Here is a 243,793-nt window from a genome sequence, read left to right as displayed (position 1 = left end):
AAGTTAACACAAAATCCATTGTTATGTCTACAAAATTATTTTAGATATAGTACAAATTCAAGTCACCACTACCTCTGGTCAAAATATTGACTTAGTATCTCAGAATATAAACTAAGAATCTCAAAGTAATGAGAAAAGGTAAAATATTGACTTACAATCTCAATATATTGACTTAGTAACTCAGAATATTGACTAGGAATCTGAAAGAAATGACAAACTTTAAAATATTCACTTAGACTCTCAATATATTAACTTCTGCACACCGGCGTGCAAAGTATAACTTTGTATTATGGAGTCTGGAGATCCTTTTTTCTTGTTGAATGGGAAATCTATTCTTGGGACATGTTTATTTCTACTGTTTCAACTGAATTTTATTAATGTTGATAGAGTTTGGATGCTTTCAACGGTTTGTTCGAATTCTGCAATAGCAAAACACAATTTTTTTAGAAAATGATAAACTTTTACCCGGACAAGTGACCTTTGTGCATGGACAAGTGAAATGTAAATGTACTTGCCCAAAGGACAAGTTCCTCAAAAAGCTAATGTCAAGCTCTGCTAAAAGTAATAAATAGGGCTGCAACTAACGATTATTTTCATAGTCGATTAATCTGTAGATTTATTTCTCGATTAATCGATTAGTTGTTTACTTTATACTTTATTAGTCCCATCACTGGGAAATTTGTCTTGGACACCGTGCATAGTCTAGTCCTGCAAAGCAACATGATCGAAGTACATAAAACACATGATCAAAATGCATAAAACACAATAATAGATCATTCACACAATACAGCATCCGTTAAAACAAATAAGAGAAGTTTAAAAAAAAAAGCACAAGAAGGCAGTTCACAGTATTTCATTTCTATTTAGCGCCTTGATTGCAGTAGGAACAAAGGAGTTTTTTAGTCGATTAGACCTGCACATCAAGACCCTATACCTCCTTCCCGAAGGTAATAATTTAAAATTATCATTCAAGATATGCGTATCGTCTCTCACAATTTTCTTGGCATGGTTTAGAATTGAAGCATCAAATAGCTCTTGGGGTGATCGTTCCCCCACACCCCCTATAATTTTAAAAGCCGTGTGCACCAATCGTCCCAACCTTGATTTTAATTGGACAGTCAAATTACCATACCATGCCGTAATATCATATCTGATCAAACTCTCAAAAGTAGACTGGTAGAACAAATACATAATTCTCTGATTTACTCCGAACGCTTTTAACCTTCGTAAAAAATATAGTCTCTGCTGTAACCTGGAACAAAGATTGTTGACATGAGAAGACCAACATAGTGCATTCTCTATATAAACTCCCAAGTACTTATATGAAGGTACCTGTGCAATGATATTACCATATATCGTTACCGGACTATGGTCTCTTACACTTCTAGGATCAAAAATGATCTCTACAGTCTTGGCTCCATTCAGTATTAAGGAGTTATTATCGCACCAGCCAACAAATCTATCTACCTCAGAGAAATAGTGTGAAGCATTATCTTGTCTATTTAATAAGCTTAAAATTGCTGTGTCATCCGAAAACTTGATAAAAAAAGTACTCTCTTGACTTGCTACGCAGTCATTGGTATATAATGTAAATAAAATTGGTGAACAGACGCATCCCTGCGGGGCTCCCGTGTTTGTAATTTTAACCTCAGAGTACGAGTTGTTGACTCTCACTTGTTGTGTACGATTGTTCAGAAAGGAATAGAACCATTTGATACAGTATGGATTTACATTAAGTTCTTTTAACTTTGTGGTCAGCAATCTGGGATTCAGGGTATTGAACGCTGAACTAAAATCAATAAAAAGTAAACGTACATATGCTTGAGTGTCTTCTAAATGACTAATCACTAAATGAGAGATGCAATTAAGGCGTCCTCAGTACCACGCCTACTCTCCTATAAGCAAATTGAAACGGGTCGAGTAAAGGTTTAACATGATCCTTTAAACCCATTAGAACATATCGTTCAAAACACTTCATAACATGTGATGTTAGGGCCACAGGTCTGAAATCACGATTCTCCACTGAGTTCTGTTTCTTAGGGACTGGTATAACAATAGCTTTTTCCATAAGGATGGAATAGTATGTGAATCTAAAGATTTTTGAAAAATTGGGCAGAATGCTGTGGAAAGCTCTATTGCACATGTTTTCAACAAAAAGGCTGAAATCCTATCTGGACCCATAGATTTTTTAGAGCATACACCTCTAAATAAAGTGCTAACCACCTGTGGGTCCACCACTATCCTCTGACCTGGTTCACATGTTACATTATCCAGAACATCCGTATAATCATCTGGCGACTCAAATCTAAGAAAAAAGTCATTTAAATCGTTTGCCCTATGTTCGTCATCATTAGTTATCAAATTCCTATGATTCCTATGTTTGTTCTATAAAATGTCAGAAAATTGTGAAAAATGTGGATCAGTGTTTCCCAAAAGCCCAATATGACGTCCTCAAATGTCTTGTTTTGTCCACAAATCAAAGATATTCAGTTTACTGTCACAGAGGAGAGTAGAAAATATTCACATTTAAGAGGCTGGGATTGGATCATTTAGACTTTTGTCTTTTAAAAAAATCCTCAAACCGACTAATCGATTATCAAAATAGTTTGCGATTACTGTAAGAGTTGACAACTAAACGATTAATCGTTGCAGCTCTAGTAATAAAAATATACAGTTGAAATAGTTAGCTAAAATTACTGACTAAACGGTTGTCTGTACTTGATTCTGTTTCATGTTTCCTGTTTCCTGAGCGTTTTATGTGTTTCCTGCAGATTCAGTTCCCCCTGAGCAGCAGGAGTGTAGCTCCAGTGTGGACCAGCAGAAGCCAGAGCCCCCCCTACACATTAAAGAGGAACAGGAGGAACTGTGGAGCAGTCAGGAGAGAGAGCAGCTTCAAGGGCTGGAGGAGGCTGATATCACCAAGTTCCCATTCACTCCTGTCCCTGTAAAGTGTGAAGATGATGAAGAAAAAGCTCAGTCCTCACAGCTTCATGAAAGACAAACTCAACACATGAAAACAGAACCTGATGGTGGAGAGGACTGTGGAGGACCAGAACCACCCAGGAACTCACATCCACTTTTACAACCAGAGACTGAAGACCAGACTGGAGACTCTTCTGAACCTGAGGCTGAAGACAGTGTCGATTGGAAGGAGACCAGAGAACCTCAGTCAGCTTTAAACTCTCTGAAACATGATTCAAGACGTAAGAAAACATTCAGCTGCTCTGAGTGTGGGAGAAGATTTGGCCAAAGGGCACATCTGAAGAGACACATGATTACTCACACAGGAGAAAAACCTTTTAGGTGCTCAGTCTGTATGAAATCTTTTACACAGAGAGGAGATTTACAGAAACACATGAGAGTCCACACAGGAGAGAAACCATTTAGCTGCTCTGAGTGTGATAAAGCTTTCACTGAAAGTGGAACCCTGAAGAGACACATGATTACTCACACAGGAGAAAAGCCTTTCAGCTGCTCAGTCTGTAATAAATCTTTTACACAGAGTGGAAGTTTACGGTCACACATGGCCGTAGTCCACACAGGAGAGAAAAGATTTAACTGCCGTGTTTGTGACAACAGATTTACCCGGCGTACTGATGTCAAAACACATAAATGTGTTGGTCAGATGGAAACAGAAGCTGATAGAGAGGACTGTGTAGGACCAGAATCAACCATGAATTTAGTCTTTATTTAGTCTCAGTTACTAAATATATTGTTCACTTTGTATTTTGAAACCTGTAAATAGTATCACCAAAATCCATCTGACACCCAACCGTGATGAAGTCTCTGGAGCTAATCCTTGTCACTCCACTCAGCAGCCGGGAAACAAGACACGACACCTCCGCTGGTCTGGAGGAACTGCAGCATTTGTGCTCAAACTGCAGACTCTAGCTAGCCTACTGTACATTTACCTATCTTCACCACAAAACGCTCTCCTCTGATCCGATCGCTCTCTCTTGTCCGCTCACATCACATCTCCCATTGGTGACGCGGCTGAACAACGCAAGTATTGTCAGCTCGCAGTCTTTTTTTTTACTGCCTGGTTGCCCATATGGTTAATCCGGCCCAGCTCCTGGCCCCTCCTCCCCAGACTCAAAGTTCACAGAGGTTGCCAGCTTGAGACTGCAGCATCCACAACAATGTTGCTAGACGCTTGTCTCACATAGCCAGACAATACTTCACAGCACCGCGGAGTAGCTAACGTTAGATGCTTACTATATTGACAGTCATAAAAGCCTGCACTCACACGGAGCTCTATATCCGACTTACAGACACACTTCCTCGGCTTAAAATTAGGGTAGGAACCGCTGAAAACCCCACTACCTCACCGTCATCTTCCCCCGAAGAATTACGGCAACAATTTCTAAACACACTTTAAACTCGGCTACGGTCACTGAACTGGCTACACGTTGAAAAACCGCTGTGGCCCGCTTGCCTGGTCCTCCGGTAATGCTAGCAGTTATGGCGTGTTAGCATGGCGGCGTTAGCCAGCACCAGTCAGGATCACTTCACTGACTGTGTCTCAGTTTTTGCGAGTAACCAACTTGAGTACTCTGTATAATTGTGAGTACAAGAATGTTGAAATGACATAAAATGCCCGTCCCTTATAGCCGTGAAAAATTAGCCTGAAGCTAATGCTTACCTGTTCAGGAGGAAATGAGCCAACTGTGCGTCCTTTTGGGCCCTAAGCTGTCTCCATCTTTCAAATACATCTCCAATATTTACCCAGGGTATGTTACGTCTCTGGTCATTTAATGCCATGGTCTTTTTTTTAGGTCAGGTAGAATCTATCTCCGTTGATCCCGTTCGTTTGCTGCTTTCATGGCTGTACTAACGGTACAGCTGTAGCGCGCTGGGTTTACGTTTTTACAGGTAACGTTATATCTGGCAACCCAGCCTGGCTGTCAAACTGGGCAATTGATAACAACACACAGGCCAAAACAAAAACAGAAATTCTGTCACAGAATGAAAATTTACAAAAAATACTGGCATTAGCATTGTTGCCAGAAAAGATTTTATTTCAACTTAGCATTTTTCCTTAATAGCTGATGACATATTGTGGTAATTTTTTGAATTTAATACAGTAAATATATTACAGTATTGCACCTTTAAGTGTTATAATGCCAGTTTGACAACAACGAATACAGTAGAGCTGGGTATCGCCAATGATTTTACATCGATTTGATTCTGATTCTCCAGGTCCCGATTTGTTTACTTTTGTATGGAAACTGCATGTGTGCTTCAGAGAGAACAACCGCTCGTGTCCCTGCAAACTGTTGGTTTGTGTACAGTAACCATAGCAACGCACACCAAAAGCCTGCAGTAAAAACTAGTGATGTTACCCGTGAACCCCCTGCTTCGAGGCATGTATCGAAAACATGAACCAATTTGGAACTGAAGCTTTGTATCGGAGCTTGATTCGTTTTGGGATAATCACGTGACCAGTGACGTCCGAAGCTTTGTTTCACACACACCCACGTGACTGCTTCGAAGTTGAATTCAAAAGCTGCACGATTAGAAAGCGTATAGCCAGTAGAAAGTTCATAGCAAGTAGAGAGTTTATAAGAGAGCCTTCTGCACTGCCTATCTCACCTATAGAGAGCCGAAGTCCCGCACCTTCCGGTGGACCTCATGGGACCTTAACTCAGAAATAATATGAACGGGGTGAAGCAAATGATTTTTTGATCCCATTTTAATTGAGCCATGGATTACAAATATGATGTTCGTCCAGTTAAAAAGATAATTTTTCAACCGAAGAAAGTCTCAGTTAGCCGTAGGTTTGTCATAGTACCACTTAGTTTTGTGTGAAACCGCTCAGTGGACTACATCTCCCGTCTCACACAATCTACCTCACCTAGCTTGATGCTCGCTAGCTAGCTAGCTTAGCTCTGTTAAACAACACGTCACGTTATCTTAACTGCTGTGTTTTATCCAGTGAAGTGTTTTCAGCAGAGAAGCAAAAGAACAAGCGAGATCCTCTGCTCATTAGAGTAACGTTACATCCCCGGTACGACACAAAAAGACATCGTAGCTTCAGCGAGACGTCATCCATGAAGTGTGTAGTCTTTCTAATTACGTATTTTCACAGTCTTATACTTCAACAGTTTAACAATAAACTGAGACTTTCTTCGGTTGAAAAATTATCTTTTAAATGACGAACTTCATATTTGTAATCCATGGCTCAATTCAAATGAGATCAAAAAATTATAATTATCTCTCCGTTAACCCTCGTTCATATTTTTTTCGAAAGATAGGTCCCATTGGCCGGAAGTAGAAGGGCGTGACTTCGGCTCTCTATTTGGCTGAGGAGACAATGTTGCTCTAGGCTACGTACTCAATATAATCACAGAAATGTGTGTGCAATGTGTTCTTCATTCATTTCCCTCCCAAATTGATGTATTTGTTTACAAACACAATACAATTCACAACCAAAATCCTAACTTTATTATTCTTTTGTTTTTGTGGAGAAGGCAATTACATTTTTATTTATGCAAGATCCCACATAGGCTCAGTTATTTGTCATTATTTATTTATCCATGAATTCATACTCAAATTGTATTCATCTTCAACTCAAAGACATTCATGGGTAATAACTGTGAAACAGTCTGTGACACAATGCTAGCCTTAACTTTCACCACCAGATGTCCTCCTAGAGTTCTGAAGCTTCGAGTACTGAACCTTTTTTTTTTCCCTCGATACAATTGGATTGAAAGCTTCTCTGGTTCAGAAAGCTTCAGTTTGCCATCACTAGTAAAAACCATGTCCAGAGAATGCCTCTAAAACCTGAATAATACCAGAATATCACACGTCTTAATCAGAAAAAAGGTTTATTCGGAAAAATACCTTATTGTGAATATCCAACGCTGTATATGCTGTTTACATGACCTGTATCAAATTCAGAATATTGTCATATTCGGAATAATAGTGGAATATTGGTGTGCATGTAAACATTGTCATTGTCATCATTAAGAACCAACCCCCAAAAAGTTAGTTTAAAATACTTTTCACTTATACATCCATGCTGAAAAGGCCGATATTAAAAGATCCATTTTTGGATTTTATTAATCAATACCAGACAGGGGCGAACTGGGACAAAATTTCAGCCCCGGCACTGTAGCCACACCAGCCCACATCACCACGCCCATGCAGCCCCACCCACGGACACGTGCATTCACTAATTACATGTGTGTACAGATGGTGAAATAATATAAGCAGTACCTTATGTAACAGATTTTTAAACATTTAATGTAAGTAACTGGCAAACAATGCTTACTACTTTTTAAATGCTGTCTGTTTATGCCATTTGTATGCTGTTACTGTCATTCTCTACAGTATGATCTTTGTTGTCACTGTCTGTCTGTTCGATTCTCCGTGTTTCTCTCTGTTGACACTGTACATATTGTCTGTCTGGTTCTCCATCTTTTCATCCGTTTTAACTCTCTAATTCTGCAATTTAAATATGTTTTTATGGCTGTGATTATAGTTCAGGGTTTTTCCTTGCTCAGAATTGGCCTTTGGGGGAACACAAAGTTTTGAGGGTAAAAGACTTAAATTCCTGCATTCTGATACTTTTTTAGGCACCAGTTTATGGTAAAAACTAGAGATGCACCGATTGACCGGCCGGTGACCGGAATTGACCGATTTCCACGTCATCGGCTATGACTGGCGACCTGCCGGTCAGTCTGACATATGCCGATTTTATGCCGGTCAAATTCACTCGGGCACCGCATGATTTAAATCGCGCAACATCAGCACCACACGTGCACATGCAGAGTTTCCGCTATATGCATGTAGCAGCGGCGCACTGCCGCTCAATCAGGTGTTTATGAAAAGTCATAAAGTCGTAATTATACATGGCTCTGCAGAGCCGTCTGCTCTACTGATCTCAACCGCGCTCTCTCTCCCCTCTGAGGCTGAAAACTGCAGTCACGCGGGTCCCGTGAAATATGACCGCTACAGTTTATTGGAAAATAGCGTTGGGCACAGTGACTTTGATGAATTTACTGTTTATCAGACCCCAGATGAGACAAGAAGCTAACGTTAGCGAACGCTGTGGTCCCTCTGCCTCTGATGCCCCGCTGGCCGCTGTAGGAGACGCTGTATTAAAAAAAAAAAGACACTGTATTCCTCCGACACGCTGTATTAACATTACTGTTTTAAACACTTTCTAGGTTAGTGGGGGTGCATACCGCTCAAAACCAACATTAAAACATAGTAATCTTCCCTTAGCATTTAGTTTTGTTGCTAAACTGTGTGTAAAATGAGCGGTGACGTTAAATCATCTGTTTGAGGTAACGGCACTCTAGGGTACCGTCCATTTGCTGGATCGTTCTGAGGTAACCGGCGGTAGCTAACGTTAGCAGATAAGCCCGTTGACAGCCACGGTAGTGTTCATATTTATGCACAATAACACATAAAGCAAACTTTCTAAAAAAAGGAACAACACGCTGTTTTCAGGTAAAGTTACTGTTGATGTTCAAACAGGCCTGTGTTTGTGTTTTGAGAAATATCTTTATACTGCATTAAGGCTATATTTTTATTTTATTTTTATTTGTTATTTATATATTATTTTATTGCCATTACAAATTGAATTCCATTCAATGTAATACTGATGCCGTCAGACGGCCGCGCGGACAGACAGCAGTCGGAGCTCCGGCGAAGCTCTGCGCCCGTCAGCAGCGGCTTCTCGCGGCTGCAGCCGGTCCCCCAGAGCAGCATGATCACAGGGTGGGTCCGGTACAGCCTGAACCCTGCAAACAGAGATCCTGTTTGAAGGTGATGTGCTTCATTTTGACTGAACTTCCCAATTTGAGTAACCTCTGGATGGTTCGGTCGGCCCATCTCAGGACCAGGCCGGCCGTTGCCGACTGACCAAATGCTTAATATTTATTTATTATTATTAATATAATTATTATAACCATAGTGAAATCGTGCAAGCGATAAAAACCCGTCCTATGCGCTGTCGGCCTGTAAAGACAATTTATTTGTATATATTAAAAAAACGATCTATACTACCTTGTCGAAAAATGCTACCGTAGCGCAAATCGATAGTAGAGTCTATCGAGTCGCGCTGCCCTATCGAAATGTGCTTCCTTATGTGTTCCCATTTCCAATTGTGCAGGCAGGCGGAATCCCATAGAGGTATAACTCTAACAGTATTGACATCTTGTGTTTATTTGACAATATTTTGATACTCCATTATATCTTTATTGAATATTTCAGTGGTAGCGTATTCTGATAGATATACCCTATGAAATAATGCTCCCCCAACAGAATCATTATATATTGCACCACTACTCACTCCATGTGCACTGTCAGGAGATAAGGAGCATATTTTGATATTCTATTAAAACATGTATTATTACCACAAATACAGTACAATGTGTTATTTATATAAACGTAAACATTGTGGCCACCATCATACTGCACCTGTTGCATGAATCACACTGCACCTACAAAAAAAAACAAAAAACACAAAACAGCATTAGGAACATAAATCTCTACAATTGGATAATAAATGCTAATATGCACATTAATAATACAAAGCGCATTTTATTTATACTTTACCTTTTCAATCATGCTTTCATCTGCATCAGTTTGGATGAAGGAGCACACCACGCAGCATTCCTCTACATTCCCTAGGAACAAAGGTGTATCATAAGGTTTTAAACTGTAGCAACTCCACTTATTCTATGAAAAAAAGAAATCCTGGTTACATTACAAATGTTTCATTTGTGAGTAGTAAAGCAAATACATTTCACAAGTATTCATACACATATATAGTACTGTATACATTAATGTAGAAATGTGTGTTAAATACCTCCCAATTTGTTATGTTAAATACACACTAAAACACTTCTATAAAAACTGTAAACACTAAACACTATTATAAACACTATTTTGCCTATTGGCATTCTGCATTGACACGTGAAAACACTTTTTTAGTTCAGGGCCCGTATTTATCAAGCTTCTCAGAATTACACTGCTAACAATTGACTTAAGAGTCAAAGCTGAGCTTAAAAGTTAGTTATCAAGCATCTCAGTCCTACTTTGAGTGAAGTGTAGGACTAAATCTTAAGCGTCAGTCTTACTTAGTGCTGATTTACGACACTTTGCTGTGCCGCAAACAGGATTTTGGATGGAAGGACCAATCGCTGAATAGATTGCCTCATAATAGATTATTCTCAGATAAATTCACATTGAATGGTGAAACTCCAAAGAGGAGTTTATATTCAAAACATTTAACAATAAATACTTTTCAAGAGAATACATTATGATATAGGCCTACACATTAATAAATGAAAGATTAAAAAGTTTATCTTTATGAGCGCCATCAATTGCACCTACTGCTCCTGTGAAGCCGGCTATTTGCATGAACTGTGTTTGCTTCTGTTGGATTACGGGGGGTGTTGTTGGGAAGTCGATGAAATGCGTGACAATGTGTGGAGCTGTAGCATAAGTGCCATAATTGTTTCCATGACCATTCGCCTTATTGATGGTTATAACGTGCCAAAATCCTCAGCATTGCTGCGTTTGTCCTGTGGCAAACCTTGAATTTAACTGAAAACAAATCACTGCATAAAGTCAGTGGTGAGATGACATCCCTCACCAACTCGCTGACAAATATTATGCCTGTGCCCCTGCGCTGTCCGACCCCGTCTAATTTAGTGCGCGTCGTCAAATAATTCAGAAACATTCTCTCTCTCTCTCTCTCGAAATACTCCACAGTGCCATTACAAGCCGTCAAGCTGCTGAACTCCAGTAGTAAATCTTAGCCCAGCAGAGTAGGGTGCAGTAAATACACCAGCTCTTTTTGCACTTTGCACTTTAATTATTAGCCTACCGTTAATTCTCAGGATGTTGTGCTGTCATGTGTGTCCTTGTTTCTTAGGACGCTCTGCTGATCTCACTTTATGTTGATTTTATTCTACTGTATTGTATATTATATTTTTTTTTATTTGAGAATGTTTTTATGTTACATATTGTTAAAAACTTTCTCTCGGGGACAATAAAGTGTATTCTATTCTATTCTAAGCCCCTACTGGCAACTCCTAACCACCTGAGAGACCTCTGGAGCTGTCCTAAATAACTGGGAGCATAAGAGTGATTCTTAGCTTTAGGAAATTTGATAACTCGCTTTTATTCTTAAGTTTGAAAGTAGGAGTAAATTTCATGAATTCTCAGCACTTAAGACTAAAATGGCACTTTGAGAAGCTTGATAAATACCAGCCCAGAGCTTGAGCACTGAATGTACGTAAATAGGCAGCAGGTAAACATTTGGTTTAGTGCGTAGTTGCTGCTTCGTGTGCTTACTCAAAGACATTTGTGTGTACTGTATTGATGCAAAAAGAGTTTTGCAAGAATTGTTTGCTCTTGCAAGAGATATATAATGTTTTGTGTATTTGGTGAAAGGTTTGTGGTTAGTGTGTAGAGTTTAGGAAAAATTGGCAATAGTTACAAAAATTGTGCCTATGCAATCAGAAAAACTTTAAAACAGTGATAAACTTGCGGTCCAGCCCAAAAAGCAAACCTTATTTGAAATTATTAATGAATTTTGACTAAGAAAATATTTTGATGCCACTGACCTTTACACTGAAGCAATGCACAAGCCACCTCAAATCGTGCCTTCTGAACAGCTTGTGGAGATGACTGGACAATACTGATGTCTCCCCTCTTCAGATACTCTTCTGCAAACTACAAAATCGCATTTTAGCTGGCAATAGTAATTTCAGTTACTTATAAATTCCTATAACATTAGTACAAAAATGTTTACCATCAACACTAACATGCCACAGCTGCTGGAATCTTGCTGCTTGTTGTGCTTCATTGTTTGTACTGTCCATTTTGCTCCCTGGTCGCCACACTCTGTAATCCTCAAGAAATTCCTAATTATAGTTCAAAAAAACAAAAAGAACACACAAATTGACAGAGCGTCATGCAAATCTGGAATGTCTTCCTCCTCCTCCTCCTCCTTTTTGTCCACTGCCGTAGCAGAACGCAAACTTTGTTCTGTAAAATTGCAACGGTCAACATAAAACCTGACCACTCTGAATGATTTTGATGTTGAAACTGTATCACAAGCACGTTTACCTCCAGTTTCGTAGTAGTTTACGCTCACAGGCACCTTCGTTTGCCAGTGGCTCAATCACCACAAGTACCTTTTCTGAGATGCGAACAATCTAAAAATGTTTAATTGCATTCATGTTATTTTCTCATCACATTACAACATTTATATTTAACAGAGCATTTTATCCAAAGTTACTATGAGTGCTGATGCTTCAGAGGTCAACTGAAAAATCTGTATACATGATATATACAAAAGAGATTTCTTGTAAATAATATTGCACTGTAAAATGAGAGACAGAAAGGTAACCGAACCACCAAAATCCAGTGAGCTCCAACATTTACAGGGCACATCCACATGTCTTCCACTGGAAACTTCATCTGAGGAATGGGTTTAATACTAAGTTATTGTTTATTATTTTTTGTGATAATCAATACTGATAGATAATATCTGTGACAAATAAATTACCTTTTTGAGTCTCTGTAATTGTCCAGAAAAAAACAACGCAGTTGCAACAACAGCACTAAGCTGGTGAACAGGTTTCTGTTAAAAAAAAAAAAAAACATCCAAGAAAAGCTATATAAATATGATTTCCACTTGCCTGCTGTTTTTCAATCAGGATGTGCAAGTACGCATCAATAACCTGCATTGCAAAAAGTTATTAAACAATAGTAAATGTAACAATAATACATTATCTCTTTTAATACATTTTCAACAGTGTAGCTTAGTCTCTTTACTTCATCAGCCAGCCACTTACCGGCAATTTCCACTGGATACGGAACATCTCCGGAACGTTGACGGAGTCATTAGGTTTCCATTAAAGTCAGTGTGTGTATTTCCACTGACTGCGGAACGTCTGCGTCCCGACTCCGTCCCAGTTCCGTCAGTCTGCAGCCCTCCGCAGCAGATACACAGACAACAAATCCGGACCCGGTGGGTATTGACGGACGGCGGAGCACGCAGCAGACACGCAGCGGAGCCGGTCCGCAGCTGTTACGCATCCAGTGGAAATCCCCGGTCAGTCCCATGCAGAGTACGGATAGACGAATCATAAAGTTTATATGGTCCGACAACTGCTTCCACCTGGCCATGATCTTCTGCAGCCCACACCATTTTAACTGAAAACAAAACATTAATGTTAAAACAGACATTTTCTTTTATTATAATCTCATTAGTATAACTGCTACATGGTCAAAAGTACATGGACACCCGAAGGCCTTATATCAGGGGTTTTCAAATTGCGGCCTCCCCTCAGACCCCTCCCATAGACACTCAACATTTAATAGCCTAATATTGCTGTTTGACATAACTTCTGACTACACCAAATAGTTTTAAAAAAGGTCTGTCATAAGGCATTTATCAGTTTCTGACTCTGATGGGGGGAAAAAAAGAGTTCCCAAAAACTACTGTATCTCTGAACTCTTACACATGTAGGCTATTCTATGTGATCTCCTTTTGATAACTAATGCAATAAGTGATGTAATATTGTTTCAGTTCCATTCACTGAGCCTCCCCTGAAACGGTTTGGAGCCCCCCAAGGGAGGCCCGCCTCCTATGTACTTGTTTTAACATTTACTTTTAAAACCATGGACATCTATATGGAGTGAACATCGTGAACCATCACCTTATCGTGGTGGAGAGGTTTGTGTGTCTCTGTGAACCTGAGGGCTGTGTTGTCTGGAGCTTTGTGCTCCTGGTAGGGTCTCCCAAGGCAAAGTGGTCTCAGGTGAGGGGCCAGACAAAGAATGGTTCAAAAACCCCAATGGAAAAAAAGGTAGAAATGGAGTGACCCTGCCCGGAGGAAGCCCGGGGCCCCCGTCTGGAGCCAGGCCCAGACGGGCGGGCTCGTCGGCCGCAGCGTGGCGGGTTTGCCACGGAGCCCGGCCGGGCACAGCCCGAAAACAAGCTACGTGGCTCCCATCTCTCCAGCCCATGGGCCCACCACCTGTGGGAGGAACCGCTGGGGTCAGGTGCGCTGCCACATGGGTGGCAGTGAAGGTCAGGGGCCTCGACGGACCAGACCCGGGCAGCAGACGCTGGCTCTGGGGACGTGGAACGTCACCTCTCTGTGAGGGAAGGAGCCGGAATTGGTGCGGGAGGTGGAGCGCTACCGGTTGGATCTGGTGGGGCTTACCTCACGCACAGTCTCGGTTTCTGGAACTGTACTCCTGGATAGGGTTGGACTCTTTTCTTCTCCGGAGTTGCCCAGGGTGTGCGCGGCGGGCTGGTGTGGGGATACTAACAAGCCCCCGGCTGGCGCCGCTACGTTGGAGTTTACCCTGGTGGACGAGAGGGTTCGCCTCCCTACGCCTGCGGGGGTTGTGGGGGAAAAACTCTGACTGTTGTTTGTGCATATGCACCAAACAGGAGTTCGGAGTATTCCGGCCTTCTTGGAGACCTTGCAGTGGAGTCCTGCATGGGGCCAGTGGGGGACTCCATTGTTCTGCTGGGGGACTTCAACGCAACGTGGGCAATGATGGAGACACCTGGAGAGGCGTGATTGGGAGGAACGGCCTCCCTGATCTAAACCAGAGTGGTTGTTTGTTGTTGGACTTCTGTGCTAGTCATGGATTGTCTATACGAACACCATGTTCGAACATAAGGATGCTCATAAGTGTACCTGGTACCAGAGCACCCTAGGCCGAAGGTCAATGATCGATTTTATAATCGTTTCATCTGATCTGAGGCCGTATGTTTTGAACACTCGGGGTGAAGAGGAAGGGCAGAGCTGTCAACCGATCACCATCTGGTGGTGAGTTGGGTCAGGGGTGGGGAAGACTCTGGACAGACCTGGTAAGCCCAAACGTGTGTGCGGGTAAATTGGGAACGTCTGAGAGGAGGCCCCTGTCCAACGGACTTTCAACTCGCACCTCCGGCGGAGCTTTGCGTGCATCCCTGTGGAGGCTGGGGGCATTGAACCAGAGTGGACAATGTTCAAAGTTTCCATTGCTGAAGCCCGTGCGGAGGAGCTGTGGTCTTAGGGTCTTAGGTGCCTCAAGGGCGGTAACCCACCACCGTGGTGGACACCGGTGGTCAGGGAAGCCGTCCGACTGAAGAAGGAGTCTTTCCGGGATATGTTATCCCAGAGGACTCCGGAGGCAGTTGCAGGGTACCGAAGGGCCCGAAGGGCTGCAGCCTCTGCCGTGAAAGAGGCAAAGCAGCGGGTGTGGGAGAAGTTTGGAGAAGACATGGAGAAGGACTTTCGGTCGGCACCAAAGTGCTTCTGGAAAACTGTTAAAACTGGAAAACCACCTCAGGAGGGGGAAGCGGGGAACCATCCAAGCTGTGTACAGTAAGGATGGGACACTGTTGACCTCAACTGAGGAGGTAATAGGGCGGTGGAAGGAGCATTTTGAGGAACTCCTGAATCCAACTAATACGCCCTCTATGTTAGAGGCAGAGCTGGAGGATGACGGGGGATTGGCGTCGATTTCCCGGGCGGAAGTCACTGATGTAGTCAAACAACTCCACAGTGGCAAAGCCCCGGGGATTGATGAGATCCGTCCAGAAATGCTCAAGGCTCTGGGTGTGGAGGGGCTGTCCTGGTTGACACGTCTCTTCAACATTGCGTGGAAGTCTGGAACAGTGCCAAAGGAGTGGCAGACTGGGGTGGTGGTTCCCCTTTTTAAAAAGGGGGACCAGAGGGTGTGTGCCAATTACAAGGGTATCACACTTCTCAGCCTCCCTGGTAAAGTCTACTCCAAGGTGCTGGAAAGGAGGGTTCGGCCGATAGTCGAACCTCAGGTTGAGGAGGAACAATGCGGATTCCGTCCTGGTCGTGGAACAACGGACCAGCTCTTCACTCTCGCAAGGATCCTGGACGGGGCCTGGGAGTATGCCCAACCGGTCTACATGTGTTTTGTGGATTTGGAAGGCGTATGACCGGGTCCCCCCGGAGATACTGTGGGAGGTGCTGCGGGAGTATGGGGTGAGGGGGTCTCTACTCAGGGCCATCCAATCTCTGTACGACCAAAGTGAGAGCTGTGTCCGGGTTCGCGCAGTAAGTCGGTCTCGTTTCAGGTGAGGGTTGGCCTCCGCCAGGGCGCGCTTTGTCACCAATCCTGTTTGTAATATTTATGGACAGGATATCGAGGCGTAGTCGGGGTGGGGAGGGGTTGCAGTTCGGTGGGCTGGGGATCTCATCGCTGCTTTTGCAGATGATGTGGTCCTGATGGCATCATCGGCCTGCGACCTTCAGCACTCACTGGATCGGTTCGCAGCCGAGTGTGAAGCGGTTGGGATGAGGATCAGCACCTCTAAAGGAGGCCATGGTTCTCAGCAGGAAACCGATGGAATGCCTTCTCCAGGTAGGGAATAAGTCCTTACCCCAAGTGAAGGAGTTCAAGTACCTTGGGGTTTTGTTCGCGAGTGAGGGGACAATGGGCCGGGAGATTGGTCGGAGAATCGGCGCAGCGAGTGCGGTATTACATTCCATCTATCGCACCGTTGTGACGAAAAGAGAGCTGAGCCAGAAGGCAAAGCTCTCGATCTACCGGTCAGTTTCGTTCCTACCCTCACCTATGGTCATGAAGGCTGGGTCATGACCGAAGAACGAGATCCAGGGTGCAAGCGGCGAAATGGGTTTCCTCAGGAGGGTGGCTGGCGTCTCCCTTAGAGATAGGGTGAGAAGCTCAGTCATCCGTGAGGAGCTCGGAGTAGAGCCGCTGCTCCCTGCGTCCCGAAAGGAGCCAGTTGAGGTGGTTCGGGCATCTGGTGAGGATGCCCCTGGGCGCCTCCCTAGGGAGGTGTTCCAGGCACGTCCAGCTGGGAGGAGGCCTCGGGGAAGACCCAGGACTAGGTGGAGGGATTATATCTCCAACCTGGCCTGGGAACGCCTCGGGATCCCCCAGTCGGAGCTGGTTAATGTTGCTCGGGAAAGGGAAGTTTGGGGTCCCCTGCTGGAGCTGCTCCCCCCGCGACCCGACACCGGATAAGCGGACGAAGATGGATGGATGGATCTATATGGAGTTAATTCAACAAAACTGGAGGCACACAATTCTCTAGAATGTCATTGCATGATGTAGCATTAAGATTTCTCTTCAATGCAATGAAGATGCCTTGCCAAATCCATTACTTAGAAGGGGTATCCACATCCTTTTGGTAATGTAGTGTAATTGAAAACCAATGACCAACAGGTCAACATGAACATCTTGAACAGTCCAAACCCACTTCATGCAAACAACAAATGTGGGTAGGACAAAACAAATGACCAGCAGGTCAGAACTCAGTGACTACTACCTCTTTCTAGTACACTCTCCTTACTAGATTTAAGATTGTTATTCGTCACATACGCAGTTAAACAAGATGCAGTGAAACTGAATTAAATGTAAACTTCAGGTAGTGATTTTTTTTCCCTGTATTGTGACATCAGTTTTGTGGGTAAAATGAATAACTGATTGTCTCTGTGGCACAGAAATGTCTTCAGCCATCCCCTGCCTGGTTTAAAGCATGTGGGCAATGAGACATTGGACTTCTCTTCTGGGATCTTGTATGATTGCTTACTGGGGACTGGACTGCCATCAGAATGGCTCCTTCTGCATGGCTTGATGTGGTTTACCTTGTATTTGTTCTTTAAAATGGTCCCTTCAGAATTGGACAGTGTCACAAGCCGACCGCATATTGACCGAATGACATATGGTCCAAAAAAATCAGGCTCCATTCTTCCTCCCTTCCTTCCCCGCTTCCTCATGTTGAACAGAAGCACCTCATCTCCAACTTGATACACTTTATTTTGGTACTTCTTATGCACTCGTTTCGCATATGCCTGTTTCTGTTTTTCCTGAGACTTGGCAATGTTTTCTGCTGCGTTTTTTTTTTGCAGTCTCCATTGACTTTCCTTTGTCATCCAAAAACGTACCATTAGTACTTGCCTCAGGAATAATAAGGTTGGAAAGCTGAAATTAAAAACAACTGTGAAAAATAGTAACTTCTTTACAAGTAAAATTGTGCATAATTGAAATTTTACCAACCAAATAGGCCTATATACAAATCATGATATGAACACACAGTATGCATTATTTGAACTACACTGTTTCCAGATTTGTTATTTGAGCATTCATGGCTCACTTTATTTAAAATTTTAAAACTGGGTCACAAAGTCTGAAAATGTTGGAAACAAACTAACCGGCATGTCCACAGGAACCTCAGAGGGGAAAACTGCCTCCCCCCATACATCAAAAGAAAAGGGGAGAGTTTCGTCGTGGTTTGGACTTGATCTTAGTGAAAACAATGTAGCATCCAAGAAGACATCCCAATTGTTCTGCCTCTCATTGACCAATTTTGTGAGAGCTCTAAAATGTAAAATAAAAACAAACAATATAATAATAATTAATAAAATTAAGTCTCTATCATTAGGTCAACATTTCTTGGTCCAACTATGCACTGCATAACATATTTATATTAATCATATGAAATACATAGAATGAATAGATAGTAATTGATTTGTTATGTGGGGTGATGATGGCGCAATGGATAAGACATGCCTTTGATGTTAGAGACCGTCAGCTAAATGAATAAATGTAAATATCAATTACCCATGGTTAAAAGCAACACAAGTTCTTTTCCAGGTGGAATGTCACAAAGCTCCACTAAAAGCTTGAAAACAAACTTACCGTTTGTTTTCTCATCAAGGCCATTGGTTTGGGGATGATAAGCAGCTGTGACACTTCTTTCAATGCCCAAGATATTACAGAGACCGTTGTTGAGCTGAAACAAAAAACTTTTTTTAAATTAAGCAGAACTGAATATTTTTTGAATTGTATTTACTACAACAGTATTTTAAAAATGCACATACTTCATTCACAAATTCTCTTCCCTGGTCAGAGAGGATTCTTTTGGGACAACCATGTCTATAAATAATAGAGCAGATATGGCGTCCCACCTCAGCTGCAGATTTTGACCTTAATGGGAAAGCCTCAACCCATTTGGAAAAGTAATCTGTGGCTGTTAGGATATACAGGTAGCCACTTGCGGTTTCTGGAAGTCAAAGGCTTTCCAACTTTCTGGCATTCATCACATTCCAATACCTTTAAGAAACTATCTGTTAATAAAAACACAAAGCACAAAAACATGAAACACAACAATAACTTACACATATACATATACATATACCCAGTTGTCAATATCAACGGACATGCCAAGCCAGTAAAATCTGGAGCACATTGTAGTGCGTGTTTTCAGGATGCCCGAATGCCCCGCGATTGGTGAGGAGTGAAATTCCTTGAAGAGCTTTCTTCCATCCTCCTTGGATTTAATGACTCTTCTGCTTCCGAATAATTCAATTCAATTTATTGTTATTTATAGTGAATTATCACCATGGACCATGGTCTCAGAACACTTCACAACAAAATTGAAAATTTACAATTTTGCCAATATAAAGGCGGAATTAAATATAAAATATAAAATCAACAACACAAAAGGATGTAAATGGAATACCACAAGTTAAAATTATTAACATGAAATAAAACGAATGATAATGCATAAAAAATAAACAATAAAACAATGGTTCAAAAATTATGGATTTTAAACAGGTCCATAATACTTTGAAAAAAGAAATGTTTTAAGTCTTGATTTAAAAATATCCACTGAGCCTGCCTCCCTAATGTTGGATGGGAGACCATTCCAGAGGGACAGGGCTCGACACAAGCAATGGCCCGATGGCCCGGGGCCAGTAAAAACGTATGTCGGGCTGGTTGATTGGCCAGTCACTGGCCCGCACGGGCCAGTACCAACGTCATACAGAGTGGCACGAAGCGTGTAAATGTTAACATTTCACATTTTCACCTCAGGTAATTTATAAACAATTCATTTGGATACAAGCGTTGCATTTTGGAAGATAGATTGGATTCTGAACAGCGATCGTCCGCTTGCCCACATAACACAGCAGGGCGAGGTGTGCGTTCACGCAGCACATGTAACTGAATGGAAACGTTACCGAGGATTATTTACCGCCGATGGCGCAGATGAACTAACGTTACACTCGTTACTGTAAGTAGCCTAGCCTACAATAAAACCTCCATGATTAAAGAGTCAATACTTATCAATAACCCACCTACCTGTTGTACAGGCATAATCATGTAGAAACCGATATCTCAGTCTGCGCTGTCCACTCTCGTCCACCGTGCTGTGCAAACACAGCTCTACTCTGCATATAGCGACTTTACAAACGAGCTAAAATGAAAGATGTCAGTTTGTAGTCTAACGGTTTATCTTAATTTGCAACCAATCTTGAACTTTGGACAAACTCTTGTAAATGTAGCTGCTGTCTAAACGAGCCATCCTCTCCGCTGGAGCGGTAAACCTATGGATGTATTATAAGACCAAAACAAATACATGTGGCTACTTAATATGCACGTGAATGACGTCGCGTTCTTCATTCTTGATGATGTTGCTGGTTGTGCCATTTAGCAACAACATTGTCTTATTTCAAATGAGGCCTACAGGATGAATGCTAGCCTGCTTATCAGTCCATTCATCATTACAGCTGCTGTTTTCCACAACTTTTCACTTCAGGCTCTGTGACAGTGAGATGTTTACCTGACAACAGGCCTTTCTTTCTGTAAGCATTCTCCACCAATCAGGACACTGATTACGTTTCAGTAATCAAGACTTTAACCATCACTCCTCAGTGAACTGCCCCCTAATCTGAGATCATTTTCTAGTTAAGTAGCCTATCTAGTTATCATTATGGATTTTCCATGTTTTTAGGGGGTTGCTTACACTAATACATGTATGTGAAAAAAATATAGCATTAATTTAGTAAGAAAGTGAAAATATCAAACAAGGAGATGCGTATTAGGTATAATTTTATTTTCTTTATTTGAAAGTCTGGCACCTGGAGTGTCTGCTTAAAAAAATTCTGGCCCTTGGAAAAATGTAGTTGATGACCCCTGGTCTAGCTTTACTGCTAATGGACCATTTTTACAGCAGACATGTTGACTTGTCATAGTAGGAAAAGCACAGCTGAAACTGATAACCTTAACGATGGCTCAATTCCATCAAGTGTCCCAGGAAGATATTTCAGTGAGTCAGCATGCACAATACCAGGACCTCTCCTAAGTGGAATGCAGCCATCAGTAATGGTTTAATACCAGGACCTCTCCTAAGGGGAATGCAGCCATCAGTAATGGTTTAATAACAGGGTCTCTCCTAAGTGGAATGCAGCCATCAGTAATGGTTTAATACCAGGACCTCTCCTAAGTGGAATGCAGCCATCAGTAATGGTTTAATACCAGGACCTCTCCTAAGTGGAATGCAGCCATCAGTAATGGTTTAATACCAGGACCTCTCCTAAGTGGAATGCACCCATCATTAATGGTTTTGAATACACCTGTGCTTTTCCTACTATGACATGTCAATGTCCGCCGCGGAAAAACGTTTATGGCACAACATACAGTGGCAAGCTGGGTTATAACCATTTTCTGAAGCTTCATAGTAGGCGCGATGTATATTTTCCTGCGTTTTTTTGTCCTTTGCCAATCACACCTATGATATTTATTTCAGGGCCAGTAAAAATGTAGAAGGGGCCAGCAAAACTCTGATCTACTGGCCCCGGGGGCCAGTGGGGATTTTTTTTATGTTGAGCCCTGCAGAGGGAGGGTGCACGAAAGGCAAAGGCCCGTTGGCCAGCTGATCTTTTTTTTATATTTGGAACAATAAGAAGACCAGCATCCATAGAACGAAGGGGGCGTGTTGGGATATACGGTGTAAGTAGCTCACTTAAGTAGGCAGGCGCAAGAGCTCCCTTTCTGCGGTGAACATTAATTTAAAGAACTTTATCAACACACGTTTAAACAATCGGCATAACGGGACTGCTGAGCGCCGCGGGGGGCGAAGCTTTGATTATTCGCTGTTAATTACTATCGAAGCGTCGAAGCTCCGATATTCGGGCCAGCCCTAGTATTTAGATACTCACCCTTTAGTGTGAATTTGGAAGCATACCTCCTGAGGTTTAGTTTCTGGGACTTATTATATCCAGGTGGGTATGTTCCCAGAGAGAGGTAGTCATATAGCTATTCTCCATAGCTATAAAGACACAACACACAAGCATTGTTATAACACAAAAGATATCTCAAGGAAATAACCTTTTGGTAAAGGTGACATTCCTCTGACATTTTTGAATTTAAAAAAAAAAATGTCATCTTTCTTATTGAAAATAAATGATAAAGATGCACATTAGCTGATGTTTACATGTGATGCAACCATCTTAAAAGTGGTCAATAACATCAAATCAGCTTTTATGATAACACTGGCAGGCAAATACAGGTGCATTATGCCAGTAAGGTAAAACAATGCAAAGAAAAGGTTGTGATCGCATTTGGCAAACCTTTAGTCATAATTGCAATAAAAAATGATCAAAAAGAAGGACATTGCATTAAACCAAACTGAAGTGGGCTTAATTTAAATTAATCTCATTTCAAGCTGGCTCATCCAAACAACGCTGAAGTTAGTGTCCAATTCGGCAGTTAAGCAGAAAGTTAAGGGAAAGTTAAGTGACAGTTAACTTACATCGCTGAGCAACTGATTCTCCGTTTTTTGCACCTCTTACTGTTGTGAAAGCTGTTAGGCAAAGCCTTAACGCTGGCTGAAAGACTTTTTAGATTTGAAAATACTTTATTTTATTTGTGAAAATGTGAAAAGGACGATTTGATAGACCACATTAGACCAGGTCCAGATCCAAAACCACTATACCTAGAGCTCTCAAATCAGGACTAGATTATTCCAGAGAGGCTAATGTAGCAGGTTGATTGGTCGCAGGTGGTTTCAATCACACTCACTCTCTCTGGACCAATCAGGAAGTAACTGCATGCTATATAGGCAGGGGGTTTGACCTCTTGACACTTTTACTCTTTGTTGCTGGAAGCACATTTCCGCTTTGGGTCCTTTTGCGTGGTGCAGTCACGGTTGTGCAACAGTGTCTCCCTGTTACAAACCCGATCCTTCCTGTAACGGAACCGGGTTGAGTGTTGCTGCTGGTAGTGGTGGGCAGATCGAGGCTTCGTGAAACAATGAAACAGTTGAAGCAAATGTGCCATATTGTGTCGAGGCTTCGAAACAATCCGACACCCGTCTCAGCGATGACACCTAGTGGTCACTTGCAGGTGTTGATCTGAAACAACCTTGACAATGAGCTATTTTTTTATTACTGTATTTTTCTAATATGTGAAGCTTGTAACCTGTAGGCTCCTCACTGTGCATAATGTTATTTTGGTCATGACAAAAGATCAATAAAAGAAATCAAGCCACAATGTCTCACTTTTTTATAGATTTTTATTCAAAAATATTAATTTCTCTGCTGTGGAGCCTCCATTTTTATCCATCTATCTATCTATCTATCTATCTATCTATCTATCTATCTGGTTATCTATATATGTATCTACCTATCAATATGTTAATGTGTCACTATGTATACTCTGTCTGTCTCTAGCCTATCAGTCAATGTGTAAATTTAAATGTAAGCCTAAATATAACTAAACAAATCACACTATGAATGTCACTATATCACCAAAAATCCGCTATCTCAAAATCAAACTCCTGTCACAAAAACCCACGAGGTCAAGATGCGTTGACTTCACCTTTATACTGATGTGCGATTGTGTGTTCCCGAACCCGTCAATCAAATGCTGATTCATGCCACCTGTTGAAACACTTGTGAAACACTCCGATGCTTCATTTAGCCGTAGTCACGTGACATGGGTGTTTTGAATCACGCTTTGGATCAGTGTTTCGAAACATCTGCGCTTCGGGATCTCGACAAAGCTTCGGAACGTCAGTTTCACTTCAGCCATCCCAAGCTGCTGGTAGGTTGGACAAATCTTTCTCCTCTTTGAATATTTCAATAAATGAGTGTTTAAGTAATCGGGCGTTTTATTGTAGGCTCTGTGTAGCTGTACTATCGGCACTGTCGGTGTATTGGTGCAAAGCTCCCTGACGGGTATGTAAGTATAGCAGTGGCATCGCGTGTATTTTCTTTAATCATAAACAGTTACTGAATTGCTTTGCTTGCGCCGGTATCTGCACTAGCCCCTCCCTTCCCTGCCACGCTGCGGTTTTGTCTCAACTGACTTTTGTTGCAACCACTGTCAACGGGTTGTAACCACACGAGCTCACACCAGGCTTTGAACGCCTCTACGCGCCTTTCAGCGCCAGGATATGTTGCCCAAAGTGTCCGACAGGGCTGTATTTGAGTGATGGTGACACGGATGATAGCTTTGCCTCTCTTTGGCTTGCCCGTGCTTACTGTGTATGGAGATTGGGGTTTAGGTTTATGGGTTTATTTGTTAAATTATGATTACGTGATTTTTGGTTAATTTATTTTTCTTTTTGTTTAAGTTCTGATAAAAGACTAATTTCTTTATGACTTATCTGTTAATCCTTTGTTTGGCTCCAGGCAGCTAGGATTAAGTGACCTTTGGTTATTTCTGTTTCTGTTTAAGTTGTGATAACGACTTTCATTTTTGTTGAGACCTTTATGGTTTATTTGTTAATTTTGGTTATTTGTTAGGCTCTAGGCAGCTATTTAGACATCTTTGCTGCCTAGATTTGCCTTAGATTGAAGTTGTTTTTCATTTATTTTTGGTTTGATTCATTTTCCCTCCCCCCAATAACTGAATGCTCTTCTCCCATAGGTGCTGAGTGCCGAAGGTGGTGGTGTCTCCCTCCTGTGTGCTGTGTTTTCCCCCTTGGTTTATTTTGAGTTTTGTGTGTGTGTCTGGGGTGATTCTTCCCTGAGACCCCACACCCTTTGACCCTGTCCCTCCACTGGTATGCCTAACAGCTTTCACAGCAGTAACAGGTGCAAAAAACTGGAGAATCAGTCGCTCAGCAATGTAAGTTAACTGTCACTTAAGTTTCTGCCGAATGGGAAGCAGCGAATCGGAAGCTAACTTCAGCGTTGTCAGATCCAACGTGCTTCTTTTCACACTGTAACGTTATGATTTAAGCCCACTTAAGTCAAATTCCAAAATGTACAAATATAAGTTACACTTCACACTACAAATTATTTCCGCATTAATATTGGCATTAATATTGCAATATGAATTAGCCTACACTAGTAGTTTACGTTTGTTTAAGATAACACACGTTACATGCCAGATTCATCAAATTTCATACATACAAATATTTACATGCTTACAGGTCAAAAGGCACAATGAATAAATTATTTTAGATATTACTCACCATTAACCACAGTATCGACCGCATGTCCGACCACAAGGTTGCATAGATTTATGGGCGGGGAATCTGACCACGCTTGTGGGTCATGCGCATGCGCAGAACCGCTAAGTAGCACATCTCGATAGGTAGCATAGATCGCCAGAACACCGGCCCCTCTGCCAGATGGCCAATCCACCCCTGATACCAGATCACTCAAAGATGTATTTTAATTGCTGAATTGATTAGTTAACCCAGCCCTAGAATACAGTATTGAGGTGATTTACAGAGGTTTGGACAGATAGCTTTACTTGTTGCTCAATTAACTGCTAACTGTAGTCACAAATGTATTTCATTATATTGTATACTGTATATGTAATAGTTTAACTTCTGTTAAATGTTATGATCACACTTTATTTTTCAGTACATTAAAAAGATGTAATAAGCCGTCCTTTGTATCAAATTAGACCATAACTCGAAATGTTTTTATTAGACAGAAAACAAACATTTATACCCTAATTAAAGGCCAAACGCCTAAATTATCCTGTAATTAGTACATAAATAAGATATAATAAGCCTTACTCCTTATCAAATTAGACCAAAACAAGAAATTTGGTCTTTATTTTTGGTATTTTTTGGACTTACCGTGAGTGTCACCAATATTCTCTATTACTAGCTATATCCACATCAAAGTCAAAAGTATCTTTATTAGTCTCCCCAAGGAGAAATTAGTTTTGGACACTGAGAGAAATTGCTGCAAGAGTTACAACAGAGACACACAACAAGCACAGGGTTAAAACAGAAGAATGTACATTTTACAAATCCTTCCTACATTCTTCTGTTCTACCATACATGCCTTACAAACAATCGTTCCTATACTTCCATAAGCATCCATACAATCCATTATAAATATGCATTCATTCCTCCATTCATATCCATACATACAGTACCCTCCAAAAGTATTGGAACGGCAAGGAAAATTCCTTTGTTTTTGTTGTTCACTGAAGACATTTGGGTTTAAGATCAAAAGATGAGTATGAGACAAGAGTTCAGAATGTCAGCTTTTATTTCCTGGTATTTACATTTAGATGTGTTAAACAACTCAGGACATACCACCCTTTGTTTGAACCCACCCATTTCTCAAGCGAGCAAAAGTATTGGAACATGTGACTTGACAGATGTTTCTTGTGTTAATGTGTTGCTTTTTAGGTTGATTGTTCAAACATTAAATAGCTCCGCATGACTAGTCTAAGTTTTTATACTTGGTTTAAACCTATAAAGACTGCATTTCTTGTTAAAGAGGATAAACCAACATGAAGAGCTGTCTATGGGAGAAAAGCAAGCCATTTTCAAGCTGAGAAAAGAAGGAAAATCGACCAGAGCCATTGGACAAACACTGGGCAATGTCCTGAAAAAGAAAGAAACTACTGGTGTACAGAGCAACAGACGTCGAACAGGTCGGCCAAGGAAAACGACAGTAGTTGATGACAGAAATATTGTGAGAGCTGTGAAGGAAACTCCCGAAACATCAGCAAGTGACATCACCAACAACCTCCACAGTGCAGGGTTGAAGGTATCCTAATCCACTGTTCGAAGAAGACTCCGAGAGCAGAAATATAGAGGCCATACCACAAGATGCAAACCACTCATCAGCAGTAAGAATCGGAAGGCCAGATTGGAATTTGCAAAGAAGTACAGAGATGAGCCGCACAAGTTCTGGAACACAATCTTATGGATTGATGAGACCAAGATTAACCTCTACCAAAGTGATGGAAAGGCCAAAGTGTGGAGAAAGAAAGGAACTGCTTATGAGCCGAAGCATACAAGCTCATCTGTGAAGCATGGTGGAGGTAATGTCATGGCTTGGGCGTGCATGGCTGCTTCTGGATCAGGCTCATTAATATGTATTGATAATGTAACTGATGATGGTAGCAGCAGAATGAATTCAGAAGTGTACAGAAACATTTTGTCTGCCAATTTACGGAGAAATGCATTGAAACTAATCGGCAGGAAGTTTATCATGCAGCAGGACAATGACCCAAAGCACACTGCCAACAAAACAAAGGACTTCATCAGGGGGAAAAAGTGGAGGGTTTTAGCCAAGTCAATCACCTGACCTTAACCCAATAGAGCATGGATTTCACCTCCTGAAGAGGAGACTGAAGGGAGGAACCCCCCGAAACAAACAAGAACTGATAGAAGCTGTGGTAAAAGCCTGGAATAGCATCACAAATGAAGAATGCAACAGTTTGGTGATGTCGATGGGTTGCAGGCTTGAGGCAGTTATTGCAAGCAAGGGGTTATGCCACCAAATATTAAATGTTATTTACTTTAAGATTATTTGTTCCAATACTTTTGCTCACCTAAAAATGCTGTGGTCTTATACAAAAGGTGGTATGTCCTGAGTTGTTTAACACATCTAGATGTAAATACCAGGAAGTAAAAGCTGACATTCTGAACTCTTGTCTCATGCTCATCTTTTGATCTTAAACCCAAATGTCTTCAGTGAACAACAAAAACAAAGGAATGTGCCTTGCCGTTCCAATACTTTTGGAGGGGACTGCACATTCAGTCACAGATATATAAATGAATTCATGGTCATACGTTTATCATTATTAGACAGAAAACAAAAACCGTTAGACGCTAATAATGCCGTATTAAACTCAAAATATACCATATTTAGACAATATAATAATCTGCATGACAAAGTCTGGATGTCAACCAACCAACTCAAACTGAACAGCAATAAAACAGAGCTCTTGGTTGTGGCCCCCAAGGCGCTGCTCCAGAAGGATGGAGATCTCATCTTGGATGTTGATGGGTGGGCCATCTGCTCATCCTCTGAGGTCTGCAACCTTGCTGTAATCCTGGACTCCACCCTCTCTTTCCATACTTGCATTAAATCCATCACCAAATCAGCTTTTTTTCATCTCAAAAACATCTCCAGACTCCGGCCATCACTTTCTGACCCCGTGGCAGAAACCCTCATTCATGCTTTCAAAACCTCCCGTTTGGACTACTGCAATGGAGTCCTGTCAGGGGTCCCCAGCAAAACCCTAGACAGGCTCCAGGATGTCCTAAACTTTGCCACCAGGGTCCACCCACACCAAGACCTGGCAGCACATCACCCCAACCCTCATCCACCTTCACTGGCTCCCAATTAAGTCCCGCATCACATATAAAATCCTCCTCACCTACAAATCCCTCCATGCCCTGCCCCACAGTACCTCTCCGACTTCCTCCATCCATAGACGGGTTTCCTGTTTGCAAACATTACAGGGTGCGTGTGCATACCAGGGGCAGAAAGCCAGATTGGTGAGCTGTTCCGTTATTGCAACAACCCTAAGTATTGAAGCTTTTCTTATTGTTTGTATATAACTGCTGACACAATAAAACGTGATTTTAGTTGATTCTGTTTGTCTGTCTTTAATTTTGATATATGTATGGCTATAATTATCATGTTAGGCTAGTGATGTAATAGCCATGTTAACAGTGCAGCATCTACTGGACAGCCCGAATTAGCTTTTATATTAAAGTTACGTTACGCTTATTTACGTTACTTTACGACCTGCCACATTTCATGACTGCACACAAACACAAAATACTGTACTGTATATCAAAGATTTGACCATGGATTATGTGGGAAGCCTTAGCACCTCCGACCGTGCCGATTATATTAAAAAACTTACTCCCAGCAATGGTGAGATCTTGCCAGATCCCTACGCTATACAGGACGATCTGTGGATTGTGGATGACAAGAAATGGCCAGTAATTGAATGGCCTGATATATACAACTATCTAATTCAGACACCAGGTGTGTATACTAGAGAAAGGATTAGAGCATACAAATCCCTTGATGCATACAACTACGTGCTATGTGGTCATGTGCAGCTTGTCAAATACTTTGATGCTGCACCTGATTTTTGCGTGTTGAGGTCAGGTGTGCTCCCTAGTCAAAGGCAAGGCATTAAAGCCAAGCCGTATGATGCATGGGTGTATGTCCAGAAGGCCCTTGGGTACATCCTCACGGCTAACTGCAAATGCATGGCAGGGTACGTCTACCTATCAAAATGTATCTGCAATCACACAAAAATAATGTATGCTAATTCTGCTTTTACTCACATTACCCTGTCCATCACTCCAGCCTTGCCTCTTGTTGTAGTCATGCTGCTGCCATCATGTGCCAAGTTGAACTGTCAGGATGGAAAAATGCTACTGAGGAGGAGGTTATTGCCTGCACGTCCAAGATCAATCCGTGGAAGGATATGTCCCGGTCAAAAGTTGAGCCACAGGAACTAAAAATGATTAACTTTAGCCGTCCAAAAAGGCATCTAACCGAGTTACCCCAATCTTGTTGTGTACCAACACTCCAAAACGTTCCAGGTAGGCTACACACTGAGGCATCTGCATCCTAGAGACGCAAACATTATGAATAGAAAGAATATAACACAACTTCCTCCTTCTGTACCACTCTTCCATTTGCCTAGATTTGGAATTACTTGCAACATGTATAATTTCAATGAGCAGATAAAACAGATAGGCCTGCATGTAAATAAATTATAAATACAATGATGGTGTTGCATTTTCATGATACAAAAATACATACAAACCGTAGTAAAAAGTTCATTGAAAAAGTTGTATTAAATATACTGCCTTTCTATTGAAAATATACAAATCTGTTCCTACACACAGCAATTACAGCCGATGATCTTCAAGCTCTGAAAACAATATGCCCAGATGCTGCTTTGTTTACAGCCATCATCACCGACATGGACTCTGACACAGATACAGCCTCTGAAACCGAATATGAACTCCCTGAGCCTCTGACAGCTATGTATGATCCATCTGCAAGGGACCTGTCACCAGCTGACCTAAACGTTAAGTGTGAAGTTAGCTTTGAGAAAATGAGAGGAAGATGCACAATTACTAAACTGGAACATCTACAGGATGTTACTAAAGAACAGGTAAAGTGCACAACATAGAACATACACAGAGTAGGACGTATAACAGGAAGTACTTTTAACAGGGTTGTTAGATGTAAGCAGTCTTCAATTGAAAGTGTGGTCAAACATGTAATGCAGTATGACGCCAAAGAGCTCACTGTACCAGCTGTCATGTGGGGCAGGCAAATGGAAGATACTGCACGTCAGTGTTACGAAACAGAAATGAGGAAGACACATACAAATTTCAACCTAAAAGGAGTGGGGCTAACCGTGAAAGCAGACAAGCCATATCTGGCTGCTTCTCCTGATGGGGTATTCTCCTGCGATTGCTATGGAACAGGTTTACTAGAGATTAAATGTCCATACAAATACAGAGAGGGACTACAGGGATCTGAAGCTGATGCTGCCTTCTACCTAGATGAATATTATGAGCTGCATAACTGCCAATTGAATATGTGCGATTTCATGGTGTGGACAAAGAACAATAGCATCACCCGCCGGATATGGAGAGATGGCCACTTCCTTGAAGAAGCCCTTTCAAAGGGTGAAGTGTTCTTCATGGACCACCTCCTTCCCGAGCTGGTCTGCCGCCGCCAAGACCCCCAGTTGGCTGAAGAGGTCAACTGTCCTCGTTGCAAAAGACCCAGCTTTTGCAAAATGATCACATGCAAAGACTGTTGCCAACAGTTCCGCTACAAATGTGTGAACGTTGTCAGACAGACCAAAAATTGGAAATGTGGATGTAAAGACATATAAATATTAGCCTAGGTGGATACTGTACTGTACATGACGCCCAAAAAAGTCACCTCAAGTCATACATCATTGTTAAATATATATTAATTAATTTTCATTTTGTTTGTTACATTACATCATATTACAAATATCATTACAAATTTCATTAATTATTCATACATCACACAATGTTATACATTTTTAACACTTGTTTTTACATTCATTGTATTGTACGCTATATTCAAGTTGTCGGTCCGTTTGATCACAACAAAGCAGTGGTTCTTAAACTAGGGGTCAGGACAATTTTTTTTTATTATTTTTTTTTACATATATACATACAAATGCTGCTGTCTATTTCCGGGGGACCACAGACCTCTTCAGATTTGTGAGACCTGCACAAATGGTGACAATGTGATCCAGCATGTCAACCTGGCTTATTGGTATGACGCTGTTCAATATTTGAAAATTTTTCAGCTGACCAATTACACGTTCTACATGTATACAAACCCTTGATAACTGTCGGGATATGTCAACACAAGAACCAGACAACTGTGACTTACCCTTAGTAAAACTAGGGATTTTTAAAGTTGCTCCCACACTCGCCAACTCTTCTCTTATTAGGAACCCTCTGTCTGCAAGTATGACATCGCCATGGTCAAGTTTGTTTAAAAAGTTTGAATCTAATGTTATTAGTTTGTCTGAGGCTCGACCACCCCACCCATCTGACAGAAAGGATATGGAGCCTGCAGGTGTTATGCCAATTAAATATTTGATTGTGTTCTGGTGATTGTAATTGGACCAAGTTTCAGCTCTGGCTTTCAAATTGTATGTCCTCTGTATACAAATTTCAGTACAGTCAATTATGCATCTACAGTTTTTGAATTTGGGTTTAAATGATTTAGGCAAGTTTGCTCTCACTGCTTCCTTACTGGGCCAAATTACTAGTGGTTTTAGGACTGAGGACAGCAGGGGTACCCACTCCCTTAAAATTTTGGAAACAGTGGAGAAGGGAAGGCCGAATCGGTATGCTATGTCCTTGTTGGAGAGGCCAAGTCTGAATTTCATGAGCACTAACAGGAGGTGGTTCTCCCATGTTAGTCCACCCTTCAGTGTGATCGCTGTGCTTCTTTTGAGAATGCTCAAAAGCCATAAAAAAGCCTGTGCTTTTTGGAGACCGGTGAAGAAGCAAAGCGCAGAGTCTGAAATAGAATTGAACCCAAATTTTTAGTTTTTCAGTTTCTCTTTCAGCTGCCGGTTTTCCTCTTGTATGGCCTCCAGCTCTCTTTTCAGTGAGGAGTAGTCCTCACGCAGCTCTCTATATTGTCTTTTGAGTGCACTCTCAGGGGAAAGCTCATCTAAAGGAGAGAGAGACACACACACACACACACACACACACACAGAAAGGGATTTCACTAAGGAAAGGCAAACACATTGTGCAGCCTCCAACTGAGAGAGACAGCGTAAATGTGACGTGAGCAACCTGTCTGAAAGTGTGAAGTCTTCTGGTAGCTGTGCCAAGAGAAATCTCAATCATTCCCAATCTTACAGAGAAGGAGAGTGTAGGTATATGTAAGGAGATAACATGGGCACAGGCTAATTATTGCTAACTAAAATGCTAGTTAACATTAGTAATTATTCCTAAACAGCTCATGTAAGTCGAAACTGCCTGCAAGCTTATCCTGTACTACACGGTAATTCCTCTACTATGTGACACAATCGTTAGCCTATTTTTACAAAAACGTTTGCTACGGAGCCATAACATGAGGTACAAGGTAATGGAGCCTTTTATACATTGTCGTGTTTCTTTAGAAATAAACAATGGACAAATAGAGTCTTTAAACGCTCCAGATGTAAAGTTATTCGCTGTCAAGTGGCGCCAAAATGAATGCTAGTCAGTGGAATGCTAACGGGAGGTGATGGCCAGGTAGCAACAAAATGGCGCCATAGGAGGTTCGAGTTCTGAAGCGAAGCTTACCCCCTCGGTGGTGATGCTGCTATGAGGGAATATGGAGGGAACAAAGTCTGGACTATCACAGTCAAATGGATTGCTCCCCTGATAGAAAAAAACATGACAGATTAGCACAAAATACTTTCTAAATGTTTTATATTAACATTTACTCAATGACAGAGAGACAGAAATCAAAACCTGCTGCGCGCTGCTAGCTAGCGGTTAGCTAGCTAGCTAGCCACTAGCTACTACCAGATTCACTGAACCAAAGCAACGTCCTTTGTTTAATGATAATTGATGAATGAACGAGCATGCAGTGCTAACTCAAACTCATAGATAGAAAATTAAGATAACTCTAAAACAACAACAACAAACATCCCTGGACATATTTAAAAAACTCCTGAAACACCACCTGTTCACCACAGCCTACAACCTCCCTTAGCTTAGCCACAGTAATTCTGTAAAGTGTCCTTGGGTTTCTTGAAAGGCGCTATATAAATAAAAGTTATTATTAATAATATATTATACCAAATTACACTCTATTTAGAAACCAAATACTGGTGCTTATTGTTATTTCCCAGTCACATCCTTATTGGTGGCTAATTAGCAACAAATAACAACAGAACAGTCTTATCTACTCTTATTATATATCAAATTAGGAGATAATTTATAATCATTGTCACTGGCGAAATGATGCACATATTTCCATATTATTGTACAGGTTAAATAAACACGTGATATTTCAAAATTGCATTGATTGATTGATTTTGGAGGCTTTGTAGTCCACTTGTGTCTGATCTTTTAACGTTACAGCTGCTCGCCGCGTCGGTCCTCGTTTGCCTGTGAAGACAGACGAGCGAATTGTTACTGGCAGGTTGGACGTGTTACAAGCGCCACAGCAGTGGTGAATAATTAGGGTTCTGAAATAAAACACAGACACATTAATATCTGTGAGATGTCACAGCAAAATCATTTACGACCGTTATTGGGATTGTTATCAGCAACAATAAATAGGCTACACAGCAAGATAGCTAACGTTAGGCTATAGCTCGCTGTCATAGACTAAACATTGCAATGTCAACTAATACACATACACTAGTTATTGTGCTACGTAAAGGTTTAGCAGTAGCATAACCAATGCCCATGATGAGTATAACTTAACTTACCGTGAGTGTCACCAACATTCTCTATTACTAGCTGTATCCACATCAAAGTCAAAAGTATCTTTATTAGTCTCCCCAAGGAGAAATAAGTTTTGGACACTGAGAGAAATTGCTGCAAGAGTTACAACAGAGACACAAAACAAGCACAGGGTTAAAACAGTTAGAAGACAAATGTACATTGAACATTTGGGCTACTCAAAGAGCTATGTAAATTGCAAACTACCATTTTCTATAGGCTACTTGTGCAAAAAAGCCATCCTTCCTACATTCTTCTGTTTTACCATACATGCCTTACAAACAATTGTTCCTACTTCCATAAGCATCCATGCATTCTGTCCTAAAAATAAACATTAATTTATCCATTCATAAATACCCATACAATCCATTATAAATATGCATTCATTCCTCTATTCATATCCATATCCATATCACATACATTCAGTCACAGATACATTAATGAATTCATGGTCATACGTTCATCGCTGCTCATTAATGAGCTTAACTGAGAGGTTATACCGGTTATATTTGTAGAGAGAAACCCTGTACCTCTTTCCTGCGTTCAATAGCTCAAACTCTGAAAACAACACGTGAGATTTATAATAAAGTCTTATTATTGAATAGGCTTTGCTATGCAGTTAAATTTAATGTGGGTTTATTTTTTTCGTACTAAGAAATAATGGCACCAACTAGTTTTAGTATAATATTGAAAGTCAAACCTTTTTTGCACTGAGGTACTGTACATTGACATACCTTGAGCTAAATGACCTGTTTAATTGTAAACTGAATTTTTAATGTGTAAATCTAATTGTCCCTGTATTGGGTTGACCTGTTCGTGTGGACTTGGTGATTCCTATTGATGCATACAACTGAACTATGTTCTAGTAACATTTACTCCCTGCTTTTTAAAGGAGAAGTCTGGCAGAGCAGGTCGGAGAACAGCAAGATGGGTGTAATGTAAGAATATTTTTTCCCACCTTACAGATCTGTGACAAGCAACATTTTAGCAGTATATTGTAGGTGTTAACATTCAGATGATCAAATAACCAATACATTATTTTGGTCTCTTTAGGATGCAGAGGGGTTAGATGGAGCCCCGGGAGATGCATCTTCCTAGATTTTCTACATTACCAACCCTGCCTTTTAAAGCTGTTTCTAGGCTTATTTTATTCTTCATATATAATTGCATAACTTGCCAAAAACAGGAAAATGCATCAAATAAGCCATCAAGACAATTTCTTTCATTGATCAACCATTACGGGAGAAGTCCCTGAGAGACGTTAACAGCCACAGCTGGCTAACACTGATTAGCTCGGGGGGGCGGTGCACTGAACGCATCCAAAACGGCATTTTTTTAACCACTAATATTGCTCAAAATAGCACCATACCTCTGCAGTACCATGATAAGGGTCCCTACACATAAAACAAAGCACCAACAACTTAGTTAGCGAACCCAGAGTTTATTAAAGTGTTTTACAAGTCTACAAGCCTTAGCAGTAGGCTAGGTCCATATTGACAGGCAGTCCACACAAGTCGACTACCGAATGCACTGGAGTTCAGTTCAAAGAGGAAAGTATTTAATGCCGTTTTGGATACGTTCAGTACACCGCCCCGAGCTAATCTGTGTTAGCCATGTCTGGCTGTTAGCGTCTCTCAGGGATTTCTCCCTTAATGGTTGATCAACGTAAAAAATTGTCTCGATGGCTTATATGATGTATTTTCATGCCGAAAAAGTCCATTTATGTCGGACTTATGCTTCAAGACAATCAATTGTTGACATTGCTATATCACATTTATTTTTGTGTTTCAGGATATTTTACAGGTTGTACAGGAATCTCATGACCCAGAGATGGTGGAAGTAGCAGATGATGTAGTGGAAGTAGCAGATGATTTTGCTGATGTAAGATTTTGTCTTTTATGAGTTTCATATGAGGGACTTAGAATATAAAACAATGTCAATCCTAAATAGATTTAATGTTTTTACATTTCTTAATGTTTCCCAATAGGATTTACATGAGTGGCGTGCACTTCATGCAAGACAAGATGAGGAATACCTTGAAAGTCTGCAGACTGACAAAGAAAGGGTAAGCACACTCAGCCATGTTTTATAAAATGTGTATATGTATGTGTGTATAAATAAATAAATAAATAAATAATTTGGACAGTTAGTAATAGTTTGTAAACCCCTTATCCTGCAGATATTTGCCAACTGTTTTCCACTGGAATATCTCTTGTTCAACATTTCCATTTTTGCAGCATTACACAGAGGTCTCTACAGAACATATGGAGTGATAATGGCTGTAGCACTGGTGCATGGAGGAGTGTTACCTTCTTTTTTTTCTGAGAAGCTCTACCAAAACCTTTGCTCTACACCTACGTCACCACCCACTCTCGAAGAAGTAGCAGATCAGGATTTGCAGTTGAAACTCAAAAAAGGTATGCCAATTTTGTCCTTACTTGCTTTATTTTTTTTTTTTTACAATTGGTGAAGTATCTCAAAGGCCTGCTTCTACTGATGAACTGTCAATGATGTCTTAAAGATCAGTGAGGCAGTTGATGTTACAGCGGCTAGAGCTGCCATTGAAAAAGCTGCGGAGAGCCTGTCCTTGTTGGGGTCCCTGAGGCATATCGCCACCATGGAGGGACGGGACCGGTTGGTTCAGGCTGCCACAAGTTTCTATGTGGAAGGACAAAGGAAGCCTTGCAACAGTGAGTATTTGAGTATAGTTCCACAGTTCATCTGTAATGCTTTCTATAAATTGTGTTAACCATTTTAAATCCTTACATTTTGTTCATGACAAAGCGGTTGGACCAGATTTTACTTATTTTTTGAGAAAAATGCTTGGGTGAGCTGGAAAATATTTATTGCTGAAAAACAAACCTTCATGGTGCCACATACTGTTGTCTAATATAGTGCACTTGCTTCTGTTTGATTGGGGTCAAAGTTTGACTGTTCACAATGTGTTGGGCCTGTCTTTGTTAAAGGATACTTAACTGGGTAATGACTATCAATTGTGTGGCACTCCTGATTCACTTCCCCTATGGCAATTGCTTAGTTATCATAACTTTGGTGTGTTGGGCTAACGTGCTTTTCTCTGAGCAAGCTTTCTTATACATCACTTGTTTTGTTTTCCATTTGTGTGTGTATTGAGAGATAGATCTATCTCCTTTTTTAATTTTAGTTGTTCTTTACAGACTTGCTGAAGGACTGAACACACTTGGTCTCCTGGATCTGATGAAAATTCACCCCAGCATCTTCAAGGAGGCGTTGTTTTCATCAGAGAGGCCTTTAAAGGCTACAGACTTGATCTCCCTGTTCAAAGCAACGCTGTCCCATCCTGAAAGCAACCAGTGGCAAAAAGAGAAGGGAGTAGAAGGGTACTGGAGAGACTTCCTAACTGATATTGAAGGTAAATTAATAATTCACTAACAATTGTGCTGAGTATTTAGAGATTTAATTTGAGCTACTCTGACTTTTGCTGACATAATCCTGCATTATCAGCTGTTAATTATTGTATTACCGTACAACTTTACAGATGGTGCGTTTGAGATCACAATGGAACAAATCCTGGTGTTTGCCTCTGGAGCCGACAGAGTAGCAGCTCTTGGTTTTTCCCCTCACCCAACGCTGTCTTTCAGTCACGAGACAGGGCGGAAGTACCCTGAAGCCAACACCTGTCTTGTAAATTTGAAACTGTCTATCCATGACACTTATGTTCAATTCACCAAGTTTATGTGCGAGGGCATTATTCAAGCTCCCACTTTTGGTCTGGCTTAAAGTCACAGACATAATTTAATAATGGCTGTTTTTGTTTGGTTATTAAATGACTGAATATGATTTTTAACCTGTTGCCTGTTTCTTTCTGATATTATTTGTGTATGCTACTACAAGTAACCAAAGTGTCACTATAGTTAGGAAAATTATGCACATGGTCAAGTATTTTTCAAGCTTTAGCTGGTGGGCACATCAACCTGCTATTGTTTCTGGAACTCTCCTAATTAGAAATGTAGGTTATGTCTACTTGTAGGTCTGTAGTTGATAACCTAACACACAATGTGAAAGATCACTTAATTAAAAAAAGTCGTATTTAGATGTTTTACATAATTTGAGCAGTGCTGCTTGAAAGTGTATCTCCTATAATTAACTGCTGCACAGAGCAGAGTATGAGAACTTGAGTTTTTAGGGAAATATGCACCACTTTTCCCAATTATTATAAAAATGTCCTTTTAAACAGCAAGGTTTGTGCTACTATGCTTGAGTCTGCCTGACACGGCTCTATTTTAATTTGGGCAGAAAGTGGCGGTGTGTGTCAAAACGTCAGATGACTCTACAGTGTAACCCTATGGGGCGTATATGCTATCTTGAAATAAATCGCTTATTTTCACCTTAAACAGGCATATACATGTTATTATCAATGTTTGTCAATATGTAAAAATCCCTTATGGAAATATTCCAGTGTATATTTACCTTCTATATCGTAAATGGGCCTCTAAAAAATGCCCATTGTAGTGAGTGGCCACGTCGCCTAATAAGTCTCTGAGCAGTGTTTACCTTTCTAATGTCCGCTAGCATACAAAGCTATAGCTAGCTTTGTGTCTAACGTAACAAAAACCCACCCATTTCAAGAAAAGAGAAGGGAGCGAAGCTTTTCATAGAATTCCAGCAAAATTGTGCTTATGGCGCAAGCAGCATTAACGCAATACGTCGTGGTAATGTGACCTTGATAGTCGGTGGTGATATTGGAAAATGGTTGGTAGTATGTAGCTATTTAGTACGTGAGGCTATATCTGCGCGACGTTAGCAAACATCGGCGTAGCTGTCTAAACTTGTGAAAAGCCGAACAGCATCCCGTCCAAGCTGTGTTTCACTTTCCCTCCAATATTATTATGAAGACAATAAAGACACCTGGATTCAGTCAAGACCAAAAGCCATAGCTATGACTGTGGCAAGATCACAAGCATTTAGGTACATGGAGTGCTAGCGAAAAAGCTAACGCTAGCATAAGGCTAACTTCAAACTCATTTCTAAAGCAGTGTTAAAACTTTTTTCAGCATTGTACACATTAACGATGGTATTACTATATGTGTCCTATGTAATTTGTTATATCGAAGAGAGAAATTGACATTTACCTCACACAATAATGAACAGCTCCCATACTTTTTGCTTCACAGGGGGACTTATGAAATCTTTTGCTTCTTCCCTGTCTTTCATTGCAGCCAAACGCACAACAGTTGGGCATTTTTTCAGTGATTTATGTCATTTTTTAAATAATTTATTAAATTTTTCCACTATTCAATGGGAATCAGATGAATGTTGGTATCAAACATGGAGTCCGTGAAACAAATGACCACCTCGGAACCAATCGCAGAACGGTATGCTCAGAACATTCGATTCCCTACTTGGCTACACTCTCTAAATATAGGGCACTAAGGTGCAGCATAGGTGCTGGAGAGTCACAGGAGGCAACTCTCGCGTGATTACGTCAGACAATGAGAATCCCTGTGTACAAGACCACAATCGAAGAATGCTGTGTAGAAATTGTCTAAATAAATCCTATTCTTGCATTTTGCAGGTAAGCTGGTGATGTTAGGTCAGAGCGGGGAGTTTAGAGACTGTACGTTGGTAACCCTGTGTTCTGTTTAAAATGTGTTTGAGCGGTTCACCGCATCAACCGTGTTGATTAGCCGGTTAGCAGCTAATGTAAGTTTACGGCTGCCATGTTAGGGTAATAGTACAATCGCGGGACAGAAACCTTGACAATGAGCTGCTCATATTAATATTCTGTGTAATGTTTATGGCCGTTCGCTGCTCATATTAATATTCTGTGTACTGTTTTGGGCTGTTTATGGTTTATTAAAAAAATTGTCTAGTATGTTAGCCGTATGCACTTTTGGTATTGGGTCGTTATTTTGATTACGTCAGACAATGAGAATCCCTGTGTAAGATACCACAATCGAAGAATGCTGTGTAGAAAATTGTCAATATGAGTCCTATTCTTGCATTTTGCAGAAAACCAACGTTAAATGTGTAGCAACAGACTGAGCCATTATTTTTAAGAAGTAAGTTTTGAGGTTGGGGTGGACAGGACAGTTGTAATGCCTGCTAGAGATTATGTCAAAAGTAAAGAATTTTAATCTGGGTAAACGATCCCTGTGTGCCACTGATTTTATTGTTGCATGTGAATTGCTGTGCCAGTGTGGTTTTATTTATTAATTGCCTGTGTGTTTTAAGGATTTTTAGCGTGTGCATGTCTATTTTAATCCTATTTGCTGTGCCAGTGTTTTTATAATCTACTGCATGTGTAACTCTGTTTTAACTTATGTTTTATTATTATTATTAAGGCAGGAGTGGTGAAATGTGGGCCTCAGGTGGCAGAGGACCAAGGACAGGACAGGACAGGACAGGACAGGACAGGACAGGACAGGACAGGACTGGAGGTGAGGCTGGACGAGAGGACGGTCGAGATCTGCGAGGCCTGTGCTGACGCTCTACGGGTGTGCAGGAGGATGCTATGCAGTGAGACGTGTGGTCGACAGCGGAACGGAAACCAGGAAAGGGAAAGATGGTCCAACAGCGAGGGATAGTCCTGCGCCACCCCAACCACGGAGCGAGAGGGACCGGAATGGCAGGACAGTAACATGGCCACAAGTGGAAGGAACACGGATGAGGAGGCAGTAACACGGAGCAGAAACGGACTGACTGTGAAGGAAGTGGGGGTGCAGATCGGGACACATCGATAGAGGCCGAAGCAGCAGGAGGGATGCAGCGACCTGAATAACGGATTCAACGCCTGTGTACAGATAAGTAAAGGAAAGTCCTCTAGCTACCCACTCTGGGCGTGCGGAGAAGAACTGTCCTTTTTGTGTATACTTGACTAAGAGCTGTCTTTATCCCTCCCAGTGTCTCCAGTGTGGGTATTGCAATGCGGAGTTAGGGGCAGAGAAGCCCAGCCTACCCCCCGACGGAATCGGCCGCCCATCTCGTGGGCTGCGTATGGAACAGACTATGACGCATGGACGTGGATATTGTGGCGGAAGCTCAGACTGACATCGGACTTTGTTTTATTATCTTTATAAATTTAAGTATTTATGTTGGTTTCTGGTCCATTACTATCAGTGGAAACATTTGCTGGTATTTTAGTTTAAAATAGGGAGTTACACTTGGACAATTGCATCATGCGTTATGTCAAGGCTTTCAAGTTTCGAGACACTTAAAAGTGAACTTGTTTTCAACATGCTTAACTGATGTTCAGGAGGTAGATTTGACCAATATAAATGAGTGTGAAAGTGCCTGATTGTACAGGAGTGCAGAGAGGTGTATTAATCCGAGACTCTGCTTCTTGATCCCAACTCTGGGTTGTCATGGTTTACAGGGTTCGTACACCTTTTCCAAGGTCAAATTTAAGCACTTTTCAAGCACTTTCAAGGTCCATTTTAAAGCTTTTTCCAGCACCTCACACATACATAGTCAAAAATGTTAGTGTTTTTGTCGCATTTAAAGACCTAATACTATAAACAGCCAAAATTGTGTTTCGTAATAGCAGAAGGATCAGATATTTGAGCAAAACACAAGTTTTATTTTTCAAAATGTATCCTTGTCTAAGTAGACTTTTGCTATCTAACCTGCCTGAGTCAATGTAAAAACAATTGCCCCAAACAAAATCACTCGACAGGTTCACTTCACTAACCCTGAATTATCACCTTTTAAAATGTTTAATCTCTTCATGGTTCATAACATAACAAAAAGTAGGGATGGCTGACGCAAAACTGACGTTCCGAAGCTTTGTTGAGATCCCAAAGCGCAGATGTTTCAAAACACTGATCCGAAGCGTGATTCAAAACACCCATGTCACGTGACTACGGCTAAATGAAGCATCGGAGTGTTTCACAAGTGTTTCGACAGGTGGCATGGTCCGCCGAATCAGAGTTTGATTGACAGGGTCTGGAACAGACCACACAATCTCTTGGGTTTTTGTGAGAGGAGTTTGATTTTGAGATAGCGGATTTTTGGTGATATAGTGACATCTATAGTGCGATTTGTTTAGTTATATTTAGGCTTACATTTAAATTTACACATTGACTGATAGGCTAGAGACAGACAGAGTATAGCCTACATACAGTGACACATTAATAGATAGATACATATATAGCTACATAGATAGATAGATAGATAGATAGATAGATAGATAGATAGATAGATAGATAGATAGATAGATAGATAAAAATGGAAGCTCCGTTTTCATTTTCATTCAGAGCCACAAATGTCAACATCAGGCCCATCATAATCAACATCAACACCAGTAGAAACACAGGACAGTTTATGGGAACGTTTTGATGATCGTATCCGTGAAACCAAGATGATACACAATGATACAGCTGATGCCACAGTGGAAGAGAAAAAATACCTCAACGATGCGTTTTTGACCAGAACTCATGATCCCCTAACTTACTGGAAAGAGAGAGCAGTAATCTTTCCTCATTTGTATGTCCTTGCTAAAAAATATCTTTGCATGCCAGCAACAAGTGTCCCTTGTGTGAGGATTTTTTCAAAGGCTGGAGACATTATCTGTAAAAAAAGAAGTAGGCTAAGTCCTTCCACAGCAGAGAAATTAATATTTTGGAATAAAAATCTATAAAAAAGTGAGACATTGTGGCTTGATTTCTTTTATTAATTCATTTTTCATGACCAAAATAACATTATGCACAGTGAGGAGCCTAATTCACATCTTTTTTTTAATGGCTCGTTGTCAAGGTTGTTTCAGATCAACACCTGCAAGTGACCACTAGGTGTCATTGTTGAGACGGGTGTCGGTTTGTTTCGAAGCCTCGACACAATTTGGCACTTTTGCTTCAACTGTTTCATTGTTTCACGAAGCCTCGATCTGCCCACCACTAACAAAAAGGAAGTACAAAAAAAAAAAAAAAAACGGAAACACTAGAACTAACAGGGGCAGACACAGACAAACTGAACAGACTGGCAGGGCAAGGACGCAAACTCAAACGATCTGACAAGGGACACGGAACACAGAGGCTAAATACATGAGGTGATGAGTAAATCAGGAACAGGTGAGACAACAGGTGAAACACATCAGGGCGGGGCAGGACAATCAACAAAGGCGGGAAAACGCAGGATGTAAACTGTACAAGACAAGACAGAAAACCAGACTATCAAAATAAGACAGAAAACATGAAATCAACTAAACACAGAAACTTGACACAACACTAGACAACACAAGGGAGAACAGAGAACACAGGAATTAACCAAAACATACACAATTCAGATTAACCAACAAAAACAGGAAACCTACAGAAAACTACAAAGAAGCAACAGAAATAGCACAAAACACAAGGCAAAATACAGAAACCATAACAGAATGCAAGGCAAAACACAGAAACCATAACAGAGCCCCCTCCTCAAGGGGCGGATTCCAGACGACCCAAAAACAAAAAACGTCCCATGGAGGGCGGCAAGGGAAGACAGGAGGAGAACCAAAAACCCCAAAAAAGAAAACAAAAAGTGTCCAATAAACAAAAACAACCCAAGGAGGGCGAGAGAGTCCGTGGGAGAAAAAAAAAGTCATTGGGGCAAGGGAACAGAGAGCACTGGGGGCAACAGAGGGCCGCAGAGGCCTGGGGGGAAACAGAGGGCCAATAGGGACAGGGAACAGAGAGGGGCCACTCGGGACAGAGAGCAGAGAGAGAGGCCTCTGCAACAGGGGACAGAGAGGCCTCCGGGAACAGGGGACCGCAGCGAAGGCAGACACCTTCTGGCGGCCGGCGACTAAGGCAGAATACTTCAGGCGGCCGGCGACGAAGGCAAAAGCCTTCAGAACTGGACGTTGAGGGCAGCGCCCCTCCAGGGGCCGAGCAGGTGACGGGTCAGCTGGGCTGGGGCCTGGCGGCGGGTCAGCTAGGCTGGAGCCAGGTGTTGCAGCTGTATATTTTCAAACTGGTAAAGGAAACCCTGTCTTTGCATTTTATTTTAATCACAATCTGTTTTAATAAAAGAGCTTGTGAAAAGTGGCTTTGACTAAAAACTGAACATTTAGCCCACTTTGTAAAAAATACAGAGCTATATATTGTGTATCACCATTCAGCGCTAATGGCGACGCAAGGAAAAGTTTGGGTGCACCTAAATTCTGTGCTGGTGCACCTAAATAAAAATGTTAGGCGCACCAGTGCAACCAAGGCAAACAGTCAGTCTGGAGCCCTGTATAAATGTAAAAACCTCAGACCCCAGGATAATTGATAACTGTCATAGTTTCAGTGAAAATGTTTGAGTATTTAGGTGATAGTATGAGGTTTTGTAGTGTTGAAATAAAAAAAAAAAAAAAAAAAAAGAATTGTAGAAGACTTCTTAAAGACAAGAGTTCCAAAAAGTCAATTCCAGTGACTCAATCAGAATCATTCTTCATTAACACACTCCAGTTTATACGTTACCATGGCAATGATTTTGATTTTGTAGTGTTGACATTTAAAAACAAGTCAATTCCAGTGATTCAATCAGAATCATTCTTAATACACTCTTCAGCTTGAACACGTACTGTTCATTTGTGCTTGTTGAATTAACTGTGTTTGAGTACTCTCTACTCTCCAGTCTATTGTTAGAAATCGCTGGAAATCTTTCATTGTCACTTTGACACTTCAGCCTGTTCTGCATGTTGATATACAGCAACAACATAACAATGGAGTTCGTTGAAGGAAGCAGAGGCATCTACAGACCCATCAGGGTGTTGTTCGACACAACCATATATGAGCGCGCTTTGCAGCTCTGCTGGCATATGAAGTCTTACAAGACCAATATTGCATTGGTGATTGAACTTTTGAGGCTTCAGCGGGAAAGTAGTATCCCATCTAAGGTGACTGTTGAAGATATGACAGACCTGCTGGTGGAGCAAAGCTACAGTGAGAGTGCAGCTCTGGGAGTTTGAATTGGAGGACTTTGATGAGGAAGATGCCAAGCCTCTTCTCATGCTGGTTTGGGAGGTAATCAATAGCATACAAGTGAGAGACATTGAGTTTGAAGCCAGAAGGCTACTGAAGTCGCCAGAAGACATCCCTCCTTGTTTTCAACATCCAAAGCTTGTTAATTTGGCTCAGGAGTACGGCAGGAGCCTGACACAGCAGCTGGAGTCGGCCCCCAGCTCCAAACTGCTTGGCCTAAGAGATGTGGTGATGGAGGTGCTTCCAAAAGTCTTGCAGGGCTTCTGGTTACCTCCTCCAAGCACCTTCCTCAACATGCCCTCCCAGCAGCTCAGTGAAATGGCTGTTGGTATCACAAAGTTTGTTTTGAACTGGGTCTCCACTGCTTTGTCCACTGTGCACTATCGGGTCAACTTCTCCCGGTCCATCAGAGACAGCATGGTCCTGTCTATCCAGGAAACGGCTAAGCAGATGTACCCTCAAGACGTCCTGAGGAGAGGGCTTAACTGCTTTGCAGCAGAGGTGCTGAACACTATTGTTGATGCTGCAGTGAAAGAGGTCCTTGTGCAGTTTCAGCCTCAGACTGATACTGTGTGTATCAGTCGAAGTCTGAGATGTGCCTGCAAATTCATGCACCAAAAACAATTTTACTCAGCACACCCAGGCTGGAGATTTGAATGAGGAGCCTGGTCTGGAGGAAGATGGTGAACCAATCCAAGATCCAGAATCTTCTGTTTTGTCTTCTCCGCCCACTCCTGTGACTCCCAATGCTGAACCTGCTGCCAATATTGATGGATTGGCAAGAAAGTCTAAAACCTATAGGGAGGCCCTAAGAAAGGCCAGATCAGACTATTACTCATCACTAATAGAAGAAAATAAGAACAACCCAAGATTTCTTTTCAGCACTGTAGCCAGGCTGACAGATACTCACAGCTCTACTGAGCCATCTATTCCTCTAGCTCTGAGTAGTGATGACTTCATGAGCTTCTTTAATGATAAAATTATAACATTTAGAGATAAAATCTATCACCTTTTGCCCTCAACTTCTAACGGTTCATCTTTAAACGCAGGAACGCTAGAAAGAACGACTATTTCCGACATATACTTAGACTGCTTTTATCCTAATAGACCTTCAACAATTAATGTTAAAGATATCCTCAGCTAAGCCATCTACCAGTCTCTTAGATCCCATCCCAATGAGACTACTCAAAGAAGCGTTACCCGTGGTTAACACTTCATTACTAGATATGATCAATATGTCCTTATTAACAGGTTATGTACCGCAGTCATTTAAAATAGCTGTGATAAAACCTCTTTTGAAAAAACCCACCCTCGATCATGAGGTCTTAGCAAACTATAGACCTATATCTAACCTTCCCTTTCTATCCAAGATCCTTGAGAAGGTAGTTGCTAATCAGTTATGTGATTTTCCACATAGCAATAGTTTATTTGATGGCTTTCAATCAGGATTTAGAAAGAATCATAGCACAGAGACGGCACTGGTGAAAATTACTAACGACCTAACTGCTGCAGACAAAGGACGTGTCTCCATACTTGTTTTACTAGATCTTAGTGCTGCATTTGACACTATTGACCATACCATCCTGTTACAGAGACTGGAACACTTAGTTGGCATTAAAGGAATCGCACTAAGCTGGTTTAAGTCCTATTTCTCTGAGCGATCCCAATTTGTTAACATTAACAATAAACCCTCCAAGCACGCTAAAGTTAGCCATGGCGTTCCTCAAGGCTCAGTGCTTGGACCAATTCTATTTTCCTTATATATGCTTCCTCTAGGTAATATTATTAGGAAACACTCAATTAACTATCACTGTTACGCAGACGACACCCAATTATATCAGTCAGGTCAGTTAGCTAAACTTCAAGCGTGTATTAAAGATATCAAATCTTGGATGGCCCTGGCCTCCAGCACTACTGTCAGAAATGTAGGAGTTATTTTTGATCAGGATATATCCTTCAATGCCCACTTAAAACAAACCTCAAGAACATTGCCAAAATTAGGAATATCCTGTCTCAAAACGATGCTGAAAAACTAGTCCATGCATTCGTTACTTCCAGGCTAGACTACTGTAATTCCTTACTATCAGGTTGCTCAAATAAGTCCCTTAAGACTCTCCAGCTGATCCAGAATGCTGCAGCACGTGTTCTGACGAGAACTAAGAGAAGAGATCATATTTCTCCTGTATTGGCTTTTCTGCACTGGCTTCCTGTGAAATCTAGGATCGAATTTAAAATCCTCCTCCTGACCTACAAAGCTCTAAATGGTCAAGCACCATCATATCTAGAAGAGCTCTTAGTACCTTATTGTCCTAGTAGAGCACTACGCTCCCAGAATGCAGAGCTACTTGTGGTTCCTAGAGTCTCTAAAAGTAGACTGGGGGCCAGAGCCTTCAGCTATCAGGCTCCGCTCCTGTGGAACCAGCTCCCAATTTGGGTTCGAGGGGCAGACACCGTCACCACATTTAAGAGTAAACTGAAAACCCTCCTCTTTGATAAAGCTTATAGTTAGGGAGTGAGGAGTTGTAGCGTCCGCCTAACCCAGCCCATCTGCTCCTCTTCGTAGTAATCAGTTTTATTTATTATATATATAGCGAGAGTAGAGGGAGGCAGGCCAGTACAGCCCGATCTGGTTGGGGAGAGTTCTAGCCCGACCAGGCACCTCTCTTTAACCTGCCTCTCTTAGTTATGCTGTTATAATTCTAGACTGCCGGGGAAGTTCATTCCTTCCTATGACACACTGAGCTGCTCTCTTATTTCTGTTTCCACTTGTTTCCTTTTGTATGCATCCTGTCCCAGAAATGCTTGTTACTAACCTAGCTCTGGGGAGTTTACTCCCCGGAGTCCTTATGTTTCTTCTTCTCTCTGCAATTCCCAGCCGCGTCCTGCTGCGTCTGCCGCATCCACCCATGCTCTGCAGCGCCACGTTACATCCCGCAACGCCCTGCTGTGATGTTCATATGCACAGAGTAGTCAGGATCCGGTATAGAAGACTGCACTACTCAGTATAACACGATGTGCCCTGCTATGACATGAACTTCCACGATGACCTTCGAAGTCACTGTTCCATTATCTTTAATATTATTATCGTTAATTATTTGCCACTGTTCATCACACCCCCAACCGGCCCCGTCAGACACCGCCTACCAAGAGTCTGGGTCTGCCGAGGTTTCTTCCTAAAAGGGAGTTTTTCCTTGCCACTGTCGCAATAGCCACTGCTAATGCTTGCTCTTGAGGGAATTACTGTAATTGTTAGGGTTTTGGAATTTATAGAGTGTGGTCTAGACCTACTCTATCTGTAAAGTGTCTCGAGATAACTCTGTTATGATTTGATACTATAAATAAAATTGAATTGAATTGAATATTTTCTTGGATGAAACAGCATCATCTGCCTCTATGCCCCGCCTAGCTGCTGACTCTGCTGCGTTTCCAGCTCTGCCATCTTTTGTTCCCTCTACTGATGAACCACTTGCCATCACTGTCATTCAGCATGGTTTGACAATCACCCAGATTGAACCAGCGGAGCAGTTTACCCCAGAGACAGACGTTGCCGAGGTGTCATCACCACCACTTCCTCTGACCCCTGCCACTGAACATCCAGTCACGACATCAGTCCTGGATAGTAACAATATGAATGAAAAGACCACCAGAAAACCTGACTCTTCTGTCTAGTCTCCTTCACGCGCTTCTCTGACTCGTTCTGCAAACATTGACTTGGATGAAACAGAGGATTCTTCCTCTGCGCCCAGCCTAAAAGCTCCTGTGGCTACTGCTCATCCACCGCCTCCGACTCCTCCTGCTGAACCCACATTGACTACATCAGCTCTGAATAGTGAGGACTTGAGTGAGAAGATGACCAGAGAACCAAACTCTGTTCTGGCTTCAGCTCCAACACCTACCGTCATGCCCGCCGATAGGGGGGGACAAACGGGTCTGTTGTCCCGGGCCCACAGTAGGGGGGGGGGGGCAGAACTGGGCCCTCATTAAATTATGGAAGAATTAAAAATCTTTTTTTTAAATAGGCCTATTTGTGGAAAAAAATATGTAGCATAATATTTGAATTACATAAAAGCGTTTTATTTGTTTTCTTCCTAATTGTCCTGGAAATGGTGGTCAAGAACCCCCCCACCCCCAACATAAAAATGGTTTGGCCACTGATCAAAATTTGATATTGTCACTTGATTTGAAGTTCAGTACGCTCAAAATGTACGGTCAGCACAAGTCCGGAGCTCGGAAAAGGAAAGAAAAGAGAAGAAGAAAATAGAGGCCTTAGAGATTTTCTAAACAAATATTTAAAAAAAGGTGGTGACGGTGAAGCTGGAACTGTCAACGTAGAGCAAGGTAAGAAACAGCGCAGCCAACGTTTACGAGCCATGTAACGTAAGCTAACAGGCCAGCTCTCATGTTAACGTCCATTAGCTTGTATAAAAGCCTGACACAACACGTTAACTTTGACAGAAACAGTTGAGTTTGGTAGCTCCATCAGTAAGGATGAGACAGAGAGAGATCCAGCTGCAGTCAGGTGACAGAGAGAGTGATGCGGGAGGGGCCCGCTGCCCCGCAACGGAGGGACAGAGTCAGGCTACCCGTGAGAGAGAAGAGAGAGAGATAGAGAGAGAGTGATGCGGGGGGGCTCGCTGCCCTGTCGGAGAGTCTGAGCAGGATGGATCAGAGACTGATTACACACTTAATTTCAGTGAGAGATGTGAGGAGAGGAAGAGCAAGGGAAAAGGAGAGATCTGGCCGCGAGGGGGGGGCCCATCTAAGATCTCGTCCCGGGCCCAGGCAAGACTGTCAGCTGGCCTGCCTACCGTGACCCCTGATGATGAACCTCCTACCATCACTGTTGTCCAGGATAGTTTGACAATCAGCCAGATTGAACCAGCTGAGCAGCCTGCACCAAAGGCCGACTTTGCTACATCATCTCTGAAAAGTAAGGACTTGAGCAAGCAGATCACCAGAGAACCAGACTCTGTTGTCTCCACAGCTCCAACACCTACCGTGACTCCTGATGATGAACCTCCGACCATCACTGTTTTCCAGGATGGTTTGACAATGAGCCAGATTGAACCAGCTGAGCACCAAAGGCCGACTTTGCTAAGAGGACATCTCCATCGCTTCCCATGACTCCCCCTGCTGAACCCCCAGTCATTACTTTAGTCCTGAATGGTGAGGATGTGATCAAGGAGCTCAGCAGAGAACCAGACTCAGCTGTGACTGCGGCTCTACAGGCTCTTCAATCACCCATGATGCAGCGCAGGATGACCTGACAATCAGCCAGGTTAAGGTTGAAAAGAAGAGCGGAGTCCAGCGCTTCTTCAGTTGGTTCAGGAAAACACTATGCTGCTGTTGCCTGCCTGAAGACGCTGACTGAGGGCCACATGTACTATCACAAGGGGAAAGTGGGAGTTTCCCATAAAGAGATGGGAGGGGAAGTGTAAAGTGCGCCTGTGATGCCCTTCGGTGTCATTTAAGTGTTAACTTGTGCTTCCTGTTTGCAGGTTACTAATTAGCTCAGCTGGGTCTGGTGTGTTGAGGCCACTTAAGCTGCAGTATCCTCTGTCTCTTCTCTCTGCTCTGGCTGTACTCACAGGCACACCAAGGTTTGGTTATGTTTGATTAGGTTGTCCTAGGTTTGCTTTTTGCTGAGTTTACACTTTACAACACCAACACACGCACCTATTTCACTCACGCACACCCTACACCACTGTTGCTACTGATTTCCATATCCCATTCTGTATATAGTTAATTTTGTCTAATTTGGTTCAGTTTGGTTAAATAAAGTATTGTTTAAACATTTAACATGGTGTTGTCTCCCTCTTTGTTATGACCACCTGAGCAAGGTCATGACAGCGCCTAATTATGTATTTTGCGGTATGTACAAAATCCGCCCGTGACAGCGCTGTGTTGTGAATTCATGCAACAGTCAAGACGTTACGAGTCTCTATAAAGGTTTAACATGTCTTATCTCCGTGCCAGAAAAGTGTGAAAAATCATAACATTTGTTTTTTATGTTATGATATGATATGCAAACAGCCAGCAATAATAACAGACGTAAGAAATGAGCACTTTGAAGTGCAGAGAAATTATTAAGGTGACAAAGTTTTTACTACATCCACAAAGAATAAACAAAGGAATGCATCAGAACAATCATAAAGTACAATACTCTTGAGTTACTAAGAAACTTTCTAATTATAAATGTATATTTTAATGATTGAGGGTAAGGTACTTATGGTATTTCCTTTTACTGGGGACATTAGTCCTATTAAATGTGCAAAGTTGACCAAACGTGAGATAAAACTGCTCTTCAAATGTCGGCTAATAATAAAAAGGTGAAAGGGGAGAGTATAATTAATGGTTTATAGGATAGTACTGGTAAGGTACTCCTATTGGACACTACTGAATGATAGACATTTACATTTCATTAATGTGATGTTTCCCCACAAACTTTACTCACTCTAAACACTAAATTGATTTTAGATAATAGGCTACAATGTATTACTATGAGAATTGTAATACACTATGATCCGTGAAAAAAATGTCAGTGAGTGATCAGCAATTATTAAGTATTATGATACCTTAAGTCACTATAATATGCTTTTTAATGTGTCATGATTATTGTTATAAAACATAGATATTTACGAGTGCTTAGAACTATAATTATACAGTGCTTCAAACGCATAATGCATTATAAGTATGTTTTTATAATGCATTATAGACATGGGTGTGAAATTGTTACCGATATGCAGAGGTGGGTAGTAACGAGTTACATTTACTCCGTTACATTTACTCTGTTACATTTACTTGAGTAAGTTTTTGAAAAAATTATACTTCTAGGAGTAGTTTTAAATCACTGTACTTTTTACTTTTATATTTTATTTATTTATATTTATTTATTTATTTTCAGGACAATGCACATTTAATGAACATGTACAGCAGTACACGTAAAAGTGCCAGATTGTAGCCCAAAGGCTAATTTCCATCTGTTTTACTTGAGTAGATTTGTGAAGAAGAAACTGTACTCTTACTCCGCTACATTAGGCTACAATGAGCTTGTTACTTTTCTTTTTACCTCTTTGGTATTCTACGTGTCATTGTATTATCCCTCGCGTACGCCTCATTTTAATGTTTTATTTTCACAGCGAGAGAGACTTCCGCTAAAGGCTCTACCACGTGACTGTGTTTCACCAATCAAACGTAGTTGTGCAGTCTCGTCACGTGACCGTACTCAATCTCAGCCACAGAACTCAAACCTCCTATGGCGCCATTTTGATGCTACAAAGCCATCACCTCCCGTTAGCATTCCATTGACTCCCATTCATTTTGACGTCACTTTGACAGCGAATAACTTTACATCTGAAGCGTTTAAAGACTCTATTTGTCCATTGTTTAGTTCTAAAGAAACACGACAATGTATAAAATGCTCCATTACCTTGTATCTCACGTTATGGCTCCGTAGCAGACATTTTTGTAAAAATAGGCTAACGATTGTGTCATAACCAAGTGACTTACTGTCGCATAGTAGAGGAATTACTGGCAGTTTCGAAGTACGTTAGCTGTTTAGGTTTAATTACTAATGTTAACTAGCATGTTAGTGATCAGTAATTAGCCTGTGCCTATGTTATCTCCTTACATATACCTACACTCTCCATCTCTGTAAGATTGGGAATGATTGAGATTTCTCTTGGCACAGCTACCAGAAGACTTCACACTTTCAGACACGTTGCTCACGTCACATTTACGCTGTCTCTCTCAGTTGGAGGCTGCGCAGTAAAGCTGGTGATCACCGGAAAAGTGCTTCTAATAGCCTTCACTGGTCTCCGTCCAGAGCAACGGGCTCAGTTGGTCCATTTTATATATGTCAATGATCTCAGCAGCGGGATGGTTTAGCTTTACAGCCTCATATTGAAAGCATGTTTACCTTAGTAAAAGTGCGAAACAGTAGCTACATTATGCCTTGTCTTCTGTGTCTACCAAAACAAACGGACATTTCAGCATTCAAAAACTCAACATCTAACTTGAGGAACTGACGACTTCTTTGCATCCATGCAGTTGGGACAATCACAAGTAGGAGAGCTGGAGAGGTACCTTTCATGTCTGTCCCCTGCAGGTATGGATCTACTCCACACCTTTCCTCACATCAAGAAACTGTCACTCAAAGTCAATACAGGTCTTCCTGCATCTGCAGCCTGTGAGAGACTTTTCAGTCATGCAGGACTCCTGTTCACTGCTAAACGATCACAGCTTCACAGCAAGAACCTTGAGAGCCAACTACTGTTGAAGCTTAATAGTGACATCACTGAGTGATTCTTTTTTTTTTTTAACAATGTGTTTATTGTTTGATTATATAAGACAAGTAACATTAAAATACTTTTCCATTTTGTCAGTTATTTCCCACCCCAACAAGAGAACACATCACTCTCTTCTCCATATAGAAGTATTCAAAAGTCTCAGAAGTAAATACAAAACAGATATTGCAAGGTACCCAAAAACCAAATATGCATTACTATACTTTACACATAAAAGTTACATTTTCCAGCAAGACACTCTTAAAAAACAAACAAAAAAACAAAGAGAAAACAAGCACTAATACATAGTTACACCTCCTGTAATAAATGACCAATATTATTGTTGTTAATTTAGTAATTAAACGGCTTCCATATCCAATTTGTTTTTAATGAAATATGTTATTTTTTCCAGGGCCATACACTGTGCCATGGCATTAATCTTAGCTCCAATAACTGGTGGATCAGACCTTTTCTAGCTAAGAGCTATCATTCTTTTAGCTTGTAATATAGCAAAATCTATAAATTTACGTTGCTGAGAGTTTAGTCTAAGATTCTTTGGGTATAAATGCAGCAAAATCATTTTTGCATGTAGAGGAATATTCAAGGACAAAATTATCTTTGTAATATTAATCACTTCCACCCAGAAGTCCCTAATAACGTTGCATTCCAAAACACAATGCACAAATGATCCTTGAGCCTCTCTGCATTTAAAGCATGTATCAGGGATATTTTTATTAAACCTATTTAGTTTGACAGGAGTTATATAAGTCTGCATTAACCAGTTATATTGAAGTAGTTTTAAGCTAACGTTACCTAGCTGTTTCTGAGCGTTTTTACAGACTTGTCTCCATTCATCCTCGGATATATCCTCACTCAATCCCACCTTCCTTAATTCTAGTTTCGAGGTTGTTGATTCAGTAGACCCTGATGCAAGCCAGTTGTAAAAAACTGATATTAATCCTTTATTATTGCATTTCTTGGTTATTAATTCCTCCAAAGAAGAAAGTTCTACTGAGTGATTCTTTGGTGAAATTGTTTGTTTCTGCATGTTTTGTCACACACACACACACACACACACACACACACACACACACACACACACACACACACACACACACACACACACACACACACACACACACACACACACACACAGACACAGTTTATGAGAGTTTATTGTTCTAGTTCTGCCTGCAGAGCCTGGTAAAAAAGTATAAAGGTTTGGAAATTTGTGTTACTTGTGCTTATTTATTTTTTATTATTATTTGATTGATTTTATTTTTTAAGTACTTGAATTTACCTGGATTATTTTAATTTAAGATATTTTGTAATTTATTAATTTTATTGATTGGATGAACTATAATTTGCCTAAAGATGATTATTTAGTATTTTTGTCTGTCTGATTGAATGCTTGTGTTAAAAAATAAATCAGATGTTACTCAGTATATGAGTAGTTTTTTCACCAAGTACTTTTTTACTCTTACTCAAGTAATTATTTGGATGACTACTTTTTACTTTTACTTGAGTCATATTATTCTGAAGTAACAGTACTTTTACTTGAGTACAATTTTTGTTTACTCTACCCACCTCTGCCGATATGGTATATATTTTATAAAATCTGGGTCCACCAAGTATTTCTCATTTTTTCTGTGATAAATCTGTTGTTCTAAATCTTGCTCTGAAGCAATTTTGACAGTTAAAAAAAACAGTATATGTCGCAGTTATAAGGACTAATATTTATAATCTGATTGAATCCAAACAGAACAATTCAAGAATGTCAGTAAAAACTGTAACTCCATCTATAGACTGTATTTATTATAACAAGAGACAGAAATAAGTAGGATGATTAGGAAAGGAAGTAGGGACACGTGTGTGTGTATGTGTGTGTAGGTGTGTGTGTGCGGTTCGCATGACAAGGTTTTCTGTTCTATGGTCGACAGGTGCTAAATAATAAAAGCGCCAAGAACAAGTGAGAGAGACAAAGTAGACGAATGGAAGAGGAGAGGCAAAAATAGAAGAGAGTGGTGGAGGAAGAGAAGAAAAACATGGGAGAAGGAAACACAGGAAGGAAGAGGACAAGACTTATGAAGAGAAAAGTGCAGCTTGTTCAACTCTGAAACTAAACATCACTTTCTCCTCTCAATGTCCTTCCTTTGTTTGTGTTATCTCTCCTTCACTCTTCATACCTTCTCCCTGCTGCTGTTGGAGATCAGTGCCAAGCAATAGAGCTCTTCTGATTATGGAAGAGAGCGGAGGTTTGGAGACGGGGAGGGAAAAGCAGCGCTGTAGGGCATGACTGATGGTTCGTTGGTATTGTGTGTCTTGTGTATGAATAAAAACCAAGGCCTGTAAAATATTTCTGTTCAAATCCTATGTCTTCATATTTTTAGCCCTTGAAATTACTTCAGTTTTACAGCCTGAAAGTCACATTATCTGGGAAGCAATATTTGGACATTTAATGAAGCTCAGCGCACATTCTTTCAGGAAGACGTCATTACCCCAATCACTACTCCATTCTTAAATCAAATCAGCTGTTCAAGAAGTGACGTGTCAGTTAAACCAATCAGACTCGACCACGAGATTCAAGGGCCAATCACAGCCTTACAACTCTGCTTTAAATCTGTTCTCTCCCTGTGCTGTCAGCTGTCATTTCAGGCCAAGCGCTCGACCCTCCTCCTCCCCTGCCGCCTCCGGTCGTAGTGTTTCTCCCGGCTGACCACTCCGTTGCCTCTTCGGTCCAGTCTCTGGTCTCTTCGCCGCCGCCACTGTCTGGGCTCCATCGGGGGGTTATGTTCCTATTCCCTACCCCTTTAAGAAGATTAATTCGATGGAGTCCAATCTCCAAAAGACTTTGTACATTCAATATCATACAGTTGTACAATAAATGTTTTTGCATATCTGCAAACGAAGTCTCTCCTGATTGAATTCATAGGCAGCCCAAACTTTGTAGGGTGGAAGACAAACATGTCAATATGACTGAACCATTACAAGTTTGTACAGCATGCCCTAGATTTGGAAAAAAGTGTGAAAAGACTGAAATTAAGGGTAGCATAAACTTTGAGCAAAATCTAAGAGGGTGCACCAACTGTTTTCCTGGATTTTGACCCATATCAAATTGTAGTCATTAGCTATCTCGCTCTTCCTTTTCATGACAAAGAAATAGTCAAATCAACACTTACTTTTTCTTTGTCCCTGATGTATTTCTGGAACCTCTTCATCTGCACGCTGGTGATGTGGGTGACTGGTGTGTTGAGCCATCTCCTCACAGAATCGGAGGCCTTCTGTATTACCTCCCTCTGCTCCTCGCTGTAGTCGCCTGGCCTGTCTTTTTGTTATTGTACTGACTGTAGGGCTCCCACATCTCCTGGAAGGTGTGATCCTTGAACCCTATTTGGCCGTAGATGTACCCGTTGATGTTGGCTTCGAGGTGACAGGAGATTTGTGGGAAGCTCTCAGCGTGAGGAGGTCTTTCACCCAACGGTTCCCCACCTCTCCCTTCCGATGTGGGTTTCCTCTCACTGGTGCTTGTCAAGCATGCTGAAATTACTGTATATAATATGTAAACATTATGTAAACATGCTTATTAAGCCCACCAACATCGCTTTTCAGATGTTTAATCTATACTGCCCCAATTAAAGTGAGAACATTTTAGGTAAAATGAAAGTCTAATCATGTCTGGGTGTTTATAACCAATTTATATCTGTTTTCACTTTTATTTCATAAATGGCATTTGAAAAAGTGACCAGCTTTTAAGCTTTGTTATTAATGCAGAAAAAAGGTAAACTTCCAACATGCCTTGTAATGTGAGGATTGGTTTTTATTGCAGAATTAGTCATCCTTTTCTTTCTAAGCTTGTTGCTGCTACTTTTTGTCTGTGATTGACTATGGCGATGTTTTAACATATTAATGGCTTCACTCCTTAGATACCATGGAGTACTAAGGTTTATTTCAAATCTCATCTCTCTGTCCTCAATGTCCATTTGAAATGCAAAAGAAAGACTTCTATGTATCTTCTATGATAATTTGCTGCTGCACCCTGGTCTAGTGGAGCTGGTCTCTTTTTATTCTTTTTTTTTATTATGATTTTCCAGGTCCATACATTACCGACAATGATAATACATATCATACGTCTCATTAAGCCATCTGTAAATGTACATTAATAGCCCCCAGAAAAGTATCACAGGCTCCGTAAGCATAACAAAAGTGAGCAAGGACCCATTAGGTATTCATACTGCATTATATACGCATAACCATTCTTAAATATAGAGCTGGTCTCTTTACATGTTTTCTAAAGTAGGTTGAAGGTGTTGCAGAAGGGTACATCAGGTTGTAAATGCTTTGACTGAGCTATTTGCCCCTGTGTGATCTAGGAAAAAAATACCTGAGTCTTCTTTTTGTTGTTGGTATATTCCTGGTGTTATTTGAAATTGTATGTTCTGTTTTATTGCACCTTGGGATCAGTAGGCACATGTCATACATGTGCTTCAATAACTTAATATTGACAAATAATAAATAGATGACCAGGCTACGATCACCGGAGACCTCCGTTGACCGCAGACGCAGGTTCAGCTTTGAATGTCGGCGTGTGATTGGTAGGCGGTCAGTGAATCCTACGTTTCCAATTGGTAGTCTATAGTCAAACGGAGAGCTAAAACTACTTTTTTACTCAACTCTTTCTGTTAAGTAGAGCCGTATTTTGTTGGGGAAGGAGTACATTTACTTTCCTCACATGTTTCTGTCAAATAAATATATTTTTTTATCAGTTAGCTATATTCCAGCTATCAGATGTGCTGTCTGTGATCAGGCAAATGCATTTTGTCTCTTGCACAAAACTATTTGAATTATTAAATGTTGCATTACGTGTTGCCTAAATTGCATGTGCACAAAATTGACTGCTTGTGTAGTGTTTCCTTGCACTCGAGGACACTTTAAATTGACCAAAGAGTATAGAAGTAATGTCTATACTCTTTGAATTGACTAAGAGGTTTGCAGTCCCTGCACTTGTGACATTCTGCAGCTTCTATCACAGATCACATGTGAATTAAAGATTATTTCTCAAACGTATGACTAAATACGTCCTGTTTTAAAATGATCTGTGGGTTGTTGATCCAAAACAAAAATATCTTGTTGTGTTACAGTGAAGATGTCTTTTGAGCTAGCTAGCTAGTCATAGAAAACACTGCTTTCATTGTAGTGTTTTTATTATTTGTATTATTCTTACTTAATAGTAAAATAGTAAAAATATTTTCTAATATTATCATTCTTACTGTAGCCCAGTGACGGACTGGCCATCCTCTATGGGCCCCTACTGATAAAAAATATATATAATAATAATAAAATTATATCAATAATTTGTCTTTTTATTTTTCAAAAAGTTATTTTTCAAAAAGTTATTTTTATTTGTGATCGTATGTAGAAAAACAACACTACCCACAATCCTAAGCGTTGCAACGACATCATTGTTTGGTCCAAGTCGCTGTTGCCATGGGAATGTTTAAAGCACCATGTACCCGTGAACGGCGAGAGCGAGCAACGACAATAGAAGTCTATGATAGTTTCAAAATGTTTTTTTTAGCGCCGAATCCATTATCACCGACCACCACCAAGATAAAAGAAAATGAATTGCGGCACGAAACGACCAAAGGGGGGAGCCGAGAAAAAGAGAGAAAACAAAGATAGCACGGTTGGCTTCAGGTGAAGAATGTGCTAAATTAAGTGATTTATTTTCCAAACAAAAAGAGTGTGTTGCTTCAGATAATATTAACGTTAGCAGCTGCATATTTTGGTGAAAATGTTGTAATTTGAACTGTGGCTGTGCATTGCTCTTTCCGTGTTTTGGTGGAGCTGTTTTATTATGTAGCTAGCTTGCTAGCTACTGTGCTTTAACATCGAGCCGTTGTATTTGTGGTGGCTGTGCCTTTAGTGGAGCGTATCATGTCGTAGCACCGACACCTAGCTAGTGGTCTGCAGATGCTTTAAGATGTTAAACTGTTGTTGGCACATTTTTGCTTTTTATGTTTTTTTTTTTTATGTTTTATGACATTTGTGTAACGTTGGGTGCATAGAAATAAAATGGCATTAAGTTAATTTGAGTCATTTAGCGGCTGGCTCTCTGCCTCGAATGTTACTACTCCACGGTTTGTTTAAGTTTATATGTTAACATGGCAACGGTACACCTTTCTGCTATGTTGATTTGAATGGAAATGGCCTTTTCTATCCATTTTTATTTCTATGGGTTGGTGTGGTCTGAAAATAGTTGTGTTGCAAATGCCAAAGGCCGTTTTTTGATCCTAGTCCGTCACTGCTGTAGCCTACTAGTTGCAGCTATAGTATGTCAATGGATATATATACTGTTTATGTGTCTGACATATATTAATACTTGATTGATTTATTTGAAAGGACATTATAATGCAGTCTGAAGTCTATATCATATAAGTATAATTATTATTATTATTATTCTAAGTGATATTTGTGGCAGACCTTTTGCATTTTTTTTATCAAGCCCAGTGCAATAATGATGTGTGACCAGAGAAATATTTCTCAGTTTATTTAAGTTCAGTTAGAAGGTTTAGTTAAGTGAAATAACTTGCTTAGTGCTTGAAACAATAATGTGATTATCAGTGAAGTAATTGCTGTGTGTGTTTGTGTGTTTGTACTTTCAGTTTCACAATGGCAGTATAAAAACGAGAAATCATCGAGAAATGTTTAGATCCATTTTTGGACTAAAATTCTTTGCAAGACCTCGGTCTTCAGAAGATATGGACTCTTCTTCAAAGAAGTCCAAACGAAGGAGTGAGAGACCATCGTCTCCTGAAGACCTCAACCCTCCCACCATCTTGAGGGTGCACGGACGAAGGGGTGAGAGACCTTCGTCTAGTGGAGGTACCAACCCTTCTACCCTAATGAAGGAGCACAGGGAAAGGGGTGAGGGGCCTTTGTCTTGTGCAGAAAACCAGCCCTCTACCACCAGGCAGCAAGAACGAAGGGATGTGAGATCTTTGTTCATCGTGGGCACCAACCCTTCTACCATCAGGAAGGAGCGCAGACGAAAGGGTGAGAGCCCTTTGTCTTGTGCAGAACACAAGCCCTCTACCACCAGGCAGCACGTACGAAGGGGAGAGAGCCTCTTCATCCTCTGAAGACAAGCAGCCTTCTACTCCAAGGCGGCAGCAAGCATGGAGAGGTGAGAGCCCTTTGTCTTCCTCTTCTAAAGATGACCAGCGTTCTACCACCAGGCAGAGAGTACGAAGGTTTGAGAGCCTTTCCTCTTCATCCTCCGAAGACAAGCAGCCTACTACTCCAAGGAGGCAGCAAGCATGGAGGGGTGAGAGCCCTTCGTCGTCATCTTCTGAAGATGACCAGCATTCTACCACCAGGCAGCAAGTACGAAGGGATGTGAGCTCTCTGTTCATCGTTTGGCACCAACCCTTCTGCCATCATGAAGGAAAGCAGGCAAAGGGGAGAGAGCTCTTTGTCTTCCTCTTCTGAAGATGATGAGCCTTCTACCACCAGGCAGTGAGTATGAAGGTTTGAGAGCCCTTCCTCTTCATCCTCTGAAGACAAGCAGCCTTCTACTCCAAGGCAGCAGCAAGCATGGAGAGGTGAGAGCCCTTCGTCGTCATCTTCTGAAGATGACCAGCGTTCTACCACCACGCTGCTAGTACGAAGGGATGTGAGCTCTTTGTTCATCGTGGGCACCAACCCTTCTACCATCACGAAGGAGCGCAGGCAAAGGGGTGAGGGCCCTTTGTCTTGTGCAGAAAACACACCATCTACCACCAGGCAGCAAGTACGAAGGTTTGAGAGCCCTTCGTCGTCATCTTCTGAAGATGACCAGCGTTCTACCACCAGGCAGCAAGAACAAAAGGATGTGAGCTCTTTGTTCTTCGTAGGCACCAACATGAAAGAGCGCAGGCGAAAGGGTGACAGCCCTTTGTCTTGTGCAGGAAACTGCTGCCTCTACCACCAGGCAGCAAGAACGAAGGGCTGAGAGCTCTACCTCTTCATCTTCTGAAGACAGTCAGCCTTCTACTCCAAGGTGGCAGCAAGCACTTAGGGGTGAGAGCCCTTCGTCTACATCTTCTGAAGACGATGAGCCTTCTACCACAAGGAGGCAGCAACAAAGAAGTCCTTTGTCCTTCGTAGACATCAACCTTTCTACACCTTTAGGCAGAATGGAGGAATTGGTGAGAACCATTTACCCTGCATTGACATTGACCAGTCTACCATCTGGTGGGAGCATGTACGAAGGGGTGAGAGACCTTTGTCTCGTGGAGATTTCAACCCTTCAAACACCTTCAGGCAGGACGGACGAAGTGGTGACAGCCCTTCCTCTACATCTTCGTCTTCTGAAGACGACAAGCCTTCTACCACAAGGAGGCAGCAAGAAAGAAGGGCTAATAGCCCTTTATCTATCAATCTGAGTGCAAGAAAGGAGAGGGAGATCATTGAAAGAGAAAAGCAGCATTTGGAGGAGGAGGGTTTAAAAAGAGAAAGAGAGAGGTGTGAAAAGATGAAGAGAAAGAACCAGGAGAAGGAGAGGAAAACGTTTGGTCTGCGTTCAAGAATGTACATTTGGTGGCTCAATTGCAAGATAGACCACATTTGCCAGGGACATCCAATCAACCTTTGTGGATGAGCGCTACCTCCTGCGTCATGGTAAGAAAGTAAACTTACATTTTGTCACATAAAATGTCATACAGGTATATGTATCGCCTCCTTTTAGATCACAGTAGATCAGTGGTAGCCTGACATGGTCATACTCAGAGTCTGATTCTGCCCCATTGGGCTGCGATTATGGGGCGTGTTCCAACCGAACCAGGAAAGAAAATGCCTTTGTATTCATTGGATAGACCTACAACCAATCAGAGCAACGGAACTCAACTCAACTGTCAACAGAACTCAACACCGTGTATCGTCTCATAGCAACCACTCTTTGCACAATGCATTCGTTCTAACTTCCGACTTTTATACTTTTTTGAAGCTGTATATATCATTTGTATATACAGCGTGTAAATATGAATGTGGATAACGTTAGTGATAGTGACATGCTCGCTACAGTTGCATTTCTAGAGATGAATCGGCGAAAACACGTTTTTTTTTTTTTGATTCACGGCTTTGTTCTAACGCCACTGGGCACTCCCTCTCTTAAGTCTCTCTCTCTATCTCTCTCCACCACATAACGCTACCGTGCTTTCGGGCGGTTGTTGAGGCTCCGCTCCGTCTAAAACTATTCATCCATTTCGTAAAGCTGTTTGTAACGCAGAAATAAAATGGATTAATGATCATTTTATTCATATAGTTTATATCTGACTTTACCAGCTGACTTCTCTATTGGCCGTTGAAACAGGTGAAGCCTCTTATATTCTAAAACCAGCCTCTCCCACTTGAACAGCTGAGCCTACCATCAGCTAGTTTGAGACAGGCCGGTTGAGGATTTTGAAATTAATGCGCTGTCGATATCTTCTGTAACAGACGTGATGGTGGAATCTACACATCGCAGTTCTCCAGCGGCAGCCACTTGTTGTAAACAAATTCAACCCAAGCGCTCTTTGGTGACATGGTTGATTCTGTTACTGTTGATCATCTGTCCGACAATTTGATTGGTCCGAACAGATCTTGTTGGAGCAATAATTGCTCCTCAACGGATCAAGTCCAGACCGAACTTCCTGACCTTGAATGTTGTGGGCGGGGATAAGTTTGGCTGGCATCCAGGCTAGATCAGTGGTGGAACAAGTATTCAATTTCTTCACTAGTAAAAGTTCCAAAAAAAAAAAAAAAACTCCATTACAAGTAAAAGTCCTTCATTGAAAGTCCTAAAAAGTGAAATTATTATTCACTAAAGTCACTGTAAGTAAGTAAAAGTAGTCAGAAAACCAGCCCATGTGACTAATATAGGCTAATTACATTACAGTGAACCGTTACAATGAAAAACACAAGGTGTGTTAATTAGAGGTGTTAGCTAAGATAGCTCTTATCTCACTTATGGCGCCAGGGCAACATATATTTTTAAAAACTTGCAACAAAACAAATATGTTGACTATTTCCTTTTGGGAGGGGTGTGAGTGTACAACTGGACTCCAGACTTAACCTTTCATATGCTTTTGGTTACAGATCCCCTCAGAAATCCAGAGAAAATGGCAGAAAAAGAACGGCTGCTTGACCGAAGGAGGGAGCTGGTCGTGTACAAACGCAGACAAGAATTTAAGGTGGAGAGGGAAGTGAGGAAGCAAAGACTGAAGGTAGAGAAGAAGGAAAGAAATGCGAAGAAGATGGAGAATATCTCTGAGTTATGCAGCAACTCAGAAAGCCCAGATATGTTAAATCTTCCCTACGGGCCAATGCCAGTCAGGTCACACAAACTCGGACTTGTTAACATATATCAATTAAGATAAAAGTAGAGCAATCAGAAAATGGCACCAAATAGAGAGATGTAATTGAGGGAGACGGCAAACATTTCAGATTTGACAAAACAGAAGTAAAGAAAAGTAAAATATTCTTTTAAAACATTAGCAACCAACATCAAATATCCTTGTAAGTACATGATAACACCCTAGATGTTGGCTTTAATTCAATTATACAGTCAAAGACCATTGTGCAAATAACAGTGTCCTAACTTAACGCCACCTGACCCAGGCCCCTTTTACACGAAGGGAAGACGCAGATATTTTCCTGCGGCTTGGCCTTTCATTTACACGAAAACCCTGTTTTTATCACAGAAAACGATTATTTCTAAAAACTCCGGCCAAAGTGGAGATTTTGGAAATCTTCGTTTGCACGTTTGCATGTAAACTGAGACAAACGGAGGTTTAGGCAGCCGAGAGAGGGAAAGAGGACGTGATTGGTTGCTTTTGTTGCTATTGTCGGGATTCTGATTGGCTAAAGTGGGCTTGAGCTTCTCGTTACATTGTCACCTACAGGTTTGGCGTGCTCTTGACTGCATTGACGGCATATATAAACACGGGTACATATAAACAAACACTTTTCTGAAAACGGAGAGGTTGAAATGTCCGTTTATGAAAATAGCCGGCCACGTGTAAACGTAGCACCAATCTAATTCATCCTAACCTAGGCTAATTTAACCAAGGTTAGCCCAACACCTATCCTAATTTAGCTTTGGTTAGGTTCTGGCAGAGACCTTAGGGTTTGGGTTGGACCCTAAAGACAGTAGAAAGAAGTCAAGAATAGGTTGAAAATAGTAATAAAAACACAGTAGAAACACTAGGGCGAGAAAAGTGAAAAATTCAAATAGCCTAAGCGACAAACTTCGAAAAAAGCAAAATAAAACTTTGAAAAAGGAGACAAAAACTTTTAAGAAGGGCACCTGGATAGCTCAGTTGGTAGAGCGGGCGCCCATATACTCCTCGACACAGCGGGCCTGGGTTCAACTCCGACCTGCAGCCCTTTGCTGCATGTCATTCTCCCTCTCTCTTCCCTTTCATGTCTTCAGCTGTTTAGATAAGACAGTAGAAAAAAGTATGGAAGAAAGGCAAGAATAGGTCAAAACAAACGACAAAACCTTAAAAAAATTTAAAAAAGGTGACAAAACTTCAGAAACAGCGACAAAAACTTTGAAAAAGCGACAAAAAGAGTAGAAGTAACTACAGTCTTATAACTGAAAAACATTTAGCAAAAAATGTCACGGGGGGACACGTACCCCCTTTTGAGAAACACTGGATTAGATCAATGGATCACAGGTGGAATGGGTCCTGAGTCCCGAGGAGACTTAATTATAGATTTAATAATATATTTTGTTTGTAGTGCACTTTACATTTGGAATAAATCTCAAAGTGCTACAGTTAAGATCGTAAAAGCATGGTAAAAACATCAATATAAAATACAAATAGACAGTGCAATGACTTGCAGGGTTAATAAAAACTCATAAGTTCTGCTAAATAGAAATGTTTTAGTCGTTTTTTATATCAATAGTTTGACGTGCCCTCAGATGGTCAGCATTCCAGATCGGAGGAGCGGCAGAACAGAAAGCCCGATCACCCATGGTGCTGAGCTTTGTTAGTCTTGGGGAGAAGGAGGCGGTTTGAGTTTGCTGAATGAAGGGATCGAGTTGTAGTTAGAGGGGTGAGTAGTTCTTTCAGATGGGGGGGGGGGCATTTCCATGTGGTCGTATTCTTATACTCTCATCAGGATCCTTGCTAGCCTGGCTCCGCCCTCCTACGTACCTCCGCTCAATTTTAATTTTCCTTGAGTACAACATCTGGGTTTGCGAACAGAGGGAGTGGCTGAGAATGATGACGTTGAGGTTCGGTAACCTTCGGCAAGTTCCGTAATGGCGGCGGAGAAAGATGCGAGCAAAGCCATTCGGTCCGTTGTGGCAACGCTGCCAAATATCCAGAAGTTAAAGCCCGAGCAAGAACAATCTTTGCAGAGTTGTGTTGGTGGCCATGATGTTGTGGCCCTCCTCCCCACGTGGTTCGGGAAAAGTTAGCTTTTCCAGCTCGCTCCGTTAGTGGTGAAGGAGTTGGCTAAGGCTAACGCTAGCGATGCTAATGCTAAACATACACTTAAACAATAGCATTTGTTTTTTGCCAGGCGTCCATGCTTATGCAAGGTAACATAACCCCATTTATACAGGTCCTATCCCCTGGCCAATCGGCTATCCTAACCTTAACCACTCTAGGTCAAATGCCTAACCCCAACCAATCAAGCTGCTTCGTAGGGCGGGTCTTGGCATGGCCAAAGTGGGGTTCGTAATTCCACAAGCCGATATTTGTCGGTTTCCCCTCTTGTTGCACATGCGCACGACATACGTCACCAAACGTCAGCGATTGGTTACGGCAGATCCAATAGTTTTAAACTTCAACAGAGTACCCGCCTTCAAGGAAGTTAACACTTGTCAATGGAGAGAGGCCAGACTCTCTGCACAAACGAAATGTACCAGAGTCTGGTAGGACCAGGCTAGTCTCTGCAGGCTTTTCTTAGGGATCCTGATGAGAAGTGCGTTACAGTAATCCAGTCTGGAGGAGACAAAGGCATGGACCAGTTTTTCAGCATAAGGTGAGTGCCCTCCAGGAGGCGCTACAGGAGCCTCTGTTCCAGCCCCCCTGCTGCTGCTCAATGGTCCTTTTTTTGGTTCATGCTTCATGATGATGATGATAACAGGTAAACAGCCAAACCCATTTTATTGTTTCATTGCATTGATTCAGATGTAGATTGTATTCATCTTTTATTTAGAAGTTTTTTTTATCATAAGGAGCTTTTTATACTTATTTTTTAAGTTAAAGTAGCAATACCACAGCGTAAAAATACTCCATTAGAAGTAAAAGTACTCATTATAAATAATTGACAATATATGATACATTATGAAAGTGAATTATTATTGCAGATGGTGAGTAAGCAGCATTGTATTGTTGTAGCTAGTTGAGAGGTAGCTCATGTCACGCCCCCGCCTGCCGTGACTTCTGCACTGTGACAGTCTGGTGTGTGTGTGTGTGTGTGTGTGTGTGTGTGTGTGTGTGTGTGAGTGTGAATGTGTTTTGGTTTATTTCTTCATTTTGTTATGCCTGCCGTGTGTTTGATGTGTTTTTTGGGTGAGTGTGAGGACACGCCACCCCCTCCCCCCACTGTTGATTCTCCCCACACCTGGTACCAATTCCAATCAGCGCACCTGCTACTCATCCTGCTCCATCATCTGCCTTCAGATGCCAGTCTAACTTTCCTCTCCCTGCCGGATTGTTGCTTACCACTGAGTATGCTTTTTCACCAGTCTTCGAGAGTTGTATCTAGTCTAGTTTCTTGTTGTTGTACTTCCCTGTCTGCTCCGCTCCCTGACGGTACTAACTGGAAGATCTCTGTTCTCAGAAATAACTCACCGTCAGAGTCCTCTGCTGCCAATAGCCACGCCACGCACTGGAACATCAAGTCTGCAGCCCCACTGAGGAACACAGCCCAGCACCCCCTCTGGCCTCTGCCAGTCCAGCCATCTTCGAACCCAGCACCCCCACTGCCAGCCCACACTCACAGCTTCCCCTTGTGCCAGTCCCGCCATCTTTGGACCCAGCACCCCCACTGCCAGCCCACACTCACAGCTTCCCCTTGTGCCAGTCCAGCCATCTTCGGACCCAACACCCCCACTGCCAGCCCACACGCACAGCTTCAATAAAATAAGATTCTTTACCACCTACTCCAGTTTGCACCTGAGTTCTGATCCTCCTTCCTGACAGCTCATTGTGTTTAATTTACAACAATGCATAATTTTATAAAATTATCACTTTTTGTATGAAAATTCTTAGTCTGGGAGGAACTAATAACTAAAGCTGTAGTTAAGTTAAAAAAAGGACAATATGTCACTTTGTAATGTAATGGAGTGTCATAAAATGAAAATGCTAAGGTGCAACAACTCAAAATTGTACTTTGAGTATATTCAGTCTACTGGTGAAGAGGAAGGAGAAGATGAAGAAGAAAACGAGGCTGGAGAAGAAGATAAAGAAGTAATTAGTCCTGACATCATCCTTAAAGACATCCAGGTTCTGTATCCATCCACCAAGTTTGCCCCTGACTAATCTATAGAGACGGACCAGTGTTTTACTCCAAGAAATGTGACAAAAAGTCTGTTTCTAAGGTAAAAGTCAACTGCAACTTTTTTGAAGAAACTATACCAACAACTGGGAATTGTATTCTGTGCTAAAACCAATTTTTGGGACACTATCATAAATAAGGTCCTTTTGGGAGCTCAGTAGTGAATATGGGACAAAAGAAACATCTGGGAAATCTTCAACATATCTGAAGCGGATGATGATGATGGAACAAAAGCAAGAAAAAAAATCAACATTAAACAAATATTGAAGTGATAATCCAAAAATGTGTTGTTATACATTTTGCGTCACCTTGTGGTCACATCATTATTTGGTTCATGCTAAGTGTTTTTACAGATGAATATGATGATTCTTCTTCTGTTTTTGTACTGAGTTGCATCCAGTTAACTCATATAAACAGTAGCAATTAAGCTGAATTACCTCAGAATTAAAGATTAGAGTATAAGCAGCATTGTAATGTTGTAGCTAGATGAAACAAATGCTAATGAGTTATTATATTTGGTAGTTTAATCAATATTAATGATGCAAATTCTCCACAATATTTTCAACACTTTTCAGAACAATTTGTCAAACTGGAAGAATGCTTGACAATTTTAACAATCACCAAATATGTATTAAAAATAATTAATTCACAACCCAAATAAACTTTTACAAGCCAAAGTCAAATAAAAAAAACATAAAGCCATAATCTCTACAAAACAACTTCTTTTCATTTGCAGTGATGAGGACTTTCTCTTCTCTCTACTAGAACTTTCCTCTCAAGGATATGTAGGTTTCAAAAAAGTGCATTCTGGGAATCAGTAGATTGACGATATAATCCCAACTCAAGAGCCACTTACTGGCTTTCTCCAGAGTTTATACACATCCTGGCAGATAAGTGCTATATATGTAACCGTAAAACCTACTTTTTGAGTTGCATGTCAAAAGATCCATCTTCATGACAACATATGAAAATCAATTGGTCAAAAGCCCCAGAAAAGCTAGTATTCAAATTAGTTTATTAGGATAAACCCCTTGTTTTCGAGGGGGTCCCTAGCAAGTGGCAGGGTTCGTATGTGATGTGTTTTCAAGGTTTGAAAAGTGCTTGAATTTTGGATAAAATGCTTGAAAATGCTTGAAATTGTAACTGTATTTCTTTCACAACAAATACCTAACTTACTGAATAGTTTGTTTATTAAATGGAGAAATAAAATGTTGGAGAGCCTAAAATTAAACCTGCTCGCTTGTGCATGTGTGACTGCGATCTGCCACCATGCCAAGACCCGCCCTAGGAAGCAGCTTGATTGGTTGGGGTTAGGCATTTCACCTCAAGTGGTTAAGGTTAAGATAGCCGATTGGTCACGGTTACGCTACCTTGCGTAAGCATCATGGATACCTAGCCAATAAATGGTATTGAAGGGCGGGTCTTGGTGTGGCCATAGTGGGATTTGTAATGACGCTGCCGACAGGTTGTCGTTTCAATGAACGTTGGCTGGAAGATGAAAATTTATTATGGATTAAACGGGGACAAACCCTACGAGTTGCCTATTGTAATGTCTGCCTATTTGTTTACGCTAGTAACTTCTAGCTAGGAATTCGCAGGCTAAGTGACTGAGAGTACTTGGTGTGATAATGTAATGTAATGTTAGTATTGCATGTCCGTTATGGCACGTTCATTTGTGGAATATGCAGTGAACATAGCCAAAGTTACATCACAGTAACTGTAACGTTAACTACCCGCAAATTAAAACCTGCAAACGTTAGCCCAGTGCATAACAACAATCGTTGATTGCTGAACAGAATCATGTCATCCAAGTAGCCTACTGTAGGTTGAGGATGGCCTTATGCAATATTTACACTGCTCTATTCCAGTAGATACAGTTGAAACCAGATATTTACATACACTTAAAAGAAAAACACAAAAACATTTATTTCTTTACTGTCATACATTAAATCAGAGTAAACTTTTTCTGTTTTAGATCAATACATATTAACACATTTTTTGCATTTGTTAAATGTCAGAATCGAGCGAGGGAAAATTTTTATGTATTTTTTTTTATCACTTTCATCAAAGTCAGAAGTATACATACACTTCCTTAGTATTTGGTAGAATTGCCCCGAAACTGTTTCACTTGGGCCAAACGTTTTGGGTATCCTTCCACAAGCTTTCTACAATAGTTTGCTGGAATTTTGGCCCACTCCTCTTGACAGAACTGGTGTAACTGGGTCAGGTTTGTAGGCCTTCTTGCTCGCACTCGCCTTTTCAGTGCCGCCCACAAATGTTCTATGGGATTGAGATCAGGGCTTTGTGATGGCCACTCCAATACCTTGACTTTGTTGTCCTTAAGCCACTTTGTAACTAATTTGGAGGTATGCTTGGGGTCATTGTCCATTTGGAAGACCTATTTGCGACCAAGCTTTAACTTCCTGGCTGATGTCTTCAGATGTTGCTTCAATATATCCACAAAATTTTCTTTTCTCCCGATGCCATCTATTTTGTGAAGTGCACCAGTCCCTTCTGCAGCAAAGCAGCCCCAAAACATTATACTACCACCTCCATACTTCACAGTTGGGATGGTGTTCTGAGGCTTCAAAGCTTCGTCCTTTTTTCTCCAAATATACCGTTTATCATTATGGCCGAACAGTTCAATTTTTGTTTCGTCAGACCACAGGACGTCTCCAGAAAGTAAGATTTTTTTCCCCATGTGCAGTTGCAAACTGTAGTCTGTCTTTTTTATGGTGGTTTTGAAGTAATGGCTTTCTTCTCCAAGAGTAACCTTTTAGCTCATGGTGGTACAGGACTCGTTTACTGTGGATAATGACACTGTCTTACCAGTTGCAGCTAGCATCTTAACAAGGTCTTTTGCTGTTGTCCTGGGATTGATTCGCACATTTTGCACTAAAAAACATTCATCTCTGGGACTCAGAATCCGTCTCCTTCCTGAGCGGTATGATGGTTTTACATTCCCATGTTTTTTATACTTGCGTATTATTGTCTGAACAGATGACCATGGGACCTTCAGGCATCTGGAAATTGCACCTAAGGATGAGCCACACTTGTGGAGGTCCACAATTCTTTTCCTGATTTCTTGGTTGATTTCTCTTGATTTTCCCATGATGTCAAAGAAAGAGGCTCTGTGTTTGAGGTGTGCCTTTATATGCATCCACAGTTCTGTCAAGAGGAGTGGGCCAAAATTCCAGCAAACTATTGTAGAAAGCTTGTGGAAGGATACCCAAAACGTTTGGCCCAAGTGAAACAGTTTCGGGGCAATTCTACCAAATACTAAGGAAGTGTATGTATACTTCTGACTTTGATGAAAGTGATAAAAAAAATACATAAAAATTCTCCCTCGCTTGATTCTGACATTTAACAAATGCAAAAAATATGTTAATATGTATTGATCTAAAAAAGAAAAAGTTTACTCTGATTTAAGGTATGACAGTAAAGAAATAAATGTTTTTGTGGGTTTTTTTGAAGTGTATGTAAATATCTGGTTTCAACTGTAAATGTATATGAGTGCAGAGAAGGAGAGGGAGAGAGAGTTTGATCCGAGTGAATCCAGCTGGCGCTGCACACCTACAGTGTTGCAGGTCCCAACTCGCTGTGGCTCATCAGGTAGGCTGATGATTAACTAATTTCAGTGAGACTAAACACTCAACTGGAACGTTTTCCCAGTCTATTGAACTGTAAACTAGAGATGCACCGATTACAACTTTCTAGGCCAATTTCCGATTTTCTTTAATTTAGGCCAGCCGATACCGATTTTAGCCGATTCCGATTTAAATTTTTTCTAACCACTTTACAGCACACACAAATATTTATTTTCTATTTTTTCTTTAATAGAACATTTTGCACAGAACATAAAACATTTTTTGATCACTATAAAGTAGAACTATATAAATGACTCCTGGTGTGGGAAATCCACACACATCTAAAGTGCAATGTTGGAACCATTTCCTTCTTTTCACATCCAATATCACACTAAAGAAATGTGATTTTGGATTTTGGTGTTGTCCTTCCATGCCCTATTTTTTCCATGCAGGTGTTGCATATTGCAAACTTGTTATCTTCTGCACACACGCTGAAGAATTTCCAAACAGCTGACATGTTGCAGGTTAATTGACGAGGTTCCCTACATGTGCGAGAATAGCGCGGACACGCGCTTCACACCGCAAGTGGCGCGACACACGGCGGAAAAGATGAGAGAAAGCAAAAAGAGACTGTGCTGTCGCGTGTGTGCGTGCGTCCTTGAGAACTGTAACTCGTATAACTTATGTTGTCAGTTATTTGTAGTGTTGACCGGCATGAAATCGGCATATGTCAGACTGACCTGCCGGTCGCCGGTCATGGCCAAGCACGTGAAAACCGGCCAATTCCGGTCACCGGCCGGTCGATCGGTGCATCTCTACTGTAAACAGATTTTATAAATTCAGGTGTACTCTGTTATGTAACGTGTAATTATGAGAAGATGTTTGCTGTGTCTGTTTTGTATTATATTACTGATTCATTGACATTACAGTACATAGAAAATTGAACTTTGACTGCACCCCTACATTTTTGGCAGGAGCAAGCATAGAACCCTGAAGTTATTAATGTTATCCCAGCACAGAATACAAATAACAGCTTTTTGTTTAATTTTTAGGTGGAGAATGGTGATCCATGGCGGAATCTGTGGCTTCAGCAGACTGGCTGTGTTTTTGCAGGCTTCAGACAATAACAGAAGTAGCACAGTGTTTGATCAGTTTGTTCAAGCCACTGCTAGGTATGGGGTACCATCTCGAATAAGGTGTGACTACGGGGGTGAAAACAATGCTGTTTGCTTGTTCATGAATATTTACCGTGGATCAGAAAGGGGAAGTGCCATACGGGGCAGAAGTGTCCATAACCAGCGGCTTGAGAGGGTTTGGGGAGATCTTTGAAGGGGTATGACTAATGTGCACCACCAGCTTTTCTCCTTCCTTGAAAATGATGGAATCATTGACTGTACGAATGAGCTGCAATTGTGGGCACTGCATTATGTTTACCTGCCACGGATTAACCGGGACCTGGAGGTTTTCATGGAACAATGGAACAACCATGGCTTGCGCACTGTTGGCCACCGCACACCATGTCAGATATTTGTCCAAGGATGTCTTCAGAGGCAAACACAAGCACTCACAACCATGGCAGAGATTTTTGGATCCAACACTGCTCAACAAGGTGCAGCTGCTGCTCTTCCTGCTCTGAATTGGCAAGAAGTAGTAACAGTCCCTCCTAACCAGTCCAAGCCATGCACAGATGCAACAACTCCAGGATGTGGACACTCTGGCAGGACCTATTGGTAGTCTGGCTATAGCTACACTCCAAAGTGTAATTGACATTTTGGAACAGTAATTTCCCATCCATGTCACGGCCATGGCCATAAACCTGCTACATATAGCTGTAGCTATAGCTATAATGACTTGTATCTGAGCAAATTTTGTCACGAGTGATGAGACAGCGTTTGCACTTTGGTTTCAATAACAGGTTGGCGAGTAGCACTCTCCAAAACAGTGCTTTGCCTGAGCCCACTAGCATCAACCTGAGTCACGTTAACTCAGGATTTCCACAGCATGCATAACGTCTGCGGACCGGCTCCGCTGCGCGTCTGCTGCGTGCTCCGCCGTCCGTCAATACCCACCAGGTCCGGATTTGTTGCGGCACGGCTGCGGCCATGACTGACAGCTGTAGTCACGAGGACTCACAAGTTCTCGCGAATTCACGTAGAATAGAGCCAAAAAAACAACACCAGTTAGTTTACATCCAGAGGAGTAGAGGGGAAAAAGCTCTGTGCTGTGTTTTCAAGGTGTAGTGCAGGGAAATATGATCCGCCGTGAGCACGGTGTATTTTATTTTGAAAATTAACCGGATGTTTATTTTGTTTTATCTGCCGTGTGCTGAATTGCTGCGGAGCGCTCTGGTGTCCGGCAAAAATAGAAGTTCTGCTTATCTGCTCCGGAGGGCTGCGGACCGCCGGAGCTGGGACGCAGTCGGAACACAGCCGTTCTGCAACCGGTGGAAATACACACACTGACTGTAATGGAAACCTAATGACTCCGCCGCCGTTCTGCAGCTGTTACGCATCTAGTGGAAAACCACGGTTATGCTTAGCTCATAGGTGGTAGCTCAAGCTTGACGTGCTTCGGTGATATTTTAATTCGGCTTTACACAATGTGCATACGGCTTTCGACTTGTCTACAAGCCGTCCGGGAGTTTTAGAAAATAAAAAGCGCCATTCAGAATTGTGTTGCTGCTGCATTTCTCCATCATGCCTGCAGCCAGCAGCAGGAGGATGTGTTAGGAGGAAGTATGACAGCTTCATGATAAGTAAAGGTGCGGCAAAGGGTCAAAATAGTAGCCTGTTAGGCACGACATGAAGCCGAGTGAAGTGAAAATAAATTAATAAATGGAGGCATGCGATTAAAAAAAATGAACGGGTTGTGCTCGGCCCTTACTCGCGTCGCAATTAACGCGTTAATGCTGACAGCCCTAATACATATACAGTATCTCACAAAAGTGAGTACACCCCTCACATTTTAGTAAATATTTCATTCTATCTTTTAATGGGACAACACTGAAGAAATGACACTTTGCTACAATGTAAAGTATTAAATGTCCAGCTTGTATAACCGTGTAAATGTGCTGTCCCCTCAAAATAACTCAACACACAGCCATTAATGTCTAAACCACTGGCAACTAAAGTCAGTACACCCCTATGTTAAATTCCCATAGAGGCAGGCAGATTTTTATTTTTAAAGGCCAGTTATTTCATGGATCCAGGATATTATGCATCCTGATAAAGTTCCCTTGGCCTTTGGAATTAAAATAGCCCCACATCATCACATACCCTTCACCATACCCCCACATCATCACATGCCCTTCACCATACCCCCACATCATCACATACCCTTCACCATAACAAGAGATTGGCATGGTTTTATGTCAGTTATCCTAATAGCTAGTTTGATTTGCATTGAGAGATGATTTTATGGAAAGTACCCCATGCCAATCTCTAGGTATGGTGAAGGGTATGTGATGATGTGGGGGGGGGGGGCTATTTTAATTCCAAAGGCCAAGGGAACTTTATCAGGATGCATAGTATCCTGGATCCATGAAATAACTGGCCTTTAAAAATTTTAATCTGCCTGCCTCTATGGGAATTTAACATAGGGGTGTACGGACTTTAGTTGTCAGCGGTTTAGACATTAATGGCTGTATGTTGAGTTATTTTGAGGGGACAGCACATTTACACTGTTATACAAGCTGTAGGGACCCTTTGCCACTCAAAAAACGTCCACTACGATTGCTGGGTGGTTTAATTGAACTATTTAAGACGCGTGCACTATGTGATCCAATGTCAAACATCGCCAAGCATTTATTTTACACTTAGGCAGTTCCCATACATAGAGTCCATTTATGTGTAAACATCAAGACACAAACACATTAATTCCACTTTCCTTCTCATACCATGTTGCACGCGTCTTAAATAGTTCAATTAAACCACCCAGCAATCGAAGTGGACGTTTTTCGAGTGGCAAAGGGTCCCTACAATTAAGTCAAAAACTGTTTTCTCCCTTCTCCTGCCACACCTGTGCCCAATTGGACATTGATTAAATCACCTCTGTCCCAGCCAAATGGACAGCGCCCTGGCTACCCCCAGTGGTGGGAGGTTTAACAGCAACAAATAATAAACATAAACCCAAATGGCTCTCACACAAGCTGTAAACTTAATACTTTACATTGTAGCAAAGTGTCAATTCTTCAGTGTTGTCCCATTAAAAGATATAATGAAATATTTACTAAAATGTGAGGGGTGTACTCACTTTTGTGAGATACTGTATGTATATATATATATATATATATATATATATATATATATATATATATATATATATATATATATATATATATAGTATCGTTTTAGCTCCGAGAAAATGTGTTTTCCCTTTTTTTTCCTGCTCGGGGGGTGGGGAAAGGAATGATGTGTCACCTTTTTCAACCCTTCTGAGTTTGCAGGTATGTATATACAGTATTTATCCAGCAATCTTGTGCACCCAGTGGCGACAAAAACCTTCCTTTTAACAGGTAGGAACGTCGAACAGAACCAGCTCTATGGAGGACGGCCATCTGTCTTGACCGGTTGGGGGGGAGACAGAGAGACAGACAGACAGACGTATAATATCTATAGTAATGTGAATATGACTAACAAGTTATGGCAGATAATTTACCAGAGTGATATGAATAGTAGAAACAATGGTAATTGGTGATATAAATATGAATAATAATAGTCTGGTGGTGAATATGATCGAAAGATACAAGGAGTAGCCATAGAAGCTGCAAGAAATATGAGTGATAGTGTTTTTATGGTTGTGAATGTTATAAAATCCGGTAGACCTGTGTGGCGTATGGGAATGCCGTCGGTGTTACTTTCACACTTGGCATTTACAGAGTCTCGACCTAACAACATGAACACCTATAGCCCTGCCATAAAAGTTATGTTTATGAAGGGTATAATGATGCATTTTTGTTGATTGAACTCTGGTTATTCATTCTAATGGTGTTTTTTGGATTAGATTGTAAAGTTGATGAGTGATTGGGTTTTTGAAAATCTTTACTATATACTAATGGTACGAAATAAAAACACCTTTCTCATGATGGTCTTGATGGTCTGGGTGTTTTGATGTAGAGCCAGATGCAAATTAAAATATTTTCTGTTAATAAAGTAGCTTATTAAGCATTGTGTAGCTTCAGCAGTATTCACCATGTGCTTTCTTGTTATAAAAGGGTAAATGTGTATAAACCATAATATATAATATGGCAGCATATATATATATATACACACACACATATATATATATATATATATATACACACATATATATATATATACACATATATATATATATATACAATATATATACACATATATATATATATATATATATATAATATATACACAATATATATATATATATATATATATTTATATATATTACATATATATACACATATATATATACATATATATACATATATATATATATATATATATATATATTACACACATATATATGAGAGGCCGGTATAGGAGGTGAATTCAATTCTGTCTTACACACACTATCATAATCTTGCATATACACCACTATACTCATACACACACACTATTATAATCATTTTACATGTATGTATGAGAGGGTATAGTTGTTTATGTGAGGAAAATGTATTGTGTGTGTGAGTATAGCATTGTATGTGAGATAGTATAGTAGTATAGTATGAGTATGTTGTATGTGAGGGAGTATAGTAGTGTATGTGAGAGAGGTATAGTAGGTATATGAGAGAGTATAGTAGTATATGTGAGAGAATATAGTAGTATATGTGAGAGAATATAGTAGTATATGTGAGAGTATAGTAGTATATTGAGAGAGTATAGTAGTATATGTGAGAGAGTATGGTAGTATATGTGAGAGTATAGTGGTGTGTGTGAGAGTATAGTAGTATATGTGAGAGAGTATAGTAGTGTGTGTGAGAGAGTATAGTAGTGTATGTGTATGTGAGAGAGTATAGTAGTGTGTGTGAGAGAGTATAGTAGTGTATGTGTATGTGAGAGAGTATAGTAGTGTGTGTGAGAGAGTATAGTAGTGTGTGTGAGAGTATAGTAGTGTGTGTGAGAGAGTATAGTAGTGTATGTGAGAGAGTATAGTAGTGTGTGTGAGAGAGTATAGTAGTGTGTGTGAGAGAGTATAGTAGTGTGTGTGAGAGAGTTTGATTGAAACGGAAGGGAGTTTGATTACTCAGCTCCTGATTGGTTGACAAAGAAGAAGCGGTATTTGACGGTCAAATTCCGGTGTTGTGCCAAGGTACTTATCCCCGCCAGGATTTGTATCCCCTGGCCGCGGGAGCGCGCGTGCAGTCGGAGCGGAGCTTCGGTCCCCTACAGGTTGTCTAGTACAGCTGCAGCTAAACGTTACATAGTGGAAGACTGACAGGGCTTTCCAAAGTAACAAGGGTCTTGTTTATCTACATAAATAGGTGTATTTGTCTGTTACAACTAAACGTTACATAGTGGAAGACTCGACAGGGTTTCCATAGTAACAAGGGTCTCATTTATCTACATAAATAGGTGTATTTGTCTGTTACATTAAGGCGGCGACGTGTGTGAATTGTTTAAAGCCCCATTTATTGTTGGATTATTCGACAGTGTTTTTCAAAGTTCCATATTGACATGCGCCGTAGATGGCTATGGCTAGTATCTACGTTAGTCATGTAGGTTAGTGAACAATATCTTTTCCTCGTCTTTGCTAACCCGTCCCTCCCTGCCCTCTAACGTGATTTCTGTTTTAATTTAATTTAGTTTAATATGGCTGTTCAATTAAACGCTTTGTTCACCTGTCTGCCATATAAGTTACATAGGGGATACACAAAATATCAGGCCGTTTTCACCTGATATAATGTGTATCCCCTCTCCTAACAAGCAAAGGGTCTTTCCTACCATCATGTGTGTTATTTTCTGACTGTACAGAGTCACAATAAATAACTTGAGATGTCTGCTGTTTTCTAGCCAAAGTTACATAGGGGATACACAAAATTTCAGGCCGTTTTTCACCTGATATTTTTTCACAGCCATATTAAACTAAATTAAATTAAAACAGAAATCACGTTAGAGGGCAGGGAGGGACGGGTTAGCAAAGACGAGGAAAAGATATTGTTCACTAACCTACATGACTAACGTAGATAGTTTTTTTTTTTAATTTTGAAAAAATAATCCACAATAATAAGCGCTTAAACAAATCACAGCTGCCCTTAATGTAACAGACAAATACACCTATTTATGTAGATAAATAAGCCCCTTGTTTCTATGGAAACCATGTCGAGTCTTTCCACTATGTAACGTTTAGTTGTAACAAACAAATACACTGTTATGTAAATATACAACAACCCTTGTTACTTTGGAAAGCCCCTGTAGTCTTCCACTATGATTTTCGCAGCTGTAAGCCTCAACATCGACTGCTGATATATGTTTTTATATATATATATATATATATATATATATATAAAACATATATAAAATTATGTTAACAGGGCTTCCCACCCCAAGCACCGACATTAAATTAAAGATTAGATTAAATCTGGACATTCTTATCAACCTGTATTTTACCATTTCATCAGGACTAAGAGTATAGTATGGTATGCTCCCTGCTGGTCATATGTTAAATTACAATGCTCAAAGAGGAAAGTTCCATGATTTCCAAATACAGATATTCATTATAGTATTGAGAGTGTACCATTGCAGTAACTATTTCCCTAAAAAAAAAAAATTGTTAATGTTTTTAATGATATTAAAATAAAGTTTGATGAATGGTGTTAAAGTTAGAATGCCCACTATAGTGGAGCAAAATGAGGCAATTTTATCCTGATAAATTTATAATTTAATAACTAATGTTAGTAATAACTAATAAAGTTATCAACTGCAACCCAAATGTTTTATTTTTATAAGCTACACAACAAAGAAAGAAAATGTGGAACCAGACCTTTCTTCAGGGTTTCATCCTTCACAGCATTCACACACTCTGAGCACACTTTTTTTTGTGCTTTAGCACTTTATTGACACGGTACCCAGCGACACCATGCAGGCTGCTGTTTTCTGCATCTACCATCCCTGAAGACGATGGAAGGCCCCTGTATCTCGAGATCGACAGGCAGAGTAATGACAGGTCTTCTTCCTGAGGCGGGTGGCTGATCAAGAAACTCTGCAAGGTAGGCACGGTCATCTTCCTTGTAACTACCACTTGAAGGGCATTTCAAAAGCTGTGCAACAGTAATGATCTTCAGTGCATGCTGGAATTCAACAGCAGTAGGGATTGGATTTTTCATCCGAATACATCCAAAAAGATTTTCCAGGCAGTCCTGGGAGAACCAAGATGTTAGGATGAAAATATGGCCCCTGGAAAGAAGTTGAGATTGAACATCAAGAACTGACGATGTCGAAAGGACGACACCTGTCTGCACCGGCTTCCAGTGGCCTTTTTCCCCAATAGACATGTTCTTCATCACCCATATGGCAGAGCGCAGATGTGATAGCGCAGCTTCATATGAATCCTGGTTGAGTTGACTCAATGCAATGACAGGGTGTCTATACTTGACATGAGATCAAACCATCTGGTGAATAAATCCAAGAACCAAGCTGTGGTAAGGAGGTCTGGATCAAATCCTTCTGAATCCACCAAGTAGCGCAGTGCAGAACTCACAGAATGGCTGAAGAAGTTTAGGGCATGAGAGACTTTCATTTTGCCGAAGTGTGATGGGGTCAGTATGCTTTCTGTGAGTTTGGGTGCAAGCTTCAGGTCCTTATCTTCCTGAAAGTCATGCAACATCTTTACATGCTTGATGGTAACTTTATTGTTGATCGTAAAACCGAATTTCTCAAAAACCTCCTTCCCTAACGTTATGTCATTTCCATTGACATAACGTAGCAGTATTTAGTAGTTTTTGATGATGTGGGGAACATCGGCAATGAAATGGAGTAATCTTCCCTCTTCTGTGGGATGGGGGACTTTGTTCACAGTCCTGTTGAACATTGAGCAAACAATGCCAAAACTTTGCCAAAGTGTACGACTGGAAGCACCCATGTCTGATGTAATTGCTGTAACATGCAACCCAATGTCTTTGGCTTTCTGTTAAAATGTCAAGAATGAGAGGCTTCAGTTTTGTGCCGTCCACAGAGTTGCCAGTGAAGTGATACGCCACCGTCTGCTTCCATCTTGTTGTCACTCCTCCAAGCATCATGACAAGGGCATGTGTAGCTTTGCCTTGCTGTGATTAGGCAAGGTTACATCTCCTCGCATACAGCTTGAACCTGTGTCATACTAGACGCCAGCTTGAATTGACATCTCATCAAGGGTGAGGAAACACTCCCTATCTTCTTGTCTCATTGCCTCAATTTTCAACCGTAGAAAGGCAAAAACTTCATGCAGGATGCCTGGTTATATGGGGACAACTTCCAAACTTCTTCGTAGTGATCTGGCTGATAGCAGAGGTTGATTTTGGGCAAGAAGCAGGTTGTACCCATTAGCACCACATGCAAACTTTAATTGAAGACCTTTTTTGATCGTGTCAGCTGACCAGTTTGTTCCCCGTCAACTTGCTTGGCTAAGTTTGTAAAGCTGATTTGTGTTGAAGACTCCTGAAACATTTACTTTGAGTAGTTTTCTCTGCCTGATGACCTTGCACCTCTCTTTCCTTTCTTTTACAAGAGGCCGCTGGAGTGATGTTACTTTGTTTTTCAAGGCATTCAGTTGTTCTTCACCTCTTGCAGTTTCCCCGCTGACATTCTCCCTGCCCGCCGTCTCCCCGCTGACGGCCTCATCGCGGACCATCTCCCCGCTGACCGTGTCCTCACTGACCATGTCCCGGCTGACCGTGTCCTCGCTGACCATGTCCCGGCTGACCGTGTCCCAGCTGACCATGTCCCGGCTGACCGTGTCCCCGCTGATCGTCTCTCTGCTCACAGTCCCACCAGTGCAGGTGTTGTTCGTCAGATCTAAGTCTTCATGGCCACTGGAATTGAATTTTAAAAAAAGAAGAGTAGAAGCAGCATGATTACCATGTACACCGTTTGTGTAACATGTATCTAGATTAACAAGATGTGTTGAATTACACACCGTCAGTACAATTTCTTTTTCAGACTGAGAAAGATTTAATGGTGTAGTATCAGCCTGGGCGCAACTACCCAGTGTCAGAGGGGTATGCAGCAACAATTTTACATTTTAAATATATATACTGTATATTTTTTTTTTCTTATCATTTATTGTACATGGTACCTTATATTTACCAGTTTTCAGCTCAGCAACTTCGGTTTTGCATATTCTAAGCTAAGCCGTAAACCCCCATTTGGCTGCTACATTCCCAGTGTTAGCAGACGTTAGCTAGTCTGTTAACATGAATATTTGCAAACCTCCAGCACAGACATCACACTTTAAATCCTACCTGTTGCCATTCACCATCCATGTTAGGGATGGCTGGAGAATTGCGGACCCAAAATGCAGAGGCAGAAACTGAGGATAGTTTTGATGTTTTAATGAACTCAAAAAGATGCACAAAAACCAAGAGTCCTGGAAACAAGCAGGTAAAAATGGGAATCCAAAAAATAAAGTCCAAGTAAAACAGAAACTCTAACACGAACCGGAAAGACAAACAAAACTGAAATACAAACTGGAGAAAACACACACTGGAATACAAAACTGGCTACAAGACACACAATGATCTAACACTGGACAAGGGGAACACCAAGACTAAATACAGAGGGTAATGAGATAACACAAGACAGGTGACACAAGGGCTGGGAAACAGGTGAAACACATTAAGGCTGGGCAGAGTAATCAAATAACGGGGAAAAAAAAATAAAGGACAGGAACGTGTAAACCCCCACCAAAAAAAAAAAAAAAAAAAAAGAAGGGGGGGGGGGGGGGGGGGGGGGGGGGGCGCGCGCGCCAGGGGGGGGCGGCGGGGGCCCGGGCCCCGGGGGGGGGGGGGGGGGGGCGGGGGCGGGGGGGGGGGGGGGGGGGGGGGGGGGGAAACCCCCCCGGGGGGGGGGGGGGGGGGGGCCGAAACCCCTCTGGAGGCTGTCTGCGAAGGCAAAACCCCTCATAAGCCCAAGCAGGTTGGCAGCGAAGGCGAATCCCCTCTGAAGGCTGAGCAGGTCGGCGAAGGTGGAGACCCTCTGGAGGTCTCGCAGGACGGTGAAGGTGAAGACCCTCTAGAGGTCGAGCGGGACAGCGGAGATAGAGCCCCCCAGGCGGCCAAGCAGGACGTCGAGGACTCAGAGGCGGCCGACGGCGAAGGCAGAACCCCTGTGGAGGCCGTCGGCAAAGGCAAATCTCCTCTGGAGGCCGTCGGCGAAGGCGAAACCCCTCTGGAGGCCGACGGCGATACCCATCTTAGAGATTAGATGGCCCTGAGAAGGGACCCCCTCACCCCATACTCCCGCAGCACCTCCCACAGTATCTCCCTCAGTGAAGATCTGGTCCATTGTGAATTAAAAATTATTAAACTGTTTCTTATAAATTCAGAATGACAGAAGAACTGTATCGTACGGTGACCCTGAAGTGCAAATCACGACAGCAAATAGGAAAACACGACAACAAATAGGAAAACACGACGGCAAATAGGAAAACATGACGGCAAATAGGAAAACACTTCAACAAATCACAAAACACAACGGCAAATATGAAAACACTTCAACAAATCATAAAGCACAACGGCAAATATGAAAACACTTCAACAAATCATAAAGCACAACAGCAAATAGGAAAACACTTCAAGAAATCACAAAACACAATGATATTAACTTCTACCGGAAAAGGTAGGGCCTATCTAGGAAAGGACGGACCCTCCTGATTGGACAGACGGACTGTCTGTCTTTCGCGCTCCCAAATCACCCACAATCCTATGCGCGCTCATTAAAAAAAAAAACAATGGCGGACCTAAGCGGGACATCCATGGTTGGAGCGGCATCGCTGATGGCACAAGTATCATTTAAATGTAAGTATATTTAGGGTTTGCAGTACATGTGTTATCACAGTTAATGTGTTACATCAATGTAAAGCTTAACGCTTTAATACTGGTACAAATTGCTGTTATAATTAGGTAGATACACCACGAGCTAACGTTAAGCTAACTGAACCTATCAACTAGCTGGGTTGCTGTCTTTAAGCCATTTGTGTTCATAAAGTTTAATGTCCGGTGGCATTTTCATCTGTTTTTATAAGCCGTTACCGTATATGCGTAACGTTAGCAGAGATTTAGAAATTGGTGTGTTTATCAGTTGTAGCTGCAGGATGGCTAGTGTTTATTCGGGGCACAGGGAAAGTAAAAACAAATCGCTATTTTGTAACAGTAAAAAGGCTCAAAATATCACCAAACTTCAACGGTAGCATAATGAGGGTTCCTACATGTTAACAGAAGCATTGAGAACTTTGAGAACACAGCCTGGTACTTTGGGGAACTGGTGGCGTACCTGCGGTCATTGTGAAGCTATGGCCACCGGACAGGAGTGTCTGTGTTGCATGGAGTGGGACCTGTTGCGTCGCAACACCCAAGAGTGTTTTGTACAGTCTGAAGATTTCCCCTCTGATAAACAGGGCTGTACTTACCTACTAGCTACTACTGGTAGCTTTTTTCTCTCGTGAGCCCTTTCATGGAGCTCCCGCAGCTCTTCGTTCAATAAACTGTCTGTACACTTACAAATGTTTCTGTTAACATGTAAGGACCCTTATTATGCTACCATTTAAGTTTAATGATATTTGAGCCTTTTTAATGGTACAAAATAGCGATTTGTTTTTACTTTCCCTGTGCCCCGAATACTAGCGTTGTAAGCTAATCAGCAGTCCGCGCTAGCTTCTTTCAAGCTACAAACACATTCGATTAGCATGAAAACATATCCCAGAGAACGACAGAGTGGGTACACATCTGTTATTAACCCCTAGGTTCGTTTTGCACCGGAATTTTCCTTAAACTTCACTAGCAACGTTAAATGAAAGCTAAAATGTATGTGTAGATTCCCATGTAACAAGTATAACGTTCCATTATAGCATTCATAACGGTAAATCTTTTTCTTGTGTTTGCTGTCTTTTAACAGGGGACTAAGAAAGAAACGGAGGCTGCCCTAGCATCACCAGAAGGGAGAGATGAGGAGGAGAGGGAAAGCAAAAGACAAGCAGGGAGACAGAGGCCAAAGACAGATGTTGAATAGATTATTTGTTATATTAGAAATTGGCATTCTATAAATAAATGCATTAAATGAACTGGTTTGTCTGTGTCATTAAGTTTTTGGGTGTGTGTATATAATATAAACTGTTTTTCAATGTCTATTTTTACATCAAATTATGACCTGGACACAGGAAACTTCTAACTGAATAATTATATTCAGATGCTAACTTTTAATTTATTCAAACATGACTTTATGCTGTATAAAAGTATGTTCAACATGAAGCGGCGATCAGACTCAGCTAGCGATGACGGTGTTGCTTCAAGACTGCAGACAGAAGGAGAAAGCTTTAGGTTAGTCCAGTAGTTATCCAACCTGTCCTGGTAAGATTAGAATTGTATATATTTATATATAAAAGTATATTTAAGCATACTGTAACATGAAGGTACGTCATGTAACTGTGTAGTGGTGTAGTTTCTTCATGGTTTAAACTGACAACTGTTGACCATTTAACACACTTACACCTATCTTTACTGTGTTAGTGGGTGTTTATCAATGGTGTTATGACTTTTCATATGTTGGTTGTAGCCTTGTAGCTTGTGTGTTTACAGTACTATTTAACCTTTCTCACTTGCAGTTTACTGCCTGTGGTAGCTCATTAGCTAGTTGCTGATCATATTTTGCACTACATTTGTCTGAAAGCTAGAAGCTACTGGACAATGTTACATACATACAATAAACTACAAGCTAATGCAAAGGGTTAGCTACTGTAAACTTAATGTAATTAAGATTAATTAATGCAATTCTCCTTACCGGTAAGTGTTATGACTACTACAAACATTAACTCCCTTTAAGTACATTAAGTTTTTAATTTATTGACAGGATAAATAAGAGAAAACGGCTATTGCTTACATTAAAGCCTATCAGTGTCGGTAACGTTACCTACCTTTGCACGTTGCGGGCAAAGTTCCTCACAGAATATTCTCCTGCAAGCAGACTGACGCTGATTCACCTTCTTCATCTCAACAAAAAAAATTGAACAGCACAGTTACACATCCATTTCGTCCAGTGTTCCAGTGGCCTCTGTCTCCCTGCTTGTCTTTTGCTTTCCCTCTCCTCCTCATCTCTCCCTTCTGGTGATGCTAGGGCAGCCTCCGTTTGTTTCTTAGTCCCCTGTTAAAAGACAGCAAACACAAGAAAAAGATTTACCGTTATGAATGCTATAATGGAACGTTATACTTGTTACATGGGAAACTACACATACATTTTAGCTTTCATTTAACGTTGCTAGTGAAGTTTAAGGAAAATTCCGGTGCAAAACGAACCTAGGGGTTAATAACAGATGTGTACCCACTCTGTCGTTCTCTGGGATATGTTTTCATGCTAATCAAATGTGTTTGTAGCTTGAAAGAAGCTAGCGCGGACTGCTGATTAGCTTACAACGCTAGTATTCGGGGCTCAGGGAAAGTAAAAACAAATCACTATTTTGTACCATTAAAAATGCTCAAATATCATTAAACTTAAATGGTAGCATAATAAGGGTCCTTACATGTTAACAGAAACAGTTGTAAGTGTACAGACAGTTTATTGAACGAAGAGCTGCGGGAGCTCCATGAAAGGGCTACGAGAGAGAGAGAGAGAGAGAGAGCTACCAGTAGTAGCTAATAGGTAAGTACAGCCCTGTTTATCAGAGGGGAAATCTTCAGACTGTACAAAACACTCTTGGGTGTTGCGACGCAACAGGTCCCACTCCATGCAACACAGACACTCCTGTCCGGTGGCCATAGCTTCACAATGTCCGCAGGTACGCCACCAGTTCCCCAAAGTACGAGGCTGTGTTGCGGCACTGACTACTCTCGCTCTATCTTAGCCCTTTCACGGAGCTCCCGCAGCTCTTCGTTCAATAAACTGTCTGTACACTTACAAAGTTCTCAATGCTTCTGTTAACATGTAGGAACCCTCATTATGCTACCGTTGAAGTTTGGTGATATTTTGAGCCTTTTTACTGGTACAAAATAGCGATTTGTTTTTACTTTCCCTCTGCCCCGAATAAACACTAGCCATCCTGCAGCTACAACTGATAAACACACCGATTTCTAAATCTCTGCTAACGTTACGCATATACGGTAACGGCTTATAAAAACAGATGAAAATGCCACCGGACATTAAACTTTATGAACACAAATGGCTTAAAGACAGCAACCCAGCTAGCTAACAGCCTAAATGTTAGCTAGTTGATAGGTTCAGTTAGCTTAACGTTAGCTCGTGGTGTATCTACCTAATTATAACAGCAATTTGTACCAGCATTAAAGCGTTAAGCTTTACATTGATGTAACACATTAACTGTGATAACACATGTACTGCAAACACTAAATATACTTACATTTAAATGATGCTTGTGCGATCCCACCCGCGATGTTCGGCATGCCAAAAAAAAAATCCCGCTTAGGTCCGCCATTGTTTTTTTTTTTAAACGAGCCGGCAAAGCCGCGCGCATAGGACTGTGGGTGATTTGGGAGCGCGAAAGACAGACAGTCCGTCTGTCCAATCATGAGGGTCCATCCTCTCCTAGATAGGCCCTACCTTTTCCGGTAGAAGTTAATGTCATTGTGTTTTGTGATTTCTTGAAGTGTTTTCCTATTTGCCGTTGTGCTTTATGATTTGTTGAAGTGTTTTCCTATTTGCCGTTCTGTTTTCCTATTTGCCGTTGTGTTTTGTGATTTGTTGAAATGTTTTCCTATTTGGCGTTTTGTTTTCTTATTTGCCGTTGTGCTTTATGATTTGTTGAAGTGTTTTCCTATTTGCCGTCGTGTTTTCATATTTGCCGTCGTGTTTTCCTATTTGTTGTGATTTGCACTTCAGGGCCACCGTAGTATCGACATGAAATAACAGCAGCATTGAATCTGACACAGCTGCTAAACAGGAAAACGATCAAAAATTATTTCTCCTGTAGCTTATTTCTTCAGAATAATTAAATGAATAACATATCTAACCATATAAACAACAGCATAACAATCCAAGATAGCTGATAAATAATCACACATGCACACAATTAAATTCAAACTTGCTTGGACTTGGGGCTTGTTACAGCAGGAGACGGCGGGGTTTCATGCTGAACACAGCAAGAATGTCTTGATATTCCAGTGAATCAGTCAATTCCCTTTCAAATGAAAGCAGGGACAAAGAGTTCAGTCTATCTGTCAACATTGTTGCCCTGGTGCCTGTTTTTATCGATCGTCATGGGCAATGTGAGGAGGACCCGCAGGAGACTGTTCATGTTGGGGAAAATATCACGGGCGCATACGTCGAGCACTTCTACGAGTGTTTTGTTTTTCTCGTTTGTGGTCTTGTTGGCCTTTGCCTTTCTTTTAAGCTGCTGCACAAACACAGTGTGCTCTGCGTCTTCCACGTGAATGGAAAAGTGCGCGCAGGCGGGCCGGATGAGAGCCTTGTCACCAAAGGTGTCTGACCGTGGCAAGCAGGCAGCAGCGGCTCTCATAAAGCCGTATGTGTCGGGCTTGAAACAAGTGTTCAGCTCCATCATCTGCTTGTCCAGTATGTCATTCCATAATTTCTGTAGGTCCAAGTTTTGCTGTACAGGTGATGATTTGCCCAGAGTAGAATCAACATGCAACTTCCTCTTGCGTGATCCACTGATATCCCAGCGCACAATCTCATGTTTATTCATCAGCTCATCTGTCAGTACCATTTATCAAATGCATAATTTTCATTCCTGAATTGTGTGTAGCTGTCCTTGAACCCTTCGATCAGATCAATAGAATCTGTAACTGATAGTGTGGAAGATTGCAAGCCCTTAGTGGCATAGTCGCTGACTTCAAATAACTAGTTGAATGTGACAAGCAGAAACAGAAACTTTTTCGTTTGCATTTGGTGCAGTAGGGAGTCAGCTTCAAGTTTGTTTGGCCAGAACTTTCGGAGAATGTGCCGAGGGTCTCCAAAATAGGTCCCAGGAGTGTCAACACCTTACTGACTGCATTTGACCATGAGCTCCTCCTCACATCACAGGATCTCTCGAGCTCCAGTGTTTTTTGCCCTGGTTGCATCTGCTTTTGAATTTCCAGAAATTTGGCATGTCTGTGCGCCCCAGTCATAAAGTTATGCAAGCTGTTTATAATATTGAAAAACGTTGAAATGCCAGGACACAATTTAGCTGCTGTGCACAGGACAAGGTTAAGTCTATGTGAGTTACAATGCACATATAAAGCGTGGGGAAACGTCTTCTTCAGTATCACATGTACCCCTCCTCTGTTCCCCTACACAACTGATGCGCCGTCAAACCCAAATCCGACGCACAGCCCCGGGTCCAGCTGCAATGGCTCCAGCACTTCCAAAATCTTAGCCGATATTGCCTCTGCAGTCATGTTGTCCGTTTCCACAAATCCCACAGCTCGTTCTTTTAATGTGCTGTTGTGCAGGTATCTGACGCATACTGCCACTAGCTCTCTTTTTGACAAGTCTTTGCACTCATCTGCTAAAATCGCATAATATATGCAAATCTGCCTTTATTTTTTTGACAAGGAGTGATGCTGCAATTTCCAGTATCTCATTTTGTATAGCGTGGTGCAGTAGTTTTCTTGGGTAATTCATCAAGTCGCCTTTTTATTTCTGGGTCATATTTGGAAACCAGGTCAAGTAGTTCCAAAAAGTTACCCTTGCTTAACGCATCTGGGTTTTCCCGATGCCCATGCAATTGGATTTCTTGTTTTGCACAGAACAGGACGAGATCTATTACCATCATGATGTGCTGTCTATGTCTTTCAATGAAGGACTTGTCGCTGGCATCGTTGTTCAGCTGGTTAATAATATTTCCCCATCCTGGCTGGTGACTTTGCTTGAAACCATCCATTTTCCCCAGCGCTGCAGCATGTGCCCTGCTGGCATCATGTTTGCCCCAACCCTCAGAAAAATGTTTCCAGTCTTTGAAGCCTGTATTAATGAATCTATCCTCATAAGCTGCTTCAGGGAAATGACGACAAGACTTACAAAAAACAACATCTCTTGAGATGCTGTATTCCAGCCACAGGAATTTTGAGGACCACCTGTCAGAAAAACTCCTATCTTTCCCCTATATGTGTGTGGCTGGGAATGTACGGAGTTTGGGCTGGCTTGCAGGCTCATCTATTGATGACAGGTCTAGCGGAGGTTGTGACAGGTCTTCTTGGGGAACGGCGTTTGTGCTAGGCTGCTGAACCCTGTCTCCTCCTATAACACATAAAACACTATCATAAGTTACCTCTGCCTACTGCCAATATTATTTTTCCCTCCAGAAAATGCACATACAGACAGCCAGACAGACACTAACATTAACGTTAGCCTAACTGTTAGCCTACTTGCCTTGCTGGTGTGAGGGGGTGGCTACGGGAGGACTTGATGGGGAGAGGGCGGCCGAGCAGGATGGTAACTCGTTACTTGTAACCGCGTTACTTAAAATGCCAGGAGTTTCCTGCTCCTCGGAGCGTTTCTTGCAGAAATTAAATGAACCAGATGTTTTATTTTGTTTCTGTGCGCGACTTCCTGTCCCTCACTATCTGAATTGTGCTGAACTGCTACGGAGCTCTCCAGCATCCGGCAAAAATAGAAGCTCTGCGGCAGTGGCGTAGGCAGAAATAGTATTTTGGGCGGGCCAGTACAAAAGTGAGTGGGCCATTTTCAAAAAGACGTAGAAGTAGCAAAAAGGACAATCTGAAAAAAACAGCAACAATTTTACCTTCCAACATACTGCATTACAACGGCAATAGCAGTACTGTCTCCAACATGCTCAACCAACAAAACTCAGTCTAAAAAGTTTTTACACAACAATATAGACAAAATCTGTAGATTTTAAGCTATTCAGGCTAAAATACAGTATATTTGCACCGGCAGAACCAGCAGCATTGGCTCTGCACAGCACTGTTATCAAATTAACCATTTTATTGCACAAAGTGGCAACTAATCATGAACCCAAACAGCAGAGAAGGTATCTAAATTACATACTGCATGACATAGAATAGCCTACATCAGACAAAAATCGCACATGTAACATACCCTATCCATATGCTTCAGGACTATGGTCAGATCATGAGCAGCAAATGCGCTACCAGCAGTAAAAGAAAATGAAAGAATGAAAACTTACAGCCTAGCATTGTTTGAATTATGAAAGATATAATGAAAAGTGGCCAGCAAGGCGCCAAATCTTAGACAGTGTATCGAGTCCACGGCAGTGACAGGATCAAAGAAAACTAAAAACGACGTCACTCACCGATAAGTTATCTTATTTAATGTGGGCAAAACACAAACGCGTTTCAGCTAGAAGTCATCATCAGTGTTCATCATTTCTTACTAAATAGGAAGGTTACTAGGTTACTTAAATAATAACGCAAGAAGCATGAAATACGTTTTACTTAATGTTACCTCTGTGAGGGCCAGCACTCAAACACACTCCACTCTCGCTGATGGGCTGTCAACTCCGCTGGGGAAATGGCTGCACATGCTGCAGAAAAGCTCGTCCTTATTTACACTGTATTCCATCCACGAAAACTGTCCATACCACTTTAAAGAGAAGCCATTGTTGTCGCGTTAACTTTTAACAGTGTATTGCTCAACACATCCATGGTACATTGTCTAAAAAGCCATCTAGCTAACGTTAGCTGCTGAAGGCAGCCCGGAGAGTCTGCCTGTTGTGGCCGTAGCAACCACCTACGTTCCAAGGCTTCCTAATTGTTTGATCATTCTATGGTTTAAACAGTTTCATTTTAATCAGAAGAGAAGACACATTAAACACACACACAAACACAACTAGTTATGTTACTATTTCTTTTTTTACATACATTTGAATATTTTTCATAACAAAACAAAACGTATTGATCAAACTTGGCTGGGCGGACCAATGCCGCCCTGGCCCATTACTGGCTACACGCCTGCTCTGCGGATTGCCGGAGCTGGGACGCAGTTGGAACACAGCCGTTCCGCAGTCAGTGGAAATACACACATTGACTTTAATGGAAACCTAATGACCATTCCGCAGCCGTTCCGCAACCGGTGGAAATTGCCAGATATGCACGTTCATCATAGTTTAATAACTCTGGATTTGGCTACTAGTAAATGTTAAAAATGTTCAAACGTGACGTTTTAAACATGGACCCTTTAAGTGTTCGGGCTGGTAAGTTGATGTACCCCAAAAAAAATGTATTCGCTGAAATATAGAAGTTTCTTTCACTATGCAAAGTCTATGGGAAAAGTCTTTCTGGGCCAGAGGGGTGCAGTATGACCGTTGGCCGCTAAGCCCATGGTTGCTTTAAGACATGACGCTTTTCCTGGGGGCTTGGTTTAAACTGACAGCATGTTTGTTCATTAAACATTCAGCCTGTCGTTGCTTAAAAGCCTCGATTGCTTCTCTGCGGCAGTACAGCAGTTACTCGATTCAACCCAAGGCCCTTAGCTGCATGCCATTCCCCTTTCTCCCCCCTTCCCTGTGGCCGTTTTCGAAATCGCTGACGATTGCATACTGGCAGTACCGTCTGGAGTATGCAGTAGTAGTACCTACTGCATATGTTCATCAGTAGTATGCAGTATGAAACAGTTAGGCCCTAAATCGCTTTATTCTGCAGTATGCTAGGCCAGGCTAAGCCTTTGAACCAATTCTTTAAAATTTAAGAAACTGAAACTTAATTTCTTACAAACATTAATTATAAACTTAAATATGACGTTATAATTTATTTACAAGGCAGTCGAAGAGAGACGAGTATCCCTCTGCCCTGTCAGACGCTGCTCTCCCTCGCCTCTGCCTGCTGTGTGTGTGTGTGTGTGTGTGTGTGTGTGTGTGTGTGTGTGTGTGTGTGTGTGTCTCAGCCCGGGCCAGGGAGCTTGTTACGTTACGCCCGCAACCTCTTGTGAAGCTTTATAACTCATACAACCACAGGTTCCAGTTAAACTTATAATGATGATGGTTATGTGTGTTGTGTTATTTAAACAAACGATCAGGGGAAATAAACGCCTCTTGTCCGCGAGTCTCCTGAGAGAGCTCCAGCTAGCTCACAGCGGGTCTGTGAAGGTGGACAGGCCGGGCGGACAGGCCGGGCGGACAGGCCGGGCAGACAGCCAGCGAACCCTGCAGGCACCCGCAGGCCTTCACGTCAGACCGTGGAGCTTCTGAACTCCGACACCGTCAGAGCAAATTTACAATTAGCCATCTGAAACGAAGGGATGTGACATCCCTCCGATCTATTCTCAGCCTTCTTTAGGCAACATTGGCGCTCCAACTGCTTTGTATGCCTCTTTGGCTTTGAGGGCTTCCTCTTGCTGTCACTGGGCCTCCTTAGCCTGCAGCTCTAGCCTTTGGCATTCAATATCAGCACATAAGTCCTCTTCTATCTGACGTCAAACCTCATTAAGCACCATCTCCTTTAAGTTCTCCTCCAGAATGGCAGCATGTACATTCGATAGAGCAAGTAAGGGAGCTAAACCTCCAAAGACTGAGGTCTGCCCACTGGACTGGGAGCCTAAGCTGGATACGCTTCAATATTTGACCTGAACTTTTCCCATTTTGACCGGTAAAATAAAAACCTTACAGGTCACATGACCGGCACCAATTTCTTTTCTAGTGGAAACTCTGCTAGCGGGATTACTCCCTAGTTAGCTAAAAGTACTGACTAAACAGTTGAAATAGTTTGCTAAAAGTAATGTCTAAATGGTTGAAATAGTTAGCTACAAGTATTGACTAAACAGTTGTCTGTATTTGATTTTGTTTCCTGCAGATGTGCAGCAGCTGTCAGTGGTTAAAGAAGAGGTTCCCCCTGAACAGCATGAGTGTAGCGCCAGTGTGGACCAGCAGGAGCCAGACACACACACACACACACACACACACACACACACACACACACACACACACACACACACACACACACACACACATTAAAGAGGAACATGAGGAACTGTGGAGCAGTCAGGAGGGAGAGCAGCTTCAAGCGCTGGAGGAGTTCCCATTCACTCCTGTCCCTGTGAAGAGTGAAGATGATGAAGAGAAAGCTCAGTCCTCACAGCTTCATCAAAGACAAACTCAACACATGGAAACAGAAGCTGATGGAGAGGACTGTGGAGGTACAGAACCAGCCAGGAACTCACATCCACTTCTACAGAGACTGAAGACCAGACTGGAGACTCTTGTGATCCTGAGAATGATGAAAGTGCTGGTTGGAAGGAGACCAGAGAACCTCAGTCAGCTTTAAACTCTCTGAAACATGATTCAAGATGTAAGAAAACATTCAGCTGCTCTGAGTGTGGGAAAAGATTTGGCTTCAAGTCACATCTGAAGACACACATAAGAAGTCACACAGGAGAAAAACCTTTCAGCTGCTCACGTTGGGATAAAAGATTTGACCGCAAGTCACATCTTAAAAAACACATTAGAATCCACACAGGAGAAAAGCCTTTTAGCTGCTCAGTTTGTAATAAATCTTTTTCACAGAGTGGAACTTTACAGACACACATGATGATTCACACAGGAGAAAAACCTTTAAGCTGCTCAGTTTGTAATAAATCTTTTACACAGGGAGGACATTTACGTTCACACATGAGAATCCACACAGGGGAGAAACCTTTCAGCTGCTCTGAGTGTGGGAAAAGATTTAGCTTCAAGTCAGATCTGAAGAGACACATAAGAACTCACACAGGAGAAAAACCTTTCAGCTGCTCAGTCTGTAAGAAATCTTTTACACAGAGAGGAAATTTAGAAAAACACATGAGAATCCACACAGGAGAAAAACATAAATGTGCTGGTCATATAAACACAGAAGCTGATGTAGAGGACTGTCGAGGACCAGAACCAGCCGGGAACTCACATCCACATCCACTTTTACAACCAGAGACTGAAGACCAGACTGGAGACTCTTCTGAACCTGAGACTGATGACAGTGCTGATTGGAAGGAGACCAGAGAACCTCAGTCAGCTTTAAACTCTCTGAAACATGATTGAAGATGTAAGAAAACATTCAGCTGCTAAAAGTACTGTCTAAACATTTGATATAGTTAGCTAACAGTACTGTCTAAACAGTTGAAATAGTTAGCTAAATGTAATGTCTAAACAGTTGAAATAGTAGCTAAAAGTAATGTCTAAACAGTTGAAATAGCTAAAAGTAATGTCTAAACAGTTGAAATACTAGCTGAAAAGTACTGTCTCAACAGTTGAAATAGTTAGCTAAAAGTACTGACTAAACAGTTGAAATTGTTAGCTAAAAGTACTGACTAAACAGTTGAAATAGTTAGCTAAAAGTACTGACTAAACAGTTGAAATTGTTAGCTAAAAGTACTGTCTAAACAGTTGAAATTGTTAGCTAAAAGTACTGACTAAACAGTTGAAATAGTAGCTAAAAGTACTGTCTAAACAGTTGAAATAGTTAGCTAAAAGTACTGACTAAACAGTTGAAATAGTAGCTAAAAGTACTGACTAAACAGTTGAAATAGTAGCTAAAAGTACTGTCTAAAAAGTTGAAATAATAAGCTAAAAGTATTGACTAAACATGAAATAATAAGCTAAAAGTGCTGTCTCAACAGTTGAAATTGTTAGCTAAAAGTACTGACTAAACAGTTGAAATAGTTAGCTAAAAGTACTGACTAAACAGTTGAAATAGTAGCTAAAAGTACTGTCTAAACAGTTGAAATAGTTAGCTAAAAGTACTGACTAAACAGTTGAAATTGTTAGCTAAAAGTACTGACTAAACAGTTGAAAAAGTACTGACTAAACAGTTGAAATAGTAGCTAAAAGTACTGACTAAACAGTTGAAATAGTAGCTAAAAGTAATGTCTAAACAGTTGAAATACTAGCTGTAGTGGCAAACTTGAATCACTTCTGTCAGCGATAGGCAATTAGTCTTGACTCATTCTTTATTTTCAATCCTTTAGTTAAGTTTGCAGACAGGTACTCACAGAATGGGCATCACCGCGTTGCGTTTTGTGAATTTATTAGCAAACCTTCCTGTACAGCCAAAGTTCTCTGTTTTCATCCAAAACATTTCCCCGAGCTTCTCTCAGACAGAAATCCACACTGAAAACGTCCAACTTGCTGTTCCAACTTTCCGACCTTATTATTCGTTACAAACTTTGCATTACTTTTTACGGTCAAAAAACCATTTTTGCCCCGCAGCTACCGCTGACCCAAAAACAAAAAAACTCCTCCTCTACCCAAAACAAAAGGCACCTGCGCCGTCGCTTGAACATAGAACTATAGTAAATTAGATCTGTAACAACGCTCATAGTTGAATACAATGTAGGTCAACATCAAATAATTATAATAATATAGAAACTTAAACATTAGTAAATACAAAAACTCAAAATGACCATTAGTTAGCTTTGGCTCTTACATTTTCCGGCCCCTAATTGGGAGACAGTAAGGCGACCAATTACTCAAACAATAATACAAAAGGCCAAAGACATCCATAACTATACATTGTACATTTTCTTTCACCCTTGATCTTATTTTGCGTTTTACACTTTCGTAAGAGTCATTAGTATCTCTTTAAGAGTCCGTTTCACAAACAAGACAGAGTTTTTCAACAGGTCTTTCTAGAGTGTTTGATTTCGTTTTGACCAACACTCTGCGAACAAGTCCCTTTGCATCTGGCATAGTTTTAATGACTTTACCTAAAACCCAGGAGTTTCTTGGGGCAGAATCATCTACAATCATTACCACATCTCCAGGAGTAAGATTTTGGCTCACTTGAGTCCATTTTTGGCGCTCTTGAAGAAGGGGCAGATACTCACGTACCCAACGTCTCCAGAACAGGTTTGCCAGGTACTGTACCTGTTTCCACCTGCGGCGTGAGTACAGATCTTCTTTTTCGAACAGTCCTGGTGGAAGCAAAGGCTGCCGTTTCAACAGTAAGATGTGATTAGGGGTCAAAGCTTCAAGATCTTTCACATCGTCAGATGATTTTGTGATTGGCCTGTCATTCATTATAGCTTCGACTTCACACATTAAAGTTTGAAGTGATTCATCATCCACAACCTGTTCCTTTAGCACAGATTTTAGAATCTTTCTCACTGACCGGATTTGCCTTTCCCAAATCCCCCCAAAATGGGAACCTGCAGGAGGGTTAAAGATCCATTCTACTCCTCTGTGACGAAGTGTGTCTTGTATTTTTGCCTGATTCCAATGCTGAATGGCATCACGGAGTTCTCGTTCTGCTGCGACAAAATTAGTGCCATTATCTGAATGAATGATTGACACCTGTCCTCTTCTGCACACAAACCGCCGGATTGCACTTAGACATGAGTCAGTGTCCAAAGTGTGCGCAATCTCCATGTACACTGCTCTTGTTACTAGGCATGTGAACATCACACCGTATCTTTTGACAGTTGAGCGCCCTCTTTTGACCAAAAATGGCCCAAAGTAGTCCACCCCAACATGAGAGAATGGTGGCTTGTCTGGTTGAAGCCTGTCCTTAGGCAGGTCGGCCATTTTCTGTTCCTTTCTGTGGGCGTTGACCTTTCTGCAGACAACGCACCTTGACAGAAACTTTCTTATAGTGGAATTTGCAGTGGGAATCCAAAATCTTTGACGAAGCTGGGACAGCATATAATTTCTTCCACAGTGTCCAATCCTTTCATGAATATCCCTAAGTAACAGAGTGGTGATATGTGAATTCTTAGGTATAATAACTGGATGCATGACTTCCGCTGGCATAGAAGATTTGCTGAGACGGCTTCCAACTTTTAACAGCCCATCTTTAAGCACTGGATCCAGCTTGCACAGAGGGCTGCTTCTCTTTAGATTATGGTTTCCCCTTTCCAAACTTGAGACTTCGCCATGAAATGTTTGGTTTTGACAGAAACGGATGATTTCTTTCTCTGCCTCTTTTAGATCTTCAACAGTTAGAGTTCCTTTCTCCATGTTTATTTTGTAGACATGCATTTGTTGCTTCACGGTTTGTCGGATTTGACCACTTTGGGAGTAGCTATTTTTTGCTAACAACTCCTTTCTCGTTTTACTCATTTGCTTCAGCATTGCCTTGAGTTTGAGCACCAATGCCACAGCCTTTTTTAGTTTGTACCAACTGGAATAGTAGTTGATGAGCTTGTTCACAGAGTCTGTGTTTTCAGCTGCTCGAATGAGGTTTGTGGTAACTGACCTTTTTACCTCCATATCATCCTCTTCAACCTCTGGCAGTTTAGCTCCCTCAGGCCACAGATGCTCTGGTTCTTGAAGAAATGGTGGACCTTGAATCCAATCAAGGTTACTCATCAACTTGGCTGCTGTTAGGCCCCTAGATGCACAATCGGCTGGATTTGTCGATGTATTGATGTATCTCCACTGTGTTGGCTTGGTTGATTCCCGAATGGTGGAAACCCTGTTAGCTACAAATGTCTTCAATCGACGAGTGTTGTTTTCTATGTACTTTAAGACTGTAGTACTGTCAGTCCAGAATACTGATTGCTGCAGCTCCATGTGTAATTCTTGTTTCAACATCTTGTCAACGTTTGCTGCCACTACTGCCGCTGTCAGCTCCATTCGTGGGATTGTCATCTGCTTTAAGGGTGCAACCCTTGACTTTCCCAACATGAATGCACAGTGAACACAACCTTCATGATTTGTCAATCTGAGATATGATGCAGTCCCATATCCACTTTCACTTGCATCTGAGAAATGATGGAGTTGTGCTGTTACAACACCACCAAATTCCACAGGCTTCAGACATCTGCTCACAGCAAAGGTTGATAGCTGATTCAAGTCGCTTAGCCAGACAAACCATTTTTGAGCAAGCTTGTCTTGAACAGGCTCATCCCAGCTAAGTTTCTCTTTGATCAACTGCTGCATCAGCATTTTTGCAGGAAGAATGAATGGAGCGAGAAACCCCAAGGGGTCGTAGATAGAACAAACTGTAGATAGGATTCCTCTTCTGGTGACTGGTTTTTCTTTAACGTTAATCCTGAACTTGAATGAGTCAGATTCTATGCACCACAACACTCCCAGTGCTCGCTCGACTGGAAGAGCATCTTGACTTTAGTCCACAGCTCGCAAATCCTAAGCTCTGTCCTTTTCTGGAAGAGACGCCAAAAACTCTCTGCTATTGCTTGTCCATTTAGTTAAGTTGAATCCTCCTGAAGCACATAATGCTTTAAAGTCTTTGTACAGATCAACAGCTTGATTTGCATCGTTGACAGACTTTAAACAGTCATCCACATAGAAACTGTTGAGGACTGTATCCACAGCCTCAAGTGATGACTTGCTTCTGTTGTCCTCTGCAGTCCTTTTCAGGGCGTAGTTTGCGCAACTCGGGGATGAGGTTGCACCGAACAAGTGCACAATCATCTTATATTCAACTATATCCCGCTCGATAACTCCTTCTGGCCACCAAAGGAAGCGCATTAGGTCAGTGTCTTCTTCAGGAACCTTTACCTGGTGGTACATTGCTTCGATGTCTGCCATTACAGCCACTTCCTCTTTCCTGAAGCGTGTCAACACTCCCACAAGGGAATTTGCAAGGTCAGGGCCCTGTAGAAGTTCATTATTCAATGAGGTTCCCTGGTAACTAGCAGCACAGTCAAAGACCACTCGTAACTTTCCCTTTTGAGGGTGGTAAACGCCATGGTGTGGGACATACCACACTTTACCATCCTGGCGGTTCAACTGATTTTCTGGGACTCTGACAGCGTAGCCCTTTTCAATCACATCATTCATAAAATCAGTGTACTCTTTGTGAAACACAGGATTCTTTTTGAACTTCCTTTTCAATGTGAGGGCTCTTTGAGTTGCAACACTTTGGTTGTTGGGCATGACGATGGTTACCTTCTTTTTTGGGAGTCCTATGAAGTAGTGACCATCCGTGTGGTGTACAGAGTTTCTCACATAGTTCATGAACTGCGTATCCTCTTGTGACATCTCCAACTTGTCATCACACATTCGCTCGGGAAAGTCCTGGTTAAACTGTTGTACCAAAAGCTGCTCCACATTCTCCACTGATATGCGGTTTACTGTAGCTTGTGAACACCCACAGTCTTCTAAGTCAATGTGATCTTTAAATGGACCATTGACTATCCATCCAAGAGCAGTTCTGACAGCATATGGCCCGTTGCCCCTGCTATTAATTACCTGCCACGGCTCTAATGCTCTGTGCACATTACTCCCAATGAGAAGTCCAACATCTGCATTGACGGTAGGCAGCCTGACTTCACTAAGGTAGGGCCACTGCCTTATGTCCTCTTGTGATGGAATATTTTTCCTTGACACTGGAATGTCCTTTTGAGTGAAGACTTTAGGCAAGTCAATGAAGTTGTTGGTGTTGAGTCCACTAACTTCCAAGTCTGTAAGCTGATAGCTTTCCACGTGATGCTTTGGGCTCATGGTTTTCAGCTCAAGTTGAGTGCGTCTTCCCTGTAGGTTTAACTGCCTTGCAAGTGCATCTGTGCAAAACGTTGCAGAGCTACCAGGATCCATGAATGGGTAAGTCTCCACAATTTTACTGCCTTTCTTTGACTTTACCAAGACCGGCACAATAGAGAGAATGCAGTCATCCCCGACCCCAGTATAAGCACTTGTTTCACTGATAGCAACTGAAGAGCTTGAAGCTGTTGGGTGCATGATAGCTCCATCCTGCACCTTTTCCTCAGTTACCTTTCCAAAGCTTTCTTGTTTTGCAAAATGTAGCATGCTTGGATGTCTCTGAGCACAAACATGGCATGTCATCTTCTTTTTACACTCTTTGCTTACATGCCCTTTTGTTAGGCATCCAAAGCATAGCCCATTTTTCTTGAGAAACTCAATTTTCTCCTTGTGTGGACTTCCTTTCATCTTTTCACATTCCTCCAAAGGGTGGTTTCTTCCACATAACAAGCATGGTTTGCTGAAAGCACTGCTGGGATGTGTAGTAACAACCTTTGTTTTTGGTATGTTGAATTCCTCGGTTCTAACTGGAGTAGCATTAGTGGCAAAGCTACTTCCCTTTTTTCCTTCTTTCTTTGTTCGGTGCTTGAAGTCGGGCTTTCCTTTGTCCTTCTTTTCGGTTGCTGTTACCTCCAGAAGGTCACCAAACAGTGGATCCATAGTGACTTTAGCTTGCTTGTCTAAAAATCTAACAAGATCTGCAAACTTGGCTCTACTTCCTCTACTCTCTTGTATCTCATACGCGACAGCTCTCCACCTCTCTCTGAGTTTGTACGGCAATTTTGACAATATTACCCTCATGTTAGTGGGATTGTCCAGTTCGTCCATGAATGCTACATCCTCCATGGTGTTGCGACAACTAAGTAGAAACAGTGAGAAGGCGCTGAGAGCCTTGCCATCTTCTGACTTAATTTGGGGCCACTTAAAAGCCTTTTCCAGTAAAGCAGAGGCAATTTTAACCTCATTTCCATAATGATCCTTAAGCAATTTCAGTGCCTCACGATATCCACGGTGTGCTGGCATGTGCAGGCAACTCCTTACCAGATCTTTTGATTCACCTATTGTGTATTGCTCCAAGAAGTATAGTTTGTCTGAATCACATTCAGCTCTGGTGTCAACGGTGTGTTCAAAGGCCTTCAAAAAAGATCGGAATTCCAGGGGATCACCATGGAACAGGGGAATGTCCCTTTGTGGCAGGCAAGACAGCTGTTGATTTTTTACAAGAAGCTCTGTGATATCAGTTTGTCGTTTCATCACTCTGCACAGCTCCTTTGTGTCATTGTCCGGTTGCAACGGCTCAGTAGCAGGTGCAGAGTTCGGTTTCCACTGAACCTTTACCTTGGGTACAGCTCCACGTGAGTTGGTTAAAGGCACAGTTTTATCTTGGTATCTCAATGTATGTGGTGAGGCACCACTGGTTTGGCCTTCAACATCGTCCTGCACATCAGCGTTTGACCTTGCAGCAAGGCTAACCTGTTGTTGAGGTGATTCATATTCTGCATAAACTTTAATTCTTGCATTGGAAGCTGCCAACTCTGTTTCAATTTCCAGCTGCTCTTTGTCGGCCACTAACTGGGCTTCTTTCAGTGCCAGTGCCTGCTTTTCCTTCAACGCTGCTGCCTTTGCAACAAGAGCTGCTCTATTGGCCTCCTCTCTCAGATGTGCTGAAGTGGCAGATGATACGAATGACTGGCTGCTAGAACGACCGGATGACCTATCAGATCTTTGTTTTGCAGACACATTGGAGACACTATCCATAGATGTTACATTTTTGTTACATGTGTCTCTCAATTCTTTATGAAGCTTTGTTTCTTCAATCCACATCTCGGTTCTACTCATGAAATCTTTGCAGTTTGATACCTTGGGCTCAAACCAGTATGTTTGGTCGGCTTCATTTTCTTCTTCTTTTAGATAAAGTTTTACTGACTCGTTAAGTTCAGCAAATTCCTCATACAGTTTTTTGTAGAGCTTTATCTCCTTTTGTTCAATATGTGTCAAATTATCAGCACTCTCCATGAGACGTTCAATTTGGTTGGACTTTCCAGTTAACTGTCTTAACTTTGCCCTCCTTGCATTTATATACTGATGCAGTTTCTCTTCACAGCCTTTTTGTGTAGGCAAGACTGCCCTCTTGGTGTCGAAGTCGGTAATTGCATCCTCCTCCTCTTCATTTTGCGATTCTGCCATTGTCGTCATTACAATGTGTTAGACAGAGAAGATGTGGTATTTCTACGGTTGAAGTTAATACTTAGATTCACAATTCAAACAAGGAGAGGATTTCTTTAGTCCATCCACTGTAATTATAAGGTGGATAACACATAGGAGTGTTCCTGCGTTCCAATAGAATCGTTCCAGTCGGCAATTAATCCTTTGGGGCGCCGTCTAATTCCTGGCTGCGTATGTTTGCGACGTATCCCAACCACTGAGCCATGGTTTTTTGACTTGATGTAGTGGCAAACTTGAATCACTTCTGTCAGCGATAGGCAATTAGTCTTGACTCGTTCTTTATTTTCAATCCTTTAGTTAAGTTTGCAGACAGGTACTCACAGAATGGGCATCACCGCGTTGCGTTTTGTGAATTTATTAGCAAACCTTCCTGTACAGCCAAAGTTCTCTGTTTTCATCCAAAACATTTCCCCGAGCTTCTCTCAGACAGAAATCCACACTGAAAACGTCCAACTTGCTGTTCCAACTTTCCGACCTTATTATTCGTTACAAACTTTGCATTACTTTTTACGGTCAAAAAAACATTTTTGCCCCGCAGCTCCCGCTGACCCAAAAACAAAAAAACTCCTCCTCTACCCAAAACAAAAGGCACCTGCACCGTCGCTTGAACATAGAACTAGAGTAAACAAACCTCAAGAACAGCCTTTTTTCATCTTCGTAACATTGCCAAAATTAGGAATATCCTGTCTCAAAACGACGCTGAAAAACTAGTCCATGCATTTGTTACTTCCAGGCTGGACTATTGCAATTCCCTACTGTCAGGTTGCTCAAATAAGTCTCTTAAGACTCTCCAGCTGATCCAGAATGCTGCAGCGCGTGTTCTCACAAGAACTAAGAAAAGAGATCATATTTCTCCTGTATTAGCTTCTCTGCATTGGCTTCCTGTTGAATCCAGGATTGAGTTTAAAGTCCTTCTCTTGACCTACAAAGCTCTAAATCGTCTAGCACCATCATATCTAGAAGAGCTCCTAATACCCTATTGTCCCACTAGAGCACTGCGCTCCCAGAATGCAGAGTTACTGGTGGTACCTAGAGTCTCTAAAAGTAGAATGGGAGCTAGAGCCTTCAGTTATCAGGCTCCTCTCCTATGGAACCAGCTCCCGATCTGGGTTCGGGGGGCAGAAACTGTCACCTCATTCAAGAATGAACTTAAAACTCTCCTATTTGATAAAGCTTATAGTTAGGGAGTGAGGAGTTGCAGTGTTCACCTAACTGGCCCAACTGCTTCTCTTCATAATTGTTAGATTAATAATACATAACAAAGTAGAGGGAGGCAGGCCAGCCAAGCCAGATCCGGCAGGGGGAGAGTTCTAAGCCCGAAAAAGCTACCTCTCCTTATGACCTGTCTCTCTTAGTTACCTGTTATAGTTACGCTGTTATAGTTCTAGACTGCCGGGGGACTTCCTTCCTTTGACACACTGAGCTGCTCTCTCCTCTCCCTTTCTATTACTGTTACTATTACTATTACTATTACTATTACTATTTGTGTGCAGCCCGTCCCAGAAATTACTAAGTTACTAAAGTTACTAATCCTAGCTTCTGGGGAGTTTACTCCCCGGAGTCCTTATGCTTTTTTCTCCCAGCGTATTTCCTTGGAGAACGTTGGCACCAAGATCCTGGTCGCAGCTGTCGCCGTGGTCCTGCTGCACTCCCTGCTGAGCTCAGCGATGCCCTGCAATGTCATGCTGTGTCCTGCTGAACCCTGCAGCTTCCCGCTACATCCAGTCACTGTTCCATTATTAATGTGACTACTATCTCCACTGTTCATCACACCCCCAACCGGCTCGTCAGACACCGCCTACCAAGAGCCTGGGTCTGTCCGAGGTTTCTTCCCAAGAGGGAGTTTTTCCTCGCCACTGTCACACTGCTTGCTCTTGAGGGAATTACTGGAACTGTTGGAATTGTTGGGGCTTTGTAAATTATAGAGTGTGGTCTAGACCTACTCTATCTGTAAAGTGTCTCGAGATAACTTATGTTATGATTTGATACTATAAATAAAATTGAATTGAATTGAATTGAATTAAATTAGATCTGTAACAACGCTCATAGTTGAATACAATGTAGGTCAACATCAAATAATTATAATAATATAGAAACTTAAACATTAGTAAATACAAAAACTCAAAATGACCATTAGTTAGCTTTGGCTCTTACACTAGCTGAAAATTACTGTCTAAACAGTTGAAATAGTAGCTAAAGGTACTGTCTAAACAGTTGAAATAATAAGCTAAAAGTATTGACTAAACATGAAATAATAAGCTAAAAGTACTGTCTAAACAGTTAAAATAGTTAGCTAAAAGTACTGACTAACAGTTGAAATTGTTAGCTAAAAGTACTGACTAAACAGTTGAAATAGTTAGCTAAAAGTACTGTCTAAACAGTTGAAATAGTTAGCTAAAAGTACTGACTAAACAGTTGAAATTGTTAGCTAAAAGTACTGACTAAACAGTTGAAATTGTTAGCTAAAAGTACTGACTAAACAGTTGAAATAGTAGCTAAAAGTGCTGTCTAAACAGTTGAAATAGTTAGCTAAAAGTACTGACTAAACAGTTGAAATTGTTAGCTAAAAGTACTGACTAAACAGTTGAAATGGTTAGCTAAAAGTACTGACTAAACAGTTGCAGGGCTCTCAAGTTTTGAAGACAGGCAAGAGTGACACCCCCCCCCCCCACAAAAAAAAAAGATCATCGATTGGTGGCGGGTTGGACGAGTCGCAGGATTAGGGGTGTTTCATTAATATTATTATTATTATTAGTGTTTTTGTTGTTATTATTAATAATTGCTCAGATTTACAAAAGAAAAGATTTGACACATGGCACTGACAATTCAACCAATTACAAAGTATTTATTCAATTTCCGCATGGCATGGTGACTTATGATAAGGGGGGGTATGGGGGTCCTCCCCCAGAAATTTTTGAGCATTAAACTCTTCATTTCCTGCATTCTGGTGAATTTTTATGCACCTATTTATACCTTTTTCTGAATCAATTCATGCTGGAAATCTTTATGTAATGGTAAACATAGATTATTATCCAAATATAAAAACATAATGGAATATATGGCAGTTAGGCTCTCAGGCATTCTGTATTGCTTTCATCTATTTATTCTCCTGTAGATCAGCTTTTCTAATTATATCTGAGTCAGCACACATGTAGCCTAGCATCATTTACTCTTCCCTTTTCTTTTGCATCTTTTGTTGAGGATTTGACCTCCTTAAATGTGCATATGACAATTATTCACGTCAATGATACATTAATTCATTTTAATGAATTGATAAACAGAATTGTTTGAGCAAGATTTCTGCTCATGTTCAAAACGTTGTGCACATTCAGAACATATCTGTTTTATCTGAGTTTTGGAGGAGTCGTGATATTTTGAGAAAAATAAAGTTATAATAGTCAATATATTTCAAAATAATCTACTGTGCATTAACGTGATTGCTCTGCTGAGACGGTAGATCTCAGACCGTCTGACAGACACAGAGCCCCGTTTGGGTCTCTGGTCTCTGAATGAGCGAATGTTTAGGGAAGTGTCTGTACGCTGCTCTATGCTTTTTTTTTCATTGGCTGTTGCATTAAATCTTACCCAGATACAATAGTGCTATTTTCTGATTGGCTATTGTGTAGCCCCTTTCTTTTTTTTGATTGGCTGATAAGTGGCAGGCTCGACTAAGAACTCCAGGGGAGACGCGCTTGATTCCTGCCGGTTCCATAGTGAGAGCGGCGCGGCCAGAGACATTTTGGGCGCTGCGGCATATTCAATTTATTTTAAATAGTTTTTCCGCGTGAGAAATACAATGTGTGGCGGGAGTGCGTGACAAAAGACCGAAATGAGTGACTGTCACGCTCAATGCGTGACACTTGAGAGCCCTGCAGTTGAAATAGTTAGCTAAAAGTACTGACTAAACAGTTGAAATAGTAGCTAAAAGTACTGACTAAACAGTTGAAATAGTAGCTAAAAGTACTGTCTAAACAGTTGAAATAGTTAGCTAAAAGTACTGACTAAACAGTTGAAATAGTAGCTAAAAGTACTGTCTAAACAGTTGAAATAGTTAGCTAAAAGTACTGACTAAACAGTTGAAATAGTAGCTAAAAGTACTGTCTAAACAGTTGAAATAGTTAGCTAAAAGTACTGACTAAACAGTTGAAAAAGTACTGACTAAACAGTTGAAATAGTTAGCTAAAAGTACTGACTAAACAGTTGAAATAGTTAGCTAAAAGTACTGACTAAACAGTTGAAATAGTTAGCTAAAAGTACTGACTAAACAGTTGAAATAGCTAAAAATGTGTTTGTCATATAAACACAGAAGCTGATGTAGAGGACTGTCGAGGACCAGAACCAGCCGGGAACTCACATCCACATCCACTTTTACAACCAGAGACTGAAGACCAGACTGGAGACTCTTCTGAACCTGAGACTGATGACAGTGCTGGTTGGAAGGAGACCAGAGAACCTCAGTCAGCTTTAAACTCTCTGAAACATGATTGAAGATGTAAGAAAACATTCAGCTGCTCTGAGTGTGGGAAAGCTTTTACTGAAAGTGGACACCTGCAGAGACACATGATGACTCAGACAGGAGAAAAAGCTTTCAGCTGCAGTGTTTGTAACAAAAGATTTGCCCGGCGTTTTAATCTTAAATCACATAAATGTGTTCAGTCATTACAGCTCCATCAAAGTCAAACTACTGATGAGAATTCTTTAGACTCTTCTGGGTTTAAAAGATAGCGATGATGATTACTTCAGTCAACTCTGAAATGTGTAGAGTCCCTGTGAACGGTAAGAGACGTAAAACTGGAAACAGGAAACAGTTCAGCTGCTTTGAGTGTGGGAAAAGATTTAACAAGAAGACAAATCTTAAGATACATATGATAATTCACTCAACAGACAAACCGTTTCTGCAGCTGCACAGTTTGTGGTAAAAGTTTTTCTCAGATGGGGAAGTTAGTTTGTCACATGCCACGTCACACCGGAGAGAAAAAATACAGCTGTACAGTTTGTGAGAGATGTTTTAAATTCAAAGGCGATATCGGGAGACACATGACAATCCACACAACAGACAAACCGATGGAGAGAGAAGTCAGCGAGGATTCGAAAGAGAGCAGAGAGCCGCAGTCAGGTTTAACATCTCAGAAAAATACAGAAGTCCCGGATTAATGGATTAGTTGTCAACTATTAATAATACAATATAAGCTAATTGATCAATAAATAATGTGAAAACGATAAAACTTGTGTGATGTCAGCTTGTTTAATCGGAATATGTTCTAGTGTCTTCTCTCCTCTGTGACAGTACACTGAATATCTTTGAGTTGTGGACAAAACAAGACATTTGAGGACGTCATCTTGGGCTTTTTGGGAAACACTGATCCACATTTTAGAGACCAAACAACTAAGATTGTTTACCTCGGGAAGAGTCTCATCTAATTTATTTAGCTGTCGGGTTCTTCGGGACTCTTATTTGAGTTTCAGTTTGTAGTTTTTCTTCCTTCAACAGACTGAAATGACAGACTGATCTCATGAAGTGGCGTATGTATGACACGGCAATTTGTATGCCATTTTGGCGTGTTATCAAGACACATAATTGCTTTTTAGCGTGTTTATCAACACAATTCGCCCGCCATTGACCTACGTACGAGTAGTATAAAGAGACGTAGGTCCACAGAAGGAGTTTGGTTTGGGTGGCGGATGGGTAAAACACAGGACTTTCACCCAGGAGAACCGGGATTACGTCCCGCGTGTGGCGATTTTCAGCCGTTTTTTTATTTTTTATTGTTTTTTAAGCCTTCCCCAATGTTTCTTTCGTAAACCCAACCGTTTATTGTTTTCCTAAGCGTTTTCCTAACGTTTTTCCCGTGTTTTTGTCGCTTTTTGTGTTACTAAAGCCTTTCCCTGTGTTCTTTTCCTAAACCCAACCTTTTTAAATTTTATTTTTATTTTTTTACACGCATGTGACGTTGTTCCCGCGATAGTAGGACGTCACGTTCTCGCGATAACACGGGTATGTTTACATCCGCTGTATCCCTTGTGTTGTCCTTCGGGTCCCAGTGACCCGAAGGACAACACAAGGATTATGTACTTCCGTTTACTTTGTTGAGAATTGCTCTCTAAACCCTGTTTCTTTTAAAGTAAGTAAGTAAAGTTTATTTCTAGAACACATTTAAACACAGTTTAAGCTGACCAAAATGCTGTACAAACAAGAACTAAGGTGCTGTATTAACCCTTGTTTAGAGAGCAATTCTCAACAAAGTAAACGGAAGTACATAATCCTTGTGTTGTCCTTCGGGTCACTGGGACCCGAAGGACAACACAAGGGGTATATAGCGTAGACATACACGTCTGTAGTGGTGTGTGCAGTAAGCTTTGCCCCCTGTTGGTTCTTGAACGCACCTTAATTAGACCAAATTAGCTCCACCTAGACCAAACCCCCTCATTAGCTGAGCTTATATAAAGCACCTGTGTCCTTATGGCTGCCTCTTGGCTTTGTCTCTGCCTGTTGGTTGCCACATGGGATCATCTCTGTGACTTTTAGGTAGGTAGGCAATTGTGATAAGTCAGTTTATGCTTTTAAGGTGTTTTTAAATACTGAGCTGTATATTTTGCAGCAGTCTGCTGCTTGCCTGACTGTTGTCCGCTTGGGCCTGGAAGGGATTCCAAGCTCCCCTGCTTGGAATGGTGTGATGAATTCCCTCTTAGGGCATTTTCTAGTGGTGGGCAGATTTGAAAAAATCCTCACACAAGGGACACTTGTTGCTGGCATGCAAAGATATTTTTTAGCAAGTACATACAAATGAGGAAAGATTACTGCTCTCTCTTTCCAGTAAGTTAGGGGATCATGAGTTCTGGGCAAAAACGCATAGTTGAGGTATTTTTTCTTTTCCACTGTGGCATCAGCTGTATCATTGTGTATCCTCTTGGTTTCACGGATACGATCATCAAAACGTTCCCATAAACTGTCCTGTGTTTCTACTGGTGTTGATGTTGATTATGATGGGCCTGATGTTGACATTTGTGGCTCTGAATGAAAATGAAAACGGAGCTTCCATTTTTATCTATCTATCTATCTATCTATTAATGTGTCACTGTATGTAGGCTATACTCTGTCTGTCTCTAGCCTATCAGTCAATGTGTAAATTTAAATGTAAGCCTAAATATAACTAAACAAATCGCACTATAAATGTCACTATATCACCAAAAATCCGCTATCTCAAAATCAAACTCCTCTCACAAAAACCCAAGAGATTGTGTGGTCTGTTCCAGACCCTGTCAATCAAACTCTGATTCGGCGGACCATGCCACCTGTTGAAACATTTGTGAAACACTCCGAAGCTTCATTTAGCCGTAGTCACGTGACATGGGTGTTTTGAATCACGCTTCGGATCATGTTTCGAAACATCTGTGCTTCGGGATCTCAACAAAGCTTCGGAACGTCAGTTTCGCATCAGCCATCCCTAGCGTTTTCACACATACCTCGTTTGGTCCGGACTTTCAGACTTTTTAGTTTGATCCGAACCAAAATTACAGGTGTGAAACCTCCCCCGGACCACGGTCCGGATCAAAAGACCAAATTTTGGTCCGATAAAAAGAGGTGGTCTCGGTCCGGACCAAACTGAACCATGGTCCGGTTTGTTTGTAGTGTGAAAGCATTTTTTGGATGGTTTGGACTTTCGGACCAAATACAAGAAGCTCTGGCAGGCTCTCCTTGTGTTACAAGACCGGGGAAGCTCCCTTAAAGAACAGCTCGGTGCTGAGAGAGAGAGAAAAGAGAGAGAGAGAAGGGGGGGAGAGAGAGAGAGAGAGAGAGAGAGAGAGAGAGAGAGAGAGAGAGAGAGAGAGAGAGAGAGAGAGAGAGAGAGAGAGAGAGAGAGAGAGAGAGAGAGAGAGAGAGAGAGAGAGAGAGAGAGAGAGAGAGAGAGAGAGAGAGAGAGAGAGAGAGAGAGAGAGAGAGAGAGAGAGAGAGAGAGAGAGAGAGAGAGAGAGAGAGAGAGAGAGAGAGAGAGAGAGAGAGCTCAAAGAAGACAGCTGTCGGCTATCAGAGCAGAGAATACATCAGCAGTTTATTTGTTAAGTGGTAGTAAATGTACAGTGTAGGTTTCAGTTTGTCTCTGAATAAATGCTCCAGAAAGAAAGTTCCCGTATCTTACATCTCAACATCACAACAAAAGGGGAGAGCAGCAGTCAGTTGAAAAAACTCCGACACAGAGAGAGGGACGGGGATGCCTGCCTACAAACCAATCAATTATAATTATCTGGACACACAGCTCACGTATGTGATGACGGCAGGACGTAGTTTTGTCACATATAGATCTTTAGTGCGCTTGCAAAACTGCAGTGTGAAACCAAAACTTACCAGATACAATGTAACAAAAACACGAACCTTGGTCCGGACTTTCATGTGTGAAAACGCCCTTAGCCTACTGAGTACATTTGAGTGAAGGTATGTAACTTAAAGTAGCAAGTTGAGTATGACCACTACCTGAGTATATGTTATCACCTGTTGACCACTGTTTAACTTGTCATTAATGTAATCCTCTGTCTGAATTGTAGGTGGTCATCTGTTTTTGGATTTTAATCATTTAGTACACTTGTGTTAGTGACCCCAGGACACTCCCTGTTTGGATTGCTTGTATTTTAGCTCATCAACTGGTTTGTTTTTCTTGATTCTGTTAAATTGTTTTGTTTTCCAGTGGAGCTAGTAGCCAGCTTGTGGTGGAGGCTAGGCGCATTAGCATGGTTCCCTTCACAGATTGTAGTGATAACCGCACAGTGACACAATTTGCAGTGAATTGGGTTGCAGTGGGCACATGTGGTGGGTAAGTTGGTGCATCCCTGGAACACACCCTTAGTAGACTGCCTCTCCACAGCTGGCTTCTGCCCACTTCTTTTTAAAGTCATTTTAAATTGAAGCCATAACTGGGAGTGTATTGTTTTAAAATAATTAACTTGAATGCTAAATGTATATTGTAATAAAACCTTTTCTAGGTTTTAAATTGCAATTTGATTTAAACCTTCTCATTTGTAATGATCCTCTTTTACAGGCACTTCCAGTTATCATTTATCCATTAATAAACAAATTTCTTTTGTAACCACGTCTCTGTCTTGCTTCAGTTAGTGAACCTGTGTAGCCTTTGTATAATTGGGGTGAATGCTTGTTGAACTAGGAATAAACAGATCTTGGGGTGGAAGTCCCCAGGTGGCGTTGTCTGTTACTTAGACTCTGGTGGCGCCACCTGCCTTGCCACACGTGGCTAGCTGAAAATTTGTACAGATAACATGCCATTTGGCTTTAGGAAAGTGGCGTGTATGTTTAACGGAAAGTCATGATGCCATGTTGGAAATGAAATGGAGAGAACTATTGGATGTTGGATATGTGTAATTATTGATTTGACGATTGTTTCAGCAACATCGGACCTGCAGCAAGAATCATTTTTCATTGTTCAATATATTCTTCTATTCTGTTTCTTATTAAATTATATTTCTGAGTGCTGAAAACATGTCACCAACCCGAGCTGCAAACTGACTCGTGGGCTTTGAGTAGGGCTGAACAATTAGAATATAATCAAAATCACAACATGGCCGACTGGCAGGAGGCCCGATATTTGTTAAGAGGCTAAATGTGTCAAAATACCATTTTAAATAAAATATTCTGTTGCTGCAGAGATGGTTTGGTACAAATCTCTGCAAAAATCACTCTGACCTTTTTAAATGTTGTCCAATGAAAATAAAAACAATGGTGTATAAACTATCATTCTCTCTAAAGCGTGATCTATACTTCTGTGTTAAATCTACACCGTGGCTACGTACGTGTGGACGTACCGACGCTATGCCGTAGCCGGACGTCACCTCTCGAAAATGTAACTACACGTCGCGGCAGTGCGTTTGCCCCTGTCGGCCACCGTGATGAAGGCCTGATTCAGGCAATCTCCTCTGAACAGGTGATGTTGAGATGTGTCTGCTACTTGACCTCTGTGAAGCATTTGTGTGTAAAACTCTTCTGATATATATATATATATATATACACTTTGGTAGATGTGCAGACAGTTAAGTGATTTGAATTATTCCTGAGGATTTTAACGGTATGTTGTTGTATAGTTGTGTTAGGGACTTTTTTGATTGGAGTTAATTTATTTTTATTTAATTTATGAAACTGACTGAGATTCTGTTTTGTGTTCTGCAAGACCTTAACCCTTGTGTTGTCCTTCGGGTCCCAGTGACCCGAAGGACAACACAAGGATTGTGTACTTCCCTTTACTTTGTTGAGAATTGCTCTCTAAACAAGGGTTAATACAGCACCTTAGTTCTTGTTTGTACAGCATTTTGGTCAGCTTAAACTGTGTTTAAATGTGTTCTAGAAATAAACTTTACTTACTTACTTTACAAGAAACAGGGTTTAGAGAGCAATTCTCAACAAAGTAAAGGGAAGTACATAATCCTTGTGTGGTCCTTCGGGTCACTGGGACCCGAAGGACAACACAAGGGTTAAATAAGGGAAGTTTGCCCTGCCTCAACCACCACTTCCTGTTCCCTGTCTTTTCTACATATTCTACACATTCCTACTGAACTTCACCTAACAACCTGCCACAAGAAACGAGAAGGACTCTTATTTTGAAGCGTGTACCCGGAAGTGGTAGTTGATATTTCCGCCGGTTTGACCGTGTGTTGTTAGCAGAGTGAACCGTTAGCTGGAACTGCATAACTGCAGAAAAAACAAACCGTCAAGAGTTTAGTTCAGTAAGCGGAGAGAGGCGGACCGAACCCGGATACTGCTGCTGCCGGTTAGAACCGGAAATGAAGTCGAGAACAACAACAGGTTTGTTTACTTTCTGCTGCTGCTAATGTTGCTAAGCTAACAGCTGGTTTCAGATCGTCTGCTGAACTTTAAACGCTTTTTTATTTATTTGGCTTTTGAAGCTTCACAGCTGCAGCCCGGAGCACGACGCTAACGTTAGCTTAGCACGTTAGGGGCTATATGTTCTTAGGGCTTCACTCAGGGTTTCTGCTGGCACGAAGCTAACGCTATGTCAGCGCTTCAGATCGCATTTTAACCCCGGTGCGTATCACCATGGTTACCTGCGCTGTAGCTGTTAAAACCATAGTTAAAACTTCTGATTCAGATGAATATTGGTTAGTAATTGATGAGTCAGCTGAAAGACGAATCGGCTATTTAGATGATTAAATAATTGTTTCAGAAATAATTCTGTTCGAGCTTCTCAGATACGGCAGAGCAAAAAATAAAACAAATAAATAAATCAAAAATACGTGTGTGTGCGCGTGCGTACGTGTGCATGTCTGCATACCTGCAAACTAATCTAGGAAAATGTCATCCAAGTGAATTATGTAGATCCGAAGAGTTTTTATTGGGGGGGGGTCCGAGACCCGGTGTTGTGTGCCTTCTGGTTTTTCCACCTACTGGTTTCGGAGCCTGTCCAGATGCTGTGTAAACCTATCAACGGAACCCACGTCGACAGATTTGCTACATATTCATAAACATTTTACTGTCCTTTGTATGTCGCAGCTCAATGTAAATGGTACTGAACTGAATATCTGAGCACTACATTACCACAACATTCTACAGCGGGAAAATGGGTTTTAAAAGTAATTAGGACGATCCGTGTCGCGCTGGATTTGAACCTTCCTCAGCAAAAGTAACAACACACGAGTCTGCTTCGCTGTCCACTACACTATCACGTTAATCACGTTAACTTCCAGGACATGACTTTGTTTTCTATCAGAACAAGAATCACTGTTTATCTGAATAATCCGAAACAACAGGTTACCTTGATTTAGGCTTAAAAATGTAACCATATCGTGCACTCTAACTTTCTGCTACACCTTCTGCACTATCCGTATACAAGGATTTGTCATAAATTCTACCAGGCAGCACACAGATTCTGAAACAATAGGTCTAAAACAACTGGTTACCCTGTCCTAAAAAACGCGTGATCTGGAGGCTCTCAAACAGCTGCAATTGGATTTATGAAAAGTAATATTTCTATTGACATGGCTCAAATGCCTACATCTAAGTTTCCAATAGCCTACAACGTTATGTTTACGACAGGAGATAGGTATTTGAAACTCATTTAATACAAAGTTATGTTTAGGAAATTGGAAATGGTTTGTGCCCAACCTTGTGAATTGTTTGTGTTGTAGCATAGGCTATATTATGTCACCTATGCACCCGGATATGAGAAAATCAGTTTTTAAATTGGTGTGAGATGAAAGGTGAATGTTGTTTAACACATTCGTCTTAAGAGTGCACCCAATACTTCAGACAGAACCTTTTACTTCAAGCAACTTTTGGACAAAAATGCAAACACAATGAAGTGAGATTCCATATTCTCTTTATTGTCAACGAGGTAGGCAAAACTGAACAAAAATAGGTTATGCATTAAAAAAAATGAGTCCATATAAAACACTTGGTTCTCCAGTTGTCCTCTCACTTTCTCCAAAGTGCAATGGATAAAAGCATTCATCACCTAAAAGACCACATGTGTGGAATTATATATTTGCATCAGCAATACATAAGCATTCAAGGAGATTTGACACATGCATTTACTTCACTTTCAACCTCTTTTCCTGGGGCCAGATTTTTCAGATCCCTGGAAAATATCTTATAAGGCCCCACCTTGCTCCACACCTTGCCGTTTCCCGGACCAGATCTCGTCTATCACTGACATTTAGAAGGGGTTATGCATTTGGCATGGAGAGTTAACACAAATTAGAATACAACTAATACTTACATTCCTCTGGGGAGACACTGAGGGCTGAGAGGAACTGAGGAACGGCAGATGGAGGGGTCATGGGGATGGGGTTAGGCTGAGGACTGGCAGACAAGAGGGACTGAGGACTAGTGGGTGGAGGGATGGGGTCAGGCTGAGGACCGGCAGACGGGAGGGACTGAGGACTGGCGGATGGGGTCAGGCTGAGGACCCACTTGTGGGGGATCTGTGGCTGGGGCTCAACAAACATTTTCAGATGGTCCAGATTGATCCTTTTTATTGCCTTCCCATTGGCGACCAGCAGGTCAACACTTTTGCCCTCAATGCTTGCGATGGTGTACGGCCCCAGGAGCTCCCTCTCCATCTTCCCTCCCTTCCGCTGCTCTTCTCTGATGTTTTTGCGGAGGACTTTGTCCCCAACCTCAAAATGGTCATCCATGCCCAGAGACCATTTCCTCTTTCTCACCCTTTCTTGGGCAGCCTTCGTGTTTTCCCTCACCTTGGGATACACCTCCCTTTTGAACAGCTGAAATGTGAGGACATGGTTTCTCTTCAGCTGCTACTGCCTCCACTTTGTCGTGGCTTATCTGCAAAAGTATGAGAAAAACAGTGTGAAAAACAAACTGGTTACTGCAGTTGCCAAAGCTAGAAAAACAATGCTCCTACATGCCACTTGTCCGGTATCTATAGGATAGCGGGCGTCCCTCCCGTAAAGCAAATAAAATGGAGAGTATTTTGTTGTGCAGTGCTTTTTTGTGTGAAGACCAAACACAGTTGGCTTGATGTACAGGTCCCAACAACTTACTTTATTCACAAACTCTTTCCCCCCCGTCTTTGAGGATCCATTTGGGTGCACCATGGCGGTAAAAGAAATCCATGATGCACTCTGCCACCAGCTCAGCCTTTTTGGCCTGAATGGGGTACACTTCAACCCATTTCGTCATGTAATCAATCATTACACACATGTAGGTGTGTCCCCGGGGTGTTACTGCCAGCTTTCCCACAAGGTCCATACCCACAAGTTCAAAGGGTTCGGAAACCTGAAATGTAAAGCACAGCAGATCATTAATAACGTTTTATTTAATGGAATATTGCTTAGGCCTATTGAAGGGGATGCAAGCATTCACCTCTATGGGATTATACTGGGTTTTGTCTTCAATGGTATAGGCCCTCTTCATCTGACAATCCTCACACTGAATAACAAAGAAATTAAGTCAGCAGTCACAAAGGACATGTTACATAATCCATAACATTCACAGACATCTGGACCAATTACACTTACCCATTTGGAAATGTCCTCTTTAATGCCAGGCCACCAAAATCTCTGTAGGATTGCATGTAAAGTGCGGTCTACCCCACAGTGTGCCCCATGAGGACTGGCATGAAAATGAACAAATAGCCTGTTTGCCTTTTCTGGGCTGGAAACAATTTTGGCATAATGATGCTGCTGCTCATATTGTTTCCCAGCTAGAGTTCCCCATCTAGAGGGTGTATTGAATTGGAAATAGCATTTGAAACATTGACATAATGAAATACAGTGCCGTTTGCCTTACCTCTTACTTCGTCGCTCTCCGCTCTCCGCTTCAGAACACATCGCTGTTCCTTGGTAAAACCAGGGGGGTATACATTCTTCAGCTTCAAGTTCAAGATTTCTTCAGCTTTTCGGGGGTCTATTTCTTAAACAATGTAACCTACAACTTTTCTGAATTTCTCTCAACAACCTTTGTCTCCCACACATCTTTGTGGTTTCTGGCCCCTTTTAAACTTGCTTTCCTATGCCGTCCATAATCTATTAATTAGTTTCAGAAGTGTGTTCAATCACCAGATGCAGGTGTGCACAAGTGGCAATAGAGCATCTGGACCACCTCGCATAATTGAGGACTTAGTGATATTATATCCAGTTTTTCCCATAGATTAGAAAGCAATTTGGACTGTTGAGCTCTGTTTGAGACTGATACCTCCGGTTCCGGCTGGTCCTCATCCACCCTTTTTTCAGTCGTGGAAAATACGTTTCAATACTCATCTGGATTGAAGCAGCAAACATTCAGTGTAAGAGTAAAAAATGACATAACATTATTTATAACACGTTTATTTGATTCATAGCTGCTATATAGTGTTTTGACCTCGACAACCCAACTGCATTTCACCGCAAACTTGCGACTATTTAACTTTCTAAAGCAGGCACAATCGCTTGTTTGCTAAGAGTCGGGTCGTGATTGTTAATGTGTGATTTTGTAAAGGTGTTTATTTGTGAGATAGATACCAACCTTTCGTGAACTTGTGTGTGTGATAGAGAGACGGAGGAGAGCAGGGAAAGGAAATGCAGAAGAACGTGTTTTAAATAGTGTTTACATTTTTTTTTATATCGAAACGCAATGTGCGGCGGCCGGTGTTGATAGTGAGGCGCACCACCACCCATTAGTCTATGTGTGGGAAACACTGATATAGTCATATTGTAGGGTGTTCATTACTTACTCTCAAATATAGGCCTATCCTTTTAGGCTATATTGTTAACATAACTTTAGAAATGTGTATGCAAATATTAACTATGTAGGGCATATCAAAAGAAATGTTGGCATCTATGCACAAGCAACCAGCTATCAAGGCGATCATCGCCATTGAGGCAAGTTGTTTCAGACCAATTGAGAACAAGCTCCGTGACAGGGTAACCAGTTGTTTTAGACCCATTGTTTCACAATCCGTGTGCTGCCTGGTAGAATTTATGACAAATCCTTGTACACGGATAGCGCAGAAGGTGTAGCAGAAGGTTAGAGTTAGGGCTGGGCGATATGGCCTAAAAATAAAATGCCCGATTTTTTCAAAAAAAAATCCGATTTAAGATTGAAATCGATTTTTTTCTCCCTCTACTTAAAATCAATCTGCAAGATGACAAAGAAAATGTTCAAAACAAGTTTTATTTTGTTTTGACTCATACACACACGCACACACGAGTTTTTTTTCTCAGCACCGCCTCTGGTGCCCCACATGGTGCTCCTTCAGGTCAGCTGTAGCTGATGGTTCAGTTACCGAGAATAGGTGACTCTCAGCCGGGGACAGTGCACCGCGAGCGGCCGGTCATTTCGGCGGAGATTGCAGATAAGTAAGTAATGAAACGACTGGTTAAGAAAATAATTAATGTTAGTCCCTGTCGCTGCCATGTTGTTTGTGTATCTCTATGGCAAACGCGCGGGGGGAGGGATGAGCCCGTTCGGAGCTACGGGAGCCCAGAGGGGAGCGTCGGCGGATGTTAAGGAGAAAATCGATTTTTCATTTAAACAAATCCACGTTAACTACATATTCGAGTTAATCGATAAAATCGATTTATCGACCAGCCCTAGTTAGAGTGCACGATATCGTTACGTTTTTAAAGTGATGGTTCGGAGTAATTCACCCTAGGGTCCTTTGCACCATGACCTCGAGCCAAACACCCCCCCAGAAGCTTTTTTCACCTGGGTCTAACATTGGGAGAGTTAGCGTAGAGTAGAGTTATCAGCTGAATAGCTTAGCGCAGGGGCTAACGGACCCACGTTTTGTATCTCGTAAATGCCGAAATGATACCAAACGTCTACAAGTAGTACAAATAGGTTATGCTCTCATAAAACGATGGATTGGAAAGTTTGTAAGTACACCAGAAGTTTATGTAAATAACACTTGCCTGCTGGCTTCTGCTCTCTGCTGTTGTTGTTGCTGCTGTAAGACGAGTGCTGGGGACGTCTACAAATTACAACACCGAAAGAGATGCAACAAAAATATTTTTTATTTTAACTTTTTTTTTAAAGTAAGTGCTGTAGTATAACTAGCAGGAGACAAGTAATAATTGAGGTAAGTTTGGAGACATTACCTTATTTAATCATTGAATTAATAAATATTTTTGTTGTATCTCTTTTCGGTGTAGTAATTTGTAGACGGCCCTAAGCACTCGTCTAACTGCATGTAGCAGCAACAGCAACAGCAGAGAGCAGAAGCCAGCAGGCAAGTGTTCATAAACTTCTGGTGTACTTACAAACTTTCCAATCCATTGTTTTATGAGTGCATAACCTATTTGTACTACTTGTAGACGTTTGGTATCATTTCGGGCATTATTAGTGGGGTAACTTACGAGATACAAACGTGGGTCCGTTAGCCCCTGCGCTAAGCTATTCAGCTGATAACGCTACTCTAGCTAACTCTCCCAATGTTCGACCCAGGTGAAAAAAGCTTCTGGGGGGGGGGGTGTTTGGCTCGAGGTCATGGTGCAAAGGACCCTAGGGTGAAATTACTCTGAACCATCACTTTAAGCCTAAATCAAGGTAACCAGTTGTTTCAGATTATTCAGATAAACAGTGATTCTTGTTCCGAGAGAAAACAAACTCGTGCTGGAAGTTAACATGATTGATGTGCTAGTGTAGTGGAGAGCGAAGCGGACTCACGTGCTGTTATTTTTGCTGAAGAGAGTTCGAATCCAGCGTGACACGGATCATCCTAATTACTTTTAAAACACATTTTTCCCGCTGTACAATGTTATAGTAGTGTCGTGCTCAGATATTCAGTTCAGTTCAGAACAGTTTATATTTAGGTGTGACATGCAAAGGCCATTAAAATATTTATGAATACTGTATGTAGCGAATCTTTCGACGTGGGTTCCGTTGATAGGTTTACACAGCATCTGGACAGGCTCCGAAACCAGTAGGTGGAAAAACCAGAAGGCACACAACACTGGTGCTAATACGGCACCGGTGCCTTAACGACCGTTTTCTACTGGACCGAATAGCAATGCGGATTTCGGTGCTTTATTTAGGTGCCACTTAAATGCCTGTGCTTCTCTCTGATGCTACTAAACAGACGTTAGAGGCAACTGAAACATCGCTGCACGAGACGCTAGTTAACACTTACACTTGACAGCAGGTAACGTTAGCCTACCGTTAGCTAGCAGCTGGAGTAAACACGGTTAAAATTCTGACAGCTAAACGGTGTAAAACTGTGTCTGTATTTCACTGTAGAGGATTCCAACAATAGTCTGCAGCTGCCATTGTCTGAAACATAGGACTGGGCACCAAATGTTGATACTTTTATGGCACAGAAATGCGTCTGAGCGCACTTAATGCTTAAGCTTATCTATCCTTTCTGCATATTGACAGAGAGCAGAGCTCCGACCGACACATACACGCAAGCACGTACGTGCGGACGGAGTAAACTACGTTGGCTCTGCAGTGTTGTTGAAGTCACAGTGAGTCACGGCAATGCAATATGATATTAATGGCGAGCCGAAAGCGGTCGCGGTGCTGTTGTTTTACACTTCCTGTGAGACAAGCAGGCACAACAGTGGTTTCTGTGCCCTGATGACTGACTGACAGGCTGAGGTTGTAAGGCAAGGCAACTTTATTTCTACAGCACCTTTCCGCAACAAGGCAATTCAATTACATTCCTTTGCACTTAAGTTAGTTCTCCATTAGTTCAGTGTTGACAACAGGGCAGTCACTAAGTTTGTGTGCAGTGTGCACTAAAAAGTCTTTGTTGTTTACAGTCCTTTGCATTTTAGTTAGTACAGTATTACCCTGTACATGTTCATGTTGTGGCAAAAAGGTTTCTCTTTTTTTAAAGTTGGGATTGATACCAATCCTGAGTATCTGACTGGCGCACCCTTATCCAAAAGCACAACCAGTGTTATGTTACTCTGAGTGAGCAGTGTTACCAGATTTTTTTAATTTTGATAACTGTTTTGAGTCAAAATTAAGGTGGAAAATAAAAGTTTTGTGTTTAATGTATTTTTGTTGATGTTGAAATGGATTTTAAAACATATGGTATCGAAAAAAGTATCGTTAACGAACCGGCATCGAAACTGAGGTATCGAAATTGGCACTTTTTTCAGCCCTTCTGAGTTTGTGTGTGTGTGTGTGTGTGTGTGTGTGTGTGTGTGTGTGTGTGTGTGTGTGTACGTGTGTCTGTGTGTGTGTTCCTGTGTTTGGACTAAAAAAGGTGGTACATGATCTTGTTAAGTAATTTGACAAAATTCTAGTATATTTTAAGGGACATGAGATGCACTGTCAGTTTTCCTGTTTTCTCTCTGCAGATGTTGAGCAGCTGTTGGTGGTTAAAGAAGAGGTTCCCCCGGAACAGCAGGAGTGTAGTTCCAGTGTGGACCAGCAGGAGCCAAAGCCCCCCCCACACATTAAAGAGGAACAGGAGGAACTGTGGAGCAGTCAGGAGGGAGAGCAGCTTCAAGGGCTGGAGGAGGCTGATATCACCAAGTTCCCATTCACTCCTGTCCCTGTGAAGAGTGAACATGATGAAGAGGAAGGTAGAAACAACGTTGATGCCATTATTTAGCCACTAAACAGTCTGACGTTAAACGTTAAAACAAATCAACTGTAAAAACACTTTTTTTTCTCTCTCATTCTGCACAACAAGACTTTACCTGCAAAACGTAACATGCAAAATAATATTTTTTTCTTGACTGCTCTGTTTTTGTGATCCGAGCCGAAATCACACATAACGTATGCAGACCATTCGGAGCCGACCGCAAACTGTCTCCACCTGCAGCGCCACACCGTGTAGTATAGTGACACCAGAAATACGCCGCACGCCGAATTGTTGCGAAGCGGAGCTATTTTCAATTCGGCGACCATGTTATTCAAGCTGTCCTGCCACATTGACTGCTACATTCACAAAAAGACCCTAGGTTGCATTTTGGCAAGAGTTACGCTTTAACGTTAGCACGGCCGAGCAACGTTATGAGGGAGAAGGGTACACAGCTGTTTACCTCTGCAGCAACGCTCTCTGCACCAATGTGCCGGTAATACCGTATATGACAAATTCATTTCATGGGGGAAATTAATAGCAATATACGGTTTAAACCGGTATAGCGCCCAGCACGAGGATGCATCTTAATATTGAATTGATTTGAATCCTGAGACCAGTGAAGATTCCTGCCCCTAAGCGCCACATTTTTTTGACATTTTTGTCACTTTTTAAAATGTTTGACATTTTGTTCCGAAGTTTTAGTCCCTTTTTTTTAAAATGTTTTTATTTGGTTTTATAGACCAAACAACTAATCCATTCATCCAGAAAAAAAATCCACAGATAAATCCACATGTTGCGGTTTGACCCAAAGAGATCATACTGAAATCTTCCCAGCATCTCTGTGTGTGTTTCCTGCAGATGTTCAGCAGCTGTTGGTGGTTAAAGAAGAAGTCGAGGAGCCGGAGGAAACAGAAACCGTCGGCGACTCGAACAGAGCTCCACATCTCCACCCTGAACCCGACAACAACAAGTCCAACTCTTCAGACGGCGACCGTGCAGAGTCTCCGTCGCTTTTAAACTCGTTGCAGATTCTCCGAGTCCCCGCCGGCGATGCCAGACACAAAACCGGCAGGAAAAAGAAGACGTATCGCTGCTCCGAGTGTGGGAAAGTTTTCGGCCGCAGCCCGCATCTGAAGATCCACATGAGGACTCACACAGGAGAGAAACCCTTCAGCTGCCCCGTCTGCGCCAAGAGCTTCACGCAGAAGGTGAATCTGACGTACCACATGTCGGTGCACACGGGGGAGAAACGCTTCAGCTGCCGCATCTGCGGCGAGAGATTCACGTGGTACACGCAGCTCAAGAGTCACCGCTGCCTCTGCGAGCGCCCGAGTCGGAGAGACGAGACCAGAGAGGCAGAGAGCAGCGGGAACAGAGAGGCAGAGGGCAGCGGCGAGAAGCCGTTCGTCTGCGGCCGGTGCGGGAAAACGTTCAGCCGCAAAGACAACCTGAACATCCACACGAGGATCCACACAGGAGAGAGACCGTTCAGCTGCTCCGTCTGCGCCAAGAGCTTCAAACACGGAGGACACCTGACGCAGCACATGTCCGTCCACAGGAAGGAGAACCGCTTCGGCTGCCGTGACTGCCGCCGGAGATTCACCTGGCGCTACCAGCTGCAGAGACACACCTGTGGCGGAGAATCCTCTCTGCGTGTAGACGAGGAAGAGGAAGCTCTGTCCTCACAGCTTCACCAGAGACAAACTCAACACATGGAACAGATCTGTAGTACTCGCCGTTACAGTAAGTCAAGGATGTGCAGTATCTGGTAGGTTATTGGGGCAATATTGTTAATGTGATGTTCAATACATAAGTTACAGACCACAGCAAGATTTAATGGGGAAATCTGTGCATTCATGAGGACTGTGGTTAACTGCTCCTCAGATTTCTGCTAGGTAAATCCAGACAGCTAGCTAGACTACCTGTCCAATCTGAGTTTTCTGTTGCACGACTAAAGGTGCTGACACACCAAGGAGATTATCGGCAGTTGGACAGTCTGGCGAGGTCAGTGACTCAAATCTGTTCGGTGTGTCCCGTGCCGTCGTCAGTTTGGGGGGCTGTCGGAGTTCATTTTGGCCGACCTGACATGTTCAGTCGCCGGCAGGGCAGTCGGGACTCACCCGGAAGTGGCAAGCAGAATGAGCGTGACTAGAGTCTCTCAAAATCTGACGAAAATCTTTTAAACTGACCTTTGTTGAACTGAAATGAAGACAGATTCAGCAAATGCATGGCCTATTTCACGCTTAAAATGTTTTCAGATATATGTTTCAGTGAACTATTTTAACGGCCGCCATGACAGTCTGGCTTTGAATTTCCGGAGAAAACAAATAGGGATGCACCGATCCGACTTTTTCAGTCCCGATACCGATGCCAGGGCTTTGTGTATCTGTCGATACCCGATACCGATCCCGATCCCATACCGTTGCTGAATTAATAATAAACTGTATACCTTCCACATCATACCTTCCTTCCACCATGTGGAAGACACTAAAGGCACCAGACCTTCCTAACTAAACATTACTTTCCTAACTAAGACAAAATAACATAGATGTAATGTATTGAATTCTTATTTATTTGTTATTTAAAAAACAATTGTGCATTCAAATCAAAAATATAATGTAATCAAACTTCTTAAAATAAATTTAAATACATAATAATGGGCCATCAATAATGGGCCACCTTTATATAGGTTTATAATGGCTTATTCTACTGTCAGGAGTACATAGAATATCACAAAAACATGTTAATGTCATCATGTTTACTAAAAGCTTTGATTAAGGGTTTGCTTGGCTCCACGACATTATACAATAACTTTGTATGAACTGGAATCCATGAAACAGTTACAGAAGCTAAACTATTTGTATTGTGCAAACTGCAAAGTAGTAAAATAAACTAAAATCAAACGACTAGCCTACACATACAAACAACTTTAACACTGTTTCCCTTTCAAAACTAAATAGTTGTAAGCTAGTACTGTATAACCACTACCTTGGCCACAGGTAAGTTAGGTTGTAGTGGGGGACTGAACGTAGCTCCGCTGTCAGCCTCCTTCGCTGTTTGAATAACGTTAGTAGGTTGGCGGATGTATTTCAGTGAGGTGAGACATCTTAAATCCAGAGTTTTAGTCTTTGCTCCGAACCAGTCTTTCTCAACGGTCTGTAGCGGGACCGGAGGTGGATTGCGTTCATAACGTTGCTCCGCTGCATGCTTGAAGTGACAGGTCTTTAACGTTAGCGCAGTAACGTTAGCACGGCCGAGTAACGTTAGAGCGACGGGCAACAACCGTGGCTAAATTATGTCCGATTTGTTAGAAAGAAAAAACTTGGGAACAACAGACGGCTCCTCTCTTGAGCACACGTTGTTCTGGTGTATCTCCGGTCTTTCTTCATCCTCTAGCTAACTTTCTTCTAGGTTCTTGTGCAGTAGCGACCGTAGCCTCTCCCAGCTTAACAGACTGTTTTGCTACCTGGCTAGCTAGGCTAGCAGCTGTAATGTTACCCAGCATGCCATTCGGCGGTGTAGCTACATTTGTAAATGTAAAATTATTAGTGTTAGAAACTGTTTAAGTCTCAAATTGTTATATGCTTTGGTGTTTCATCCTTTTAAGAGAGTTAGTTGTGGGTTATTAATTGTTGTCTTATAAAGTTACTACCATGAGTGAGAAGGGTACGCAGTTAACAGGGGCCCCGGTGCTGCGACGGTGTGTAAAAAAAATAAATAAATAAAAATACTGGATCTGTTAATTTTTCCGATCCACCGATCCAGCTATTTTTGCAATATCGGGGCCGATATCCGATCCTAATATCGGATCAGTGCACCCCTAAAAACAAACCCATGTGATGCGTTCGTCCAATCAGCTGCTGGTTTTCATTTCTTGGGCAACAATACAGATTAGCGCCGCCTGCTGCTATAGGGATGTATTACGTCTCGTCTCGTCTTTTTGGTGTGTTCTGTGGCACTTTTTGGACCAACACGGGGAGACTGATCATTTCGACTGGCTTTTCTGTCAATGGTCGGCCGTCAGCTATATGTGTAAGCAGCTTAAAACATCTGTGTGTGGACTAGCCAGACCTTCCTCCGCAGCGCTGCGGAGTAAGGTCTGACAAAGCGAGACTAATTGAATGTTAACTGTAGTTGATGGCATTTGTATGAGATAAATGTAAGTTTATTGTGTGTTAATGTTATCTTATCTTGAACAGAAGCTGATGGAGAGGACCGTGGAGGACCAGAACCAGCCAGGAACTCGCATCCACCATTACAACCAGAGACTGAAGACCAGACTGGAGACTCTTCAGAGTTGAACATTAAGGTTGAACTCAGCGACGAGGACGAGGGCAGAGGACCTCACTCAGGTTTGATCTGAACAAAATAAAACCCAGAGAGAGAGAGAGTGTGCTGGGGAGGGGAGGGGGGGACACATAGTAAATATTCAAACAAGTTTTGTGCAAGTATGTTTGAAATAAATATCTGTATGACTAGCACTTAAAGGAACACGCAGACTTATTGGGACTTTAGCTTATTCCCCGTATCCCCCAGAGTTAGATAAGTCCATACATACCCTTCTCATCTCCGTGCGTGTCGTAACTCTGTCTGACGCCCCCACTGCTAGCCTAGCTTAGCACAGATCCTGGAGGTAACCGGCTCCAACTAGCCTACTGCTCCCAATAAGTGACAAAATACCGCCAGCATTTTCCTATTTACATGTTGTGATTTGTATAGTCACAGCATGTACAAATAACAAGGTTATATGAGACACAACCATCTTCTAACCGTATACATACTGGGAACTATCTTCTCAGAAGGTGAAGCACTGCTACTTGAGCGGAGTGATTTGCTCGCAGCACCGGAGGAGATTTTTGTGTCTGTCTGTCCTGCATTTAGGCAGATAGAATCTGCCAGACGGCAACAACGTAATCTAGCTGTTCAGGGTGTGGCTTATATCAGCCAGGAAGACTGGGCCTTCTTCAGGGTCTTTGTCTCATATAGAGATTTTAAGTCAGTCAGAGAGCTGTGGGAAATTTTGCCACACACTTTAGTTATGTATTGCAGCCTGTTTTTGTTTTTAAGAGTGAGGGACCCAAACCAGCTCACAAAGGCAAAATAAAGAATAGTTTCAATAAAACAACAATAAAACATCCTCATAAAGGTCTTATCGACATTAAAATTGCGACGTTTACGATAAAAAAACATGCGTTGGTGTGATTTTTATTTTTGTGGCTCAAAGGTGAGTTTGTCATCTATTATAATAATAAGTTATTTGTATTGCTTCATTACTTCGATAGCTTGATCATTAATAAGGGTAGGGGAGAGGGTGGGGGGATTCTTCCTAAAGTAGATCAGCATTTCTTTAGTTTTTGCCGCGTTAATGTTCATAAAAGACGACTTGCAGCACTCTGTAAAATCATTTAAAGAAGCGCCATACTCAGGGTCGTTGTGCGTCAGCAGCGACACTATTACCGAGTCGTCAGCAAACTTAATGATATGACGCCTGGTGTGCTGGCTTTGGCATGCATTTGTATATAAAATAAATAAGATCGCGGAGAGGACGCAGCCCTGGGGGGAACCGGTGGAGGAAAAGAGAACATCGGATAAGATGCTATTCACTCTCACGCGTTGAGACCTGTCAGTTAAAAAGTTCATCAGCCAACAGATAAGACTAGGATCGATATTAAAAGTACTCTTTAAGATCCCTGCTAAAATATGTGGTTGGATGCAATTAAAAGCTGAAGAAAAGCAAAACTAGACCAATCAATCTCAACCTTTCTATGGGCCGGTAAACCTGTGCGCATGCAGAAAAAGATACTGCAGCTTCCAAAGCGGGCTGGGGGGCTTGCCCTCCCCAATTTGTTACATTACTATTGGGCTGCTAACATTCAAAATTTTTTATTCTTGACCGTTGAATCGACTATCTCGCAACCTGCCTGGGTCCAAATGGAATTTTCTTCCACTCAGATGTCATTGCGGTCATGGTTGTGTTCCCCGCTTCCTGTGTCTGTTACTAATGTCAGCACTAGCCTAGTGGTCACAATTCAGAAAGCACTTTGGCCTACAAGGTTCCTCTACCTTAGCTCCAGTGTTCCACAATCACAATTTCAAACCATTTACTATGGATTCTGCCTTTCAACTTTGGTCTGATAGTGGCATATTATCTATTAAGGATCTCTATAAGAATGGGACCTACATGTCTTTCACTGATCTGTCTTCTAAATTTAAGCTACCATCATCACACCTTTTCTGTTTTTTCCAAGTTAGGCATTTTGTTCAGAAACGTTATCCTGGTTTTCCTAATCTCTGCCCACAGACATTACTGGACACTGTTCTCATGATAAACCCCTATCAGAAAGGGAATATTTCACATATCAGCGTTGCCATGGACTGCATCATTTCAGTCTTTCCCCAGCAGACGAGGGAGTCATGGCAACAGGATCTGGGGCTTAATATAGATGATGACCAGTGGGGCAATATTCTTGAGTTAGTCCATAACTCCTCCATTTGTGCCCGACATGGGCTGATTCAATGTAAACTCATACACAGGATTTATTCAGGGCTTAAAGTATTCCGGCACCGTGCCGGATCTCCGGCGTGCGGCCGTGAGGAAAAAAAAACAACAACTTGCATGCGGTTTAATATTTTCAAGTCAATTGATTTCACATACCAATCATATAAGAGGAACGCAGCTCTAACACAGGGTTGAAAGTAATCGGGCCTGGTGCCGGATTTCTGGCATATGAATATTTTTGAAAAATAAATAAATTAAAAAGTCCACATGGGATTTGTTTTTGATGCGCTGGGTTTAATCAATCATCGAACTTCCACCTATCAATGAAACGAGTTCTAGCCAATCAGATGCAAAGTAGGGCGGATCTTTGCCGAAAAGCTAGAGTGCGGTGTGGTCTCCGTGGTAACGCGGCTAAAAAAAATGGATGCAAAGTTTGTCAAACTTGGAGCATGTAGATACAGGCAGCTTTAGTTGAGAAAGTAGTTAAAATAAATGGCGCTCGGCATGAATAGAGGACAAGAGGAAAAGGCTGGAGACGGGAAGCTGTTCAGCACTTGGTGCCTCAAACTGAGGGAGCGCATGTTGCAGGAAGACACTGGACGACAGCAGCGGTAAGACGGGGCTTGCTAGTCATTAGCTAGATGCTAGTCACAAAGCTTCGGTCCGTGCACTCTGTCATATGAGAACGTTACCGGCAACGACCGCTACCGTTGCGACTGCGACTGTTCCTTCACTGACCGACCGTGATACAAACAATACGTGTGTGCACGTTCACTGTAGCTATCTGAAGCCCAAACTGCCTTGACAAAGCTGTCTGTTTGGAATCAGCGTGGCAGGTATTTAAACATAACGGCCTTGTCCCAGAGTTTAGACGTCTAGCTATACGAAAAGATAAACAATGCGACGTTTTTAATAAATGTAAATAAAGCAGCTAATATCAACATGGACAAAATCTTGAATGTATTAATTCTCTTTTTTGATGATGACCTGGCCAAAGTAGTAACGTTTAGTTTTCACAATGATTCATTGTAGGATTATGATATTATTGCAATATGTAAATCCACATTGACTCTTTATTTAACATATGATTGGAAGAAGTAAAAATTGATCCAAAACGTTTTAGTCTTTAAAAATTATGACTTTTATTATTGTGTAATGTCAGAAGGACTTTAACTGTTTTGCCAGTCAAATTAACTTTAATGAGCGCATATTGAAATATTACACTGTTGGTTGGCAAAAAATGCATCTCAAAATGCATCAGATTGATGCTTTAAAATATGGAATATTTAAAAAAAAAAATCGGACCCGGACCCCCCTAGAGGGGTAATATCTTTCTCACCTTTTTCACCCCTGACCCGTTTTCATGCCTGAGTTATTTAAACATAACGGCTTTGTCCAAAGAGTTTATGAAAATCTAAACAATGCAAAGTTGTGATTGTGATGTGTAATGTAAGGAATTTACCCCCCCCCCACCCTTTCCAAAAAAGTTTCAGGCTCAGAATTTTTTTTCACTTTAAGCCCTGTTTATTACACCAATCATAGATTGTCTAAAATTTACCCCAGTGTTGTTGACGCTTGTAACAGATGCCACCAGTCCCCTGCCGACCTCATGCACATGTTTTGGTCATGCCCAAAGCTAGCAGATTTTTGGGCTAAAATATTTGACACTCTTCAAATGGCCTATGATTATGTGGCAGATCCACATCCCCTCTCTGCCCTTTTTGGTATCCCATCTAATAATACCCTATCAGCTAAAGCATGACATTCCATGGCCTTCTGCACCCTACTGGCCAGGCGATTGGGGGACTCAGGGGCTCTCTGAAGAGCTTTGATCGAATTTAGAACCCCTTACTGTCCATCATAGTCTTTAGACTTCGTTCCTGAGGAGTCAGATATCTGAGTTTTTTCCGACTTTTATTGTCATAACTTAACACCCCGGTTTTTTTTCTATTTATTTTATTTTATTTATTTATATATTATAATTTTTTTATATATTTTCATGGATAATTAAATTGCAAGTTATCTTATGTTTCGTTTATGGTCCCTTTATTTAGTTACTTATTTATGTTTTGTTTTTTTTCTTTTTATTGTAATGTTTGTTACCCAGAGACAGGTGGGGCTGTGGGATGGGCCCTCAGAAATGGGGGAAGCAAACATTGGAATTATGAGCATTGTTTATATGTCATTCTGCTGTCCCATTGTGGATGTTTTGTATTATTATTGTTGCTCAATAAAAGTGTATATATATATATAAAAAAAAAAGCTGAAGAAAAGCAGCCGCACAAAGCTCTTTGCACCCTCAAGATGGGTATAGATCAGGTTAAAAAGAGTACATGCTGCATCTTCCTCTCCCCGTTTTGGTCTGTAGGCGAATTGAAACGGGTCTAGTAGATCCTGTACAGAGTTCAAAAGTTTGTCTTTCACGATCTTCTCTAACGTCTTCACAATGAGGGACGTGAGTGCCACAGGCCTAAAGTCGTTATTTTTAGGCACCGGGACAATAATTGAGTCTTTCCAAAAGTTAGGAACGGTGTGCAGATGTAAGGACATTTTGACAATAAAGCAAAAAATGTCTGCCAGCTGTTCAGCACACTTCTTTAATATACGGCCTCCAATGCCGTCGGGGCTGGGACTTTTCCTTTCCTTAATACCTCTGAAGAGTGTCAGGACCTTGTTTCTGTCAACCTGGACATTACTCTGCCCAGGGGCAACATTATTAAAGACTGACAACTCCTCACTAAAGTCATTAAGTATTAAAACGATTATAGAAAGTGTTCAGTTCATTTGAGAGGGCAAGGTCTGACCTGCCATTGAGGGAAATCGGACATTTCTTAGACTGCATGTCCTTCTGACTGTGCTTTCACACCCTCCCATGCAGGATGTGAGTGGCCTGTGCTCAGCATGTTCTCAACTTTGTCCTTTATAGTTAAGTTTTACAAGCTTAAGTTCCTTTTTAGCTTGTTTTTGAAATACTGTATATTGAGTCATGTTACCTTGGTTGAAGCTAACATTTCGTTGATTAGTTATGATTTTAACAGATTTGGAGACCCAAGGTTTATTATTTGGCTATATGGAAATGAGTTTACGAGGAATGACTAAATCCTCACAGAAGGTGATGTATGCGGAAACAGTCTCTGTAAGCTCATCAATGTCCTTAAATTCATTTTTAAATAGATCCCAATCAGTACAGCAGTAGCATTCCTGTAGACATTGGATTGAGTTCTCTGACCAAACCGGAACCAACTTTCGTTCCGGCTTGTTTCTCTTCAGTACCGGTTTGTAGGACGGAACCAAATAAACCGAGTTGTGATCAGACATGCCAAGTGGAGCTCTGCTATAGGATTTATAAGCACCTTTGATAGATCCATAACAGAGGTCCAGCCTTTTGGTCGTGTTTCCGTCGTGTTGCACAGGTGACCTATTGATAAAAATTACACAGGGCCCTCGCTGGTTTACGGTTATTAAAATCGCCCATGACGAAGTTTGGTGCTTCAGGTGAAATCCCCTGAAGCCGCTGCACACACTTCACCATAGCCTGAGTTGCTAAGTCGGCATTAGCCTGAATAAACAACTGTGAATATAAACCAGTGTTACAAATATCTGTGGCAATTCCCTGGGAGGATAAAAGGGGCGTAAAGATACAGACAAAAGTTTGATATCAGGAGTACACCGTTTTTCTCTGACAATCACCGTATTGCACGTATTTCTTATTTATATAAAGACATAAGCCTCCACCAAGTGATTTTCCCATCACTGTGGAGTCTCTGTCAAGACAGACAGGTTCCCCAAAACAGTCCAACTCAAAATCAGAAAGTGGATCCTGATCTTTGAGCCACGTCTCTGTCAAGGCGAGGAAACAGGCGGATCTGTATTCTGAAAGGAACTTTACTTTTGCCTGAAGCTCGTCCACTTTATTTCGAAGGGACTGGACATTGGCGAGGATAATTGAAGGATGAGGTATCTGCGTCTCCCCCTTTTCCTCACTCCTGTCCTGGGTGCCCAATTCTGGTTCTCTGCGGGGGCTGCCGACCGGATGATCTCTGGTGGAAGAGCCGCCTGGGAGTCCACGATTCCCGCATCGGAGTTACGCAGGGACAGGAGAAACTCACGCAAAAATCCAAGTTAGTAGGGACGCTAAAACCAGGTTAAACGTTAAAAGACAACACTCTCGCTCTGCACTCTGCTGCTGCCTGTCGCCATTACAGCGCCAGTGATCACGCACGGAGATGAGAAGGGTGTGTATGGACTTATCTAACTCTGGGGGATACCGGGAATAAGACAAAGTCCCAATAAGTCACCGTGTTCCTTTTAAAGAACAAGAATGTGAATTTTTTTTGAAACAATCAATTTAAAACTGTAACACAAAATAAGTGTTAACTAAAACTTTATTTGGTAAAAATAAAGAAATAAAGAAATAACATGAATAAAGATTAAGACTTAAAGTTACAAAAGAAGGCAGGGAACTTAAATGCAGCGACATCGCTAAGCGTTAGAGACGTTACGGTTCGATTCAGGATGTTTTTAACAGAATGAGCTTCAGACAAATCAGTGAATAATCTTGATGTTTTTTAAACTGTGTAAAACAGCACACATGTCCTTATATCAAAAGTGACACTGAAACTGCAACAAAAGTTTTATTATTATTATTATTTAAATTATTAGGACTTTTTTAACGACTTTTCTCCTGAAATATTACGACTTCCTAGATTTTTATAGATTTCGCCCTAGGACATTTTTTTTTTATCTCAACCAGTTGAAACCTTTACACATTTATATCCATGTTTAACCACCATGCAGTGTTACATCCCTGTGTGCGTGCGTGTGTGTGCGCGTGTGTTAGGCCTGCACGATTCGGGGAAAAATATGAATCACGTTTTTTTTTTCCACAAAGTGTAATGTTTATTGCACACGTGAACCATGACAACACAAAACAAGTTGGCAGTACCAAACATATTAATTTTTTTTTAGCACCTATAGCACATTGCGCATCACCTCAAGCCTGTAAACATAGAGGCTTCCTTGAATAAAGAAAATAAAATACACACTGGCCATTTAAGTACAGCAGGCTACCAAAAATATAACACATTGAACTAAATATGGCCCTGATAGAGGCTCTATCTGAACTCCTTGAACATGTCTTTACATCATTAAAACATGTTAATGTCAATGTGAAATGCTTTCAATAAATTAATTTAAAAATTCAATCGTGAACAGGAGGTGAAAAAAAAAAAAAAAAAAAAAAAAAAAAAAAAAAAAAAAAAAAAAAAAAAAAAGAGAGAGAGAGAGAGAAAAAAAAAAAAAAAAAAAAAAAAAAGAGAGAGAGAGAGAGAGAGAGAGAGAGAGAGAGAGATATATATATATATATGTATATATATATGTATGTATATATGTACAGTGCCTTGCGAAAGTATTCGGCCCCCTTGAACTTTTCGACCTTTTGCCACATTTCAGGCCTCAAACATAAAGATATAAAACTGTAATTTTTTGTGAAGAATCAACAACAAGTGGGACACAATCATGAAGTGGAACGAAATTTATTGGATATTTCAAACCTTTTAAACAAATAAAAAACTGAAATATTGGCGTGCAAAATTATTCAGCCCCCTTAAGTTAATACTTTGTAAGCGCCACCTTTTGCTGCGATTACAGCTGTAAGTCGCGGGGTATGTCTCTATCAGTTTTGCACATGCGAGACTGACATTTTTGCCCATTCCTCCTTGCAAAACAGCTCGAGCTCAGTGAGGTTGGATGGAAAGCGTTTGTGAACAGCAGTTTTCAGTTCTTTCCACAGATTCTCGATTGGATTCAGGTCTGGACTTTGACTTGGCCATTCTAACACCTGGATATGTTTATTTGTGAACCATTCCATTGTAGATTTTGCTTTATGTTTTGGATCATTGTCTTGTTGGAAGACAAATCTCCGTCCCAGTCTCAGGTCTTTTGCAGACTCCATCAGGTTTTCTTCCAGAATGGTCCTGTATTTGGCTCCATCCATCTTCCCATCAATTTTAACCATCTTCCCTGTCCCTGCTGAAGAAAAGCAGGCCCAAACCATGATGCTGCCACCACCATGTTTGACAGTGGGGATGGTGGGTTCAGGGTGATGAGCTGTGTTGCTTTTACGCCAAACATAACGTTTTGCATTGTTGCCAAAAAGTTCGATTTTGGTTTCATCTGACCAGAGCACCTTCTTCCACATGTTTGGTGTGTCTCCCAGGTGGCTTTTGGCAAACTTTAAACGACACTTTTATGGATATCTTTAAGAAATGGCTTTCTTCTTGCCACTCTTCCATAAAGGCCAGATTTGTGCAGTATACGACTGATTGTTGTCCTATGGACAGAGTCTCCCACCTCAGCTGTAGATCTCTGCAGTTCATCCAGAGTGATCATGGGCCTCTTGGCTGCATCTCTGATCAGTCTTCTCATTGTATGAGCTGAAAGTTTAGAGGGACGACCGGGTCTCCGTTAGATTTGTAGTGGTCTGATACTCCTTCCATTTCAATATTATCGCCGCACAGTGCTCCTTGGGATGTTTAAAGCTTGGGAAATCTTTTTGTATCCAAATCCGGCTTTAAACTTCTCCACAACAGTATCTCGGACCTGCCTGGTGTGTTCCTTGTTCTTCATGATGCTCTCGCGCTTTATAACGGACCTCTGAGACTATCACAGAGCAGGTGCATTTATACGAGAACTTGATTACACACAGCTGGATTCTATTTATCATCATTAGTCATTTAGGTCAACATTGGATCATTCAGAGATCCTCACTGAACTTCTGGAGAGAGTTTGCTGCACTGAAAGTAAAGGGGCTGAATAATTTTGCACGCCCACTTTTCAGTTTTTATTTGTTAAAAAGTTTGAAATAGCCAATGAATTCGTTCCACTTCATAATTGGGACCCACTTGTTGTTGATTCTTCACAAAAAATTACAGTTTTATATCTTTATGTTTGAGGCCTGAAATGTGGCAAAAGGTCGAAACATTCAAGGGGGCCGAATACTTTCGCAAGGCACTGTATATAACGATTTATCGTGTGTGTGTGTGTGTGTGTGTGTGTGTGTGTGTGTGTGTGTGTGTGTGTGTGTGTGTGTGTTACATCCCTACTGAGCCCAGTTTTTCTTCTTCAGGTTCCAACTACGACGCAGGAAGTACCGGCGGCCGGAAGTCGTTCCGCTGCTCCGACTGCGGGAAGACGTTCGGCCGAAAGGAACATCTGCAAACCCACGCTCGGATCCACACGGGCGAGCGGCCGTTTGGCTGCTCCGTCTGCGGCAAAACCTTCGGCTGCAAGCGCTCGCTGCTGGGTCACATGACCAGCCACACGGGGGACAAGCCCTTCGGCTGCTCGCAGTGCGGGAAACGCTTCGGCCGCTTGGTGAACCTGAAGACGCACGAGAGGCTGCACACGGGCGAGCGGCCGTTTAGCTGCCCGTTCTGCGGGAAAGGCTTCACGCAGAAGGTTCACATGACTCAGCACACGGCCGTGCACACGGGCCAGAAACAGTTCTGTTGCAGCGTCTGCGGAAAACAGTTCACCTGGCTTTCCGGGTTCAGGCGACACAAGTGCGGCGGCGAGGCGGAGAGCCAGACAGAGGCGAACTCGGAGGAGAACTCGGAGGCGGAGCCGGGCGAGAAACGGTTCCGCTGCCGGCAGTGCGGCAGCAAATTTAACCACAAACACAACTTGAAGGCGCACATGAGAATCCACACGGGAGAGAAGCCGTTCGGCTGCTCCGTCTGTGCCAAAGGCTTCGCGGCGAGCGGCGCTCTGAAGAAACACCTGCGGACGCATTCGGGGGAGAAGCCGTTCGGCTGCGCGGTGTGCGGCGCACGCTTCACTCAGGGCGGGAACCTGAAGCGGCACATGGCCCAGCACGCCGGGGACACGCGGCCGAAACCGTTCGGCTGCACCATCTGCGGTAAAAAGTTCACACAAGTGTCGAACATGAAGCGACACACGGCGCAGCACGCCGCCGCACAAACAGGAAGTGAAGTCGCTGAGCAGTTCAGATCTTACCCAGGAAGAAACAAGCTGTAATGTAACCCTACAGGACAAATGTTCAGCATCAGTCAGCGTCCATTAAAAGTTCTGGTTTTGGCGCTGACAGACTCAGAAGTGTCTGACAACATTATGGGATGGATCCCTACAGAGATAGAGCTTTTAGTAAAAGAGTAAGATCCTTTTAGTTTAACATGAGACTGTCCCAAAACCACCATCACCAATCCCACCAGACTCCATGTAAATAATCAGGACTTTTATCACCGTAAAACACACTTCATTCAAAGTGGACAGAAACTAAATTAAACTATCAAAAGCCGTCTTGGTTCATCTTTCCACTGTTCCAACAATCACCACTCTGGTTTGGTTGAAATAAACCCTTAATTCACCTATTTACATGTGGAGATATGCTGGCTCTATACACGCTAGAAATACAGATTATTTACATAAAGTTTGGTGGAAATATGCTGGCTCTATACACGCTAAAAGTCCTGATTATTTACATGAAGTCTGGTGGAGATATGCTGGCTCTATACACGCTAAAAGTACAGATTATTTACATGGAGTCTGGTGGAAATATGCTGGCTCTACACACGCTAAAAGTCCTGATTATTTAAATGGAGTCTGGTGGAAATATGCTGGCTCTATACACTCTAAAAGTCCTGATTATTTAAATGGAGTCTGGTGGAGATATGCTGGCTCTATACACGCTAAAAGTCCTGATTATTTAAATGGAGTCTGGTGGAGATATGCTGGCTCTATACACGCTAAAAGTCCTGATTATTTACATGGAGTCTGGTGGAAATATGCTGGCTCTATACACGCTAAAAGTCCTGATTATTTACATGGAGTCTGGTGGAGATATGCTGGCTCTATACACGCTAAAAGTCCTGATTATTTACATGGAGTCTGGTGGAGATATGCTGGCTCTATACACGCTAAAAGTCCTGATTATTTAAATGGAGTCTGGTGGAGATATGCTGGCTCTATACACGCTAAAAGTCCTGATTATTTACATGGAGTCTGGTGGAGATATGCTGGCTCTATACACGCTAAAAGTCCTGATTATTTACATGGAGTCTGGTGGAGATATGCTGGCTCTATACACTCTAAAAGTCCTGATTATTTACATGGAGTCTGGTGGAGATATGCTGGCTCTATACACGCTAAAAGTCCTGATTATTTACATGGAGTCTGGTGGAGATATGCTGGCTCTATACACTCTAAAAGTCCTGATTGTTTACATGGAGTCTGGTGGAGATATGCTGGCTCTATACACGCTAAAAGTCTTGATTATTTACATGGAGTCTGGTGGAGATATGCTGGCTCTATACATGCTAAAAGTCCTGATTATTTACATGGAGTCTGGTGGGGTTGGTGACGGCGATTTCGGGGCTGTTTCATGTTACCTGAACATCCGTGACAGTTAGTTGGAACACTAAAATGTTTTCTCTTTCACAGTTTCTTCTCTGATTACGGTTATCCGATTTGTATGTTTGCTTGTAATTAATGAAATTACATTCTGAATCATTCGACTTTTTTTAACTGACATAAAAATATGACAGGCATCTAGAATGCTCCATCTCGATTGTTTGTTTGCTTCTGATTATTAACGGAACATGTTGATCCAAAGTTTCTGAATGAAGAAACATTTGTTTAAAGAACAAGTTTGACTCATTGAAACAAGTTATTATATATTATATATATTATCTGTACTATACTCTGAGAACGGTTCATTTATCGTCATGTGTTTCACATTTGAATGTTTTTACACATTATGTGTGAAGCAATTGAGTTAATATTGAAAGAAATAATGATCCTTGATATAATCAATGTCTTGTTTGATCTTTTCTGTGATTTCTCAGTTTGGGAACGCAGAACAGATACCGTCTGTTCAACGCTTTCTTTAACAGATATCTGAGACAGATGCACGGTCGATCGGAGCTCTCTGGAAGGATTCCCTGCTCTGCAGTGATACATGTTGGGTAAAAAGGAACCAGTTTCAACTTTCCCTTGTTCCAAGTGCAATAAAAACGTTTAATTTGCACCGAAGCAGTCGAACGGTATGATACGTTTAACCAACGGACGCATACGGACATCTCGTTGTTTTCTGTAACTGTTGTGCTAAATGTCTCTCGTACGTTGTGCGTTTTTGTCCTTCAACTGAAAAATCAATTCTGCCCTCGAAGGGAAATAAAGGTCTGAAATGTTTATCTGTTCATCTGATTAGACTCACAGTTTATATACTGTGTGTGTGTGTGTGTGTGTGTGTGTGTGTGTGTGTGTGTGTGTGTGTGGTTTAACTATATTCGTGGGGTCCAAACAACATGAGTCCAGTATACTTGTGGGGTCCCGACAGCTTTGTGGGGCCAAAATGCTGGACCCCACAACTTCAAAGGGCTGTTTGAGGGTTAAGACCTGGTTGTAGGATTAGGGATAGAATTTGGTTAGGGTGAGGGTAAGGTTTAGGTTAGGCATTTAGTTGTGATGGTTAAGGTTAGGGTAAGGGGCTAGGGAATGCATTATGTCAATGACGGGTCCCCACAAAGATAGTGCCTCAAACCTGTGTGTGTGTGTGTGTGTGTGTCCTGTATCCTCTGTTTGCACAGTAAGTTTATTTATCTTTAGCTCTCCAGTAAATCCCTGAAGTCTTGATGTTTCTTCTTACTTACCTGCTAATATGAAGAGCGTAAAGGAAAGACACAAAGGGTAATATATCTGTTTGCATGTTTTGAAAATAAAACAGAAAATGCAGACCTGCCAACATTTACGCATTTTTCGTACTCGGCACGCATTTTGACCCTTAAGGAACACGCCGACTTATTGGGAATTTAGCGTATTCACCGTAACCCCCAGAGTTAGACAAGTCGATACATACCCTTCTCATCTCCGGTACGTACGTTATCGCTGATCGGCTCCAGCATTAGCTTAGCCTAGCACAGATCCTGCAGGTGACTGGTTCCAGTAATCCTACTGCTCCCAATATTGTGACAAAGTGACAATATTAACATGGTCCTGTTTACATAGTTGTGATTTAGAAGTCAGCACAAAAACAACGTAACATGAGACACAGCCATCTTCTAACCGTAAACACACCGGGAACTATATTCTCAGACAGGCTTGCTGCGAGCATATGACTCCGCCCAAGTACTATATTCTTCCGCCTGAGAATATAGTTCCCTGTTTGTTTACGGTTAGCAGATGGCTGTGTCTCATCTTACGTTGTTTTTTGTACACGCTGTGACTCTACAAATCACAACATGTAAATAGGAACATGTTGGCCTTATTCGGAGCAGTAGGATTACTGGAACCATTCACCTGCCTGTTCTGTGATGGGCTGATGCCGCTGGAGCCGTCAGACAGCGTTACAGCATGCACGGAGATGAGAAGGGTATGTATCGACTTGTCTAACTCTGGGGGTTACGGTGAATAAGCTAAATTCCCAATAAGTCGGTGTGTTCCTTTAAGTACGCTTGTACGATTCGCTGCTCTCTAGGTACGCATTTTGTTGCATCTCTCATTTCTCCGGTTTCAGTTTCTATGCAATCTACATCTATGACGTTGATTCTGCCGCTGAGGAGTGGGTGAAAAGCTTTCGGCCAATCAGAGCGCTGCATTTTAATCCTCCGCTCACCTGCCCCTCCCTTCTTATATACTGTCTATGGCCCCTCCTAGCCAAATGCTTCGCACGTTTAATTCAATTCAGTGCCTCAGCAAGCCAGGCTGTCCGGATAACCGTAGGCTTGCATGCCATGGCTGAACCGCCTCAAAAAAAAGGTTCGGAACATAGATGATATATCGGAACGATTTCTTAACGGGAGAGATGGCCTTGCCTCCACATGTCCAGGCTACCTCACATAGACAGTATATAGAACCTCATCACGCGTTCTGCACCGTGTGCAAGACAGACATCGACATCAGTCACCAAGGGGCAACAGGTAACGAACACAGTCCCATAAACAAATACTCCCCACCCCCCGAAACATAATATTAAAAATAAATGGATGATAAGAAAAAAACGTTCATAGTGTCTATCAGTGATGGGAGTAACGCGTTACAATTCAGTGGTTGAACTGACTGCAGAGATACATTTGCGACACGGACATCATTTTCCGGAGTTGTTTACGCTGCGTTGAAGCGAGCTGTCCCGTCACCGTTCCCCGTGGTCAGAGCCAGAACCAGACGGTAACTGACAACATCTGGGTCCTGTCAGTGGCGACAGCAATGTGACCGAGCAACTGACATAACATGTCGGGAATTAATATTACATTTTATCAGCGGTGGAAAGTAGGCTAAGACTTCCGTCGGCTACTTTGATTCAATTTTAATTGGGTATTTTTCATTTAATCCTACTTATTAGGCTACTTCTAGTCCACCACAATTCAAGTCAAGTAGGCTATTCAACGTTTTACTTAACTATTTATTTTATAGCTTTAGTTACTTTGCAGCGTCAGATTAATAATATAAAATAATATGAATAAATTATGATGTATTAAAGTGGATAAAGATGAGACTTTGTTGACCCCCTGGTGAAATTCACAAGCTACCTGCCAAGAATACTCCCGCTTTTATTTTGGTGAAAGTAACTCAAAAGTAACGCCAAAGTAGTGTAAGCATTACAATTCGGAGACAATAATATTGTAATATAACTAATTACTCTCAAAGACAATAACTAGTAATCAATAATGTATTACATTTTGGAATTAACTTGCCCAACACTGGTGTCAATAGGCTAGCCTATCCCAGATAGCAAACAGTCATTGAAACTATGTTAAATCAACATTGCGTTGTCAACATTAAGTCATTGAAACAACATCAAATTCTGATGTTGATTCAACATCATTTTGCACCCTGTTTTAATATTGAAACAATGTTGAAATCCTGTCCATAGATCAACGGAATTTCAATGGTATTTCAATTATCAGGAATATTGAAACAATGTTGAAATTTCAACTGAACTAAGGATCAACGTGATTTCAATGGAATTTCAATCATTATTAAGCCATAGAAAAGTATTGCTAGGCATACGAAAATGTAATGCCCTAAATTAAATAACCTATAATGAATATCCTGCTTTATCTACAGCCAGGAAGGTAAAAAGTGATTGAACATTTGAAAGCTTGTATGCCTATAGCCTAGCCTAAAAACACTGACCACACCACACTGTTTAAGGTAAAAACAAATTCATTTTATTAGCCTCTTATTTCATTATTTGTCCTCTTTAGCATAGTTACAGTTCATGGTCCTCTGACGTCTGACTGGTTTGTCGTCCAGTCCATCCTGCCCCACTATATATCAATGCATTTTCAATCATATTTCCCGGTCAACTATATATCAATGCATTTTCAATCATATTTCCCGGTCAACTATATATCAATGCATTTTCAATCATATTTCCCGGTCAACTATATTTCGATGGCTTTTCAACAACAGGTCGTTTCCCGGTCAACTATAAATCAATGACTTTTCAACACATTGGCAATATCGCCCGATAAACCAAATATCAATGCTTAATCAATCATAAAGATAACTACAGATCAATGTTGTTCCAATGTTGTTGCCATCAACATTAATAACGTCAGCTTTCATCGATATTGTAATGGTGATTCAACATTTATTTTGCATTGAAATTTCAATATCAACCATAATGATGATTCCGATGGAAAATCAATATTTATTCAATGTTGGGTTGCTGTCTGGGATCTCACCTGCCATCCTTCCCATTAGTTGGGGGCAGTTAGAAAAGTGGTGGAATGGCTAGAAAACTAAAAGGTTTTAGAAAGGCCAGGTGCTGATTAAAGTCAGATAAAGGTAATAGTTAGGCTATTTATGTGATGTGATGGCAACTGACATAATGCAATATCACCCATGTCAAATTTTTAAAAGCCTATCTGAAAATATCAGACCCATGTTATTTATTAGCCTATAATTGTGTCTCTGCTTTAGGCCTATTTAAAGTTGCTTTATGAGTAAATCATTACTTAAACTACTTAATTTCCCTTCAGTAATCAGAAGAAGGCTACGTGTTAACCTGGTCTGACTCTCATCTTTAACACAGAACTACTTAGGCATATTTATCAGCTCTCTCTGCCTCTTGTTGGTTAGACTAACAAATATATGGGCACACAATATTGGACAGGATATAAAAAAACATTTGTATAGTAGTTTCACTACGCGTACAGCCATTCATCCACTCCTCTACACAGTAATAATAATTTATTGTAATCTAGAAGGTAGTGATGAGCCAAACAATGTATTTCCATTGGAAGAAGTTTCCATGGGCTATGCCTCCTGTACAACAGTTTGTTTTCAATTCAATGTTAGGAGAGATAGCAGTAATTGTATAACATTTATGGTCTACTTGTATATCGTTATGGAGTAACAAAGAAGTCTTGATTGGTGAAATTATATTATGTATTATGGTGTTAGGTATCTCATAGTTTTCTCATTGGTGAGTGCAATGGTGGAGCGATATTGGGTGGGCTGTCGGTGATTGTGCGCGCGTCGCGTAAGTAGCTGTTACAGTTGAGGCGTTTTGTCCAGCAGAGGGCGGCGCAGGATGTTTTTATTTGTAACATTTAACTTTGTAACTGATGTAATTTATTTTGAAAAACTTACACAACTTCAACTTTGAAGGAATATCTGTGTTAAACATGTAAATATCTGTCAAACAAACAAAATATATATATATACTCTGGCATATCCACCTACCTCAGTACCCGTTTTATTAATAATTCTTTATTTATCCCAGCAACGCAGTCATTTCCCAGTTTGGGATCAATAAAGGCTGTCTATCTATCTGTCTGCCTGTCTGTCTCTCTCTCTCTCTCTCTATCTCTCTGTCTGTCTCTCTCTGCCTGTCTGTCTCTCTCTCTCTCTCTCTCTTTTTTTTTTTTCTTTTTGTCTGTCTGTCTCTCTCTCTGTCAATTAAATTAAATTTTGCTTTATTGGCATGAACAAAGAAAACATGTTGCATATATAGCACATATTAAATACATACAGTAGGTGTCACATAGATTATATACTGCACTGATAGTTGTAGTACAACACACTACATTACAAAACAATTACATAACAATATAATACCTCAAAGTTTTGTACAATTTAATTACTGTACAATCCTAAACCAATCTGTAATGTTGGGATCTTACAGTTGTGAGTCCCTCAGGTTGTGGCAGGCAGATCCATATTTAGCTGCCAGTGGAGCTGCTGTCCCTTCTCCTAGGAGGACTACCAGCTTCTCTTCTGATGTTAACATTGAGAAATTTGCCATTTTTTTTGGGCTATTTTTCCTAAGTGTAAGTCTCTTAGTGTGTCCAAAATGTAATAGCTCGTTTCTATATATTTAGCAGTAATGTTCCCATTACAGACGTCCCAGTTCTGCTCGACAGTTTGAACGTTTAGAATTATTCTACATAATTCTGTGTGTAGGGTCTCTATCGGGTGTTTATCCCAGGAGTCATGCTCCAATCTACTGAGTGGGCCCCAAACTTCACTTCCATAAAGTGCTATCGGTACAATTACACTATCAAATATTTTAGTCTAGATTCTAATTGGAACGTTAATGCTGAACAGCTTGGTTTTTAATGCATACATTGCCCTGCGTGCTTTTTCTTTGAGTGAATGTATGGCTTTCTTGAAATTTCCTGATGCAGATATGGTCAGACCAAGGTAAGTATAATGTTGTGTGTGTTTAATTTGGGTGTTATTCAAAGTAAAATGGTGTTCAAGACATCTGGCTTTTTTTTTTTTTAAAAGATCATAATTTGAGTTTTCTTGAAATTGACCTCCAATGCCCAGTTATGGCAGTATTGTTCCAGGATGGACAGGTTATGTTGGAGACCATCTCTGGTTTGAGACAACAAAATAAGGTCATCTGCATAAAGCAGGTATTTAATCTCTGTGTCTAAGAGTGTGAGGCCTGGAGCTGCTGATCGGTCCAACTGGTCTGCAAGTTCATTTATGGCGTTTTTCCCATTACATGGTACCTGCTCGACTCAGCTCAACTCTACTCGCATTTTTTGATTTTCAGGTTGAATAATGCAGGACTTATACAGCATCCTTGCTTAACACCGCGTCCTTGAGTAAAATATTCTGTTCTTTGATTATTCATTTTCACAGCACATTAGTTGTGCTTGTACATATATTTGATAAGTATAACCATCCTTTCCAACGGCCCAATACTGGAACAGGTTGGAATTTATATAAGATTTATATAACACGTAGCCTATGTTTTTAGAGGACATGGTCGGTCGTGGTTTCCCACATACCGTTGTTCACTGGGTGTGTCAATGCAACTTTCTAATGCATGCCTGAACACATCCCAGCTCTGGGAAGTGCAGTCATTAATTATCTCTCACACTTAATCCATGCAGTAAATCACGGAGTGTATATGATCAGTAGTAACCACACATAATTGTAACATCTAGCATCTTCTTATCTGTGATTATATTCGCTGTAGCCTACAGTACAGGCCAAAAGTTTGGACACACCTTCTCATTCAATGCGTTCCCTTTTTATTTTCATGACTATTTACATTGTATATTCTCACTGAAGGCATCACATCTGTGGAATTATGTACTTAACAAAAAAGTGTGAAATAACTGAAAACATGTCTTATATTTTAGATTCTTCAAAGTAGCCGCCCTTTCATTTTTTTTATTAATAAGGGACAACATTCCACTAATTAACCCTGACAAAGCACACCTGTGAAGTGAAAACCATTTCAGGTGACTACCTCATGAAGCTCATTGAGAGAACACCAAGGGTTTGCAGCGCTATCAAAAAAAGCAAAGGGTGACTACTTTGAAGAATCTAAAATATAAGACATGTTTTCAGTCATTTCACACTTTTTTGTTAAGTACATAATTCCATATGTGTTCATTCATAGTTTTGATGCCTTCAGTGAGAATCTACAATGTAAATAGTCATGAAAATAAAGAAACACATTGAATGAGAAGGTGTGTCCAAACTTTTGGCCTGTACTGTATGTTAAGATTTGCCAGTTAGACACAGCATAGTAATTAAGATGTATTTAGAAGGGACATTTATGGTGTCACTGCAACAGTAAACAATAACATCACAATAACATTCAAGTAAAAAATAATCTAATTATGCCACTTTATGTAATTGTCATCATAGCCAGTCAAACCCAACTAAAACCATGGGTGTCTTTGAAGAAGGATGGGACAGTCGTGTGCGGCCACTGTACGTGTAAAGCGGGCCTGGGAGAGGTGTGTTCTCACGTAACAGCTCTGCTGTACGCAATATAATCTGCTATTAAACATCTGGAAGACAGAAGCTGCACTGATGGGCCCAGACAGTGGGGACTTCCTCCTGTGAAAGCGGGCAAGGCTCTGTACGAAGAGGGATCGGGAATTGATTTCTCAAATCCTGCCAAAAAGCATTGTGGTGTACACAACAAAAGCCATTCAGGTCATCCATCTTGGAAAAAAATTGGGTGTGTCTGCAGCAGCTATAGAACAATTCTACAGGGCTCTGGATAATGCAACTCCAAACCCTTCAGAGAAGAGTGGTATCCTACGCATATTGCCGCACTACTGTAAACAGTTTCAACCAAAGGTGGTGTCTCTGGGTCTACCACAGCCCCTGACCGAGTTGTACAGTGCTCAGAACTGGAAGCTGTCTGCCTCTGACCTTGAGAAAAAATGTGATGCGGTATTCAATGATCATTGAATCAGGACCTGAGTGTTCGTGACGCCGGTCTCCACATTGATCCCTCCCGTCCCTACCTTGGAGCATCTCCAGATGCCTTGCTGTCCTGCTCCTGCTGTGGCGATGGTATTTTGGAGATCAAGTGCCCACACTGTGTCAAAGACACCGGAGTCCTCAGCGCCACTGAAAATAAACATTTCTGCATTGAGAACACAGATGGTACATATGCACTTAACAGAGATCATCAATACCACTACCAGGTGCAAGCCCAGTTGTTTGTAACGAGGCGGAAGTTCTGCGACTTCATGGTGTGGTCTACTTCTAATTTCTTCGTACAGCCTGATGCTGACTTTTTTACAGTAGCAGTGCAGAATGTCGAGGCCTTCTATAGGTCAGCCATTTTATCGGAGTTATTGGCAAAGACATATACATGCCCAGATAGACTGCTGTCAGACAAAACACAGTCCACAGACTCACAAGGACTGGAGGAGTAGTAGGGCCAACTACATACCTGCAAACTAGTCGCTTTTCGGCGAAAATCGCCGTTTTGAATGGGAAAATGTCATCCATCCTAATACGGCACCGGTGCCTTAACGACCGTTAACTACCGGACCGAATAGCAACGCGGATTCTGTGCCTTATTTAGGTGCCACTTTAATGCCTGCACTTCTCTCTGTTTCCCAAGAAAATGGACGTTAGAGGGAACTGAAACATCGCCGCACGGGACTGTAGTTAACAAACACTTGACAGAAAGTAACATTAGCCTACCGTTAGTTAGCAGCTGGAGTAAACACGGTTAAAATGCTGACAGCTAAACGGTGTAAATGTTTGTCTGTATTTCACTGGAGAGGATTGCTGCCGTTGTCTGAAAAACAACACAAGCTAAGTTTCCATCCACTTGTCAATCGAATTATCTGAAGTTCGGTAAAAAAACTCATGCGAATAAAGCTGGTGAAAGTGTGTTTCCATCAAACAGCTCTAAAGCGAATAAAAACCTGTGCGTAATGACGTCACATGCTGTTTTGCGATTAAATTGGTATATCGAATTGATTTGAGACATTTTAAGGTGTTTCCATTCATTTTTGCACTGAATCGCACAACATTCAAGCGAACTTTTGCGAAGTTTTGCTACACAAAAGTAGTTGTTATTAATATTAGAAGCCAAGCTAAGCTCCGATGGGCCTTTGGCTGAGGATCTGATCCAGCTCATCAAAAAGGTGGAACTTGCCTTTTATTTTCCCTCCGGCACCGCTGAGAGACAACTCTCTTTTTTGAGACATGTATCGCTGTTTGAGCTCCTTCCATTTACTCCGCAGGACGTCCCACGGCTTGTTGTAAGGAACATTCTAAAACGCTTAACGTGAAAAAGCTTAACGTGGTTTAATGTATCTGAACAACGATCAGAAGAAGCTTCCTGCTTCTTACAGTGCAGACACTCTACTGCTTGCTCCTGCTTCTGCTTGCATATTTCTGCTGATAATCTTGCTTTTCCTCTGAGAGAAACTATGAGCAACGGCTCTTGGATACTTATAAATCACTGGACTATACATTTTTTTTAGACATAGTAGGCTATTGTCATATTTGAACATTTTTCTGCGTGAGTGTGGCCTACCAATAGCTCAAGCCTGTCCTAAAGTGACTGTAGCTAAAGCTAATTAGCAGCAAGATGCCACCCTTCTCCATAGAGGACTACTACAAACTCCTTCAGAAGATTGCAGTTCTGGAAACCAAAATTTACCAGTTAGAAGTAAACGTGGAAGTGAACAGATCATGTGTAAATGACACCACTTTACCATTGACCCAAAACAATGGACAAAAGCATGCTAACACACGGCTAACTAGCACCAGCAAGACCACAAAGAAACAGGAGGGCTGTGGAACGGATAATAAATCAACAAGTGGCAGTCCTCCCTGGAACTCTTTTGGTGCAAAGCCTAAGAGTAAATAATTTTCCTGGGAAATGGGAGGACGACTAATGGGCAGAGCACAGCGCCCTGAGATTTGTGATACAACCGGCTGGCCTGCATTACCACCCAGGCAGAGCGCCTCTTCAACCCCTGTACTTAGTAGGACACAGCCGTTGACAACTGCAAAAGGGAAAACCACTAACAAAATGCCTCCCCAACAACTGAGTGTGCAGGTGAAGAACAGATTTGCTCCTCTGCTGCAGGACCCTGGACATGACCTGGATTACGTCTCATTGTCACACAGCAGGGTAAGGACTGAGAGCAATTCTAAAACTAAAAAGCTACAGGGAAAGCTAACAACTGGGCCCCAAACTCTGATTGTGGGTGACTCTGCTGTGAAAGATATAAAAAGCAGTAAAAACACCAAAATACTCTGTTTTCCCAAAGATATGGTGTCTGACTTGGCCCAAAGAATCCAGGATATCATAGCAGCACACCCAACTGTGAAGAACATTATACTGCATATAGGGTCAAATGATGTTGTAAAGCAAGAGTCTGAAGTGCTGAATCGTGACTTTGAATCTGCTGAACACAGTCAGCTCCCTAAATGCAAAGGTGTTTATCAGTGGCCCTATACCGCCAGTCAGAGGAGCTGAGAGATTCAGCAGACTGTTGGCACTGAACAGATGGCTTTCAAATGCATGTAACAACAACAACCATTCTCTAAATTTCATTGACAATTTTAACATTTTCTGCAGAAATCTTTTTAAAGCAGATGGACTATTCCTTAACAAGCCAGGAGTAAAGCTGTTCACCTCTAGCCTACTTTACTTTCTGCGCCACACATCTGCTCCCTTGGCCAAGGACATGAGACATGATGAACCAAAACAAGAGGAAGACACAACAAAGTGCGGCAGTGATCCACTACAGCCCCCACCTGAGCAAAGATTTGACCATGGGAGACCAAAGAGCGGAGATGAGAAATCTCAACCCCCCATCTCACCAGTCCAACACTCCTCAAGCCCCTGTGACAACCACGACAGCTTTGAGGACCTCTTTAAGGATACGTCGCTCTCCCCTCTTTCCCCCATCCCCATGTTGGAGTTCACTGACCAGATGAAGCAGCTGGTAAATGCTGGAACCAAGTATGCCCCCCTTCCTTCTCCCATCGTAAAACGCCAGGCACCTCTGCCCCCTCAAGGACGGCAATTAACTCCTTCTTCCCAAACTGATAAGGATGCTTGTGTGCAAAATGCAGCAAGCATTAACTGATATGGGCCGGGTCCAGGCTGCATGCCTAGTAGCATTCATGACTCTTTCCAAGACAAGCCTGGGCCCTGCGTATTAGATTCTTCCACAATTTATGTTGTGATAGGTAATAGAAAAAGAATGGTGAATAAGCACGTAACTGCAAACTTTGCAAATTTAGCATCCATTCCTCGTCAGCCACAGTCTGTCCCAAAAAATGAAAACGCACTAACACTAGCACTACTAAACGTTAGGTCTTTGGCAGGAAAATCATTTTTAATCAATGATTTTATTATTAAGCACAATCTTGATTTTATGTTTTTAACTGAAACCTGGTTGGACCATAATAACAGTGCTGCTGTTCTCATTGAGTCAGCCCCCCCTAACTTCAGTTTTATGAGTGAGAATAGAGTGAATAAGAAAGGAGGTGGAGTCGCCATTTTGTTTAATGACTCATTCCAATGTACGCAATTATCTTACGGACATTTTGCTTCTTTTGAATATGTGGCTCTTCAGCTAAGATCCTCCCCTCAAGCTCTACTTCTAAATATCTACAGGCCACCTAAATACTGTGCAAACTTCTTTGACGACTTTACTGAACTGCTGTCTATAATCTGTATTAACTTTGACCGTGTAATTATTGCTGGTGATTTTAACATTCATGTTGACAACCCCCAGGACCGAGGGACCAAAGAACTGTGTTGTGTTTTTGAGAGCTATGGACTGACTCAGCATGTTACACAGCCCATCATTCATTCAGCTTTTCTCCTCTACACCCGCCCTCACTGGGGCCTCAGTCACTGAGCTTGTAGATAATTTCTACTGTAAAATTACGAATGTTATTGATGCCATTGCTCCCACTAAGGTTAAAACTGGCTCTGGTAAGAAAAGATCTCCATGGAGAAATTTTGTAGTGGTGAGAACAGAAAAAAGAGAGTGTCGAAAAGCTGAACGCAGTTGGCGAAAAACTAATCTCCAGGTCCATTATAACACCTATAAAGAGAGACTTTATAATTTGGAACTAAGGAATGCAAGGCAGTCCTTTTTCTCTGACATTATCGCCAGAAACAATAATAATTCACGTGCTTTGTTTGCTACTGTTGATAGATTAACTAACCCTCCGGTACCAGTAGCATCTGAACTGTTGTCTACCAAGGCTTGCAATGACTTTGCCTCCTTCTTCACAGACAAAATTCAGAAAATTAGACAAACAGTCAGTGCTTCCATATCAAGTACAGGATATGTGTTGTCACAGTGTTCACGCAAAACAAATTCCAACATGACACAATTTCATATGATCAACCATAAAAACCTGGAGGACATTATACAACATCTGAAAACCTCCTCCTGTTACCTTGATATTCTACCAACGGATGTTTTCAAAAATGTTTTGAATTGTTTGGCTTCTGGGGCCTGTTGCACAAAAGTAGAATAAAGAAATCCAGGATAAATGAAAAAGCGCAGCTTGACTTAGTGTGATCCACTCATCGCGGCTCAATCGGTTGCACGTTTGCCGAGCCGGGATAAGTAGGTGAAGCTATGTCAAGCCAGGTGTACATAGCTGGGATAAGTGCACGTTCAGGGATTTCTTAAATAGACCACGGTATCGATCACAAATTTACTGATGCAGAAATGGAAAAGACGTGTGCAGCATATGTTTCAACCGCTGAGCAGCCGCTTCTAATGGAAATTTACGAGGAGGTGAAACATATAATATGCAAAAAGGGAAATACAGCTGTTATCAAACGGAAAAAAAGCCCGACACACAATAGCGGACCGACTGAATACGTATGGATTTAAAAAAAAAATCTACTTAGTCACTCCACGTTTTAATTGCTTTAATATGCTTGTTTTATGTGTTGGTTTTATTATTATCATCTGTTTTTATGTGCTAAATGTGCTGGTTTTAGTGTAAAGTGTCTTTGAGTAGCCTGTAAAGCACTATATAAATAAAAAAGCAATAATTCTTGTTCCTGGGAAATTTATAAGGACTATGCTTAATTTCAAAGCTTATTCATAATGCGAGAATATGTTTTACAACCATATGCACAGATCTCCATAAGCTATGTCTAATTCTAAATATCTTTCTACAATTAATGTTCATACAGAACAAGCATGACTGGACAAAAACTAGAAAAAGAAGTGACTTCAATACACACTGTAAGCATATCTGTAAAACAATGTAGCCTGTTATTATTCATGTTTTTTTTTCTCACTCCCAAGCTCCAAGATGACAAGTGACAGCACCAAAATAAAATGATTAAGAAGGACATTTGATCAGGTGCCATTGTCGTCGTTATTGATGCTAAAAGTCCGCTTTTAGAGTCCGCTGCACGGTGTGGGAGGATCCCCCTGCCTCACCGCGCTACAACGGGCGGGGCACATTACTCACGGGACAGCAGCGGAGGAAAAGCCCATTTCCTCCGTATCGTCCCGCTTTTTACCATTACCATCTCAACAACTGCAGTAGTAGGATTTAAATCAAACTCGTGACAGCAATAGTGACAAGTAATGCATGTTAATAAAAATAAAGCAGAACATATTCAGAAGAAAACGGAATAACTGTTAAACACGTTTATTTCGATTCAGAGCGTCAGCTGATTTAACACATAAGACTCCAGGATTAATCTTAGCCTGCCTGTTAGCCTGCTCTGGGGCCTGTTGCACAAAAGTAGAATTAAGACATCCGGGATAAATGACTCAGCTGAGCTCAATGAAGCCGAAACATGTGCGTCCAGGCTTAATTGGTTGCACAAAGACCAGCCAGGATGAGCAGACACGGATTCATTAAGCCAGGTGAAACCAATCCTGGATAGGTGCGCACTCACGGCTCACTCAAATAGACCCCGCCACAGATCACAGATTAACTGATTTACCATGGCAACTAGAGCCGCGTACTTTTCCCCGTCGGAAGCACAAATCCTCATGGAGGCATACGAGGAGGTAAAAGATATAATTAAGAAGAAAGGCAACACCGCCACAGTGATAAAGCAAAGAGAAAAAGCGTGGCAAAGTATTGCAGACCGCCTGAATGCGTAAGTAGTGCACAATTACACACTCACCGCTCCGCTCAAACATCACAATTACAATTCAAATATTTAATTCACATCTCCAAAAACGCAGTTGTACTGTAATTATGACACGGTTACATTTTTAATTGAAATGCACTGCAGATATGAGTGAAATTGTGTAAAGTAACTCCATCACACTGTATAAAGCTATGATAAATTATTATTAAAGCCTTACATTATTATTTAACATTACTACGCTCAGTACGGTTTAATCTTAGCCGTTGTACTCTGCTTCTTATGTTGTCCACCGTTTTTTTTGTGTTTCTCCTGCTTTTATTAATGTAAAGCTGCTTTGACAGAATGAAACAATTGTGAAAAGTGCTATATAAATAAATTTTAATTGAATAAATAGATGAGCTATAATAATAATCACTTTAATTTATATAGCGCCTTTCAAAGGACCCAAGGTCGGTTGCTCACTGCACTGCAAAAATGTCTTTCTTACTTAGTATTTTTGTCTTGTTTTCAGTAAAAACAAAATATCTCAAAAAAATCTTAAATATTTTCTTGAGCAAAATTACCTAGGAAAATAAGCAAAATAATCTGCCAGTGAAACAAGAGAACTTTTCTAAAATTAAGTGTTTATGGAAAAAGTAAACTTATTTCAAGAGAATTTTTCTTATTATATTGACAGATTTTTTTTCTTTTTTTGCTTGTTTTAAGCACACATTTACTTAAAGTTTATATTTTTTGTCTAAACTATACTTATTTTGCTAGGTCATTTAGCAAATCAAGAAAATACATCTTTATTTAAGTTTTTTTTTTTTTGATATTTTTACTGAAAACAAGACAAAAATACTAAGTCATTTTTTGCAGTGTCACTCCATTAAATGTTCTTGTGATAAAGAATGTGTGCGTGTGATGTAGATTAAACATGAACGGGCCAAAACGGACATGGCAGCAGGTCAAAATCAAATACAAGAACATTCTGCAGAATGGTATGGTCCCTGACTGATATTTAACAAAGCACAAGCATATATTGTACCCAGAAGGTGCCTGCTCACACATTGTCTGTACTGTTTTAGCAGTGAAAAAGAATACCCACAGACAAGGCACGGGTGGTGGGTCACCAAAGGCTGACCTCACCCCAGCAGAGGACATGGCCTTGGAGCTAAATAAAGGCAGGCCCGTCTTAGAGGGGATCCCTGGGGGGAAAGAGACGAGCATAGGTTCCTCCCAAGATGCCACCCGCTTCATTCAAGGTATGTCCTTCCATCTCTACATGGGATACAACCACATTCATATTGAATCAATTTGGACTGTCTGACTTTGGTTTACCTATTGCCTTGCAGGGTCTGGCAGCACTGTGTTCCTGTTAGAGCCACCAGCACAAGCACCAGACGATGCTGATCCAGTGAGTACTCCATCAAAGGCATACTGTAGGCCTGGCATGTCTTGTCTACTAGCTTCAATATGATTCCGATTAAATGTGATAAGGTGAAGGCCCCAGTGCAGCAGCAACAGCACATGATGGAGACGATGATGAGGAGGAGACCATCTCTCTGGATTCCGGAAGGCATGAGGTATCATGTTAAGACTGTGAAAGTACTATTTACTCTACAATGGTGAGGAGTCCTCATCAAAATCAAAAAAATCTAATTTCTTTTACAGGACCCAGATGCTATACAGTGGGAAAACCAGCCTGGCAACATAGTGCGTATAAATAAAAGGACACCACATCCTGCCAAATTCCAGCTGCGCTAATTGTGTTGTGTTCACAGAGCTCACAAGCTATCAGAAAGTTGTATGGCAACCACCTCCGGCGCCAAATAGAACTGGCAGACATAGACATTCAGTACAAGAAGAAAAAGATTGAAAATCTTGCACTGGAGTCCAAAATAAAAAAGAGGACAATTAGGAAACTGGACCTTGAAATAAAAAAACTTGAGAGGGAGGTGAGATATGCCTTCAATGTACACTGTATGCTAACTGTAACACAAATGTATTAATCATTATTTTTCTTTCCTCCCCCAGCTCCAAGAAGATGACACAGCTCAAAATAAGAATTAGGTATATTCTCGTAAAGTCAAGTGAGCCATGACATATGAGCTCTTATTGTGAGCACACAGGACGGTGGCATCTTTATAAGTTTTTTTTTTATTTTCCCAGCAATCAGTACAACCAAGTCATCGTTATAAGGCATCGCCCTCTTTTGCCCACCCCCCCAGCACCAGGTGTGGCCACTAGCCTATATGAAGGCCCAAAATTGTGTGTTCCTTTCTGCTCTGACAATGGCATGCCCATTCTTGCGAGATGTGGTGGATGAAGAAGCACTTGTGCTGAGGAGAGCCTTCAGGCGAGAAAGGGTCTTCAGGGACCGGTTGGACCCACTGGCCTTCCCTGATGACCATCTATATGAAAGATACAGGTTTTCTGCAGATGGCATCAGGTATCTATGCAGACTACTGGGTCCCAGGATTAAGCACCGCACTGCACGGAGCCATGCACTGAGTGTGGAGCAAATGGTTTGTGTGGCCTTGCGCTTTTTTGCTAGTGGAGCCTTCCTGTACTCAGTGGGGGATGCAGAACAGCTGAACAAGGCCACAATTTGCCGCACAATAAGGAGTGTGTGTCTGGCTATCAAAGCATTAGCAGATGTCTTCATCTCCTTCCCTGGCCACAGAAGACTCTGTGACATCAAAGAGGAGTTCTATAGGATTGCAGGTAAGAGGATCTACAAATTACAGGACAACTGTTAACACATAGTAGGATACTCATTACTTTGTGTGACAGGTTTCCCCAATGTCATTGGTGCAGTGGACTGCACACACATAAGGATAAAAGCCCCCTCAGGTGCCCATGAGGCCGATTTTGTGAATAGGAAATCCTTTCACAGCATTAATGTTCAGGTGAACATAACTTTTTGATATTGTCCATTGACGAACACTTTGCATTGCCAGTGATGTGCATTGATTGGTGTAATATTCCTCATCTTATGATTTCAGATGGTCTGCAATGCTGACTGTGTGATCAGCAATGTTGTGGCAAAATGGCCTGGCTCAGTCCATGACTCCAGAATCTTTCGGGCCTCTGAAATCTATCAGTGCCTATCACAAGGTAAGCCACACAACCCCTATTTATAACCATCATGGCTGTGTCAAGAATATAACTGTGTTTATGAGGTAGTAATGATGAGATTTTGTGTTGACAGGTGAATTCTCTGGTGTGTTGCTGGGAGACAGGGGGTATGGCTGCCAGCCTTTTCTCCTGACACCTTTCACAGACCCCCAGGAAGCACAGCAGGCCTATAACCATGCCCATGCCAGGACCAGGGCCAGAGTTGAAATGACCTTTGGCCTCCTGAAGGCACGCTTTCACTGCCTTCACAAATTAAGGGTCAGCCCTGTTAGGGCATGTGATATTACTGTGGCTTGTGCTGTCCTCCACAATGTGGCCTGCCTGAGGAAGGAGAGGGCCCCCAGAGTGCCACCAGCCATGGACTGGGACAATCCGGCAATCTTCCCTGATGACGACAGTGGTCGGCTGCTGAGGGACCGATATGTGTTGAATTATTTTAGTTAGTATGTGTGCTTTCAATTTTGGTAAAATATGTCCTGCGGTGGCAGAGGAATTTGGTTTTTTTTGGGTTCGTTTTTTTACGAATTTGGCCTCTTATGATGTTTGTGCGGTATACTGTGTGTAATACAAGGCTGCAGGGAGGCTACTGCATCCATTCATTTGTCTGTTCAGTTGATGTGTATGGATTTGTCCTGCATTTATTTTAGTGTGCAGACATGCAGGGTGTGTTATATACAGACCTTTGAATGTGTATGTATCATTTTGTATAATATGCTTTGATTCTGTGCTTTCCATCTTGTAGAGTCACTGTGACTTCAGTTTCGAAAGGAGCTGATGGTTTACCTGCTTTGTTTTGTCCTTATTCAATAAAGGAACATAATGTTACACATTGTGTTTTTATATTCATATGGAATGTGTATTTGTGTATTTGTTTATATGACAGAGTACTAGGGCCACACTGAAGAAAAAGGATAAAGTCATAAATTTATGAGGCTGGTTCTTTCTGCAGAAAAGCTACATATTCTTTTTACAGTTTTGATACTTATGACAATGTGATACTTAATATTCTGGCACATCAGCATGTCTTTGTTTATGAAACCATACTGAAGTACAATTTCACGAAATGCCCCACATCTGTCATTTTAGCAACTGTCCTTTAAAACAACTGGTTACAATAGTATGACTTGTCTTTTTTTTCCCTCTGTGGCCCTAATATTCTATCATTTTATATATAGCCTTATAGTCTATGGGAAACTGTAAATTATCTAATGATAACAACATCATCTAAAAATCATTATTTATCCAAAATCATTGAAATTAATGATCACAAACGTTTAAATAATGACAGTGGGTCTAGTTATATGTGATAACAATGTATAGTGAGCAGTGAAATAACTATTGGTTTCCATTTGTGGTGACTGCTGACTGACATTAGGGATGAGATTAAATAGATCCTGGAATTTAGCCTGGTCTGGAGCAGGCTAGCTCCACAGAATAAATCTCCATGGTAATTTATACCATAACATATCCTCCTGCCCCCTATCCAGCTTTAGTGCAACCGGATTACGGATCAATTGAGCCAGGATCACCAAGATATCCTGGCTTAATCCCTTATCCTAGTTTTGTGCAACAGGCCCCAGGACCAGGCTAGCTGCAAAGGATAAATCGCCATGGTTACTTGGCTGGGTTTAATTCAACCTGCTTTTGTGCAACCAAGTCAAAGCTAAATTCATCCAGGATAACCTGAATATCTCGGCTTAATCCCTTATCCTGGTTTTGTGCAATACCCCTCTGATCTTCTACAGATTGTAAACACATCTCTGCTCTCAGGTATCTTCCCACAGGCCCTAAAAACTGCAGTCATCAAGCCACTCCTAAAAAAGAACAATCTAGACACGTCACTAATGAGCAACTATAGGCCGATATCAAACCTTCCATTTTTAAGTAAAATCATAGAAAAAGCGTTTTTTCAACAACTCAACCTTTTCTTATTACTAAACAAGAGTTTTGATGCCTTCCAGTAAGGTTTTCGACCACACCACAGCACTGAGACTGCTCTTGTTAAAGTCTTTAATGACATCCACTTAAACACAGTGGCAAAATTTCAGTCTTAGTATTACTTGATCTCAGTGCTGCATTTGATACGGTAGACCATGACATATTGCTTGACCAATTGGAAAACTGGGTTGGTCTTTCTGGCTCAGTACTAAAGTGGTTTGAATCCTATTTAAAGAATAGGGACTACTTTGTGTCTATAGGTAATTATACATCTGAGCATACAAACATGACGTGCGGAGTTCCCCAACGCTCAGTTCTGGGGCCTCTTCTGTTCAACATCTACATGCTTCCACTGGCTCAGATTATGGAAAACAACGAAATAAGTTACCATAGTTACGCGGATGACACACAAATTTACATAACCTTATCGCCAGGGAACTATAGCCCAATACAACAAATGAATAAGTGCGTTGAACAAATTAATGACTGGATGTGCAAGAACTTTCTTAAATTAAATGAAGAAAAAACTGAGGTGGTTGTTTTTGGAGCTAAAGAGGAACGATTAAAAGTCAGCGCTCAGCTTCAAACGACAATGTTAAAAACAACAGACAAAGCCAGAAATCTTGGTGTAGTCATGGACTCAGACCTGAATTTTAAAAGCCACATTAAGACAATTACAAAATCAGCCTATTATCACCTTAAAAATATATCAAGGGTTAAATGACTTATGTCTCAGCAGGATCTGGAAAAACTTGTCCATGCTTTTGTCTTCAGTAGACTTAACTACTGTAACGGTGTCTTTACAGGTCTCCCTAAAAAAATCAATCAGACAACTGCAGCTGATTCAGAACGCTGCTGCCCGAGTCCTCACTAAAACCAGGAAAGTGGATCACATCACTCCAGTTCTAAAGTCTCTACACTGGCTTCCAGTGCCTCAAAGAATTGATTTCAAAATACTTTTGCTGGTTTATAAATCACTAAACGGTTTAGGGCCAAAATACATTTCTGATCTGCTACTACACCATGAGCCACCCAGACCTCTCAGGTCATCTGGGACAGGTCTACTTGTTGTCCCCAGAGTAAGAACTAAAAAGGGGGATGCAGCGTTCAGTTGTTATGCTCCACATATCTGGAACAAACTCCCAGAAAACTGCAGATCCGCTTCAACTCTGTTCTTTTAAAACCAAGGCTGAAGACCTATCTTTTTGATCTTGCCTTTCTTTAAATAACCTATTTTATCTGCTTTTAAAAGTTTAACTGTTTTAATGTTTTACCTAACAGTACCTAATATTGCCTAACAGGGCTTAATAGTACCTAGAACAGTGCCTAACAGTGCATAGCAGTGCCTACCTAACAGTGCTTAAACTGCACTGTAAATTTTATTCTTGACTTTGAATGTTTTTAATTGTTTTCTGAATGCTCTTTCATGTTTTATGTAAAGCACTTTGAATTGCCCTGTTGCTGAAATGTGCTGTATAAATAAAGCTGCCTTGCCTTACCAGATGTATCATGGTCATATCTTGACATGAACACTTAAGCCTGTCAAAAAAACTAAATCGAAATCCAACGATTATAGAAGTTATCTCATGTTAATGTTTTCTTGTGTCAGATAACGTCCATAATATTTGGACATTGGGTTAGATTTGACCGTTTTAAGTGGTTATGATGAGCAATATAGGAGAGGATTTTTTGGTGATGATTGATCGTTGTTTAGGTACATTAAACCACGTTAAGCTTTTTCACATTAGGACTTATAAAGCCAATGAGAACCGTGGAGAGTCAACCCCCAGCCGCTCCGCTGCCCTGCTGTGAAGCAGTTAAGCTTTATGTCAGATAAAGCTGATAATAATTGGACTTTGGGTTCAAGTTTTTGACAGTTTTCAGTGGTTATGAGGAGCAATATGAGAGAGAAATTAGGTAATCATTTATCATTGTTTAGGTACATTAAACCAAAGAGCTTTTTCCTCGCCTAGGGCGCTATGATGATGAAAACATTAAGGTGAGATAACTTCTATAATCGTTGGATTTCGATTTACTAAAAAAAATAATCTACTTAGTCACTCCACGTTTTTATTGCTTTAATATGCTTGTTTTATGTGTTGGTTTTATTGCTGTATCTGTTTTTATGCGCTAAATGAGCTGGTTTTACTGTAAAGTGTCTTTGAGTAGCCTGTAAAGCACTATATAAATAAAAAAAGAATTCTTGTTCCTGGGAAATTTATAAGGACTAGGCTTAATTTCAAAGCTTATTCATAATGCGAGAATATGTTTTCAACCATATGCACAAATCTCCATAAGCTATGTCTAATTCTAAATATCTTTCTACAATTAATGTTCATACAGAACAAGGATGACTGGACAAAAACTAGAAAAAGAAGTGACTTCAATACACACTGTAAGCATATCTGTAAAACAATGTAGCCTGTTATTATTCATGTTTTTTTTTCTCACTCCCAAGCTCCAAGATGACAAGTGACAGCACCAAAATAAAATGATTAAGAAGGACATTTGGTCAGGTGCCATTGTCGTCGTTATTGATGCTAAAAGTCCGCTTTTAGAGTCCGCTGCACCGTGTGGGAGGATCCCCCCGCCTCCCCGCGTTGCCCGGGCGGGGGCACATTTCACGGGGACAGCAGCGGAGGAAAAGCCCATTTCCTCCGTATCGTCCCGCTTTTTACCATTACCATCTCAACAACTGCAGTAGTAGGATTTAAATCAAACTCGTGACAGCAATAGTGACAAGTAATGCATGTTAATAAAATGAAGCAGAACACATTCAGAAGACAACGGAATAACACGTTATTATAAATGTTAAACACGTTTATTTCGGATCAGAGCGGCAGCTGATTTAACACATAAGACTCCAGGATTAATCTTAGCCTGGCTGTTAGCCTGCTCTGGACCAGGCTAGCTGCAAAGAATAAATCGCCATGGTTACTTGGCTGGGTTTAATTCAACCTGCTTTTGTGCAACCAAGTAAAAGCTAAATTCATCCAGGATAACCTGAATATCCCATCCCTTATCTTGGTTTTGTGCAATACCCCTCCGGTGATGACTGATCGTTGTTTAGATACATTAAACCACGTTAAGCTGTTTCACGTTAAGCGTTTTAGAATGTCCTTGTCGTAACCTTTGTTCGTCATTTCCTTTGCGAGCTCCTGATAAATGATGGCGTTTGTTAGATTTTTGCTATCTAAAATAGCCGTTATATTTTTCTGTTAAATTAAAAAAGTATCTTGTCTCCTCGTTTGTCCGCTTACATCTGTTTTTGTTGACAGCTGTCATGTGTGCAAACAGAGCAGAAATACTGGGCGGAAATGAACTGAAACTTCTTCTTCTTCGTTTTATTGCGGGTTGCAACCATAAAATGACCTAAAACTTAATCGCAATTCATTATTTATTCGGCAAATAACGTTTCCATCAGCGTTTATCGCATTAGCCGTATATCGATGAAGAGAAAATCCGATGAGACCGAACGTATTTTCTTTGAGTCGATATTCATGAAATTCAGTCGGATTTTACGGTTTCCATAAGGCATTTTTCATTCGATATCACTTAATTCGGATAAAAACGTGTGGATGGAAACATAGCTACAGACTCCGCCTCGCCAGCCTCGTGCTGCATTCAAAGTAATTGTAAAATACCCTTTTCCCATCCAGTGGTTTTTTTTGTCGTTAATTTTAAATATATATACATATATATAATTCTTTCAGTTCAGGCACCATTTTAAATGTATCATTTTAGCACCGGGAAATAGTTGTTTATTTCATAGATGTGTCACCTTTTTCAGCCCTTCTGAGTTTGCAGGTATGCAACTATGTGATGTGGGAGCAGGGAATGTGGACCCAAACTCAGAGAGAGGCAGGCAGGCAGGCGATGGTTGGACTCAGGGATTTATTGTAACAAAAAATGGCAGTACAAAGACTGGAAAACAACAAACAAAATAACAAACTGACGGGCAAAACACATGCAGGAAACGACACAGGGCACAAGAAAGCAACACAAGGCACGGATACAAAAATGATCTGACAGGAGACAAAGGGAACACAGAGGCTAAATACATGAGGTAACGAACAAATGGGGGACAGGTGAGACAACAGGTGAACACAAAAGGGGGGGGGCAACACAATCAACAAAGGCGGGAAAACTCAGGAAGTAAACTGGACATGACACGACAGAAAACAGACTATCAAAATAAAACAGGAAACAGAAATTCACAACAGGAGTATACAAAACAGGAGAAATACACACCAGGGAACAAAAATAAACAAACTGTCCATAACCACAACACAACTATATGCTTTACCTTTTTATTATTTTAGTTTTTGAAGTGTTTTTTATTAAAACATGAAGTGCTTATGAAGAATAATTAACATGATTTAAATGTTGGTTGTGTGTATGTATGTATAATGAAACAACAGTACTCAGTTACATTTTAGCTGATTTTAATGGATAAGTAAACATTTGATTGTTAATGTACTAGGGCTGGGTATCATCAAAACATTTTTGATACCGATACCAATACCATGACTGCGATACTGGTCTCTAAACGATACTTTTTTCAATACCAATTTTATAAAACAAAAAGAAATTACAACATTACACATTACTGCACAAATCTTTTCATTTATTTTTCAGCTCACATTATGTGAGCCCTGTCTCTCTGCATAACGTAGAGTTTTCCTGCATGTCTTTACAACATGAAATGTTAGACAGCCAATCACAGACATTATTAGATCTTGGTGGAAGCATGCTGCATGCTTAGACGCTGATGAGATTTGCTCCTTAGCTATTGAAATTTGGTATTGAATGACAAGGCATTTTTCAATACTTGATACTTTAGAAGCAATTCGGTCTGTGCCTAAAAAGAATTAAATTCAGTACCCAGCTCTATAATCAGTCCTTCCAAAAAAATGCAGAGTTTTTTTGTGATTGTTGCAGGCAAAAATCCTTGATTATGTGGCACATTTTATTAAAAAATGCGTATTTGAAAAAATGCGGCCCCCGCATAAATATGCAGACTTTGGCTGATTATGCATTGAATTATGCGATCGCATAATCGCGTTTTTCTGGAGGGACTGAATAATGTACTGGTACAACTATTTACACATGCAATTGTTACTCAAATAAATGTGTTTAACTTTGAAACCTCTTTGTTAAAGAAGAACTGAGTTAAAACATAGTGAGATCAGTTAATCAATTGGCACCACTGAGGGGCACAGATTTGTCAGGGCACATGCCACTCTGACTATTTTTTTTTTTTTTTACTTTTTATTTATGGTACTTTTTCACAACAGCAAAAAGTTAAATGAAGGAAATAAAATAAGCAAACATAGCAACAAAGGAGAAAAAAAACAAAAAACAAAAAAACACAACAACATGAGGTCATAGAAGTAATGTGTACAAGTGATAATCAGCCAGGCATGGTCAATTAGCCTACATTGACCGTTCTGGGTCATTTATGTAAATGGGCCATTTCCCCCATCTTTTCTCTCCAATCTCTTTTTGGAGCCTATTGGAATATGTCATCTGCTCAAGGAGGTGTAAATGTTTCACAATACCAACAAAGATGCCCACGGTAGGAGCGTCTCTCTGAAGCCAACACTTTGTGATAGCCTTTTTCCCAGCAGCCAACAGAATTTTTAAGAGATACTCATCGTTTTTGGTCAATCCCTCAGGGAAATGACACAAGTAAAGATAAGTGAATGATACCTCCACGCTAAAACCCAAAACCTTATCAATGACTTCTGACACCTCCTTCCAGTAGGTCTGGATGAGGGGACACAGCCAAAATACATGGGCGTGGTCTGCCATGCTTTCCCCACACTCTCTCCAGCACCCTAACTGAGTGTCTGTTTGTTTACCTTTTTGTTTGGGGGTGATAAAGAAGCGTATCAAGTTTTTCCAGCAAAAGTCTCTCCAGACAAATGAGTTGGTAGTGGAGGACTGTGCTTTCCAAGCATTTATCCACATGCCCTCTGTTATTTCAATGTGCAGTTCTTTTTCCCAGCGTTGCTTTACATACTCTGTGGAGTCCTTTTTAAGTGAGGAGATGCCACGATACAGTTTGCTTATCAGTCCTTTACTATTCCTGCAGTTATAGGCATCAACAAACAGCTGGACAACAATTGACAGTTCCCTCTGGTTAGAATCCTTAACCTCTTTAAGAAAGTAATCAGAGATTTGTAAATACCTGTAGAAATCCTGTTTACTCAGCCCATAAACCTGACATAGATGTTCAAAGCTATGAAGTACCCTGTTTTTAACTATTGTGCATAGAGATGTGATGCCATGACAGATCCATTGTCTGTATCTGAGGTCATACAGTGACGGCTTGTAATCAGGGTCGTATGCAGGCCACCTGAGTAATTTTGCCTCTCTCTGGAGCTGAGCGCGTTGGATCACATCAGCCCATATCTTCAAAGATAAGTTCACCCATTGGCTCTCTGTCTGTGATCTGTTCTTATCACTGTCAATACAACCTATTAATGATTTTATAGGGACATCTGTCAAAGATGTCTCTATATCTTTCCATTTGGCCTCATAAGAAGGGTTACACAGGCATACAAGTGGTCTTAGCTGAGCTGATATATAGTAATCCTTTAAGGATGGGACAGCCATGCCCCCCTCTTCCTTTGGTAACTGAAGTGTGGAAAATTTTACTCTTGGTCTCTTATTGTTCCATATGAATAAATATATGTACCTATTCCATTCTCTGAATTGTTTTGGGGGAATGTCTATAGGGAGTGACAAAAAGAGATATAATAATCTGGGCGGGATGTTCATCTTGACTGATCTAATTCTATCTCCAAAATCAAGGGGGAGGAGACTCCATCTATCAAGATCATCATATATTTTCTTGTTTACCCAGTTGTAATTAGATTTGAATAACTGGGACTGATCTTTAGTCAAATATATTCCTAAGTATTTGATTTGGGTGGAGTACCAATTGAATTTATATTTTGTGGTCAATTCCTGTGTGGGGGTGAAATTAAATGCCATCACCTGGGTTTTATTAACATTAAGGACGTATCCTGAGTATCTCCCATATGTTTCAAGCATATCCATTAAAACTGGGAGGCCAGTGATTGTGTCAGTCAGTGTGACGAGTACATCGTCAGCGTACTGGCTTACTTTATATTCCTCTCCTCCAATGGAGATACCTTTCAGTTTTGCCTCCTGTCTTATTGCTTGGGCCAAGGGCTCAATAAATAGGTTGAAGAGGCTGGGGCTGGCAGGGCAACCCTGTCTACATCCTCGCTCCAAACTAATGGGATCTGAGAGGCTGCCATTAACCTTAATCCTTGCTATTGGGGAGGAATAAAGCGCCTGAATACCACTTATGAATGTATTCCCAAACCCAAATCTTTTCATCACTGCATAGAGAAACTCCCATCCAACTGAATCAAAAGCTTTTTCTGCATCCAGACTTAGGATGATAGCCCTGGATTGTTCTTTGTTAATGTTTTCAATAATATGGAGAGATCTCCTAATGTTATCCTGTGTTTGTCTATTTCCTATGAATAGGTCCTCATCTATTAACATATGCATTGCGGTTTCCATTCTCTTGGTTAAGATTGTGGCATAGAGCTTATAGTCCGCATTTAATACACTGATTGGTCTATATCCTTTACAATCCGTCCTGTCTTTCCCTTCCTTGGGGATAACTGATATGAACGCCTCTCTCCAAGATGGCGGAGGGGATCCCTCCTTTAGTATATACAGTGCCTTGCGAAAGTATTCGGCCCCCTTGAACTTTTCGACCTTTTGCCACATTTCAGGCTTCAAACATAAAGATATAAAACTGTAATTTTTTGTGAAGAATCAACAACAAGTGGGACACAATCATGAAGTGGAACGAAATTTATTGGATATTTCAAACTTTTTTAACAAACAAAAACTGAAAAATTGGGCGTGCAAAATTATTCAGCCCCCTTAAGTTAATACTTTGTAGCGCCACCTTTTGCTGCGATTACAGCTGTAAGTCGCTTGGGGTATGTCTCTATCAGTTTTGCACATCGAGAGACTTACATTTTTGCCCATTCCTCCTTGCAAGACAGCTCGAGCTCAGTGAGGTTGGATGGAGAGCGTTTGTGAACAGCAGTTTTCAGTTCTTTCCACAGATTCTCGATTGGATTCAGGTCTGGACTTTGACTTGGCCATTCTAACACCTGGATATGTTTATTTGTGAACCATTCCATTGTAGATTTTGCTTTATGTTTTGGATCATTGTCTTGTTGGAAGACAAATCTCCGTCCCAGTCTCAGGTCTTTTGCAGACTCCATCAGGTTTTCTTCCAGAATGGTCCTGTATTTGGCTTCATCCATCTTCCCATCAATTTTAACCATCTTCCCTGTCCCTGCTGAAGAAAAGCAGGCCCAAACCATGATGCTGCCACCACCATGTTTGACAGTGGGGATGGTGTGTTCAGGGTGATGAGCTGTGTTGCTTTTACGCCAAACATAACGTTTTGCATTGTTGCCAAAAAGTTCGATTTTGGTTTCATCTGACCAGAGCACCTTCTTCCACATGTTTGGTGTGTCTCCCAGGTGGCTTGTGGCAAACTTTAAACAACACTTTTTATGGATATCTTTAAGAAATGGCTTTCTTCTTGCCACTCTTCCATAAAGGCCAGATTTGTGCAGTATACGACTGATTGTTGTCCTATGGACAGAGTCTCCCACCTCAGCTGTAGATCTCTGCAGTTCATCCAGAGTGATCATGGGCCTCTTGGCTGCATCTCTGATCAGTCTTCTCATTGTATGAGCTGAAAGTTTAGAGGGACGGCCGGGTCTTCATAGATTTGTAGTGGTCTGATACTCCTTCCATTTCAATATTATCGCTTGCACAGTGCTCCTTGGGATGTTTAAAGCTTGGGAAATATTTTTGTATCAAAATCCGGCTTTAAACTTCTCCACAACAGTATCTCGGACCTGCCTGGTGTGTTCCTTGTTCTTCATGATGCTTTCTGCGCTTTAAACGGACCTCTGAGACTATCACAGAGCAGGTGCATTTATACGGAGACTTGATTACACACAGCTAGATTCTATTTATCATCATTAGTCATTTAGGTCAACATTGGATCATTCAGAAATCCTCACTGAACTTCTGGAGAGAGTTTGCTGCACTGAAAGTAAAGGGGCTGAATAATTTTGCACGTCCAATTTTTCAGTTTTTTATTTGTTAAAAAAGTTTGAAATATCCAATAAATTTCGTTCCACTTCATGATTGTGTCCCACTTGTTGTTGATTCTTCACAAAAAATTACAGTTTTATATCTTTATGTTTGAAGCCTGAAATGTGGCAAAAGGTCAAAAAGTTCAAGGGGGCCGAATACTTTCGCAAGGCACTGTAATTAAAGCAGATTTCCAGAAGAGGTACCAAATGTTCCCTCATGGTTTTGTACCATTCTGGGGGAAATCCGTCTATGCCGGGTGACTTATTATTATTCATACTTGAAATGGCTTTGTTTATCTCCTCCTTTGTTATAGGAAGACTTAGTTTTTCATTAATTTGTGTGCCAATGTTAGGAAGGTCTAATGAATCTAGAAATTCAGTTATTGTCTGTATGTCTACTTGGTCCCTTTTGGAGTATAGGGATGTGTAGTATTTCTCAAAGGCTTTTTGTATGTCGTCTAGATTTTGTTTGTCACTTGTTTGTGACAGGGTCTTTTATCTTATGAATTGTATTTTCTGCTTGTTGCTTTCTGAGTTTCCAAGCTAGTTGTTTTGCTGCTTTGGGGCCAGCCTCATAGTATCTTTGTTTCAAAAATCTGAGTTTTTTCTCCTCCTCCTCACTTAGTAGTTTGTCAATGTCCTGCTTGGTAATTCTTATTTGTTGAATAATGACAGGGTCTTTATTGGCTATGTGAAATTGTTCGAGATCTTTTAATTTTCCTTCTAGATTTGACAGACGTTGTGCTTTTGTCCAGGCTGTCCAGGCTATGATCTTACCCCTCAGGACTGCCTTAGACGCATCCCATAGTATACTAGGGTTTACATTACCGTTATCGTTTTCTTGAAGGTATATGCCTAATTCTCTTTCCATTGCTGACACAAAGGTGGTATCATTTAACATTCCAGAGTTTAACCTCCAGAATGTTTTGCGCCTTCTGCCTTCCAAATGCATAGTTAAATGAACTCCTGCATGGTCAGAGAGAGCCCTCTGGCCTATTTTGCAATCCTTGATTCTATGCAGGTCCTTGTTATACATAAAGACAGTCTAATCTTGAGTGGGTTGCATGTCTCCCTGAGTAGAAGGTGTACCCAGGTTCTGAGCCATGCACTGCCCTCCATACGTCATTTAGCCCCAGTTCTCTTAGGGCCTTATTGATTAGTTTTTCGTTATGGTTCCTTTTCCTATTTTTATTGGTTGTGTCTAAAGAAGGATTGAGAAGTTGAAATCACCAGCACAGATAAGTGTTCCATATGTCTCTAATGCAATCAGACCAAACACCTTTTTAAAAAATGATATCTGACTCCCTGGGGGGGCATAGATGTTAAATAGAGTCACTTCTCTCTGGTCTATTTTGCCCTTAACCAGCACAAACCTGCCCTCCTTATCCCTTATTTCAGATATAAATTCAAATGGAGTTGAGTTTGAAATGAGTATTCCCACCCCCCTTTTTCTGCCGTTTCTGTATGATGAGAAAAAAGTATTTCTAAAACCTAGCTTTTTAAGTTTTTCATGTTCATCTCCTGACATGTGGGTTTCTTGCCAAAACACTATATTTATCTTATCCCTTTTAACCTTGGCTATCATCTTACTGCGTTTTATAGGGTTGTTAAGGCCATTTACATTCCATGACAGTATATTATAATATTGATAATGCATTAACTTTACCATTGATATCCTGTGATTGTACACTCCAAGACCTCAAACAAGAAGAAAAAGAAAAATAGAGGGAGGAACTGTAGGAACTATAATACAAGTCATTGAACAGGGCTTCCAACAAAAAAGGTGGCATATCACCTTTAGCAAAGGGGAGGGGCGGCCACTAAGTGGGGTTCCTCGGTATGCTAACGCAAAAGCAAAAAAAAGTTTTGTGGCAGTCTGTTGACGGTGCATTGGTATCAGCAAATCCAAAATAATCACATAGAAAGACGAGGACTATTTAGGCGGGGCACCTCTCCACATCGGGGGTATCCTTATCCTTCCTGCTGTGCTCCTTCAGTCTCTCTCTCACCTATTGCTGGAACTTCTCCCTTCTGGGCCGAGTCTCCCAGGGCAGTAGTTTGGCCAGTGTTTCCTCTGTGAAAGCCACCGCCTTACTCTCGCAAGTGATCTCGCCCACGTCGAGCCCACGTCTTCTCAAGTCCTCCGCTGCTTGTGTCGCGTTGTAGTATGTAACCGTGCCCGTTTTTAGGTGAACTCGCAATCTGGTCAGTGGGGTCTGAAAGCGTATTCCGTGTTCCTTCAGGGCTTTCTTAATAGGGACGTATTCCTTCCTCTTCTTCTGGACCGCCTCGGCATAGTCATGGTCAAAGTAAACTCGCTAATGTAGCTAATCCCTTTCTTCCAAGCAGCGTAGAGAATCCTTTCTTTAATAGTGAACTGGAGGAAATGAACCACCATTGAGCGTGGCGGAGCATCTGCGGATGGTTTCGCTGCAAGCGCGCGGTGTGCTCGTTCTATCCCCAGGTCACTGCTCCATTTCGGGTCAATATCCTCCCTCAGTTGCGTCCTAATCAAGTTCACCACGAATGCCGTTGCCGAAGTACCCTCTGCCTCCTCTGGGATTCCATATATTCGGATGTTATTCCGTCTTGAGTGGCCTTCCATTTCGGTCACTTTGTTCTGCAATGCTCGCTGGTTAGTTAGCAACTGGGTGAGCGTACCCTTAACCCCAATGTCCCACCGCTCTGCATCTGCCATGTTATGCTCTATCTCTCCAACCCGCTCAGCTACCTCTTCGATCTGGCCTGACACGTCTTGGAGTTTTCTGTGTATTTCAAAAGTGAATTTGTCCATTTGTTTTTTAATATCTTCTCTAAAGCACTTACTAAATTCCCGAAGGTCACTCTTGAGCTCGGCTCTGAGGGTTTCCGTCCCTTTAGCTAAGACTTCGCTCACTGCGTCCCGAATTGTGTCCAAGCTGTCGTTTTCGCCATGTGCTCCACCTTGCTTTTCTCCATCTCCCGACTTTACCTCCATTTCTCGTCCTCTCATAGTCGTCCTTCCCTTCTTGAGTTTGTCCGCACTCATTCTTACAACTGTATTTGTGACAAAGTAGATGAATAATATAATATTGAGTGGGAAAAGCTAAGCTGATACCGGAGCTCAAAAATTATGCTGTCATGTCAACTCTCGCGCCGCCGGAAGTCCCCACTCTGACTATTTTGTCAAGAGAGGTGAACTCTTCTTCTTCTGATGACTTCATTAGAAGACTAATGGGCACAGGTCCATGCAACATTCTGTACTTGGATCGTGCTTGACCAATTACCCTGTCAACATGTATGCGGACTGCTGCAAGTTTTCTGGAATCTTCCAGTTCAACAGCCCCCAGCTGTTCAACCCTCGCACACTACAACCCAACTTGTTCCTGAATCCTGAAGCCACGGTCTGCTAGGATCAAGTCTCCTGGTAGGAGATTATCCAAAAACCCACTGTTTGCTGTAATGTGAGCATCAGTTGCCCGCCCACCGCAGCCCTTGGAGATGAAGGAGATTATCCCTTGTGGAGTTATACCCATTAGGTATTTCATGGTGTTGTGTGATTTATACTTAGAGTATGTCTGTGCCCTTGCCTTCAAATCTTTAGGTTTGTCAGTGGTAATTTCAAAACAGTCTATTACTGACATGCAATGCTTGAACGACTTTCTGAAACACATTGGCAGAGATGTTTGAACATCATCTCTTTCAGGCCATACCATACACACAGGTGCTAAATTGTCATTTAGTATATTAATGACATTTGTAAAAACTCTTGAAATTGTAGGCATATGAACACCAAACAGATATGACAAAAAAGCAATCGGAAGGTTAAGCCTGATCCTCATTAATGTCAACAGTAGCTGGTGTAAGATAGTGATGTGTGCCGTATCCTTACGTAATGGTGTTACCAGATCAATCATTGCCATAAACACTTTATAGTTGGGCAGTCCTGTAAAGGTTTTAAGTTTGTCTGTGTTTTCAAAAGTGCTCTGTTCCAGATCTGAGGGCTTCAGCTTCTCCTTCAGAGCAAAAGTATCACCCCGGAGTTGCTGACACTCAAATTCAAGCGACTCAATGTAGTCTGAAGTGAGGTCTGTTTGGTACATTGCATCACATTTGCCACTAGTTTCACTGATACTAGCCTCTTCTACAATCTCCTCTTCAGCCTCACCTAACACATTCATCTCAGCTGAGATTTGTTTTCTTCATTGCCTCTCTGACCTCATACTTCCCTAGACTTCCCAGGGCTCGCCGCTTCTCTGGGGACTTGGTGTGTGCAAACACCGACGGCACATAATCAGGGGATCACTCTTCTGTCCTGATTTTTATTATTTTTCTTAAAAGGAGCACAAAACCACAGACAGATTGTTTATTGCTAAGGCCATATGGTCAAAATTAAATGACTGATTAATAATGCAATAACAATAACTTATAACAATGACTTATTTCACCAGTGAATTGCTGGTAAACGACAAAAACAACCACTGGATGGGAAAAGTGTATTTTACAATAACTTTGAATGCAGCACGAGGCTTGCGAGGCGAGATTCAAGTGTGTTTTTCAGACAACGGCAGCTACACCGTCATAATACAGTCAAACTTTTACACCGTTTAGCTTTCAGCATTTTAACCGTGTTTACTCCAGCTGCTAGCTAATGTTAAGCTAACGTTACCTGCTGCCGAGTGTAGTGTTAACTAGCCTGACAGGCGGCGATATTTCGGTTGCCTCTAACGTCCGTTTTCAGCGCATCAGAGAGCAGTGCAGGTATGCAAGTGGCACCGATATACAGATGACACTGTTTGAGACACTGATCAGTGTATTTCTGACATTAGGCTACGTTTGTTAATGGGTAGACTGCACAGCCCTATCACGCTAGTTGGTACTTGCCCATTACATACAGGCTAGGCTACTCATGTTAAAAATGACAATTTGACTGGATCTCGATCTGGACATGGATGACAGTGTGGTATTACACAAATGAAGTACAAGTAACTGGGAAATACACGAGTCTTACCTTGTAAAAAATGATGGCTCCAAATCCTGGAATACTTGGAGGGCTGCCAGTCTTTTCGGCTTATGGCAGCAACCCATCGCTGCCTTCTCTCCCCATCAAATGGTATCCGATAAAAGGATATATTGGCTTTACCCTGTGTCAAATAATACTGCTGGCGAATACAGTTTATTTGCTCTTAACTTGACTTTCTTTATTGTCTCACTGCAAACGTCTGCGTTACATACACCAAACGATTTTCTCCGTGAACTCTTTCTGTTATGATACTTGTCTGCCTAGCAGCACGCTCTCTGATTGGTCACTGGGAAGTACAACTTTATTAACACAAACAATGTCTTGACACCCTGTCTGTTGGCACAGCCCACCGCACAACAAGAAATAACCATTTTATTACACGAACAAACACGTACTCATTTGGCTTGCCGTCCGTCTACAGCATAACTCTTCCGCCGTCCGTCATGGCGTTCAGAATTCCCGCGAGTAGAGCGTGACGTCACGTGCAAAGGGTGAATAGTTGAGGCTGTCTGAGCCTTTCACAGGGCGCTCTCAGTGTCCCTTAAGGCCGGGACACATCAGGCCAATTATTGGGCGTTGGACAGTCTGGCGAGGTCGGTGACTCAAATCTGTTCGGTGTGTCCCGTGCCGTCGTCAGTCTGGGGGGCTGTCGGCGTTCATTTTTGCCGACCTGACATGTTCGGTCGGCGGCAGGGAAGTCGGGACTCACCCGGAAATGACGAGCGGAATGAGGTGACTAGAGTCTCTCAAAATCTGATGAAAATCTTTTAAACTGACCTTTGTTGATCTGAAATGAAGACAGATTCAGCAACTGCGATGTCTGCGGCATAAAATGTTTTCAGAAACACGTTTCAGTGAACTATTTTAGTACGATATGAGATCGTATTCTGAACGGCTGCCATGACAGTCTGGCTCTGAATTTCCGGAGAAAACAAACCCATGTGACGCGTTCGTCCAATCGGCTGCCGGTTTTCATTTCTTGGGCAACAGTACAGATTAGCGCCGCCTGCTGTTATAGAGATGTATTACGTCTCGTCTCCACTTGTCTTTTTGGTCTGTTCTGTGGCAGTTTTTTGGACCTCGGGGACGCGACTGATCATATCAACGGGGTTTTCTATCAACGGTCGCCCGTCGGCTATATGTGTCTACACCATTAATGGCAGTAGTCTGACACAGGTGACATGGTCGTTAGCTGATTACAGAGATCAAAGGGATCGCCTCTGTGTTTACAAGCGTGGCCACTGATTAGTAAGCATGACGCAGATGGCAGAAACTGACCCTTGGCAGAAAAGGCAGTTGGACTCATCAGTCTCCCTGAGTTGGTCAAAAAAGTGCCTCGGAACATATGTCTCCATAACAGCAGGCGGCGCTAATCTGTGTTGTCGCCCAAAAATGAAAACCGGCAGCTGATTGGACGAACGCGTCACGTGGGTCTGGTTTCTCAGGATATTTTTTAAGCCAGACTGTCATGGCGGCTTGTTCAGAATCAAGGGGGGTAAGCTTCTCCTTGGAACGCGTAGCTCCTAGGGCACCATTTTGATGCTAACAAGCCATCACCTCCCGTTAGCATTCCATTCCATTCCTAATAGACTTCACTGGTCTCCGTCCAGAGCAACGGAATACGATCTCATATTGTACTAAAATAGTTCACCGAAACGTGTTTCTGAAAACATTTTAAGCGAGAAATAGGCCATGCAGTTGCTGAATCTGTCTTCATTTCAGATCAACAAAGGTCAGTTTAAAAGACTTTCGTCAGATTTTGAGAGACTCTAGTCACCTCATTCCGCTCCACGATTCCGGGTTAGGACTCCACCAATCTGATGGGTCATTTGAGTCCGACTGCAGGCAGTGCCTGCCCCGCCGATTATGTCAAATCGGCCAAAATGAAGGCCGACAGTCCCTCAGACGGATGACGGCACGCAACACACCGAACAGACTCGAGTCACTGACCTCGCCAGACTGTCCAACGGCCGATTATCGGGTTGGTGTGTCTTGGGCTTAAGGCTAACAAGACTGATAAACCCGTCACTAACTCCTTTCCAGACTTTCCAGACTCCAAAACAATTTATGTTTTTCCTATGTTGTTGATTACATTTATTGAAGCATCTGTATCTAAAAATAAGTGTTATTGACTTTCTGTATGGCTTTATTGTTCGACATTTCAAAATAAAAAAAATCTTATCTTAACTTATCTACCCCACACACACACACACACACACACACACACACACACACACACACACACACACACAATCTAATATTGATCTAATTAATCCAAGACAAATTGTGGATATCTGAAATGCCAATTGTGGATAAAAAGAATGTAATTGTGGATATTTGAAATGTTAATTTTTTTATAGGGAGAATTAAATTTCGGATGTCTGCAATTAATTTACAGTCTATAGCTATTCACTGTTAAAACCTTATATATATATGTCAATGGTTAAAACGGCTTGTCATATCGGCCTGTGTGGTCATGGCCTGGGCGGCTATAATAGTGCGTCATGCAGATCTCGTCCAATGAGCGAGCTACGTGTATCACGTTGCGGCATGACGCCGAGGGTTCACAGGTCAGGGGTTGAGGGGTTGCCAACGAAAGAGGAAGATGGCGGCAGGCAGAGTGCACTGTAGGCAACGATGACGACGAAGCAGGTTTAGCAGGCGGATAATACTGAAGAGTAAACGCCTGTCTTGCACATTCTGACAACTGTCATTACGACTTCACTCACAAGGAATTCGGACACTAATGGCGCTGCTGTACAGCTTGTTATGGCGGCTCTTGCTGGTTCTGGTCCACATTAACAGAGCGCTCGTCTCCTGGTTTCGTGTCCGGCTCCGGAGCTGGAAGGGTCGGCTGTGGGAGCGGGTGGTGGCCACTCTGCTGCTGCCGGTAGCCCTTGCTGGTTTCCTGGACCATCAGAAGAAGTTAATTCAGAACCCTAATGCTAACGCTAACCCAGGAAACCGCACCGCTGGTCGTCGGTCCCGGTGGCTGTCTGACGGCAGGTCTCTGGAGAAACTGCCGGTCCACATCGGCCTGTTGGTAGCGGAAGAAGAGCCTAGCTATACGGACATAGCAAACCTGGTGGTCTGGTGTATGGCTGTTGGTATATCATATGTCAGCGTCTATGATCATCACGGTAAACACTTTAACCTTTACTATCCGGCTCTTTTCGGGGTCTCTGCTGGTTACCATAACGTTATATAATGTAACTTTCTACAATATCTCAACTGCTGCTAACTAAGTCAACGTTAACCTCTCACTCTCCATTCCCTCAATTCAAAAGCCATGCTTTTTTGGGCTGTCCTGGTGTTTTTATGTAAATTCGGCTCTCTTGACAGTGTAAATATGCAAACGTGTGACTAACTGCGATTTAATGAGGTTCCCTGTCACTGAACAAACTACAGTAATGTCTAGAAGAACAGTTCTCTTATGTCATCATTTTAAGGCACCCTCTGTGTTTGATTTGATAAGTTGGTTTGACTTTAATAATGTTTTCATAACGCTACCGACCATACATTTATACTTCCTTCCCCCCGTCTTATTTCAGTCATGTCATATGACTGTAGAGATTATATTGGTTTGTTCCACATGATGCGCCTTAGTTTGAAAGTGAAGCAGAGATTACACTCATGTTGAAGTCTCTGAGAAATAAAACAGAAATTAGACTTATATTGTTAGGCCTGGCCTGTTGAAAATCCAATAGGCTTACTTATTATTTGGGTCAACATTATTTTCCATGGACCAGTGTGACTTATTCCAGCCTCTTCTAGAGGCTCATATCAGATGTAAGGCCATGATCCCAGTTTAGAACTCAGACTGTTCACAAGCTGTGTTTTTAAACTGGGATCCATTAGCTGCGCTCTTAACGGAATAAGAATTCCCCAATAAACCCCTCCAACATAATAAAGTGATTCATCCGAAAATAAATGTTATCCTGCTTCAGAATCCAGAGTTTTAATCTGACTGAATGATGCTAGCCCTGCTTTATTTTATTGAATGATGCCGAGATCCAACATCGGCTGATGGTCAGCAAGGATATATGAAATTGCTTTACTGTTTGTCACTGAGCGTCGCCTGCCGTTACCACTTCCACCTGCCGTTACCACTTCCACCTGCCGTTACCACTTCCACCTGCCGTTACCACTTCCACCTGCCGTTACCACTTCCACCTGCCGTTACCACTTCCACCTGCCGTTACCACTTCCACCTGCCGTTACCACTTCCACCTGCCATTAAACGTTGTGCCGGTGGAACACGCGCAGTGGATATGACACATGCCTTTGGTGTGGGAGATCTGGGTTAAATTCCCACTGCGGCACATCAACCAACGTGTCCCTGAGCAAGACACACTTAACCCATAGTTGCTCCAGAGGCATGTGGCCTCTGACATATGTAGCAATTGTAAATCGCTTTGGATAAAAGCGTCAGCTAAATGACATGCAATGGATCAGTTTATGCCGCTGTACCACAGTGGCACGCCATCAGCCACGTTTCGATCTCGGCGCTACTTGCTTTATTACTTATCTATATCCTCTCTTCTGCATGCTCACCTCTTTCAATTACGCAAAAGGCTCCTTTGTAGCATTGCCCTGTCTTCTCTTTTCCAAGTGATGCATCTCTCTCAGGGGAACCATCTTTGAATATGCGATGCTGTCATTAAGTAGTGGAGACTTGGAGTCGGTGTTGCACAGAGCTGTTCTTTCGGATTTTGGAACACCTGATCATTTTTGATTGATTTAGCACTTAACGTACTTTTCTTGGAACTGTTACTTGTATTGTTTAATTTTGAAGGAACGAGAAATCTAACCACCGAGTCAGAGCTGCAGTGTTTCATCCTCCTTTTTTTTCCTCCTTTCTCCTCCAGCATCTTAGTGACATTTTTTAAAATTTTATTCTGGATTGAATGATGTACTCCTCATCCTCATCGGTATCTTCACTCAGGTATTTTTCGGAAGAATAACTCCCGTCTGATGGAGGAGATCGTAAGGCAGCAGCAGGACTTGCTGGGGGCAGACGGATCCAAATACAACGTGGACTTCCTTAGCAATGGCAGCGATAAACACCAGCACCATGGTAAGGACTGTTTTAGTCAGTATGTGACATACGCTTCAGTATAATCGGGTCACAGTCGTCTTTCTTCACTAAACTGATGTCCTAATTGTCATGTAAATGAGAAACGTGGTTTCCCTAATCTGGATGGGGGATTATGGAAACCTGTTGGACAAAATAGAGTTTGCCTGGAGAACGCAGATTTCTCTGCCATGTATGCACGTAACCAGGTTTCTGATCTGCTTTCTACAAATACGCCTGGCCACTAGAGTGCAGATAGGGCCGCATTTTTCTGTCCGAGTCCGAGAGGCATTAAGATATTTCTGTCCGAGCCCGACACCGTTAAAATCTCTTTATTTTTTTATTTTTTTCTCATACTAATGACACGTGTACGTTTGTTTGTGTGGAAAGCCCGCTTTTATTAACCAACTGTTGTCGGCATTCGGAAATGTCAACAGATGAGCGCATCAGCGCACACGGGGCAACAAGCGCACGTTAAAACACAGGCGCGCACCAATATGATAAGCGGTTTTAAATTTAAAACATTCAATGCCTTATCGCGCTGATGTGACCGAGCCCGACCCGAAAAAAACCCCAACATCATTTCTAAATATCTGTCCGAACCCGGCCCAGCCCAGCCCGTCGGGTAGGGCTCGGTTCAGGTATCCATCCTCTACTGGGCACGACAAAAGGCTGTAGACGGTAAGTACCAGTGGAGCGGCTAAATAAAAGGAGAGCTCATTACGTTAAGCAACGCATCCTTTAAAATAAAATAACCCGTTAGTCTGACCGCAACTAATTCCACCACTGAACATTTGACTGTTTATTAAACTCAGACACGTGCTGTGAGGAAATGCTCTGCTGTCTGTCTGGCATCTCACTGCCCCGCCAGTCAGTTGTCACACACACACACACACACACACACACACACACACACACACACACACACACACACACACACACACACACACACACAAAATTAATTTTAGGTTCAAACCTTTTAGGGTCAACAGAAGCAAGTGGTTCTAATGACCCTAAGTCAAAGCAACAAGCAGAGGGGAGCGAGTTTCAGTCACTTCAGCTGGTTTAATTCTGTTTTAAAGGAGCGACACCAATCACACGTTTTTATTTCTCTTACATCAAACTATAAATCGCCAGTGCTCTTTGCCAGATTTAGGGCCCTATCCTGCACCCGGCGCAGCGCAAAGCCCGACGCAAGTGTCTCTGCTCGTTTAAGCCCGACGCAGTTGTCAATTTCCCGTCCAGCGCCCGCGTCGTTTAAATAGCAAATGCACCTGCTGGTCTTACAGGGAGGTGTGTTCAGGTCGGCGTTGTAGCCGAGACACCAACTGTCGAGTCATCAATGTTGAGTCTGTGTTGAATTCCAAGTCTGGCTACATTTTCTCCACTCTGGCACCTTTTTAAATAGCTGATAAACTAATAAAACAGGGTCTACATTAAACAAAAATGACACTACTGTCACGATTGCCAAGGGAGTTTATTTACTGACTTTTTTTCGGCTACACAACATCATTTCTTCATTGATTACATATACACTTTGCAACACAGTAATACAGCAGCAGCCTATTATATTGATATATTTCAATATCAATCCATCCAGCTTAAATCCGTGTAGGCAAACTTCATGAGCCGGGGCGCATCTCTCTGCATTTTCCAAATCTTAACATGTAGTAGGGAGCCCGCGAATCATGCACTACAGTTGCATATCAATTCCTTTTGTTACGAGAGTAGTGAAAGTAAGAGCGAGAATGCCGCGTTAAGTGAGTGACGTCAGTGAGTGTGCTGTCAAGCAAGGAGAGCGAGCGGTCTCCGACCGAGAAGCGTATGTGTGGCTGTGAGGGGAAAAAGAGATCCAAAGATGATTTAAAGTGAGTCAACAGTTAACGATAAACGAGAAGCTTCTCAAGACATGGCGGCACTTTGCAGCCCGCAGCACTTTGCAGCTTAGACGGCCGCCTGAGCAAGATGGGCATGCCGCCTTAACTAGGTCGTAAAAAAAAAAAAAAAAAAAAGTATATGAACAGTATCGAAGAATGATTAATGAAGACATTAAGTACAATCCCTTTGAACCATGCGCCCGGTGCACGGACCCTTTTTTTCTGCCGTCAAACTAGCAAAAGTGGATTTGGACACGCCCTAAACGCACCAGTTTACACGCCAGGCGCTTCACGCCGTTTGCTTAGATCGTTAAAATAGGGCCCATAACGTCAAAGTCAGTCTAAAGAGAACGTCCTTTCTGAAGTACAACTTGACAAATAAAATTGATTGAGTTATAACCCTTCTGGGTTTGATTTTGGAGAAGTCAGAGGGACGCTACTACTACAGTTAAAATAAATAAGCTGTGGTTCCAAAATCAGCTTAGCTCGTTAGGGGAGAAATCTGATTCCCTGACCTGCTGCATGTAAACACATTTAAAGTTACTTGGTTACTACAGTTGAGGTAAACCCTGATTACCCTCGTAACCTGGTAACCTTAGTGCACTGAGTGACTCATGCAATATAATTGCGTCAATGTGGACATAAGTCATTTATTGCCTCACTCGCACTCCGCTCCAGTTTAGATTGAGAACGATTGGAAGGAAGAAGCTTTTACTGAGCCTGCCTCAACTCTGTGCCCACTTCAGCCAAAACAGAATGTGGATGACTGTGGAATTCTGCACATCAAGTGAAAACGAAATATAAATTTCAGATTGCTGCCATCGTAAGGAGGCTCAAGACACATAGTTTATATATATATATATATATGTATGTATGTGTATGTATGTGTATATGTATGTATGTATGTATGTATATGTGTGTGTGTGTGTGTGTGTGTGTGTGTGTGTGTGTGTGTGTGTGTGTATGTATGTATGTATATGTGTGTGTGTGTGTGTGTGTGTATGTATGTATGTATATATATGTATATGTGTGTATATATATATGTGTGTGTATATATATGTGTGTATATATATATGTGTGTATAATATATATATATATGTATGTATATATATATGTATGTATGTGTATATGTATGTATGTATGTATGTATGTACGTGTATATGTGTGTGTATATGTGTGTGTATATATGTGTAAATACATGCAGAAATCTAGGCTATTGCCCTGTTGTCTGTTAACGTGGCTGCATTATATTCACTTTTGTGACATTGAGTAAGAGTTAACCCTTTAGCCGGGAGTGTGGTCAGAAATGAAACCTCTAAAGTTGCTGGGTTCATCAATCTAGTAAAGTAATGACTGTTCAGTTTTCTCCCTGATACTGTAGCTCTACATTATATAAAGAGTGCAGGATGTCATCATAACCACTGAAGCTGTGATACATGTACAGTGCTAAGCATAAGTGAATACACAAATGCTAAAGTTGACTAAAAAGAGGAAACAAAAATCATCTTTTGGAAATTGATCTTAATGCCCCCAATTTCCTTTGTGAATGAATAATGTATCGTAAATAAATAAATGTTCTTCCTTAAAAGACGGGGCATAAGTAAGTACACCCCTATGTTAAATTCCTTTAGAGGCAGGCAGATTTTTATTTTTAAAGGCCAGTTATTTCATAGATCCAGGATACTATGCATCCTGATAAAGTTCCCTTGGCCTTTGGAATTAAAATAGCCCCCCCACATCATCACATACCCTTCACCATACCTAGAGATTGCCATGGTTTTATTTCAGTTAGCCTAATAGCTGGTTTGATTTGCATTGAGAGATGATCTTATGGAAAGTACCCCATGCCAATCTCTAGGTATGGTGAAGGCTATTTTAATTCCAAAGGCCAAGGGAACTTTATCAGGATGCATAGTATCCTGGATCCATAAAATAACTGGCCTTTAAAAATAAAAATCTGCCTGCCTCTATGGGAATTTAACATTGGGGTGTAATTACTTATGCCCCCTGTCTTTTAAGGAAGAACATTTATTTATTTACGATACATTATTCATTCACAAAGAAAATTGGTGTCCTTAAAGGTTGGATTTTTTACTTTTATTATTCCTCATTTTAGTCAACTTTAACATGGGCGTATTCACGTATACTTAGCACTGTAAGATATTTACTGCAAAATGTTGCTCAGCTGTGTTAACTTGGCCTGGGCGCAACATCAAATGTATCTTTGCAGTCAAGGCAAAGCATTTGACTTCCTTGTCTCTCTTGATTGGTTTGCTTCCTGTATACTCAAACATCATATATAAGAATATGGTAATCTTGTTTAACTGGCAAAGTGGCCGCTTTGATAGAGAGCTAAATCCTGCTTCACTTTCAGATTCACAGATCCACACAGACATATACAATTGCCAAAACGTTTACAGAGCAAAGTGCAAGCTCGAATAAACTGGCTGACAGAATGAGGTTACCATCTGTTTGATATCGCCTCCTCAAAACCTTTTCGGATGAAATGACCTCAAAGCTCCTCAAATCTTTCTTCTTTAACAAACGACTATAAGTTGGTTGGAGACTGTAGAATAAGAAGATTATGAGGACTGCATGCGCTAACTACAGGCTCAGTTTTCAGTGTATTATTTCCCCTGTCCATTGTCATTCTATTGGATGAATGCCAGGACAGGAGTATTGCATTCCTCTGCTGGGTCTTTGACTAGTTTTCCAGGATAATCTTCCAGGGCACAAAAGACAGAAACTGACACTGCCGGCTAGCCCACTAAAACCCACACCCACAGGTTTCTATGTCACACTAGTTTAGTACAATGATGTATCTAAAAATGGTATCCATCTGGATTACTTATCATAGCTATTCAAGGCAGTGTTAACAAGCCCAAACGATTCAAGACATGCAATGCTTCAATGCTGGATTTGAGTCTGCAGGTACTCCAACACAATATTAGAGTTGTTTGTGGAGGTTTCTTCGCATTCATAATTGCAGTAATTGCATTAAAGCTTTTTGATATTAATGAACGTCCGCTACATTCAAGCCATTACTAAATGAGTTGCTACAAAGCTAATTAAGACTATCGGCTCCACACAACTCTCTCTGGATTTCTCAGTATGACTATGTTCAGAAGATTGTGGCGTCCGGCGACTTTCCAGCGCAGAAACTCAAGTGAAGATAATGACCTCTTCTGAAGAGTCCGTCATGTTTTTTTAATCCTCCGTGTCCTCCTTGGCTACTAGCAACTGGGGGGGGGGGGGGGGGGGGGAGGTGGAGGGGGGGGGGGGGGGGCTCTGCACGATCCCGGAAGACTTGTATCATGTGGACGCGCCGCCAGTATTGTTGTCATTACTTAGAATTCCTCATGGGGGCGACAGAAACTACAAACTATAGCTTTAAGAATTAAAGCGGCAAGCAGCAATGTACAGGCCCTCGCACCCCCCCGCGCGTCGGACAGTGCATTTGTGTGACTGTTGGACACTGTGCACACGAGTCAGACTTTATTTCATGGAGCATGCGACGTGGTGTATTGCAAATATCTGTTGACTTTAATCCTACCCGTAGAATTGTCATACAGAGCCTTTATAGTTTTACTAATTGTATAATGAAAGCCATACCAGTGTAAATAAATAGAGAGCACTATTCGTTTGAATGCAAAATACAATTCCACTGCTAGATGGGAGAAATTCCTACACAGTGTACCTCTTAATGATAGTTGCAGAAAGGCAGAAGTGAGTACACTTTTAATGTGTTTATTTATCTGTGTGTGTGTTTCTTTCTTTCTTTCAGTGGTGTCCTGCAGGCCCACATTGAAGGTGTTGTCTCCAGAGGACGGGAAGCAGAGCATTGTCCAGGCAGCGCAGCAGCTCTGTCGCTCGGTGGAGAACAAAGAGAGGAGCTCCAAGGACATCAGCGTCTCCATGCTGGACACAATGCTCAGAGGTACCAGTTAATGACTGGGTGTAAAGGTTCCTAAGACCCTTTTGTTATGTAAAATGGTCTGGTGGTCCCATCTCTCTTACAATAAATGGGGCAGCACGGTGGCTCAGTGGTTCGCGCCGCTGCCTCACAGCAAGTTGGCACTGCAGAGTTCGAGCCCCGGTCCGGTCCAGGCCTTTCTGTGTGGAGTTCAGCATGTTCTCCCCATGTTTGCGTGGGTTTCCTCCCACCATAAAGAAAAAAACATACATTGTAGGTAACTAGGACTACGGTTGAAAAGTAGCCAACTAGCAAACACTGGCACATCTACAGAGATGTTAATGTGCATTATCCTAAAACTTTTTTTTAAAAGGAACACAGAAAAATGTGTCTTGTGTTAGGGATGCAGTGCGTCAGACATGTATCCGCTTTGTGTTCTTTTACATTCTTGATATCAAAAGTGTCTTGCTGCAAAAACCTACCCAAAACAAATGAAATCCCCATGATTCAAATGCAAGGGAAAACAGCTTCCCAGCCAGCTAGATGTACCCACAGGCACCAGAGCAAACAGCTGCACCAGTCACAGCTGTGACTTTATTCTTCACATGAACACTGTGTCTACATGGGAGGCATTGTGTGAGCACAGGATGTGTTAAGGCACAGCATTGAGTGTGGGTCAGCTGTGTTTCGGCAGCACAGTTACTGTAATTACACATGTAAAGTGGAAGAACATAGACCTAAAGCATAAAAATACACTTCAGGTCATGTTGACACACCTGTGGCCTGAGTGGAACACCGATATACACCAAATAAAAGGAAGAATCAGTTCAGTACTGTCATTGACTTTTGGGTGTTTTAATACAATTTTGACTAAACTTTGACAGTCTGCGATTATCCATAAACATCCCCTGATCTTAACTATCAGTCATAATAATGTATACTTTCTGCATTTTTTTTTTTTTTTAACTCTAAAATTAGATAAAATTGCATAAAGCATACATGAAGTGTTATTGACTTTAAAATCCAAAAATGAGTTTAAAAATAGTGGTAACAAGTTGGTGTAAGTGTATACTGGTGGTAGTGGAAAAGAAAAGCGCAGAAAACGTCGAAAAATGCTCCAAAAACGTGTAAAAAATGTAAAACAAATGGTTCATTTTGACATGGGAGGACAACACAAGGGTTAAAAGAAGTGACTGCTGGTCTGTGTTATATGTGCAGCAGACAGTAGAGGGCAGGTGTTATAGTATTCTGTTTTTCTGACAGTGATTATTTATGGGCTTTAATTCAGGTCGATAAGACCGTTAAGCCATTTTACGATATCCACAATCTAAGACAATATCTAGTCTGGTATCACGATATATTGACCTGCTCTTAAACTAGGTTTGAGGTCATTGAGAAACAGTGTCACCATTACAGTCCACCAGAGAGCGCTACAGTAGAATGTTACACTGAGAGATTGATGTCCCACTCAGTATGTCTCTTGGTCACAATTGTTTAAAAAAAAAAACTGATGGATCTGTATGTAGGTTGTTTGTTTTTGCAACTTTAAATGAAATAACATTCACATCTCTTTTATTATTTAAAAAAAGTAGAAACATTTGTAGGCAATGCAAGTGATGACGTTTCTTCATTAAAAATATTTTTTATACTGTTTATTGATCCCCAGTGGGGAAATTACAATTTACACTCTGTTTGTTAGAAATCACTACACACAGGCCTGAAATACACACAGACATGCTCAGGACCTATTCATGCACAAATGGAGAGTCAGAGTGAGTGGGCTGCCAGTGCTGGACCAGCGCCCTGAGCCCAGGAGGTGAACTGGCATCTCTCCAGCTACCAATCCACACTCTGTACTTTGGTCCGTACTGGGACTTGAACCCCCCAAAATACTTACTAAATGGAAAATAATTAAAATACTGTCACCTGAACACAGTGTGTAGTTTCCCTTTTGTCTTCTCAGTGAGTTGAGCAGTGAAGTGATGAAGAGTCCTGGCTTCTCTGCCTAGCCCGTTTATCAGTATCACTGTAAAGAGGTTCTTCATCCAGCAGCCTGTAGTCCTGGGACAGAAGGAGGACAGAAGACAAACACGGGGCAGGAGTCGGGGCGTTGAAACGAGTCATTGCATCGATGCATCGCGATGCAGGCCTGGACGATTCTGCGTCGATGCAGCGACAGACCATAATCGATTATTGCCTACTGAAGTTGGTTTTTCGGTCTTTTTTTTTTTAAGAGCAGATACAATAAAAAGGGGAGTTCATATACAGTGCTCAGCATAAGTGAATACACCCATGCTAAAGTTGACTAAAAAGAGGAACACAAAAAATCATCTTTTGGAAATTGATCTTAATGTCTTGATTAAGAAAATGAGGAAAAATCCGACCTTTTAAGGGCTCCAGTTTTCTTTGCGAATGAATAATGTATCGTAAATAAATAAATGTTCTTCCTTAAAAGCAACCACCGTTCTTCACCCTCCATTCCCTCCAAGTGTTTCCCATTTAAAGTCATACTGTTGATGGGTCCTTATGGATAAATATGTCTTTGTGCTCGTTTCAGAGTCCAAGAACACCCCCGACCCTGAGCTGGTGGTGAAGTTTGGTCCTGTGAACAGCACGCTGGGCTTCCTGCCCTGGCACATAAGACTCACGGAATTCATGTAAGCTACTGTCTGCCTGTGTTAAATATATCAACGATGGAGGCACCAGGAATTGTACTGTAGATTAGGCCTGATTTTGCATACACAAAAGTAGGGCTGGGTAACGAATTCAATACTTTTTAAGCAAGGACTGAATTGCCTTGTCATTTAACAGTCCTTTCAGAAAAATGCGGAGTCCTCGATTATGCGGCACGTTTTCTTAAAAAAGGCAATGGAATATGCGGGATATTTATGCAATTTTATGCAATGAAATTGCAAGAACTTGCAAAAACTGCGGTTTGATGAAAAAGAGAGGGGGGAAAAAAGTGATTCCACCCCCAACACCCTGCTTTTCGATGTTCACGTTGCGTAATTACGTCACTTCATAATGTTCCCATGGCAACAGGGGAAAATGGCTGCTCTTGTGTGAAGTAAACGCCTCATTTTTCAACTTTCTGCTAAGATATATTATGGGACTTTTTTGCAACAGAAATGCGGGATTATGAAATCATGCAAGGCCCACATATTTTGCGCAGAAATCGGCAATTTATGCGGCGAAAGTGCGGAGTATTTCAAAAAATGCAGCCCCCGCGTCAATATGCAGACTTTGGCTGATTATGCATTGAATTATGCGATCGCATAATTGCGTTTTTCTGGAGGGACTGATTTAATACCCGAGTTCAGAGTTTCCCCTACCATTGTTTTTTTGGGGGGGGGGGCAGCCCACTGAAAGAATGACAAAATTATATAAAAACGCTGGGTGTGCAAGATAAAGCTGTTTTCACACTTACAGGCAATTTGCTTCTCGTTCCTCGCCTTAAAAGGTCAATTCATTTTAACTTTAGTCGCGCAACCTTTCCCCTATTTTCACCTGTTGCTGAGTAACGTACATATGGTCTTGTGAATGTTTCATAACTGTAGCTCCTTCGTAGTAATTGTGGTTAAAAAAAAAAAAAAAAAAGAGTGGCGGTTGCTAATTGTTTAAGCCGCTACAGAGCTACGTGACGCCGGCTCTAGACCTCTGTCACAGCTCGTCGTATCAGCGTCCGTTAGTAGATGTGTTGAGCCGCTTCAGAGCTCCACGACACCGGCTCCGCGTGGTGCTCCGCGTGGTGCTCCGCGTGGTGCTCCGCGTGGTAGTTGGTGGTCCAGTTCCCCGAGGATAGGTTACTGTGAGTGGTTACAGAGCACCGCGAGCCGCCGGTCAAGTTTAATACCTAAGGAGTAAATGTCATCAGCACGAGTGAGCCATTAAGCACACAGCATGCTTCTACCAAGATCTAATAAGGTTTGTGATTGGCTGTCTAACGTCACACGCCATAGATACACGCTGGAGAAACTCTACGTTAGGCACAGACGGGGCTGAAAAATAAATGATTTGTGCCGTAATGCAAATTTTTTTTACTATGTTGGTATCGAAAAAAAAAAAAGTATCGTTTAGGAACCGGTATCGAAGTCACAGTAGTCTGGTACCGGTATCAAACATTGTTGAACCATACCCAGCCCTACACAAGAGAATATTCAGCTTTATAATATGGATAGTGCAAAAAAAAAGCCTTCCAGCATGAACAGTGGATGGCACTGTGGAGAACTCAGTGCTCTGTGGATGTGTTCAGCTGTGTACAGTTAGAGATTTCCTGTGTTTGAATTGTGTGTGTGTGTGTGTGTGTGTTTGTGCTGCTCTGTCCTCAGCTCCCTGCCCACCCACAGAAACATCTCCTACGAGGACCTGCTGGGCGCCCTGCAGCGGTTCGGTGTTTGTCAGCAGCGGCTCGGCCAATGATGTGCAGGCCCGTGTCAGGCTCTTCAGACAGGAAGAAGTGTGTGTGTGTGGGGGGGGTTTAACGCAGTCAGAGGAGAGTTTTGAAAAGGTGGTGACCCCCTTTCCATGCTTCGCCGTGTCCCTCACTTTTCCTCTCCCCAACTCTGTCCATCCCCTGGATCTCTGATAGACTCCAAAAGACAGCTCAAAGACGAGGAAACCAGAAGACCCAACCAGCCGGCTCACTTCCTGCCACCAGCTCTTGTCTTATAATAAACTCACATTCCAGGACTTCTGGAACGTGCTCGCCAAGCCAAGAGAAAATAGCACCATCAGAGAGACACACTGACACGAGAAGACACAAGCCCTGTTCTGTCCTCTCAAGCCCTCTGGCTCACTGTTTGTCATTCAGTCTCCAGCTGCTGTTTTCTGCTCAAGACTTTAGAAAATGACTCGCCTTCACTCGGTAGATAACAAAGAAGAAACGAGGCTTTGTGCCCGTCTTCTTGAGACACGCCGGGGAAATACAGCTGCCATTTCAGGGAGAAGCTCTGCTCCCAACAACACATGAGCCGGGGAAGCGGAAGTTGAGCTGAGGGGACAGAGTGGTTAATTAATAATGTGTAAATATGAGAAATTCTTGTGGCTCTGTGTTTGTCCCCCGTGCCTCAAGCTTGCAGTTGTGTTCATGTGTAGTGTTGCTTCAGACACATGCAGAGGTTTCTTCGAGGCTCCTGTTAGACTGAGCGAGCTCCGAAATAAAGACATGCACTGTCTGATTGTCTGTCTGTGTCTCCCGACAGCTTGTATTTCCAATATTCCATTTTCTATCACTTTAAAGGAAATAACGGTTACACTTTACTTGAAGGTATCTACACCACCGGTCAAAAGTTTGGGGTCACTTAGACATTTACATTGCACTCCATTATAGACCAGATACCAGCTGATCGGAGTGGGTGGCTGATCTTTAATGCAATATCTACATTGCCCATTATCAGCATCCAATGTTCCAAAGGCACATTCTGTTTACTAATCTGATATCATTTTCAAAGGCTAACTGAGAAAACATTGGAGAACCCTTTTGCAATTATGTAAGCACATAATGTAATCTGAAAACTGCTGGCCTGGTTAAAAAACAATGCAACTGATCTCAGCTGGTATTCTGTCTAGAATGGAGTGGAATGGAAATTTCTAATTGACCCCAAACTTTTGACCGGTAGTGTACATAAGAGTGACATGACACTGTCATGAACGTGTCCTAAACATTATAAACAAGTCATAAACGTTTATGACATAACGCTTCTTTTAGTAAGTGTCGTACAGTTTTTGTCATGACAAGTTATGGTTAGGGGTCATGTGTCATGACAGTGTCATGTCACTCTTATGTAGATACCTTCAAGTAGAGTGTTCCCGGCATGTTACCGAATATTAACTCATCCTGACAGACATAGTTTCATTAACGTGAGTTATCACTTATCACCAGACCCAAATGACATCTGCCGATTATAAATTTTTATTTTCAGCAGTCAAGAAGAATGAAAATTTGCTGAATTAATCAGCATTGTTTTTTTTCCTTGGGGTGGAGAAGATGAATGGATGGATTGTTTAAAATCTTTGGAAAATCTTCGGAGGTCTCCTCAGAATTCTGTGGCCGCACATTTGTGTGTGGACCGGCTTATCCCATAACCGATGAAAGAGAATATTCCACTAATACTCCCGTTAACATGTAGCTGTGCAAAATTGGATTTCTTTTCAAAGTTTCCCAGCGGTGGCGGACTTGTTGGAGCGTGCGAACGCAGCGTTCCTCTTTCATTCCTTCAACCAGCTTCTTGAAAACATCGGCGATATAAAAAAAAACATCGAAAATCACTTTTTACAATATTTCTTTCAAATAAATGTTCAGGAATACGCTGCAGCAGTTGTTTTTTTTAAATAAAGGTCATCACAGTTGTCTGAACGGCAGGCGTGGCAAAGTTACATAACAGCAAGTAAAATCACAAAGTGTTTGTACCCCGAGATCAAATCTTAACAATCTGAGATCATATCTTAATAATCCTTTTTCTCTCAAGAATGTTACCAAAACTTTTACTTTGTAGCGACAGCTTACATTATTTAGCCTCTTTTGGAATCTGGGGCTTGTAACTGTGGCTCAGGTCTTATGATTGAAAAGAAGCAAAGTACCAAAAAGTTCGGTTGTCGTAAAGTTCTAATCGTAAGATATCAAGCCTGCACCACGATGAACTTGCTCATAGATCACAATCTTGACCGTGATCTATCATATTTTAAAATGGTTATTTGCAGTTGACTTACTGTTCGTGTGTGTGTGTGTGTGTGTGTGTGTGTGTGTGTGTGTGTGTGTGTGTGTGTGTGTGTGTGTGTGTGTGTGTGTGTGTGTGTGTGTGTGTGTGTGTGTGTGTGTGTGTGTGTGTGTGTGTTTAGAGCTTCAGTAAACACGTGTTAAGAAAAGGACTGGTACTTGCCACTGCTACATGATCACTATATAGTTGATGATAATCCCCTGGGTGAGATGAATGCACAACAAACTGCTTGGTGGATCAATTTCTTTATTAGTGCTGTCAATCGATTAAAATATTTAATCGTGATTAATCGCATTGTCATAGTTAACTCGCAATTAATTGCAAATTTTTATCTATTCTAAATGTCCCTTGATTTCTTTTTGTCCCATTCTTTTTTCTAATTTTAATGCTCTTATCAACATGGAAAAGTGGATTTTAAAAGTGCTTTGTGCTTTTGTCGCCTGGCTTTGACGAGGGGGGCAGAGAATTGGTCATCAGCTGTGTGCTCAGCCATCAGCTGTGTTTCTGTTTTTATTCAGAGGATCAGAAATTGAGAAAATTACAGGCGGAACGAGGGAGAGAATACCATTGCAGTATTGAATAATTGGAGCCCAGACGCAATTTTGTAATTTTCTAAATTGCTGATCCTCTGAATAAAAACAAAAAATTGGAAAAACAGTTTAAAGATCCAATTTTTTTAATTGGTCAAGACAGAAAAAAAATGAAAAGTTGGATATTGGAACCCATTTTTCTGTTTTTCCAAATGTCCGTTTGTGCTTAGAAAATTGAACTGATAAGCGTTACACTGACCCAAGACCCCCACCAAACTTACATCGCTGAAGTAATGATTTACGGCTCTGTGGAGACCTCGCACCCCATATAAATGAACTTATCAATTTGTCTAGGGAGTCAAAAAATATTTAGGTAGGAACAGAGGAATTGATTGGAACAGATAAAGAAATTTAGGCAAAACCTTCATTTTGACGACATTAATCTTCCCAACAAGAGAGAGAGGCAGATTATTCCATCTCTGAAGGTCGGACTTAATTTTGGTTAAAAGCGGGGAAACGTTAGCAGACAACAGACCAGAAAATGTTCGTGTCACCTTAATCTGCATTAATGTGCCCCCATCTATAAGATATCTGCCATTTGTATCTGCAATTACCTCACTAGAAAATGAATTTTTTTACCAATTAAAATAGCAACTCCTCTGGCTTTGGAGTTAAAATTGGAGTGGTAAATCTGACCTATCCAGGGAGATCGGGGGCTATGATGGATCTGATGGCTTGGATCTTTTAACAGGATTGCCCATACCGCGTATATTCCAAGTGAGAAAACGAGTTGGCGTGCCTACATTAAGGGCGCTAGTATTCAAACTAGTATAAATAAGAGAACCAAAAAGCCAGGGTGAAACTGATGGCTACTTCCACCAGGATAATGCACCATGTCACAAAGCTCGAATCATTTCAAATTGGTTTCTTGAACATGACAATGAGTTCACTGTACTAAAATGGCCCCCACAGTCACCAGATCTCAACCCAATAGAACATCTTTGGGATGTGGTGGAACGGGAGCTTCGTGCCCTGGATGTGCATCCCATAAATCTCCATCAACTGCAAGATGCTATCCTCTCAATATGGGCCAACATTTCTAAAAAATGCTTCCAGCACCTTGTTGAATCAATGCCACGAAGAATTAAGGCAGTTCTGAAGGCCAAAGGGGGTCAAATACGGTATTAGTAGGTTGTTCCTAATAATCCTTTAGGTGAGTGTATGTTATAAACAAAATATTAGGCAGGACTACCTTATTACCCCATAATTTCAATTTACCCTATGTGTAGTGAAAAATAAATAAAGAGCAACAAATAAAAATAAAATGCACAAATAGGGATTAATCCAAATTTAAGAATAGCCTTGATGTAACCAAACGTCAGATGTAAGCAATATTAAAATGTATACTGAAGACAGAGGGTTTACATTACTACCAAGGTGCCATCTGGAAGCATCACCCAATGTTCATCTTCCTCACATAGGCTTTGGCATCTTCCGCTGAGACAAAGTCCTTTTCCACACCTCCATAGCTGATCCGCAGACGAGCCGGGTAGAACAGACCATAAACGGACTCCCTCAATGCCCCACAGCTGCTTCCGAGCCCGGGCTACCTTGGCAGTATGGTCGGGGAAAACGGAAAACCTCACATCCCCCGCGGCGGTCCGTCGGACCCTCTCTTGCGCGCCTCAAAACATCTGCACAGTCGGTGTAATAGTGGAACCTGGCGATAATGGGAACGAGGTCGCTCATCAGGTCTCGGACTCGGCTGGGCAGATCTGTGAGCCCGGTCTAGCAGTGGCTCTTTGTCTCCTTTAGCGGTAGTGTTAACAACCGTGTCCTCAGGAACACCAATTATTCTTATGTTGTTGCGGCGTGATCTGGATTCAAGGTCCTCACACTTATTTTCCAACGTAGAAAACTCGGTAATTAAGCGTTCATACTTGCACTTCAGCTCAACAACGTCGTCCGTACAGGCAGAGAGCCACAGCTCCGTTTCCCCCACCGTACCTTCGAGTAATGCTAACTTGGCATCCGAAGCAGCTTTGTCATTCGCGAGCTGTGTTTTCACGACTTGTAGGTCAGCTCTGATTGTAGATAGGTCACCCCCCAGTGCTGCTCCGAGTTCTGTTTTAAAACTCTCCGCAATGTCCTGTCTCAGACATTCTAGCAGTTCTAGCTTCAAGGCCTCCGTTTTGTCAGCTTGGGTATCAGTGCCGGGCGAGGCCGAGCCGCGGGGCGGAGACCGAGTACCTGCAGCCGGGGGCAACACCTGCGGGCCAGGCCTCTGTTGCTGGGTTGTACCACGAGCTTTGGGGTTTCTTCCAGACATCATAACTCGCCCAAACTGAATACTAGCAAGTACGGAATTCACTTGGGTATCTATTTCAAAAGACTTTTTTCAAGAAAAAGTGCCAATAAATAAAAGTTTTAATTGAAATCTGCGGGAGACTCTCAACACACGTCCTACTCCATTGGTTGCTCAGCAGCGCCCCCACCCCCACATTACATCACATTATTACGTTTATTGTAAAAACAAGAGGTTTTACTTATAACAAGACATTTTCACGTTAAAAATGTCTGGTGAGTCCACACAGCATTCTGGGAGGGAGAATGCTTTGGTTTATTGGCAGTGTTGGGAGTAATGTGTTACAAAAGTAACGCAAGATATAACAAGTACGTTTTCTTATAACAATTTACAATTCATCACGTTTTAACCAGAAAAGTTTGACTTTATAATGTGATAATTTATCTTGTTAGAACATGAAACTCCTGTTAGAATGAAGACACAGTGTGGATGGATAAATTGCGAAATATGGCTCATATACACGATTTGATTAAAGGACAAATATGGCTCATAACAAGTCAAGTCATCGGGGGTTAAAATAAATCGCTATTTTATACCACTAACAAGGCTCAAAATAATGTAGCATAATGAGAGTCCCTACATGTAAACCGAAGCATTGAGATCTTATAAGTGTACAGACAGTTTATCCAAAAGATAGATTAGAAAGACATTGCATTCAGTTCAGCTCACGTTGCGCAGTGTTCGTCGTTCGACTAGTCGTGACTGTTTTCCCAAGATGGCGCCTGCCTGTATACCGAAAGGTCCTGTCTTTCTAAACTCTCTTTTTAATAAACTGTCTGTACACTTACAAAGTTCTCAATGCTTCGGTTTACATGTAGGCACCCTCATTATGCTACCGTGGAAGTGTGGTGCTATTTTGAGCCTTGTTAGTGGTGTAGAAATAGCGATTTCTTTACTTCTTTTACCCTCTGCCCCGACGACTAGCATTATAAGCTAATTAGCGGTTTGCGCTAAAACTGGTCACATTCGATTAGCATGAAAACATATCCCAGAGAACGACAGACTCGGTACACACGTGTTATTAACCCCTAGGTTCATTTTGCACCAGATTTGTCCTTTAAGTTCTACTTCATGCTTGGGCTGAGACATGGGGGAAACTGCTTCTATAGACCTTATTCACGGCATACATGTTGACATGTCATAGTAGGAAAAGCACAGGTGTGTTCAAACCCATTACTGATGGCTGCATTCCACTTAGGAGAGGTCCTGGTATTAAACCATTACTGATGGCTGCATTCCACTTAGGAGAGGTCCTGGTATTAAACCATTACTGATGGCTGCATTCCACTTAGGAGAGGTCCTGGTATTGTGCATGCTGACTCACTGAAATATCTTACTGGGACACTTGATGGAACTGAGTCATCGTTAAGGTTATTAATTAATTTCAGCTGTGCTTTTCCTACTGTGACAAGTCAAAATGTCTGCTGTGAAGAAGGTCCATTGATGATGGTGGAAGGATGGCATACAATAAATGAGCACGTTATAACGGGAAACTTCATGTTACGATGTCATAAATAGCATATTGTAATAACAAGAAAAGGTTCTTGTTATAACGTGATAAGTTTGTATGGTGTAATAACGTGAAACTATCTTGTTAAAACTACAATACACTTCTTTTTTTTTTTTTACGTGATACTGATATGTTTTTCTTTTTTTCTGCTGTGGCACCACTGCGCTTCCGTAGCTAAGGGACACAGGGAATGGAGGAGGAATTTGAACTGATGTCATTATATATAATTCAGGCCATGGCCCCTGGCTGTTTCACAACATGAATTCAATTTTGATCACGTGATCATTTGACAGTAGCCAATTATGGACTTCATTTTTTGTTCAGGGACTATATGCCATATGCTCTGAATTGATACATGTAGGCCTACAGTATGTCCATACATCCGGATGTATTACGTTTTCATCCCATGATGGGTGTCTGGGGGAAACGACGCCACCTGGTGGTGAAATGAGCTTCTCCGTGTCAAAAGCAGGACCTGCTCCGGAATCCTGTCGTTTTCTAATCCGGGGATGGGCATCCTGGACCCTGCAGCCCGGTTAGTTCCACCCTAACACCATCGGTATACTGTGTATCCCCCCACCCTCCCCCCTTTTTGGAACTGCGCTGCTACGAAGCAACAAGAACGGAGATCAGGGAAGGTCCGCTGCCGCCGCCGAGGTGAGCCTGCTCCCCCGTCCCCTCCTCCTCCTCCTCCTCCTCCTCCTCCTCCGGTCCTCCTCGGAGCACAATGCGCTGATCTGCGCTCAGTCTGTGGAATGATGATGTCTGTCGTCTCCACTGTGGAGAGCGTCCCCAGAGGTACGGGCACCCCAGCGCCGAGCCTTTACCAGCGGATCAGGAGGGTCTTAACCAGGTAAGATGGTGATGGTGATGACGGCGCTGGTCCTCGGCCAGCATCCCTTTGCATTCACTCCACGCTCCAGCAGCGGCTCATCACTGCGGACACCTTTTGTTCTAACACAACCTGTAACGTCAACCTGCCATATTCAGCGTGCCGCTGCTGCTGCAGGTAGCATGTTGTGCAACAGATGTCGTGTGTGTGTGTGTGTGTGTGTGTTGTGTGTGTGTGTGTGTGTGTGTGTGTGTGTGTGAGACTGGGGGCATTCCTGCACCCTCTGGTACTGGAGCAGAGCCTGGGCACGGTGAGCTGGTTCGGTGCCTGCTGCTGGCTGCCATGGTGGGTTCATCAGCCTGCCCTGTACTGAGGTTGTGCTGCACACATACACACACGCGCACGCACACACACACATACACAAACACGCACACACACTTTGTCTACCCTTTCCTGCCATCTGCTGTGCTTTTATCTCTAGCCTCTGTTGTGATCGTGGAGCCTGGTAACAATCCAGATTTTGAGACCAGCATATCAGGCCCATGTCACTGTGTGTGTGTGTGTGTGTGTGTGTGTGTGTCCCACAAAGGGATGTTAATGTAATCCATCCTTTTTTATTAAAAGCAGGCAGACAGAACAAAGCAGGCTCACAAACAAGCAAAGAAGGCGACACGTCAGGGAAGTGAACGCAATACAAACACAAAACGTTGCATGCACACAAAGAATAAATATGGTAGATCTGACCCAGCAATTTGGGACCTCTCAGTCCCAGTTAACCCGGCACAGGGTTAACTGCACATCAGCTCATTATGGTGAGATCGGTCCAGCCTGTGGTCATAACTAGCCAGCAAGAAATATTGAATATGTGAAGTCCAAAGTGATCCGCCTCCTCTCAGATGAGGAAGATCAGAGTTCTTAATTTCAGTGCTCAGGTCCATAATACATTGCTAACAGTAACTGTAACAAATAGGACACTACAACAGTCGTAGAGAGAGAAGCATCTCTAACACACACCTAGAGGAAACCTCCAAGTGGGGGAAGGGGGGGGGGGGCACAGCAGCAGATCTTATCTTTATACTGTTGCTCTGTAACTGCTGGTTGTGTAAATAAGCGCAACGTATATGTTAATGTTGTGTTCACAGCTTGTTCCTGCTGCCCCTAGTGGCCAAGTTGCAGGTTTACGAATTATTTAAAGCCGAAGTGCCCAAATTCTTTTATATTAAAGGAACACGCCGACTTATTGGGACTTATTATAGCTTATTGACCGTATCCCCCCAGAGTTAGATAAGTCCATACATACCCTTCTCATCTCCGTGCGTGTCCTAACTCTGTCTGACACACCCACCGCTAGCCTAGCTTAGCACAGATCCTGGATCGCAGCACCTGAGAAGCCCCGTGGTGAGGAGCAGAGAGTTCGCCTGGAGTTCTGCGAGCAAATCACTCCACCCAAGTAGCAGCAGTAGCAGTGCTTCGCCTTTCTGAGAATATAGTTCCCAGTTTGTATACGGTTAGAAGACGGCTGTGTCTCATGTGACCTTGTTATTTGTACACACTGTGACTATACAATCAGTCCCTCCAGAAAAACGCGATTATGCGATCGCATAATTCAATGCATAATCAGCCAAAGTCCGCATATTTATAATCCCCGCATTTTCGTTGCAAAAAAGTCACATATATCTTAGCAGAAAGATGAAAAATGTTGCGTTTACTTCACATAAGAGCAGCCATTTTACCCTGTTGCCATGGGAACGTTATGAAGTGACGTAATTACACGACGTGAACATCATCGAAAAGCAGGGTGTTGGGGGGGGGGGGATCACTTTTTTCTCTCTTTTTCATCAAACCGCAGTTTTTGCAAGTTCCCGCAATTTCATTGCATAAAATTGCATAAATATCCCGCATATTCCATTTTTTAAGAAAACGTGCCGCATAATCGAGGCTTTTTGCCCGCAACAATCACAAAAAAGATTTTCTGGAAGGACTGTACAAATCACAACATGTAAATAGGAAAATGTTGGCGTTATTTTGAGTCAACTTATTGGGAGCAGTAGGCTAGATGGAGCCGGTTACCTCCAGGATCTGTGCTAAGCTAGGCTAGAAGGAGCCGGTTACCTCCAGGATCTGTGCTAAGCTAGGCTAGATGGAGCCGGTTACCTCCAGGATCTGTGCTAAGCTAGGTTAGATGGAGCCGGTTACCTCCAGGATCTGTGCTAAGCTAGGCTAGATGGAGCCGGTTACCTCCAGGATCTGTGCTAAGCTAGGCTAGATGGAGCCGGTTACCTCCAGGATCTGTGCTAAGCTAGGCTAGCGGTGGATGCGTCAGACAGAGTTACGACATGCACGGAGATGAGAAGTATGTATCTGGATGGAAGAAAAAATTTAATAATTAATTTAATATGGAAGTTTAACAGCACTGTGCTTTACATTGCCGAAAAACTCAGATTAATTACTTTTTAGCTGCACAAAATGTATGTTTTGTAGTCATTACGGTTAGGATTTTACAGCACTTTCAAAATAAGGGGAGAATAAGCATGAGCATGTCAAATGCCACGGTGGGCCAAAACAAAGGAAGCATGGGCCAAAATTGTCTGGCCTTGATTTAGGGCATGATGTGTGACAGAAATATATGTAACTGCTGATAAATACTGAGACTATCATATTGCCTTAATGGAAGACAGATGAGCCTTTGTCCATGTCTCGTGTCCTCTGCAGGGACCTGTTGGTGACCCTGGCCCTGGGTCAGGTCCTGTCCTTGTTAGTCTGTGCTATCAGTCTGACCAGCAAGTACCTGGCTGATGACTTCCACGCGAACACGCCGGTGTTCCAGAGCTTTCTCAACTACATCCTGCTGTTTCTGGTCTACACCACCACACTGGCAGTCAGGCAAGGTAAACTGTGTGTGTGTGTGTGTGTGTATGCCTAGGTTTCATTTACACTGGGGACATGTCCCCACCTCTTTTTTTGAAATGGTTGCTTTTGTCCCCATAACGTTTTAAAAGCAAATCTGTTTCAAAGATGTTTTGGAAAAGTACAACACAATCATCTTGAGACTTGTTTTGAACTTCAGCCGAAATCTCGCTCAAACACATCGGCGCTATTAAAGTCCAGAGGTTAATTAATGAATTCAAATGCGTACATTTTTCATTGATGTGAACAGGCGCAATTAAAGAGGTTCCTTCCACAAACAAAAGACACAAAGACGAGGAAGAGTAAATTATTCCTACATGTGTGTGTTGACTCACCAGAGATAACTATGTAAATGAGAAAAGATGATCTACAGGAGAAAAGAAGACCTTCCCACCCTACATTTTAGCATAAAAATTCAACCAGAATGCAGGAAGTGTTTAATGCAACAAAATTCTTGGGGGAGGATCCACAGGACCCGATGTTGTTTCTGAGCCCTTATTTCCCCAGCACTTGAAGCCTTTCTTTCTTCTTATAGCTAATAAAAGGGTTTTTGTGTGATTTCCATGAACTAACAAAGTAGTCAGTGCGCGCACACATGCACGCAAACAGTGTCCGTGTACCCAGAATGTGGTCGAACATGACAAGGATCCTTGTTTTGGTATCAATCCTATTCACCCTGCTGAAACCCTTCATAGTACACATCATACTGTTTTAAGTGATTTATCTGTGTACCCATAATAATTGGTACATTGGTACAATTATAGGCCAGAATTAAACATGTTATGATTAACGCAGTCTCATATTGCCAGACCTTCCTACACAGCGCTGCGGAGGAGGGTCTGGCTAGTCCAAACAGCATTCCGGGATGGGAGAGAAACGTGCTCTGGTTTATTGGCATTTCTTTAAACCAATCACAATCGTCTTGGGCGGTGCTTAGCGCCGGACGGAGCAACGGTGCCGCTACAAAATAGCCTCGGGAAGGAACTTGTTTTGGTGGAACGCGTGTACGTTCAAAAGTAGTTTTAGTCGTGCGAGAGAAAACTCCGATTGGACAGATAGTCTAGCTAGCTGTCTGGATTTACCCTCCAGAGATCTGAGGAGCAGTTAACCATAGTCCTCACAAATCCAACACAAAGCTAGCGGAAGGTAACGGACATCCGGAGGAATATCCCGGCGGCACCGGAGCAATCCCGGAAGTGGAACGTCGTGGATATAGACTATGATTAATGCAGCTAAATTCAACACATTTTGTATGGATTAGCTGCTTATAGAATGTCCAGTCTATTTCAAACCGAGCAATGCACGCCAGAGAACATTATCATATTACATGTCACTCCAGCTCTCATTTGTACAGCATTGATTATAAAGTCACTGACAGGATCTCACTTGAAGATGCATTGTAGCATTTACATCTTTTTATAAATAGGACCACATTAATTCTTCAGATCATATTGTGTAGAGTGCAGTCATATGAAATGCTTAACACGATGGAGCCCTGACCAAGGCATCATCATTTAGTCTGTGACTACGGGGGACTCCCCCTCCATCCCTGAACAACGAGGCAGCAGGAGGCCAGCTGTACACAGAGGTGGAAGAATAATTCAGATCCTTTACTTAAGTAAAAGTACTAATACCACAATGTAAAAATACTCTGTTACAAGTTAAAGTCCTGCATTGAAAATGTTACTTAAAGGGTAACTACTGTTTTTTTTTCAACCTGGACCTTGTTTTTGTGTCTAAGTGACTGATGGGAACAACAATCTTTGATATTGGTCCGTTATTAAGCTAGATCGCTGGAGTCAGCAGCGGCGAAACAAGCTACAATGTAAGTTAATAGGGCAACTGTCCAGCTTGTATTTTCCTTCACAAAAGTGCCAGTTTTGCCACCGACAGACTCAGATTAATATTCTAAGTGTCTGACAACATTATGAAAGGATCCCTACAGAGAGAGACCTTTAAAACCTCTTTGAGACCTTTCTGTTTAACCAGAAACAGCTCTGAAGTCACTAGCGCTAAACCCACCAGACTCCATTTAAAAAAGCAATACTTTTAGCGTGTATAGAGCCAACATATTTTCACATGTAAATCGGTAAACTATGTGTTTATTTCAACCAAAACTATAGTTGTGATGGTTGGCTAAGTGGAAAAGATGACCCCAAAACGGCTTTTCTTAGTGTAATTTAGTTTCTGTCGACTTTGAATGAAGTGTATTTTACGATGCTGAAATTACTGTTTATTCACATGGAGTCTGGTGGGTTTAGCGAGAGCAACTTCGCGGATGTTTTTATGTTTAAAAAAAAGATCTTACTCTTCAACAGAAAGGTCGACCTCCTTAGAAATCCTTTCCATAATGTTGTCAGACACTTAGAATAACAATCTGAGCCCGTCAGTGGCAAGACGAGCACTTTTGTGAAGGTAAACACAAGCTGGACAATTGTCCTATTAACTTAGATTGTAGCTTGTTTCGCTGCTGCCGACTGCAGAGATCTCACTTAATACTTGTCCAATGCCAAAGATTGTTGTTCCCATCAGTCACTTAGACAAACAAACAGGAAAATAGTCCAAGTTGAAAAAAACGGTAGTTACCCTTTAAGTCAAAGTATGTAAGTATCATCAGGAAAATGTACTTAAAGTATTAAAAGTAAAGAAAAATCCTCGCATTTTAGAAACTGTTAACGATCCAAACAGTTGTGTGTTTAATGGTCTAATCATTTCAGCTGGACTTGTAGGCCGTTATATTGTTGGGCAGTTTAATCTATAATAAAACATTGTATTTGATAAACTATAAGTGTTTTGTGTGCAAAAACCTTAATTGGTAAAGTAACTAAAGCTGTCAGATAAATGTCATGGAGTAAAAAGTACAATATTTCTCTGTGAAATGTAGTGGAGTAGAAAGTGGCATTAAAAGAAAAGACTCAATTAAAGTACAAGTACCTCAACATTTGTGCTTAAGTACAGTACTAAGTAAATGTACTAAGTTACATTCCACCACTGGCAGTACATGTAGCAAATGCACAGTATGTAACAATGACATAACTCTGGTCCGTTTATTTCAACATAGATGCAGTCCCACAATTCCCAGTATCACCTCTTTTTCTTACATTGTAACATTGTATTCTCATTTTTGGACCCTGTCTCTCTCTCCGTCTCCCCAGGGGAAGGGAACCTGCTGGCCATTCTGAAGCAGCGCTGGTGGAAATACATGATTCTGGGTTTGATAGACATCGAGGCCAACTATCTGGTGCTGAAAGCTTACCAGTACACTACACTCTCCAGTGTACAGGTGAGTTTGTAGGGGGGGGGTGCTAGAGATGCTACTGAGTTGCACTGAGGTGTTGGGATGGTTACTTTAAGCAGAGATCTTCAACATGGGGTCCGGGACCCCTTGGGGGTCCTCAGAGTTACTGCAGGGTGGCCACCAAATTCTTAATGTTTTGAATTATTTTTATTTTTTTTCAAAATTTAAAATCTCTTAACATGAATCCAACATATTATTAGACAATATAAATCAGCCGCTTCATGAAAAAAACATTAATGATAGGGTTACTGGCCTATTTTTAACATTTAAAAAAAGATTTATAAAATCATGCCAACAATTATTATTTTAACAGCATAGTATTCTATGCACTAAAAAGATATGTAGCCATTTGAGACTTTAAACCCTCTTTAGGGGGGCTCAAGCCCCCCCTAAATTTCATCTCAGCCCCCCTAAAAATTATAATAATAATTAAAATAAAATCTATTTCAGTGCTTCAAGTTAGAGTTTGCAAATGTGTCTGTTAGTGACAACAACAACAATTACAGGTTCAAAGGGCTTGAAATAGGTTTAATATCCTGTGTCTGTCTGTCGCCGATGCTACGCACCTTTAACCCCGTCAAGGAAAGGGTTAACACAAACATAGTTTTGACCAATCAGAGGAGGTTGTGCCAGACTCCCGCCTTCGGCTGAGTCTCTATCTGATCTGTCAGAGGGAGAGCAGGAGTGCGGTCGAGAAAAACGATTATTTTGCACGTTAGGTTTTGCAAGTAAACTTTTATTTTGTCTTGTTGTCTGAATGAAAAAAAGATTTCAAATGTGAAAAGTATTAACTGCCGCCGCGTCCACGTGATTACCTGTAGCCAAGGAGGACACGGAGGATTGAAAAGACATGACTCTTCAGAAGAGGTCATTATCTTCACTCGAGTTTCTGCGCGGGAAAGTCGCCGGACGCCACCATCTTCTGAACATAGTCATACTGAGAAATCCAGAGAGAGTTGTGTGTAGCTGATAGTCTTAATTAGCTTTGTAGAAACTCATTTGGCTTGAATGTAACGGACGTTCATTAATATCAAAAAGTTACACACTAAAGCTTTAAGGGAAATTTCCCAGTTCTTGGCGTTTTCACTGTTGATTTGTTGAACTGTTGTTTTTTTAAGTTAAATAATTGCAACATCTTTCCAAAAGCCAATGAGTAATTACGTTAAATGATCGGGATTTCAATATTGCCCAAAATAATTGTGATTATGATTTTTTTCCCATAATGGAGCAGCCCTAGCAGAAACAACAACATGGACTCATTATGTCTCTGTGTCTCTGCCCTTCCTGGCAGCTGTTGGACTGTTTCGTCATCCCAGTGGTTCTGCTGCTGTCCTGGTTCTTTCTTTTGGTGAGGTACAAGGCTGTCCACTTTGTCGGGGCCGGACTGTGCCTGCTGGGGGTCGGCTGCATGGTGGGGGCTGACTTCCTACTTGGTCGGCAGCAAGGCCTTGGTGAGTAACAGAGCACAACATTACAAAGGTACTTTTGATTGCAGTCAGCTCATCTAGGCCCACAGATACAGGTTGTCGCATTGCTGACCTTAAAGGGGGAACCTAGTATGCTTTTCCTTATTTTCCGTCATATATATATAATGTTACAATGTCAGATTTTCATGTTAAACGTGGCCAGAGCTTCAAATAATGAGGTAAACGTATTTCATAGAAATCCCCGTGAGCAAAAACCTCATATTTCCCAATGTTCTAAATGCTACGCTTTCAACAGGTTTTTTCCTACTCTGGTTTCTATGATTGGTCCAGGCAGGCTATTGCAGTTTTTTTAGGTTACTGCTGTGTTTACATAGGACTGGCTACATGCTAAGTCAGGGAAAGCTATAATCTTGGCTGCAATTGTTGTTAACTCCCCAATTCCAGGTCACATTACTGCTGAAACAGGTAGTATTTGGTCCAGAAGCTTTTATCTGGGATTTCTGACGGAGAACGTGCTGCTTTATTCCATTACAACCCACAACTAATTACAAGTAGCTGCATGCTAACGCCAGGAAAACCTCTAATCTTGGCTGCTAATGTTAATTTCTTCCAAGTATCGCTTTGCCAGACCTTCCTCCACCGCGGCGCTGCGGAGGAGGGTCTGGCTAGTCCACACAGCATTCCGGGACGGGAGAGAAACGTGCTCTGGTTTATTGGCATTTCTTTAAACCAATCACAATCGTCATAGGCAGTACTAAGCGCCGGACGGAGCAACGGTGCCGCTGCAAAATAGCCTCGGGAAGGAACTTGTTTTGGTGGAACATGTGTACGTTCAAAAGTAGTTTTGGTCGTGCGACAGATAGTTTAGCTAGCTGTCTGGATTTACCCTGCAGAGATCTGAGGAGCAGTTAACCATAGTCTTTATGAATCCACCAGAGTTTAAAATGGCGACACAAAGGAAGCCTAAGGCACGGATATCCAGCCTAAATGAGTGAAATCCGGCCGAATTTCCGTTCGGCAACGGAGCGTGGATATAAACTAATTTTTCCCCAATTTTCAGACTGATCTCATAAAGTATGCCATTTTGGCATTTTATCAAGACGCATAATAGTTTTTTAGCGTGTTTTTCGACGCCGTTTGGCCGCCATTGACCTACTTTACGTGTGATTTTTTGCCGTAGCGAGTAGTATGAAGGGACGTAAGTCTGCGGCTGGGTAAACACTGGACTATCACCCAGGAGAGGCGGTCTCGCGATAGTACGGCACGGTCTCGCGATAGTACGGCACGGTCTCACGATAGTACGGCACGGTCTCGCGATAGTACGGCACGTTCTCGCGATAGTACGGCATGTTCTCACGATAACACGCAAAGTGGCGACGCCACGTGGTGTGTATGTTTACATACGCTGTATACAGCGTAGACATACACGTGGATAGCTCAAAATGCGTACAGATAACACGCCATTTGGCTTTAGGAAAGTGGCGTGTATGTTTATGCAAAGTCATGATGCCACGTTGCCAATTTTTGGTCAGATTACTGCTAAAACATATCCGGTTGGGTAGTATTTGGTTTAGAAGCCTTTATTGGTGATTTTTCATGGTACAAAGTCCTGCACCGTTGCAGTCAGTCTCAGGCTCTGAGTGCAACAACAGCGGAGATTCCACACTGACCAATCAGAGGAGACTGGGCTTTGTCAAAGGCAGAGGGTGAATACAGGTGCATCAGCCATGGGCAGTATGAGCAAAATAGAGTATTTTTTCAACATTAAAGCATGTGAACATGTTCTAGTAGAATCACAAAATACAAGTATGAATCTGAAAACAGAATATATAGGTCTCCTTTAATGTGGCCCACCAATGCACAAACACACGTTCATCCTCAGGGTGCATTTGAATGTTGCAATGTTTCTTGCTCACGTGTATCTCCTTCCTCTTCATCTATCAGGGGAGGAGAAGCTGTTTGGGGACCTTCTTGTTCTGGGTGGAGCAACACTGTACGGGATCTCCAACGTCTGTGAGGAGTTCATCGTGAAGAACCTGAGCCGCGTGGAGTTCCTCGGCATGATGGGACTCTTCGGATCCTTCTTCAGTGGCATCCAGCTGTGAGTTGGTGTGGTGGGGAGAGATGTACCGTATGACAGCTGGGCAGGGGTGGAAAGTGACTAACAATACTCAAGTACTGTTAGTACTTAAGTACAATGTTAAGGTACTTGTACTTTACTTATATGTTTTAGGAGAACCCTTGGTTCTGTACAAACATGCCATCTTCACCTTGACATGGGAGGGTTGCAGATGCTGTTGTCAAATATGAGTTAGTTTTCTGATTCCACAATAAGGCGTGTGTCCTTTTCAGTCCTTCCAGAAAAATTATTTTTTTTGTGATTGTTGCGGGCAAAAATCCTTGATTATGCGTTACGTTTTCTTAAAAAATGCGATGGAACATGCGGGATATTTATGCAATTTTATGCAATGAAATTTCGGGAACTTGCAAAAACTGCAGTTTGATGAAAAAGAGAAAAAAAAGTGATTCCCCCAACACCCTGCTTTTCGATGATGTTCAGGTCGCGTAATTACGTCACTTCATAACGTTCCCATGGCAACAGGGGAAAATGGCTGCTCTTGTGTGAAGTAAACACAACATTTTTAAACTTTCTGCTAAGATATATTATGGGACTTTTTTGCAAAGAAAATGCGGGGATTATGAAATCATGCAAGCCCCGCATATTTTGCGCGGAAATCTGCAATTTATGCGGCGAAAGTGCGGCGTATTTGAAAAACTGCGGCCCCCGCATAAATATGCGGACTTTGGCTGATTATGCATTGAATTATGCGATCGCATAATCGCGTTTTTCTGGAGGGACTGCCCTTTGGTTGTTAAGGCCATGAACGAGTAGATTGTTGTGTTGCGTTCCAGTAAAACTGTACTCTGTACAAACCAGAGAATCGATTTTTTTTATTGAGGTTTGAAATAAGTCTAATGCAAATGAATCTGTGGAGCTCAGCGGGACAACTTTCCCAGTAGGCACCATGACGTTCCTGCAGTATGTGTGCAGGGATTGTGTTAATCTCTGTGTTTGTGCTCTGTTGCATCAGGGCCATCATGGAACACAAGGAGCTGCTGAAGGTACCCTGGGACTGGCAGATAGGTGAGAATGCACGTGCACACATAAACAGACACACAAGTAATATTACCACAAAATGTGAGGTTACCCAAAAGGTGCTTGAAAAAGCAGCGTGCATGTAACGTCTTGTGATTTTCTCCCTCTGCGTGTCTGCAGGTCTTCTGTACGTTGGTTTCAGTGCCTTCATGTTCGGCCTGTACAGCTTCATGCCGGTGGTGATAAAGAGAACGAGTGCCACCTCCGTCAATCTCTCCCTGCTCACAGCTGACCTGTACTGCTTCTTCTGTGGCCTCTTCCTCTTTCACTACAAGGTAATATCAAACTGCCAGGGAGCATTCATTCGGTGATGTGCAGGTCAAAAGATGTCCAGACATCGAGCATCACACAACAAAGTGTCGGAGCTCGGGTTGCGCGGTGGGTAAATGGCCCGCAAGGTGTTGACGAGGAAGAAGAACGCGTTAAACAAAAAATCCATTCTACACTGTAGTAACAGTAACACAACATCTATTCCCTGTTATGTAGAAGGTCTCTGACCAGGACACAAAGGCTGACAGTACCTATGATGAACCATGGATTCACTGTTTAGTAGCTAGGACTGTCACAAAAAGCCACTTAAAGGGATTTTTCACACCTGAAAGTCCAAACCAAGGTCTGGACAAAGGTTCGTGTTTTTGTTACATTGAATACATTCAACCCGGTCTCACGGCAGTTCGTGGAATGGCCACGTTATTTTTAATCTATAGATGCGTGTTCACGGGGGACGTTTTTGCCGTTTGTTTCGCAGTGGCCACGACGAAATGGTCTATACGGAGATTAACGGGGAAAGCAAACGCCCGGGAGACGGCCGCGGGGGAGGACGCATCACACGCCTGGGAGACGGCCGCAGGGAACACGCGACAATAACGGGACGGTTAACGGGGAAACAAAACGCCACACGCGGGACGCGATCCCCGGCATCCGGGGTGAAAGTCCAGAATAGTTTGACCCGTCCACCACCCCAACCAACCTCCTTAGGTGGATTTTCGGGCATTTCATACTACTCGCTACCGTAGACATGCTGTGACCACGACATATGCTTCCCATTTAAATACATTATTTCACATTTTCACCATGGAAAAAAACGACAAAAGCGTCCCCCTGCTAATGCTTGCTCTTGATGGAATTACTGTAATTGTTGGGGTTTTGGAAATTACAGAGTGTGGTCTAGACCTACTCTATCTGTAAAGTGTCTCGAGATAACTTTTGTTATGATTTGATACTATAAATAAAATTGAATTGAAATTGAATTGAATGAACACATATCAATAGATTAAAATAACGTGACCATTACACGAACTGCCGTGAGACTGGGTTGATACATTTGATCCGGTAAGTTTCGGTTTCACGCTGCAGTCATGCAAGCACGCTAAAGAACTCTACATGACATTACTACGCCCTGCTGTCATCACATACGTGAGCCGCGTCTCCCGATACTTGTAATTGATTGGTTTGCAGACGGGCCGTTCCCGTCTTCTCGTATCCTCTCTCCGGTGTTGGAATTTTTGTGAGATTTTTCCAGCTGACTCCTGCTCTCCCCGCGCTACCGCGGCTCTTTCTGTTTTGTTGTGCGGATGAAAAGCAAGGCACGGGAACTTTACTTGGGTTTTGAGGAGCTGCAGCATTTATTGAGAGACAAACTAAAACCTACACTGTACATTTACTACCACTTAAGTAAACTGCTAACTTATTATTTCTTATGTATCCGACAGCTGTCTGCTCTGAGCGCATCCACCGTCACTCAACCACACACTGAGCACAGAGCTGTTCCTGAAAGGAGCTACACTTCTCTTATAACATGGCGATAGCCTGCCAGAACTTCCTGTATTTGATCCGAAAGTCCCAACCATCCAAAAAATGCTTTGAACACTATAACAGTTTGATCTGGACCGAGACCACCTCTTTTCGTCGGACGAAATTTGGTCACTTTGGTCCGGCCCGTGGTCCGGGGAAGGTTTCCCACCTGTAATTTGGTTTTGGTATGAAACCGAAAAGTCCGAAAGTTCTTACCAAACGAGGTAGGTTTGAAAGCACGCTAATTAGTCAACAAAGACAAGTTGACTGCTAAGCCTAAAGTCAATTCATGTGTGATCAATGTCATCTTGCTTGAATTTCAAATTCCAAAATGGCACCATATCTGTCTTCGGGCGCCGACACATTTACAGAAAAGACTTTATACCAGTGCCAAAGGCCACGTCAGGTTCTCGGAACAAATCTGGTAGGGCCTCATTAGGTTCGGTTGAATTTGGTTTTGCCGCACCATGCATACCTTGTTTTTTGAAGCAGACAGCAGTCCGAGCTCCGGCGAAGCTCTGCACCCGTCAGCAGCGTTTTCCTCGCCGCCGGTCCCCCAGAGCAGCATGATCACCGGGAGGGTCCGGTACAGCCTGAACTCTGCAAACGGAGATCCCGTTAGCGCTAGCTTCACAGCGGAGCGTTCTGTTCCATTCTAAATGATGCAGCTTAGCTGTCTTATCAGCTTTCTTTGGCGTTGGCTATAAACGTCTTTGGGGGGGGGGCCAAAACTTTATCTATGCAGGAAAAACACTCTTGGCTGACTGTCATTTACCCTAAATCCCCCCTTATCTGCTGATATTTCAGTCATGCAATTCAGTAATAGGCTAGCTAACACTTGTAACCAATTATCACGAAGCAATAACATTTTAAAATATACAGGGTTCAACGCTAAGCTTACAACTGTTTAATACAATGTAGGCTACTGTCAAAAACACTGGAGCTAACTAGAAGTAGCGTGAATTGCTTGAAAATGACTTGAGCTAGCTGTATTTTCTGTTTTCCTCTTACCTCTGCGGCACTAGTGTCCTCCGCTGCAGCAGCCGAATTTAAACCTTTTGAAAATGTTCGGACTTAAGAGCCCTTTTTTGGCTTTCTCAAAGTTTTCCCGCACCACCTTTTCTCTTTTTACGGTCCATTATCAAGCTCTTACTGACAACCAGCTTTTAGCTCGTGTTGGACTCTCTCTGAAGACGTGCTTGATTTTGACTGAATGTCCCAATTTGAGTAACCTCTGATTGGGTCGGTCATCTCAGGACCAGGCCAGTTGTTGCCGACTGGCCAAATGCTTAATATTTATTATTATTATTATTATTATTATTATTATTATTATTATTATTATTATTATTATTATTATTATTATAATAATTATTATAACCATAGTGAAATCGTGCAAGTGATAAAAACCTGATCCGTTTGTCGGCCTGTAAAGACAATTTATTTGTATATTAAAAAAAGAAATCTGACCGGCCCACATAAAACAAAAATGGTGCGGCCCCTCCGGCATTTGCCAGAATTGCCAGATGGCCAATCCGCCCCTGAGCAGACAGACGGGGCTAAGATGCCGCTCAGGAATATGAAGTTTGAAACTACTTGTAGCTTTTCTGCTGATAAATAAACAATGTAAGGTTACATCAGCTGCAATACATGCTGAAGCCAGATCATAAAGTGGACCTAGAATAGATCCCTGGGGGACACTGACATACTTACACACCAATTTATGTAAACATTATACAGTACAACAAGGCAATCTGATTGGTCAACTAGACATTTATATCGTGCTCAAATCTGCATGATAGCACACCAAGAGCCGTTTCAGCAGGGCTGTACTACTTGAGGCGCTTTTCTGTTGTCTCGGACTCGTCTTGGACTCGTTGGTATTTGGACTCTGACTTGTCTCGGACTCGGGCATTGGACTCACCAAATATTCTAGTTGGTCTCGACTGAGTCCAGCACTATATGCTTTTGTTCTGAAGTAACTTTGCTCCTTCAAAACAAAACCATTGATGAAGAGCGCTCGTTCAGAAAACAGGTATTATTTGAATTCAAAATCTATCCAGAACGGGCGTTGTGATTGGTCGCCTGGTATATATTGTAGGATTTTATTCTAAAATGTGACCGATGACCGGTCTGGCCCTAAAAAGGCCAGACTTAATCTGACTCCAATTCTATGGTCACTGAAGAGTGTTCGTTTAGTGGTAGATCAGAGGAAAAGACTCAGGATTCAAATTAAGACTCAAGATTCGTCCAGTTAAAGTTAATAACAAGCTTTAGTGAATGATATTGCAAAATACAAAAGCGTATGCATACGGATCAGATTACTTTAAGACAAAACAGCCTATCGCTAAAACCTAGCAGACAGACAGAGTTTCCCCCAGCATCTGATGCCAGCTAACCCAGAAACTTCACTTTTTATCCACTTTCTCTGCCTCCTCCGTGGCGCTGTTATCAGTTGGATATAGTCCCGATCTTCTGGCTCCGGCCGGCTCCTTAACGATATGTAACACACCGTATGAAAACATGACCTTGACTCGGCTCAAAAGAGACAAGTGGCTATTGATGGATCGTAACACCTGTTTGTTTTAATCTCCTGCAAATTTAAGGAGTTTTCATGAGAGCCAGGTCATTCCCATACTTTGTGTCACAAATCACGCGCTTGCAAAACACTGACCATTGTTCTCTCACCCTGTTCATCTGGGAAAGGAATCCTCCTTTTGGTTCAAGTTTTAATTATCTATTTTCGAGCAACTGCTGTATCTTCAATTTTAATAATGTCTCATCCTTTCCCTGGCTTCCTCATGGCCCAGAAGAACAGGGAGAGAGAATGTCAGGTCATGAAATCTGAGGTCTTACATTATATTCTTAACAAAATAATCCTACAGTATACACCTGGCTGCATCATATACCTCAATCATCAGGTATCAGTCATTTTCATTTTGGCCACAGACACAATGTCAGCGAGCTTTTTGTACTATGAATTCTTCAGGACAAGTAATAAGTTCAACAATGGGAACATTTCCATTTTATATTTTAACTAAATACTAATATGGCCTAATTTGATCCTATAGTGTGTTACTCTTCACTTGCTTTTTGATTATTGCAAATAATAAAGCAAAATTATCATCTTAAAGTAGAAGATTAAGGGGGTTTAAGACCGACCCAGTTGTCAATTTCCCGTTCAGCGCCCACGTTGTTTAAATAGCAAATGCACCTGCGCCCATCTGTGCGCCCATGGGCGTGCTGGTCTTACAGGGAGGTGTGTTTAGGTGCATTCTGGGTGTATTGCTATCTTGAGGCAGAAGAAAGTTTATCGCACTATTGGCCAACAAAAACCTGGTCTAAAGTCAATAACGCAGCATTTCATTGTTATTTTAACAGCACAAAATGCTCCTAGGCTTGTGCACAGCACGCACACACTATGCTTGTTACATACACAGGGACGTGCAGCAGCTCACAAACATGCGAAAGATTTAAAATAAAAATATTACAATGTGAAATAGTATTATGATATGATCTGCTTGCGCGCATTCGCTTCACGCACGAGCAGATCAGTGTCTTCTCCTGAAAATCTCTCCTTCCAACTCAGCAAATCAGCCATCATTAAAGCAATGCGCCAAGATACAAACGTGCATGGCTTTTAAAGGGAATGGAAGATGACACTCTGATTGGTATATTGCATGTTAGGCCCAAAACACACCTATGATTAATTAAGACAATAAGTACAACCCTTTTGAACCATGCGCCTGGCGCACGGACCCTTTGTACATGCCCTAAACGCACTTGCGCCGGGCACTTCGCGCCATGCGCTTAGATCGTTAAAATAGGGCCCTTACTATCTCTCACATCACATAAATTATAAACAGGTAAGTAAATGGTCTTGAAGAGGATTCTTTTTTTTCTGTCTCGGTACTGACTGTCTCTCATTTGGACTCATTCTTGACTTGGACTTGAACTTTTTTGGACTTGGTCTTGACTTGGACTTAAACCTCTTTGGACTCGGTCTCGACTAGTCCCGGTCTTGGACTTGTCTTGGACTTGACTTGACTACAGCCCTGCGTTTCAGCACACCATGCTCATCACTAAAAATATCACTCATGTCAACATTCCAGAGTTGAATCAAAAACAGTTTTTTATTCATGAAAATAAATCACAAACCACAGTGGAACACATAGAAGCTCCCCAACATATTTATATAAAGTGATTCATTGGATTAAATGAGTTCTTTTTTACAACGTTATGGAGTTAACTGTTACTGGATTAGCGCTGTGTCAGCTGTGCCGCTGACACAGCGCTATGTTAAAAATAGCCTGCTACATGTGAAGTCCGCGGACATATAGCAGTTTTTTGTTGATGTGTGCCGTATTTATTCAGTTTAGGAAATCCCACAATCTCTACAAAGCTAACGTTAGCGTAAGTTGGCTGGCTGACTAAACAGGGAGGGACTAGAAATCTGGTCTCTGTTGCTTTTTTTGTAATTTCGAGAGCAAATTGTCTCGCGATATGAACGCAGTTTGATACCGTTGTTGTATAATCGCAATATTATACGAGAGGGTGTGATTTAACGTCATTATTGGCACGGCAGTGATGCGGTTCGTAAGCATCGCTGAAGTGCCAATAATGACGTTAAATCACACCCTCTTGTGTGATATGGCCTAATTAAACCAGCATAAAGCAACAGTGTAGAAATACAGCTTCTATGTTTAAGTGTGTCTGTCTCTGTGTTGCAGTTCTCGGGCCTCTATCTGTTGTCGTTCCTCATCATTATCTTGGGCCTTGTCCTTTACTCCACTTCATCTACCTACGTGGCCCAGGACCCGCGAGTCTACAAGCAGTTCAGGAACACAGGCGGTCAGCCGGCCACCGACCAGCCTCCGCTCAGTACCGGAGTCCTGGAGCCCTCCGTCACCTACACCAGCCTGGGTCCCGAGGCGGGGGATGAGCTTCCTGTACGTGTGGCCTAAAATCTGGCAGGTAGTTTAGTCTGTCAGCTGAGGGATCAGTGAGTCAGCTGCAGCTGTATACAGAGAATTAGTGCTGGCTGTACCCTGTCTGCAGAGCAGGGCAGCTGGGTGATCACCCAAGTAGGTCCAGGTTTTAATTTTACGGCCTGTGTTGGGAGGGGGCGGGGCGGCAAGTCTCCACCCGCTCAGTGACCAAGTTAAGACAAATTCATGTATTCAAAATTTGTATCTGAAAAAAAGCAGAATGTCGTTAAAACAAATAGCAAAGTGAGTTGAGTTCACTGTGATCAAAGACTGTTAGTAGACAGTAGTGACTGAAAAAAAATCATGTAAATAGATGGTATTGTAATTTTACTGTAATTTAATCTCCTGCTTTCATTTTTTTTTATATCTGTCAAGAATGTCTGTGCTTAATACCGGTGGATATGCTAAAGTTGAAACGGCGGAATGTTGGAAGCAATATATTTCCTAACTTCACAGGGTTACTGAAAGACTTTTTGGTTCTATGTCAACTTTATGACTGTATACAATCTCCTGTCTGGATTATTTACAAAGGATTTATTATTCTCCTCTTATAATTGGCTTTTGTATCCTGTTTGATGTGGTGCATTGAAGTTGCTGTCAACAATGTGCTTACAATGTTACTTATAGTAAAATAAAACATCTTTGTCAAAACACCCAGCCCACAAGCTCTGTGAGAAGAGTCCAATTTTAAAATGTACTTCAGTTCAGTTTACGAATACCATTCATGTACAATGTTTTGGAATTGAACACTTGAACTAGCCTGGATGCCAGCCAAATTTAGCCCCGCCCACAACATTTGAGGTCGGGAAGTTCGGTCTGGACTTGATCCGTTGTGGAGCAACTATGCTCAAACCAGAGCTGTTTGGACCAATCAAATTGTCAGGGCGGGCTTTATACGATGATGGACAGATGATCAACAGTCACGTAATCAACCACGTCACCAAAGAGCGCTTGGGTTGAATTAGTTTACAACAAAGAGGGCTGCCACTGGAGAATTGAGATGTGTAGATTCCGTTATAGAAGAAATCGACGCATTAATTTTAAAAGAGGAACAGAGAACCGCGGTCACGTATGTATACACATTGCCACACCCGTCCGCACGACACCGAAACTGCCGCCTCTGCCTTTGCTCTGTGGAAGCCTGCCTTTGACTTGCAACCTGATTGGTTGTAGGTCTATCCAATTGAGTGCAGAGGCGTTTTCTTTCCTGGTTCGGTTGAGACACGCCCCATAATCCCAGCCCAATGGGGCAGTATCAGACTCATATTCTGACTAGAATCTGAGTATGGCGACGTCAGGCTACACTTGAACAGGAAGAACAATCTAAGTCAGGGGTGTCAAAGTCAATTTCACTAAGGGCCACCCTGGAAAATGAGAATCGCATCAAGGGCCAGACATGTTAACGTTTATTGACATGCTTTTATTTAATGGAAAAAGTCAAAAATATCTTTGACTATATTACTGTGTATCTGATATAGCCTTCTCACTTACAGTTTGGTCGCCATAACGCCAAAAAAATAAGTCCGCAAAAAAGTTCCCTAGCCATCATAGAATTTAGCAAATCAGGCTACCACACAGCCGACTCACAACAAACTGTTTCACAGCCTGAATATCAAAAAAACTGTAGTTGTGTGGGAATTTCAGACTCTCAGATTTGCCAAATTCTGCTTTGAGTGTCGCGTAAATTCAAAATTTGCGAGGGGCCTGATTTGGCCCGTGGGCCTTGAGTTTGACACATGTGATCTAAATAGTAGTAAGTCGAGTTCAAAGTCTTTGCTGGAACATAGCTAAGCTAGCTAGCTAGCAAGCAAGCAAGTCAAGCAGCAAGTAGTTTATTTCCACGACGTTCCACTTCCGAGATTGCTCCGGTGTCGTCTGACGCTACCAATGATGACGCAGTGATTAGTGACGATTCTCTCCGACCAATCCGTAGTCTGCAGGTTTTCACGTCACCTTTTGGTATCGCTTCAGCTCGCTTAAAAAAAAAAAAAGTACCTGCTAGCTAGTACCAGGTATTTTTTTTTTCATAATGGAAAAACAAAAAATGCGAGTAGAATCAAGGCGAGTCGAGCAGGTACCATGTAGTGGATAACGCCATAAGACTTTCAGCTCCACACAACTCTCTCTGTATTTCTCAGTCTGGCTATGTTCAGAAGATTGAGTCGTCCGGCGATTGAGTCGTCTGGCGATTGAGTCTTCCGGCGTTTTTCGCTCGCAGAGACTCGAGCGAAGATAATGATCTCTTCTAAAAGAGTCCATCATGTTTTTTTAATCCTCCTTGGCTACTAGCAACTGCGTGGAGGAGGGGTGGGGGCGCGTGCGCTATCACGGAAGACTTGCATCACGTGGACGCGCCGACAGTGTTGTTGTCATTACTTAGAATTCCTGATGGGGGAGACAGAAACTACGCACTATAGCTTTAAGTCTAAATAACATATGCCTTAACATGTAACCACTTTATGTAAAACTATTTATTGACCATACAGAACCAAACTCAATTTATGAAATATTTATTTATGTAAGAAAAGCAAAATACACCAAACAATAATTATGAACTAAATAGTAAATCTAATGTATGTACATTGTTAACACGGCTAAGCTAACCTGGGCTCATACCACAAAGATAACACAGCTACAAAAGGCTAACCTAGCTCGTAACACTGTTGCGTTGAATGTGAAGAATGAGACTAAAGCTGGCCTGTAGCGTCCGCCCGCTGGAGGCCCTGAATCTGAATCAATTTCCCTGAATGAATCTCATCTGCAATGGTTGGGTTAAAACCGATCAACAACACCACCACACCCCCTCATGTCAGTCTGGCCCTGTCCATCAGCTAACCACGCCCACTTCTCTAAAGACACTAGACTGATGCTATGATTATTAAGTCTCTCAATATTGAAGTGTTATGTCATCTTTTTTTGGCCATGTCCCCACTCTTGTCAGTAAATGTATTTCCCAATATATTGACTCTGAATTTTCCCTTTCCTATGAAAATATGCTGTTTGGCTTTTATTTCTCACACTGTTACCAAAGTGAATGAAAACTATCAATTTGACGTCATTACTCGCAAAATCTCACATTTATAAATCTAGATTTTCCGATCGTAAACCACCCTTTTTTAATTTGTGGAAATTAAATCTAATTTACGTTAATCCTATATTCTAAAAACTATTAAAACTGAATCTGTGTATCCTATCCTATATAGTATTTTTATGAACTGATGATATCTGTCTATGTACTAATCACTTTTTTCTTTTGTTGTATGTTTCATTTTTATTTTTTATGTTTATCATGTTATTTGTCATGATTAAAATACCAAAGACAGTTTAGAATGGTAATACATCCATGAGACTGAGAATGCTGCAGTCGTCCTATGGGGGGCAGCAGAAACGCTAAAGTGCATGTAAACCACCTTCCACTTTGTTTTAGAAGCAGAAGAAGAAGAGGAAGAAGGAGAACGAAAACGAAGCGCATCATCCATCTTTGGGAAAGCACCAGCTACCTAACGAGAGACTAGAGAAGAACAAACATCGGCCATCATGGGAGCCGTGCTGGGATTGTGCTCCATGGCGAGCTGGGTAAGTGACACACGTCTTGTTATCAGTGGATATGCTATTATCTCTGCTATTAGCTAGCTGCTTCGACTTCACAAAGCGCTGTCGGTCGTGACTGCGCAATAACACGCACGACAGGCCGCTGAATAATTCACTGCGGACGTTGATAAACGCAATGTAGCATTCACTTAACGTTACTGTTCGCCCATAATGCTGCCGATACAAAGGTTTTAGTTCATAACGTGGGTTGGTTATTGGCTCCTGTAGTTACGGAGGCTAACTGTAGGGCTACATGGCGTCTTTCTTTTTGTTTGGAAACCAGCTAGCTAGCTAGCTAGCTAACGTTCGTTTACGTCAACCCTAACCCTTACGTTAAATTAGGGTCGTTAAATAATGCCGAACCGTCTGTTGTTACTAAATGAAATGTGTGCATTGGTGTATAGTCGTCGTGTCGACGTGTATTTGGTGGTTCGCCGTTTGTGAAAATTGTAAACACGCAGCTGTCGATGATGTCAACAGAGCAAGGTGGACGTTAACGCCAGCTGTTGCAACACTGCAGCATGTAAACAGGTCGGGTATCCGCTGCAGTCAGCAACACGAGGACCTATTGCGACATGCGGAGGCAGCTTACACCGGGCCTAGCTGTCTGCCTGTCTGTGTGGTAATTAGAGTAAAAGGAATACATTCTAATACTGATTTGTGTGCAGATCCCATGCCTGTGCGGCAGCGCCCCCTGCCTGCTGTGTCGATGCTGCCCCAGCGGAAACAACTCCACTGTGACTCGCCTCATCTACGCCTTCTTCCTGCTGCTGGGAGTGGGTGTTGCCTGTATTATGTTGATGCCCGGCATGGAGGGGCAGCTTAAGAAGGTACGTGTGGTTCGTCAAATAAAATAAAAATAAAATCCCAAACTGTGGGTTATTAAAATAAAACATTGGTCTTTGGTTAAAGTGATCATATTATGCTCATTTTCTGGTTCATAGTTGTGTTTAGAGGTTATATCAGAATAGGTTTACATGGTTTAATTTTAAAAAACACCCTATTTTTGTTGTACTGAACATTGCCGCAGCTCCTCTTTTCACCCTGTGTGTTGAGCTCTCTGTTTTAGCTGCAGAGTGAGGCATCACACTTCTGTTCCATCTTTGTTGGGAGTCGCACATGCGCAGTACCTAGGTAAGGACTACTAGCCAGTCAGAAGCAGAGTATGATGGCGTGTCCTGACAGTACCTAGGTAAGGACTACTAGCCAGTCAGAAGCGGAGTTTGAGGGCGTGCCCTGACAGTACCTAGGTAAGGACTACTAGCCAGTCAGAAGCAGAGTATGAGGGCGTGCCACGCTAGCAGTGACGCACGTTTGTCTCTGAAGTAAAGGCTGGACTACAAAAGAGCTGTTGGGAGCAGTTTGTGAACAGTGTTTTCTGTTGGAGATAGGTGCCTTTGGGGTGGACTTTGGGCTTTTTCACTTTGTAAACCTACAATGTGCACACAAAAAATAATATATGAAAAAAATGTGTGGGCTTACAAGTGTTGAATGACGTTCACGAAGTTACACATTTCGTTTAAAAAGGTCTTAAATTATGTCTTGCCCTTTCGTAGGATGAAATAATTACCGTAACGTCCTAAATAAATGCTATGTGTGTGAGTGTGACAATTTACTCTGTGTGACTGGGATGTAATACGGCAGTACAGGTACTATTTGCGTCAGTGTTTTTCTTTACGCTCTTGACCGTGGAGTGTGCGCGGACCATGACGCGGATGCGGGGTGCGCGACACATGGATGTAGCTAGGCTATAACAATAATAACGGCGTAATGTGGTGTTTTAGCTTAAATCCGTGGACATGGTGAGAAAGCTCTGTCCCTAAACATCCAAGCTCGGGCGCAAATCAATTGGCTTTCAAGAAGGAAAACAAAACGTCTGGCACCGTGCTACTAAGCTAACGTTAGCTCGTCGACTGGGCAAGTGTCTGAAGGTCTGGCCAGAGGTGCGGACAAGCTGGCGGACGAGGCTGGAAGACCCGCCTGCTGGTTCCTGATCAGCTAGCAACGAAGAGAAGGTTGTGAATAAGACGATGACGGTGTCGGCGGTGCTCCACCTTTGGTAGGGTATGTTTGAAACGCAGCCAACGTGCTAACGCACATTTGACGGTGTCACCCAGAGGTGCCGATCACCGGGGTGAGAAACAAAAAACCCGGAGCCCAACTCTTTATTGTCGCTGCAGTAGCCTTTAGACACATAGCGGAACGGGATGAAACAATCGCTGAAGCAATTGGCATTTACATTGGCTTATTATATTACATTATATTGGATTATCTAGCCAAGGTGGAACTAATTGTGACACCTCCTTAATGCACACATTTCATTTTTTTTTTTTTTATCATCCTATTTTTTTATTTTTTTTTTAAGTTTCATAGCATGAGCATTCATGCAACAAATACTTTATTTGATGTTATTAGATTACAAACACGCCTTAAAAAGCTATTGTGAACTAAATATGATTGTTGAGTATTATAATAAAATGTCATTACCTGGTAAATCATTCTTTTCTCAGGCCTAAAATCCACACATTTTTTCATTATAAAGCTGTGAAGTTGGCATTCAATTTCATCCTAGGTGGTATTATATATACTATATAAGGTAGTATTAAAAACTCTTAAATTTAACTTGAAGAATCCTGGGGGTACCCTGTATAAACCATACCGAATGAAATTTATTATCCCGTCTGTTAAGACATGTCCACAATCTTTTCACAATTTGCAACGGAACTGTTTATTTGTTGTTATTGTACACCATTTTTTTTAGTTTGAATTTAAATAATAAAAAAGCTTTCACTGAAAAGTGATATGTTTCATTATTAGTAGCCCTTGAATAAAAGCAGTGAAGTCTTGCAAACTTGATTTTATAGATTTGACTTGGTGTTGAATTGCATATTATAACAATAAAAAAAAATGTCCCTTTTGGCCTGAAGTAATTACAATGTAAGGTAAAGCATTTCTACAACATGTTTGCCGCAGTAGAAAAGAACGGCAATGGTTAGTCGTGGGATGGTACTGAAATATTGTTTTGTTCATCAGGAAAAGAAAACACTCAATACTCTCTTTACTTTGTTGTTTGCATCTTGTTATACATTAAAAACTAATAGGGCGCGATCGCAAAAGGGTTAGTGCTATCTGTATAGGTAGATGTGAATAGCTTATGACTTGGCCTGGAAAAAAGTTCAGTCAAAAGATTTTTTTTTCACTTTAATCCCTGGGAAAGGGAAAAAGCATAATGTGAGCACTTTAATATACCGTATTTTCCGCACTATAAGGCGCACTTAAAAGCCTTTAATTTTCTCAAAAAACGACAGTGCGCCTTATAATCCGGAGCGCCTTATATATGGATCAACCTCTCGGATCACTGCCCCGTTGATGGGACACTGCGTCGCTGTAACCTTGATAAAACTTCCACTCATTCGCGTTTTTATAACTTTAAAGCATTAAATATTCAAAATATACAGCCATGCGACACACCAATTGAAAGCTTAGCCTCTAATGATTCATTTAAGACCACATACAAAGCATACGATGATTTATAGCAGTTACACAACTGTTACAAAGTAAACAATTTACAATAAAACAATTCCGCCATAATCTGCGCAGGTGTCGAGAGTGCATCCATACCTGATTTCGTTGTCCTTTCAGCAACAAAGTGGTATTTTGGCCAAAACTTGATTTTCATAAATCCACAAGAGTCCAAGGAAATGTAATATCCAAGCTTTATAATCCAAAACGATCTGTTCGCCTCACAATGTTGAAGTTTCTAGCCGAATCACAACGGAAAAACGCGGTTTCCATTTCGCGACTTGTCATCGCTGTAGCTTCTCTGCCCAGCTTGCTACGGGATCGATGGTGCGCGTCATCGTATTCCCTAGCTTCTAAGCTTTCGATTGGTAGCTCATATTAGCCAATCCGTTCAGGTTTGCCTCTGATATGGCCAATGGAAGCGGACAAGCCGATGACAACATGTCAGGGACCACGTTGAGACGATCGCCATTTCTCGGACCACTTAGATTTAAATGCTATAAGGAGGGAGTGAACGGAGTTGTTAGAACGCTTCATAAAGTTTGACTTTATCTGACGGTTTTGTTGACATTCCCTTTAGCACAGCTCCATCTAGTAGATGCATAACGCAACCCCAGTCAAACGTTTGACTGCAGTATCTTCTATTCTATGCGCCTTATAATCCGGTGCGCCCTATATATGAAAAAAGTTCTAAAATAGGCCATTCATTGAAGGTGCGCCTTATAATCCGGTGCGCTTTATAGTGCGGTATTTTAACTTGATTAAATTATTAAGGGCGTATTTATTCATTGAAATCCGTAGTACATTACAATGGCGATGATATCCAGTTGATTTTATTTGTGTATTAACTTGTACTGGCTCCCCAGTAAAACAAAGACTAAGCTGACTCGTACAACGATAAATCACAGCTGCTTCTGGGGCTATTTGGTCAAGAGCCACCTCAGTGATTTCTAAACCTAATTTACAATCGCTTGTTGCACATTTAATGAACCTCCATAGTGTTTATTGATGTTTATTTTAGTTTGCACAATCTTATACCATTTCCTTATACCAATTATCAATTTGCCCGCGGGGGTCTTTAAAGTTTGAGCTACTGTTATGTTGACTATTATAATTCCCTAATTATTACTCTAATAGTATGTGTCCACATAGGCATTTTTTTGATGGCAGAGATCGCCCCCTGCTTTCCAGCATTGGACGCTCTGTGGGCTTGGCACTAGCAGTTATCAGTTCCTCTTCAATGTCCACTGACGAGCAAATAAAACAGGCTGCGCCCTCCTACAACCGCGATGGCTGCATCTGATTGGACGAACGCTTCACTCGTCTGCTCCTGGATTTCAAATAAGACCATAATGGTGGCTCGTTTGGAAATGTTATCTTATTTTATGGAAATGGTTCACCAAAATGTGTTTCTGAAAACATTTTATGCGAGGAATAGGCTATGCAGTTGCAGAATCTGTCTCCGCATGGACCTCAGCTTTATGCAAATGAGGAGCGGGCAAGCCGACGCCCCGCGTCTCGAAAGTTGCCGAAACGCTACCAGAATGCATTGCCCGGCTGCTTACGTAGACAACGAATGGGAAGCGTGGAAATGCCGCTCGCCAGTGGACACGTAGCACAAGACTTGTGATTGAATCTCCACAGTTGGAGTGCTGTTGTAGCTACAGTGAGGTTTGGTAGTTGTGGCATTTTGTATAAAAACAATCTGATGTGTGAGGCGGCGCAGATGTTTTATCCGTATATTTTAAAAATGAAGACTCATCGATGAGACACTGCCTCTCACTTTGGGTTTTAGTGACGCGAAGGATTGAACTCTTTTCTTCGGTCTTTCTGTCTGACCCTGAAGGCCTGGAGAAGACTCCCTGAAATGGAACAGAGTTTAAAGGCAGAGCAGCTCTCTTAGTGTGTGTTGGACACTCTGATCTAAAGTGAGATTGTGTGTGTGTGTGTGTGTGTGTGTGTGTGTGTGTGTGTGTGTGTGTGTGTGTGTGTGTGTGTGTGTGTGTGTGTGTGGTTGTGCTTCGCTGCAGATTCCAGGTTTCTGTGAAGGTGGGATGGGCTCGTCCATTCCTGGCGTGGAGGGTCACGTGAACTGCGACGTTCTGGTTGGCTACAAGGCTGTGTACCGCGTTTGCTTCGGCATGGCCATGTTCTTCCTGCTCTTCTCTCTGCTCATGATCAAAGTCAAGAGCAGCCAAGATCCCCGAGCTGCGCTGCACAACGGGTGAGTCCGCATCCGTCCATCCATCCATCCATTAACTGACACTCGCACGTTACTGGACTTATCACTTGCATTATAGAGGCCGATGAAAGAGATCATGTTTGGCATTTTTTCCTGACTTGAATGATTAATCCATATTAAAAATTGTTAGCGATTACTTTGAATCTGTGCAAGAATTGAATTCTGCAGTTTTTTTGCCAGCAACTGATGCAGGATCTCTCTCTTTCTCTTTCAGGTTTTGGTTCTTTAAGTTTGCTGCAGCTGCTGCCATAACAATTGGATCATTTTTCATCACAGAAGGTCCCTTCACTACTGGTAACTGTCCGTCATTGTCTTTTTCCTCTCAAATGAAATGCAACGTAGTGGGTATAGATCGATTATAGGCAAGTTTTTTTTTTGGCATATCTGTTCCAAAAATTGGCTGTCGGTCTCCCTAACTATTACTAATATTGGCATCGGCCTTTAAAAACCAGTATCTGTCGATCCCTGGAATGAGTGTTTGTGCCTCTGTGACAGTTGATCAAGACTGTGGATACCAGGGATTAACCTGCAAATGACATCACAACAGATTTTTTTAAAATGAACGTGTTGAAGAATTTTTTTTTATTCATGGCCAAACCCATGTATCTCTAAAATGTCATGAACAAAACAGAAAAAGAGCCTGGGGTTCTGACACATTGAATATTGACCTTTTTAAAAGGAGGCTCACTTTAAAGAAGCATTCAGTCCGTTAGTTTGGAAATACAGTACAATGGTCTTTACTGGACATGGTTATGTTTTTTGTATTCCTGTCCTGGCAACCAAGAGTAAGCTTTTTGTGGCCCAGAACAGGTTTGGAATCAAAGTGAGTTTGCGGTGGTTTTAGATTGCGGCTGTATTAGAATGTGCAGATGCAGTGACGGTGTCTCTTCCACAGTGTGGTTCTACGTCGGCATGGCTGGAGCCTTCTGCTTCATCCTCATCCAGCTGGTTCTCCTCATTGACTTTGCTCATTCCTGGAACGAGTCCTGGGTGGAGAAGATGGAGGAGGGCAACTCTCGCTGCTGGTACGCAGGTATGGTCACGGTGTTGCTATGAGGCTAAACGTATGGTTTAAGAACTTGCTCAATAAACAACCTTAAAAAAGGCTTAGTGTTATTTACAGCTTGTCGGCTGGCTCTTTTATGTGACAGTGATGGATATAAACTGCTCATAGAGACAACAAAGGGCCTAAAGGAGAAAAATGGAAATCAGCAAAATGAGTCGGTATTTCTTAAAGGTTCCATATTATAAAAAGTGAGATTTTCATGTCTGTTTTTTTTATTTTTTTATTATAAAGTAGGTCGAGGTGCTAATATAAATACTGTGAGAAAGGGCTGGTTACCGAAACCCGGTGCTTATACGGCACCGGTGCCTAAATGACCGAACAGCAATCTTTCGGTGCCACTTAAATGCCTGCGCTGCCCTCTGATGCTCCAAAACGGACATTAGAGGCAACAGAAACATTGCTGCATGGGACGCTAGATAACACTTAATACACATTGGTTATACATTGTTATTACATTATTAATAAATCATTTCATTTTGACCAAATGGCCCTAGCAATAAACAAGTTGTTCTTTAATGTCGCCGACTGTCGTTTTGTGCCCTTCTTTTATTTTTTAAAAATTATTTTATATAAAACCGATATAAAGCATCGGTTTAGGCACCGGTACCATTTTAAAAGTATCGCTTAAGCACGGGTATCAGAAAAAACCCAAACGATACCCAACCCTTCTGTGAAAGTATCAAAGCGCTCAATTCATAGAAAAGTACACACAGCCCGTATTTAGAAACTGCGCCTTTTAAATGAGCCGTCAGGACTTTATACATTTGTGATTTCACAACTATTCTTAATATATAGGTATAAGGTACCGCTACAGTGCTGTTGCATTCATTCCCCGGCTGCAATGACGGGGCAGAGACTCAAAGAGCGCGGATGTGGAAAACCTGGAAACGCTGACCAATCGGAGCAGACTGGGCTTTTTGTTCGGGAGGGGAGCTTAAATAGACAGATTCTAAAACGGAGCATTTCAGACAGAGGGTGAATACAGGTGGAGTCAGACAGGATGAGAAAAATGTCTTTTGAACACTAAAGCATGTAAAAATGTTCTAGTAGAAACACAAAATACATGTATGAATCTGAAAATGAACGTAATATGGGACCTTTAAGACATGTTTTTATTGTTGTGAAGGAAAACGTTTCCATTTAAGCCCATGATAAAAAGAATAAAGACGGTGATCTGATCCGATTGTGCCGTAGCTCCCATGTAAAGAGCTTCCTGTTTGATCATGTTGACCTGTTATTTTGTGCGTTCGTAGCTCTGCTGTCGGTCACCACAATCAACTACGTGTTGTCTCTGGTGTCCCTGGTCATGTTCTACGTCTACTACACCCACTCTGACGGCTGCACCGAAAACAAGGTGTTCATCAGCATCAACATGCTGCTCTGCGTCGGCGCCTCGGTCCTGTCCATCCTGCCTCAGATCCAGGTTCGCACCGCCTCTCTTCTACGTTCATGTATGTGACTGAAGAAGGAAAACTAAGATTTGTCATGCTTTTACCCAGAGGATTTTCGGTTCATGCATGTTTATGGTCTGTACTCAACACAACCCCAAGACACTTTTACATGTTCTCTTTTGGTAACCCTTTATTTGAAGGTATCTACATAAGAGTGGCATGACACTGTCATGAACACATGACACATGAACCCTAACCCTAATTAAACCGAATGACCCTTACTAAAAGAAGCCTTATGTCATAAAGGTTTATGACCCGTTCATGACAGTGTTATGACACTCTTATGTAGTTGCCTTCAAGTAAAGTGTAACCTCACTTTTTATATCTCTGGAAAGATCAGAGGCTGTAGAGTGGTACCTGTTGTGGTTTTTTTTTTTTTTTTTTTTTGGTCCAGTTGTAGGTAGGGATGCAACAATTATAGATTTTGTTGGTACGATTACAGTCTGAAGAATAATCGCGGTTTCACGATTATTATGCATTCATTAATTTCACTACTGATGTATGAAATCACATGAACACTCGAGATTTGAACGTGTTATTTATTGCTGCCTATAGAAACCCAAATAACGGTTAACAGTTTTGAAAATGATAACATGATCAGTCATCAACCAACATCTGAAAAGATTAGAGACTAGAGGGGAATCAGTCGCACCACAAACAAAGACCGATGCGCAGCATGCTGCCAAGGAATACATAAATGTGGTGGAGGGATCTCTTTGCAGCCTTATGTCCCATAGGGGATGAAGAGGAGTAAGTCGGTAACGTTAAGCGGGAACGTCAGTGACCTGATTGAGCTGTTGCAGAGTTTTGACTCGTACGGATGTAACGCTATCGTCAGCTGGCTCGCTGTAAAAGCAAACGTCAGCTTCTGATTCGTCAGCTGTTAGCTGGCTCTGCTCTGTGTTTTCCCGGTGTTTACTAACTTTATGTAACGTTAAAAAATCGCAGCAGTACGTTATCCCCCCCACGGGGAGCCGTTGAACCTCACTCTGACAGTCAGTACTCGCCGTGATTTCATGTGTGTAGCGCATGTGCGCACACGAGCGTTGATGTTGTCAAGGAGGTTTAATAAGAACTGCACACACTGTTACACAACGTGCAGTCAGTTCACACTCGGTGTAGCGGAGTTTTTACGAATAATTAACCCTGACATTTTAAAGAGCAGTTAATAGTGAAATCGGTTACCCGCTGCATCCCTAGTCGTAGGGCTGGGTATCCTTCAAAAATATTCGATACCGGTACCAATACCAGTACCGTGACTTCGATACCAGTTCCTAAACTTTTTTTCGATACAAATTTTATAAATCAAAAAGAAATTATAACCTTACACATTACGGCACAATTATTTTTCAGCTCCTACTACACGGGGAGCTTGCCTATGGTCCCACAGCCCAATGGTCCCACATTTCTAAGAATTTCTTTTTTTCACTGAAAATCAGGCCCTATGTTCCCACATTTACTTTTTCATAAATTTGTATGTGATTTTATTTAAATTTTTTTATCCCCCTAACCCTAAAAAATGTTGTAGGAGGATAGGGCTTAAATTGAAGGGAAATGTAGGAACACAAGACCTAATTTTGAAAATGTCCTAGAAATGTGGGAACATAGGGCTTAATTTTAAGAAAAATCTTAAAGGGACCATAGGGCTGTGGGACCATAGGGCTGTGGGACCATTGGGCATAGGGCTGTGGGACCATAGGGCTGTGGGACCATAGCGCTGTGGGACCATAGGGCTGACCCCACTACTGAGCCCCGTCTCTGTGTGTAACGTAGTTTTCCCCTGCGTGTCTTTACAATGTGTGACGTTAGCCAGCCAATCACAGACTTTATTAGATCTTGGTAGAAGCATGCTGCGTGCTCATTGGCTCACTGGCGCTGATGATTTATTCCTTAGGTATTGAAATTTGGTATTGAATGATGAGGCATTTTTTCGATAGGGACTACTTTAAAAGCAATTCGGTAAGTGCCTAAAAAGTATTGAATTAGGTACCCAGCCCTAAACAGCTGGCAATGTGATGCTTGTATATATTGTTTTATAAATTATGTGCAGTATTGCAGTAGCAAGACTGACAGAAAACAAACACATGATGGTGATAAGCGCATGTAGAATGAATCCCAGAGAGGTGAAAGACATGGATGAAAAAGAGAGCCACTAACTTCATCATTTTAGACCGTGCTGATATACAGACGGCTGTTAGCAGGAAGCAGCAGAGTGATTTTTGGTTGTCAGAGTCGGTCTTTGGATTGAGTTTTTCCTGCTAATCCCTGCTGTTTTCTGTGTGAAGGAGTCCCAGCCCAGGTCTGGCCTGCTGCAGTCCTCCCTGGTTACCCTGTACACCATGTACCTGACCTGGTCGGCCATGACCAATGAGCCTGGTAGGATAGCATCCACATACACTACATCAGCGTATTGCAACTACCTGTGCTGCTTCACCTGGCTCTGTTACTGGGAGCTCTTGAGTTTGTTTTTTTTGGGGGGGGGGGGGGTGAATCAGGTTCCTCTCATCCCCAAACTGTGTTTCTCTTACAGTATATATGTTTCTCTTTTTAAAAAGCTGTATCACTGCAAAAAGCTGATAATAAGCAGCAGCTGAGTTAATAAGCGTTAAATATAATTTATATTACTTCTAGTCCTACTAGTCTAGTTCCACTATCTTAATTGTAACTATAACTGCCACTATTCATCATTCCAACTGCTATAATTATTATGAATCATATTTTTCTTTTTTTCTCAATATCTATATCAGCGTCTGTGCCCAAACCGGCAGTGACAGACGCCGCTCACAAAGAGCCTGGGTCTGTCCGAGGGTTCTGCCTAAAGGAGTTTTTCCTCGCCACGGTCGCACCAAATGCTTGCTCGTGGGAAATAGTTGGGTCTTTGTAAATCATAGTGTGGTCTAGACCTACTCTTATCTGTAAAGTGTCGTTATGATTTGATAAAATTGAATTGAATAAGCTGGTTACCAGTTCTCGTAACTGGTAGAAACACTGGCCATGCTCATTAAAAATAGGATCCAAGAAACAAAAGAGCACACAGCAGCTGATGATGATGATGATGATAACACATCATGACATGATTTTACTGTTATGATGCTCATAAGCACCCATTTCCCTGTGACAGGTAGCAGATGAATAAAAAGCTATGACATACTGTAGCATGAATTGAAAAATCTTGTCTCGTTCCAGACAGGAAATGTAACCCGAGCCTTCTGGGTATCATCGGGCTGAACAGCACCAGTCCTGCAGGTCAGGACCATGTGGTTCAGTGGTGGGATGCCCAGGGGATTGTGGGATTGATCCTCTTCCTCATGTGTGTCCTCTACTCCAGGTGAGGAAGTCCTCCTTTTTGTAAAATAGAATTTTTCGGTTGATATGTCTTGTCTCCTTGTACTGTTGCTTGAGAAGACGGCTGACGCCAGCGCTGTTCTCTCTTCTCCTGTGTCCGTCCGTCAGTATTCGTAATTCGTCCAACGCCCAGGTCAACAAGCTGACTCTGACCAGCGACGAGTCGGCTCTGATCGAGGACGGGCCTCAGAGCGACAACTTTGAGGAGGGCGGCGGCGTCAGCCGAGCTGTGGACAACGAGAAGGACGGCGTCACCTACTCGTACTCGTTCTTCCACTTCATGCTGTTCCTGGCATCGCTCTACATCATGATGACTCTCACCAACTGGTACAGGTAGGCTTCACAGGAATGGCTCACGAAGGGCACACTGCCACCAACATTTAGGCAGGCTTAAAAATCACCGCCCAATTTCCCTAACGCAGTTAGACGTTAAGATTATTTCAAAAACTCGGGGGCGTAACTCGTTATATAATATTAGCCGTCTCATTAAAGCTGCTGTAGGTAAGATTGTGAAGATCCAACAAATTTGAACATCGACAACTTCTCAGTCCCTCCCCCCTTTCTGCTGCAGCCCAAACCGTCTCCTAAGCCCCTCCCACACAACGGAGTTTGACAGAACTTATTTCAGACACGCCACCTCTGAAAAGCCACTCCATTATTCACGGAGTTTTGGAAAACCTTTTTGCAGCTCGTGCACAGGGAGGGGGGGAGGGGAGAACGCTATATATGCGTTTGCCTGAGCAGTGATTGACAGGCAGATAGACGAAGATGAATGGGATCATATTACAAATGTTCCCCTTTTTGCTGGGGACCCCTTGAAACCCCCTCATTGGGGACCCCTGGGGGACCCCAATGGAACCACTGGTTTAAGACATTTGTGACAGTAACGGGATCGGCTTTGCGCAGGCATTTTTTTTTCTCTTTTTTCTTTTGCTGGTGCTCTATTTATTCTTCCAAATTAAAATGTATAGAATAAAATAGACTTTAATTATCATTGTGCAGTAGAACCATACAATGGATTTAGCTTGTGCAGCCTCTGAAACAATACTCCCTTTCATATACACACTCACACAATAAATAAAATAAGAAAAATATAAAAACCCATTATCAAGACATCCAAAATCCAATGATTGTTGGTATGTGTGTACTTTTGTGTAGATGAACTCGTGTTTATATTTATGTATTTGATCTTTTTCGTTTGAAGCCCAGACTGGTATCAGAAGAAGTGTAAACCTGTTCCTCTTGTCCTCTGTTCTCTCTGCAGCCCCGACTCCAACTACGAAGCCATGACCAGCAAGTGGCCCTCGGTGTGGGTCAAGATCTCCTCCAGCTGGATCTGCATCGCCCTCTACGTGTGGACGCTGGTGGCTCCGCTGGTCCTGGTCAACCGGGACTTTGACTGAATCCTGCTGTCCCACCGCTCGCACGCACACCCCCGTGCTCCGCTTTCACCTGTGTTTTTAATTTTTTAGTTTCAGCGAAGTCCGTAGAACAGTAGGTAGCTAGCCCTGCGTCGGTTCCAGCGGGACGGGGGCTGCGCTCACACTGGCTCTTTCGGGACTCTCTCTCTCTCTCTCGTTCTTGGCGGCTGTGGCTCGTCTCTGTGGTCGGCCGAGGCGGGGCCGATGAGCGGAGAGTCCTGTCCCAGCTCTGACTGCAGCCCGGGCTCCTCTGGTGTCGTGTCATTGTGAACCCTGAGCAGCCTGTTGTCGTGGTTCCTCCCCCCCCCCCATCCCATGCTGTTTTCCATTGTAAATGTATCCTGTGTGTTCCTAGTGGGTGATTTTTAAGGGCGCTTTCACACCTACAGTTTGGTAGACTCGCGATTCGGGAACTGAAGTTGTTGCATTTTTCATTTGGTCGGGTGTGCGTTCACACCGCACTCTGTCGAACACTGTCGAGACGGCCGCTTGTTCGTTGGACAGAATATCCAAAACTCGCCGACACTTCCGGTCTCAAACAATGGAGCAACACCATTTATAACCTCTTATAACCGTTTTCTGTTTCCGCTGTAGTGTTTCTCATATTTTAGAAGAAGGTGAACAATGTGAGCAGCTGACAGACGGCGAGTAAAGGAGAGCCAGAGAGATGATGATGATGGTGATGATGTCACACAGACAACCAGCGACGTGTGCCCAGAACTGGACTATCCGACCAAAATGCTCCAGGGGGGGGCGGTTTTTAAAACGGACCAAACGAGGCCGGTGTGAAAGCGCCCTTAGTTTACTTTCTATAAAGACGGCGCTGCATGCTTTTCCCTTTTTTTTTTAAACCTGATGTGACGTTAACAGTAGCTGTATCTGAAGCGTTTTATTGGCCGACGGCGGCTCCGACGGCGTGCTGACTGCAGGATTAACCGTGGGAATGCTGTTACGTAGAAATGAACTGCTTAGATTGGGCTGCTGTTGGTTTTAGAAGCAGGACTCCAGCTGTGGCGCTGAGACGAGAACTAAAGCGTACCATGGCCAGGCGTGAGCAGTGCAGTGTAGCGCGTGTGTGTGTGTGTGCGCGGCATTCTAGTCATCATGTGTTAAAGCTCTACCAGCTGTGTGTCCTCTGCAGCTTGCACTTACACAACAAAGGCATTCCTGTTTTTGTTGTCTCTTGATTTGAATTGAATTGTTTTGACTTTAAATGTAAAATAAGTTATTTGGTAGTGTTTAGCATGTACTGTAGTTCCTCACCTATACATTGGTAAGATTGTCTCACCTGTGCTTTTATCCTAACATGATTGTTTTTTTTTCTCTTGACATGTAAAAGTATATCGTAACTCGTTTAATAAAAGTGATTTGAAAAGAAGCCAGGTGTGTTTTTGGTCCTTCGGGCCGCACGCTGTCATCGTTGAGGCCTGCAGCGTCTCCGTGGGACAGACACACAGACCAGCGACAGCTGGGACAAAATGTTCAGTCCCTCCAGAAAAACACGATTCATGCATTCGCATAATTCAATGAATAATCAGTCCAAAGTCTGCATATTTATGCGGTGGGTGCATTCTTTTTTTTCAAATTTTGCCGCATAAATTGCCGATTTCCGCACCAAATATGCGGGGCTTGCATGATTATATAATCCCCGCATTTTCGTTGCAAAAAAGTCCCGTAATATATCTTAGCAGAATGTTGAAACATGTTGCGTTTACTTCACACGAGCAGCCTTTTGCCCCTGTTGCCATGGGAACGTTGCGAAGTGACGTAATTACGCCACGTGAACATCATCGAAAAGCAGGGTGTTGGGGAATCACTTTTTTTTTCTCTTTTTCATCAAACCGCAGTTTTTGCAAGTTCCTGTAATTTAACTGCATAAATATCCCGCATATTCAAAAAAACGTGCCGCATAATCTGAGTTTTGCCTGCAACAATCACAAAAAACTAGTTTAAAGTGTAAAGTGTCCTGAGATAACTCTCAGTATCAAACTGATTTGATACTATAAATAAAATAGAATTAGAACAATCCATTAGTAACTATCTTTTTAACCTACTCTCATTTGTAACCTAACGTCTCAGTTGGAATGACATGCAGCAAAGGGCCGCAGGTCGGAACCGAACCCATGGCCGCTGTGTCGAGGGCTGAGCCTCTGTATATGGGCGCGCTCTCTACCAGCTGAGCTACCCAGGCGCCCCTCTGGTACTTTAGTTTTGGGTTGATTTTGTCTGAATCCGGTCTAGACCTTCCTAGCCCAACCCATTACTACAGGACACTACACAAAATATAATATGAAACCATCTGAAAACTTCATTGCAACACTTCTATTGTAACTATTATTTTTTTTTAAATCACATTTTAAAGCTGTAGTGCGTAGTTTCTGTCTCCCCCATGAGGAATTCTAAGGAATGACAACAACACTGTCGGCGCGTCCACGTGATACAAGCCTTCCGTGATCGCACACCGATCGTTGTGTAGGTTCCGTACAACGTACGTCCATGCGTCCTTGTTATTTTTGGACATTTTGGTTCAAAGAAACCCATATTTCTGATATAAAAACCCTTTGAAAATAGGTCAAATTTGACCGAGGACAACACAAGGGTTAAATGTTCCTATTAGGTGTGCAAATCAGTGCCAAAAAGGAAACAAGTTAGCCTAGGTAAACCCTGACGAACTTCTGGCAAATTTTAGATTTGCTCTGCAAGTCAGTCTGGCGAAGAGCCCGTTCAAACCCATTTCCAATGGCCCCAAAATCGAGGCACCAATTCCAACCGTTGAGGCTTTACACCAATCACAACTGTTGAGGCGGGCTTTACACCAATCACAACTGTTGAGGCGGGCTTTACACCAATCACAACTGTTGAGGCGGGCTTTACACCAATCACAACTGTTGAGGCGGGCTTTACACAACGACGAGCAGCTTTTTGTTTACATTCAACATGACGGCCACCGAAGTGCAGCGTCACCCAGATTGTTGGTCTGATTGGTTGAAGGACTATCCAATGGCATTTGAGCAGCGTCCGTTGGTGACGCCCCTTTGGAAATGATCTGAGAATTAACCTTTCCCAGACCCACTCTCAGTTACAACTGAGAAGGGTCTGGCTACAACCAGGCTAGAAATAAGGAGCATTTCTTTATCAAAAAGTAGTTCTAATGAAAAATCTACACAGTGTCCTTTGGATTGTTGTCATTGTTGATGCCTAATATATTTCATGATGGCAGCAGGAGGCGTGTTCTATAATGCGCTGCATGAAAAATAAAGTATTGCCTCATTGTTGGACGGGCATCTGATTTCCCCTGCAGTCATCAAATATTAAAAACAGTAATGGGTAATTTATGAATTTTTTAAATTAAATTAATATTTATTTTGAGGTGGAATTCAGGGAGGGATTGATGATGTTAATTTAACTTTGTGAAAGGGTTGTTACATCATGATCAGATTCACAATATTGTGATTTTCTGAAATTCATGCTATTATTTAGCCATGTGAAAACTTCATTAAAACACTTCTGTTGTAACTTTTTTTTTAACAAATAAAATCACATTTTAAAAGTATAATAGAAGAATAAATGTCCTTAAAGAGCTAAACATGGACTTTTATTTTGAAAACCAAGGCAGTTAAAAAGACCAATCACAAACAACAATGACAAGGCGTAATTGATCAGAAATGTGAAATGAATCATTTTTTCGTCATTTTTGTTTTTGTTGCCGTTTTGACCATGTTTTTTTACAGTGTGTTCAGGGGACAGTAAGTCCTCTGTATCACCAACAACAGTCGTGCATGAATACCTGCAGCTGTGTTTAACACTGAAAACACACAGCTCAGTTCAGCGTTTACTCAGGGCTCTTAAGTTTTAAAGGACAGGCAAGAGTGACATTTTGTTGAGGAAGTAACCTCCTTAAATGTGCATATAACAATTATTCACCTCAATGATAAATTCATTTTAATGAATTAATACACCCATGGACTGTAATATTTCAGATGTGTTTTGAGCAAGATTTCTGCTCATGTCAGGGCTCTAGAGTGCGACCAATTTGGTCGCAAATGCGACCAAAATTTGTAAGGGTGCGACTAAGATTTTTCCTAGGTCGCACCGGTGCACCTAACGTCCTCGCATCCGCTGCCTCTCCACGAACGAAGCGATGTTGTTTATATCGATATGGTTTAATGTTGCGTTACATGACCCATTCCTTCTGGAAAGCCGTGCCTGTGTTTGGATCTCTCCTCCGCGCAGCCCCCCCCCCATTCACACGGCTCCCCTGCAACATGGAGAGACACAGCGCCGCCGGTCCAAACCATTGACATATGGTCCAAACTACTTACATTCGTCTACAGTTTTAATTGTTATTAACACAGCTGTATATTAAGTATGAGAGGGAAACCTGTATTGGTACCAGTGTTTCCGCTGGTAACTCTCTGTTATTGCGGCCGCCATGGCGAAAAACACATTAGAAGTTATTAAATGCAACTAACTTCAGTTCGTTGAGTAATAACGTGTGAGACGGAGCATGCTGGATCATAGTTCATAAAAATGCAGCGCTGTGACGATACAGACATTTCATAGCCGACACAAGACGTGTGTAACACCACCAATGAGTCAGCCGTCACTCTCTGAGTAGCCTAGCATACGCTTCAGTCAATCGCACTCTTTCGGTCGGTCTTTTTTAAATTTCGAGATTTTAGAAAAAGGGAGAGGGGAAAAAAGGGGGATGACATGTAGGAAAGGGCCGCAGGTCGGAGTCAAACATATATATATATACACATATATATATATATATAAATATAAATATATGTGTGTATATATATATATATATACATACATACACACATATATATACACACACACATATATATATATATATATATATATATATATATATATATACATACATACATATATATATATATTTTTTTATATATATTCTAGGCTATTTATTTTAGATAACTTTCATTTACATGTGTTGCAGCTGTATATTTTTAAACTGGTAAAGGAAACCCTGTCTTTTCATTTTATTTTAATCACAATCAAAAGTTTTATTAAGAGCTTTGTGAAAAGTGGCTTTGACTTAAAACTGAACATTTAGCCCACTTTGTAAAAAAATACAGAGCTATCATGTATCACCATTCAGCATTAACGGCGATGTGAGGAAAAATTTGGGTGCACCTAAATTTTGTGCTGGTGCACCTAAATAAAAAAAGTTAGGCGCACCAGTGCAACCAAGGCAAAAAGTTAGTCTGGAGCCCTGCATGTTCAAAACTTTGTGCACATTCAAAATATTTCTGTGTTCTCTGAGATTTGGAGGAGTCATGATATTTTGAGAAAAATAAAGTACCTAAAAAACCAAAAAAAAAACTAGGCTATTACGAGAATAAAGTCACTATATTTCAGAAAATAATCTACCTGCACCGTAGTCTGCTGTGCATTACGTGATTGATCTGCTGAGACGGTAGATCTCAGACCTCCTGACAGACACAGAGCCCCGTTTGGGTCTCTGGTCTCTGAATGAGCGAATGTTTAGGGAAGTGTCTGTACGCTGCTCCATGCTTTTTTCTCATTGGTTGTTGCGGTAAATAGTGCTATTTTCTGATTGGCTATGCCCCTTTCTTTTTCTTTTGATCGGCTGATAAGTGGCAGGCTCGACTAAGAACACACACATACATACACACATACATACATACATACATACATACATACATATATATATATATATATATATATATATATATATATATGTCAATGGGGGAGACACGCTTGATTCCTGTCAGTTTCATAGTGAGGGCAGCGCGCCAGAAAAATTATGGGCGCATATTAAATATATATTTAATTAATTGAATAAATTAAATATATTATAGTTTTTCCGCGTGAGAAATACAATGTGTGGCGGGACTGCGTGACAAAAGACCAAATGAGTGACTGTCACGCAATGTGTGACACTTGAGAGCCCTGGTTTACTTGCAGCTCCGCTACAGTAGCAGCGAACCTTTAACGTTACCTGTAGTCACATGGTCTCTAAACAGCCCGCTCACCGTGAAGTCCTGCACGGATCAACAGGTGTTAGAGCGCGGCGGCTGCTCGCTCAGTTTGTTATAAGACGCACCTAGCAGATTAATGGAGCCGCTCGGTGTTTGGCTAGCTAATAAGCCGTTAGCCTGTTACCTTGAGCTTTGTCTGAAGGCGCTGAGTGGCCAGCCAGGCTTGGGCTTGACACACCCGAAACACTCCGCACATCCGCCGATCAGTTTAACCGCAAACCCCCCCCCCCCCGTACCAGTCAGAGAGGCGTGTCTCGGTCCTCCGGTGCGTCCAGAGACGGGGTCCGGTCAGTTTTTAAATTAGCCTACATTATTAACAGTTCATTTTGTTACGGTATGAACTTAATCCTAGGAAAGGCGAAAAATATAAGAACTTTACGAAATCCAAGACTTTGTATACCAAATTCAAGGCTATTAAGGCCTTAATTTGAGATTATCAAATTTAAGACTTTTTCAATGCTTTTAAGACCCCGCGGGTACCCTGTGTATGCGACAAAAAATGTTGTAGACTAAAAAACGCGCGACATCACTTAGAGCACCTTTAAAGACATCACACACAACCTACACATACATCATAAACAGGATGATAAAATTTATCCACATGAATAATATGGACAATAAAAGAAAAGATGCTAAATAAAAAAAATCCACATGAATGTACTAAGGCAATCCGTTCTCTCTCTATAAATACAGACGTTTGGACAGAGACTGTCAGCGTCTGAAGCGACGCAAATAGCGCCCTTCAGCGTGTTTGTAGAACGTACCGGAGAGCAGCAGCTACACGCTGTCTGAAGATGACGTAGCACTAAGAGCGACTACGGTAGGGAGTAGTGTGAAAGTACAAAAATTCGCCAGGACTTTCACCCAGGAGAACGGGGATCGTATCCCACGTCACGTTTCCTAAACCCAACCGTCTGTTCTTCTTTTCCTAAACCCAACCGTCTGTTCTTCTTTTCCTAAACCCAACCGTCTGTTCTTCTTTTCCTAAACCCAACCGTCCCGTTCTTCTTTTCCTAAACCCAACCGTCCCGTTCTTCTTTTCCTAAACCCAACCGTCTGTTGTTCTTTTCCTAAACCCAACCGTCCCGTTCTTCTTTTCCTAAACCCAACCGTCCCGTTCTTCTTTTCCTAAACCCAACCGTCCCGTTCTTCTTTTCCTAAACCCAACCGTCTGTTGCTCTTTTCCTAAACCCAACCGTCCCGTTCTTCTTTTCCTAAACCCAACCGTCCCGTTCTTCTTTTCCTAAACCCAACCGTCCCGTTCTTCTTTTCCTAAACCCAACCGTCTGTTGTTCTTTTCCTAAACCCAACCGTCTGTTCTTCTTTTCCTAAACCCAACCGTCTGTTCTTCTTTTCCTAAACCCAACCGTCTGTTCTTCTTTTCCTAAACCCAACCGTCTGTTCTTCTTTTCCTAAACCCAACCGTCTGTTCTTCTTTTCCTAAACCCAACCTTCCCGTTCTTCTTTTCCTAAACCCAACCGTTCTTCCGGTATCATGTAAGCCCACCCACGACCTTCTCCTCAACTTAACTGCATCAAAAGTGACGTGTATAGTCCCAACCCAGCACCGATAAAGCGCGTTTAGATATGGCGCTAAAGGAGACTTTTAGCGCCAAAGGCACCTGACCAAGCGTCCGTATTTGATGTGGCAAGAAGCAACAGAAGCTCCAAAAGAACGACTCGTGTACACAATAACATTTTCTTTATTTTAACTGCAAAGCTGCAACAACGAGACAGCTGGTGGGACAGGGGGGGGGGGGCTCTAGCAGAACAAATGGGAAAAGGGATGCAGGCACTTCTATATCAGTGAGGACAGAGCACAACATGAACACACTAAGGCTACTCAACACCACCACAGTGACATCATCATTTACAGCTGTTCACAGAGCTCACACGATTTCTCTCACTTCTCGGTTGCTTCCCAAACTGTGATCAGTTGTTAACGCGCTTAACGGAAATCTCAGAGGTGTGTGAGGTTAAGGAACAACTGTAACAAATATCAGAGAGTTCCTTTAAAAAAAAAATAATAATAATGAAATCGTGTGTTTACCTTTTTATTCTTGACAGCTGGGACAACAGGTTAAAGTTACTGTTTAAAACCGTTGATAAAGGTGATTCAAACTGACAATATAGGATGACTTTGCTACCTAAAACCCCCCCCAAAAAACCACAACATCAAATTGACCCAAATATTATCCTCGTGGGGTCTTTGTTGGACGGCAGCACCCCCTACTGGACACCCGTTCCCTCACACACGCACCTGAACTACGCAGCTCAGAAATGTTGATAGGTTTAGCACTCCATTTTACAACAATCTGTCTCAGCCCCCCCACTTCGCCAGACCACTGAGTGATGAGCAAACTGCAAAATGACTTTTTTTTTTTTTTAATAATCTGATGCTTTAGTTGAGATAACCTTTTGTCCCAGTTTTCTAGAATAAGGCGTTCATTAAATGAATGAACTCAAAGGGAAGGAAGTAAGTCCCCGGCACTATCTGAAGAGTCTTAGCTTTGTGGACATAAATGTAAGAAAAATGTGTGTAAAAAAACAAACAAACAGAATAAATACATTTTCAGAAGTACATACAAAGTTCAGTGTGTTAATACAGGTGGTCAGGAGGACTGTGTAGGATCAGATGGGATGCTGAAGATGCTGAAGAGAAGAGGAGGCAGAGTGAAGCTGCGCTGAAGGAGGAGCCGAGCCCTCGTGCCCTGTGCTTACACTTGCCACTAGTTTGTGCACATCATGTCATGTTGACCTTTGAAAGCATCGTGTTGAAGAAAAAAAAAAAAAACACTAAAGTCGTGGAAATAAAGTACTCCTATCAAAAAGAAATGGGTTTCCATTTCAGACACATGGCAGTAAACGGTCTCCGTTTTCACTCTCGATCTCTAAATCAGAGCTACACGTGGATTTAATCTCACAATAAATCAGACAGTATCGATGAAAAACGCCTGTATGTTTGCAGGTTTTCGAACACAGCACGGGACGCGTGTATATGAACGGCCAGAGGTATGACAGCGCCAAGTTGTTGTCCCGCGTCCAGTTATTGTTTTCCCAAATGCAACGTCCCGTTCACGCGGATAGCTCATAATGAGTACAGACAACACGCGCCACTTAGCTTTAGAAAGTGGCATGAATGTTTTACGCTTTGTGTTTTTTTTTTCTTTCTCCATTTGGGATGAAAAGGTTTTCTGTTTTGGGACTACACTTCCCATCATGCTTTGGGTGATGTAAACAGGTGGCCAATAACACAGGATTTCTTATTTACCTCGTCGGGAGGTCCGAACTGGGCGGGACTGCGTTACAGTTACAAGTCGGGGGAAACGGGGGGGTAGGGGGGACTCCAGCCAGGTTGGCCATTGTTAGCAATACAAGTTGATAACAATACTTTCAAAAATTCCGACTTCCTAGTTCAACTGGAATGCACCATACGTCCTGATGTCAGAACAATCAGTTGGTTTACTGTTGATACAGCAGAGAAAAGATGATTTCTAAGGTTTATGGGCATTTCTCCTTAATGGGCACATACAGATATACTGTATGTAAAGTATGAGTTTTGAATTGAATTGTTTGATTGTGTGTGTGTGTGTTTTCTGTTTTGACCGACTTATGACTCCCATAACAAATAACATAAGTTCTTAAACTATTATTATATTGAATGAAAATGGGTCTTACTTCTGGAACTCAAATGTCATCTTCAATGCAAAGGCCTTTCATGTCGAATGTGCACACGGTACCAACTGCAGCTATTCTGTCGCTTTCTTCCTTCACTTCTCTCACTGCTTCTCAACAAAAACACACACAGCTCAGGCCTGAGGAGGCGAGGAAATATTAACACACTATCAGTCCCTGTCTGGAGGATGGAGGGATGGAGCCAACAGTCACACCGGTCCCCCGCCCCGCTCACACTCTGTCCAGCAGGGTGGCGTCGGCCTCCGCGCCGGCGGGACTCAGTTCGCACAGGTAGAGGAGCGTCTCGGCGCTGGCCTCCGCCTCCGTCAGAGGCTCCAGGCGGATCAGGGAGCTGCGGGACGGCTGCTTCGACTCCAGGCTGGCGTCCAGCAGCTCGGAGGGCGGCTCGGCCTCCACGGGAGCGCCGGGGCTGGAAGAGGGCTGGAGGTGGGGGTTATAGGAGCTGTCGCTGTCGCTGCCGCTGCCCAGGTCCAGCTCTGGATGAGGAAGGCTGCCATCAAGGAAGGCCAGCAGGGGGCAAGAGGTGTACTGGATCAACTGCTTGTCTGAACACAAAAAACCAGAGGAGTCCAGAAAGAAATGATCAGCCTGCACTGTCTGTGGCTTCCTCAATGTATTCACTTTCTTGGATTGTGAACACCATTCATCCTTTCTTGTATGGAGAACAGCTATGAAGATTAAAGGGGTGATAGAATGCAAAACCGATTTTACCCTGTCATAGTTGAATAATGAATAATGTTTAGTGGGTAACTAGGACATACATAGAACCTCTAAATCCCATTGACCCCTCTTTCCTCTGCAAATCTCACAATTTTGAAACTGCCATAGGCTACACAACTGACCTGAGATCAGTTAGTCTTCTGACTCTAGGTCGGGCAGATCTCAGAAATTGTATACATTGTTCATCTGCTATTTTACCATTAAATTCACTTCTGAGACTTGTTTTATGCGAGAAATCAACTATGTAGAGGTCAAATATGGGCCGTTTTACGAAAACTTATGTCTAATTGCAATTTTTGTCTGACTGTGTGTCGCAGTTCAGCGGCCGGTGCTGCCTGTGTTGCTGCCTCGCCGCCTGGCCTGCCTTCCTCCACAGACCCCGGCCTGCTTTGAGCTCGATTGAGCTCCAACACGGCTGGTAGTCCACGGGACTCCATACCCGCGCAAAGTCACCGTTTTGTGGGGTAATGGACTACCAAACGCTGCTGCCTGGACAGAGATCCAGGGCCTGCAGCTCCCCTCTTCCTGCTAGCTTAATGCCCGGTGTGTGTGAGTGAGAGAGTGGTCAGCAAGCTTGTTACGCCAGCAATCTGTTACCACAGGTTCCAGTTAATCTTATATTGTGTGTATTCATAATGTGCCATCAATTTTCGTAAAACGGCCCATATTTACGCTTTATATAGTTGATTTATAGTTGAAGTCTCAGAAGTGAATTTGGTAACAAAACATTGCAGTGTCTGGAATATGAGATTCTGTCGCGTCTCTAATGGGGAAGTATTCAAGCTAACTGAGCTATGGTCTTACAAAATAGGGCCAAAACACAGGGATGCATAAGGGCCCACAAAATATCAACCAGGCCGTTTTCAGCCCAACCAATGTTACATACCCCATTAGGAGACCATAAGGAACAGTGTGAAATACCCTATATAATCATTCTATCACCCCTTTAAGAATTATTTTTTTTGGCCTTTTAGGCCTTTATTCGATTGGACAGATTAAAGGTGCTCTAAGCGATGTTGGGTGACGTCACTTCTTGTTGACGTTCGAAATATTGTCAAACAAAACGGAGGCTAGTTCGCCCCTCCCTCCTCCTCATCCCGTCCCCTCCCTTCCGTGCTTCCACGCACTAACCCCCCAACCGCCACCCAAAAATCCTTCCTTGTCGGTTATTGGCTGGAACGCTGTTTGTTACATTTGGTGGTGCAGGTTGTCACAGTTTGTTTTTGTTGCCGTTTGTGGAGCCTGGGCTGTCTACAGAGACCGCGTTTTTTTACACAGCTAGCGGATAGTGACGAGAGGTTTGCTGTATGCGACAAAAAATGTTGCAGCCTAAAAAACCTGTGACATCGCTTAGAGCACCTTTAAGCATGATTTATGGTCTTGCGGTGGCTTTAAGAGAATAGCAGGGCCGGCGTGTGTGTGTGTGTGTGTGTGTGTGTGTGGAGAGCGTGTGTATAGAGCGAGTGAGAGAGTGACGGCGATTAGCTCCGGAGCGAGTACCAACTCTAGAGTCATAGTGAGAGAAACAAAGTGTCTCCCCTGTTCTTTCTGACCACGGTGGGAAATCTTTAGCAGGGGAAGTTAACCCTCTCCTTGACTTCATGTTGTTTATGGAGAAGGAGAACCAGGAAATGAGTCGGGGGAAATGCAACGCTACTAAGCCATGGACCGAGCAACGTGCGTCACGGCGATGTTTACTTACATTTTTCGAGAGGTGACGTCAGGCTACGGCGTAGGGTCGGTATCTCCACGTAGATATACAGTAGTTAGGGACGTCGCTCGCTGTGACTTTTTATATTCCCATTTCGTGGGACGTTCAAATAAAAAAATTATTAGTAACATGAATGTTTTTTTTTTTTAGGTATTGGGGAAAGAAACGTGATTATCGCATTAGTGACTGCATGGGACAGTCATAGAGAATCAAATGTGTTGTTTGCCGTCTGTTGCCACCTTTTATTGTAATTCTGTTTCAGCAACTCTTCGGTTCAATTTCTAGATTTGTTTTCAAAGACTCAGCCTCACATTGCAAGAGGGCTGCAACAAGCAATTATTTTCATTATCTATTAAAAGGGTCATTTCGCCATTTTTCAACCGAGATCCTATTTTTTTTTTCCATGCATTGGTTTCAAAAGGGACTAATGTGAACCAAAATCTTTGTAATTAGTTCAGTATTGGGCGAGAGCACTGTAATCAGCAGTTGCAAACCGGGCTGCAATGTAAGCCTATCATCAACTTCCGTCCACTAAAAGTTCTGTTTTTGCCACTGACAGGCTCAGATTATTGATCTAAGTGTCAACAACATTAGAATAATTATTTTATAACATTATGGAAAGGATCCCTACAGAGATAGACCTTTTTGTTAGAGTTAAATCTTTTTTGTTAAACCAGAAACAGCCCTAAAATCACCATCACCAAACCCACCAGACTCCATGTAAATAATCAGGTCTTTTAGTGTATATAGAGCCAGCATATCTCCACATGTAAATGGGTGAATTAAGGGTTTATTTCAACCGAACCAGAGTGGTGATTGTTGGAACAGTGGAAAGACGAACCAAGATGGCTTTTGGTAGTTTGATTTGGTTTCAGTCGACGTTGAATGAAGTGTGTTTTACGATGATAAAAGTCCTGTTTATTTAAATGGAGTCTGGTTAGTTTGGACGATAGCGATTGCGGGGATGTTTCGTGTTAAACAAAAAGGATCTTACTCTTTAACAGAAAGGTAGACCTGTAGGGATTCTTTCCATAATGTTGTCGACCACTTGTAATAATAATAATCTGAGCATGTGGGAGGCAAAAACTGCGAACAGGATTCAACTGAGTATGTCACTGCAGGTGTGTACAGTCCGGGGAAGTGTGGGTGTGTGGCTCACCTGGGTTGACTTCCTCTCTCTTGCCTCGGTTTAGCTGTGAGGAGTTCTCTTTGGAGGACACGCTCTCCTGAAAACACATGGACAGGAAATGGTAATTACAAAAAACCAGCTTCAAATCCAACAAAACATAAAAACCTAGATGTACTGTATGTCTTGCAGACAAACAATATTATATTGACATTACCACATGTACATTAAGGCGTAACTCTCGCCAAAATGCAAGCTAGGGTCTTTTTGTGAATGTACCCGAGTCAAACTTTCAGGGTTTTTTTTCGCTCGCCGCCTCTTGCCAGCCAAAAAGTGTCGATCTCCGAATGCAACGTAACAGGGAGGAGAGTAAAAATGGAAAGCTACTGAAGCTTAGTTCTATATAAATTAGAGCTTATATCGGGCCCAAAAAAAATCAAGCCCGACCCTACCCAAGCCCGTGCACGTTGTGTCCGAGCCCGGCCTGACACATTAACTGGAATTATGAGCCGATTTAAACCCGACAATTTTTTTTATACAACTACAATTCTGAGTTGTTTGAACTGCAGAAATCTGTTTAGAATGATCTTAATGAATAATGCAACAAGGACGAAGCATGTAAACTGCGCCGTTTGTTTATTCAGAATGGAATGGATTGCAAATGATCCGAATGAAGAATCGTTAAAAAAAAAAAAAAAAAAAAAAGTTGTGTAAAAATAGTGTGGGTAACAGATCAAGGCAGCAACCTAATCAAAGCCCTGGAACCATTACCTATAGGAGACTTTCTTGTCTCGATCACCTAATTAATACTGTCCTTCGTCACGGTCTGCATGCTGACGCACTGGCCGACAACAGTGCTGCAGAGGGGGGACGCACAATTTTAGCACAGTTTACCTCACGCTCAAGTCCATTCAGGACCAGAAGCTGGAGAGGCATAGCTTTCTTCCCACCGAACAGGTTGAAAAAAAACTGTAGTTACCCTTTAACCGGGCCGGGCGGAGCTGCAAGTGCTCAACGAGTGCTTAAGTAGCAAAAGGCCTTTCTGGCAATCGGCTAAAAACAAGCCTGGCCTTGCGGCCCACATTTTGGCCTTTTCAAAAACTGAAAAGTTTGGTCAGATTTTAAACCGGAGCATCTGCAGATTAATTTCATACGCAATAGGTTATTACCCACTAAAGTTAGGCACGATACGAGATGAATAAATCCCTGTTTTTGTTATTTTTGCCGCCATCTTGACTTTAGAGCTGCTATGGGAGCCGGGATGTACGAGCAGGACACGAGTGAGGGAAAGTATGTTATTTCAGGGCATGAAAAAGGGACAGGGGCATATAGGGGCTAGGCGCGCACCAGCGCTCGTGGACGCGCTGCCCCGTGCCTAACCGTCGCATGTGCGGGGGGTTGTACATAGAAATTAAGGCCGGCTGTTTTGACGCTCACCGTTTGGAGACGAGTGCTCCAATGACTCTACTTTAGCTGTACAAACTGCTTACTGTGCTCCTATCATGCTTCAAGAAAAAGCAATTCATTGACTGTGATACTGAGGGACTGACACAACACCTTTATAGCAGTGGAAATATGTGAAAACTGTCAAGCTTATCCAAACTGCGGAATTGAAAGTGATTAGATATGTCGGGTTATTGATCAGGTGAATGTTCTTTGGTTTAGTGTGTTAGTCGTTTTACCTCGAGGGCATCAAAGTCCATTCCAAACTGTTTTCCATACAGCATGGCCTGGAAGTCCTCCAGACTGCAGTCAATACTGTCCAGATAGTCCATCAGCTCCATCCTGACAACACACGTAGAATATTTTAAAATACAAATCACCACATGGAATGGTGGCTAAAACACCAGAGGACATTATTACGCTGGCTTATTATCAGATACATTGGTTCCCTTTGCTGCAGAATAACTAATGAAGCAAGGCAATATTACCGCTATGTATTTTAACAGCCACAGTATAACCAACCGTAAGCACGGCTATAAATTAACACCTGCCAAATGCTGGTAAAAATGTATTTTGGTGGGTAACATTGTAAATTTACTAGCCAATTTGGCTGGTAATGAATGAAGCAAATAAAGGAGTCTGTTTGAATCGGCCGGCTGCAGAAAACCAGTCAGTGTTGCCAGATTTGTCCGTTTTCCGCCAAGAAATCTGGGCCGTTTTGTGCGTTTGGCTTGGAAACGTAATCTTTTTCTGACAACACTGCTCGTTTGTTGTTTTGTTGCTTGTTGTTGCTTCAGTCACTCTCTAGCTGGCTCGACCACATTACCGTGCTCGTGGGCGCCAGTTGAGCCTCCGTCTAAATCTATGCCATTTCCACCAGTGGACAGTTTGTAACATAGATATACAATGGATTATGGATCATTTTGTTTCTATAGTTTGTAGCGGACATTACAAGATGACTTCTCTATTGGCTGTTCAAACTGGTGACATCCCTTATGTTCTAAAACCAGCCTCTGGAGACTTGACCAGCTGAGTCGCTGGCAACACCATCGGCTGGTTTGAGTCGAGCTGAGAAGGGCCAGTTCAGACCGCTGCAACTTTTAAAACGTTCTAAAACGGTTTTGTCGCAAATCTTTGGTCTGAACTGGGCTCACTACTAATGCCTTAATGTGTTGACTCGTGGAAAACAAACACCGTGGCCAGAGTCAAAATTAACTTTTTCGTCCACCGGCCAAATGTCTAGTGAATGTGTACATTTTACCAGCCACTCATAGATTACCATTGTTTTTTGGGCTGGTGAGTGAAGCAAATCTACAAGCCACTTGCATATTTTACCAGAATTTGGCTGGTGGGTGGTGCTAATTTTGAACCCTGACTGTGGC

General features: G+C 41.9%; 9 protein-coding genes and 1 long non-coding RNA gene across 15 annotated transcripts in view; 8 read left to right on the top strand and 2 right to left on the bottom strand.

Moving 5' to 3' along the window:
* Positions 1 to 3,144: 3,144 nt before the first annotated feature.
* LOC120547161 (gastrula zinc finger protein XlCGF8.2DB-like) lies at positions 3,145 to 97,186 on the top strand. Its single transcript, XM_039782630.1, has 5 exons — positions 3,145 to 3,563; positions 58,965 to 58,969; positions 93,752 to 93,833; positions 94,002 to 94,344; positions 97,120 to 97,186. The coding sequence occupies exons 1-5, from the start codon at positions 3,272 to 3,274 to the stop codon at positions 97,184 to 97,186; spliced, it is 789 nt and encodes a 262-aa protein (XP_039638564.1). The 5' UTR covers positions 3,145 to 3,271.
* LOC120546304 lies at positions 35,609 to 37,841 on the top strand. Its single transcript, XR_005636859.1, has 6 exons — positions 35,609 to 35,896; positions 36,003 to 36,080; positions 36,253 to 36,432; positions 36,537 to 36,705; positions 37,192 to 37,406; positions 37,533 to 37,841. It is a non-coding gene; the product is annotated as an uncharacterized LOC120546304 (long non-coding RNA).
* A 15,511-nt stretch (positions 97,187 to 112,697) lies between the features above and the next one.
* Positions 112,698 to 135,859, top strand: LOC120546291 (zinc finger protein 665-like). Of its 2 annotated transcripts, none has more exons than XM_039781140.1 (5): positions 112,698 to 112,880; positions 120,839 to 121,066; positions 121,927 to 122,785; positions 125,263 to 125,420; positions 134,694 to 135,859. In XM_039781140.1, the coding sequence occupies exons 1-5, from the start codon at positions 112,859 to 112,861 to the stop codon at positions 135,602 to 135,604; spliced, it is 2,178 nt and encodes a 725-aa protein (XP_039637074.1). In that variant the 5' UTR covers positions 112,698 to 112,858; the 3' UTR covers positions 135,605 to 135,859. The 2 variants fall into 2 exon arrangements, with proteins under 2 accessions (XP_039637074.1, XP_039637073.1); XM_039781139.1 differs by having other exon boundaries at positions 121,927 to 122,811; positions 125,268 to 125,420.
* Positions 114,677 to 115,752, bottom strand: LOC120546301 (matrix metalloproteinase-9-like). Its single transcript, XM_039781160.1, has 2 exons — positions 115,595 to 115,752; positions 114,677 to 115,376 (listed from the first exon to the last, which is right to left on the bottom strand). The coding sequence occupies exon 2, from the start codon at positions 115,226 to 115,228 to the stop codon at positions 114,800 to 114,802; it is 429 nt and encodes a 142-aa protein (XP_039637094.1). The 5' UTR covers positions 115,229 to 115,376; positions 115,595 to 115,752; the 3' UTR covers positions 114,677 to 114,799.
* Positions 135,860 to 139,106: 3,247 nt separating the features above from the next.
* On the top strand, positions 139,107 to 153,822 carry LOC120546300. Of its 4 annotated transcripts, XM_039781157.1 has the most exons (8): positions 139,107 to 139,503; positions 152,492 to 152,668; positions 152,759 to 152,820; positions 152,903 to 152,989; positions 153,078 to 153,119; positions 153,188 to 153,361; positions 153,441 to 153,476; positions 153,576 to 153,822. In XM_039781157.1, exons 1-7 carry the CDS (start codon positions 139,356 to 139,358, stop codon positions 153,474 to 153,476), a joined length of 726 nt encoding a protein of 241 aa, XP_039637091.1. In that variant the 5' UTR covers positions 139,107 to 139,355; the 3' UTR covers positions 153,576 to 153,822. The 4 variants fall into 4 exon arrangements, with proteins under 4 accessions (XP_039637091.1, XP_039637090.1, XP_039637093.1 ...); XM_039781156.1 differs by lacking the exon at positions 153,576 to 153,822 and having other exon boundaries at positions 153,188 to 153,545; XM_039781159.1 differs by lacking the exons at positions 139,107 to 139,503; positions 153,576 to 153,822 and adding an exon at positions 151,047 to 151,430 and having other exon boundaries at positions 153,188 to 153,545.
* A 239-nt stretch (positions 153,823 to 154,061) lies between these two features.
* On the top strand, positions 154,062 to 155,392 carry LOC120547160 (putative nuclease HARBI1). The gene is made up of 3 exons (XM_039782629.1): positions 154,062 to 154,130; positions 154,412 to 154,523; positions 154,618 to 155,392. Exons 1-3 carry the CDS (start codon positions 154,062 to 154,064, stop codon positions 154,986 to 154,988), a joined length of 552 nt encoding a protein of 183 aa, XP_039638563.1. The 3' UTR covers positions 154,989 to 155,392.
* A 17,824-nt stretch (positions 155,393 to 173,216) lies between these two features.
* Positions 173,217 to 186,706, top strand: nus1 (NUS1 dehydrodolichyl diphosphate synthase subunit). Its single transcript, XM_039781155.1, has 5 exons — positions 173,217 to 173,800; positions 175,606 to 175,737; positions 181,396 to 181,548; positions 184,082 to 184,181; positions 185,853 to 186,706. Exons 1-5 carry the CDS (start codon positions 173,407 to 173,409, stop codon positions 185,941 to 185,943), a joined length of 870 nt encoding a protein of 289 aa, XP_039637089.1. The 5' UTR covers positions 173,217 to 173,406; the 3' UTR covers positions 185,944 to 186,706.
* Positions 186,707 to 193,033: 6,327 nt separating this feature from the next.
* On the top strand, positions 193,034 to 211,710 carry slc35f1 (solute carrier family 35 member F1). The gene is made up of 8 exons (XM_039781150.1): positions 193,034 to 193,498; positions 196,190 to 196,365; positions 199,540 to 199,667; positions 200,974 to 201,133; positions 203,054 to 203,210; positions 204,202 to 204,254; positions 204,387 to 204,541; positions 210,788 to 211,710. The coding sequence occupies exons 1-8, from the start codon at positions 193,401 to 193,403 to the stop codon at positions 211,019 to 211,021; spliced, it is 1,161 nt and encodes a 386-aa protein (XP_039637084.1). The 5' UTR covers positions 193,034 to 193,400; the 3' UTR covers positions 211,022 to 211,710.
* A 2,746-nt stretch (positions 211,711 to 214,456) lies between these two features.
* On the top strand, positions 214,457 to 229,061 carry serinc1 (serine incorporator 1). Its single transcript, XM_039781148.1, has 10 exons — positions 214,457 to 214,621; positions 215,305 to 215,466; positions 220,189 to 220,382; positions 220,615 to 220,694; positions 221,296 to 221,433; positions 222,720 to 222,889; positions 225,203 to 225,293; positions 226,104 to 226,245; positions 226,371 to 226,595; positions 227,527 to 229,061. Exons 1-10 carry the CDS (start codon positions 214,583 to 214,585, stop codon positions 227,663 to 227,665), a joined length of 1,380 nt encoding a protein of 459 aa, XP_039637082.1. The 5' UTR covers positions 214,457 to 214,582; the 3' UTR covers positions 227,666 to 229,061.
* A 6,341-nt stretch (positions 229,062 to 235,402) lies between these two features.
* hsf2 (heat shock transcription factor 2) overlaps positions 235,403 to 243,793 on the bottom strand; it is a 19,514-nt gene continuing 11,123 nt past the window's right edge. For both annotated transcript variants that reach the window (XM_039781141.1, XM_039781142.1), the window contains exons 10-12: positions 242,651 to 242,753; positions 241,002 to 241,068; positions 235,403 to 237,956 (exon numbers count right to left, since the gene is read on the bottom strand). In XM_039781141.1, coding sequence (XP_039637075.1) covers positions 237,622 to 237,956; positions 241,002 to 241,068; positions 242,651 to 242,753 — 505 coding nt within the window. In that variant the 3' untranslated portion in view covers positions 235,403 to 237,621. The remainder of the gene's footprint in view (positions 237,957 to 241,001; positions 241,069 to 242,650; positions 242,754 to 243,793) is intronic.

Source organism: Perca fluviatilis, chromosome 18, assembly GCF_010015445.1.
Source record: "Perca fluviatilis chromosome 18, GENO_Pfluv_1.0, whole genome shotgun sequence".
NCBI classification, from domain to species: Eukaryota; Metazoa; Chordata; class Actinopteri; order Perciformes; family Percidae; genus Perca; species Perca fluviatilis.
This window is presented reverse-complemented; position numbering and strand designations above follow the sequence as displayed.

Excerpts from the sequence above, each read along its gene's own strand:
- LOC120547161 (XM_039782630.1), top strand. The coding sequence starts at position 3,272 with ATGATTACTCACACAGGAGAAAAACCTTTTAGGTGCTCAGTCTGTATG. Across the intron at positions 93,834-94,001 it reads AAAACCTTTCAGCTGCTCAC|TTTGTAATAAATCTTTTACA; the intron begins GTTGGGATAAAA and ends TAAGCTGCTCAG. Across the intron at positions 94,345-97,119 it reads CTTTTACAACCAGAGACTGA|GTATAATAACTGGATGCATG; the intron begins AGACCAGACTGG and ends GTGAATTCTTAG.
- LOC120546291 (XM_039781139.1), top strand. The coding sequence starts at position 112,859 with ATGAAGTCGAGAACAACAACAG. Across the intron at positions 121,067-121,926 it reads TGAACATGATGAAGAGGAAG|ATGTTCAGCAGCTGTTGGTG; the intron begins GTAGAAACAACG and ends TGTTTCCTGCAG. Across the intron at positions 122,812-125,267 it reads CTGTAGTACTCGCCGTTACA|AAGCTGATGGAGAGGACCGT; the intron begins GTAAGTCAAGGA and ends TATCTTGAACAG.
- LOC120546301 (XM_039781160.1), bottom strand. The coding sequence starts at position 115,228 with ATGGATGACCATTTTGAGGTTGGGGACAAAGTCCTCCGCAAAAACATC.
- LOC120546300 (XM_039781156.1), top strand. The coding sequence starts at position 139,356 with ATGATATATCGGAACGATTTCTTAACGGGAGAGATGGCCTTGCCTCCA. Across the intron at positions 139,504-152,491 it reads CAGTCACCAAGGGGCAACAG|CAGTGAAAAAGAATACCCAC; the intron begins GTAACGAACACA and ends GTACTGTTTTAG. Across the intron at positions 152,990-153,077 it reads TGGATTCCGGAAGGCATGAG|GACCCAGATGCTATACAGTG; the intron begins GTATCATGTTAA and ends TTTCTTTTACAG.
- LOC120547160 (XM_039782629.1), top strand. The coding sequence starts at position 154,062 with ATGTCTTCATCTCCTTCCCTGGCCACAGAAGACTCTGTGACATCAAAG. Across the intron at positions 154,131-154,411 it reads GGAGTTCTATAGGATTGCAG|ATGGTCTGCAATGCTGACTG; the intron begins GTAAGAGGATCT and ends TTATGATTTCAG. Across the intron at positions 154,524-154,617 it reads CTATCAGTGCCTATCACAAG|GTGAATTCTCTGGTGTGTTG; the intron begins GTAAGCCACACA and ends TTGTGTTGACAG.
- nus1 (XM_039781155.1), top strand. The coding sequence starts at position 173,407 with ATGGCGCTGCTGTACAGCTTGTTATGGCGGCTCTTGCTGGTTCTGGTC. Across the intron at positions 175,738-181,395 it reads CGATAAACACCAGCACCATG|TGGTGTCCTGCAGGCCCACA; the intron begins GTAAGGACTGTT and ends TCTTTCTTTCAG. Across the intron at positions 184,182-185,852 it reads ATAAGACTCACGGAATTCAT|CTCCCTGCCCACCCACAGAA; the intron begins GTAAGCTACTGT and ends CTCTGTCCTCAG.
- slc35f1 (XM_039781150.1), top strand. The coding sequence starts at position 193,401 with ATGATGATGTCTGTCGTCTCCACTGTGGAGAGCGTCCCCAGAGGTACG. Across the intron at positions 196,366-199,539 it reads CACACTGGCAGTCAGGCAAG|GGGAAGGGAACCTGCTGGCC; the intron begins GTAAACTGTGTG and ends CCGTCTCCCCAG. Across the intron at positions 204,255-204,386 it reads ACCCTGGGACTGGCAGATAG|GTCTTCTGTACGTTGGTTTC; the intron begins GTGAGAATGCAC and ends GCGTGTCTGCAG.
- serinc1 (XM_039781148.1), top strand. The coding sequence starts at position 214,583 with ATGGGAGCCGTGCTGGGATTGTGCTCCATGGCGAGCTGG. Across the intron at positions 222,890-225,202 it reads CCATCCTGCCTCAGATCCAG|GAGTCCCAGCCCAGGTCTGG; the intron begins GTTCGCACCGCC and ends TTCTGTGTGAAG. Across the intron at positions 226,596-227,526 it reads ACTCTCACCAACTGGTACAG|CCCCGACTCCAACTACGAAG; the intron begins GTAGGCTTCACA and ends TTCTCTCTGCAG.